We start from the raw sequence: 288,358 nt of genomic DNA on the forward strand, positions 1-288,358 counted from the left end.
CTTAAGCAAAAGAAAAATGGAGTTTAAAATGGACACAATTTAATTTAAATTGAAAATCAGCAGATTTCTAACCATTGAAACACTGAAATAGTAGAATATATTCCAGTAAGAGTATTAGGAGCAAACCAAATAAATATTTTTTTAAGATGGAAGTATTAAAGTTAGGAAAGCTATGTAATCACCTGCATTGGCAAGTCGTTTGACTAGACAACTCAGGAGATTCCTACTTCTTCTATGTTTTACTCAGATTTCTGAGCTTCTCATATCCCTCCTGTGACCTCCTTTCCAATATCAAGGACTGCCACCATTCAGGTACCACCCATAGGGCCCATCATGTCCTGCAGTTACAGCTGCCACATTTCTAAACTATTAAAGAGCTACAAGGTCACCTACTTTTTTACACTTTGAAATATCAGAATATGTTACTGTTTACTTCCACAAGAGAAAGAAAATAATCAAAGTTATAGGTATAAATAAAATAGAAAAATAATTACATGGAAATAAAAACAACTAAGAGGTAGGTACAATCTACTTGAGGTGGCCTTTATTTTGTAACATACTTGTGTAAATAAATACATGAATAGGTCTATTCTTACTATTTTTTATTTTTTTTATACTTCTGTTCCTCCTAACTGCTATTGTAATCCTCAAAAACACTCCTTTAGACATGTCTATGTATTGGTTAAGGAAAAAAAGCAAACACAAATGATTTTTCATGGAAACTGATTTGTCTCTGTAATTTCTGTGGACAGAATTCAAGCAAATGTATTTGATGTCAAAACAAAGTTTGAATTTTGATTCACGGTGCTGTTTAAATGTTAAACCAATAAGTTAAAATAACTGCTCAAAATTACTATTTTTTAAAACACTAGAATTTCACTTATAGAAACTTGTAGCTGAATTTGCAGCAGTGAAGAAACCAAACAAGAATCCAATGCAAAATGCAACAGTTCTTAAAGAAAGGGAATTATTATTTTCCTTTTTTTAGAGATTAGATGTATCATGGAAAAGTAACGTGGTTTGCAAGAGGTCACGCTACAGCCTGGTGGAGATGCAACCTTGGATTTCTGACTGCTGCTAACACAAATAAAAATTTGATAATGCAAACATTTACAGTATGCAGAAAGTTGGCTAATAATGAATCATAAAACCATCACTCAGTCAAGCATTGCTGGAAATCACTGCTAGTGTGTTTGCAAGTTAATATTTAGGACCATTGTCGGAAGCATTAGTTTTTCACTTTGTAGCAAAAAGAGATGGAATACTATTGTTCTTTTCACGTTTAATCTTTAACAGATGACAGGTTTTAGAATGAAGGAAAAATAGATAGAAATTAATAATAATATTTTATATAAAAGCTGTAAGTTGAATGTGATGAGCCTGATTTAACATCTAAGGAATGAAAATTAATTCTGAAAGTCAAACACTTTGAACCTTTCCTTTGATGTTTTATGGCAAAATCTTTGTCAGTTTTGTAAGTTTAGTAAGCATTCACCTACCTTTATGCAGTGGAGGTTGTCAAATTGGCTCTCTGTTTATTTCTCATATGATTGTTTCAAAATACTATACTGAACTAAGATCTAAGCGGAGGAAAACTAGTAACTGCTCTGATAGTGAAGGAATGGAAATAAAACATTTACCCAGTAAATGATTTGTTGTAAATTATTTGCTTAGATACTAAGCTTCTTCTAAGTGGTGTGTAGGCATTCAAAACCACAATATATGAATTCCTGAGGCGTGTGTGTGAAGCTTCTAATTTTTAAACATGAGAGCATCTATGAATATCTGCATCTGTTAATAATTCACAATGTGATTACTGGATTAATGAATTTTGTAGGCAGTCTTGAGCCATCTGATAGCAACAAAGAGATTTGGAAGTCTGAAGCCCTAAAGATAATCTTCCTTATTAAACTACTGTTATAAACACAAATACTTGGATTCTCTCAATTTTAAAAATATTTTGCAAGCCACACATTATGCTGCTTAAAATCTTTGCAAGATTAAGTGATAAATTTTTTTTTCAGATATTCTGTTTTCCATGTGGATATTGTTCTTTTGAGTTTTTATTGAAATCAAAATTTGAAAACAAATGCCTGAGATACATCTTATCTTTTTGCTATACTTCACCATTCTTCATAGATTTCAAAAAGATTCAAGATAGTTGGTGAAATATTATATAGCTATGTAGTTTTTCAGTGAAGCTTCTGTAATGTAAATTTGATGACAGATTTATCCTGAATGCACATAATGGAAGATAGAGGTTCTGTGCAAAAGAATAATGAAGAGTAAAGAAAGTGAATATAATCCAGATACAGTTCATAATGTAATTCTACCAAGGAAAATGTCTTGCCATCATGTGAATTTAAAATCCCAAATCAAGTGATAGTCATTTTTAAGTTCTAGACATTCCCTAAAAATATTGCAATGTCTATGGATGGTTTAGTGAGATATGTATAATTCTGTGATTTCTTCTTTTATCCAGTTATATTTTTAGTTTCTGCTAAATGCTACATGAAATATTCCCTACCATAATCTTTATTAGCTTTATTTGACTTTCAGTTTCTTTACAATCTTGAAGACTATGAAAAAATCATTTAACTTCATTCAAGAAGCAGCTATGTAAAATCATTTTATACTATTTTTATATATTCCTCTTTCCATCACCGTACTTAAGAGAGAAAAAATACACTGTTCATACTCTTTTTATATACATTCCTGTCCTCTGTGCATGTGCATGTGTACATATGTGTGCATATTACTAAAAGATTAGATATTTTGCTTTTTGGTAAGAAAACATCAGTCCTCATATAATACAAGCTATAGCTATTTATAAAACAATTACATTGTAGCATTTTCTAAAGTAAATTTGGGGATAGTTATTATATTTATTATTATTTGTTACTATTACTGTTATTTTCCAGTGAAAAAGATACCTTTCACAGAATGATGAAACGATGTGAAACTGATTCAGGTGGTATTTGCACAGGTCACACTGGGTTATAAGTGAAATTCTACTTTATTAATGAATAAGGACAAATAGATACGCATAGAGAAGTTTGAAATATGAGGCAATTGCTTGAAATGCAAAGCAGACGTCACTTACATTGTATTATTGGAGACATGCAGCTACAGCCTGTGCTAACACCCAATGGGACCACACAATAGAAAGAAAATTTAATACTGAAGAAAGGCAGTTTGAGAGCTGTTAACATTGCATATTTTGATAATAAAGCATTTGCAATATGCTTTGAAGTATAGCTATACTAGACTTTGAGTCCAAAACAGAAGAAGAAACAAAAGAGGCAGTAGTAATGGACGGAGCTGAAGAATTTCAGTCCATAAAATTTTACCAAATAATTTTTAACATTTCATTATCAAAATAAGACAAGAATTTTGTGGTCAGTTTAATTAGAATTTTTTTTATCATAGAAACATAATACATATATATATATATATAATTCTACTGTTATGGACTGTTAATAAAAATGCTTTATAACATAAATTTATATTGTTGAAAATAAATTAACAATGAAATACTTTAATTTTTGAAAAATCTACTTATACACTCAAAAGGATAACTGGCAGAACTTGTTTTTTTAGTTCACCTTAGCTTCATCTGAAACAAAAATTATTTCAGATTTTTAAAATATTGATAGACTGAAAAGCTACCACATAAACTGTCTCCCCTCAACTTCACACATAAGTCTGCACCAGTGCTCAGGTCCAGTAGCAGTGTATTAGTAATTTCACTAGCTGTTGCTAATAGGAAATTGCCTATTCGAGAAAGTGTATTTTCTTTTTCTACTTTACATACACTACGGTGCAGTGGGAATGCTGGCAATTTGGCATGGGTGCTTTCTGAGATGTGTATACATTTGCTATACCAATTGCCACCTGAGAATGGCTGTTATTAGCTTTTACATAAGCCTTTTTGTAACAGGCTGGTTTTTTATATTGATTGTCTTGTGTATCCTTTTTGATGGAAGGCAGGCTAGACTTGTTTTTAAACAAGAAAGCAGTCCCCAGAGAGACAAGAAATTGTAAATGCCAAACCCCTTGAAAATAATGTGTGACCTGTGCAGACATATTGTTAAAAAAAGTACGGATATTTGTCTTGTGAAACATTTCAGCTTTTTTAGACTAAAACAAGGTTAGCATGTATCTGAGATTTTATATAAATTTGGAAAAATATAAATCCATATGCTTTCAAAGAAGAGACACTATTACAGCAAATAAAAAGGTGTTGATCTATACTGTAGTGATTAGACCATTTGTCAAATACTGTTACTGTTTGCAATAACATTTACAGGTCACGCACGCAAGTTTTCAGCTCCCATTGAATCAGGCCTGTAAAATGGAATTTATCCCCTTGAATTCAGAAAATTGATTGAAATTGGTAACTTTGGCAAATTTATTTAAACTTTCTAAATTCCCTGCCTTTGCTCCACCTTTCAAAACACAGTATTATTGCCAAAATGGAAAAAAAAAAAAGTTAATAGAATAGAATAATGGTGTAATGCATCTGCTTTCACTGAAGTATTTTTATAAAACTGATGCCTCCTTTAAAGCATGCATGTCTCAGGAAGCGTCTTACTGTTTTTCCATGTTAGATGAAGACAGCAAAATGGTGCCTCATGGAGAACTTAATTATATCCCAGTTGTCCTTTTTCACAGTTATTACATGTTATTGAAGAAACAAAACTCACATTTCTGTGTTTTAGGATGAAATTATTTGGATCAAAATATGTCTTTTGTCATTGCCGAAACAGTTCATACCTACAGGGAATTGTAATCCCATATATTATATACCATTCACTCCAAGCTTTTCCTTGTGCAATCCCCACTGCCTGTCTCATGTGTGTTACTGCTTGAACATAAATTCCGCTAAACAATTATCTGTTTAGTAGAGCTAGTTGTACTCCATGTATTTTTCAGGGCAACATGAAGTTTGCTCGTACTCTTTCTCTTTTGCTAGCTTTGCTCTTTGAGTCAGGAGAAGGATGAGTAGGTGTGTCAAAAACAGGGACCACTTCCCTAAAACACTAAATTAGCAGCATCACACCCACCTTGAACCTCTATATACACTTTCAGCAGAAGGAATTAGAAAGTCAGGGTGATGAATCTTGGTGCTTAACTTTTTGGCACTGCAGTATCAAGTGTCACAAAATCTGAAATTCATTTGTTGGATTTAGACCATGACCTTTAGAAAATCAAGTGTTCTTACAGTTGCTGCTGCTGAGTGTATGAGTGTAAGCTCAATGATGAAAATGTGGTTGCCTGTAGTTCAGGATAAAACTTGACCTCTAGTTTTAAAGTGACAAGCCTGGTGCTCAGTTCCAAAATGCTCCTGTGAGACTGACAGATTGATTATCTTGTTAGCTTTAACAACAGGCAAATTGACTGCTTCAGAAAAATCAAAACCAGCTTTTTGTCTAATGTAGTAGAGTACAAAAATACCAGATATTTTATAAGCAGAGAATAAAATTAATTCATAAATAGTTATCAAATAAATGTGATTTATATTAAAGCAAACCAAAGTGTTGTATTAATATACAAAATACCTGCTTCACCAGAACTGGAAATTATTCATTATGTGATGAAAGTAATGAAGATATTTCAAACAGTATAGGGCACAACAGAATACAAAATACCGAAGCATTAAAATTTATTTTGAAGCTTGCTCTCTTATTTATTGTTATTCTTAAAAAAAAAAAAAAAAAAAAAAAGGTTAAATATGCTCCTAATATTTGGTACCTGTGTTCCATGTTACCTTAGTTTGATGATTAAATCTGTAACAGGCTTTGACTTTGGAAAATTACCCAGCATGTTTGCTAATTATAAGGAGTATAAACACGAACATTAATCATTTTAGACAACAGACAGTGCAGGAGTGTACAAAACCTGTAAGGCACTAAGGCTGTGAAGAGTAAGAACAATCAGTGCATACTTAGTTTGGGTGGGATTCTTCTTTTCTGACTGGAGACATTGCAATCTGGGCACCTCTGCCTGATGTATACACTTTTCTTTTTTTCTTTTTCTTTTTTACAGTCAGAAGTAATTTTGCCTTCTTTATTTTTGAGGTCAATTCAACCAACATATTTGAGATGTCTGCTTTAAAATGATACTTTTTTTGCTCTAGAGGTGCCTATTTTCCCCCAATAGCTGTAAAAGTAGTCTGGGGTATTAGCTCAGATGTCAAAAGCTATGTACGATCTATGAATTCTTAACAGCACATATGTTAGGTAAAGAAATACATATACTTATCTAAGGAAATTCTTGTTTCCCTTTCCTCCCTCTCTTCTTTTTTTCCCTCAAGGAAGAAGCTTATTACATGAATGTTGCTGAAGTATATTACACACGGGCAAGTAATACCACTTTGGACAGTGCTATGAGATTTCCAGATATCTGAAAGGTCAGTGCCCCCAGAAATCCTACACAGTTAGGTATAGCACGTGTACAGAGCAATCCTTTATCATATTTATAAATGCTGATGCATCTGAGCCATACCATACAGACATCATAATCATTCTGTGTATTCACAGTGAAATCAATGCATCTGGAACATGCTAGAATAATTGTATTTGCACAGATGAATTGTCCATGCACAGTAAGTCCCTCTGAAGTATAAGGCTTCTACAGCTTTTGCAAAGATACAATATGGTCAGTTTAAGTTTCAAGAAATTCTGTGTAATTTGGTCCCTCATGGACAAAAGCCAATGTCTTGTCTGCCTTTTGAAATTATGTTTTACTATGTGCTTTACTCCAGATGTTGACACCCACATGCATACACTTTTCTTCCAATCTTTTCCCAGTATGAGTCAGAATCTGATGACAGAGATAAGAACCAGTCTGCAATGAAAAAAAAATTGTTGCAGCCAGCAAAATTTATGCTTTAATCAGCATCTCCTTCATGTGCTGTGATTCACACATTTTGTTTCTGTAAAGTGCAATACAGTTTCACTGAAAAAGAAAATTACTGTTTTTCACTAGCTGAAAAACAAGTGGGGAAGCATTGATGAAAAGGATCCCTCCCTTTTCCCAGCTATTTCGTGACAGCAGAGAAACAAAACAAAATAGAAGAAAAGAAACACTTACAAACTTCCCAGCTTTCCTTTAGGTAACAAAAGTTCTCTGCAGCCCTAACGCTGCTCCATGGATGATGCCATGTGAATTGCATTGCTATGCTGGTTTATAAATGTACTCAAGGCACTTGGTAGGAAACAGTCTTCTGTCTGACATAACAGTTAAATCAAAAACAGAAAATTCAGATAATCTGTTTTTTCTACATATTAAGTTAGGTTAACAATATCATATCAAATAAGACAAGGTATGATTGTTTATGTAGAGTTGGTTTGGGGTGGTTTTTTTTAGGATCTGCATAAAAGTAGAGTTTGTAATGGGTAGAAATTCACCAAGCTGGAACAAATTATGGAGAATAAGAAAACATTAAGACCATTTCTTAATAGTGATGACTATTCACAAATATAAAACAAGGTTAGAAGTCTTCTGACTTTCTGTATTCTGCTGCTTGCATACAGGTAAAATGTTTTCTATAACAAGTAATACCCTATTAGCACCAATCTACTCTGTCCAACTTGGTTTAGCAGATCTAGGTCCTTTGTAGACAAACGTAAGTTGAGCATACAATGAATGAAGAAGTATAATTTATGTGAGAAACTATACCTTTAACAACCTGAAATCTGCTTTGAAAAAACTCTACTAGGATTTATGCTTTTTCAAATTGACTTGGGAAGATTGGCAGTATGATGGATTAGCATGTAGAAGATAATGAGGCTTTCTGCAATGCTATTTTAAGTGATAAAATCCTTGCTTATTAACCCAGAATTGTAGGTGAGCTCACTCTTGCCTTTAGAGTGCTGCAGCTGAGGGAGGAAGGAGGAGAAGTCAATGAAGCTTAATAGGTATAAATCCACAAAGATTACAAGATAGTAAAATAATGGTAGTATCTAACTGCTACAGTTCATAATAATGACAGTAATAATAACCCATACATTTCTTAAAGGGAAAAAAAATATCTGCCGCGAAGCTTTTCTTTGTAATTGCCAGCTAAGTAGGTTAAGACAGGTGTTGAGCCAAGCCTTGTCTGATCTTTCATGATTTCCATCTAAGAGAATTATATATCGAGGAGAACTGTAGTGTTAAGATTTAAAGATAATTTTGAAGTCAGATTACAAATGAATAAAACCTTGATTTCTCAGACCTAACTGTAGAATAATAGTTTTTCCTGTAACAATAGCTGCTATGAGAGTTCCCAGTTTATATGAAAAATATTACTGAATGGTAGAAAACTGAGTCAATATTTCACTATAATGGGCCAAAGCTGAGTTATTGTCCAACTGGAATATGCTGAGTTCAAGGAAACAGGAAATAAATAGGATGCCTAAATATTGCTAACTTCCTTTATATAAGGAACTCCTTCAAAGGTAGACTTCAGAGTATGTTACATCTAATGGGATAGCCAAAATCACTTTTCCCAAATACTGGATTTCAGGATTTTTTACATATATTTTCATCCTTAGGAATATGGAAGGCACCCAACTGTGACACTGATCTCTCACGAAGCTGGATGAGGCATATTGATGCACCAGAGGAGGGTAATATTCCATGCTATACCCAATAAATGGTATTGGTCAGAGAGGGGGGGATTAATATATTAGAAGTAAAGGGAAAAATTAGTTTAAATTCTCTTCAGACAGTTGGTTTAAACCTTGAGGCAGGATGCCTGATATTAACACTGGTAAAATGAAAATCAACTCAAAGAAATGTTGATAAGCACCTAAAAGTCTACCTGTCTCACTTGTATTTTATCTAAATGGTAGCACTTCAAACAAATCATTTGGAAATGCTATCACTTTTTAGCTCTCCTGAGCAACAGCATTTATGTGAAGGTCACAACCACAATTTTAAACTATCTTAACTGTAGGTATTACCAAAGTACAGAAATATCAAGAAACTTCTCTCTGTTTACTTCTGTGCTATATTAACCCACAGGGTCACAGGAAAAACTTACACCACAGTTTTCTATACAATTTACTTTTAATCAGAACCAGGGGAAGGAAAGATAAACTATGATTTCTCCTTTTTTCTGAACATGGACAGTACATTTTGTGATACCGTAATCTGGAGAGGGTGGAAAAAGACTGTTCAAGACTTGGCTCAGTGATGAAGGATTCTCTTAGTAGGTGGGCTGTGGGAGACATATACAAAGCACTTCCTCAGAGGCATAATATGTCTTGGGATGTGAAGCCTATTGAGATTCAGTACAGCCTCACGACCCATAGAGTAATTCAGGAAAGGCATTGTAATGCTAATTGTCCTTCACAGCAGTTTGTTTTTGGTGGTCTCAAAGGTACCTTTGAGTTAATCAGCCCCTTCACTCTTCTGCTGCATCTGCTAGTTCACTCATGCCTGTTAGAGGTGCAGCACTGTATCTCACATTTATACTTACAAGGTCAACAGAATTGTTATCATTAAGCCAGTTCATTAAACACTTGTAAAACCTATCTTCAGAATAAAATTCAAGTTAATTTCACTAAATACAGAAGACTGGAGGGAGTGGGGCATGAAGAGATAAGAAAGATGGTGTTAAAAGAAATATTGCTTTGTCATGCTGTGGGACAAAGCTGCTTACAAGGGCATCTGGCCATCAGCTGTGGGTGATGGCCTCTAAAAATGCAGACCAAATTAAGAATAAGGGTACAGTTACATAAAGTAATTACTAGTTAAGAAATATGTTGCAAATATTTTGAAATCTGATCAGTTTCTTGAAGTCAGAAAAAGCAGCCTATGAGTTTCTGTATGCTTATCTATGTTTATCTGACATCCCTGAAATGTTTTCTTGTATCATAAAACACATTGAAATACAGTTGTTAAACACCTTCAGACTCTCTTCTTTTTAAAATCATTGTTATCCAAAACGTCCATTCTTAAGAATTCCAAAGCTATTAATTTTTGGAAATTATGTAAAATTAATTTTGGAGGGGAACCTGAAATAAAACCATTCATAATGTAATTTCAGTTTAATATTAAAAAACTGTAGGAAAAAAAGTCAGTTCTTTCAAGAGGATCAAATTGCTAGATTTTGAACAGATTCCTCAATGGATTGAGCTGAGGGAAGTTTTCCCGTTTCTGAGTCAAACCTTTCAGTTGATTTGGCTTACAGTAGGAGATTTAGTTTCACTCACAAAAGTACTTGATCTTACAAACTTTTTAAAGGACTCTTCATTTTACATTCTTTAAGAAGTATATTTATTACTGAGTACTCTTTTAAGAATGATTTTTTGCTACTTGCAGACTCACAACAGCTTACTAGCATTATCTAATTAAAAGCTCATGATTCCCTGAAGAGATGTAAGCATTAGTATTCTAATTTTACAGATGCCGGGGGGTGAACACAAAAACCTTTGCTTTTGCACAGGGCCACTGATTCAGTCAAATAATCTGAAGAATATTCAGAAGTTTCTGGTTTCTGTCTATAAGGTTTTTTTCATTCTAATATAATGCTGATCTAGATGAAAAAAAAAAAAAAAGTATTTTTTTTAATAAAACTGGTGATTTTCTTTTACTTTCCTGATGGTAAGAATTATTTTTGTTTAATAGGATATTCATACAAAGCTTATCACTTGTATGACTAGTGTACACATTTCCTCACAGTTTTAAATTTCACTTTACTGTGAGTCGTCTTTGTCTTCAATAGAAAGGAAAAGGTTGACTTTTACTAACTGAGCACACTGGAACAAAGAAAGATGAAACACTCTGAATTGTACATTACCAGTAGTCTACTCGGTCTGCCACATTACTTACTGTTCTAGGTGAGATTTATACCTCACCTCCCCATGCCTGAAATTCTTCACAGATATCAGGAAAAAGAGAAAATGCAAGAAACAGAGAGTAACTATAGCATATACATCCTTCTAAGGTTTACTACTAGCTCCACTTGAAAATAAGAGAAAATGACATAACATGAGAAAAGCAGTCCTGGCTTTATTCACAAACTTGCTGGAAAACCAAAAATACTAGGGGACTGGAAAGATGTATTTTAACAGGCCTCCCAGTTCCATTTTGCATGTTGGATAATTCTGAGTATCTTGAATAAGGCTTAAAGAAATATCCAGTCATTTGCATAGGTTAATAAATGGATCTAAGCCAAAATCTTTATATATAGCTCCTGTCTGGCAAGACAGACCTACACAATTTTGGTCTGACCAAAGCTTGTTGAGGTATGAGTATCATTTGACTTCGGTCTAGAAGAAACAGAAATTTCAAAGAAAGGGAAATGAAAAAGCTAAAGCAAGTGTGTTTCCAGATCAGGAATTATTTTATACCTGCAGATGGCATTGTTGATCTTTCAAAATTGTGCAGATTGCCTGAGTAACCTGATATGAAAATGCACATACACATACACACACACACACACAGGCAGCTGGGCAAAGGTACTAATACATAGATTAAAATAAAGATCTACAAAAACAGTGATAACGGCTAGAAAAAAAAAAAATCATGCACTGAAAATCTGATTGGCATGTTAGTTAATTAAAATTAACAAGAAGGAAGAGCTTAAGGTCACATTAGGGATTACTTTCTGTGACAACTTTTCCAAAGTATTTCACTGTGGGAGGAGGTTAACACCCAATTTATTCATAGTCAAATAACTGTATTTAATCTATTGATGACATGAGCTAATGAAGGACAGGGTGACATAGCAAACTGATGAACGGATAAATCAGGTAAATGCATGAGGCTCAAATTTAAAGGCATATAGAGCTTTTATGGCACTGTATGCCTGCTGAGTGAGTACAGCTGCAAACATAGTTTCCTCTAGCCCGGTAGTAGTTTGGCTAGGTCTTATCTTGATTACTCAACTCTTACAGGTCTATGCTGAGGGAGATGTTGGATTGCATGAAAAAGTTTAAAAACTGTTATATTCCACTTTTAACAATAATGTGTTTTACTTAATCTTAAAAATTCTGACTGGATTCAACTGTTCACTATTTTTGCAGCTTGGTTCACTATTTTACACTACACAGTGTAACAAACTGCTAACAATTCAGAACTGCAATTGGTCTTTTTTACATTTGTAAGTGACTGCATATAAAGAGAAAAGATGTGCCATAAAACATCTCTCATGCTGAAAGCACCTCTTCCAAATTATACTAAAATCTTCAAAGTTAGTAATTATTTTTTTTTATAATACCCCCAAATTTAAATATTATGTGTTTTTTCTTGTAGCAGCTGTTGAAAGGGAAATCATACATTTCCTTGTCTGGCAGAAGGAATAAGTTCCTGATTTGGAACTACTCTGAGAAGTGCTGTTATCTTATGATTCAGGATTTTTTCTTATTCTATATTTTATCCTGGAGCAACTCCCACTGCTTTCCAGAACAGAGAGACAATTTCATGCCTCAAAAACATTTTTGTGGTTTAGGTTTTGAAAAATCGTATTATACCTACACTGGTATTGAGAGGGAGGTGGATCATACACAATGGAGATCTTTAAACAATACCACTAATCAGACTTAAGACTAAAACCAAGAATAAACAGAATTTTAGTTAGACAGCTCACTACATGAATATAATTTAGCAGTAGTAAATTTGGGAGTGATAATAATTGAATTTTAAGAAATAACTTTGCAGAAGAGTGATTTCCAGAGTAAATTTTGAACGGATATGAGCCACTGAAAGTCTGAAAGCTGCATTATTCTTACAGCTTTTGGCATATAATACAGAACTTGCTAAGTTTTACTTCTTAGGTAAAAAAGGAGAAAATGGCAAGTCTACAGAGAAGAAAAATTACCTGAATTAACTTATCAGTTGAAGATAACTTTTCTGATAATCCAGTCATGCTCATGGATGTGTAGATGCTGAAGATGTAGACTAGTACTGTTGAAACTCCCTGCATTAGGTCCATTCCTGAGTATACAAATGGACTGCATACAGGTGTCCTGCGTTTTCAGAGAACTGTACTTACTTGCAGCTCTGACTGTTTTCAGCTAGTTTCCTCCCTTCTCAGCAGGAATTCTTTCCAAGAAGAGAGGCAGAGCTGCTGTCCTGGAAATGTCACTGGTACAGAGTTGGTGTGTGTGTGTGTTTGTGGGGGTTTTTTGTTGTTGTTTTGTTGGGGGCAGGTGGGGTCTCATAGAACCTTGTTGATAGAAATTACTGTAAAAATATAATGAAGAAACTCACCAGATTGTCCAGGCTCTGCTTGTTGCCGGGTAATGATACCTACTTGCTGGTCTATGCAAGTACTAGCAAAAGGGTGATTACGTACAATTTGTCTTTTAACTTGTCTTTATTCGGTTTTGTACATGGTTATAGCACCAAAATAAGTCAGGCTAATGAAGTGAATCATGTTTCAGGTACATTTTGAGAGGCTTTAGGCATTTAAATCAACACCCTTGTTGGCTCATAGGTGAAAATTTAGAGCACGTGTTTTAATTACAGGATGTAAACTGAAGCATACTGGTCTGGTTATCCCCATATAACAATTTCTAGGAGATGGCATTGGGAGAAAAGATTAGACATCCACATATACCTTGAGATGACAGTCACTCTTAAAAGAATCAGGAAAGGCTTTAGCTGAACAACTTTATAGAATTTGAAGTGCGCATTAAAAATACAGTGCAGTACTTTGTAAATTCACTTCTGAAGTGTAGTGACAAAAGGGAGAGAGTGAAGAAATTAGAGCAGTTTAGATCGTTTTATTTTTGTCACTTCAGTTAAAACAACAGCACATCTGCTGTGACTTTGGACATGAACAAAGCTAAGTGCTGTATTGCTCAGTTGTGCGGGGAAGAAGTAGAGCTCTCATTTGAGAAGCAGATACTGCAATTTAAGAACATATGATGTCATTACCCAGGAAAGCAAGCAAAAAAACTACATAGTACAGAGGCTGCTGCTGGAACATAGCATGTATTGCTAGAATGTTGCTCTAAACTCAAAGTCCATAAATGAGCAGATTTTCTTAATGTTTCTTCAGTGTAGATGTAGATTTGTAATCTCTAATTTTTGTAATCAAATAATATGAACATACAAACCACTTTTTAATTAACCATCTGTTGATGTGCTATAGTCTACTGATTGTGTAGCTCAGTGAGTGTGTCACCCTGTACTGCCATGATGTATTGATGTCCACTGTGAGTCTCATTTAAGACACAAGTCCAAAAAGGAAATTCCTGCTTTTCCACTTAATGCTGTACCTCCTTAGTGTTAAGATGACCTTATTTTGTCCTAAAAGACTGAATGTTAGATTGTCTTGCAAATAAGAAACAGAACAGGACAGGACTGGCACTGAGGAATTAGAAATCCAGTTTCAGAACTATATGTAAGAATAGACTGCTTCAGCAGTCTAAGTGTGAATGTTCTGTTATACACAACTTACATTTATGCGTAAATCTTTCCAAGTGTCTCAGGCTTTCTGCAGTGCCTGTCCACACAGGCTCAAAACCACTGCTGTTTCTCACAAATATGAACTGTTTATGGATGATTTCAAATATTTTCTTGAATGATTTGTGTATTTTGCAGAAAACAGGTACAGAACTTGTTTTTCTGATGCCTTCACATTTGTGACATATGACATTTAATAGCGTGACTGTGGTTCATCCTATCAAATGTGCAGCAAATCACGAGATAACATCAAAACATGTAGCTGAAATTTTAAATGCATTATTTGTTGGTTATGAGCTGGGTACAGGTATTGAATCCTGAATAGACTTGACAGTAATACTTCTTTGTAGCCAGTGCAGTACTTTTATGAATACTTTGGATTATTTAAAAAAATTATATGTGTTCTCTAGAATTCATAAGTCTTGTTGCCCAAAACAGCAGACAACAGCAGTGCCAATATTTGCTAAGATATATTTTTTTTTAATATCCTGAATTATATAGAACTTCTGAAACAGAATGTGAGTTTTAAAGCTAAAATAACCTGCTGGACAGTGCGTATGGGAAACAGTGACAGCCCTATGTCAATAGCTATTTTGCAGTACTGCTTATCCTTGGCAAAATATAGCCAGGAAAATGAAAAAGAAAACACCACAATCAGTTAAGAAAAAAATTGCCTAACTTTATGATCTAATTAATTAATGGAAAATAATTGATTTGATACATCCTCGGATCCCTGTGGAGAATCTCCTGTATATTCTAAACCTCACAACTGGCTCTTTCTTTTTTCTTTTTTTAATGAAACACCAGATATATGCTACTAGCACAAGGAAGATTTCAAAACTAAAAAACTATTGGTCTGAATTGATAGAAAGATTCCTGTATTCAGAAGATTCTGAAGTTAGTTATTTTGAAATTGCAGTCCTCCCCCCAGACACACTGCCCAGAGGAGAGAAAATGATTTTGTAAAGCTTAATCTTTCCTTTTTACTTCCTTTGCCTCCTACTGTTTCTTAAATATTTCCCAGAGCTTTGGACTTTAATCTATCTTTAATAAAATGGTACAAAGTTTTCTTTTTACCTGATGGCAATGATCTCATAAAACCTTTTCCATAGTTATGTCAGGATACCTCAAAGGAATGCTATATGAATTCAAGTATCAGTACATTATAGATTTCATTTGCACATTAAAAAAAATCGCTGTTTGCAAAACTTCTTTTAAGCTCTACTTCCCATAAAGTAATCTGTTATCTAGTCTGAATCACTCCCTCATTCCATACAAATTCCCTAGTGATACCCCAGTTCTCTAGTGAAAGTGCATAATGCTTTTGAGAAGATTTATCCCATCTCTGCTCATGCCTGGAATGAATATTCAATGTTATTTTCCCCTGTAATGAGATTGGCACACGTTAGTTGTGAAAACTTCATATTTATAAACTTGCTAGGACATTCTTTTCTCTATTTTCTCTCTTGTCAAGGTTAGTAGCTTGATCCCCTCGCATGCTATTTTCTGTGTTGACTCTATATACCAATGCTTATTTAATTTGCCATAAATTCACAGAAGTTAAAGAAAGAGACCTATTAGGTTATCTAGTCTGCCTCTCTTTCCATTCAGGACTGATCCTTATTGTTCATTCACAAATGTTTTGATCAGTTTAGGATCAGTTGAAATGTTTCATGCACTGGGGTTTCTGGCATTTATTACCTCTGGGAGGTATTTTCTGCAGTCTGATAGATTTTTCTTTCAGGAAGTTTTATTAAATGTTCTTGGCTTCAAATTGGCATATTCCCTTTTACTGAAATGTGGTCTTATTTTTCTCTCTAGCTTTAGTAGTCCAAGTTTAAATCAAGTCAAAGACTCTGAGTCACCTCATTTCCATTTAAACACTGTTTCCTTTGAACATTTAATAGTCTGAATTACAAAGCCTAGATCCAATGGCTTTCATTTTTTATTTTGTAATAGAATACTCTCCCATACTTTCTTGTATTGTCAGTTGCTCCAGTTATATTCTTTACAAATGGACTGTTCTTTATTTTCACTGATTTTACAACCACTTCATCTCATATGCCCTCTGCAACAGTTTGAGTTACTCACATTCACACCTCCTAACTGGACTCTGAGTGTAAGCACTTTTGCAGTCAGTCTTGAAAGGAAAAAATGGGAGTTCAAAATTCCAGAAGTTGCTAATAGGACTTTCCAAAGGTCTCGTGCTGAGTACTTTTCAAAGGCTTTAGGTAGTTAGTAAAGAAAGCTGAAAACCCGGGGAAATTTTAACAGCAGAATATAAGTGATATTTGTCTTTTGAAAATGAGCCTTTAGTACAATCTCTAAGGATGTTTCAGCTAGACAATGTTAAACTGCAAAACTTCTTCACTGTCCTCTGGTTACTTTAAGGTCCTTAAACTGGTTGTAATTTGAAAGAGGCAATGCAGTTATTCCTCAGGAAAAACAGTGATCTTTATAAATTTAAGGACTGGGACAACAGAAACCCCATACAGTTTGAAAAGGGAAAGTGGGGGAAGTTTTGCACCATGCTTCAGAATAGGCTATGAACCAATCAGCTGATCGCTACTACTGGTGGTAGTACTCACGGGTGGTTTTGGTGCATACCAGGCTGAAAATGAATCAACAGTGCACTCTAATTGCACAAAGCACAGACTGCAGTACTTTAGGAGGGTTGTGTCCAGCGGACCTAGAGAAGTTATTGTCCTCCTTTAGTCAGTGTTACTGAGGCTGCAGTAGGAATAGTGTACTCAGTTGTAGGCCCCCAGTTGAAGAGAAACAGAAACTGGAAAGGATCCCCTGGAATGATACCAAGATGTCCAAGAGCCTAGACTACATGTCTGATGGAGACAGAATGGGAAGAATGGTCTTGTTTAGTCTGAGAGGAAGGAGGCTACAGGGTGATCTAATAGTTGCTTACAGTTATTTGAAGAGTTACAGTAATAACAGAGCAAAACTTGTCTCAATAGTAGCAAGCAAGGGATAGTAACCAAAAGTTCTTGCTTTTGGATGTTAGGGAAAAGGTTATCACCAGGAGGGTATGAACTAGAAACTGTCATTGAGACAGACAAGGGTAATCAGCCCCTGGATTTTTTCAAGACTCATCTAGACAAAGTTGTAGCTGACCTAGTCTATCATTGGCAATAGGTCTCTTTCAAGTAAAAGAGGACCTTCACATGTCATTTGCGATCTAACATTTTTGTGATGCTGAGAAATTTAGAATTTTGTGCTTATGAGAAAACTAGAAATCAGAATGCTGGTAGAAACAAGCTGGTGCTTCCTGAGCTTTTAGTTAGGAAGGATTTTCAGTGTGTTGTCAGCACACTCCTGTCTTGACCGCCTCACCTGAAGTATCACCCTGGAGTCACTATGTTGCTAGAGTGATGGTCTGTCATGGGGAGCAGTGGATGTGAATTTGTTCTTGTTTGGTGCACAGGGTTTGGCTTAGAAAAAATTTAGAAAAACATTGCTGCCAACAGGGACCCCAGATCAACAGACTGTCCTTGTTTACCTGGGATGGAGTTAATTATCTTCTTAAGAGCTAGTGCGGTGCTGTGTTTTGGCTTTGATGTGAGACTTTTCAGTTTCTCAGGCCTTATTAGCCAAAAGGCTGGAGAGGCACAAGGACCTGTGAGGAGACACAGCCAGGTCAGCTGACCTGAACTAGCCAAAGAGATATTCTGTACCATAGGATGTCATGCTCGGTATATAAACTTGAGGGGTGGGGGTTTTGGGGGGTGGCTAGGGTGGGTGGATCATTGCAGGGGCACTGGCTGGGTGTTGGTCAGCAGGTGGTGAGCCATGTGTTTCTTTCTCCCTTTCCTTCTGGATTTTATTCTTTCCCCTCCCTTTTTCATTCTAACTGTTATTGTCATCTTTGTTACTTTTTTTTTTCATTTTTATTCTATTTTAATTATTAAATTGTTCTTATCTCAACCCTCGAGTTTTACATTCCTTTCCAACTTTCCTCCTCATCCCTCTGAGTGAGGAAAGAGCGAGCAAGTGGCTATGTGGTACTTAATTACCAGCCAGGGTTAAACTATGACATCTGTGAACCCAACTTAGCTGTTCCTGATGGTAATTTTAGCTTTCCACATAGCTGTACAGGAAACTGTCATAATTGAAGAGCATAATAAACGTTGTTGGCCAAAAGAAACCAATTCTAGAATCAACTTCACTCACCAATGTGTTTCAAAGAACAGCTCCCTCAGACTTATCCATTTCTACTATAGACATTAATGGTAACATTCCTGTTAACTTCAAGGGTTTAGGATCAAGCTCTTGGAGGAATTCATTAAAAAGCACAATAACAGAGGAAGAATGGTTCAACTTCCTAGTACAACATTTTACTCTTTACATTATTCAGTCTCTGTTTCTTTTTAGCAATAAATGATACTGGATTTCCTAAACATAACATAACTCTAGATGCCAGTGCTATTTTCAAGAAAAGGAATTTGCATATTTTAAATCAAGGAGAAAAGGAAAGAAAATATGTATGCTTTTCTCATTTGAAGTGGGCAAAAACTTGCATAGAGCACTACAATGCCAATAGCGAGATAGTGTCACAGAGCAGCAGAGAAGTTATATGCTTAATTACACAGCATCTGACATATTTAGAACCCAAAGTCTGGAGAAGGTTCTGTGACAAGTCTAGAGTAATTAAATGACAGTATGATCTCCTCAATGTCACATGTAGCTGTGACATATCGAAGTAGCAAACGTCTGTTTCAAGAGCAAAAAAAACCTTTGAGTTTGATAAAGGAGATTTTCTGTAGTGAGTTTGCGGGGTTTTAATATCCTTTGGAGAGTTGAATTGCTTAGTTATATTGCTGATTTCCCTCTTTAGTGGAAATGGTACATCCCCATTTCACATTTAGAAATGTAAGTTAAACAGCTGCATATCATACTAGGTAATTAAATGATGGCTTTACCAGGTAACAAAAATACAGCATATTCTATAGTCTTAAGACATTCTGTAGATGTTGACTGTAGATGTTGATTAATACTCAGAAGAAACTTGTAAGGCAGTAGGGAAATATAGATGTACTCAGACAGAGACATTAAGTGACTTGCCAAAAGCCATACAGAAAGTCATTTTAAGAGCCAGGTTTAGAATTTAGAAATTTCTGGCTTTTTGCCTTGCATTCAGTGCACAGACTGCACCAGATTTGAAATTCAATTGGTGTTCCTACTAAAAATGCAATTTTCAAGTTTTAACGTAACAACTGTTTGAAATTACATTGATTTAAAATATAACACAAAAGATTTTAATCCTTATCACATGTTTAATTTGAGAATAGCTTGGATTACTATCACAAAAGTTTTAATGTCTTTAAGATTTTTTATGTAGAGGATGGTAAGAAACCATACAAAATAAAGGCAAAGTTTCAGATAATTTCTTCCCTTTCACTTGTGTCCTTCAAGCTCTAAAATAATAAACTTCCTTCAAAGAAACTTCTTCCTTTAGGTTACACTGAGACCCATCATGAATTTGAAAAAGATGATCCTTGAGCTCTTTATAGTTGTTAAAAATGTTGTTGAATACATAAAAGACATCATCCTGTTTAGAAACTATTTACATGAATATCTCTTCATGCTTGCTGTGGAAAAGATGTGCATGAGAAATTCCAAAAAAAATACTTGCAGAGTAAAACCTGAGTAAGATTTACACAGAACTGAGGCACATAACTTAAAAATTATTATTAAAAGTATAAAACTTCTGTATAGTTTATAACACATGAAATTGACTTTTGCATTTGATAGAGATATATATACACTTAAAGTGCAGCATCCTTTCTGAATCAACTGCCTTGTGGACAGACGGAACAGCTGTCTCCCTCTGAAAAACCTAACAAGTCTCATGCAAATGCTAATAGAGTTACTTTTTAAAATTATTTTGTACAAATGATGTTGCCTATTTTATTTTCTATAGAAGACTATTAACCAGTAAGCATTGACCTGGTGTTTAATAAAACATTTCAGATTCATGGGACCACTAAAAAAGACATCTGAAGAAATATAAATCTAGCAGTCAGTGGTGGAGCAATTTTATATTGTGATTGGTGTTCTGGGAGAGACTTATGAGACAGCATACATGCAACACCCATTAGTAACATGTACATACACTCCCATTGTGGTTCTGACCTTTTATATGCAACTTAAGAGCCCAAATTGCACTTTTATAAGCTTTTATGCAATATAGAAAGAATGACTGTCAATTGACCACTTATAAACTGGGTATGAAGTATGAGGCTGCTTGAACACTGTAAAAGATTTGCCTTTTGTTCCTAAGAGAATAAATACTTTAACCTTACCTAACATAGTTTGCAACAATCTCCAAGGATTCTGAGCCATAAAACTAGTGATCTAAGCATTCAGTCTACTCTGGGTGGATTTCCTATGGAGCTTCATTGTGATTTTAGTATCAATTTATCCAAATTCGTAGTGGCAAGAAAAACAATCTATACCATAGAAAATAAATTTTGAAGACTGAACCTGAGTGAACATGTACTCTCCTGACTGCAGGATTATGACTGTTTTCATCTCTTCTACTTTTATTTTGTGCAAGGCCCAATCTAGAAGACATGCTTGAAAATGCCTCCTGGAGTGAGTATGGTGGGTTGACCCTGGCTGGACACCAGGTGCCCAGCAAAGCTGCTCTATCATTCCCCTCCTCAGCTGGACAGGGGAGAGAAAACAGGAGAGACTCTTGGGTTGAGCAAAGACAGGGAGAGATCACTCACCAATTGCTGTCCTAGGCAAAACACGTTTAACTTGGGGAAATTAATGTAATTTGCCAATCAAATCAGAATAGGACAATAGGAAACAAACCCAAATATTGAAACACATTCCCCCCACCTCTCCCTTCTTCCTGGGCTCAGTTTTACTTCTGAATTCTCTGCCTCGTCCCCTCAGGTGGCACAGGGGGCTGGGTAATGGGGGTTGCAGTCAGTTCATCACACGTTATCTCTGCCACTCTTTCCATCTCACACTCTTCCCCTGCTCTGTCATGGGGTCCCTCCCACAGGAGACAGTCCCCCATGACCTTATTTAATGTGGGTCCTTCCCATGGGCTACAGTTCTTCATGAACTGCACCAGTGTGGATGCTTTCCATGGGGTGCAGTCCTTGAGGAATGGACTGCTCCAGTGTGCATCCCCCACGGGGTCACAGATTCTGCCAGGAACCTGCTCCAGCCTGGACTCTTTCCACAGGGTCACAGCCTCCTTTGAGGCTCTGGTGTGTGGTCCTCCATGAGCTGCAGGTGGACAACTGCTTCTCCTTTAACCTTCATGTGACAGGGATAGCCTGCCTCACCATGGGCTTCACCGTGGGCTGCAGGGGAACCTGTGCTCCAGGCCTGGAGCCCCTACTCCATCTCCTCCTTCACTGACCTGAGTGTCTGCAGGGCTGTGTCTCTCACATATTCTCACTCCTCTCACTCTTCTGCAACTGCTGCTGCATAGCTTCCCCCCCCCCCCCTTCTTAAATATATTACGTCAGAGGTACTACCACCAATGGCTGATGGGCTTAGCCTTGGCCAGTGTCATGGTTTAACCCCAGCCAGCAGTTAAGCACCAAGCAGCCACTTGCTCACTCCCCCCTCCCCCAGAAGGATGGAGAGGAGAGTTGGAAAAGTGTTGGGGTCTGCAGTGGGTCTGCAGACAAGTTAGTTGACTTCAAAGCCTTAGCCGTGTACCTTTAAGATGGCCACAAATTGTCAGGTATGTAAACCGGATGTGAAGAACTGGAACTTAGAACCGCAGCATACGGGCACCTACAGCAACAGCAAATAGCAAGCAAGAAGGAGGACACAAAAACCTATCAGGGTCTGACACCTGCACTGTCTAAGATATATAAATAGTTTGTATAAACAATAAAGGCCATTTTGTCCGAACCCAGCCACGCAGACATAGTGTTTCTTTTAAGTCCGCCTCGACTTGCGTCACCACAGAAAAGAATGTAAAACTTGGGGGTTGAGATAAGAACAATTTCATAATTGAAATACAGTAAACCCAAAAGAACAATATTAATAACAGTAACACTTAGAATGAAAAAGAAGGGGAAGAGGGGAGGAAAGAAATCCAAACGGAAGGGAGAAAAGGAAACCAGTTATGAAGAATACAACTGCTCACCTCCTGCTGACCGATGCCCAGCCAGTCCACAAGCAGTGATTGGCAAGCCCTGACCAAGACACACTCCCCAACCCCCACTCCCCATTTATATACTAAGCATGACACCCCATGGTATGTAATACCCCTTTGGCTAGTTCAGGTCACCTGTCCTGGCTGTGTCCCCCTCGCAGTTTCCTGGGCCTCTCCAGCCCTTTTGCTGGTAGGGCCTGAGAAACCAAAAAGTCTCCGACCACACTGTTCCCACAGCAAAGCCAAAGCCCAGCACAGCACTAGCCACCAAGAAGAAAATTAATTCTATCCCAGCCAAAACCAGGACAGTGTTCACCTCTTATTCCATACCGTTTATGTCATGGTACATTTTCCAATATGTAGTCACCTCTCCTTTCTTTTAACATGAATAATACACAGATATCATTCCCTTTTTCTATGGACCATCCCTCTAAAGTCAGTTGAGTTCATTTAGTCCATGACATTGAGCTCCATCTGTTATAAGAGTCTTTTTAGGCAGGAAAGATGGTACAAGGTGTTGAATTATGCCACCTTGAAGCCAGTTCTGATTCTATTATGGTTGTGCTGATCTGGTCTCACCAGTCATTCTTCGTTGGTGTGGCAGTTGAAAAGGAGCCAGGTTCAGATCTACAAATCCAAAGTGGTAGAGATGGGCACCACAAAATGCCCAGTACCAATAGGCATATAGAAGTGACAATACACAGTATTACGTAACAATTAACATTATACAGCTCAATTCTTTGGCTATTTTCACCCAAAATCAAAGCCCTTTGAGGCACACATAGAACTTCCCCATCCTCCTGTATTACCCACCATGTTCTCCCAGGTCCATGAGCAAAAGCAGTACCACAAATGGGTTTGCTTTTACCTGAGGCAGGAATGACCCAGAATGTTTTTCCCAAGCATATTTTTAAGGTGTGCTTACTGGAACTTTTGAGGTATCAGAAAAGAATTTTGGAATTTATTCTTAGCTCTGTTCCAATCTGTACCAGGCTGCTTGTCCAGCTTCCAAAGGAGATCTCTTTCAGCACTTCAAAATGAACATATGATTTCTGAATTGTAGCTATGGCTTTATGCGTGACATCATTGCTGCTTGAGAAACAGAAACAGTTTCTGGGGAAATAGACTTGGTCTTTGCTAATTAATTTACTTCCATTGTTAATAAACCACAACGTATCCATTTAGATCACATTCAGGAATTTATTCAGATATTTCTTTCACCAATGTATGCTGGGGGCCAGCCAACGGGAAAGCAGCTTGGCAGAAAAGGACCTGAGGGTCCTGGTGGACACCAGCTTGAACATGAGCTGGCAAAAGGGCCTTGCAGCAACGAATGCTAATGGTATCCTGGCCTGCATTAGAAGCATTGCCAGCAGGTGGAGGCAGGTGATCCTTCCCCTCTACTCAGCACTGGTGAGGCCACACCTGGAGTGCTGTGTCCAGCTCTGGGCTCCTCAGTACAAGAGAGAAATCATCAAACCGGGGAAAGTCCAAGAAAAAGCCACTAAGGTGACTAAGAGACTGAAGCATCTCTCCTATAAGGAAAGGCTGAGGCAGCCAGGACTGTTCAGCCTAGAGAGGAGAGGGCTCAGCAAGGACCTTATTAATGTGTATGAATTCCTGAAGGGAAGGTGAAACGAGGATGGAAATAGGATCTTTTCAGTGGTGTTCAGTGAACAGTCCATCTTAATAAGAAACTCTTTTTCTGCTGTGATGGTGGATGAGCACTGTTATAGGTTGCCCAGCAGGCCTGTGGAGTCTCTCTCATTGGAGATATTCAGAACCTGTCTGGACACTTTAGGTGGCCTTACTTGAGGAGGGAACTTAGACTAGATGACCTCCAGAGGTCCCTTTCAACCTCAACCACTCCGTAAGTCTGAGATCCTGTAACAGTGCAAGATTTTTTGATCTTTAATGAAATGGAATACTGAAATGTGTTTGGGTATTTGTGGGGGTTGAGACCTTTTTTTTGTGGGGGGTGAGCTCTGATACTTCAGGAAGGAACATTACCATATTAATTTTAAGACTGATTTTAATGTGACACTCAAAGACTTTTTTATGTATTTTTTTTTTAGTTATATTCTATGCATGCATAGAGGAAGTAAGGAGTTGGGTCTGTTTTTTTTCCTGGTGGAGGAGATGTGTAGAGTACATGATTTTCACAAACAGGGTGAGAGTTTCTAAGGAAAAAGGTAAATTATGAAGCTCACAGGCAGAGAACATAGGAATGATTCCATTCTGGAATTAATAATGCATAGATTACAGATTTCTGTGAAAGAAGGCAGTAACTGACTGTTCTCTGCCTGTCCTAACGTCCTGGGAGAAGGGGGTATGAAACAGAAATCAGTTCACATCCTTGGCAGAAGAGACCAGACAAAAGAGGGACATCAGAAGATATCACTCATCTTTTCGTAGAACCATATATTAGTAGATTTTCTGCTCATTGCTATAGAACCAAAATTTACTTTAATCAATGGAAAGGTATTATTCAGTTTTTCAAAATTCACCTTTCCAAACTATATCCAGCATTCTGACATTTATATTTTAAAGGTTTGCCTTTCTTTATGTCTTTCATTCTTTGTTAATGGATATAATTTTAAAGAAGCAAGCGTCATTTGTTCACCTATGGTAAAAGACTAAAGTTTATGCTCCAAGATTTAAAATTATAGTCTTTCCTTTTGAGCAATTCATCACTGTAGAATTCCCATCATATATTAGATTACACTGCATTCTTCATGGTTTTTGCATAAAGAATTTGTCCATCAGACACTTTTTTTAATAATACTTTTCTTTTTCTGTCAGTATATTGGCCTCAATGTAAAATCAATGACAGTACTTAAAACTGCAGTTCACACTTCTAATTACCTTGTTCTTGTCAGACCACTTTCCAATTTTGTCAGACCAATTTATTTCCTTATTCCTATTTATGAAGCTACCTGCTTATGAGCTTTTGAGACTGCATTCCCAGCAAAAGTTACATGTTGCCTACATGCCATCTGCAGTTTAGATTCTCAATGTGAAAAGTACCTTCCACTAGCTTTTAAATCAGAATTACCACCAGTGTCAAATTCCTGGCAATCAGGGCAGGGCAATTCAATTATTTCCTGATAGCAGAATGACATATTCTCCTGACTATGTTTTTATTAAATACCTAAAAGCTATAAATCCCAGCAATTTTTCATTCTTCTGGGTAACGATCTATAGTGTGTCAAAAAGCTTTTAGTATTTTGTTATAATAATAACCATATGTATTGTTCAGTACTTCATAGTTAATGATCTATACATAATGTCCTCCAACACAAAGATTGAAACTTGGTGCAGTATAATTGTAGCTGCCTTGTATTACTTGTGCACTTTCATAATTTATTATTAATTTCTATTCTAAACGACTATGTACCTCAAAGACTGCTGTGGTGGTGAACTTCCCAGGACGATAAGATGAGCAGCAAATACTAGTTTGACATCTAAAGGCTAAGAATTCTGCTTTCATGCACGGTGCATTTCTTGTTAGCACTGAACCTAAAGGCTAAACCATTGCCAATTACCTGTTTGGTCCTTTCACCTATGTGTTTTGCAGATGAGTCATTATCCTCTCCACCATCTGCTTTTCCACTATGCAAAATGAAATATATGGGCTAAATCCACATTTTAGTCCAAACCAGACACTTCAGAAAATACACAAAATAATATTATAGTTGAGTATTAATTTTTTGATATCTCTAGGCATTTGGCCTGACACATTTTTTTATTTGGTTGAGTATTTTTTTTGCCACTTGTAAAAGAGAGTCAGGCCATATGGTTTCAAAAGCAAGTGATGCTCTTATCTAAATAGGCAATTTCTTCTGCAGAAGGCTCTCTCATTTCATGACTTATTGTATTTATATCTGTATATTTTATTTAGCAGTGAATTATTCTCTTATGTTTATTCCAGACATTTGATCTTAGTAACTACTCAGGGAAATGTTGTTTTTAAGTTTCTTAGATTAATATTCAATAACAACCTACTTCTTTTTGTTATTTATTTCTAAAACATTCACACCTTGTACTTGACAGTGAAGTAGTCTTAATTTGTTCATTTGCTCTACTACTCCCACGCTATTGTAATTCAGCTCCCATGGATTGTCAGCAGAAAATCTATTTATCAGCTGCATCTTATTCAACATACTATTGCAGGGTTCCTAAACAACAACAAAAATACCACATTTCATTTCATTCTATCAGACCTTCATTGGCTCCCAGATTGCAAGAAAATTCATTTTATGGAGCTTTATATGACTTTCTCTTCCCTCATTTTTACTGCCGTATGTTTTTACTTGTTCACTTTTACTTTACCTTGCAGCACATTCTGAACAAGCAAAATCCAAATTTCAGTTTGACTGTTCATTGCCTACACACTGTTAGCTAAGGTCTCCCTTCTACGTAGTTTGTTGTATAGCTTGGCTGTATGGAAGAAGTATATATATATATAAATGTATTGTGCTGTCTATTTACTCATGTAGTTAGGTCATGCAGGTAAGAAGAAAAGCAGGTGAAGAAAAGCTTGAAATGGAGAGGAAAGCCTTAGGAGGAAGCTGAAAGACAGGAAAGAGAACATGGCAGATACTCTTTATAAGACATCGTATATGAATCCCAAACACATTAATATGGTCTACTATCTATGCTACCATTACCTCTTCAACAAAAAATATCTAAGTAAAGAAAGTTTCAAGCAATATCAAACAGAAGGATTATGTCAAAAAGAACAGAAAGTTAGAATCAGTGTATTTAATCAAGCTTTTGAGTAGATTTAGAAGAGAGGACACTAATAGCTTACTATTTGGCACTGACAGTAAGCATACTTTATCCTAGATGACTGCAGGGTCTGTGTGGCAAAAGGATTGAATTAATTGGCGAGATTCAAAAGCAGCAAATCTCTAGTATCAGGCAGAATTCAAGCCGAGTTGTTTAAAGGACAGCAGAACTGATGTCAGTCACAATGGAGCTAAGTCCAAAATCTGTATAGGCTGAAAATGTGAAATGAGTGTGAAATGAGGAAGCAAATGCAACACTGTAACTTCTGGCCATCAAAGTACAAGCCTGATACATAGAAACTAGCTCTGCATCTGCATACAATGTTTGAAAGGAAGTTTATAAAAGAAAACAAATAAACATTTGGATTGGAGCTCTGTTGATTACTTAGTAATGCATTAAGGGGGAAAAAAAAAAAAAAAAGACATCACATTGTCTTCTACCTGCTTAACATCAGTCAAATGACCTGCGTTCCAATGGAGCCAATATTGCTGTACAGAGTGACACTACAGTTCTCTGGGGGACACCTTCCATTCACAAAACCCAGGAATACCTGAAGCCTAGCCCTTTAATACCTCTTTGATGTTTTGCATATCTCAAGCTTTCTGTCATGTCGGATCAAGATCAATTGTTTTCAATAACATTTTACAAAAAGCAGCACATAAGCTATGATTTCTAGATTGCAAACCATTTGATGGAATTATTCCTCAAGGAAATCAGCTGCTGTTACTGTGCATCACCATTTTATTTCAAATTCATAAATCTGTATTGATTTTCTGTGGCATATAATATTTGGGTAACAGCTCAAACAAAACCCATCTGGCACAATCAGCTGGGGATGCTAAACTTAGTGAATCAGACTAAAAAGTTGCAATATATTGTGTCAGTAACAACATATCAGCTATTCAAGAGGTAATAATTAAAACCACAAAAGGAAAGAGGGATCAAATAGTAATTTAAATAAAAAAGATTAAAACAAGATGAAGTAACAAAAAGAAGTACTCTAAGAGCTCTTTCCACAAAACAAAATGTACAAATCTAGATTTGACAAAGGAGAACTTTTAATAATTAATAAACGTATAGGTTGGTACTTGATTTACACAGTCAAAGAAGGCATTCATTAAATCATATAAAGAAAGGAGCTACTGCTTGGATTTTCTAACCAGTAATCTAAGCAGAAAAGTGAGTATTGCAGATATCTGATATTCACGAAGCTCCGACACTAGAAGGAATGTCGCTACATTTGTTTATACTTTAATGTTTGGTTCAATACTCAAGGCAGTAAAATAAAAATACATCTAGGGCAGGTACAGAACCTTCCATTAGAACTCAGAAAAAATACATTCGGAAAGTATCACACAGTATGAACCTCTCTGGCTTCATCCAAAACACCAGTGAATATATACCCTCACATTCCTAGGCAGTTTTTGGTAAAATGAAGTTCGGTGAAACTCATCTATTTGTAAATAGTAAGTAAAGAAAACCAAAGCACTTTTTTTTTTTTTTTTTTTTAACTCTTCTAAACCAAGTGGCACACACCCAGTTAATAATAAAACAAGGCTGCTATTGCAAGAAGGGTTTGTATGTTAGGGTTTGCAAAGGTGTACTTAGAGGTATCAAACAACTGCAGCCACTCAGATCACTCTTAGGTCTGACCTACTCTGTCAGAAATGTGGTTGTAATACATTTATACATAGCAAGTTTTGTTCAGATGTTTTGTTTTGAGTTTGTTTGTTTGGGGGGTTTTTTCGGGGTTTTTTTTCTAAATAGATAATGCAATTAGCACTGAACATACAGAGGATGGAACCTTTTTGAAAGCAATTATTTGAGTTGTCTTAAACACTTTGCATAGGAGATAAGCTACCTGCATGTCGCATCTGTCTTTTGATTACAATGGGAATTTATATTTCCTGATTTAAGATAAACAGACTTATTTAGGGACAATTATTCATACTTCTGCAAGCCACGTGTTCACTGAAGTTAATTCCAAGGCTAGTTACCATGTTCAAGTAAGAAAAGGATATGCCTACCTTACAACTGTAGCTTTTAATCCTAATACTGTAAGAGCTTGAGGTATTAGTAAAGTAAGACCTTTACTGGTACAGTGTTCCTGTGCTTTTGTCCTATCCTTCACTTTGTACTAATATTTTACATTACACATATGCTAAAAGAAAAATTGTCCAACCTGGTAGCCCAATTAAATTTTTTACTGATCTTTTTAAAAGACATAAAATTGGTATTCAAACATTTTAGTAAAAAAAAAAAAAAAAATCTAAAAAAATCATAGTACTGCTTTGAAACATTTCAATCAGAAATTTCATATTGAAGTACTAATTTCAGCATTATGGTGGGAGGCTGTGCCATCTGTCCTCTGTTAAACGGGGTTATCAACCACTTCTGTGAAAGTCTGAAAATAAAATGGAACCATTAAATCACTTTCATTCTAAATGCATTTTGCGACTCAGGGGCTGTACCATTTACAATCTCTAAAAAGTCAGTTTGGCCAATTATAAGTGAATAACAAATAAACTGAACAGCAAGGTAACAGTGGATAAAACTTCTATTTAAGTCAAAGAGAGCTTTTCTACTGACTGTAACAGAACCAAGATTTCACTCTGTGTAAAGATTCCAGACACCAGAACTTAGTATGAGATTCTTTGATGACCTGATCTTTAGTTATAAAATACCTATATAAAATTCAAACCAGAGCCTCAACCCTAGAGGATGCACATACCTAGGAAGAAACTATTGTCTGTTCAAAGGTCTATTGATTTTCTTCATTGGCATCGTTCATTTTAAACAAAATTTATATGTAAAAGTACAGAAAATATTTTCTTTGATTTAAATTTAAAGCTGCAGTCCTGAGAACACACAAAGAAATACACATAAGTTATTAAAATCAATGTGCTAGTTCTTATTTATTGCATTTTAAAATATATGGTTTTGCCTCAGAATATTACTTCAGAAATGAATGTAAACTCAAGGACTTGTTTCCCCAATGTAACTTAGCGGTATGTTTGAACTGCATAAAGTATTTCTAAAGAAGCCGGTATATCCACATAGAGTAGTAATGAAATGACATTCAAAGGCAAAGATAATTAGGAATTCTGCAGCATTGGTGAAGTAGCTACTTCCATTTCTTGTGCTGGTTTCCTTGAAACTTTTTGGTACTTCTTTACAGTGCTTCCTTGCACAGACACCAAATACACCTTAAAAAAGGGGTATTTTGCTAGATAGAGTTGTATCTAATCTTTGTATATTTTTATATATATATACACACATATACTTATATATGTATATATTCTGAACCTACAGGTAACTGTATTATTTGAGTACAATATTACTTTAAAGACATATTTTGTAATCTTTATTCCCATTCAGTTAGTATTTCCTTTGTGTTAAGACACACCTTCACACAGAGAATTGGTACCAGAGTTATACTGTTAAAAATAAAATGTCAAAGGCTTTGTTTAAATGTGCTTGCATGCTCAGGCTTTCCTCCCTTTGAAGCCCAGACAAGGACAGGTGACGATATGTTTAGCATATCCTCATGGTTGGGTCAAGATGCAACCTAGACATGGATCTGACTACTGGGGCTGAGAAGCTCTTCCGGACTCACCATTGCCAGTTTAGCCAGAGAACTGCTGAACCAAGAGAAAACCTAAATCTCTGTAGCCTAACATTTAGTGTGATCAGCTGGAAAAAGGAACCCTAATTTCTGTTTGTGTGTCCTATTTAGCCATAGCTCTGACTTAGGTACCTGATTTTTTAAGAGAAGAAGTTGTAACTTTGGGGTTTGGTGTATTCAGTTATTTTAGTATTAGTTGCGGGATTTATTTATTTTCTTGTTTATTTATTTGCAATTGTTTTTTCATCGCTCCCAATGCAAGCTGAATAGTGACACTTTCCCCTCCAATTTAAAAGGCCCTGCCATCCTGGGCTTTGCTGATGCTTGGGAAGACATCTGTGAAGCCAGACATACATACACAGAAGGGGGCAAAAGCAGGACCTATATAGGTAAAGTCATTCAGTTGTAAAAGCAGAGTACCTAAATCTTTTCAAATGCATATATGTTCAGTACCCGCCCTTTCCTCAAATGCAGTGCAGTGCCTCTGTCAGACAGCAGTACAGGAATGGTACTATGATCTGACCACTTCCACAGCACTATTGAAAAAGTATAATGGTCACAGACGACAAACATAATTTTGAGGCCTTTAAGATAAAAGCCAGTAACTGGCAACATTAATTGAACTTGGTGTGAAGTGTTGGCGATAGCATGCCAGTAATGCCTTATTTATTTGTATAATTTTTATTATTTCAAATGCAGAAGGGATATATGACATACATTCCAGAAAATACATTAAAAATAATAAAAATAAAAAATTAAAAAATTAATAATCTTTAAACAGGCAGATTGCTTTATGGGCCAAGGACAAGTATTTCATTGGACAAGGAGATTCCAAGATCCATGACCTCGGTGAGCTGCAAAGAACTGTATTTACTTTCGCGAAAGCCAAGAAAAAACTACATATTCTCTTGGCTTCGCTGACTTTCCTTTTCTATATTGTATGTAAAATTGCCTCAATATATCATAGCAAATGACACCTGATGCTGAAATAGGGGATCATAACTTTAGCAAAGGGGAAATAGATATGTGAAAAGAGAGTATAAAAAAATGTACTAAGCATAATATTAAAAGAAGTACATAAAGAATTTAAACCTAGGCTGTTGTATTTTATTACTTTTCCATGCACAAAGACAAGAATGATTTTTTTTTTATTTATATTTTTATCTCACTTAAAATTTCCTTCAAGAGATGGGCAATTGGAAACTATGAAAGCAAGCTATTAAATTTGTTTGAAAAGATGTTTTTAGATCAGATACATTATTCAATTCCACTTTTTCTGGTCAGTGAGTAATAGGACATGCCAATAGGATAAGGCCCAAAATTCTACATATCCGTATGGTTATTTTGGGTTTTGGGTCTAATTTAGATTTTTGTAGAGAACCATTTCTTAATGATTTTCTTGCTTCCTGTTTACTTCACTGTTCTAGAATATGGTTGTTCAGGGTCTAGTGTCAGAGAAAGAGATTTCACTGCCACCAGCTTCTCTCTGCAGACTAAGCTAATTAAATAAAACAGACATTTCAACTCTAAAAAATCTTACTCCATATCCACAGACAGTGTCACTTTCATAGCTTTTTTAGTAAAGCCAAGAGGGATTGATTCTAAAGACTTTTTAATCATTGTGCATGACATTAGAAATATTTTTTCAATCCTACCCTATCAAACTGATTGCTTAAACATGAAAATCTACATATCCTGTATTAACTGGTATGAGTTAGTTTGTTAGCACAAAAGACAGTTGACAGACTATCACATAAAATTCACGTTATTTTTTTCTTTAAAGTAGTATCACAAGAGAGACTGATTTTTCACTGCTGCGATATTAAATAGATAATGAATAATAATCACGGCATGTAACACAGAAAGTGGTGACAAAAATAATGTACACTGATTTTCTTCCTGCTGATTTTACAAAATGCCATTCAAGACATGCTTGGACAATCCCTCATGTGAGTTTTTATTTCTAATGTTGATTAGCTTCACATTATATTTACCTTCCATTTGATGAAGAAAAGAAAAACTATGATACATGCTCATGAAACTACACACTGAAACATCAGTTCCATAAACTGTTATGCATATGCTTAACTTTCACTGTCTAAATATCCTAAAGATTTTAATGATATGTCTATGTTAAATATATTCAAGAATTAATATTTTCAAAACTAGCTACTAATTTTATACATTTTTCTTATGGTATTCGTTAAAAAGTAACATCAACATGGTTCCTGGAACAAAGCAATTAATATATTCCACGTTCATTTTGTTTCTTAATAAGGTTGCCCATCTGAACACTGCAAGTGATCCTTAAAATTGTCTTTTAAAGACTTTAGTCCTTTAAAAGCCAGGTCTTCTACATCTGCAAAACTGAAGTCAGAATTATAATTCTGCACCAGGTAAAGTTATCTTTCAAGGCTGCAAACCAAAGTACTGAGGGTTTTTCTTTTCCTTTTTTTTTTTCTTTCTTTTTTTTTTCTTTTCTTATTTTATTAAGCATTGCTCCATGTGCCTGGAAGCTACAGTAGAAAGAAGGTTTCAATGATATTCACACTGCTGAATTGATGTTATTAACAGTTCTTCTGTTATTGTGTAGGTCACTTGCTATAGAGGACAAAGTTGTAAATCTAGTGAGGATTCTTCAGACACTAAGTCAAAGGTTAAAACAGGCTATAGAAAATAAATGGCTAAACTGTTCCTATGGGAGCTTTCTATGCACAGTATGTTGGTGGGATACAAGTTTCCACAGCAACCACAGATTCAATATCAGAGCATAACCCTCCTACATTATGCCATATTACCTGTGATTCCTTATGCCTAGCTAGTGTGTTTGTACGGCATCCTCGCTTATTATGGTACTGAATATATTTTTCACCTCTAGTTGCTTTACTTTAAAACTGGACTCCTAAGGTACCTCATAAGCTGTAAGAGCTGTTGAAATTATGTGACTGGCATGTACACATCAGATAAATCAACAGGTTCATGACCTTGGCGATTTCAGGAACAGTCGTCTTTACATGAGAATGAATTGATTTTGAATAATTTCTACAAGACGCTGTTTTACAAGTAATGGGGAGAGGAGCTGGGAGAGGTTTCATTTTCTTTCCTTTGTTCTTATTTATTTTTCCATATGTAAGAAATTTATTTTCTGGTACTAGAAAAATGTTTTGTTCTGCTAATATAGCCTCATCTATTTTTGCATTCAGGTATCAGAGGGTAGCCACTATAAGCAACTTTAGAAGAGAGATTTCTGGGAATGCCATTATTTATATAATTAAAAGTTTGAAGATCTTTTAAACAATTTTATATTTCAAGCAGTTTATAGTCCCGAAGACTGCATAAAAAATTGTATAATATAGCAATAATAAGGCTAATGACTTACTATTGTGCTACAGTACAACCTAAAGTCCTATTGTCAAAGATGCTTTGCTATGTGGGCATATGTGTGGAGATGAACTTCCAACCACAGAGCTTTCTAAATAAATAAATACATAAATAGGGGAATAAAAAGGTCTCATTATTCCTGGAACACAGGTAAATGAAGCAAATGAAAAGAAAAGGCTTATGATCTGTCCAGCTCCATTTATCAAAATGCTTAAATACATGCTGAATATTAAAAAAAAAAAATCTTATAAAATGCCTTTCTTAAAAAGGTATGACCTTGAGTGTGAATCTTATTTCAGTTGCAGAGCTTGGTTTGATGCTCCCTGCATAACCTAAGTTCTTGGGTCTTGTTGGTGTATACATTACATGGTTTGACTGTTGTACAAATCCCAGTTGCCTGTTAGAGATTGGCACCAAAAGCCTTTCCATGGTCACAGAGTGATCTGTGGGTCCTGTACCACAGCTCTTCTACACATCTCCATTTGTGGAGAACAAAGAGAAATAAGCCTCATTTAGCTGAAAAGCTTAAAAGATTACTAAAAAAAATAATAAATTTAAAATTACAATCTAAATAGAAACAAGGATTCATAAATCATAATATTTCCTTTTAATATATTTGCTTAGAAATCTAACTAGCAGGAAATAAGGACATTTCTTTGCAAAGTTATATAACAGTTCATATGGGCCAGTAAAATGGATATACTTATTACACAAGTCAGAACCAGATCCTTTGCTTTTGATGTTTCTTTTCTTTCTGAAAATATCTTGTATTCTAGTGGTGTTTCACCATATGATTTTCCATCAAATCCTACAAACTGATAGATCACAGATAGTCACCAGGCATGCTCAAGGTACCAGAAGCACTATTTTACACAACCCCCCAAAAAACCAACAATAATAATAACTAAATAACCACTATTAGCTTGACTTCTGGCAAATCCAGACTGTATTTTACTGGTAGAGTCACTGGTGAATGAATGAGTCTAAAAGACACAGAAAACAACAGTTATCAGTATGCATACACAGTTAATCACTAAGTTAGGATTTTTTTGAATATATATATATACATATATTTAGCAATTATGGATAATAAAGGAATTGAAGTCACTATACTTTCAAACTTACTATGGAAAAAAGTAACTCATAATTATTTTGTTCTGCTACATTCTAATAATTTTGAAGAAGTAAAAGGAGAATTGACTGACAACAATTTCTTGTATACCTTCTCTTCCATGGTTTTGCATGATGTGTCTTAGATCAAGCACTAGAACAGGCTGCCCAGGAAAGTGGTTGAGTCACCATCCCTGGAGGCATTTAAAAGACATGTAGATGTGCTGCTTAAGGACACAGTTTAGTGGTGACTTGGTGTTAGGTTAATGGTTGGATTCAATGATCTTAAGGGTCTTTTCCAACCTAAATGATTCTAAAAAGCAAATCTAAGTCAAAATTTAAGAAACATTATACATTTTTGTCTGCAAGACAGAAGTTTGTGTGTTGATACAAACTTCTCAAAGCTGCAATGTAAATAAAAAGAAATCAAAGCTTTAACCAACAAATTTATCTTAAACATATAATTCAACTGACAACGATTAATCATCTGTACCAAATATTGGGTAAGGAAGTGTTACACATTGCAGCACTTTCTAAAGTGGAGGATACAGAATGTTGATGTAAAAGACACATTCTGTTCTTTACCATCAGGTTTTGGTTGTGATATGTAAAATAATTAAATATTTACTGGGACAGAAAGAAAGAATTACACTGTATCCTGATCATTAGTTCACTCATCTAAAAGAACCAAATTCTGTTTTCTTTTGCAATTAGATACTTTACACAAAATGCAACAGATTCAAGAAGAGAGAATGGCAAAGAATCACCACCACCATGTAGTCTGATGGATATTACAATCTTTGAGTGTGCATGTGGTCTTGGCTTAAAAGCCTGTCACAAGTTGGCTAGGGAAGAAATAGAAAATAGGGTTTCAGTGTACCCAGTGATTTTTCTGACAACATATTAAAAATAATAGGAAATTATGAAGAATAAAACCCCCAAAATTATCAAAGCCAATTTTTTTCTGTGCTTCAAGACCTGATTTAAAAGCCATACATTAATACAACAGGTCAGATAAAACCTTGGAGGTAAGAATAAGAGAGTTTCAGTTTATGACTTTCAGAAGAACTAAGGGGCATTTAAGTTTGGGAACAATTAAATGCTTCCTAAGTTAGGTTGCAGCTGACTTGACCTCTGAAAGCAAATTTGACTCTATTTGACTCTAGCATATAAAATTGTTTTGGGGAAAACCACATAAATGAACCAACAAAAAGAGTTATCTCTCAATTCTGGCTCTTTTATAAATCACATGCTATAATCTGTGTTTTAGAAAGATATATACCTTAGCTAATATTGCAATCATTAGTTTATAAAATCCTGTAGAAGAACTAGGTAAAAAGAAGTCTCATCTGTAGATGAGAGTGAGAAGAGTCCATCACCAATAATGAAGATATACTTTATGCTTTCAAATAACTTTTCAAAATGTATTCAGGCTTTCAAGCACATCTGTGCATATTTTAATAGTTCACAGAGGTGCTTTTTTTGTGTTCCAAAATGGAGTATCATTTTTTTTTTGTTGTTTTGGGTTTGTGGTTTCCTTAGGGGGGGGGGAAAAAAAAAAAAAAAAAAAGGAGGAAGGGAGGAAAGGAGGAAGGAGGGGTTGGGGAGCGTGAAGAGAGAGAGAGATATCCTGAAATAAGATGGAACAAGATTGTATCTGTAACAGATCATAATAATGTATTTATTGTTCATTGTATGACTTTATCACTTTAAAGGCTTCAAATCTTCCAAGCAATGTGCTAAATTGATGTAATAATATTTAACACTATAGCTTTCATTTGAATCTCTGATGAGCTGAATATGATAGACCAAAAGTAGCCAAAAATTTGCAATCCAAACTATAGAAAAAAATATTCTTTTTTCAGGTGAAGATCAGTGCCAATTTTATTGGACGTTACAGAAATGAAAGTTTCAGGATATGTCCACATAAAATTTCTGTCGCAGACTTCATGAGACTTATAAACCACCCTTGTTTCCCCTTGTTCCATGCTCTCCAATTCTGTGTTCTCTCTCTTTCCTCTCATTCTTGCTTCATTTTCCAATAAAAAGTGTCATTTCTTTGTGGCAGAGGTTAATTTTTCCTGCTTGCTTCATATTCAGGTCATTTGACTTATGTGAATTGACATCACTAGTTTTTGCTGTTAAAATATAGCTAGTACAAAAACAAGAAAAAGAGAGAGAAATGTAATAATTAATAAAAAAAAAGAAAGAAAGAAAAGTAAAAGAAAAAAGGAATAAAGCTAGGAAAGGATGAGGAAATCTGTAAGACATTGCAGACTTGAAACAACAATGAAGACACAAATTATGCAGACGCTATTTCAAAGAAAGTTAATGACCTGTAAAACACAGTGTAGCTCACCAAATACTTCTATAGAGGAATATAAGCCAAAAGATAGCATGTAGAAAAAAAAAAAAACCAGAAAAGTTTGGCAAAATAATAAGAATATATTCTGAAAAAGCAGAGCTCTGGCATCAAATCTTATAGAAAAGCAGAAATCATCAAAGGAAGATATATTTACGTAATTCATGTATGAATACTTTGTGTGTTTGTCCACCATACTATGGATACAAAAAGTCCAGTTTGTGAGAATCAAAGAAAGATGCAATAAAGACTTTTGAAGAAAGAGGCATACAGAAAACAAGTATTTAAGCCTAAGTGTACAGAGGCATCACATTCAGCTGAGAAATTAATGGCCTTTTGTTAAAAGAAGAAACAATAAAAAATCTTTCAAACCCCATGCACGTTACTGAAATACTAAACATACTTGTTTCTTGCCTTAAGACAAAATATAAATATTTTTTTAATCAATAATCCAGTTACTTCCAGATGTAAACTTGTTGAATTGGGGAAACTACTATAGATGTACTGTAGCATTCATCACATACATTTTAACAAAAGAAATAATTACTAGGCGTCAATTTTATTAAATTTGGGCAAAACAGTGAGTTTAAGATGAGACTAAAATATAAACAAAGATGTAACTCATATACACAAGCTGGAGAGTTTTTCAAGATATAAATCTTTTAATTGCATTATATATATTTATATGCAGTATCTATAATGTACGTACATATTTATTATTCTATAACATGGGGGTTTTAGTTGAGTAATTATGAGAATATGAATAAAGTTTTCATATTTACAGGCCTCTAAGCCCTCTGTCCTTGAGATATTTTTTATACATACAAAACCTTAACCTGAAAAATTTGGCTAATGATAAAAATTGTCTATGATTAGTCACATTTTCTTTAGTTGTTTGCCTTTACATCTATCTTTTACTAAACATCCTTTTTTAGAACCTGTTCAAAATAGTGCTGTAAACATTCAGGTAAATAGTGAATTTTTTTCTTCATTCTATTTTGTCAGACTTGAGTGAAACTTAAAAAGCTGATGTCCTATTTCTAAAGACACAAAGAACCGCAGATTACCAGGAATGCATAGATCACATCTGAACAAAACAAAATGCTAAGCAATATCCTACATAATGCTCATTACCTGCTACAGTATTTAAACCGAGTTTTCTCTTGTGCTCAAATTTGAGCACCAGGTATGCTTTGTGTTCATATGATGGGGATGATTGGCTGGTGATGCCCACCCATTTTTGTGCAATTCTGTATGCACTACAAAGTCTTAAGCTAGGCATTAAGCAGTGCACAGTGTGTACATTCTGACTGAGATAAGCCAAGTGAAACAAAACTTCTATTTTTCAAAGTCTTTTAGAACTGGTAAAGATTTAATCAGCTTATATTGATTATATGGCACTGTATCCTGCTTCTTAATGACTAAGTCTGGTAGATTTTCACTTTATCAATCAAGGCAAAGAAGTATAACATTAAAAAACTAAAGACGGATTGGTTTTATTTTTCTTTACATGAACTTTGTGTTTTGAAAATATTGTAAAAAATATTAGTTTGCAGTTAGGAGAGCAGAAAAATCAGTTAAATCTACAACCATCCATTACCAATCCAATTAAAACTAGCATCGATATAAATGTACAGAATCCCAAATGTATTGATAAATCTTAACAGTTACTGAACTTTTAACTTGTGCTTACACTTTCATTTATTTCACTGGGAACAGTAGCTACTGAAAAGGCAGTTAAACTTGCCAGGATTTATCTTGTAAGATTTATTTATTTACTTTTAACAAATTAGCAGGAATATAGGCACTGGTGTTGTTGAAACGCTTCTAAGATACAGTCTCCTGTGACAGGACTGGATTTCAAACTTTAATTACCTGTTCTGAAATGCCATACCATCAACAAATACAAGATACAGATACAACAGATACAACAACAAATATCAACTGTGGAAAGTACACCAGTAAGTTTTCTTAGTCAGGGTTATTTTCCCCCACTTCTGGGACGACTGGCCTATTGTTCCATGTCCAGACGAAATTAAAATTCAGTCAGTAATGTACAAGTGTTTTCATATTTGGCTTCTAGGTGTCCCAAATTATTTAGCTATAGATAGTAGTTGCTTTCTCAGATGGACTTGGAATCTCAAGTGAAACCTATGCTTCTGATATCCAGGAGTATTGATATTTATATTTTAGATTTACATTTTCATATGGAAAATTATATTCTGCCCCTTGCCTCCCTCACCCAGTTCCCTCCACATTGATTTATTTTGAAGGTCAGCCTTGGAATAGGAATTTTAAACTCTTCAGATGAGATAGAGAAACTCTTGAGAGGACTGCTTTACACATTTCAGAATAATTTACACCGTTCAGAGTACGGGATGTCCAAAGGTCTTTTCTGTAGCATAACTCTCAACTGGGAAAATCCCAAGGAGCTCTAAAGATAGCTGAGCTCAATCCCACCACATATTCCCATAGTACCTAACAGAATGGAAGTGCAATGTTTTCGAGAAATCTCCATTTTACTTTTGGTGTGGTGTGGTCCGTACCACACTGACACATATCAGATCACTTTCAAAGATCAGTAAACAACTGTCTCTTTCCCTGTTTAGGCTGCTGTTTAGTCTGCTTTCTATATCATGTTCAGCTTACTATCTGTTTCTCTTTCTGTGGTAATATCTGAAAAAAACCCCACAAAATTCACTCTACCATTAATGTTCTGTAATATTTCCATGTATCATTGTTTTTCCAAGTATATTTAATATGCTTGTCAAAAGGATGTCTAGGAACATGTACACCTAACACCTAACTTATATAATGAATATCCGTTCATTTAGGGTTTGTGTCAGTAAATTGCTGTGCACATGACTTGGCCTTATTTAACAGTGTCTCGCCAAGAGAAGGGGCGAAGTTCCAGCTAACTTTGGGGGAAAAGAACTAGGGAGATATATAAGGTTCATTGTGGAGTTTCATTCCTGTAAAAAGCAATGGAGTGGATTTAAGCAGTCCCAGTGAGAGAATATTTTGTGGAGAGTTCACAGGATTATAGGAGAAGGAGTAGATGGTGGGGGGCTGGGGGCAGGGGGGCAAACAATGCTGTACACCCCTGCACAGACTGGATGAAACTGAATAAGAATAGTGAAGGTTGAAACATACATATGCATGAACATGCAGATGATGCTTGGTGAATTCTTTAAATAAATTCAGACTAACAAAAGGAAACCAACTGGTGCTACATCATCCCTGAATATTTCTTTGGAGAATAGCCTTCCTCTACCCATGTACTAAGTTCTGAGTGCTTCCCAGTGGTCTTTACATTTATGGCCTTCTGATTAATTTTATGGTAGAAACCTGCTCAGTATTTTGAAGATAGTTGTTGCTTGAAACGTGTATTCTGTTTCATTTGTTCGTGTCACATTTGTTTAATGGGATTTATTTTGGATTAGGACATTATTTAAGTAGATGATGAATTGAAAAAAAGCCATGTAGCAACAGCTGTTATAGTCAAGGATCAAATATATCTTAATATAACTCCACTGAATATCAAAAAAATTCAAGATGGATATATTGGGCAATTTGTATGAAGTCAGTAAAGGACTCGTGCAGGGCTTGTTTAAAAAACCCAAACATTCTGCTAGTTTGGAAATGAACTTTGCAGGTGACTGCACATTAATTCATTTGTTAGTATTTGTAATTTTGGAAATTTAGTAGTAAAATAAGGATCGAGCCTTCAGCTTTTTTAATATTTTGCTGATATATGAGTTATCTTCCTTAGACTTTGGGTTTGGTTTTAGTTATGGTTTTTTGTTGTGTTTTTTTTTTTTTTTATTTGGTTGTTTGGTTGTTTTTTTTAACAGGGAGCATATAAAGAAGAGAAATAACAACAGAGTTGCTGACACTAGATTAGAAAAGGGGTTGGTGTCTCTATATGGCTGTAATAAAACTGGAGGAATTCTATTCTCTCAAATCCTGATTGGCCAAGGTTTGACAGTGTCAAACATTTGGAAGCCTCATGTTGAGGAGCACTCTCTCTCTTGATGTGTAGAGGCCTGGTGCTCTCTGGACCTGGTGCTCTCTGCAGAAGAACAGTGAAACATTCTTGAATTCAACAAATGAAAGATTCAGGCATTCAACCCAAAACTGAGAAGAGCCCTCTGGATGAAAGGAGAAATAAATCTGCATCTTCAAGGTGGAAGATCTAGCCAGCACTGGGAACAACAGAATGCTCTCAATCTATTGTACCAGAGTGGTAATTAAACAGTGTGTGGATCTGGGAATGAGAATATATAGGGGTCATCACATGTACTTGAGATGGAAACCATTCAATTTCCGTGTTTAATAAATGTCTGGCTATTTTTCATTAGGAAATCACTGTCAGAAAAGTAATTTAACCACTATAGTTCAGAATGTCTCTTCTACAAATCAAGGATAAATAATTGTTCCATGCAAATTAGTAAAACCGTAATTACCATAATTATGTCTCACACAGTTGGCATTAGCTATTGGTGGAAGCTGACTGCAAGCTTTCCAGCTGCAACTATTATGTGGACTGAATGACAGAAGGACCCACTGAACAGTTCAGCAAGATCATGTATGAAGGAGTCCGTTTGTGTGACCAAAAGAAAGACATATTTGTCCTGAGGGACTCAGATCCTTTCAGTAGTACTGCAGCAGAAGAGGAATTATGGAAATGAAAAAAATGAAAAATGAACATGTTTAATGTTCATGGAAAATTAATATTTTCTAAGGGTTAATGGTGTGAGTGAGTGAAAAAGTGAGGGGATTGTAAAATGTTCTGAAGATAGTAAATTAGCAAATAACTTGCTATTTCTGGATACTAGTCAGATGGAGGTAGTTTACTGGACAACATTCAAGTGAAAAAAAATTGTCAAGAGAGACAGCCCTACAAGGGGGATGCAATGTAGAACTCACACAAGTGAGCTAATCAGAGACATGAAGATTGGAGGCAGCCTGGGCTACAGTGATCATGCACTGGTGGAGTTCACAGTCCTGAGGGATATGGGTCAGAGGAAGAGTAAAGTGAGGACCCTGAATTTTTGGAAAGCAAAATTCCAGCTCTTCAAAGAGTTAGTCAATAGGACCCCCTGGGAAACAGATCTTTTAAAGATGTTTTCCATTGAACACTAAAGCTCTCAATCCCCAGGTGTAAGAAAATAGGAAAGGAAGGCAAGAGACTGATGTGGCTGAGTTGATACCTGATGATCAAACTAAAAGGCAAGAAGGAAATGCACAGGAAGTGGAAGCAGGGACAGGTATCCTGAGAAAAGTATAGAGATGCTGCCTGGTTGCATAGGAATAGGGTCAGGAAGGCCAAAGCGTGTCTGGAACTGAAATTAGCAGAGGACACAAAGAAAAGTAAGAAAGCCTTCTATAGGTATGTCAGCCAGAAGAGGAAGGTCAAAGAAAGTGCACCCCGACTGAGTAACACAACTAGCAAACAGGTAACAATAGACAAGGAGAGGATCGAGGTACTCAACAACTTTATCGCCTCTGTTTTTGCTGTCAACCTCTCTTCCCACACCCCATTCAGTGGACAGACTGCATGGGGGAGCAAAGTCCTTCCCACTGTAAGAGAAGATCGTGTTCATGACCACCTGAGGAACATGAACTTATTTAAGTTTATGGAACCTGATGAGATGCATCCGAGAGTCCTCAGAGGACTGGCAGATGTAGTTGTCAAGCCACTCTCCATCATATTTGAAAAGTCATGGCAGTCAGATGAAGTCACCAGTGACTGGAAAAAGGGAAACATGGCACCCATTTTTAAAAAGGGTAGAAAGGAGGACCCTGGGAACTACCAACCTGTCAACCTCACTTCTGTGCCTGCAAAGATTGTGGAACAGATCCTCCCAGAAGCTGTGCTAAGGCCCATGGAGAACAGGGATGTGATTTGAGCCAGCCAACATGGCTTTATGAAGGAGAAGTCTTGCCTGACCAACCTAGTAGCCTTCTATGATGGAATGACTACATCAGTGGCAAAGGGAAGAGCTACAGATGTTGTCTATCTGGACTTCTGTAAGACCTTTGACACAGTCCCCATGACATCCTTCTCTCTAAATCAGTGATATGGATTTGATGGATGGACTATTAGGTGGATAAGGAATTGGCTGGATAGTCACATCCAGAGTAGTGATTAATGGCTTAATGTATGGATGGATAGCAGTGACGAATGCTGTCCCTCAGGAGTCCATGTTGGGACCAGTACTGTTTAATATCTTCACCAACACACAGACAGTGAGATTGAGTGCACCTTCAACAAATCTGGAGATGATACCAAGATGAGTGGTGCAGCTGACATGCCTGAGGGACTGGATGCCTTCCAAAGGGACCTGGGCAAGCTCAAGAAGTAGGCCCATGTGAACTACCTGAGGTTCAACATGGCCAAGTGCAAGGTCCTGCACAGGAGTAGGGGCAACCCCTGGTACCAGTCCATTCAGTGGGATGAAGGGATTGAGAGCTGCCCTGCTGAGAAGGACTTGAGGGTACTGGTGGATGAAAAGCTGATCATGAGCTGGCAATGTGTACTTGCAGCCTAGAAAGGCAACCATATCCTGGGCTGTATCAAAAGAAGCCTGGCCAGCAGGTCAAGGGAAGGTGATTCTGCCCCTCTACTCTGCTCCTGTGAAACCCCACCTGGACTAGTGTCTCTGTTTCTGGAGTCATCAGTACAAGAAAGACATGGATCTGTTGGAAGGGGTCCAGGAAAGGGCCACAAAAACGATCAGAGGGATGGAATACCTCTCCTATGAAGAGCAGCTGAGAGTGTAGAGGTTGTTCAGCCTGGAGAAAGAAGGCTCCAGGGAGACCTTATTGCATCCTTCCAGTACTATAAAGGGGGCTCATAAGAAAGATAGGAACAGACTTTTTAGCAAAGCCTGTTGCAACAGGGCAGGAGATAATGGTTTTAAGCTAAAGGAGGGTAGATTCAGACTGAATATAAGAAACTTTTTACAATGAGGTGGTGAAATTATGAGAATAAGTTGCCCCGCGAGGTAGTAGATGCCCCGTTCCTGAAAACATTCAAGATCAGGTTGGATGGGGATCTGAGCAACCTGATATTGTTGAAGATGTCCCTGCTCATTGCAGGGAGGTTGAACTAGATGACCTTTAGAAGCCCCTTCTAACCCAAACCATTCTATGATTCTATGATTCTGTCATATTTTCAAAAGCATAATAGGAAGAACAGAATTAGAGACTAGGGGAAAAATGTCTTAGCGAGGGCCTTCTGATCACTGGAGTTACTTCTCAATGACTGCAGGGTGATCAATGCCTTTAAAAGTATTGGGAACTGTCTTGCTTTGGCGGTGGGTTTGAGCTGACCCAATAGCACTGGTAGCAAAATTTCTTGAAGGTTATTCATGCTTTTTTCTTTGTCTTTCCTTTCTCTCTTTCTCTGCATTCCTCTCCCTTCCCCTTTTCCTTCCTCCCTCTCCCTCTCTCTCTCCCCCTCTTCCTCTCTTTCCATTCTTCCTTTCATTCTTCCTTTCACCCTCTTTGTCTCTTCTTTCTTCCTTCTTCCTTTCTCTCTTGTCCTCTCTTGCTTTCTCTTCCTCTTTACCTCTTTCTCCCCCTCTCTTCTTCCACTTTTATCTGTACCATTTCCCTTTCAAACAGACCACACCAACTTTTGTTCCTTCTGGTCCAGATACATTGACAGCCACCTTCATAAAGTAAATTCCTCCAGCCTTTTAAAAACTGTAGGTTTTGTTGATTCTGGTGGGTTTGCATTTTTTCCGCCTTCACTTTGGCACACGGGGAGCTCACAGCTATCCAGAATATTTGTCCCCTGCTATAATTATTTGCCTCCGTGGGGGGAAAAAAAAAATTAAAAAATACTTCCTTCTACTATGCAATTTCCTTTAGCTGTGAGATTAAAACATAAATCTTCAGACTGGCTTTTAGACAAGTCAAAAATAATTAATTTACTTTAAACATGATAACAGTATGTTTAAAAGATAGGTTTTAAAAGTTGCTAGAAGTTATTGCTCCCTGCCTGTTTGACCTTGATTCTTTCTAAAATCTATTGAGTGTACAGATAACTAAAGATTTTCCTAAACAGTCCAGGCTGACATGAGTTTTCAGGGACATTCATGGAAGTTTTCCCTGATGAAGCATCAGCAGCTATCAGAGAATTTTTTTTTTATGCACTGGTAATGGAAAAGTAAGCTTTTACCTCCTGTGTCAAAAAAACCCTCACAAATAAAATAAAGAATTTGAAAATCTGCCGTTTACTGTCCTCATTATCTGCCAATATGTAAGTAGTCTTATCAGCAGTAACATAGGATGGCCAGAAAACACAGGATTCTTTGTGGGCAGATTTAGGATTAGATGCCAAGATCAAGGCCTTGCCTAGTTCTAACTGAAATGAAAGAACACCTTTTCAATGAGTCTATTGCATGTTGCCTCCAGAAATTAAACATCACTTTAAAATTTAATCTTATCAAGGAGTCTGTAGGGATGACAGTAACTTGAAGAGGGTGTTGATGATTCTGTCATTTTATATTAAAGCAATGGAATGTAAATCACACTATTAAACTGTTAAATTCTATGTAGCATACTGGTTTCCTGGGAAGTGATTAATGACTTAGAGTCTTAAGCAATCTGTTAAACATGCAGTCTTGGACATAAGCTCACTGTGCTGGGGGAAGACTACCAATAAAAACTGAGGTGACATTCCTTTTTCTCTTACCCTGCTGTATTCAGATGGAAGTAACTAACAAGAAGATAAAGGTGGTATAATTTGAACTAGTTACTTTTTCCACAAAGTTCCTTTATACCAGTTCTGGAATGGCAGGTTACCAAATATTTAAATATACCCAAACAGATGAAGCACATCAATGCTCATGCTCTGGCATTGATATTCTTGAACGTATCAAAACATTTTTCCACATTTTAGTTCTTTCCCACACTTGGATGGCAGAAGTGCATCCATCACAATGAGTCCCTATTCTAAATGGAATTTTCTAGATATTAATTTAATAAAAATTAGTATTTTAGCTATAAATATCATTAAAAGACATGCAGCTATGTAATATATATCACTATATATGCAGTAAATACTTGTCTTCATCAATGTGATGTGCAATCAAGACAACAAATTGTTCTAATGACAAGATGAAATAGCCAACAACACAAGGAATAGAATGGAGATGAAAACAGGCAACTAAAATTTACATTTCAGAAAGGCTAAAAGCTTGTTTGAAAGTATTTTAAAACAGTAAATCCACAAATATTACTTTATTTTTTATATTGTATTTAACCAGTATTTTTAACAAATATCTAAAAGCAAGTTCAAAAATAAAAAGAGCATTTTAATTTCATTATTTTATCAAATTTAACTTGGAACAGTAAAGGCAATTTTACAAAAGAATCTCATCAACCCAAAAGGTAATTATGTAAGAGCTAAATAAGATCATCAGCTATACAGGAAAACTGGAGTAGGAGGCAAAGGTGAAACATTCATTACCCTTCATGCACATGTAGGGCTGACATAGCAAACGGATTATGATTGCTCTCAATTTCAAGACAGAAACAATTTCAAAAGGTGCAGCACAATTGTTAGGAACAGAAGATCAGGCAGCAATCAGCTATAAATGATGGAGTCCAGCAACTAATCTATTTTAAGTAATGAGGGAAGATGACAGAATAGAAGGCAAGGTGCATATTTTAGGATGATTCTTTTGAGAAGTTAGGCACACTGTAGATTTTCAGCCAGTAGCTTTATTATTAGACAGAACCCATAACTTTTTAATAACACAAAAAAGGAATGTAAAAGATGAGAAAAGGCTTTTCTTTGCCAGTCTGTATTTCACCATTGCAGCCAGTACACATTTGTGTATCGCTTTGGGAACCTAGTCTCCAACTGCTGCCAGAGGCAGACCATGGGAATTGGCAGACCATGGTAATTGCACATTGCAGTCTGCTAACTGACAGAGGAGGACCCAGAAAGACATTTGAGATTAAATAAATAAACAATCAATCAAACAAATAAATAAATAAAATCCCTTGTGTGAGGACCTTGGGCATCAGGGTAAGCTGCAGCCATAAATATAGCTTCTACAAAGGCTTGCTAAAAACTATGTACAAAATAAAAAAATATTCAGGGGATGAGCTCTTCCTATTTTAAACCTTTGCAGATGGTTGATTCTCTGGGTATATCACTTTTATGACCACCAGCTGAAGTACTGTCACTCACCTTGAAGCAACCAGTCAAGTTTGCTCTGCTGAAGGCTGTGATGATGCCCTTTTATGGTACTTTTTTGGCTTCTCTCACTTTTTTTTTTCCCTTCACTAACATACACAGGTGGACTTTGAATGAGTTATTAGAGAGAGGATTGCTGAGAAAGACTTTCAGATGATTGGGGAGTAAGAAAAAGAACTACCTTCCTCCCAAGATGTACCTTGTCTAACTTTTTCTATTTTAATGTGATATCAGGTTTAGCATCACACCAAATAACAATTCAAAACTGCTACTAACAGAGTTTACTTGCATTATTTTCTTTCAGACCTCTGTTGCAGTGTTGCTTGAGGTCCTGAGAGTATATCACATGTAATGCTTCCTGTTCTTTCTGAAAAACAAGTGTCACTAATCTATATCTATTTTTTCCCTTTGCAGTGGTTAAACAAACACAGAAAATGAGTTAGAACTCCCTTCCTGCCCAATAAATTACATCCTTTCTGTTGAGATATTTTTTAAAAAATTTTTAAACATCAGAGGTGACTGTAGTTACAACATATCATGCTTTGGGGTTTTTTTTCTTTCTTTTTCTCACTTCTTCCTTTCTGTGTTAGAATGGCAGAACATGTATAATATTAATGTTAAAATCCCCCATCCAATTTATTTTATTTGCTGTTTATTTTCTGCTGGTTTCATGTTTTGCTTTGTCACACTACATTTTTTTCAATAATTTCCAAACTTTTGGAAAGACTTACAGTGGCAGAACCAGAGTGTTAGTTGTCTTTATGTCAGTCAATTACTTTTAGGAAAGTTATTAGACAACACATCTAAATTACAGAATGGTGGAAGGAAGGATGGCAGGCAGGCATGCAGAAAGGACAGAATCTGTGTGCTTTTCCAACATGTAGGCAATTGCAAAAAACAAACAGCTCTCTGCCCCAAGAAAAGGATGAGGAAGGGAGTAAAAGAAGAGAAGGAAAACCCCACAAAAATCAAAGAATTCTACTTTAAAAACAGATATTTGGGGCAATCACAAGCTTTTCAGGAAATGTTTTTAAATAATGGGAGGGGAAAGGAACAAATTCCCATATAAAAAAGAAATGAACAAAGAAACAAAAAGAAAATCTCTGCCTTTCATTTCAAGTAGAAAGCCTATTCCAGCATTATCAGTTTGTGTTACTTTTAACAACCCTTTATATAGCAATTGCTCACAGTCTTACTGCTCTGTAACACAAAGAAAACGAGCTACAAACCTAGGAATGCAGAACTTAAAAAACGGAACAAGATTAGTTGAAATGAAGTCTAAAAGTGGCAATGCTTTTAAAAAATAAAAATAAATTTTAAACCCCCTTCACTTTTAATAAGATCACATTATAGGACAACATATAAAAGTGCTTCTTTAATAAGTTGTGACTATCTTTGTCTGACCAGTATTAGCCATCAGTAATTGTTGAAGATTTCTGAATGTTATTAGTGATGCATTACTACCACTTCTCCCACTACTTTCCTAATACCTGCAAGACATTTACATCCATGAGGTATGAGCTACCATTTCTGGCTGGTCTTAGAAAGAAACTTCTCTCAGACAAGTAAATGTAGCAATCAAGCACCCAGACAGCAACAAAGACTCATCATCAGTCACCTCACATTAGCAAATACCCGTAGTCTTCCAGTTTCTTTTCCAGGCTTATCCTCCGACATATCTAAGCAACCTCACTCCTATTTAATTTCAACATAGCAGCAGACGCAGGTCTGAAAGATGATATGTCAAAGGTAATTGTAGCTTTGCCAACCTGAACAATAAATTTAAGTTCCTTTTTTTCTCTCTCTTCAAAGGAGCATGCCTAACCTTCCTAACCTTCCTGACCTTGCAGACTCCTAAAGTGGCCATCAACTCCACTTTAACAGTGGGATCACTCTGAATAAAGCAAGTCTTTCACATCTTTCAAATGCATTAGGATTTCTCCCAGTAATTATAATACACATTTCATAATGCAGAAGTGTTGACTGATAGTCAGGACACCCAGTGGTATTTAGTGGGATGAACAGAGGCTCAGCAGACAGTCCTGGTGCCTCTCCCCTCATGACTTCTTGCAAATACCAGAATTTTAGCTTTGTTTCTCAAGATTTTGAGGCATGAAATGTCAACATTGTCAACAAATTATTCCCTATGGCACATCCTAGCAGAAAGGACTGTTATAGAGAAAATGAACCAAGAAAGGTAGCTGAAGATGAAAAAAAAATCAACCCCAAACAAAAACAAAATAGCTTTCTGTTTTATACTTAATAAATTAAAATGTAATGCAGAGATGGAATATAAAAGAAAAAAAAATCAGGTTTTAAAGTATATTGGGTGTTCCAAATGCTACTTTATAGATATGAGAGTTCCCTCTTTGTTTCTCATATTGGCAGCAGTTACTGGGAGGTAACTGCTAAATTAGTTATTGGCTGGATCATTTTGCCAACGAGCCAGGCACAGTGGCTTGATTAAGCATCTGGTGCTTGTGGCCAGGCGCTCCCCAGCCTTGTCCAATGCAGAAGTTCTCTAAGCTGCTCCCAGCTGCAGCAGCAATCTTCACTGTGATCACCATTGTTTCACAGCAGCTGTGGGACTTGTGCTGTGGGACTTTTAGTAAACCCTAACATGTTCTAGATGCAAGGATTTCAAATGTCATCCCTGTTTACCTAGGAGTTCATTCACATAACAACTTCTGCTGCAGGCTTATGCCCTGAAGGCTGTGACGCCATGAAACCACCAGTATAAGCAGAACATGAAGTCCTTTCACGAGCCCAGCTGAACATTTGGTAATCTTGGAAGCTTGGTCCCATAAGCTGGTAGCCCCAGGCAATTTTAACTTGCACAACAGAGATCTAAAAACAAAAATAAAACCCCCGCAATATTAAATAAAACCAAACAAATAAAAACCCAAACAAAAAAAACAAAAAAAAAACCCAAATAGTTTTGTAGGACTCAGAGCATAGTTTTGTACAAGAGACTCCATTTGGCCTAGTGGTCCATTGGGGGTCACAAAAAGTTTGTGAGAGGCAATGGGGGATTTCGTGTTTCCTAGAAGAATAATTTCACTGGGCAAAGTGATGCACCAGCAGTGTTCTTTCCTGTAACTGACATATGACAGCCTGTTTTTCTTGTGGAGTTATGGAAGATAAATGGAAATAAATATTTGATGACCTTTTGCAGAACTGATGCTTTTACCTGTGAGGAGTTTGCAATACCTTTGACAGAGATCTGGAGGCTGAGACTGCCTTTTTTTTTTTTTTTTCCAGGGAGAGGTTATTTACCATTAAAATAGCTCTGAACACCTCTGCTGTATGAACCTTTAACCCTTGCTTCACCTTTAGTTTGTTTTGCAGATGGCTGATGATTTCACTGACAGCTCAGAAGTCTGTTTGTCTAATCGTCTTTCAGTGTGTATCCAGAATCAAAGATACTTCTGGACAGAACTGGTCTTTCTGTGGTGTATGGGGGTGTTAGAAAGGTGAAAAATAATGTTATTCATACCATAAAACTAAGATATGTTGTGGAGTTTCTTAGTATCGTTACACATAACACAAACAGGCACCCACACCATTTAGCTTGTAGGGAAAAGGTATATATACAATGTATGTAAAACCAGTTGAAAGTCATTTTACTCTCTATGATTTATTCATATTTCAAATGTGTCCATTTGAAAGCATTTGTCAAACTCTCTAAAAATCAGAGCAGCCATCAAACACATTGAGGTCAAGGAATCTATTCATCTACCTAAGCTGTCCTTTTAACATGGTTTGACACTCTGGACATATCTCAATGCTGGTTTCTTGCTTCCCTCTTTCAATTTTTAATCCTTCCATCATTATGTCTCTCAAATACTGTCTGAGGGATGTGAAAGTTCTTTATTAATGAGCAGACCTTCCCTAAATGTCTAATTATTACACATTGCCTATGCAAAAATCAATAAATAAATGAATAAATCTCCATGTCTGATGCTAGGTGATACCAACTTAACGGCACAGATGCTGTCTAGGGTATTTTTTTTCTATATATAGCAGATATATTTTTAGGAATATGTAGTTTTAGACGTCCAAAATGGACCCTGGAAGAGATTTAATAGTTATGTGGGGTTAATGAGCAGGTGGCAAGTGGTTGCAATCAGTTCCTGATTCTCTCAAATGTCACAAAAATAAATGTGACCATTGTATTTGAAATCAGCTATTCAGGTAGAAGAGAAAAACATCATCTTTTATCATCTTAATAGTCCATTCTCTGAGCAGATGTGACCCTGTGCAATATTGAGGATACTGCCAGTATCACAGGTCAGAATCACTTGGATAGCACTATGGATGACAAGGCATGGACTGGAAGAAAGGTAGGACTGCAGTTTGGGGGGTTTTTGGGGCAGCAGTGAGGGCACAACGGTGGCTCCTGTCTTCACTCGCACTTGAAAGAACCCACGGTCCCCATGGACTCTGTGTGTGTGCAAGTGTGTGCATGTGATTGCAGGTCTGCAAATTATGAGGATTATAGCTCCTTTCACTTTTCTCCCACTTCCTCTCCTTTTCCTTATCCTTTCCCTCTTATATTATGAAGGCATAATGTTTTCTGGAAAACAGTCTTTTGGTGTGGTTAAATCTTACTTTGTAGCTATTTCATGTGAAGTCTAAGTGGTGGCACGGAAAAGGTAGAATTATTCTTTGTTGTTACAGCTGCCCCACAGCTTTGCTTTTTAACCAGTCAAATGAAATGGGAAGAGTCCAGTCCTTGTATGTGACTATTGCAACCTGAGAGTATGTGGGAAATGCATGCTGGAAGGGAAGAGGCAATGCAAGAATTCATTTTGTCATCTGAAGGTCATGTGCTAACACAGAAATGTGCCAAAACTGGCTTTGATCTTCTGCTATTCCATGTTGATATACACATTGTAAAGGTGTTTGGCATATTGTCTAACTCGATTATCCTGGTACACAGTGCATTCTGCTGCCTTCCCCTCTGTTTTCTTTCAATTCTCTTTGCTCACTGTAAGCAAGTGGAATCAGTGATGCAGTAGAAGAATACTAATGCATACACCTATTTCTCTTTCCCTGCAATACTATGGGATCCTTTCTGGGTGCCCTTTCATCTCTTCCCGGTTTCCTCACAGCACAGGAATTCCTTTCCAACAGCCAAGTATGCATGTGTTTCAGCAAGTGAAACTGCTGGCTCTGCTGCCTGGCATAGGAACAGCTGTTGTGTTCACAACATACCACTTCTCATTTTGGCTGTAGAATGGGATGGAGGCATGAATTCTGTGCAATTTCCTGAAAACTGGGAAGTTTTGCCTCTGCTTCTGCAGAGGACTCACCTGACAGAGACACCAACAGCTTATGGTTGCTCGAGAGTCTCGATAACTATGTTAGTTGTTAAAGTATAAGTGCAGCAGCATGCAAGGTTGCAAAAGTACGGAACATAGGGTAAGACCGTGTATAAGCAAAAGTTTAGACGAAACATTTAGATGTGCCTTAGTGGGAATGTGGGAATCTGGGGAATACAAACTCCCCATCACAAGTTCTGGGCACCTGAATGCCATCTAAAATACTCCAAATTCCACTACCACTGTTATAAAGTTGATAATCACTGTCTGATCCACTCCTCATCTAAGACTTTCCATCTGTAAGTGCTAAGGATGGTTATCACCATTTTGGTTTTTTGTTGTTGTTCTCTCTCTTCATTGTGTAGTAATTATAATTATGAGAACACACGCTTTGCAAGAAGTAGTTCAAGTGCACGCTATGGCCCTACTATTTACTGAAAGAAAATGTGGTCACATATCAACAAACTCTATTAATGGAATCAGAAAGCAAGTTTTATTTCTTAGTAATTTTTGTATTTACACTAAATACTCAAATTATTAAACCATCTTTTTACAAGTGAAAATCCATTTTCCTTACACCTTTCTAAATACAGTGATATTAATATAATGAAAGGTAAGAGGGTAGCTTATGTTTGTTGAATACTAATTCAGCAGTATAGCTTCTGGAAAATTTTGTCATTTATTGCTGCTTAAGAATTTATAACCCAGAGAAGCTGGTGATAATGGCCTTTAAGCCTTACAAACTCCCCAAACCACTGGATTAAAGAATCTGCTGTATTCTGCATAGTCCCTGAAGCACACTTTAATGGTTCTGCTGAGAGGTTATCAATCATACAGGAACCATTCCACAAAGTTACAGTGAGGCACTCCAAGATGGTTAAATATTTGCATTTTCTGTGATATAATACAATTAGAAAATTAAATTTAGAACGCCTAAGAATTAGAAAATTTGCAACAAAAATTATGTTATCCATGTCTTGCTTTGTTTTTAATTTCTGTAGCATTGGACTCATAAATTTTGTGGAATTCTCCTTTTTTTTAGATACTTTTATTTTAACATTAATTTATTTTTTCCTATGCTTTTCTAGCCATAGGAGAGAATTGGAAAGCACGTATGGTTTTGTTGTCATTTATGGCTGTGATGTTTTGGGTTTTTTTTCCCCCATGACCACTCATGCTGGTTGTCAGTGTATGCTTTCAGTCTGGAAATTTGTCTGCTTTTGGTTACTTATGAGGAAACATGTATATTTTCTTAGAAAATATAGTTAAGCATTCTCTTTAAGGAACTACCATAGTTGGGAAAGTTAGTATTTTTGACATATCATTACCAATAATAAAACACTGCAAATGTATAAAGTTGTAATTTTAATCCATCAGTTTAATACAACTGCAATAAAAAAGGAGTGCTATTTACTCCTTCAGTCCTTCCAGAAGCCTTTTCTGCAGCTAAATTCAAAGGCTACTCAATTAAAAATGACTGTGAACTGATATCACAATCATGACAGTGAGAGTATAATCAGCTATAATCTGTGAGGGAAAGCAATAAACTGTAAACCTTTAAAGCTACATACTTTAGGAAAAGAAGTTGGAGGTTTATCCTTTGAATTCTAAGTTCTGCAGGACTTTAAAACATAAAACTATCTGCTACCAGTTCTCTGTACTTTGACTCACATCTCAAATAATAAATGCAACAATAATAAAAATTACAGCCAGTGTAATTCTATAAATTGGCATTATGCTATCAGAGAAACTAGAAACCATAAGGCTATTACACCAAACCTTCTGTTGCTTCTGAGTCCATGAAGTAAATTAAAAAGAACCATGTTCTTTTATGTTACATGAATTAGGAAAAAAAGGAAAAATTATAAGTGTTGGCAATAAAGATAGAGTTTTATGTTTCTTGAAGACATTTTACATTATCCAAGTTGCAGTCACAAGACTATATCTTTAAAAGTAGAAGATGACCCTATTTAATAACTTAACTAATGTTTTTCTATGGTCTTGCTTCAGAGCTATTTGGTCCTTTCTGGTCTGGTACCAACACCTTTAAGACATCAGAAAGCTTAGCAAAACATTTTTGCAGAAGGAATGCAAAACCATTCAGTAGCACAAAAAGCCCACATCCACAGTGGATATCTTCTTCCCATAGGTTTTGGGGGTTTGAGTGGGGTTGTGTGTTTGTTTTTCTTTGGTTTTTTTCTCTAATTAAGATTTCTTTAGCTGCTTTCTCTGTTAGACTAAACTTTAGTAAATTTTGGCTTTAGCATGTAAGTCTGAGATAGCTGTAATGTTCAAAATGTGCAGAAATTGATTCAGTACAATTTTTCTGATGATTTGGAATCTGCATCTTCAGTTATACAGCACAATAAAAATACTGATTTTCACTATATCAAGATTCATAGATAATTTTGTAGGAGTTCATTTGTGCATACTTGAAATTATTATTTTTTGTTTAATATTTCGAAAGTGCACCATATTTAATTTATTTTTTCTAAGATATAAAGTGTCTTCATTATCCTAGCCATCGTAGTTTTAACATTTCTGTTTCTCTCTCTCTCTCTTTTGTTTTTTCTTTCGATTGTGATGACTACTGTACAAAAAAGAAAGACAACCCAAACACTGACTTGTTTTCTTCCTAAGGCTTCAACACTATCATGTCAGGAAGTGAAAAAATAACTGAGGCAGCTGTTTGTCAGCTATTTCTATTTTAAGACCAAGAAAAACTTCTATTATACAGTGCTCTAGAACACATTTTGGAATAAAAACAATCTTTACTAATATTATCTTTTCTTTTACTTTATAAATGTATTTTTATGGACATTTTCTTTATATTTTTAAAAATTATTATTTTTTTAACATTTTAAAACACTATTTTTAATTACTTGTGCAATTCCTTGTATTTATAATATAGCCTTGAAAACAATGCATGTTTGCTTATTTCAATTGCAGCAGAGAGTTGTGTGTACTGGGTAAATGTCACAATTGTTTTTAGATAAGATGCTCACTTCCATTCCTGCCTACTTCTATGCCTAACACATAATCTTTGCTTATCAAAACTGCAATAGCTTTGGACCTCTGGGGTACAGGTATAAGTCTTGGCCATTGGTTCTATGTTAGAACCAGACTTGAGTTCAACAGACACTCCCTGTTCCCTGATTTGCATGGAAATAAAACTTAGGCAGGTGTGTTCCAGGTTGTCACGTGCATGCAGTATTCCAACATGTACTTTTTGTAGATGTAAATGGGACCAGGAGCTCAGACTATACTGCACGCACTGCCATCCGCTAAGTACAGTGTAAGAATCCAAAACCTAGTCACAGGGGAATTCTTCCAAAAGCCAGTTTGTAGAAGTAATGCACAGGTGAAAAGGAAGAATCCACCTCCAAATAGAAACCTCACATTAACACTTATAATTAAGTTTCTGCATATAGTTAACATGCTAAAACAAACAAAAAGTCTACAAAGAAAAGAAATTAAAACTATGCATTTTCTACTCATGTTAAGGACAGTAATTTTATTTGTAATAACTTCACTTACCTAACAGATGTAAATTAGGGGTAAACTATATCTGACTGAGAAGCAGGTACATTGGAAGGCCTAGATTTGAGTTTATTCAGTCCATAACTAGACTCATATTTTCACCATAATTAGCAATCTAATTGCCTATATTAAGGGTCTGAATCTGCAAACACTTCTGCATATAAAGAATTCTGTTTCAGTCAATACCCTGAGAAGAACTGCTTCATTATTTACACCTCTTATGACATTTCTATCTGCTTTTATTTTGTTGTGTATAACTGTTTCCACTTCAGTAGACTTCTGCAAGCTTGTAAAGTTTTTCTTAATGTAAGGCATGGAGTATACTAGATGTTCATGCATTTTTTAATCTCCAAAACATTTCTTAAAAAAACCTCACATTTAATTTTACATGTTCAGGAACGGAAAAAAGACATCTTATACCACATTACAGTAATATTCAACATTGCCTACTACCCCATTACCAGCAATTACTGTCAGAGAGAGCATCAACCTACCAGGCTATTTTCTCAGCTGCTTCACCTTTTGCCATGTTGAAAAAGAACCATATCCCCTGCAATCATTCTCTTATCTCAGCTGCTTTTTTTTTTTTTTTTTTTTTTTTTTAACTCAACCACCAGTATTACCTACCACGATATAATAATTCATAGTCTTTAGTGAAAGCACTTGCTAAGGACTTCTTGAAGGTCTAAATATAATATGTTTGCTGTTTTTCTCCTAATCCAAAATTATGTTGCTATATTCACAGACTTGAAGTGGACTGGATAAGCAGTTTGCCTTTTTCTGCCTTTCTGTGCTTATTCTGCTGTTGTACCTGTATCTTTTATTATTGTTTCAACCAGCTTCCCAAATACTGAGTCAGGGCTCATTGTGTTGTAATTCCCTGAATCATCCCAAATACCTTGGTGTTAAAATGGCTACATTGTTTAAACCTACAGTTTATTTCTGTGCTGTCATAGCTGTGTGACTGATTGCACATCTTGGTTAGTAATTAAGCTATTTCATTTTAAGTTCTCCTGAAGAACTCTTGGGTGAGAACCATCTGCTTCTAGGAACGTTTGCTCTTTAACATATCACTTTGGGTTCCATCTGACTTCTCATGATCTGTCAACAGCTCATCTTCATTACCTGAAGAAAGTAGTTCCAAAGCACATATCTTTTCAACTTCCTAATGCTGGAAGTTGATACAAATCAATCATTTAACATCTCTGCAAGATGCTTCTCTGTCATTTCCTCCCTTTCCCTTTGTTAGTCCAACTGGTTCAGAGACTTCCTGACCCCCCCAAAAAAATAATAAAAAAAATTTATACAGTCAAATTAAGTTGAAATTCACTTTTTAATAACAATACTTAGTTTCCCATTGTTTTCCTTTCATTCCTACTTTATATTCCAATCTTTAAAGGTGTTTGTAGTAGCATAGGGATGTGGCAATGCGGAAGACCATGTGTTGTGACGGAAACATAGGAACTAAGTAGAAAACCACCCACGAAGGAGCTGGCTCTGCTACTAGTATAGAAGTGCCTGTGTCTTTCAATGAACTGCCATTTTGCCTTCCTCTCCATGAGAGTCTGAGAGCTGGTGGTCCCTCAGGTGCTGCGCTGAGGTTTGGACACGTCATAAGCTACTACAAGTGGTGACCCAACATGATCCTGGGAGGCAGCGCGCTGGATGATGCTGGACCTCTGGAGGGGCAATGAAGCTGGAAAAAGATGTTGATGTTGGTTCCGTGGTACAGGTATTGAAAAAATGGGTGAAGGAGGAGGGGGAAAAATGCCCGCGGAAAGATATAACAGAAATCATCCTATGGATGAAGGGCAGAGGGTTGATTGTTAACCTGCAAGATATTATGCATTGTGAACTGTGGGAAAAATTTGAACAAGAAATTTGGGAATCTGAGAAAATCGGCATGACGGCTTGGGGTTCAACCTGGGGTAAGATATGTCATGCTATGAACAAAAAATGCAAATGAGGGCTTGCAAAATCAGCAAACTGCGATTGGGGGCTTGCCAAGTCAGCAAAATGCTAGTGGAGACTTGCAGAGTCCACAAGACACGAGTGGGGGCTTGCAAAGTCCGCAAGACGCAAGTGGGAGCTTAAAAAGTCAGCAAAATGCGAATAAGGGTACATCATTCAAACCTCCCCTGTATCACCCTCCAGAATACAGACAAGAGGATGAGGGGGTGGGGGAGGGGGAGAGTCTGTGTCTTACCACAGTGTCTTACCTGGTAAGTGTCCCTTACCAGGCGCCACTCCCCAATGCCCCGAATCCCCTAAACTTCTCCAACTGCATCGACTTATACTTGAAACCGATTCCGAGGATGAGGACGACAAGCAGAAGTGTCGGTGGACCGATTCCAGCCCCCCTGACTTCCCCCATTCCCCTAGCCCGTATGCTTTTCCTCTTCGGCTCTGCCCCTCCCCCCCTCAGCCTGCGCCCTCGGCTCCAGCCCTGCCTGTGCAGGATGGAAATGCCAAAAACCCGGATTCGGGTCCAGCTACAATAACGTTATTAGTCACAGGCAATGAAGAAATTGGAGGTGGTAAAAATCCAGTTTCCAGTGGTACAGTAATGATGAGCGACCCTCGCCGATTTTGGCAGGCTGTAAGAGATGGGGCAGTAAAAGACGGAAACTGGGATTTAGTAGAACTGATAGGCGGACCGCTCCTTATCTTCCTACGCCTTCCACTGATGCACCGCATGCATATCCTATTGTATTGGGAGATGCGGCTGCTGGTAATCCTCACGTTCATATACCATTTGCTTGGAAAGTAGTACAGGACTTGCAAAAAACTGTTTTGCAGTATGGGGTGACTGTGTTCTATCACGCACAAAAGCTGTCTATACTCTACTGTATTACAGTGGTTGAAATGTATTTTGCTGTTAAAAAAATAATAAAAATAAGGGAATTGTAGAATTAGGGAATTGTAGAATTCTACGGAATAACGGAACAGAGACAGTGGGTTGGTTTGACATTGATAATGTGCAGCTTTGGCCTTGCTTTGACGATGTGCAGCTGAGATCCTGAAGCAAATTGTTAAATAACTTTGGGGGAGTATGAGAAGAAACTAGGATGAGACAGAAACAAAGGAGGAATGTGATATGACCCCTAGGAGATAAGGAAACAGCATGAACAGTAGAGAGTAGCCTATAGTGAACAGCGCTAAGGAAAGCATATGAATTTGACTGATCACTCAAACTCTATTCATAAGCAGCTTGCTGAGTTAAGAAAAAATGTACAGGCTATAAAGACTGAGAACGGGTTAATGGACTGGCTACAGAGTTTAGGAATTACTGGATGGTTAAAAGATTTGTTTCTGTACAGGACAACGGTATTAATTGCCACTGTAATCTTTTTAATTATATTGATCTGTGTGTGAAATTGCTTTATGAGAATTATGAACAGAATAATAAAAGGGGTCTGGATCACTCAAAAACAAAAAGGGGAAATTGTGGAATGGCTGGAAGACAACGGACATATTATGAGCAATCCAGACCAAGTAACTTTGTTGTAATAGCAGGCCGAGCAGGCCGAAACTGTAACAAGCTGCAAGTGTTGTTAAGGTCATATGCAAGGCCAAGGGAGACAAAGAAACTGTATTCACAGAGAGACAAGAGAGTTGGACAGAAAGATGAGAAAAAACAGGATGCCTGCACAAGGAGGGAGCAGCGTGTGGGCACCACACCGGGACCAATCATAGGGGAGATGGAAGCACGTGAACGAGTAGTTTTAACCTATCACCTTTTAAATAACAAAGCCTGTGTAGTGTGTGTATTTTTAGCTGGAGTTATAAACTGATGTGAGTCTATTAATAAAGTGGCACTAACTCAAAAAAAAAAAAAAAAAAAAAAAAAAAGGGAATTGAGGGAATGACCCCAGAGGCACGATTAGAGAAAGCATGTTATGTTTTGAACTTTCTGAAAATCTCTGCCGACTATGCAGTGCCTCCCATTGTGCGACATTTTGTGTCAATTGGTGACAAGCAGCAAAAGCATGAAGGTGTCTTAGTACGCATGAAAGACCCTCGTACCGGGCATTGGTCGGGACAGCATGAATTTTTAACCTGGGGGAGAGGTTATGCTTGTGTTTCTACAGATGAATGTCCGCGATGGATACCTGCTCGCTGTGTATGGCCTGAGCTTAGCGTGCCAGATCATGGGAGCACTGCTGCCGCCAGTCAACCCAACAACTAATGTGTGATTTCCTTACTGAACCAGTCCTTGTTTGGTGTGCCCTTCCTTGAAACTGACTTGCAAACATTGTTGCAAAAAAAGTGAATGTATGCGGGGAATGAAGAATCTTACTGAGTGTCTTGATATTTTCGGTAATTGATTACCTCTGTATAATGTTAACCCAAAAGAAGTCAATATTGTTTGCACTTTGAATGTCGATACCTTGTTTGTTAGTCAGTTAAGAATGTGAGTCAAATTTGCCACTATTACATACAAAACAGAGCAACTATTGGCTTTTTGTTGTTGGCTCAAGAACATGGCTGTGAGGATTTTGATGGTATGGGCTGCAAGGATTTTAGGCGCCCCATTGCAGCAACATGTTACCAAAATCTGAGAAAATGTCAGCCTTTTTGGCATCCATTCACTCAATTGGCAATATTGTTTGTTTGCTATTGCTTGGTTGCTGTCATGTTTGGAAGGGCCCTGCAGAACATGACAAACCTGGTACTAGCTGCTCAAAAAACAAAAAGGGAGAATTGTTGGGGTCTGCAGCGGGTCTGCAGACAAGTTAGTTGACTTCAAAGAGCTTAGCAAAAACTACAGGGATATCATTTTCAAAAGCTCGAGAAATTGTGGCAAAGTGTCCACACTGTCAAACATCACGGCTCTGGCAAATGGTTGTCAACCCACAGGGATTGGCTCCATCAGTGGTTTGGCAAACAGATGTTGCAGTCTATGAACCTTTTAAACCTAATTCTAATCTGTTTGTAACCATTGATACCTATAGTGGTGTCTTAGTTGTTACAGCTAAAAGGAGAGCCCATGCGAAAGAAACGATAACACGTTGGCAGACAGCTATGATGTGGCTAGGAAAACCAGATAACATCAAAACTGACAACAGACCAAATTTTGTGGCCCAGTCTGTAAAAGAATGGGCAAATCATTGGAATATCACTATCACACATGGTATCCCCTATAACACAACAGGTCAGGCGATTGTAGAGCGTGCTCACCGTACATTGAAAGAATCTTTAAATCACAATATAGAAAAGAAAACATGTGTCCCTTTAGATCAACAAGATATCGTCTTAATGAAAGCGATGTATCTCTGGAATCAATTTGATAGTCATGGCACAGATTGTACACCCATGAGAAAACACTATAATCTTCCCATGACTGATGTAAAAGCAAAAATGTTAGTATGTTTTCCGGGAACAGATACATGGTAGCCTGGGTGGTCACCTGTAGTTTTTGGTGGGGGATACGCAGCTGTATCTCATCCTGATGAACGAGAGGTTAGGTGGGTCCCTACGAAATGTATCAAACCTGACCTTAACTGCGATAATAAGGCGTGACTTTAGATTCTTTTACTGGGAAAAGGAGGGATCCAAAGTTTTTAGCACTGCTACTGGTTTGGTGTCCCTGGTCAACAGTGATCGCCTGTACAACTGGACACTGATACAACTTCAAGTATTGCGAATACTACAATCTATAGTGACTCTGGGTGCTCCCTCCTTCAATGTCACAGTCTGTCAGTTGAGGGCCCAGATCTACTGGATGGTTGGCAAGCCCGAATTGTGCTAGTAACAGTAGCAGATGGGACACTGGGGGTAGGAATACATATTGGTGCCCAAGTTCAAATCCCGGAAGAAGTTATTGTAATTCCCCTGGTTATTTTTATTGTGCCTACTGGGGCTGCAAAACTATTGCCACAGTGTGGACCCTGAGTCAACCTGATAGATTTCTTACGGTAATGTGGTGTCCCTTTGGCTGTAAGACCCCTTCTAAAACTGATGGTGGGATGGTATGGCACCGTGGGACTTGTAAATACCTCTGGATAAACGTCACTAACCCATCCAATCCATCTTGGTTTATTGGCAAAACTTGGGGAGTAATGCTTTGGACATCAGGTACTGATAGGGGCACCCTTTTTAAAATCATAAAAAAAACCCACGGTACACCCCTCAATCTCAACCCCTAGGCCCCAACGTAGTAATCTCAGGGCTTCTACCCCCACAGACCCACGCCCCTGACACAACTCCTGAAGCGACTAAAGGTACAATTCATGTCTCTCAAAGGACTCATACCGAAAGCCCTGACCCTTATCCCCTTTGGTCCGTGATGCAGACAATGTATTTCACCTTGAATGAATCTAATCCAAACCTCACTAACCCCTGTTGGCTCTGCTATGACATCAAACCCCCATTTTATGAAGGTTGCATGGAATGGCACCTATAATTTCTCTATGGTGGATAACCCCGGTTCATGTAAGTGGGAGAAGTCTCACTTCTCATGTGAGAAGTATCGGCCTCACGGTGTCTGCTATCAGGGGAGAGGAAACCTGTCTGGGCCAGGTGAAAAGGAGCTGGGTCTCGTTGTGTGCTTATAACATCTCTCAACAGTCCTTTAGTGGAAACATCAAAAGGCTTATTCCCGGAGAAGGAGGGTGGTGGATTTGTTCCAGGAAGGGCCTCGTACTGTGTGTATCACTTGAACCTTTTAAAAACATCACTGATTTTTGTATCCAAGTCTTAGCTATGCCAAGGATTCTGTATCATCCCTCGGAGGACATATATGCACACTGGGAAAAACAACCATCACCTGTCCAGGTCAAGAGGGAGCTGATAACGACCATAACAGTTGCAACCCTCATGGCACTTGGAATCACTGGAACGGCGACTGGTGTCACCTCCCTAGTTCAACAACGGAACGGCTGGACCTCCTTACGCGCAGCAGTTGATGAGGATTTAGAAAGACTTGAACGATCTATCTTGGCCCTAGAGAAATCCCTGTCCTTGTTATCAGAGGTGGTCCTACAGAATAGGCAGGGCCTAGACCTTCTTTTCTTACAACAAGGAGGCCTCTGTGCAGCCCTGCAGGAAGAATGCTGTTTTTATGCAGACCACACGGGCATAGTTAGAGATTCACTAGCGAAATTGTGTGAGGGTTTTTTTACAGTGTAAATGAGAACGTGAGGCACAGCAAGCATGGTATGAATCCTGGTTTAACCAATCACCCTGGCTAACCACTTTATTTAGTCTTGCTGGTCCTCTTCTTATTCTGATGTTGCTTTTAACTTTTGGACCTTGCATTTTTAATAGACTAGTAGCATTTATTAAGTCTTGCTTAGACACAGTAGAGGCACAGTATGTTTTGTTGGCTCACATGACTGGCCGTCGTCACCAATGCACTTAATGCTGTATCTTTGTTAGCATGGAAGGGGGGAATTGTAGTAGCATAGGGATGTGGCGATGCTGAAGATCATGTGTTGTGATGGAAACATAGGAACTAAGTAGAAAACCGCCCATGAAGGGGCTGGCTCTGCCACTAGTATAGAAGTGCCTGTGTCTTTCAATGAACTGCCATTTTGCCTTCCTCTCCATGAGAGTCTGAGAGCTGGTGGTCCCTCAGGTGCTGCGCTGAGGTTTGGACACGTCATAAGCTACTACAGGTGTTTCCAATTTTTTGGTTAATACCAATTTCAAGTCAATATGCATGAGCAAACACTCAGAGATTGAACTTCAAACATAAGAGAAATATCTATTCTCTGATGGCTATATTTTACTTGCTACAAAAATCCCACTGAGCAGCTTTGGTAGAGTATCTCTCCAAAGCAATTACAAATCTTTATGTGCTACATATAATATGGTGACAGATCTCTATTAATAAACAGAAAAAAGGAATAATTTTACTTCTTTGTCCTTTGGGCTCCAGGAACAACACCATAAACAACAAATTGAACTAACATACTGTAAAGGTTTCTTTTAACATCCATAACTCCACAGTGGAAAATCAAGTTTGCCACACATCTGTTATTTCTCACTTAAAACAAATACTCTTTTTGTTAATACATATCTAACAAAATTTACACCTTTGGCTAAAGCCCCTGCTCCATTATACATTTTCATTATATGAGGCACTAATAACAGGATGTCAACCTTTCAGCTGAAGGAAAGAATATCTCATATAATTAATTTCATCATTTTGCATCACAAAATCTCAGAACCTTTAGCATGCTGGATTATTTTACGGTGTCCTGAGCATAAATATAACAAGAACATATACTGGAAATTTTTTAGGTTTAAATAGTTTGTGTTTGGCAGAAATAACAGGATGTTGGAAATAATACTCTGAAATGAAACATTTTTCCTAAGTGTCAAGTTCTTTTTACTTAGATTTCTGCCTTCATAGATTCTTTATAATGCTTTGAGAAATTTTAATTGATTTTATGGTTCATGTGTTTGTTTGTTTATTCTGAACTCTGCACTCTTTATTATGTCTTCTAATTTATTCCAGCTACCTCTCTGTATGTCTTACTTTTTCTCTCTCTGTAACCTCTGTCATGTTCAAGTTTTTATTTGTCAGATTCTCTGTATCTATCAAGAACATGAAGACATATTCCTATTTTCATGGAACACTTTTTGAATGTTGTAAGAGACATACATTGTGACTTTTTTCTTTAACTAATGATGCATATTTTTTAAGAAGAACATGGGGAATGTTTTGTTTGTTTTTTTCCCTTCTCACCCCCTGCAAAGGTCAGCTGTTTACTTGTCAGTCCTGCATGATATATTGTTCAGAAGTTTTCTGTTCACTAGGGAGAGTCTTTCAGGTTGGCTGTAACCTCTAAAGAGGACATTTTGGATAAAACTGAACGAAAGTCAGTGCAAGCCATTTTTCCAATAAAAACTGCCAACTTTTATAAACAGTCTTGTCTGTATTACTACTATAAAACACTTGGGATACAGCAACAACATGTTTAGCTAAACCTGTGGCACTGCACAACTATTTGAAAGAGAAAATTAGTGGCATTGGGCTTACAAGTTGTAAAAGCAATTAGTGGATGACTAAATCACAGAGGAAAGCTGTGACGGAGCAGAGTATAAATTATGTCTGTGAAGGCTTGAAGAAGTCATCCTCACCACTTTCTAGTGACTCTGGTAAGTGCTTTCCATATTCTGATATATGAAGATATACAAGGTCTTAACTGTGTTACACAATGAAATATTAGAATACTAGGATTTGTTGTCCAAATTATATTTTGATCACTCAGATTTGCTAAGTTCTGAAAAAACGGATCTAAGTCAGCCCTGATATGAGTGGGAAGAAAGTTGTATCAGTTGATCTTCACAGGTCTGTTCCAAATTCAGTTACTTTGTGGTTTTATGACTCTTTTCCAAACCTTTGCAAGTCCAATATAAAATCTGAAAATATTTATAATATCTAAAAATATTGTTTTCTTAAACTTTCCATTACTGATAACCTCTAATATTTTTCACTAAGGTTTTTTGGGGTTTTTTGGTGTTGTGTGTTTTTTTGGTTGGTTTTGTTTTTTTTTTTTTTTTTGTGATTAGCTCAAAAAGCTAAGCAAAATCAGTACTTTGTGTCTCTTCACATGAAAATGACAGTAACATGGAACTATGTTGGGGATAAATATATTTTTTTGTGTAAAGAGACTATACACAGAATGCCTACATTATTTGGGATTCAAATGGTCAACTGCAGGAACCCTGTGCCATTCAGGATGCCTGAGGGAAGAGAAGAGCACCCAGGTTTTGCTGAGAAATCCACCTAGAGCTGGGGAAAATGACAAAAGTCTTACACAAGATATATATCCCTTTGGAGGCTAAAAAATGTTTCCTAAAACATCTCAAGTGAGAGCATTACACAACTGTATCTTACCCATATTACATGACAAATGTTCATGACCAAGCTTTTAACCTATTGTTTAAGAAATTATGCTGAGAATACACACATATCTGACTAAGAAACCCAGAGAATGACTTACCCAGTTAGGCCACAATCTGTTTCCTACAAAGGGTGTCTACTTCTGCTGGCAACCAACTAATAGGTGTGTGAGAATTCAACAAAATAGTAAACCAAGTAGAACAGATACAAGTCTGCTCTGTCTTGAGCAATCTCATAATTTCACATTTGCTCATTGGCAAGTCTATTACATTTATACTCGTCTAAAGCTAAACATCACTATTTGATGTTCGATCAGCTATATAGCTCTTCTTAATAGCTGGTGAACTTTGCATCAGTTAGTCCCCAGGCCTAGATGACAAACAAAGCTACTTTATATTTTTTTCTGAATGAATGAATAAACATAAGCACAAATGCTAAGATACATTATTTCCAAGTGCCATCATGAGAACATTAGAAAGGAAAGACATGCTTGATAAGTGCTTCAAGCCCATTTGTGAGCAAATGGTGAATACATCGCTTTTCAGTAATTGCCATGGTTTAAGGCTTGTTGTACCTTAAATCAGGTTGATCTCATTATCAAATTAGTTAATTTGGCAGTGTGATAGTCTTCTTTTCGTGTGCACATTTGGTCAATTTGAAGCATAGGCAAAGCCAGCTTGGTTTTTATTCTTCAGTATATCATATAGATAGATAGATATGTATACACACACACCCTCATATATATCATATATATGCTTTGTGGTGTGGCTGACACACTGGAGGGAAGGGCTGTCATCCAGAGAGACCTTGACAGGTTTGAGAGGTGGGGCTGTGCAAATGTCCTGAAGTTCAACAAGGCCAAGTGCAAGGTCCTGCATGTGGGTCACAGCAATCCCAAGCACAAATACAGGCAGGGTGGAGAATGGATTGAGAGCAGCCCTGAGCAGAAAGACCTGAAGGTGTTGGTGGATGAGAAGTTCAACATGGCCTGGCAATGTAAGCCAGCAGCCCAGAAAGCCAACTGTATTCTTGGCTACATCAAAAGAAGCACGGCCAGCAGGTCAAGGGTCAAGGGAGGTGATTCTGACCCTCTACTCTGCTCTTATGAGATCCCACCCGGAGTACTGCATTCATCTCTAAGGTCCCCCAACATAACAAGGACATGGACCTGTTGGAGTGAGTCCAGAGAAGGGCCTTGAAGACAATCAGAGGGCTGAAGCACCTTTCTCATGAAGACAGGCTGAGAGAGTTGGGTTTGTTCAGCCTGAACAAGGGAAAGCTTCGAGCAGATCTTCTACCAGTCTTCCAGTACCTTAAGAGGGCCTACAAGAAAGCAGATGAGGGACATTTTACAAGGGCGTGTAGTAATAGGACAAGGGGTAATATTTTTAAGCTGAAAAAGAATAGGTTTGTATTAGATGTTATGAAGAAATTCTTTACTGTGAGGGTGGTGAGACACTGGAACAGGTTTCCTAGAGAAGTTGTGGATGAACCATCCCTGGAAGTGTTTAAGGACAAGTTGGATGGAGCTTTGAACCACCTGGTTAGTCTAGTGAAATGTGTCCCTGCCCATGGCAGTATGGTTGAAATTAGATGAGCTTTAAGGTCCTTCCAATTCAAACCATTCTATGATTCTAAGGTAGGGGTGTGTGTGTGTGTATATTTATGTGTGTATAGAATATGATAGACCAACTCTAAATAGTAATTAGAAGCCTAACTTCTTTTGAAATAGGCTAATAAACTGATACAATTCTTTCTTTCCCATTTCCACATAATACATTTATACTGTAAAAGCTGTAAAGCTGATGTAATGTATTTTGTAGAGGATTAACACTCTTGAGAGGGGAATAATTAATATATTTTGTATGTTCTCATTGAATAGCCTAGTTATATAACAAAATAGGGTGTACCAGTTCCTATGAACACTACTGTGAGCATCTGTCACAGGGTGGTTCTGGTGTCACTTTTACTTCTTCTAGCTTCCTATGCAAATAGATAATTTTCCTCCCTTATTCCATTCCTCACTGTGCCATAAAATATAACAGTTTTCCAGTAAATACAGTTCCCACACCCTGCAGTGATTGTAAAAGTAGTTCTGGTAGTACCCTTCCGAGCTCACACCACTTCAACAGTTCTGCTGTGGTATATTATGAGCCTCATTTTGCAGCACTTACTCCGTTAAACGTTTCATTGCCTTTGTTGATTTCTAACCATATGACCCAAAATCAAATAAGAGGTGAACATCAGGCTAAATGCATTCCTCTCACCCTTATGCTGTGCTGAAATGGTTGCTCTCTTTTAACGATATTGCTCCAATGAGTTTCAACACACTTGTAGTTCAGTCTTTTCTAAATTTCTAAGCAAAAGGAATTAAGTACAATCTCAAGGCTAGTAAAGTAAACACATTTTCAGTAAAAACAATACACTAATTACCTAAAATCAGATTTTCACTCTATGATATGATATCCTGCAGTCAAAACCAAACAGGACTAACTGCTAAACAAGGTTGAACACTAGGGAAGAGAATGCATTTTTCTTTATGTGAAACTAATGTTCCAATTACACTCATATAATTCCTTTCTTGTTTCTCTATTGCCCTATAGAACTCTGCAAAGAAAATGCCACATGTAGAATTCAAAAAGATGCACAAAATATTTTGTGACTGATTATTAAATCGTTTTTATGTTCCTGATACTAGTCAACATATATGGCATAAGATAAGAATTTAGATGTAAGGACTTCAGAAGTTCTCATTCAAGGCAGTCATTGTTCTAATAACATAAATATTAAAAAATATATATTTTTATTGCTATTATAAAAATAAAGTTGCAGAGTCCACACAAAGAAACAATATATACCACACAGCCTTCCACCTCACCCCTATTTTTCCCCCCTTTTTTAAATTTTTTCTTCCTTCTGTATTTCTTTGCAGAGTATCAGGCTAATATGATATCCATGTGGCTTCTCTCTTCTCTCCTAACCAAAATATACTTTATATCTCTAGCTCTGTCCTTCCAAATCTTTTTTTTTAGTCTTATAATCTTTGAAATCTTCTACTGCACTCAAATGCAACTTTTGTCTGGATAAGGACAACAGAACAAAACCAGTAATGACATGTGTACCCAGAAGCAATCAAGTATACAGCTTACTGAGTAATGCCAACATGTCAAGTCCACTTTATCTCTTTCTAACACAAAAGGCTCCTCAATTAATGCACTTGTTACAGACATTCAAAATTGGATATTGCTATTCTTTGATGTGAATCTGGAGGCAGTCAGTTCTCATCTGCACATTTGAGTGATATTTAGCTAAAACATCCAGTTACTGTGGGCTTTTAAGCCAAGCATTTTTCTTGCAAAATTCTGCTATGAAGCAATGGCTAAATTCAGAAGGGGACATAGGCAGTACTTCTATCTGGAGCTAATTATAAGACATAGAATTGCTCAGATCCTACAAACTCAGCTAGATTTGCAATCTAAAATCATGAGAGCTTCTGTTTCCCTTGTGTGTTTTTTTCCCTAGTCATCCATATTTCTGCTCCTGAACAAAACCACTGATCAGCTTCCAAAATGCAGCAGGGCTTAGAAACTCACTATTCTTATTCTGACTGTCTTTAATGCCTGCCTAATGTAACTTTTCAATGCCCAAGTCACATAAAGGACAAAGATGAGGTAGCACTCAATAGTCTAGTAAGCAGAGGTTGAGATCAAATATAGAAAAAACAAATTAGGATTCACCTGCTCTGCCTGTATGCATCCAGTACTTACTAGGAGCTAGTCACTGAGAGATAAGCTCCTTTTATAACCAGTAGACTTCTTGTCATATTTAGAAAGCAGTGAATCTGATTCAGTCTAGATGATCACCTCTGAGTCAATGCAAATTTCTCCTTCGGAAATAAGGCTTTTTTCGCTACTATTTCTAAAGACAGGTGTAGGGGTCTAGCTTGTGTTTAGAAATCCAAGTGCATAAGAAGGGCCAATGTGTTTCACTTGCAGGGTTTTTTTCTTCTCTGCCTTATTTGGAACATCTGAGAGAGAACATCTATCCCATGGTACCGGTAATCTACTGAGCAGCAGTCTCTTAAGTTACTGTGAGGTAAATGTTTTCTAATGAGGATATGGAACTTTTCTTTAAAGAAAGGTAAATTAACTGGGTAAAGTTGGAGTGGTCTTACTTGGGAAAATATGAATGATCCTACAGTCTGATAGTTTAGATAACAACCAGATGAAGATCTGGACCCACTTACTGTTTTTGCTATTGTGCATATATTCCAGTGAAACAACTTCAACAAAAGCGGTCGTTTAAAAAATATTTGGTTGAGATGTCTGTCCCAAAGATGGCAATAGGAGTATATGCTCCTATTTCTGCTATTCCATATGACTATTGATTGCTCTAACCAACAGGTTATTATGTTTAAGGAAGCCCTCAGCCTTGTTTTTTTCAGGAGTCTAGGAAAGGAATCTGACCCAAGAATACAGACAGATTAATCCCTGCTCCTGCCCACTCTTAGGAACCTACTGCTGTAGGGAGATACAGAATAAGTCCTTCACTTCTCCCTGGCAATTTCTTACCTCCAACTTCCCATTGCCTAACTCAATCATTCCTGTGAAACAGACAGAACAGTTTTCTAGGGTATGTGTTGGTACTGTGCAGACGTATTGAGAAGTACCTCAACAGAGTGCTGCATTAAGTCCTGAAGAGACACAGAATTTGTTTGTTTTTTTCTATCACACCCACTTATGAGTACACAGGAACTGTCAGGAGCTAAATTTCTTCCTGTATAATTAAGCATTGATCCTTGGCAGCTTACTACTTGAATACCATGCAACTTGGGCAGCAGATTTCAGAAAGTGAAAATATGCCCAAGAATTATGCACCGCCAGGTCTAAAAACTTTTGTGGAATTAACCTAAGTAATTTGAAACTGCTTTGATGTTATGTCTATGAGGAGAAATACCTTGCAGTTTAACGAGCTAACAAAGGAGGGTGGAAGGTTAATTTATTTTTTTCCAAAAAAGTCCAAAGTGCAATTAAGAAAAGGGTAGGAGGTTTTTCAACCATATTTTATTTGTGGCTTTCATAAAAAACAACTCTATATATCAAAGGGTCATGCCTCAAAGCACAAGTAAAAATTTCATTAACAGGTCTTACTGTAATGTCTATTAAGATCTGCATCACACAGACAAGAAGGAAATAGAAAAGGTTAAAATAAGGCTAAAGCAAACCAGATTTTGCTCTGGCTGACTGCACAAAAATACTACTTTAAGTTACCTTTTTGAGACTTGGTTTGATAAATGTATTTTAAGCAAATACATCCATAAAGTCTGAACAGTTTATTTTATGGCTACTCAAATAAAACATTCTAATATACCAGCCTGTCCTTGCAAGTTTCAAGGTTGCCTACAATAGATTAGAGCTGTCAAGCCTCATGGTGCTTATTATGTAGTGTTCTTGTTAAGGTTTCCTATGAAACCATTAGCCTTTTCTTTTGACATTTCCTGTTCTGCATGGCTGAATGTGTTTATAAACCACATATTGCTTTGAAGGTAGTGTAAGTAATCTTCAGGTTAAATTAGTTGCTAACAAGTTACACTTATTGAATTGTCTTTGTTTACACCACAAAGGATTATAGTTATACTTGGTGGTTTTAATAGTTTCCTTTCAAGTAGCTTATGGACAAGCATATTAATTATATTCTTCTTAATATGAACATTAAGAAAATGTGTTCTGGATGCTAATAACATAGTTAATGAATTAGTTCTTACACATTAGTGAAGTATGTCATAAAATTAGTTCTAAATATTTGTTTCATTGAGGAAAGAACAAGCCAATCACTTCAAGGCACACCTTGCCTAACCATTCTGTAAGAAGGTATCTATAGGGATAGTAAGACATTTCCACTTGGTATTTTGCAAAGAACAGAACAAAGTAATTAATTAGAAAAAGGAATGTGGAAAAAATAGCTAGGAAAAAACCCTAAACAAAACAATAAGACCATTAATACATACTCCAGTTATAAAATATAAAATTATATCCTCTACTATTTTAAAGCCCATATTTACAGCTGTCTCTTTTTTACTGTTTTCTTGGCTGGATATTTTTATGATTTTTCCTTCTTACAACTAATGAAACCTTTAAAGTCAGTAGAATTGTGTAACTGCTATATTAATTTTTTGAGAAATAAAAGTAAGCCTAAAAATTTTCCACAGATAGAATACTATAACTGTAACACCTAAATGCAATAGCTATGTAAACTTCAGCAACAGAATTTATCATCCTAAAGCAGACGGAATATTCCACTGCAGATCCTCAGCTGCTGTAAGCTGAACTTCACCACTTGATAGCCTGATGGTAATTTACTTGAACTGGGCATCAGACCCCTGTTGGTTAATTTCCCTGAGACAGAAACATGTGATCTGGTTTGCAGTATAATGAAAATACGGAGATACTTCTGTTAAGCATTTAAATGACTTGTTCTCAATGGCAACTGTGTATTAAGTGGGTTGTTAATATAGCAAATGAAAAACAGTGTATTTGTTGCTTTCATAAAGCTTTATGCTATGTGCAATACTTTTGGATAACTTTTATGATCCTTCACATCTCTGCAAGAGGCCAGTTAGCTGGTGTTAAAAGAATACATAAATTTTCTACATTGCTTCCCCTAGAGTGTATGGCAAGAGTTCAATATTTGCAGCTGACTCTATTTAGTAGACAATAATTCAGTGTGGAAAATTACACAATACATACAGGTTGACACAGTTTAACATAATTGACAGTTTGCTGAGGGACATCCCAGTTGAATTACTTTGCATAGGGAATAGCTGTCTATCTCAAGGTTAGACTAAGGACACCGTGAAAACCATGATATGCAAAGGTACAGCAACTTTGCAGAGAGATTACCTCTCTCTTGACCTCATCGCAATAAATACATAGCACGCTATATTCACTCTCTGGGCACTTAAGTAGCATAAAAATACAAACAACAAAATGTAAATGCTCCTTTTATTAGGATATATAGCTATCCTGTGAGATATTAAAGCACTCATAACATATTTGTAATGCTTCTAAAATGCTACAGTATTATTCAGAATTTGACAGCTAGATAGTGTAGCAACAGCAAGAACTGAAAAGCACATAGCACCTTTTGTTCTACCTTTATCTTAATAATATATGTACACTGTTCATCTATGAACCTTACTGCAGCAATAATTTTACGTCTTTTGACAGTGCATAAAAATGGTGAAAAGAAACATAAAAATCTGAGAAACATAGGAAGTGTTATAATTTTGATTATTTTTTTTTGCCTTATTTTATCTATTCCTAAGTAGGGAAAGAGGGTAGAGAGGAACCTTAGTCTAAGCTTTAACAGCAGTCTGCAAAGAAACCAGCTGGTACAGAGAATATGTCAGCAGTTATTTAATTTGACTATGTTTTTAAAGAAATATTTAGGCTAAGATGTGTAATAGCTACATAAGTAGTATATCTGCATGAATTGAAAGCTTTATTTTTTTCTTGGTATTATGATTATGATTCCAAATTTTCATATATTCAGGATGGAATTTCAAATATTTGTTAAAAAAAAAACCAAAAACAAAAAAGAAGGAATTCACTTGGAAGTTTCAGCTATGAGCTGATTAAAGTTCCTTACTAGAAGTCCCTTTATTTCAAGGTGTGGTGGTGGTGGATATATATATATGTAAAATATTTTTTTTCTCATAGTCTGTCTTCTCTGAACAGGACAATATTTCTAGAAGGGTAGAAGATGTTATTGAAAAAAATTTCATTTAGTACTGATTGCTTATTTTGAACTTATTTTGAAATTCAAAGTTATCTGGAATGATTGAACATATCTTGTGTAAATAGTAAATATAGACAAGTTTAAAAAGTACCTTGAGAATGACAAAGGGAGTGAAAAAAAATTCTGGGCAGCTTAGGTTACTGCTCATGAACTTTGGATAGATAAATAGTTCAGTAGTTTAAAAAAAGTATTTGAATGATAATTTAGGATCTTTTTGGGGTTTTTTTCATTACTGTGTTATATGTCACAAAATATCAGGTGTCAAATACATAATTAAAAGTCTTAAACAGGAGAGAAACATGGTGCTTAAATGGAAAATGGAGATTCCCAGAAGAGGTAATACACATAAAAAGAAACGTTACAAAGTTAAGGCTATGCCTTCTATATGAGATCAACTCAAATCACAAAAAATTAAATGTTCGGTTTCCTGATGTGAATTTCACAACTTCCATAGATACCAATAAGACCAGAACCTCACTGCTGCACTATACTGAATAGTTAGTCTGGCATTTGTGCTTAAAGCTTTTATGCCTTTACCAGAATGTGCCAGTATAAACTGGATGACCTGCGGGGCTGAGGAAGTCGATAAAATCACAAGCCACCTACTCAAATGATGGCTTGCATTTTAGACCAACAACGTGCTTGTATTTTCAGTATACCATCGGGTTTAAATCAGTTCTTGGGAATCTTTTTCCAGATGTATTTTCACAAAGTAGCAACAAAGGTTTAATTTCCACTTTAATAAAAACTTATTTAATAACTTAAAACCAACTTACTTATAAAACCTATTCTCTAATGTACAAAAAACCATATGTGTAACCACTGCCCCCAGAAAACCTTTCAAAACTCAAAAATAATTATGAACAATAATATCTATATGTACATGGAAGTGTTGTGTTTCTGGTGCAGAACAGAGAAATAAAAAACACATTTAATATATATATAAATATGTTATGTAGAAGTTTTACTTAAATTAACATAAACTGTTGAATTTGAGAGACATAAATTTTCAGTGCATGTAATGGGATTAGCAAATCATTTACGAAGTGCTCAGTGAATGTGTGTGTCTGTACAGAGAAAATTAAAGAGACTTGATTTCCAAAGTCTTTTGGCCAAAAATACTATGGAGAATTTGGGATTGCACATCCTCCAAATATCCCTTCTAACCTAAACTATTTTTCAAAACTACGACTCTATGAAAAAAAAATACAGCCTTAAGTAAAATAAATATTTAATTTTTGTTTGAAATTGTTTCATGGAGTCTTAATGGTTGTTGTTGGAGAGCCTTAAATACAGTCAGGCCACTGGAAAGACTTGTTCATGTGAGCCATTCCTCAGTTATCAGTGATCACACCAGCAGTTATCCTGGAGTGAGGCCCTTGTGAACTGCTAGAACAAAATCAATAGCTGAGGAATACATTTTCTGCATTGCAAGTTTACTCAAAGATGTCTTAAGAGATCCAGGGACTAATTCGCTCACCCTCTGCTGTGGGAATACAATCAGTTACTCATAATTGCAGCTCTTCTGAAATTTTCCCTCCCATACTGAATTCCTGACTCAGCTGTACTATTTATTCAACAGAAGGATAAGTAGTAAGTTAATCAGCTCTCTCCAGAAATCTCTAAAGCAATTACATAACTGTTTGACATGTTTGATATCTCATACAAACAGAGGTGCTCAGTTCTAGACAATCAAGGCAACATTTGAGTGTTCTGCAGGTTATAGGTGCATTCACTACACATAAACATATTTCCAGTTGAAGGCATGAAGAGAATAATCAGGAATACCTGTAGAAAGAGTTAAAAAAAAATCCAGACCAACCAAATGCAGCTGAATAACGGCAGGGACATCCACTAAAGCAATGTGTTTTGTTAGGTATTGTCTACTACTACTCAATTTCTCCCCCTTTCCATTTTTACATTTTACTAATATCAGTCATAGAGATTATGAAAAGCTAATGCAGCCTCCACCAACAGCTGTGTTGTCATTTCTCATAGAATTACATCTGGATGTCTTAAAAAACCCCACTCTATGGTGGAAATACCCTTTATTTGATAAAATAGCTGAAAAAAACTTCAGAAGAATGAAGTGTGAGGAAAAGAAATGTTGATAAAGAATGGGACCATGGGCAGCAAAAGGGCAAACACGACTTTTGCCTGTAGTAGTTAATTGGAGATTCTGATGCTGAGGTGTGAGCCAAAGCAGAGCATTCCCAGCACCAAGGTTCTTCAGAATAATGTACAAACTTATTCCAGGAGGAGATTTTCAAAGATATTTTTTAAATGTCATTTAAGGCTGCATACCTGACTGCTTTTTGTGCTTTCAAAATCTTTTTCTTAAGTTATTAAATGAGCAGATAAAACTGAATATACTCACAGAGAATCAGAACAGTGAACGTATCATTTTACAAAATCACTTTTCAGAGATTAATTTCTTTTTTAGGAATAATACTAAGCAGGAAACCTCCAAGTCACCTCCTTTAGTCTTTCAGCTTTTCACTGGTGTTTTCCATCCACTCTTCAAATTTTAAGATCAAGAAGTCTTTTCTTCATTACTGCCGAGGTTAAGAATTTCTTTACTTTTGCTGCAATCTTTTCTAAATTATCTATTGCACTTTTTTAGGAAAGCAATACAAAACTTAGGTGTAATATCTATATAAAAGAAATAGTAAGCATCATCAAAATGGATTGAGCGAATCTTTACCATAAGCCATACTGCATTTCTGTAATTCAGCCTCTTTCTAACATGACCAACATGATAACTATTCCTGAGCATTCCCAGACATATCTTCCCTGATCTTCACAGATCTGTTTATGAAATCCTATCAAATAACTTTCACCATATTCTTGAGGATATGTTGACATAACTTCCAAAACTATTTCTTTGCCAATAGTGTCAGGACCAAAGTCACAATACTTGTCCATGTCCTCACAGTAGGATCTGTTATTCTATTACCTTTGAGCAGACTCTTTTATCTTTAAACCTAATTTTTAAAAAGTAGTTTTAATTTTGATTACTTTTACAGTCTTTTCGATGCAAAAATCAACTTCTGGACTGTTAGAACAGCAATATCATATTGGTATACTTATATACTTTTTCCATATATATATATATATGTGTATATATATACAAACACACACACCCCTCCAAGACATCACAGAGGTGTTTTTGATTTATCAGTTACACTTTTCCATGAAGTAAAAATATTAAGAAGCCTGAGAACTTCTATCATAGGCAACATTTCTATATGTTTGCATTACAGAAGCTTTATAGATATTTGAAAGTGTGGGTGAATTAATTATTTCAGTACAAGTTATCTTGAAAACAAAGGGGAGAACAAGGTAGAGTAGGAGTACTAGTGTTACAAATTCAGGCTTTAAAAACCTATACAGAGTGCCTAAGTGGCTGCTTATCTATTAACCTCCTAGCTTCTGTGCTAATGTTAGCATTATGATGCATATTTTCATTATATGTACCTTTCTTCCCCCTAGGAACCCAGTTCTGTAGTTGTTCAGGAGAGACAGTACTCACTGAATGTATATAAGTGATACTTTGAATCCTCCTCTACAGCTTCTGTATAGCTTTCTCAATTGTTTTACTACCAAACATTTAAACACTCCTCTGAATATACTTTCTTAATCTCTGTATTTTCTGTAGTGCTCTTCCTACAGAGCAGTTCTGTTCTTTCTTGAGACTCAGCTCTCTGGAAAAGAGGGAACACACAGACTGGTTAATTTTGGCATCTAAGTGAAAAATAGCAGCAGGGTTTTTTCTCCTTTTTTAATAGTAGTTGTGATTATAAATGGAAACTAGCAATTCCTAGCATGGGAATTGCTTCCAAGACATCTTTAGAGGCTGCTCAGCAAGATTATTTCTGCTTTTCTCAACTGCTTTATCCTGCCCCTTGGTTCACCTCTGAGCTGTACTATGTTAGCAAGTCAGTAGGGGGAATCTGAAAAAAAGTCATTCAAAACCAAAACCAAAACCAACAAAAATACTGGGAGTGGGGAACTGCCTTGTAGGAACTGTAGTGTCTCCTCCTGCAGCAGGATGCTTTCTGCAGGACCAAGAACAAGTCTCTGATGGAGAAGCTTCCAATGATCAGTTTAATCAATTAATTTTTAAGTTCTCATGCTTCCCGTTTGTACCAGACAACTAGTTTTTATCAGCCTAGCTTGAATTTTTTCTTCACAATCTGACACCTTAATTCTAGTTTTCATATTAACCAGTGGTGTACATATATACACACACACACACACACACATATGTGTGTATGCAAATACACACATACACTTAGGTCTGTGTATACATAATGTGCTACGATTGGTTTTATTTAATGGAAAAAAGGCGTTTAAAAATCCTGTATATCTATAGAGACTAATCTTTCTCAGTGTATAAAATCAAAAGCTGAAACCACACTAAAAGTGTCTAGTTCTTTCTTTGAGAATATCTAAATGCTTGAAGTGCCATTATGAGCTATGATGAATTGCTTCCCAGGATTCAAATGGTAAGGAATCGTTTAAATATATGGTGACACTGCCACAGGGATGTGGCAAAAATGCTACTGTTCCTGTAAGTTAGCAGCTCCACACATTTTCTTTCAGTTTCTTATTTTGAACTGTAACTAGTTTCTCTAATCTTATGTGCTTACAGATTTGTATTGACAGGAATTACATGTGCTAGATGCAAAAACTCCTGATGCCTTTGCAGGAAACATCTCTTGCTTATTATCTTGGCAGTCGTTTGTTTACAGTGCACTAGAGATGAAGAAAGAGAACTGAGAGTCAGTCTTTAGCTGTGCTTAGCTGTGTGATTTTTCTTTCTGAGTTTTGCTGCCAGCTCTGAAGGTGGGTTGTTTTTGGGGGTTTTTTGCAGGTAACCTTGTCAATAACAGTGCCCCCGTAACTCTGGAAAGAGCAACACTAGAGCTGTTGAGAATGTGCCTGCACTACCATGCACTTCAGAACTCAAGGGGTCTGGCTTAAAGAAGTAGTCAACTTCATTTTATGACATTTTACAGGTTTTATATTTACAGCTTTGAGAGGAAGCTTTTTATTTTATTTTTCAAGTTTTTTTGCCTGCGGCAGTAAGCGTGGAAAACACAGCTGTATCAAACAGCAAACAAAATACCTGTGGACCAGAAGAGATTTCAAAGTCAGCTATGTAAGTCATATCCCACAATATGCTCTGCTTTTAAATACCAGTCTGCTAACTGACTCTATCATTAACCTTGTTAGCTGTAGTTATATTCCTGTGCCTACATTATTCCTATTTTAATGCATTTTAAGTATCCAGATTCATGATGATAAATTAAAACACTCAGCTAACAACCTTTAGGAACATTGTTACAATTTGACATATATGTCTTAGAATACAGAACACACCTTAAAATATTTATTAGACTTCAGAGAAAAAAAGTATTTATTTAAACTTGTTGTTTTGTTTTGGGGGGTTTTTTTGTATTTATTTTGTTCCATTTTTGGTTTAGTGCCTCCCAAACACAAGATTTTTCTTTTATCATGATGACCAAGGTACAAGACTTGTAATTACTAATGTAGTATTATATATATATATATATGTATGTATGTATGTATATATATAAAAATATCAATTTATAAATGATTATATAAATATATTTATTTATACATAAATATATTTCTTTATATATATATTAAAATAATTATTATGCACAAGGAATTCAAAGAAATCCTAGGAACAACACATTTTTGCCAAAAGATCACTGCATTACAACCTTGATTAATTCGGTAACTGGACTGTATCTGTTACAAAGGTTCTTTTCATCTTTTGAATAAAATCTTGTTGCATTGACCATGTTTAGACTCCTTTCTCAATGTATTCCTGAATGCTGCTTTACAGATTGCACCACTGTGAAGTATCCCGTCTGCTTCCCACTGTGAAACCATGATACCTCCAGGATGCTGGTGTTTTGCACAATGGCACCAAGAATGAGCCACTGTGGTTGACAGCTCAAAAGACCTTGCTGTTTGTCAGCCAACAAGTTACTACTCGACTTGTACTATATGAGCCTGGTCTTCCTCATGTTCATGTTGTAACCCACAAAGCTGCCCTGTATAAGTCCATTGCTAGTATCTCAGAAGTAGTATTTGTGAAGGAGGAGAATGATGAGAAATAAAGCAATAGTCTTAAGAGAGATTAAGGCAAGGAGGCAGACATATTTGAGTTTATAACAATGGCATGACAATGTTGAGCTGTTGGCCACCTAATATATTCAATGTCATGCCATTTTAAACCATGTCACCTCCAGATTCTGACCAGTCAATCACTATTCAGTGTTCCAATAAGATAATGGTTTGTGTTAGGATCACACCCATGTGATGGATCATACTCACTACACATAGCAATTTTTGTCTCATCAAAATTTCTTGAGAGGATTATGTTGTCCCTTGAACATGGGCTGGCCACCAGTGGGACAATTACCCTAGGTTTCCTTTTCATTCCCAGAGACGTCTTCAATGCTCTGCCAATTGTCTTGCACATAACTGTGATGGATGCAATCAACCTCTTGACCAAACCAGAAGTAGTTTGGTACAGGCTCCAATGGAGGTAAAGGCCTGAGCTGTGGCCAGGCCAAGACCTCCTCCAGGAAACTCACAAAGAAGCAGAATGACACTGAGCATCGATGCATATGAGCTTGGAACACTGATCATGTGATTAACACATGAATAGCAGGTGAATTTTCCAAGACCCATTTATGAAGGAACGAAGACAGTTGTGGGTACAAGGAGTCTCATGCATACCTGTCCCATTGTATGCAATTTGACTGTGAGCCAACCACTATATTCCATAAATATGACAGCCAAAGTGAGCTGTCTTTGAGCATTCCCTGCTAGACAGCATGGCTGCATGGCAATGACCTCCTCTTGAGATGGGATGCCTCTTAAGGTTGGTCCTCGAGGCAGAGAGACTTTTTACCAATGGCAGATATTTGGATGCATCCAGTTTGAGCTCTCCCTGAACTGCAGCCGGATTGCATGCCAGGTAACTCTCCCCTTGAGCAGGGATGCCTCTCAAGGTTTGAGGTTCCTTACCCGAGACTAAGAGATCCTTCCTTACCCAAAGCAGAGAGATCCCTTGTTTGCAACAGATCCTTGGTAAGTGACTGTTACCATGCTGAATTAATACTAGTGAAACTAATACTCAATATTAATTATTATAAACTTTGTATAGATAATTCTATTAGGCATAAGTCATTGTCCAAGTCTGAGACTAAGAATGGATCCCAGCTGCACCTAAGTTCCATCAGGAGTTCAGAAAGCAAGGGAGTCCACTCTGAACCTTGTGACTCAATCTAAGGATCCTCTTGACCCTTTTTCATCTCTGGTCTCTGTGTAAATCTTTCTAGCTCCATCCTAACCTGTTTTTCCTTTGTATGTTTCTTCCATGTAATAAGTAAGAGTGAACCTTGCCATCGAACTTTGTTAAGTCACACTTTGAAAAGATCATATTAAAACCCCTTTTGCTAATACTTTGATGGTGACTCTTTAAGCAATCTAAATCACTCATCTGCGACAAATTGGTGTAGTCAGCAGGATACTAAATCAGGATTTGTGACAAAACGTAAGAGAATAGTGGTATCACAGGTGTGTAAATCTGAATTTACATCAATTTTATTTGCGTATAATTCTTATCTTCTTAAAACTCAGAGTCATAACCCATTACCTAGCTCTGTATACATTGCAGTCCACCATAACACTCTGTGTCTCCACAAGTAAGCTATAAAATTGCCTTTCATTCACTAACACCTTTTTTTGTTTGTTTTAATGGAAATATTTGAACTGAAGACCTTTCTGTAGGACTTACTGAGAGTCAGCATGCTCTCATCTGCAAAAATAATCGATATTTGACAAATATGGACTCACAAATCCAAATCACTGCAGGCTACCTGCAGGTGGAGGGTGCACTAATTCCAGGTGCACTTTCATTTCAGTAGCCTGAGGATGAAGTAGGATTTTTTATAGCACAAATAGAGATCCCATATAAGATTGTAGACATGACTGCAAAGATACTGAATTATTTTTAGGCAAGAAAAGCTTAAAAAGTAGATGGTAACCTTACTTTCTTTTAATGAAAAACCTCAGTTACATAGATCCTGAAACAGATGTAGCACTGAATGAAGCAGGAGTACAACATCTAACTTCAACTTTAGGTCTGTTGGTTGTGTAGTTTATTAGGATATTATGGTTATACAAGAACCTGGAAAAAAATTATCTTTAATACTCACTGAAGTGGCCTGAGAACACAGCTATGTAATGGATGGAGTTTATGGAATACTAACTGAAGAGAAGGTGAAAACAAACTGAAAGTCCAGCACCAGTGCACTTTGGAATTTTTATTACAGAGTAATGCACGTGTTGTAGTAAAAAGGACAGCTTCAGCTTTACAATGGCCATTTTATTTGGTACGTGGGGGGTGGTGGGGTGGTGGTTTGTTGGGGTTTTTTTTCACAATTGTTGAATTAATGCTAGATTATTACTCCTGACAGCTAGTATGACTGGAGTGATTTCCAAAGGTAAGTATAGGTTGAAGTCAAAGTGACAAACATATAAGACAGAGTATACATAGTAATATAATAACATGATGTTGATATTGACATCTCTTCAAGATTTATTTACAAAGTAGCTGTGTATGAAGAGAAAAAGATTTCATATTTAATTATAAATTAACTACCTAAGAACTTTTATTTTCTGCCTTAATGTATTTTTCAATTGTAAAATTCTCTTCTGATGTTAAATTTTCCATATTTAAATAAAAGCCAGATGAATAATTGGTTTTATCTTACCTGATGAATGTCACCTTCTTTCCAGATCTTCTTTGACAAGAAATTTCTCCAATGTATTTGTTATTTGAAATGATCCCTCGGTGATATATACAAATCATTTTAACATCTTAAAAAAATGAACTCATCTTTTGTAAGAATCTCATTTTGAAATGTAGGCTGATTTGACTGACCATAAGCCATACTTATTATATTCTAAGGTAAAGCAATATTTTTTTGAGCAATACAATTTCAGATTAAAATTTTCTTAATAATTTGGAATTCCACAATTTATTTTTATGTGAACTCCCTTGTGGGAAAAAGGGATCTCAGAAGTGCATACAAGAATTTATTATTAGTCCAGTTATCTATTTTTCAACAATCTAATCAAAATACATCAAAAATTATTTAGTCTAGGTGCGATGATACTAACATCATAGCCCAGATGATCTAATTTTCATAGAAAAACTTTGTTAAAAATACATCAAAAGTATTCTACAGACATATTCTGATATCTACACCTTTTCTTTGCTATTATGCTCACACGTCCAATGCACTCTGAGTTCTTAGACTGACAGAGCTGCTTTTCCTCAAGAAGAACAGGACCTGGGAGTTTCCAGTGCCTAGTCAGTGTACCAAGTTCACTATTGTGATGAGTATGGTCTTGATGGAGGGAGTTTCATCCTCATCTATCTTTGATCTTATTGGGGGTTATCTTTATCTGTTTTCTGACACTGTCTGCTTACGCACCCTTTCTTCACTCATTGCTAATTAAAGTTTAAGTATCACTATACCTTAGCTAGTCACTTAGTAGGGTAAACTCAGGCACATTTAACACACAGGATCAATATTTATTACATAAAAGCCATATATATTTCTTAGACATGTCCATACATAGTATTTACAGAACTAAGCTGAAACAAGTTAGGCAATAGTCACCCGACCATTTTTCTGTTTCTGTAATGACTGAAACAAGCTAAAATCAGCTCAGGCCAAACCAGGTCCAGACAGTCCTGGGCCCCTACATTTCTAAATCAATACAAAACCTGGAGTCTTTCACTAGTAATGAAACCATCTTTTTTGTTGGGCAACAGTGTGTACACAGCAAAATACTGCTCATAATATAAATTATGCAAATTATCTCAATCTTATTTGTTACCTGTCTCTATATAACTTAAAATACATTAATGCTTTGTTTACCTGCTCTACAGTCCATTGATATTGAAGTCTTGCCCATGTTGAACCCTATATTCTTTTCCAAATGAGTACTTTCCAGAACACAGTCCTTCAGTCCACCTATAAAATCCAGACATCTTGTTTTTCCAAGTCTACTTTTGTAGTTCACCAAACTGAAACTGAAAATAATTGAAAAGTATTATTCTTGTGATGTAAAAGATTTTGATATTAAAAAAAAGGACATAATCTGTAGTAAATATGTCATGTTTAATGAAGGAGTTTAATCCATAAAAAGAAAAAAACTGTCGAAAAAAACCCCAAGCCCTTACTTGTTTCCATTTGACCGGTTTCAAAATAAAATAATTGTTATTACCAGCTCTGATAGAAAGTGCCAGCCAAACACAAATGTATTTACCATTCTGGCAAGTTTGTGTCATTCTCAGATTTTATCAGATCCACTCTCCAAACTTCTGTTAGAAATACTGAGTAACACCAAGTCTAGTGCTGATCATGGTATATCCTTCCCATATGTCAGTTGCTCATTTTCTGAGATTTGTTCTTTAACCAGCTCTTAATTCATGTAACATGTCATGTCACTGTGTCATGACTGACATTGCAACATGAGTAGAAAGACCAGCAGCACAAAAAATATAAAAGGAAAAGGGGGAAAGGAAATAACTTACAATTAAAACAAAACCAGTTCTTGAAATTAACCTCAAAGTTAATCTCTGCTGTAAAAAATGAAATATGAGAACTGTTAGACAAAATAACTTAACGTTTGTCTTTTTATTTCAGATTCTCTTTTCAATCACCACAAACTGATGAGCACTCTAAAGTTTAAGAAAAGGCCACTGAGGCGCCTCAGTAGGTCTGATGGTTTCGGACTCTGGTATTTGAAGACAGCATCTTATCCAATAAGTCACTACTCAGAGCTTTCAAAAGCACGCATGTATTGAATATATATGTATATGTTTACATCTCCTGAAACTCTGTTATTTCATAAGAAAGAAAGGAGCTTTGTACTTTTGCCAGGGGAAAGGTGACTGGCGGTGGAAGGTAGGGAATATTATCTCAGGCGTGTCTGTTATTTGAAACTTATGAGAGGTAAACAGGACACTTTTATGGTTATGAGGAACAGACTTAGCAGAGGGAGCAAATTCAGCTTAAGATATGATTCCTGATAAAGAAGACAGTTAGACTGTAAGATAGCTTCCTAGAAGAAAGTAAGTTTGTGTCTTTTTGACCATTTAAGTCTAAAGCAGATATCATTCTTCCCTAGAGAATAATCCTGCTTTGAGGGGAAAATTAACTATTGACTTCAGGATTAAGCAGATCCTATCAAATTAATTTCAGGATCCTTTGTCAAATTTGTGACCTGCCTCTACTGAAGAAGTTTAGATTTTTGTTTCTGAGTGACTAAAAATGCAAGATAGAGTAGGAAATGCAAAAACCCTGGGTGTCTGGATTCCCAACAGATCTTGAAACTGTTTAGGTCAGAGCTAGCACCTGGTTTTCTACAGAGTGCCTGAGAACTTGACAAAGAATATTATCTGAAGGAGAAAGAATCCTTGAAACAGACCAAGGTCTTAAAAAGATTAGTCAGGATGAGTTTGGTAGGATGCTCTGTTTGTGTTGAGAAAGGAATGTACTCTGAATGATTAGAAAAGGTTCCACTGACTACGTTAAAGGAATGTACTCTAAATAATTAGAAAAGATAAGGTGGGCACCTGAAGGAGGTAAGGAGACCATGAGTCAGGAAATCATTGAACAACGAAAGTTGAAAGTTTTACTCCACCTAGATCCCACCTATTTTGAATAGAATGATTAGGCATCAAAATCAAATGAATATGTATGTAAAGATGCTGTAACCTCTCATGAAAACTGTATAAATCACCTGACTTTTCACTGAAAACTTCGGAGCTAGTTTGATCAGTGCAAATCGGCTAGCTCTGCAGTGTTGCACAATATAAATATCTTTGCTGCTTAAAGATAAAATTTGTCTCTGAGCAGTTACTCTGTGCTGTTTTGGCATCATCCTCCAAGACAGGCCACTGACTTAGACCATAAAGAATATTGACTTCATTGTACACCTGCATTAACAATGCACATCTGGGGTTGGGCTATTTGTCTCCACCTTCTCTTGTGAGTATAATATTCATTGGCCTGTAGTCCTTCGCTGGCATTTCACTCACTGAACACTCAGGTGCAGGAAGGACTTTTTATAACTGTATTCAACTTTCTATTATTTAGGGTTCTAAACCAAGCAGACTCTCATGATAAAAAGCTACACATCTTTAAGAACAGAAAGAAACCCTACAAGCTTTGATGAATCAGTAAATGTACTAAATCCAAAAATAAAGCTAGATAGAGACAGAATTTTTAAAAAGATCTTCTCTTGGAGTTTCATATTTTTATCTGCTGTCTGAGGAGTCTCACATTTTGTTTTGGTTGGTTGGTTTTGGTTTGTAGGTGTGGTTTTGTTGATTGTTTCTATTTTTTTTTCCTGTTGCCACTGCAACCCATTTTGAATTCTACTCTTCAATGTCAAAAGTTATGTAACGATGTAAAAATAAATAAATAAATCACATAACAGGGGTCTGTTATTTTGTGGGACACAATATATGCCATCTTATATACTATTTATATGATTGACTGAGATTGATGATGGTTATCACTAACTGGTAAATGGGCAGTGTCCAGTGACTAAATTTTTACAAAGAAATTTCTCATTCTCTTTCCAGAGTGTCTTAGCTAAGAATTGCACTCATGTTGGTGCAGGGGCTACATCGAAAGGTGATGTTAATTTTGGTATTTTCAGTTGGCAGGAAATGTATGCGACATTAATACGTTGTTAGCAGTAACCGTGACTGGTTGAATGGCTACAAAACTGTAACACACTCTTTAATTCTTCAGCTCAGATGCAGTAGTTTTCATTCCAAACTGTTAAGTAATTTCATGGCTTCCAAGCAAACAAATTTGAAACTTACCTTTAAGAAATATGACCTATATGTCACTACATTTACATATTTCTATATCATAATGAATAATGCTCCACAAATGATTATTTCCCCCTTAATTAACAGCACTATAAAGTTCAGAATTTTCAGTCTGGGGAGATTTTATTAACTTTGTGTTTTAAATAGGCTGCATATTGTGCATACTGACTTCAATGCCATTTTACAGAATTAAATAGTTACATTCATTGCAGTAAAGTTACCACTGACTCATAAATTAATGGATAAAAAATCCTCACTGTAAGACAACAGGAACATAATTAAACTACAGAACTTCTCCCAATTTGGCGTGACATTTTAATAAATTAAATTTGTAATTACTTCAACTTTTTGGATAGGGCTGACACTGGGGAGAAACTTCAGCTTTTTCCATACAAAGACTGTCTTTTAGTAGCAGGTGATTAGACCAGTGAAAGGTTATTTAACTTTGATTACCTGGAAGGTTACAAAAGGCAGTTCCATTGTTCTTACATTTAACAACTACTTGATCAGAGTGAAATCTCATCTTTACTACCCAAGATTGAAATAATATCAATATCTAACAAAACCACTACATATTTCACTGTAAGTGAAAGAAAATATTTCTACTTTTGGCCAAACGTTGCTGACATCCACAGTATTTGTTGGGACAGCACATACTTAATTCATCAATGTTCTGGAAACATTATTTTTTTTTCTTTCTAGTTATAATTCCATAAAATTTATTGCATAATGTTTTGTGTTTAAGGGGCAAGTGATAAGGTTATGATCTTCTGCCCAAATACTGTGAAATAATGAAGAACAGCATTAAGAAAATCATGTGTGTAATAGAAGTACCTGTTTGTTGTGTTTTAACCCTGGCTGGCAGCAAAGGCCCACACAGCTGCTTGCCCACTCCCCTCACAGTGGGGTGGGGGAGAGGATCAGAAGAGTAAAAGTGAGAAAACTCGTGGGATGAGATAAAGACAGTTTAATCGGTGAAGCAAAAGCCGTGCATGCAAGCAAAGCAAAGCAAGGAATTCATTCATTGCTTTACATTGCCAGGCAGGTGTTCAGCCATCTCCAGGAAAGCAGGGCTTCCTCATGTATAATGGTTACTTGAGAAGACAAACACCATCACTCCAAATGACCTCCCCTTCCTTCTTCTTCCCCCAGCTTACATACTCAGCATGACACCGTATGGTATGGAATATCCCTTTGGCTAGTTCAGGTAAGCTGTCCTGGCTGTGTCCCCTCCCAATTTCCAATGCCTCTCCAGCCATCTCACTAGTAGGGCCCTAGAACTGAAAATTCCTTGACTTAGTATAAACACCACCCAGCAACAACCAAAAACACCGGTGTGCTATCAACATTATTCTCACACCGAATCCAAAACACAGCACTGCACCAGCTACTAATAAGAAAATTAACTCTATTCCAGCTGAAACCAGGACACTGTTGCTCAGGTTCTTTTGTGTGATCTTAAACAGTTTCTTTTTGATGGTACCCCAGAAATTCAATACTATACACACCTAATTTCCTTCTGGGGAAAAAGAAGGTGAGAAGGGTAGATTTCACAATAACAGACATGTTTTGAGCATTTTTGTAATACAAAAGGCGTGGGGTTTTTTTCTCCTGGTTCTGCACGTTATTGTGCTTAACCTTTTTATGTTTGTTTGTTTGTCTTGTAAATTGAGATTTTTAGGCAGAACTGAGCATTTCAGTTCCAAAAATCAGTTTTATGAAATATTATTTTAAAGTGGAGGAAATCAGGGGATGTTGAATAAAAATTTTTGGCAATTTGGTTGTAGTAATTATCCACAATGCTCTCAGATGTTCTATTTACTCATAATCTTACACTGTGCATTTGTAAAAAAAAAATAATGCTATGAAACAGAATTATATAGTGAACAGAACTGGACTTTGGAAAAGTCTCAAGCAAATTGTCACATAGCAATGTGCAAAACCACCTCACCTAATATGTCAGAGTTCTGCTCCCTCAGGGAAGCTGAGCCATGGCCAAGGAGGAAATTTCAGGCCATTTTTGGCCAAGGCCTAGCCCAAACTGCTCAACAAGGTAAGTAGAAGAGACCTGGAAATAGTAGACAGGTTCAACCATCTGGATCAATATCATGGTGATGAGGCAGGTCTGAGGATTAGCTCTGTTAAACGTACAAAGGCAGAAGGGACTCTTACTGAAGTCCCTGAGATCCACACGTAATGCTTCTCAAAACTCTAAACAACAGTTGCGATGCTGCAGTCTTAATGCTTTTCCATGCTGCCTTGTTCATAAAACAACTCTCCTTGGACTATAGCCTATGCCTACTTGGACTAAAATGCCAGTGAAGGAGCATCAGCTCCTGCTATAAATTTAATATACTGCATATCCATTAACTTTACAAATGCAATCCTACATACCCAGTGTACAGTTTGCAATGCCGTCACCCCTTACTTAAATGAGTTAGAGTGGCATATCTAAAGTACAGTGATTTGTACTAAACATTGCAGAGGACATCAACTCTTGGCATCACAGCAGAATTAAACTTTCCCCAATTTAGTTTTTCTACCTGACATGGAAGTAAGGTCTGCAGGTCTGTATCCTGCTCTTTACAGTCTAAAGCTCTCAGTTTTTTCCCTGTGGTTTAGTCGACTGTGCTGGCAGTTTCTTGACAGAAAGATATATAAAATCTTAGTCAACATCCAGTATCTTTAGTTGCCTTTGAGGTAGAAAGGCAAAAGGATTCAGAATTGAATGCAATATGAAAATAAATCAAAGGCTTTTATCTATAAACTCCAAATTAATGGTTACATAGGACAACTTTCTTTTACATTGAAATATAAGTACCTGTTGTGTAAGAGGTGGGTGAAGAGAGTGTATATTGCACCTCTTGCAAGTGTTGAGCATGTCCTGACGCCCTGATTCTGAAAGTGGGATTTCTACACTGCATTTGCCATATACCAGGTTGTTGGTCACTCCTTGAGACAGAAATCTTGATTTAATTTGCCATGAAATCATCCATAGCAGGGACTTTTATCTGCTTGTTCTCTCCAAAACCATTCTCCAAGGTCATAATGAAAATCCTGTTTACACTTTGGAGAAAAAGAGGAAAAAGCCTAGGTATTGGTGAAAGGGGAGAGTATACCTAGGCTGAATGGTACTTGAAAATGGCTTACACTCTGCTACAGGAGATGAGTTAATTCCTTAGCTGAAATCAAGTTCAGCTTGATTTCCTGATGACTTTTCTGATGAATGTATTTCTGAACTGAAAAGGGCATAATCGCTGTAGCTTTGTTTGTCTTCTGACTACAGCCTTATACCCAGTCCTAAAAATATCTTCATAGGGTTGGATATAAAGCACTATAGAATATTTTATTTCATCCACTATTATGAAACTTTGCATGAAAACAACATCAGGCTAACCTAAGGATGGAAAGACATTTTCGGTTGGAAATTACTTACTTTTTTCAGGGTAAGTTAAACTCTTTAGATTTTAATATAGGCTTAGTATTTCATTATGTAAACCTTTATAAAGTATGTTGCTTTCCTCTGTGCTTCAGGGAAAGCATATTATCTTTATTTTATATTGGTTATAGTCAAACTTTAATGAAACTGCTCACCATATGGATTTGGATTCTTACTTCTTAAATTTGTAATTGATATTCTGGTTTTGTATCAAGTATCATCAGATATATACCACCATTAACAAGCATCCTTTCTGATGTTAATGGAATAAGACTGTATAAACTGGAATTTGTAGGAGCATTCGTCATATTATAGTATCATTTTCCATAATGTTCAATAACATTGTTGAAAAGTAGATTAGTTAAAACTATACTTTTAATAGAACTTGAAATAAATTACTTTGATATTTATATCATTAACATAAGTATGTATTTTTGAGTCCTAGCTTATTTACCTCTTATGCTCTCTTCACAGGTTGGGGATGTTTTTTCTTTGTTTTTGGTTTGCTTGGCTTTGTTGGTTTTTTTTGTTTGTTTGTTTTGGATTTGGTTTGGTTTGGGTTTTTTGTTTGTTTGTTTCGAGAAAAAAACCTCTTCTACTACTACTTACATTGCAGGGGACAGGGGAGGAACCCCACAGTCTATCTATTGTCATTACAGAAAATAATCAAATTGGTCTATGCATTCATGATGAGATACTTTTGATGCTTAATGGCTAGACTTCTAAAGAAGGAAAAAGTTTAATTTGGGGAGGGTTCATGGATTATGGTTGGGCCTCTTTCCCAAATGTTAAGCTTGGGAGAACCAAAAGAAAAGGTTTTCCATATCAAACCCAAACTATGTTATTGGACTAACCTTTCAAAATGCACATTGCATAATTTATTATAGATAAAAGAATTCCTGTGTACCACTTAGGAATATGACTTGTCTGTGTATGAGTCACTGGAGTGCAGATAGAATAGCAAAGGCTGCAGGATAAAGCTGAAAAATAAAAATCTGATAAATAAATGGTTTTGTAGTTACTTAGTTTCTGTATTTACCTGTTAAAAGATTCCAGATTGTGACAATGTACTTAGACAACCAGTTATTGCTCAAATGCAGTAACAAGTAAACTATGTGAAATTGTACTTTTGAATGAGTAAGTCTCCAGTGTAATCCCTAGCAAACTACATTACTTGTATATGGAAAGTTTAGAACTGTTAGTATGGATGTATTTTTTCCTTTTCTCATGCCTTTTGCCAGTACACAAATGCATGATGAATATAAAAATGGGTACATGCTCTTTCAGAAATTCACATTTATCTTTGTCATTACAATATCATATCTCATAATTTTTTCCTCTGGCTTTTAAAAATTCAGTGGAAATATTATTTAGTGCAATCAAAATTTAAAAGCATAGTGAAAAATCCTTTAAGTAAAAACTTCTGTCAGAAAAAAAGAAAGTCCAAAGCAGAACTTTTTATATGGTATCTGTTTCTGCTTGTATGGTTATTGCAGAAAGGTGTATTTTAATATTGAATGTGCAGTATTTTGATGATTATTTCTTGTTCCATGTGCAAATGCTTTGAGAAGCATTGTATAATATGAATGGTGATTAATATATTTACTTTCAACTTTCCACATTGTATTTCCACGTGGTAACTTTCAACGTTCCATATTCTGGACTCTGAAAGAGGGAGGCAAGTCCTTTGCAATCCAGACTTGTAAGCAGAAATTCCAAGAAAGAACAAGAGCTAACTTAGTCCCTGTAATTATCATTTTGGGGTTTTCAAGCTTTTTAACCTGAGCTTTACTCAGAATATTTGGAGCATTCTTTCAGTCAACTAACTGGTTTTATCCACCATAGCAGCATCCTCAGTGTTGAGCAGTAGAATATGGAAGACATTCAGATCACTGGGCACAGAAACACTGAGTCATGGCTTCTGATACCTAAATCTTTCTTTGGTTCTCAGTTAAACCCTTTCTGTATTTAGGCTGTTAAACACACTCACACCCACACCCCCCATACACACCCCTCAAACAATCAAAATAATTGGTGGAAGGGTATAACAACAGATTTGCAGTAGGTAAGCCAAGGGCTGGTATGGCATTCCCTGAGGGTGGCAGTGCTGGTGGGAACATTTACACTGTTCTTGGAGCTTGGAGGGAGGGCTCAGGAGAGTATCTGAAATACTTATACACCAATGCATGCAGTATGAGGAACAAACAGGATGAACTGGAAGCTTTGGTTGGTTCCCCAAACTGTGATATCATTAGTATTAGACTTGGTGGAATGAGTCCCGCAGCTGGAGTGCTGGGAAGGAGAGCTACAGACTGATCAGAAGGGATAGGCAGGGCAGGTGAGGTGAAGATATTGTACTATACATAAGGGAGAAGTTTGATTGCACAGACAGCCCTTACAGTTACTGATGATGTGGTTGAGAGCCTGAGTGAGGATTAGAGAGATGGAAAACAAAGGAGATGATGTAGTGGGTGTCCATTACCAAATGCTGAGCCATGATGTGAGCACTGATGGGTTATTCTATAGATAATTAGAAATTTCTGGATCTGTAGTCCTTGTCCTTATGGGAAATTTCAACTTTCCGGACACCAGCTGGGTATATCATACTGTTGTGACAAACAGGTCTTGGAAATTCTTGACATCTGTAGGAGACAACCTCCTGTTACAGGTACTCAGTGAGCCATCTAGGAAAGATGCCCTCCTAGACTTGCTATTTGTGAACAGAGAAGGATTCATGGGAGATGTGATGGTGGGTGGCTGTCCTAGCCGCAGTGATCATAAAATGGTTGAGTTTAAAGTTTTCAGTGTAATGAGAAAAAAGGACAGCAGAGTTGTTGCCCTGGACTTCAGAAGAGCAAACCTGAATCTATTCAGGGAAATATTTAGTAAAGTATCCTGGGAATCTGCTTTTGGGAGCTTAGGAGTCTATGAGTGCTGGTCAGTCTTTAAGAAACACTTTTCAGATGCACAGAAGCAGGCAATTCTAATGTGTTGTAAGTCAAGCAAGTGGGGCAGAAGACCAGCTTGGCTGAACAGGGAACACCTCATGGAGTGCAAGAGGAAAAAGAAATTGGTCGATTACAGACTTGTTCATGTGTGAAGGGAAAAGACATGAAAGGCCAAAGCTCAAGCAGAGTTGAAAGTGGCCAGTATTGTGTCTGATAACAAGGGCTTTTTGAAATATGTTAAAAGCAAAATGAAGTTTAAAGAAAACATTGGACTGATACTGGTTGAAGATGGTCCTCTGACTAATAGGAATGAAGAGAAAGTGGAGGCATTCAGTGGTTATTTTTGCCTCAGTCTTTAATAATTCTGATAGACATTGGGCTTCCTGGTGTCCTGAGTCAGAGGACCACAAGTGTGGGAACAGTGAACAGTAACTTACCATTTGTGGACACTGAAATTGTAAAGGAGCAGTCATATCAGCTAAATCTTCATAACTCATTGTGGCCTGATGGTATTCATCCCAGAGTACTGAAGGAGCTAGCAGGTATCATGGCAGGACCCCTCTTAGTATCTGTGAAAGATCTTGGGAGTCTAGGGAAGTTACTGGTGACTGGAAGCTAGCCAGTATTAATCCAGTTTACAAAAAGGGCATGAGGGAAGACCCCAAGAACTACAGACCTGTTAGTCTAACCTCAGTTTCTGGAAAAAGTTTGACAAAAATTATACTGGGCACTACTGAAAGGCATTTAAAGAATAATATAATCATCAGACACAGTCAACATGGGTTCACAAAAGGAATGTCTTATTTAACCAATTTGATAAGGTGTGATAAGGTCACCCACCTAGTGGATGAAAGGAAGGACATGGATGTATTTTACTAAGGCTTTTGATACTGTTCCTCACAGTATCCTTCTGGGTAAGTTGTCCAGCTGTAGAATGAGGAGTGCACTGGGTAAAGTACTGGCTGAAGGGCCGAGCTCAAAGAGTTGTAGTGAATGTGGCTGCCTGTGGCTGGCAACTGGTCATCAGTAGTGTTCCTCAAAGTTCAATTCTAGGGCCAGTTTTGTTCAATATTAATATTTTTATCAATGATCTGGATGCAGGAGTTGAATGCACCATTAGCAACTTTGCTGATGATACCAAACTACTGCTAGTGCTGTTGACGCTCTTGAGGGACAAGGGGCCTTGCAGCGGGATCTGCATCGATTGCAGCATTGGGCTGTGACTAACGAAATGAAATTTATCAAATCCAAATGCCAGTTTCAGCACCTAGGCAGAGTAATGCTGGGGTCGAGTAGAAACTGGGAGAGGAGTGGCTGGAGAGCAGCCCAGCAGAAAGGGATCTGGGGGTACTGGCTGACCGCAGGCTCAGTGTGGGTCAGCACTGTTCCCTGGTAGCTGAGAGAGAAAACTGCATCCTGGGGTGCATCAAACACAGCACAACCAGCCAGCCAAAAGAGGTGATTATCCTGCCGTATTCAGCCTTGGTGAGTCCTCACCTTGAGCACTGTGTGCAGTTCTGGGCTCCACAATTTAAGAAGGATATGAAGGTACTCAAATGCATCCAAAGGAGAGCAACAAAGCTGGTGAAAGGTCTGGAAGGAATGTCCTGTTAGGAGGGTCTAAGGACTTTGAACTTGTGTATTTTGGAGACAAAAAGGTTGAGGGGCAACCTCATTGCTTTCTACAGCTTCCTGAGGAGGCAAAGTGGGGAGGGAGGTGCTGAGCTTTTCTGCCTGGGATCCAGTGACAGGACGTGTGTAGGAAAAGTTTAAAGCTGTGCCATGGGAAGTTTAGGCTGGACATTAGGAAGCATTTTTTTATTGAGAGGGTGGTCAAACACTGCAACAGGCTTGCTAGAGAAGTGATCAATGCCCCAAGCCTGTCAGCGTTTAAGAGGCATTTGGACAATGCTCTTAACAAGTTGCTATAGCTTTTAATGAGCCCTGAATTGGTCAGGCAGTTGGACTGGATAATCATTGCAGGTCCCTTCCAACTGAAATTATTCTATTCTATTCTATTCTATTCTATTCTATTCTATTCTATTCTATTCTATTCTATTCTATTCTATTCTATTCTATTCTATTCTATTCTATTCTATTCTATTCTATTCTAATGCTATTCTATGCTATTCTATGCTATTCTATGCTATTCTAAAAACCAACAACAAATAACCCATCCGAAAACACAAATAAGAAAAAAAAACCTACAAAGATCTTCATCACCTATGAGAAACTTGTTTGAATTTTTTTTTAATTATTCATTTTATTCTTATAATATTGTTCTCTCTGTCTGAAGTTGCTGTCTGCTAAAGAATTTCTCCATTGCTTCCAGGAGAATTTGGCAAGTATAGCCATTCCAGCAACTGCTAACCCAACAATCATCAGTAAAAGCTTTCTATAACTTTATACACTTGCCTCAATGTCCTATTTTCAAATATTTTTGAGGGTTTAATTGTTTCCTGATGAACATAATTTTATAAATGAGAAGAATACTAAAAAAATAATGGAATAAAAATTAAAAACAAATTGAAAATGTTTCACCTCTGATGGTCACCCACACATTTCAAATATATTGATATATTTGGAAATAAAAACCTGGATACAGAATCAAACATCAAAGAAAAAAACCCAAGCAAATAACAAGAAATCTAATCTGTTAAGGTTTTACAGTATGTTCTTATGATCTATTATTCAGATTTGAGAAAAGATATATTATGATATAAAACGGTCACAGTTCCTTTCTACTCATTAATAGGTCACAAATTCATAGATTTTTAAATTAAAATACATAATTGCAAACATATAATGTATTCATTTTGTAATATGGAACATATCTTGATTCTTAGGCACTTTAATCCCTCCTGAAGTAAGGATCGGTATTCTGATTTTAAGCACTTGCAGTCTTGCATGAGGAATAAAATTCTACTTAATAGCTTACTTGGTTTGCAACTTGATTAACTGTTTTAAAAGAAATAACTATAAAGGCATGTGTGATATTTAGGAGTAGCAAGATATATGATGTTGACAAAAAAAAGATTAATTTCCTTTTGGGTTTTGTTAGTTGTGGATAAGGCCTGAGGACAAGTTAATCTGCTGAATGAGAGTAGTGTTCAGAAAATACCAATCTAATTTGATTTTCAATACTGTAAAGAGCATGTATTACCTGCAGTGGTTAAAATGATTATTTCACAATGAAATTCATTGAGAAATAAACTGCCCCATGACATCTCAAATCAACTTCCAAGATTATGATGAAAGTATGTTATGTTGAAATTCAATAATGTGAACTATTTCACTGTTGAATGAAAGTTTATAAAAAGCTCAGGAAAGATCATCTTGTAAAGAGCTATGTCACATAAATAAGCTTTGTTTTGTAAGTGAGGGGATCCTTGGGAAGAGGTGAAGTCAGGGTTTTCTTTTTCTTTGTATTGAAATTCAGCTCAAATATTTCAGTGAACTGACAGTTTTGTTTTGGTTGTTTGTTTGGTTGGTGTTTTTTTTTTTTCTCTGTAATAGGCTATAGGGACATTATAAATGTACTTTGTTATTGTACATGGTTTGCAGGGGACAAGACTCTTTTCAGTAGTGCCCAGTGACAGGACAAGGGGCAATGGGCACAATCTGAAACACAGGCAATTACATCTGAATATGAGAAAAAACTTCTCTTTGATGGTGACAGAGCCCTGGAACAGGCTGCCCAGAGTGGTTGTGAAGTCTTCTCCTCTGGAGACATTCAAGACTTGCCTGGATGAAATTCTGTGCAACCTGCACTAGGTGAACCTGCTTTAGCAAATGGTTGGATTACCTGATCTGCAGAGGTCCCTTCCAACCCTGACCATTCTGTGATTCTGTGGTTCTCCCTGTAATTGCAGCATACAGCACATTTTAACCTATGTTACACTATGAAGTCTTCAGCAGAAATAAATGTCTTATAAATATTTCCACATAGTAATTAATAATAAAATCTACAGTCACTGTTTTATGTAACTCTTCTCTCCTTCCAGAACTGGTGTGCATAACATTTGAGTATGAATCAAATGACATAATTACTGAAAGTATTAAGATGAAAAGGAATTGCCTTTTCACAATAATTTTGTCTTCGGTGCCTTGCATTGTGATAAAAGTTAGGGCTTATAGAACAAACTGCAGAAGTTTTTCCCATCAGGAGTTAAAATGCCAAAAAGTACTTCAAGAATGCCTGTTAAAAGAGCAATTTAAAAATATTTATTGTATTGTATTGTATTATATTTTATTGTATTGTATTGTATTGTATTATATTTTATTTTATTTTATTCTATTTTATTCTATTTTATTTATTTTGTTTGAAACTGATGGGTATGGAGTAGGTGTCCCTGAATTTTCCCAAAACACTGGTTACCAGTTATAAGTAAGCTGGTGAAAAATTTCAGTTAACATGTCATCTCTTGATAACCCGATATGCAGTCTAATTAGCTGTGTCATTCAATCCAGATGTCTAACATGCATGTTACAAAGACTTAATACTGTCAGAAAAGAAACCATGGAATGTTGATATTGCCACAGTACCTTTCTAAACAGAGTGCAAGGTGAAATTTCAGAGCAAGGTCTTGAATTTTGTCTTCAAATGTCCAGTATCAAGTGCCTAGGAGTAACCGCACAAGTGAGATTTACACTTTTGCTTCTAGTTTGTTTTTTGGCTTTGGGATTTTTTGGGGGTTTTTTGGGTTGGTTTTTTTGGTTGTTTTATTTTTTTTAAATTATATGTTGTATCATCAATGTAACATACAGTCATAGAAAGACATAGTCATCTAGGCTGGAAAGTGCTTCCTGAGAGTCTAGTCCAATCCCACTGCTCAAGCAGGAACAATTAGAACAGATTACCCAGGACCATATCACAAGCTCGTTCCAGTGTTTGTTTACCCACACATTAACAAAATATCTTCTTGTGTATCCTGTGTTTTAATTTGTGCCCGTTATCTCTTGTCTTGTCAGCAAGCACCACTGAGAAGAATCCGACTTCTTCATTCGATCCCATCAGGTGCCTACACACATAGACAAGATCCCCCTGAGCCTTCTCTTCTCCACGCTAAACAGTCCTTCCTCTCTGTGTCTCCTCATCTGAAAGAAGCTCCGGTCCTTTAATCATTTTTGTGTCCCTTTGCTGTCTCACTCCAGTAAGTCAATACGTTACTCAGCACTACAGATGCAGTCTCACCAGTGCTGAGCAGAGAGGAAGGATTACCTCCCTCAACCTGCTGCCAATGTTCTTAGTGTAGCCTTTTTCCCACCAGGCTGGGTACAATAAAATGTGTATTTCTGTGTGGAACTGTTTGCTGATTCTTAAGCATCTGTCAGGCTTGTGTGTAATATCTAATGCCAAAATAAATTTTGTGCTCAACTGCAGGGGTATGCAATGGTAGATCATTTGAGAGATCTTGCTGCAGGCTCAAGAGGCTAAGTTCAAATGTTGCTCTTTCTCAGAGCATGCTGAATCCAACAGCCTGTGAGAACTTGCCACTCCATGCCCACAGGTCCAACCAACAGCAAGGCTGGAGATGTATTCTCAGTAGGTGTATGCACATAGAGAAAAATATACAGCACATATGTATAGGCTCAGCCACACAGATCACAGACATTCAGAGCACCCTCAGAAAAACAGAAAGCACCAACAGCCTCATTCTGCTTCTCTCACTGGCTGATCAGGGTAGAGATCCAGTAGTAAGAATACAGAATATATATACATATGTACAAGGTGGATCCCTCCAGTAGCTGGGCCCAGACAATCAGTCCACGCCATAGCTGGCCACTGGATCACAGCCCACCCACCTCCACACTCTCAAGTTGGCCAGGACTGCTCTGGCCTGCTCCCATAGCTATCCTCTATACTCGCCCCCTTAGAGACATACAGGCACTCTCACACCCAGCGCTGGCCCTCAGACACTCAGTCATCCCCTGGCTCCCACACCATTTTACCTATTCACCATCATATCCAGCTTCATCTCTGTTAGTAACCACACTCTCCCTTGCATGCCACCACTCACTGTGGTTGGCACCGTGGACACATGGGCCTCCCAGCCCATAGTCTGACTCAGTTGCTGCACTCCCTACTTATGCACAGATGCACACAGAAGAGAAAGTCCCTCACTCAGGAAAAAGGAGGAAGATATGACAGACTCTGCTGGTCACGCATAGGGCATGGCCAGACAAGTATACTAACCAAGCAACTGTCTACATGCAATCAACTCTTTAGTCCCCTTACCATCCATTTTCCCACACTAATTCCTCCTCAAATCACATAATGCCCCACTCTCTTCCCATTTTTAGTTCCTCCTTAAACTTCCCATAATAAATCCTGTGCAATCCTGAGCTGCTCTTCCCTCATTCAGCAACTCTTTTAATCTGAAAGATGGGTTGGAGAGATGCTTCCAATGACTCATCTTGATGGTTCTCACACCTAGACAATAGGGCTGATGTCTCTACTAGGCTAGCCTTGGAAGGGAGACTAGACAAGATGTTTGTTCCTCTGGAGTCCTTAATATGCCTGCCTTTGTGCACCCCTCTGGGTATTGTGGAGCCAGATCTTTGATAGGGCAACCACGCTTCTGTGATGATGGGCCCGCAAGGAGTCTGGTGAGGGCATTACTTGGAATGGAATGGAATGGAATGGAATATTTCAGTTGGAAGGGACCTAAAACAATCATCCAGTCCAACTGCCTGCCCAGTTCAGGGCTGATTAAAAGATAAAACAACTTGTTAAGGACATTGTCCAAATGCCTCTTAAACATTGACAGGCTCGGGGCATCAACCAACTCTCTTAGCAAGCCTGTTCCAGAGTTTGACCACCTTCTCAATAAAGAAACGCTTCCTAATGTCCAGCCTAAACTTCCCATGACACAACTTTAAACTGTTCCCACACACGTCCTGTTACGATCCCAGGGAGAAGAGCTCAGGACTTTGCCTCCTCAGGAAGCTGTAGAGAGCCATGAGGTAGCCCCTCAACCTCCTTCCCGCCCCCCCCCCCCCCCCCCCCCCTCATTGTCTTTCTGGACTCCTTTGTGGGTATGCTTCCTCACTTAGAGTGCACAGACTTGTAAATTCACAAAGATAAAAGTTCAAATCAACAAAATCAATCTATTAAATCTTGCGGTTGCTTCAATATTCCACTTACAATCAGAGCATAATGACTAGTTGCAGACTTATTCTAAACCATAACACCGTTTTATACTATTACTATTGACTTCATTAAGCTCTAATCACACGAACGACTGCACTTATGAACTCTTTTCTGTATAGCTACTTTATCATAGCTGGATAATTTCCCCCCTAGTTTCTTATCTTTTTGCTCTCAATTATGAATACAAAATCTGTTTATATGATATCTCTTTTACAAAATCTATTAATATTTTACAGCTCTGCCTTTTGGGGGTGGGAGGAAAGTACTGAACCACATTCATGGTGGCACTGATACAAACATTTATATTGTTACATATACACTTCTAACACAGTCACTTAAATACTTCCTTAACATGAACTGTGTAAAATACCAGGACAATGGTTTATGAAACAAGAATGTTTTCAGTTCAGAAATTTTGCAATGATTTTACTATGTACCTGAAAACTTAACAATACATTACACAGTTTCAAGGGTAAGCATATGCTTGAGGTAAGATGATTAAATGTCTGCCTACTCTTGCACAGTACACTTGTCTGAATAAAGCTATTTATTATTATTTAGGTACTGAACATAGGATCAATTTCAGTAGACTTTAACTCCTTAAAAATTGGATATATACACTAAGAGCTGCTTTATGGATTTTTTTTTTTTAACTCCTTCTCTAGTCAACATGAATAGGTCTCTCTAGAGACCTATTTAACCTAGTCACTTTAAAATAGGATAACTATATTAGCTTAGACTGAAATTCTATATTGTAGAGTTTTCAGGGTAATAATAAAGTGGAAAAGTAGATGATATTAACTCATTGCTCTTGAATAGACTGTGTTTTTGTAATCATACAAGACTTGTTACTAATTTACATATTAGGATCCTGTGTAACAATCTGCTTTCTCGTTTTCATAAAAAATGCTCAGTTTTAAAGGGTTATGTGTCCTTTAGATAATAGTTTGATTAATCCCACACTACCAATGGGATCCATTTACATCATATGAATGACAACAAGGTTACAATATAGGACTGCATGCTTTGCCTGTGCTAGCAAGTGATGCTTTGCAGTAGGACAGGTTCTGTAGAATAAAATAGTTGGTGTTGAGGATCTCCTTTTCAAATCACAAGCATTTTAATAACTATAATTTGTTCTAACTTTAGACTGGCATCACTAAATGAGGTGCTTAAAAAAAATCCTTCTTCCAGCCTTTTTCTTTTGAAAAAATAAGTCAATCATTCAGGGTTCTGTTTCCTGGATTTCTGTTATTAGATAGCAAGAAAAAACAAATTAGTTTCAAAAGTAATTTAAAAAGAAGGATTAATCAGTATCATGTAACTCATAAAACAGGAAATCATAATTAGCAATTGATTACCAGTTACCAGCTCAACCATATCTGATGATATCCATTGTCATATGCTTAATGTGTTCCTTGAGTCCTGTATTTTAGAATATGAACAACCAAAACGTGAAAACATACTTTGAAAATACTTGCACTCATTGACTAGAAGAGTTTTCATTATAAATTTACTGAAAAAGAGCCTGACTTATTAGCAGCATTATGTATATTTTTTTACTGATAAGACAAAGAAATTGTTGGTCTTTACCCATTGATTTTAGACACAACTTATTAAAATCAGTAAAGATTTAAAAAAAGTTTTCAGTTATGTTCTTTTTTCCTTTTTACTTATAAAATTACTATATTTGCCTAAAATGTGTTTCCTATCGTTTGCTATTCTGCATCAAATAAGATACAATTGGCATAGTCATTTGGGTTATCTTTTTATCTGGAAAATAGGAATATTAGATTTACTTTCTAGTGTATAGTTGCTAAAAATTACTTTCATGTCTTTTTTCTTGTTTTCACAAATTTATTCAAAATCTAACAAGTCACCCAAGCATTGCTGCAACTTCTTCACATATTACATTACAGAAAAAGTCTGTATCAGTGCACAGTAAAACCTCCACAACCAAAATGTATGGGCAAACAAAAAATTATATCAGTCAAACTTCATTCTTGTTGCAGCAAACTAAGAATTTATATGTTAGTATGTACTGTCAGGTGTTCCTATGAGCTCTTACTTATTATTTCTTTGTTTTGCTGCAACTATAACCAAGGGTCAACATATTAAAAATTATTATTAAAATTGGTGCCTTTGAAAATTGGCAATTTAGATATGGAACCACTGATTTCCAGAGACAAATAAATAAAATAAATGTGGGGTTTTTTTCTATTACAAAAGATGGTGGACAAGGAAATAGTTATTACAGCTCATGGAAAAGTAATCTATTATTCCAAAAAATATTTTGAAAAATATATCATTTTTGGTTTCTGCAGATGTTTGACTAAAAAAATGCTGAAATTAGTTGGGTGTTATGAACACTTTTTGGCATATTTTTCACAAAGTTGTTTCATTAAATTCTTGATGAAAGTTGGATTTACAGTAGCAGATATTATTAGTTTTCTTCCTTCCTTGCTTGCTTTCTTTTTTTCTTTTCTTTCCTTGCTTTCTTTTCTTATTCTTCTCCCTCCCTTCTTCCCTTCCTCTCTTCCTTCCTTCATTTGCTTGTTTCCTTCTTCCCTCCCTCTCTCCCTCTAGCATTCTGTATTTAGAGTGAGTTTTCCCTAAAACCTGTTAATTGAAGAAAAGTGTAGCAACAGAGATTAGTTTGGAGTTCTGCGTGTGTATTAGTAGTATCCAGAATCATACATAAAGCAGTAACTTTACAAATGCTCTTAAGGTGAAATTTGAGCCACTGTATGCTCTTGGATCTTTTAGCATCCACTTACCAAAGTGAACTCTGATGTTGTAAAATGTTCTTGAAATTATGTGGCTGAAGTTGCATCAGGTCCTAATTTTTGCACAGAACTGTTTTTCTTTTCCAACATGTTCTTTCTGATATAATAATTCTTACCTTTTCAAATACAAATAATTTAATTCCGGTTTTACAATTTTAGATCAATTTAAAAACAAAAACAAAAACAACCCCCCAAACCCACTAATTAACCAGATTTCTTTCAGGCTGAAAGTCATAAGCAGGATCCAGAATTGTGAATCAGCAAATGATTCAAACTACGTTCCCTACAAAATTACTGAAGACTTACAGCCATTCAAAGCTGACACAAAAAGCACAGAATATATCTGTCTCTGAATCAAGAACTCCTGACTGACTTTAGTATCAGCTGGACAGCATAATAAAAGTAAGAAGTGAAAAGGACACGATGAAAAGACAAAAGACAGAGGCTCAAATTGCAGCAAGGAAATATCCATTAGACATAAAGAAAAAGGTCTTCAAAGTACTGTCAGCACACACTGGAATGGCCTGCCCAGAAAAGCAGTGGAATCTCCATCTTTCGCAAGATAAAGATGTGACTAGGCAAAATCCTGAATGACCAGGTGAGCCCCCACCACTAACCGTGTTTTGAGTAGGACATTACATGGTATTCAGGGACTTCTTCCAACCTTAATTTTTGAATTCCCGTGCCAGCAAATCTCAGAGTTCATGCTAGGGATGAGGATCTAAGGGTATGCCCAATACTACTATATCAGAGAGAGCTAGAATCCAGACAATGGCCACAAAAATTATCAGAGCAATGGAACACCTCTACTATGCAGAAAAGCCAAGAGAGCTGTGGTTTTCCAGCATGGAGAAGGCTCCAGGGAGATCTGCATGTCAATACTTAAAGGGGGCATGTAAGAAAGATAAAGACTTTTTGTCAGGGCCTGCTTGGACAGGAAAAGGGGCAACAGTTTCAAACTGGAAGTGGGTAGATTTGCATAAGGAAGACATTTTTTGCAATGAGGATGATGAGACACTAGAGCAGGTTGTCCGGACAAGTTGTGTGTGCCTCATCCCTGGAAACATTCAAGGTCAAGATGTATGGGACTGTGAGCAACCTGACCTAGTGAAATATGTCTCAGCTTATGACAGAGGGAGGGGATTAGATGATCTTTACAGGTCCCTTTGAATCCAAACCAGTCTTTGGAATGGTCCATGCTGCTTAGGACTAACTGTTTTAAACAGCAGATTTGCTTTGGAGAGTCTTAACTAGAGCAATCAACTGAGCTGATTGCAGGTGAGTGCTCAGGCTTGAAAAAAAAGAGTGACATCACTGAGTAGACACTGTTAAAGAAAGGAGGCTGCTGATGAATGACCAGTGTAGCTTCTACCTACATTTTACAGACTAGCCTACTGTTCAGAATGCTATAATATGCAAAAGGTAGTACATATGTTATTGGTCTGCTGATGTAGAGAGTAAAACTCAGACTTCCCACCTGCAACACAGTGTTCCACCCAGCAGGCTGTAGGACAGGTAAAAGTGAGGGTGTGTTGCAACTGGAGATAAAAGTTGTCTCCTATCCTATGGAAAACAGAAAGTTGGAAAACCAGTTACAGATGTAGGAGGAGAAGATGCATAAAGGGCTTGACTGAGACTCTGTGGTAAGAACACCGATGCATTTTACACTAAGATTTTATTGGTTATAATGTGTACATGAATTTTACACAGCTGTCACTAGATATCAAAGAACATAGATTAGATTTTGCTCATATCTTATAAAATCCACTTTTTTACTGTGATTAGAGAACTACTTGTCTATCTTCTGGTGACTCAGTGAAAAAGAATTGCCTGCCCCATCTTTTTGCAGTTTTTAAAATGTCTCTTGTACATCATTTTAGGCTTTATGTTCATACACTTGAGAAAACATATGGAAGTACTAATGCATAAGCAAAACTCATTAAGTGTCCTTTCCAGATGTTTTCCAGAACTCAAAGCAGTTTATATCCTTGCCTAAAATAATTAAATATATTGAAATCTTTGTTGCTGTAAAGATCATTTTATTTCACTGATGGATTATGTATGGCTTTAATATTTTTGAAATGTTACTTGAGTTAATTCTTTCCTTTCTTTCCCATCCTCTTTGTCATGATTTAACCCCAGCCAGCAACCAAACACCACACAGCCACTCACTCCCTCCCTCCCAGTGGGATGGGGGAGAGAATCAGAAGAGTGAGAAAACTCATGGACTGAGATAAAAAAGTTTTAACAAAATAATAATAATAATGATAATTAATAAGAATAATAATTAATAATAACAATAATAATAACATATTATGAAGAGGAAAAAAACCCCAAACCCAAACCCAAGAAAAGGAAAAAGAAATAAAATCCAAGAGAGTTGAGTGATGCAAATGAAAGCAGTTGCTCAGCACCAACTGACTCATGCCCAGTCAGTCACTGAGAAGTGGCTTCGCTGCCAGCATTCTCCCTAGTTTTACTGCTGAGCATGACATCATATGGTATAGAATGCTCCTTTGGTCAGTTGCGGTCAGCTGTCCCAACTGTGAGTGCCCTGATGACTCCTTGTGCCCCCCCAGCTTGCTCGCTGGCAGGGTGGGGTGAGGAGCAGAAAAGGCCTTGGCTCTGTGTGAGCCCTGCTCAGCAATAATGAAAACATCCCCATGTTAATCAACACTGTTTTCAGTACAAATCAAAAACATATCCCCACATTAGCTACTATGAAGACAATTAATGCTATCCCAGACAAAAACAGCACGCTCTTCCCTTTCCTATTCTCTTATGACCTCTAAGCCTGTACGGATTATTTTGACTCACATAGGATCAGCTAGGAAATGAGATAAACAATGTGACTGGCTTCTGAAACATTTATTCAAAACCCTACAGTTCAACTTTATGAAACATTGCTCACTTTTCAAATATGCTGATTTGATGGGCACACATCATGATGTGGAAGCCTGCCTATATATGCAAATAGAAGTTACCATTCTGCCCTTGCCAACATTACCTTGGTGCTTGTTCACTGCAGTTACTTGCTTTTATGTAGAAGCAAACAGAAATAAAATAAGCTCAAAGAAATAAGAAAGACTCGCTATATTTTTGCAAAATGCCAATCCTGATTTTACTATGCAGAATTTAATCTGTTTTAACTAGAAGAAAAATATTTGTACAGACATTTTTAATTCGCACAAATCTCCAAAGAGGAGCTCTCTTCCTGAGAATATAGATATCCTTGTGTGAACACCTGTATTTGTTCTGGAAATGTCCACCCTGTTGTCCTAGTTAAACAGACATGTGATGTTTAGGAGGCAGGCAGAAAACAGGAGTTTGTTTTAAATTCGTTTACTTTCTTACATATGAAGAACTGCAAAATAATTTTAACAGAATTGGAAGACCAGAAAGGAGAATAAGCTCGCTCCAAGAACAAAGGACAAAAAAAGTCTGTCAAGATCTAATATTTGGCATTTAAAATGTGTTCAATTACATGGCATGTGGAAAGGCAATGTCTGGATAAATATGCTTTACATTTCAGGTGACACTAAACAAAACAAAGCCATTTTCCAAATGACTATGTCCAAAGTACAGCAAGACATGACTTTAGATTTAAAGGAGCTCATTGTAACCTTCACAATTGTGTCAATACAAATTAATTGGTGTTCCACACCCATCCCCGTCCCCCCCAGCTCTTTTTCCATTGTGTGCTGTTTTTTATCGTCTTGTCTTCTTAATATCACAAAGAAGAAAATGTATTTAATTTGCTTATTTCTCCCTTTCTTAAGATGCTCATATATTAGCATGAAATAATTTTCAGATGTCATTCCACAGACAGCAGAACGTGGAGTCAGCTGCTGTCTGGGATTTATACTACAGGTATGCTCACTGTAGCTTCCAAAGGAAAGAACTGAGGGGACAGCCAGGGAGCTAGGACCAATTATGAACTAAAACATTCTAGTTCCAAAGAGTTCTAAAACTTAGAGCTTTTTACTTTGGACTTTACTTTGAGGGTTATTCACTTTTAATCTGACACTTTTTTGTGCTTTTTAAGGGGCATAGGTCATATAGATATAGAAAACTAGTGCATAACTTAGGTTTGCACAGCTTGAAGGACTGTGTATTGGAATCAATGACATGTCTGGTGTTATGATCTTTCATTGAAAAAAGAATTTGATACATTTTCTTAAAGATCCATAAGTTGTCCACTCAATTTCCTTTTTACCTGAAAGAATTAACATGTGCATCCCCTACTCCTGTTAAGATGTAAGTTATAGGTCAAACTCTCAATCCTTTTCAGGAAAAGCTGTTCCACTTTAGTATTAATTAGGTATTCATTGGGACATAAAAAAGAAGAGTTTTGATCTCTACATCCTTGGTTTTAAAAAGGCGAGATCCATTTTTCATTTTACATTTTAATGAAAAGGTAAATATTATGATTTAAATACTCACTAGAACAGCCCTTGGAAGGTAGGTTTCCCCCATGACAAATAACAGCCCTGACCATTTGGTTAGAATTTCATTATGTCTCTTACTCCATCTTTCTCTGGGACAATGTATATTTAATTATTTAATGCTAAATACTAATAATTTGAAGGAAGGAGCTGAAGAATCCCATTGCTATACGTGATAGCCATGACTAGTGTATTTATCTGGAAGAGCAGACTGACAGAACTGAAACCCCATAGCAAAAAGGAAAGTGAGCCTAAGTCTCTGAATTTCTGAGTAAAACTCTGAGACACCATCGTCTTTTCTTGCTTTGACTTCTTGATTTAGGAATGCTAAGTCCTCCTTCCAGTTTTGGTGCCACAAGAAATCCAAAATTGTGTTTTCTGGAGAGTGTGTGAAGCATCTTTGTGTGTCAATTTGCCTGTTTAATCCTAGGTATTGCTAGAAGCAGGCATTTAGTCCTTATTGATCTTGGAGTCACAGAAGCAAAGTGGCCGACAATCCTCTTACCTTTGTGGTTCCTTTACTAGATTGTTAACAATACCAGAACTAAAAAGTCTAAAGCTCATTTAACTGTAATGTACAATGCAATCACTGTTGCAAGGGTTATAGAATTATTAATTAAGGCCCGCATAACTTAACACAAGGAAGGTCAGATGCTGATGTCCTCAGAATAACCTTACAGTTAGTGAATAGGTGAAGACTGAATCCACATTTTTGAATGCATTGGGTATTAGGTCACTGTATCCTTAGGAAATACTCTTAAGAAATACTTTCCTGCACTTTGGTGGACACTGGTCTGGTACAAATCCAATCAACTCAAGTTATATGCCTGCAAAACTGCACTGACAGTAATGTCACCATGTGTCTTACTTTGTATTGCTAAACTATCAATTTCTTATTTTCCTCATTGGCTCAGCAGATAGGAAAGCAGAGGTCTAGCCTTATAGGCAAATACTACTTCTTTTTCCTGACTCCTCAGGTGCAGCAGAACTCTGAAACTACCTTTACACTTGCAAACTAAATGATCTTGGGATCTTTTCCAGTGATTAAGAACAGCTAATCCATGTCTGTATTATTAAATTCTCCAGTCCTCCCATGCTAATTCAAAAGTGTGCCCACACACTGAGAGAATACTAGCTGGCACAGACCCTAAAACTTAAATGGATCTTTCTGGCAGTGTAGAAGAATTAAGGCCCAGGCCCCAGAGAAGTTCTTTGGAAATAATTTACCTGTAGCCATGTAGTCATATATTCCATAGTCCTGGCAAGGCACTTGTCACACATAAGACCTTCAAGATTTGTGATAACGTAGAATCATTTATTAATATTTTGTAATCTGGCAAAATTTCCTTATAATACCTAGATACTTAGATATCTGTGAGTATCAGTTTATCCACCAATTATATTTGGAGTAGAAACAATCATAGTAATATATTGAAACCAATAAAAAAAATTATCTGAATTTGATGAGACTTAGCGTTAATTAATATATACATGTGTCTAGAGATCACTCTGGATCCATATCACTATAATTATTGTGTAACTTCAATTAAGTCCCAACATATGTTAAAAAGTCAGCTTTGCCTGCTTTGCCTTGATTAATTGTAAAAAGTAAAGATAAAATAGTTCGACAAATCAAAGGTCCTGTAGAATATCTTGTGAAATGTTAGGAAAAAATAATTTTTTTCTAAAAAAAATATTAATAAACATGATGATAAAAAGGCATCCTTACAAGTGTCTGGGAAGGATGCTAAAATCACTATGTTATATATAATATTAGCTTTTATGGACTGCACTTTTTGGATTTTTTATTTAAGTTATAATATTGACTTCATTTCACCTTTTCTTGTATCTCCAGAGGAACATATCCTATTCTGTTAATTATAAAACTGTCCAGGGTTCTACTTATTCAGGTATTTATAGCTTCTATCATGGTGTTTCCCAAACTTGTAATAATTTATTCTTACAGCACCCTTTTGAGTGGGTATTAGTAACTCTTCATTCTGATGAGGTGATGACTTCTGCTTGAGGTAAATATGTTCTGTTGTTACATTAAAAAAAAAAAAAAAAAAGGAAAAAAGAAAAAAGAAAAAAAAAGTAAACCACAAACCAAAAAGCTCCTGACTTTCTTTTCATTCCTGATTAATTAAGTTTTACTTTCTGAAACTTTCTCCATGTCTTCTATCATGAATAACTCTTCCAGTCCTCACAAATTTACACTGTATATGATGGAGTGCTATTGGAAACCACTTCATAAAAATTCCATGAGATTTAAGAAAATACGTTGACAAATCATCATCTCACTCACAGGTACTGGGTTGCTTGGTTGTTTTGGTTCTTTTGTGTTTGGTTTTGGCATTTTTATTTGGGTTTTTGTTTGTTTGTTTGTTTGTTTGTTTGTTGGGTTTTTTTTCTTATTGCTGTAGTTGGTTTTGACAAGTGTAACCAGAATATAATTTAATTACTGTTATAAGTTGTCACTGATCATAGAAACAGAGGTCATGTCAACAAGTATACTTGTTAAGGTCATGATACATTTCAGCTGAAGATACAAAGATTTCTGTGCTTGTTCTTACTCATACATTGGATGCATTGACCAGTTGATAACCACACAAGGAACCCATTATAAAATCAATGAAATTACTATTTCATAATCTCCACTCCTCCCTTGGTTCTAATATCCCTGCAGTACCAACATCTACCCAAACCTAGACACCTTCACCTCTCCACTGCTGCCCAGTCTCTGGATCCCATCAGAAGTTGCCAGGACCCTTCAACCCCCAAAACAGGGGGTTACCATACTCCCATATGCCCAAGTCTTCCTTGCCATGCCCCTTTCAGTCAGCTGTACTTGATGTGCCTCTATATGGCCTGAGAAGGTCCACTGACAGCCCACAGCAATTATATGCCTTCACACCAGATCCCTGTAAGTTGTGAGTATATACTGCACTGGGAAAGAACACCTGGAGGGCAGTAAGAGGCTTTAGTTCATCTGTGATGAACCCCATCTGTGACTCCCTCCACCCTGCCCATGGCCAAGGACCCCATTGTACCCCCCCTAGTGCCATCATTCCCTGCCCCAGTGGTGCTGCAGCAGTGACATTCTTCAGTTCTCCACAGCCCTGCCCAGCCCATCCATGGGCAGTTATCTTTCTTGTCTGGTACTTTTTCTAAAAAATATGTTAGCTTTTTATAGCACAGAGCAAAAGGAGAATACACACAGATAGTCTTTAGTGATGGTAGAAGAACCTTTGCTCTAGTTGAAAACCTGTCAGGTAGGAAAACCCATTGCCCTAATTATTTAAGAGAAGTAACTTATTTCATTATATTTCTGTCAAAACAGTCATTGGATAGATATACTGTGAGAATGACCCATCATTTGCGGTGAGAAAGGCAAATGAATATGTGATTTTTGTTCCCCACCTAAGAAAGTTGAGTAAGATCACCAGCTACTCACCTCCATCAAACAAAAGATGATTCCATCCATGTACAGAACCATTTTTCAATATCTGAGTAATTTAAAACAAAGCAGTTCTTAAGATGGCTACAAAATGTATGTATTTTCACTATTAATAGAGGATACAGGTCTTTAAATGTTTTGTTTTGCACTTAAATTCCTGATTTTTTGTTTAAATTCACTTTAGGTGGCTTAGTCCCATTTTGAGTTTTGAACTTTACTCAGGCTTTAAACTCAGGGCTTAGTACAAACCTTTCTCCCAACAGCTAGTATATGCCAACATATTGTAGCTGGAATACTGAAGAAGACCTATGTACTAAAAACAGGGGTAGGTATACAAAAGACACTAGTCACTTAAAAAATGTAAATCTTGATCACCCTTCATACAAGGTTATTTTAATTTCTGCAAAACACAAGTATTCTAAATGATTTTACAACAACTTTTACTTATTCAGGTAATTTCAGTAGTTTATCTTATGATAGTGAGTTTTAGTGTATTTCTGGTAATACCTTCTTTTTTCTATTGATGAGTTTTCCTCCCTTTCTGAAACGTGCTTTTAAGTTGCATGGCTGTCCCTTATTTGTAAGTTACTGGAATTTTCATATACAGCTTTATTTTTCCTTCTTATTATCACATTGTTATTCTGTTTCACTACTTCTTTCACGTTAGCATTGCACCAGCAGTTTCTGTCACTGCAAGAACACTGTTTGCTTTACATGTTTTCAAATGGTTTTGTGACACTACTGCAGATGGTCTTTATAAAAGTTTTTCAGCTTAATATTCATCCTATTTTCCTGTTCATTGTGGCTTTCTTAATTTACTATGAACTACTGGGTTTTTACAGGCTGTTCAAAGGAACGTAACCGTAATAGTTACATCTTTCTCTTCTTCATAGTTTATCAAATAGCCTCACTGTTGATTTAATAACTTCTTCAGTTTAGTCAATAGTGACTTCATAATATGAATATATCTCTGTTCTCAGTGCTCACTTCCCATTTCCATTTTCTTTGTGTACATCTGTGAAACACACCGTACAAAACAGAAGGTTTAAACCTTCACTGTCAAGGAACTAAGAGCATTAACAGGCCTCATTGGCCCCAACCCAGAGGACCCATGAGAAGCTCCATCTCACCCACCCTGGGGCCATCAGTCCCTTCCCCAGTGAAGCCACAGCAGGGCTCATCTCCATCCCTGCCCTGCCCAGGCATGGCCCTGCTGCCCAGCATCTAGCTGTGGGCCTATGCTCCAGCCTAGCCTCAGCCCATTCCTGTCCACTGAGGTGCTTGGGGCTGCCTTGATGGCTCCTGGCTGTCCTGCTCCTGGCTCTGGCATTGGCAGAGGTCCTGGATGGCTGTTCTCTGTTCTTTAAAGATGTGCCAGTTTGCATGATACCCTGACACTAAGTTGCCTCTTGTTCAAATCCTGAAATCTCAAATTTGGTATCCCTGTCCTAGGCCTGGAAACCCACCTACCCTTCACCATTCAGTATGAAGAAGGATCTCTGTGTTGATCTACAGTGTAAATGCATTTACTTAGACTGGCTTGAGGATTGTCTGTTCCAAATACAGTTACCTGTCTCTTGAATTTTCTTTGAATTCTTGATGTCACCCCATCTACCCAGAGGAAAAAATAATGATTCTACATATCTCCAGAAAAAGTTTTCATTTTATAAGTTATCAAGGGTATTCTTCTTCAGAGAAGAAAAAAATAATGACACCCCCCCAAAAAACACTGCAAAGTTAAAATAATTTATTGTTAGCAAGTAGCCGAAGCTGAGCCTCACTGTGATTATACAAAACACAGTGAGAATTAACACCGTATTGATTAGTTGAAAAAGAGAATGCTGGCAAAACTAAGCACAAAGTTGCCTTCAATCATTTAAAAAAGTTATTCAGATTAATCCTTAAATTTCCATTCCTTCCCTCTGGGGACTTTAACAGAGTTTTCTAGTTACCCATCCCCTGATGTCAACTACATTTTTTCTGCCCTGCTTAGTCAGCAGTCTAAGTTCCTAAAGCACCAGGCATGCAAATATGTCATCTTTTCTCCCCTAACTTTGTTCTTCTGTATACTGAACTAGTCATCCTAGTCTCCCCTTATAATCAATAGAAAGAAAAAATACTTCTGGGGAGCAATTAATGTACCCCATTTCAGGCAGCTACTTTAGAACGAAACGAATCACCCCCTGAATGTATCCATATCTATCCTTTAACAGTAATGGTTAGCTGGCTATAACGATAGCCTGCAGTGCTTAACTCAGATGTACATGTGCATTCTAAATATCTAGAATTAAAAAGTGGATCCCATCTAAATCCCTAGAAAGTTTGCTCAGCCTGAGCCAGATCTATGAAATGAAAAATCAAGAACTAACATGGTTGGTTGTTCAATTTGCAAGTGAAGTTGCCCCACATTTTGTATCCATGCAGCAGTTTGGCTTCTTTTGAGACAGTGACTTATCCTGGAGTTTGATGTGTGTTTCTTCAGCAATAATGCTAGTTTAAGCAGTCCTTCTGCCTCTGTGGAGTAGCTGTTTGTAGCTGCTAGGGCAGTAGAATGAATTATCTGTCAAACAACAAAACCTCTGAGTAAAAATAATAGACTAAGTAGATGCTCAAAGAACTCAGAGACCTAATGGTGCTCAGATACAGCCAGAAATGTGAAGTACTAAGAAATCAGTCTTTGTAATTTGTCTTTAATTTGTGCTTGGATATGAATTTCAGGAATGTAGTCATGCATCTCTACTAACTCAAAACTGGAGTTTAAAACCACTCCTAGTTCTTCAGTAATCCCAGAGTTATTTATTTAACTTTTCCTATTCCTAAGTAAAAGTTTGTTTATTTAACCTTATGGTCTACAAGAAATCAAATTAAATTCACCTTAGAAGTGCTGAGTTCTCTCTAATGATTATAAGGGATTAGTTGAGGTATAGACATCTGCATTGCTTCCAACTATAAGTGAATATTTTTATCATACGTAAGTTCAAGCATACACAAAAAAATGAGGATAAAACATTGTAATTTGGCCAGTTATCTCAAAGGAGACCCTGAGCATAACAGCCTCTAATTCCACAACTTCCCTCATTTTGGAATAGGCTTTTGCCTCACCATAGAAGCACACGAAGTAAACATTGAATGGTATCGCCTCCACATAAAGTACTTTGATGACCCTGCCCACTTCAGGAAAGAATTGAAAGCAAGAGGTGCAATTTTAGGTAAACTCATCAAAATATGGGCATCTTCTGCTTAGTCCTTAAGAAGCAGACCTGTGAGAATACATTCTACAGTAACTGAAGTCAGTGAGTTTATCCCATGCTTAATGACTTAGGTCTGATTCTTCTGTCAAACTTCACCTTGCAGTTTCACAAAAATTACTATTTTTCATTAATGCATGAAATTTTGGAACTTTGTCCCTGGAAAGATTACCTGTAGGCCTTTCCAGATGATATGCAGATGAAGATGTAGAAGATTGTTAAACAAACTTTATCCCCAAATCCATACACTTTATATAACTAAAGTCTATTTATCCAAAGGTCAAAATCAGACTTCTCTGGAAGAAGTTAGGCGAATGAATGTTTCTTCTTCTATCTTTTTTTTCTCAAAAAAAAAAAAAAATAGAAAACCATATGGCATATATGGAAAGTCTATATTGAGAATATCCACAGTAGTGATATTACAATGTATAATATATATACTTACATTTCCTTTAGAAACAATATGTTATCAAATTTCCTGCAGGTAGCTCCCAGATTATCTGAAAGATGTTTATGACTGAAAAGCAGTGTAGATTGAATTTATTTATGGCAACCAAGTGTAATTTTTACCAAGCTTTTCTCTTTAGTATTCTTTTTGTAACTATTTTGCTGTAGGGTGATTCCTTTCTTAGTAGCTCTGTTAATTCTGGTTCTCTTGTTTTCTTTTCTTTTGGAAAAGCTTATTAAGGGTATAGTCTATCTGAAAAAAGATGTGTGTGTCATTGGAAGTGTACATAAGTGCTAGGCTGTATACCTGAAAATACAGTAATTTATTTCCCATTTTTTATTTTTTTTTATTAAGTATTTTATCTGAAGCTTCTATTACTCTGGCACAAACTAATTGAACAGAAAAAAACTTTTACAGAACATATTCAAGTCACATAACATCCATCACAGTTTCATTTCACTGTAAGCAATTATTAAAATTAAGCCATACATCAGAAGCATATGTGCTCAATGTCAAGTGTTTTTTTCAACTATATTAAAAGGATAATGTTCTGGATGTATTTTAATGGATCTAGATGTTTTTCCTTATTAAACCACATTTTAAGATAAATTCATTGTTATCTCAAGACATCTAAGATTGAGTATAAGTTGTACAAAAAAGTATTTTTATTTCATAGATGTTATTCAATATTGCTGTTTAAGTATATAAAAGAGATAATTAATATAAAGGTTTATTTTTCTCCTTTTTCTTTTTATGCATCTTATAATTGTCTTGCAATTGTTTCTCATAAAAACAAAACAAAACTGCACGCAAATTGAATTCACTAACATTGAAAATTAACTTCAATTATGTCAGAATCCCTAAAGACTGTGTTTTTATAGCATGTTAAAACATCAAATTAAGTTCTATACTAGCTCACAGATCTCTTATGAGTGCACAGTCTTTATTGTCTGAAAATTAAAGAAATATGGACGTGCATTAAATTAAATACCTCTGTTATCAAGCAGTACTATGCATGATGTTAAACGCTTTCAGTTAGGAATATACTGTTAAATGTTGCAATGTAGTTGCTTTAGTTGAACAGTAAAAGTCATGCTTCAAAAAGGCCAAGGATTCTAGCATTTAAGATAGATAATTTTAACAGTATTGCAAGTCTGTGTAAGATACTAAAAGTGGAGGTATGATTTTTCCTATCTGATATAATGTACTTTGTTTTTATAATTGCAACAGCTATGCCATTTGAGGCAAACCATTCTTCATTTCTCCAGTTTTTAACGTAATCATGTATGTACAATGTAACCCTAGAAATTCTATAGGTGGTTGAAAATCACAATAGCCTGCAGGGTATCAAGGTCAGAAATGAGATAGTTTTTGGTGGCCTTGATTCAACTTTTGCCAATGGTTTTCTATGGAACAAGGAAATAAAGATCAGAAATATTTTGCTAGTATGAGCAGTTTAGCTGTTGATGCAAATTAATGGGCTTTTAAAACGAAGTCACTTCTTGGTTAAGGTTTAACTCCGGCTGGCACCCAAGCACCATGCAGCCAGTTGCTCACTCCCCCTCACCCAGAAGGATGGGGAGGAGAATCAGAAAAGAATGTAAAACTCATGGGTTGTGTTGGGGTCTGCAACGGGTCTGCAGACAAGTTAGTTGACTTCAAAGCCTTAGCCGTGTACCTTTAAGATGGCCACAAATTGTCAGGTATGTAAACAGGATGTGAAGAACTGGAACTTAGAACCGCAGCATATGGGCACCTACAGCAACAGCAAATAGCAAGCAAGAAGAACACAAAAACCTATCAGGGTCTGACACATGTACTGTCTAAGATATATAAATAATTTATATAAACAATATAGGCCATTTTCTCTGAACCCAGCCACTCTAAACATGGTGTTTTCTCAGTCCACCTCGACCTGTGTCACCACAGGTTGAGATAAGAACAATTTAATAGGTAAAGCAAAAGCCGCACATGCAAGCAAAGCAAAGCAAGGAATTCATCCACTACTTCCTATTAGCAGGCAGGTGTTCAGCCATCCCCAGGAAAACCGGGCTTCATCACGAGCAATGGTTACTCGGGAAGACAAATGCTGTAATGCTGGGTGTCCCCGCCTTCTTTCTTCTTCCCCCATTTTATATACTCAGCATAATGTCATATGGTGTGGAATATCCCTTTGGCGAGTTCAGGTCAGCTGTCCTGGCTGTGTCCCCTCTCAATTTCCCATGCCCCTCCAGCCCTCTCACTGGCAGGGCCCGGGAAACTGAAAAGTCCTTTATTTAGTGTAAACATGACCCAGAAACAACTAAAAACATCAGTGTGCTGTCAACATTGTTCTCATACCAAATCCAAAACACAGCACTGCACCAGATACTAAGACAAAAATTAACTCTGTCCCAGCTGAAACCAGGACATTTGTGAAGGCAAAGTGGTATTCTGTGTAATCTGTCCTTGGTATTAACTTTGGAGGTGGAAAACAGGAGCATAGAAGTAGACAAAAAGTACAGCTGTCAATACTGTCAGAGACTAATATCATCCAACCTCTATAAATAATAATAATAAAAAAAAATAAAGTTTGGGCACCCCTGCAGAAGATATGGCTGCTCATGATTTAAGTTTTCATGTTCATCACAAGTCAAGGATCTGAAGTACCTTTTCTTACACCTTTTCTCAATGTATAGAGGAGTCAAGCCAATGTCATGTTACAATGGAATGAGACAGGTTATGAAGCAGGGGAGCCTTCAGCCTGTTGGGATTTTAGAAAAAAACTATTAATCTTTTATCATATTTTTACTTCTTTTCCTTCTGCCATTGTCTCTAATCTCAAAATAAAGATGGAGTGTAGGTAGAGAATTGGGAAAAGTAAAAACTGTAAAATTTGCCTGCTTGGTTTTCTCCCTTTACTGCATCAGCATGTTCAAGAAGAATCAGGCCAGGCTATTGAGCTAATGCCCTAGTGCCAGTTTGTCTCTCTCATTGTTTAATCCCTAGCAGCTTGCTGTGGCACTGGCCTTTCAGAATACCTGAGTAGGAGAAGAATGACTCTTTGAGAGGTGCTTTTACACTGCACTGCAATTAACCTGAAATCACATTAATACCCACCCTCCCCTGCCCCTCCCCCCAATTCTCACTTTAATACCCGATTTATCTTTTAAACAGAACAGTAGAATGATGATGTTCAGGTCTAGGATGGCACATGAATGGACTTTATTTTCTATCTTTTGCTGAAAAAAATACCCTAAACCACAACTGTGAAGGCTGCTCACAATGAGACCCAGAGACAGACGTTAACAGCTGGATCACCACTCAAGCACTACCCAAGGATTTTTCTGCTTTCTTTCTGACAACACTTCTCTGTTTCCTCCTTCCAGCGTTTTCCACTGCTGTAGGCCTGAAAAATCCCTTCCATATGATGTCAGAAGCTGATAGATTTTGACCAAGATCATCCACCTTTGGCAAATGTCTTTTTGCTTTTTCATGCATATTAGAAGGAAGAAGAGTGTAAGGGTATGTGAGAGTGTCTGCTTCTTTAAAAGTACCTGGTCAAGGACATTTTCAATGGGAAAAAAAAAGAAAAGAAAAAAAGAAAAAAAGGAAAAGAGGAAGCCATAAACAAAGATCATACAGGGGCACAAACATGGCCAACAAGTAATAGGGAAGACAGTGATGAGATCAAGCCCAGAGTCACAGTAATTGATGGGGGCATGTGTGAGTGTGAGAATTTTTATTCCAGTGAGTATATATGATCAGGAATCTTGTCAACTGGGAAACTAAGGGAAAAAGAGGAAGCCAGAAACAAAATATACAGAGACACAGACTTGACAAATTGTACGTGGAGACAATGGCAGGAAATAAACCTCAGCACACACACTAATTGATGGGCTATCAAGAAACTACTTATGTCCCTTCCAGGAAGATCAGCCTGGTCTTCGAAATTGATAAGACTTTAAAACAGGGGGATCCTGGACTATGAAGGGTGCAGGAATTGATAGACCTGTACAGACCCATGGGTGACATGCAGGGAAAAGGGAAGCAGAGAGTAAGAAAGGAGGTTAGACACAATATGGTATAAAAGGGGCCTGTGGCATGTAAAATGAGGCTGATCAATATACATGCCTGGCTGAGCCCTGAACCTAATCACCAAAGCCTATCCTATCTTCTGATATCTTCTCTTAAATCTTCTTAAATCTTCTCTTAACCGTCTCACCCTCAGTGACATGTGCATGTGTACTGCAAGGACTCAGTCCCAGCTACTGGTGTGACCTCTGCGTCTGTCCCTGAAATATGATGTCAGGTGCCATCCTGTGGTGTCAGCTACTGGAGCCAGTGGGGTCTCAGCATCAGCTATTGGAGCACGTGGGGGTCTTTAACCTCCAGCCACTGGAGCGGAGATCATGTGTTAAGATTAATTTCAGCCATTAAACATTACTTGCAAGATGTGAAAGTCTTAACAGGCATCTCAATTCTAACGAGTTGTAACTTTCCAAGCATTCCAGATGTTGTTTAAATTCAGAATAAAACCTTACGTGATATGATCAAGGTGGTGGTGATTCATTGTGAAAAGGATGTGTACAGAAAGATATTAACTGCTGGAATTTAGACCTCCTGCAAACTCTTACATGAAGACTGACACATGCTTAAGGATTGTAAGATTGCATGCAACCTAGCAATCCCAAAGGAGATGTGGATTGACGATTATTCAACAGTCAAGAATGGAAGGAAAAGAACAGTTTTTTACCTTTTTTTTTTTTTTTTCTCTCTGTAATTTGCAGGTTTATTTAATTTTATTTTACAATATAACTTTGTAAAAAAAATATTTTTAGCTTATGGAGTGTACCTATGATGCAACAAAAATACTGCTTACTTTATTTTCTCCTTTAAATGACTCTATCAGGAAAACTCTCTCTAATTAGATTCATCTTGCTTTAAACCCAACAAATTTTTCCTTTATTTAAATGCTATGATACCAAATAAATAAGAATGATCTTTTTTTTTTTTTTTTTTTTTTTCAGAATACTTAGGCTATATTATGCTAGCAAACAAATATACACTATACTTGTACTAGTGCTTTAAAAGGAAAAAGACATAGATTTAGGCACTTAAGCACTGATGCAATTGTCTACACTGTTAAACTCCTGCACACACTTTGACATGTTTTGGTGTGGTCAACAAATTCTTTCCCAGGCAACACACAGGTGAGACTGTTAGTTTGGATATGCTTGCACTTATACTCAGACATTACTGTCTTTGGGCTCATACTGTGATAGGCTTAAGCAAACTTAACCAGTCATTTGAGTATAGTTAACTAAAATGTCCAGTCCTCACTGTATTTTATAGAAAAAAATTTGAAACTGCACTTATTTTTTTTAAAAAAGAACACATATGGAGGCGTATGAAATAGTCTAAAGGAATTGGCTCAATCTAGTAGGTAAAAAAAATCAACATATATCTGATCAGTATTGAGGTGGACATGTAGATAAAGCAAAAGTGATAGAGATAGCAGTGTAACATATATTGCCTTTCAGAAACTAGGCAAGTTTCCCTCTGGACGACTGACACATCAGACCTATTAGTAATGATTAAGTTTATTGAATCACAAAGTATTTTTCTTAATACTGAAAAATAATCAGTTAAAAAGCAAGTACTTAGATTCACAATCTAAATGGCAAAAGCAACCTTTCTGAAAGAAAGTTGAATTGTCGGGTTGAGATCTGTATAAATGCTGAACATTTAATTCCATGAATACACCACATTTGTCTGCTTGTTGCCAGTGAATGCAAATCAAACATTTCTATACCTTTGTTTTAGTTTCAATTGGAGGAAACACATTAACTACAAGATAATGAAAATGTCACCTCAAATTCTTCACATGTGTTCAAGTTCATTTCTCTCTAACACCAGTAAATTGCAGTGAGATGTATTTCATCACATTCATTATCAGTTTATTTCTGGAATCAAAATCAGGTTTATTCAAGTGTAGTGTCTGAAAAGGTTTGATTTGAAATTCTAATTTTTGTCTAATCTTAAGAATCCTATGGAATCTATAGTGAGGCCATAATAGTAATATGGCAGTCATTATAGTATATAATTCAATTGGAAAAATAAGTTATTCCTCAGGCAATGCAATGATCCACAAACTGTTAATGACAACATATTTGCCAAAGGAAATTCCAGAGGTATGGAAAATAGTATTTCTGACTTGGCACAATCAAGGGGATGCATCTTTATCATAATCTTTCTTACAGAGCTGTCATTGTGTATATTGTGAAAGACAAGAAAAGGTTACGTAAAATAACTAATATCTGAGTAATGTCTTAAAATGGTTATTCTTCCACAGCAATGAACTGTTGCAGGTTCTGAAAGAGCAATACTAGATTTAGAGCTTTTTTTAAAAAACAACAACAAACACCAGATATATTACTTTTATTACGCTTTTAGACTGTACATTTTAAAAACTGCTGTTTCTGATTTAAAAATTTATTTCTATTTTTGTCTTTACTATTCACTTACTAACTGACTGCACTGCTGCAAAAGAAAATAATAACATGGTAGCTGAACAAAACATTAAATAATAGCTAAGAAATAAAGGAAAACATAAATTGCATATAAACTGTAATAGAAATCCAGGTCTGTTAATGCTCTACATCTAGTTCAGAACTAGACAGTAGTTGTTTCTGAAGAATTAGGATCTTTGATACAAGGGAACACTTATATCAAAAACAGTGTGGCCAGCAGGACTGGGGAAGTGATCATCCCCCTGCACTCAGCACTGGTGAGGCCGCACCTCAAATACCGTGCTCAGTTTTGGGCCCCTCACTGCAAGCAAGACATTGGAGCCTGTCCAGATAAGGGCAACAAAGCTGGTGAAGGGTCTGGAGCATGTCTGGTGAGGAGCAGCTGAGGGAACTGGGGTTGTTTAGTCTGGAGAAAAGGAGGCTCAGGGGAGACCTTATTACTCTCTACAGCTACCCAAAAAGTTGTAGTGAGTGGGGTGTCAGTCTCCTCCCAAGTGGCAAGCACTAGGATAATATGAAATGCCCTCAAGTTGCATTGGGGGAGACTTAGATTGGATAATAGGGAAAATTTCTTTATGGAAAAGGTTATAAAGCACTGGAACAGTCTGTCCAGGGTGGTGGTGTAGTCACCAGCCCTGAAGGTATTTAAAAGACATGCAGATGTGGTGCTTAGGGACATAGTTTTGTGGTGGACTCGGTAGTCTTAACAATTGGACTTGAAGGTCTGTTGCAATCTAAATGATTCTATGATTCTATTCTATGATTTAGGTGGGGTGGATGCCAGAACAGAACCACACCAATCCGTGACATACAGTCTAAAATTCATTTAATAAGCAGGATGTGTACAGTGAGAGGACAGTGATTGTAACTCCCAGATGCAACACATGGACACTTCACACATACCAGTCAGGGTCACAGTCCCTCCAAATCCAGTCTGGACTAGCAGCATGGATCCAGGCAAGCAGATTGCTCATTGACTGGACAAAGTGTCAGCACCTGGTAATGGACTTACCCATCAGAGTGGTTCTGCCTTGGACTTACCCCTGTGCATGGCATTGACCAGTTGTGGATGTGGTCCCCTTCACTCCCAAGGTGCTGTTGTTTTAACTACTTACTTTCATATGTGAAATTGTCAACAAAAGTTATCAATGGCCTCCCTATTCACATAGCCCCACGTCAACATATTTGATTTTTTTCATGTATAATGGCAATTAGTGACTATCACAAGGTTTCTGTTATCTGCTAGTCTCAGGTTAAAAGTGTGCATTTGGCAACATCTGAATAACAAAAGTAATTTCTTGCTTCTTTGTTTTTCCATAAATTATGAGATAGATGTAGAAAATTTGAGCTAGACATATACAGGCAAGGTCTCAGTTATCTGAACATGTCCATCTAGGCTTTACCCTGTGACAAAGTCCCAGAATTTTTCTCCAAACAATTTTGAAGTAAGTCTTGGTGGGAAAAGTTTCTGCAGACATGTTACAACTTTGTGGTTCTTTTACACACTGAGACATTTATTTTTATTACTTATTATTTATGCAATAGTAATAGTAACTTTAATATTTAATATATATTTATCAGTTAAAAAAAAAAAGTGCAGCTAGTGGCATTTATTTAAGATTTTATTATGGTCCCCTGAGACCTTTGTGTTTTAAAATACTTAAAAAGAAGGAACTTCAGTTTTGTTTGGTAGTTTAGTGAACAATGACTAAAATTAGGTAATAAATTCAGTTTTGTCCTCTGTTTCAAGACATATCTAACCTTCTGTCATAACTAGAATACTGACCCAGTCATGTACCTTTAGATATTTCAGAGTGTGTATTCATGCATGTTTGTGTAGAGGGGAAAATAGGAAAAGGAAACTCAAGTGCAATGGGTTCTAATTAACACCAGAATTATTCACACCATTTACACATCAGGAGTACATTCTGTCCTTACACATTCTGTGATTTGAAATATTATAATGACTAACAACCCCCTATTTTTTCTCCAAATGTTAAACTTTGGGAAATATAAAAAAAAAGGCATGACAGTAGGAACATAAGATAATCTTCTTAGTCCCAGACAGTTAAAATATACAATATTTAAGCTATATGTGCCAATTTTCCATAGAATAAATTTCCTAGATCTGAAATACCTAGCTTTTCAAATCATTAGTACACACCGTCCAGCTTGACTTTCCCATTTTTAATGAATTCTTCTGGAAAAAGCATACAGACAGGAAACATCAAACAACCAGCATGATTTAGTTTTATTCTGATCAAAGCAGAAGCAAAATGTCAACATCATTTTGAAAGCAAGTGTCATAAGCTTAAGCACTCAGAAACATTCCACATCAATAACAAAACAAAACAAACTAAAAAAGAAAACCAAATAAATAAATAAAACCCAACAAAACTTATGCTGAATCTTAAGACTGACTTTTATGAGAATATCCTGACAACAAATAGTAAGAAACACAAATAGTAACTCAATACTGCAAGGTGAGGCTACTGATCATATTTAATCTTGCTTGTTCAGAAACTTTTAGTAGGCTGAGATAAGTTACTTTAAATATTACACTTATTGTACAGAAAATAAGAGGAAAAAAATATTTAATCCCATTTGGTGCAATACCTTGGAGATTTAGCCAGATGTGAACTGTTGTTTCTATTTTTCAGTTGTGTGGCTACCATTTTTAATGTACAATAGCATGAATAAAGTACCATCATGCATGTGTAGTATGTAAACATCTGTGCACACATTCACTTTTCTGAAGAAACCTTGCCAACATTATAAATTGTGATTTAACATTTGATACAGTTAAAGAAAATTGCTCTGTGTGATATTTTATCCTCAGGAATGGCCTTGCTTGCAAGAAGGGTTATATTAGCTTTTTGAAGTAGGTTATCTATCTTACTGACTTGCTGGGAAAAAAAAAATACATTAAAAGAATCCAAAGACAAAATATGTGAGGAAGGTACAAATAACGACTATAATACAGATGTTGAGACACGTCATTTGGATGTGCTGCCCTTTTAAAATTATTATATAAGGTATTTCTAAAAGTTCTTCCTGATAGTTGGGCACCTCAGAATGGAACACAACATAAGGATCCAACCTAATTATCACCAAAGCTGGGGATTTAAATCTTGTTTAGGTTTTTGTTATGCATACACAGAGGAATCACTAATACCTCTCATTTTGTATGTGTCCCCCAGCATAATTATGTTACAAAGGTGCTTTCTTTAAAATAAATTTCAGTAGTAAAATTGAGTGAAAATAAGGTTTGTTATATAATTTTCTTTTTACAGTCACAGGATCAAAGTTTTATGTATAGCAACATTTGTTTCCTGGTTTGAAAGTCAACCCTTACCAATAGCTTTTTTATACATTTTAAAGACTGATTTTAATTACAATCTGAATTTTTTTTTGTTGGGGGGGGAGGGAGCGAGTTAACTCTTCTTTTGCATTAAAACAGAAACTAAGAAATTATGTCTAGATGTTGACTACATTAGCTCTAAGTTTCTTGGACTTCAACCTAAAAAAAGGTTATCAATAAAAATGCAGTGATATGTTTTGCTGTGTCTTTTTATTTCAATGCAGAGTATGAGAGATTTAAAGAAAAAAGAAAAAAAAAGAGATAAGGTAAATCACTGCTATATCCAGAAAAGGTACTGAGGGGTATGTCTGTTCCTTAGAATGGTAAGGATTTGTACACTGAATCATTGAATAAAATACAACGATAAATTTTAAATATTGATCTCTTTAAAAATCTTTGTGAAACAGACGAATTGATTAAAAAGGATCACTGAAATGAAAGGCACAAACAGTAAAACTGAAGCATCACCTTCCATTACAATGTGACTAATAGACACTGAATAAAATAAAAGTGGCTTGTACTTCAACAAACTTCTGGGTTTTTTCCTTTCAATATGTTTTACTTCCTTTCTTTTGTCTCCTTCCAATTATCAATAGACTACAAGGTAGTTTTATGTTAAGTGGGAAAATAAGTTACAAACCCTGTGGTATAAAATGATATCGAGAAAAAGTAGATTAGGATCCTAGTTCTTTTATTTGAGTATGTAATATAGTTTAATAACATTCTATTGGATACATCTTCAAATTCATAGCACAGCTTAGGCTCACTGGTTTCTGGTTATGTGACTTGCAATGGTCCTTAAATTATGAAGAAAAAAAATGAATTAAGGTAGAAAAGGAGGAGTCCACTCAGAAGAAAAAAAGAAGTGTGATAATATATGTAGAAGAAAAAGAGTGAAAACATTAATGAGAGATGAAGTGATTTAATTTTCACATGTACAAATGCCCTCAGAGACCTTCTGTGACTATTTGATTTATGTACTGTATTGATAGCTATTGTATTATTGATGCAGCAATAGCTTTAGAAGACTGATCACATCCTCGCTACTCACTACACACAAAGGTAAGCCAAATAATCTTTTCTGCAAAGTAATAAAGCTAAAACGTGAAATTCTGAGAACAAATTTTAACTGTTTATAACTATTGTTAGTATTTATATATACCTTATAACTAATGAGGCAGAATCTGTCCAGGAAACTCCCAGTAAGCTCAACAGAGTAAGCTGAATTATTATGTCCGTAGTATCTTAATATCGAAGTACCTGGATTTTGAATGTATACGTAATTTGTTCCTAATAAGCAAGCTAAAGCATGATTTCTATTAGCAAACCATTTTACGGTTTTATGTTGTATATATGCTACACTGCACTACCATACGCTACACTACACTACACTATACATAATGAAGTTCCGAAGAATTCTGAAAACACGCAAGATGTTTATTTTCTGGGAAGTAATGGAAAGATGTAGTGAAATTACCCTGAATTCTGAAGACAGCAGAAACGTCAAAGGATTGAAAACAAAATTCCTCATAGACATGCCCCTGATTTTAGCAGTGTATATATTTCAATCAGAACTTAGAGCACCGTGGGTCAGATAGGCAAGACCCTACAGGTTTTCTTCTGTAGCTGAAATTGTAAACAACATTATCTTTTTGAAGGAGTTCAAATATGACAATCATTAACTTTCTGCATCCAGCACTGCATGCTAATTTGACAGGATCAATATATGTTGCAGCAGATTTGCAGTGATTTTACTGCTTATTTTAAGGAAAAGATCTCATAAATATATTAACTTTTCTAGTGTGCACTGAACAAATGTAACTGAATTTAACAGCACATATTTCCAACATCTTAACAATTTAATACAGAAACATAATGAACCTTACTGTCATAGAGAAACATAATGAACTTTATAGTTCATTGCAATAATCAGAGCTAGAGTTGGTGGAAATAAAAATAAAAGGATCAGTTAAAGAGGTTTGATAGAAACAGGGCAATTTCAGTATTATATATAATGACATGAAAACATTCTTCAACATTCAAATTCTCAAGTCCTTGCATGGTATATTGATTCTTACAGCAGAATCCCCCCACAGGCTCCCTGCTAGTACAGATGAATTTACAAGTTTTGCAGAGACTTCAAAAATTCCTTCAAGGACTTCAGTATGCTTTATAATCTTTTATTCACGCATGTAAAGGAAGTAGGCAAAAATATGTCCAAGGTGTACAAATAAGCAGTTTGAATATGTTTTTTATTTTTGAAAATTAATTCCATTAAAATAGATATTTATAGATTATTATTCAATTTCCATACATTTTGCTAAAACTGTATATGTGTATCACATTTATTCTGACATCTTTATCAAAAGTTCAGTAATAAGAATGTCATTTTTTTTAACTGAAAACAAGGACTTTGTATGAAAATTAAAAGCAATGTTGCAGTAAATTAGTACAGAAAATGTGAGAAATAAATCTAATCCAAACTGTGGAAAGGAAAAAAATGCTGAATATTACAAGATCGTTTCTCTATTCCTGACAGCTCTGCTGATCATTTATCTATGTATTTCTATTCTTGAATAGCTTGATGTTCACTCTCATTAGAGCTGAATTAGTCCTCTCCTGCTTTGTTTTGCACTTGTCACTATTTATCCCAAGATCAATAAATTCCATTTACAGATAATCTGAGTATTAAAATACCAAGGATATAAAAAGACATATTTTGAAATTGCAACTCATATTTCCTTTTATCCAACATTATTCACATATATAGAGCTAATAACTGATCCATTATTGACCTTGAGACAAAAATATATGATTTATCCTACACAAATAGTGCAAATTAGACAAAGACATATACTTTTAATCACATTTTTTTCAGTTAAAAATGTTGGAAAAATTACATATAGAGGAAAGAGAGTCTTCCTATTTTCTAGACATCTTACTGCCAAAGTAACATCAACAGATGTTAACATAAGCAATAACTGAGGCACAAATAGAGGCCATGGTTATGAGATTGCACAATGATTAATTACATGAAGTAATATACAGTCTTCCAAAAAGATTCAGAACTACTTTGACGTATCATCTTGAGCTCTTAGACTCATTTGAAGGACAAATTCTAGCTAAAGTGGGAGGTTGCTGATACTTATCTTCCTCACATACAAATACTTTAGTGAAGACAAAAAACCCATGGCACAAACACTAGAAAACTGGAAAATTTATTTGCTTTCTTTGACACTGTACAGTCCTGTATCATACAGTCAAACAGTCATAGAATGGCTGAGGGTGAAATCTGGAAATCTGTATCACAGAATCACAGACTCGTAGAATGGTTTGGATTGGAAGGCACCTTTAAAGGTCATCTACTCCAACCCACTTGCAATGAGCAGGGACGTCTTCAACTAGATTAGGTTGCTCAAATTCCCATCCAGCCTCACCTTGAGTGTTAAAAATGGGGCATCTACAGCCTCTCTGGGCAACCTGTTCCTGTATTTCACAACCCTCATAGTAAAAAATTCTTCTTTATATCTAATCTGAATCTATCTTTTTTCATTACCTCTTGTTCTGTCAGAACAGGCACTTACTAAAAAGTCTGTCCCCATCTTTCTTGAAAGGCCTATTTAAGTATTAAAAGTCCACAATAAGGAGGCATCTCTTCTCCAGATTAAACAACCTCAACTCCCTCAACCTTTCCTAACAGGTTGCAGCCCTCTGATATTTTTTGTGGCCCTCTGGACCCCTTCCAACAGGAACATGTCTTTCTTGTACTGACGACTCCAGAAACAGAGACACTACTCCAGGTGTGGTCTCACAGGAGCAGAGTAGAGGGGCAGAATCACCTCCCCTTGACCTGCTGGCCATGCCTGTTTTGATGCAGCCCAGGATACGGTTAGCTTTCTGGGCTGCAAGTACACATTGCCAGCTCATGTCCAGCTTTTCATCCACCAATACCCCAAGTCCTTCTTGGCAGGGCAGCTCTCAATCCCTTCATCCCACTGACTGGACTGATACCAGGGGTTGTCCCAACTCATATGAAGGACCTTGCACTTGGCCTTGTTGAACCTCATGAGGTTCACATGGGCCTAATTCTTGAGCTTGTGTAGGCCCCTCTGAATGCCATCCAGTTCCTCAGGTGTGTCAGCTGCACTACTCATCTTGGTGTCATCTGCAAATTTGTTGAAGGTGCATTCAACCTCACTGTGTTGATAATGAAGATATTAAACAGTACTGGTCCAAACACAGACCCCTGAGGGATACTGCTTCCCACTGATCTCCATCCAGGCTTTGAGCTGTTGACATCTATTCTCTGAATGCAACCCTCCAACCAATTCCTTATCCACCTGTACTGGGTCTGGTTTAGATGGGCTTAATTTTCCCCATAGCAGCCCCCATAGTGATGTGCCTTGTATTTGTAGATAGAAAGCTGTTGATAACACACCAGTGTTTTAGATACTGCTGAGCAGTGCTCACACCACATCAGGGCTGTCTTTCCAGCATTCCACCCCCACCAGTAGGCTGGGCTTTGGAAAGATCTTTGGAGGGAACATAGCCAGGGCAGCTGACCCAAACTGACCAAAGGGATATTCCGTACTATATGACACCTGCTCAGCAATTAAAGTTAAGAGAAAGGAGGAGGAAAGAGGAAAGGGGGGGGCATTTGTTAATTATGATGTTTGTCTTCCAGAGCAACCGCTACACATACTGAAGCCCTGCTTCCCGGGAAGTGGCTAGACATCACCAGCTGATGGGAAGTAGAGAATAATGTCTTCTGTTTTCCTTCACTTGCACACATGACATTTGCCTTTGCTTTATTAAACTGTCTTTATCTTGACCCATGTCTTATCCCTTATTTTCTCCAGCTTCTGTCCTGCTAAGGAGGGGAATGATAGAATGGTTTGGTGGGCACGTGCCATCCAGCCAAGTCAACAACCACCACACCACCAAACAGTCTTTCCATCAAATCCTTATCTCCCCAGTTTAGAGAAAAGCATGTTGTGGAGGGGATCGTGTCAAAGGCCTTACAGAAGTCCAGGTAGATGACATCTGTAGCTCTTCCTGTGTCCACTGATGTAGTCATTAGTCACCCCGCCACAGAAGGCCACTAGGTTGATCAGGCAAGACTTGCCCTGTGTCCTAGCCCCAAAACAGGAATCTGTCCAGTACATCTGTTGATTTTTGTAGCTATGTCTTGAAAATCTGTACTGTTTGTTGGCTCTTGTTATATTGTTTACTGGGAAGAATTTGGCTTTATCATTTTTATAACTGCCCTTCAAACACTGCAGGCAGCTATTATATCTCCCCTTAGTCTCCTGTTTTTCAGACTGAGCAAACTCAGGTACTCCAATGACTCTTTTTAAGTTCTCTAGGCTCTATATCAGCGTAATACAAATTTATCTGTCTCAGAAAATGGGTATTATTAGAATTACAGTTATACCACACTGAGGTATCCTTTAAATTTGTGACCTGCTTTTGTGTGTGTGTACACTCACAATCTTCCAGACAGTGGAAGCTCTGTGTTTGTTAGAATTGCATATACCAGGTAGCTGACATCATACAATATTTGTGAGGCCAGGATTCATCACACAACTTATACACCTAGATGGAGCCTAGTCACCTCTATATGTAGTTAACAGATCTCCATGAGCATTTTAGGCATTTGGGACATGAATACGAAATCTCTGTTTCTCTTAGTGACTATTCAAAGAGACTAGGATTAATAAACTTCCCATGCAGATTGCACTTTAAGTGCCTAGAATTAAATAGAAAATAGACTTAAGTCCATATTGTAGTGTCTTAATAGAAAGTAACATGCAGCATTTTAATGTGCAGTAATACACAAAAAGATACTGATAAGGAAAGGGATGGATAATTTAGGACATTTATTTCTAACTACAACAAAAAATGTGAAATTTCTTTCACTGCTTGGGGTATTAACCACATTTTAATATCTTCTCAAATCAAATATGGTATAGTAGAAAAGAAGACAAAGAGTATTCATGTTGCTGTGGGCTCAGTTATGTGCAAAACTAGGTTTTAGGTATAATAAAAAGTCATTAGACAATTAAAAAAACACAAGTAGTAATAGCATGGAGATCAAAAGTCACATCTTCTAAAAAAGTGTCTGTATACAGTTTTCCTTTTTTAGTCAATTTTTATACATCTACTCTTGTACTTGCCCGTTCCAAGAGGGATTTCATTTTACATTTTTTTTTCAGCAATAATGTACCTCCTGTATACTAAGTAGCTTGTAGGATGATGGTAAGCTAACCTCCCTAAAGGCAGAAGGGGGGTTTGTTTGTTAATTTAATTGGTTGGTGGGGTTTTCTTTCTGGTTTTGGTTCTGGTTTTAATCGCATGCAGAAAAAGGTGATGATCTTTCATACTGCACATCCTGGAGTCATAGATAATGTTTATTAAAGATAGACAGCAACACTTATGTCTTAAGAAGGAGAGGTGGGGGGTGGGTGGAGGTGGTGGGGAGAAATCAAAAATGGAAGAAAGAAAAAAAAAAGGCATCTTTGTAGGGAACACGTTACTTTAATGGGGTGTAACACAATTATGTACACACTCTAAACATGTGATGGAATGCCTCAAAGTATGTAAGAAGCTTTTCAGCTGGAGTGGAGTCCATTTTGATCCAAGTTTTATCATTTATCTTTAGTACACAGTCTACTAAGTTAATTTTCTTTCTATGGTTTGTGAAGAAAAGTCAGAACCTGCAAAGAAGGTTCATCCTGATTATGTCTGACAACTTACTTAGGCAGGGCAAATCACTATTGACAGCAAGCTTATATTAGATACTATCTTTTGGATGACCAATGTTAAATGAGATTCATCTCTCCTTCAGTCTGTCATGGTTCAGTGAGGAATAGTCAAGAAAAAACACTTATTTGCTGCTTCTAATTAAACAAAAAATTTCTACGTATGAACCAGATTAAAACTTCCACTTGCCTAAGAACAATAAGATTTTTTTAAAAAACCCCAAAACAACAAAAACCTCAAACACTCTGCCATCTGTTGAAACAGCAGCTGAATAGGGTTTCCAGGATCAACATTTAAATGTCTAAATTCCTTTTTCTTTCTGGTTCTCATAAGGAGTTAATTAATCCTTTACTTATTTCCACACACTCCCTTAAAATTTTTTTTCAGATGAAAATATTGTTCATTAGTTTCAAACTAACTTAAATCCCATTATTATCCTTTGAACATCAGTTTTTGCTGAGAGTTCAGAAGAGTTATAAAATAAAAATGACTAAGTGCTTCCAATTTACTTTTCTATTTTAATGCATTTTAAGAATTTCCAGTGTTTACATAACAAGGACAAAGTTGAACACAGAAGGACATAAAGGGGAAAAAATGAAATTTGTCAAACAACAGGCAGAATCTTTTACGCTGAAAAGTTCAAGTATATTTACAAAAATGATTTTTCCTCTGTGTCCATTTTCTCCCTGTCAGGCTTGCAACTTGGCTTCAGACGTGCCATTGTCACTTTTCAGCACAGAACATTTGACATAGGCAGGACAATAAAAAGGAGGAAAGAAAAAGAGAGATCAAGAAAATTCAAGGAAACTAGTTTCTTTTTATATCTTGGACAAGTTTGAAACATGCCTTTTATACTAGGTGATAGGCAGAGGCTCATTTTCTGCAAGTGGCCATGTCCTTTTAACAGCAGATCAATGAACAGAATGCACATCACACTTTTAGTCTACTGTGATATTTTCAGCTAAGTAACAAATAATTTCTTTCATAAGGGGAACATATAGCAATGAAAATCTTCAGATACTTTCAGAGGAACTGCACACACATTTTAACATTCCTGTTTTATTGGGTTTCATATACAATTGGCAACTTTTAATTGGTATAATAGAGGTTCTTAAGCATGGGTAGACTACTTTCTTGTAACTCTTACTTTCATGTAAATACAGGGGAACACAATGAAGACGTGTTGTGGTATTTTAGACTTTGCACTAGAATAACAGGAATTCGGTATTTTCTGTTTGTTTGTTTTTTACTCTGGATACTTCCTGTCTTAATGCAATTTGCTATCCAAAAGTATCTATTAGCAGCTGAGGTACTTATGATACCCAAGGCATCTGTAATTTACAGATATGACATGTGACCTGAATAAGATCTGTGCTTTTCGGGAGCACAGGTTGTAAAGCACGTGAGAAATCCTAAGGCATCTTATGTAGCATTAGAAAACTAAGTTTACACAAACAAATCAAACCCTCATTTTCAGCTTCACACATTTGCATGCTGGGAGGTGGGATTCTCAGTGGCCTTAATTAAAGCAATTACCTTCTTTCAGGAGTGAATAAAAGACTGCAGATCTTTCAAGGACTGTTAAACTCACATGTTTGACTTCCAGTGTACGCAAGAAACAAATATAAAAATAAATCTTAATTCTTTAATTCATGCAGAACACTAAAAACCAAGGTGAAGGACATGACAGTGGGAACTGCCAATTGTTAAGAAAGACTCACAAGTCTTGGGAACGTGATTAACTTTTTAATTAAACTTACCCAAACTTATAATAAATCTTATAATAAAAAAAGATAAGCAAGATAGAAAACTAAATCCAAATTGTTTCTGTCATTTTGTTTATATTTGTTGACCCTGGTATACCACTTGTTAAATGTCTAGGACAGGGGTCCTCAAACTTTTTAAACAGGGGGCTGGCGCACGGATGAAGTGGCAGGCAGCCATCTGCGGCTGCTTGGTTTCCCCCCCTAATCCCCGGCGAGGGGGGGTGTGTGTCTGTAAATACCGGGGGCTGGATTCAGGACCCTGGGGGGCCGTATCCAGCCTGTGGGCTGTAGTTTGAGGACCCCTGGTCTAGGACAACAGATCCACCTTAGCTTGGCTGGTCATCAAGAAGTCTCATTAAAAGATGTTAATATTATAGATCCTCAGAGGTACATTTTTGAACATATCTTACGTTAGATCCTGTTAAAAAAATGTAATTAAATTCCATCTTTTTCTTGAAATACTACTCATTAGATAAAAGAGCATTAAGGATTGAAAATACACAGTCTCATAGACAGGAAAACCTCTTTCTGATATCTACCGGTTTCATATCATTAGAAAGCCTTTTAACCTCTTCCAGTAACGTAAAGTGTATCAAACTGCAGCTTTTTCTTTTCTGAAACAAACCAAACTAACCAACCAACCAAACAAAAAAAACCCCAGCCCTAAAACTTGCTTTAAAAGGAACCAAATATTAAAGGAAAATGTGCACTGATAAAACAACATGGCTTGATTTTTAATGAAGGCAATCCAATAATCATATCTCAGTGATGTGAAACTAGTTTTTGAGGTGTTTTGCATCAGTTTTAGTAAGGATATTTTTCAGAAAACTTACTTAGTTTTGTTAATGCTGAGGAAACGTGGGTCATATTCATTAAGAATGTAAAGAACAGCAGAAAAAGATAAAAATGATATATAATATCATGGGCATTGGTTTGAGAGGTCACAAATTGTGTATCAGTTTTAGAGCAGATACTTCTTCCTGTAGCAATTAAGGTGTCTGTTGGAGATATGTATCAAAATATTTTTTGCCACTGTAATGTCAAAGTAAACACATGCTAGCTGTCTTAGTTGTTATAAATATTCAGAATATGTAAACCATTTTCATTTAAAATTCTAGATGTCACATTTAAATCTTCCTTCTGAAAGAAAATATAGCAAACCATATTTATAGCTCTGCTTCCAGAAACATTTTTAAACAGCACATTTTTCAATATATCTCTGAACTGATGATTCAGTTTATTTCTTATCATGCTTTCCATTATAGACATCCTATTTAAAAGGATTTTAAAGATCAGGATAAAAATCTTTACTGAGTTCAAATGTAACGTATTTTTATCTTGGAAATAAATGTTTTGTTAATAAAAATTGTGTGGGTTTTCAGGACGAACCTTCACAGAATGCATGCAACTAAATATTTTAGAATAAAATATTTGGAAAAAATAAACTTTATTAATTTCATTTGTATGGGGTACAATAGTGCCTCAATATTTTATACTGTAGGTAGAAGAACTGTTTAGAAAGTAAAACCTATATAATTACACATAACAGTAATTATATGACAGACTCAAATATATAAGAAATTCAGTTAAGCAAAACAAGTAAAGTCTTCTAGACACAAAATTAAATTAATAAGCCTGAGAAAAGTAAGAAAGAACACTGAAAGAGAAAACAAAAGAGTGATATTGTTGCTCATTGACTATTGTTTGGGATGGGATTTTTCTCATTTAACTGTTAGCATGCTCAATACAGATATTCACATCTAGGCTCCCTTCCTCATGAATGCAGAAAAATAAACAATCTTACAATGTGATTTACCCTGCCTGTTTTAAATACTCATTTAAGAATAGGATGGATTACACTGTAAATGTGCCTGTTTCCCTCCAGTGACTATATATATATAAAATTTAGACTGACTAGCTCTGATAATGATGTATACTGCAAAATCTGAATTTAGGCAGATGCTTCCAAATTCACCTGAATTTGGACGTGTTCAAAGGATATGAGTTGAAATCCAATTCAAACCAAATGTCTTGTTACACTTAAACATAGATACTGGAACCTTGACCTCGCAAAACATATACTGAGTTTCTTCATATTCTTATTATCATTAGTACATATGTTTGAACGCTGAAGTGCCATCCCTTGAAAGTGCTCTGTAATTCACTTATAACTAAAATTAATAGTGAATTGAATAAACTAAGCATTTGCTCACCATTCTCTGAAAACTTGAGCAAGAATCATTCTTGTGTTTGGCAAGTGGAGTCTACATACAATACCAGTCAAAGAACAACTCCAGATTTCTTTTTATTCAGCACCTTCATAGACGGGACAGTCTTAGAGTAGGTCCTTGTGTTCTAAACAGTGAGTATATAGAGAAGACTGATGTGTACTACTGAATGCTCAAGACCCTAGTCAGAAATATCCATTTTCTTAAGTATTTTCTCCTGACTAACATAAGGTGGCTCCTTTGTAAGTGTACTACAGTGATTTCTAGCTTATCTTAAAAAAATAATGGAAAAGAAAATAACTAAAAACTTTCAAGGGTTCTACCATAATTAAACAGGTATTTGTTGTTATTATTAGGCAAAGGTAGGTGCTTAAAGTAGGCAACCATGTATATCTTTCCTGTTAACTTTAGGGAGGAAATAGTCTATTGTGATTGGGAACAATAATTGTGTACTATAATTTTGAAAGTTTAAACAGGTGATTCTTCTAACAGATTACAATTTAATTATAAATTAAGAGGCACGAGATGGGTATAAGTGAATATGAAAAAACAGTGAAATAACACCTATCAACATGGTCAATTTCATATATACTAATAGTTTAACATTGATTTTTTTTTTATTTAGAGTTAAGTTTAAAGTTTTTATTAATTTGTTAGTGATAGTCAGGTGTTTTGCTTCAATGTGTAGTAAAAGTTAGCTTTTGCATTAAAATGAGGTGTACATCAGAGACAATGTATTTATGATGGTTGATGGATTATGTGAGCAAACCTCTTATAGCAAATATGTTCTATCTGAAATAAGAAGTCATGAATATAGCAACAGGAATACAAAAGACAAGGGAAGATGAAATAAATAATTTAAATACATAAAGAAACAGTTAATCTACTGATGATTCTGTAAAAGCAGCCTATAGGTTCAGCCACTTGTGCTGAAAATCACTTGAGTTCTCAATCCCTGTAAAGGTCCAATCACAGCCAATCAAAAGACTTACTTTGGACAGCTTTACCACTGATTATCTAAAATGTTAAAATAAGGAAAAATATAAAATTATGATTTTTTCTTTATGCATTGTCATATTTATTTATCTTAAAGCAAGTATTTCCATCCTTAAGATTAGAGGGTTTGAGATTAATAAGTCTTTTAGGACCTCTGACCAATAACAGAAGTTTAAATAAAATAAAGGAACCTAAATCCCTTGTGCAGCTTTGCAAACCTTTACCATTTCATTTGAAATGAATTTTCAAGCAAAGTATGAACTTGACATCACTTCTAGGAATGACCTGAAAGAGAAAGGGTAGCTCAACATGCTGATAAGCATGAAGGGATTCAGAAATAAATAAAAAAAAAAAAAAAAAAAAGAAGGGGGGGGGAAGAGAAAGTATGTAAACAGGTGAATGTCACCTCTAACTCATGTCAGTGAGAATGTAGTGAGACATGAATTTAATGAATATTATATTAGATTTGGCTCAAATCAGGAAGATAAACAAGAAAACCTTTGGCCATCAGGAAGGGAAATTGTCAATTAAGAAAAACAACATAGTTATGAAAAGAAATGAAAGTAATCTTTGAAGAAAACAGTAAAATAACAAGTAACTAATTTAAATGTAATTTGAGCAATGCAAGATCAAATTATATAGAATAAATATATACAGATGTGCCTGAAATGTATATTGTAAAAGCATAGACTAAGAAAAATGCCAAGAATTATAAATCCTTAAGTGTTAGGATAGGTTATTTTAGTATTTTTACATTGCTAATAGATTTTCAGTGGCGTGAAAAGAATAGAAAGCTATGAATGATAATTAGCAATAAAGCTGAAACCTTGCCGTTAGCCTACCTTCACAAGAAAAATAAAGTCTTTCAGACAGATGAGTACTAATTTAATTGAATCACGCTACCATCTATTTATTGCTTCCAAAGATCAAGGCTTGTTTTAGAAATCTACACAATATTTGAACTGGAAGGCTATAGGTGACCAATGGCACTTTAATTAGTTCAGGCTCTGGATCAATCAGTCCTTTGCTGGTGCCTGACAGCTCAGATGCATTTGACATTATTGATCTTTGTCCATTCACTCATCTTCTCTCACTCTAAATTGTTTGCATTCCTTAATTCATTGTATTTTCACTGTCATCTTTCTAATCACCTGTGTGTGAATCACTGCAATAGATCTTCATCTGCTTCATTTGTTCTTTATCATGACATTCAGTAGAATTCTCTTATTAATGTGTTATTTTAAAGAGTATTCACATGTGACTTGGAGTTATTTTTCTTGATCAGAGGTAAAATCTATTTGCTAACATTCTCTGTGACAGCTACATTTCTGAAGGGTTGCAAAGAATATTTTTTCTAACATTTGGTGCTGGAGAACAGTACTGAATGATCCCCTAAGTTTAGGAAAGGCTCACTTTCTAGGTGATCACTAGATCCCTAGTTTGAAACACAGCTCAAAATGAAAATTTATTCAGCAAGTCCAGATTATTCTTTGTTATTTTCTGAATGTTAACAGGATGATCAGGAACTAGTGTCAGTGTTTGACCATCTCTAGTCTCTCATTAGAGAACATTCAGTGCACATGAGCACTGTTCAGAGGGAAGTTGTATGTGGAAATGAAAATATATGGGAACAATTAGTTGAATATTACTTGGAAAAAGACCAGCCAATACTTGCCAAAGTCAAAATATCTATTGTCTATGCTCTAAAAGAAGTACAAAACCTAACACATATTTTAAAACCTTGTCTTCATAGAACTATGTTAAACAAAACTACATTGCAATTCTAGAAAAACACAGCTTTACACTGTACATAATGCTCTGACATGATAATGATGTTATCTATTTCTTTTTAAGAAGCAGGAAAATTGTCAGTATTGATGACAGACAAGGAATATAATCTATGACAGCAGTTCCTATCTTCTGATACAGTATTGCCTTAACGTTGCCCTAGTGTTCCGATATCACACTTTTTTTTGTTGCTTATACTTTCCCCATCTTTTCTTTTCTAAATGATTAAATGCCTAACATACAATAATAACAAACCAAAGATGGCAAAAACTTCGATTTGTATCAAAACCAGACATTTCTACTAATAATGAGTCTCATTAGGATACACTCACACTTTCCCCAGATACAAAGCATTAGAATATATGTCACTGAAAAAGCAAAGAAAGTAATTATGACCTTATCAGTTTCTTCCAGTGTGACTCTCATCTCTCAAGCTATTTTTAGAAGAGATGGGAAAGAAGTCATGACATTTAAAATAAAAACTAAAGTAAATTCAAAAGAAATTAATAGACCATAGCATAGTTGGAAGGGTGCAGGAAAGGTGGACAAAACTGCAGTACAGATATCTACTTGCAGTTTTAATGTCAAGGAATTTTCAGGCAAAATCAACAGTGATTACACTTGTTTATCATCCTCACCTCGTCTGTGTGTGTATTCATATACACATATATTTATAATGTTACTGTAACCACTGATGCCTTACTCTGTAACCTTTAAAGCTGTGAGAGAAAACAAAATCAGATTATTTTTTTCTTTTTAAAACATTGTTATGTCAATCCCAATAATGTCATTAGGTTTCTAATATTCAAGTCAAAAACTCGAATCATCATTAGTAATTCTTTGTGTAAGCCACGTGTTTGCTACTTACCTTTATTAAAAACATAAAGAAAGAAAAAAACCCACACATATTGCATGGGAAATATTTTATAATCTTTTTTTTTCAAACAAATTTAGTGGGCTAGAACTAGGGTTCAGTTTCTGTGCTCAACTGTCTACAGCTCATGTATTTACAGAACAAATGGCAACATGTTGTAATAAAGTTTGAATTTTTTTAATGTATGTACTGAATTCTTTTTATGTCAAAGATAACAAAATTAGTTTGCTTAGCTATCCATTAAACTGAAGAGAATCAAATTTAACATATGTTGGATGACAGCAGAATTCTCAGAATAAATTTGATATAACTACAGAGGTTGTACACTGTCCTAGTGGGCCAGGGCAATACATACTATCTTTTCTTTGAAGCAAAAAAAGATTGAATGCATACTTACCACCTTTCATTTTAAATAAAAGAGTTATATCTAAAGCTGAACAAAAACCTCTTAGCCAAAGGGAATTTTTTCTCAACACAGAACAAACCTGGATACATTTTTTTTTACTTTTAATAATATTAGTATGCAGTCAATATGACTTTTTGGAAATGCACATTAGTGCAGCAGGAAGAACAATTTAGTCCTCCATTTTTATAAAGGCATGACTAACTATAATAGTACCTCATCACTGGGAATAAAACCAGTTAGATATTAAATTAATGATCTTTGCAGATCTGCTTCCTACTACCATTTTGAAATTTCCCTTGTAGTCTCCTAGAAGACTGCAGGATGGCAATCAGTTAAAGTAGTAAACAACACACCACATATATTCTGATAGGAACAAGGGTTCTAGTGTTGTAAGGTGATATCAATAATCAAATTGGTTTAAGTGATTTTGCTGCAAATACAAAACCCCATATATATATATATATTTCATTTTCTTCTTTTATTAGCATTCACCTTCTTGTGAGGACTTTTTCGATCTACGATGATGTCTGCTTGTAAGTATGAACAAGTGGAACAATGATTTACTGTAAACTTACTTTCAGCATTGCAGCTAAAGCAATCCTAAAATGTGGAAAATAATTAATCAAATTATATTTCCTTTTCCCAAGGTGCCATATTACCCCTTTCTATCATGCAGAAGAGAACTGTACTCTGACAGACTGATACAGAAATAATTTGATTTTGGCTATGAGGTGGAGTTGGGCTGTACAAAAAGAACACCGTAAATGCTCATTGCAGAACTGCAGCTGAGATTGTATTCTCATCTTCATAATTATGAGTGTTTGTTTTAATTTCCCTTCTTTGGTAATCAGCTCCCAAATTATCATATGAATAAATAAAAGTAAAATAAAATAAAATAAAACAAAACAAAACATTTTTTCCTGCATCATTGCACTAACAAATCCTGTAAAAATTTAGCATTTTGAGATATAGGATGGTCAATGAACAGAGGAAAACTGATCTATTTGAAATCTAACAATCTGTATGGAAGGCTCAGAAGAACAAATGCAAGATGAACATATAGTGTTGTAACCGGCCAAAGTGAACAACTTTAGTAACACTTAGTACTGGTTTTGGACAATAAAGTTACGGTTAAAGAAATTGATCTGTTTGAGTGTTGAGGCTTTTATTTGTTTTTCTCCAGAAATGGATCTAATAGATCTAAAATAGATAAATCCATCTCTAACCAAAGTATTTTAAGAAAATGAATATAGATATGGTTAGTCATTAAAAAAGTCTCAGGACCAAGAGAACAGTAAGTCATGGATTTTGCAGTTTTCATGTTTTTACACACTGTTCATTCCTAGAAAGTCCATTAACCAAACAGCTCCTTAAATGACCATTTGTGAGAGGAGTTTCTTACTAGTAATACATGACTTATTACAATAAGACAATACCATTATTATCACATGACACACATCATATTTTAAAATTTAATGCTCATTAAGTCTTAATGCTCTCATATGGTCAACATTCAAAACCTTCATCAACAGAGCAAATTGTACACTTTGGATATCTTAGCTCTAAACATTTTTAGATGACACTTAATTCTACTATTTCACACAGTGGGATTACGTAAACACCCTAGAAAAAGACAGAGAACTATATTTTAAGATTAATAAAAATGTGACAGCTATTCCTGGGATGATTTAGTCTCCATCAGTAAGAACTTCATACACAGTAAAGTGTGTATTAATACTGCTTATATACAAATAGAGAAATAAATGTTTATAAATTCTGGAGAACAGATGAAAAATATTGCTTAAGATTATCTCAAAAAGCAATTCACAATCTTTTCTTTCAGTGTTGACAATAAGTGTTATTGGTCTTAAAATGCTTCACAAACTTTGCTTCATACTCCTGAGTAGCAGCTCTTGACAACTCAAATATTAATTAACACTCTACATATATTTACATACTGAAAAGAAACAATTTCTTCTCTTCCAAGTACTATGTTTTATCAATTTTATAATGTACAACAGGCGGTATTTTTATAATGTCCTGTTACGTGGATTAGCTAATTTGATAACTTTCCAAATAACAGCTGTGAAATTAATTTCCCACTGACAATAATGACTGATACAGCGGGAAATGCATTATTGTATAGCAGTGCATAGCACACTGCCTCACAGTCATGGGCAGCTGATAGAAAAAAGGAATTTTGCATGTATTCCATGCAGAACCTTATGCTGCTGCTTACATTCCTTGATCTGTAAGAAAAGGTCTAGTAGTACTAGGAATATGAGCAAACCAACTCTAACTGCACTGTAAGTGTAGCAGGGCAAGCCTTTTCATGACAATTAGAAAAAAAATCCTCTGGTTCTTGTTCCTAGTAACAACAGAAAAGAGAAGATATTTTCTTGTGTCCCAGGATTTGGCATATAGAAGAATATCAGAACTAACCATCACCTCCAGATAGCCAGAACTATTTGAAATATGTGTCTTTAGTTACTACGAAATAAACACTATCACCTATGAATTGTAACAAACTTTTGTTCTATTTTAAATGTGCTATAAACGTCTGAAATTTTAAATTAATTTTTGAAAACATGGAATGACTCTCTGTATCGGAGAAACTAGGGCCTTTCCTGCATTTCCATGTTTTTCTTTACTTTGCAAAGCAGTCACAAACTCTCTGATTTTGAATGCTTAGTATGGGCTGGACTGAAAATTTGTCGAGTGAGACCTGAGGCACCTCATGTTGAGGATGAAACTTGCAATTCTCACTGTATGACAGAAAGATGTGTTGTGGTGAACTCCATCTGGTCTCGTAGTCAAGTCTGCCTAGGAACCAGGGGTGCAAAGCCCACCTGAGAACGCATCTTCTCCACAATGTGAACACACAGTCACTTCCTCAGAGCCTAACTGCTCTCAGGAAGCAGCCTAACTGCTGCTTCAAGTAGCATAGCCTCCAAATAATCAAAATGCATTACGTGCAAAGATTTATTTCCCATTAACCACAAGCAATCAATTATTTTATTTACTAAATACATCATTTCACTGCAGAGAAAGAGGAGGAATTGTTATTTCTTCACCTATTCACCAGTAATTTGCTGCATCACTTACTTTGGACTTGATGGCAAAATGATAGTATAATGAAAAAAATAATAATTTTTAAAAAATTATGGAGACTATACTCAAATGGCCACACTGAGGCTGAGGCTTCTTCACTTAGAATAATTTGTCCATAGTAATGCCTCATTAGCTGCAAGGGAGTTTCTTTTACTTGACCTCAGTATACTTGGTGTCAAGGAAATTATCACATAAAGAAAAACAGCCTTATGGTTTCAGTTTTGTATTTTCTCTCACAAGTAGTTGTTTTATAATTCATTTAAATGAAATAAAGGGACATGTGTTAGTTGCTAACAGTGACACTGATCATGCCTAGCATAAACACTTCTTAATTATGCTTATTTCTTTTTTCCATGTATGAATCATGAAGCACAGAAAAAAACTTGACTGTTGTTTAGGTATGTGCTTTAAGCCCAAGCACGTGTTCTACAGTCTCAGAAACTAATTATAAATCAAAATGGATTTTGACAGAGGTAGAAGTACAAAGTCAAAGAATAATGTCAAACTTTATGATCTGCTAGAATTTAACATATATTCAATTATTCTCATCACTTTCTGGCAGGTTCATAAATGAAGCTGTCAACAAAAGGGGCATTGTATGAGATACAAAGAACAGGAAGAATCAGCCCATCTGAAGTTTGTGTACTTCACATTGAAAAAAAACCCCACAACCCAACAAAAAATCAACAACAATGCAAAACCAAACCCAGACCCACAATGAAGTTGTTTCAAATGGTAATGGAGGAAAGCAGTGGTTAACCTAAAAGGTCAGACCCTTGATTAGGAGTAGCACTTCAATGTGTTTGTTAGAAATAATATTTCCACTGGGATTCAGCAAGATGAGCGCTCTCATTTGCTGATAGAAGAGATCTCACATAATGAAGAAAGAGCAGGAGGAGGAAGAGATGTTATTCTGCAGTGCAACATCTCTTCCATTGAAGAGTGTATTTCCATGCAGTATGACTGAAATGCACACAGTTTCCCAGTTTGAAACACATAGCTGAAATTGCAAGAATAGTTATTGTATATATCTTCAAAATTATTTGGTAAATTGGTTTTCATTTTATTCTTTCATTTTAGTCTTCATTTTTGAAAAGAAAGAAAATTACAATTAACAGCTCAAATGTACTTTTGATATAAAACCAATGTAGCCATGATTTGTTAAGTGTTACAACATCACTAATCTGTCATAGGAAGATAGTTACTAATTCATTAATCTTCTCAAGTTTGAAATAAGTCTGCAGGTAGGAAAAAATACTCCATTAAAAAAAAAAAAAAGCTAACTTAATTCTGATTTTCCACTCAAAAAAATTATTCCTTTTCCTAAATCATGTCAGATTTAATATTTTTACTTCCAAGGCTGTATTTCAGAGAGTAGACAGATGATTCAGCCTTCATTTATATAAGAACTATTTCTTCTTTTCTTCTTTTTTTTTTTTTTAAATTATAATTTCTAAGAAATAATCTATTTGGACTCAAACTACCTTATTCCTCTTGGTCTTCACAATTTTATTAATGTTTTATATTAACAGAAATTCAGATATTCTTTCATAAATCCTTTGATTGTGATCATGACATTTCATATATTAGAAGTTTAAGTTTGCCACAAACACTTTCTTTTCTTTTTTTCCTTTTCCTTTCATCATCCCCTAAAAGTATTAATTTTTCTAAAGCATCTGGGAAACTAACATATTTTTCAGATCGCCTACCTGTGTTAATAAAATATTTTACTTTTACCTATAGACAAATGATGTATTCTTTGCTACTGATTTTTAGTAGAAATTATGTAGTCCTGTTGCATTATTCTCATAAAGTGAATAATCCACTTATTTCAGAAATGTTAGTCTAATGCCATTTTTGACCAGCTGCAATTTCTTGCTTTGCATTTCAGAAATATATCCTTGTTTTTATTTTGCTGTTTTTCAAGAGTAGCTTCTGGTCTTCTACAACCATGTTTTCCTATGGAGTTTCTTTAAAACAGATTCTGGCAAGATAGGAAAGTGTGGAAAGGTAACTAATACAACTGCCAATATCTGTCATACCTGTTCACACAAAGGGTGTTCTGTTGTGAGAATCTTAAGACTACCTGATTCAAAGATTCTTAGAATAATTTTGGTTGGAAAGGACCTTTAGAAATGGTACAGTTCATACATGCTTAAAACAGAGCCAAAATCAAAGTTGGAACGAGCTTCAGTTTGATGAAGTTCTCAGGGTCATAGCCATGAGTTTTAAATATCTTGAAGGATAACAATTCCATTACCTTTCAAATCAATCTGTTCCAACAGTTGGCCTCTCTCACTATGAAAAAAGAAATTTCTATCTAATTCAGATTAAGAGTAGGAAACAGATCATGCTTATAAAAGGTAAATTAACACTGAGTCAGTAGACTATGTCATGCATCACAGAAGAGTAAAACCAGTCCTGTCCTTGCCTGTTCAACACATTTGTCCTTTGCCTTAATTCTTCTTAGAGACTCCAATACTTAAATATACAAGTACTGATTGCTCTGCTATGTATAATTTCATAGCCAATTAACAATTAAAAGTTTAAGAATTTAAGAAACTCATTTACACTAATAATTCATGGTACAAATGGCATTTTTAGGGGGTTTAGATCTTTTCTTTTGGATATTAGAAATATCAGCAATGATTAGAGAAAAAGAATACATATTAACTAGTGGCTTAGAAGAATGTGAAAGCTAACCTGCACACATTAAATGAGCTATACAATTTTATGTTTTCTGAAAACATGAATCTACTGTTGGAAAAGAACAGTGTCAAAAGTAAAGTTAGTAAAGGTGTAAGCACCAAAACTTTAGACAAAGAGACAAAACATATTTGTAGCCTTAAGAAACCAGTATCATGACTTTCACAATAATTTGTTCTGACATCTGTGTCAAGGCAATCACTGGGACTACTCAAGTATTTAAATTTTGAATGTTTAATGTTTTTCTACTAGTAAGAGTGGGCTTTATCGGTCCATTTGCTAGTAGGATTGGACCACTGAGGTCAGGTTTTTTGTAACTATGACAATGCTTCATTTTTTTTAAGTGTATAAGGACAATATTCTCAGAAATTTTTCATCAGAATGTCATCATGTCTAATGCACTTGTGTATCTTTCTTGCTTCCAGTGTTGCATGGTGAACTGTTGGGCAAAGCAGAAATGAAACCCAGGAGACATGACCCCATAACTGTGTTTTATCAGCTGTCCAGTCAGTGCAATTTTGCAGAGTACAAGATGAGCTACCAAAGTTTACTAATCATAATTCCACCATTCTCATAATGCTCTGATCAAGATGCAGAAAGCAATGGATTTTCTTCCCAACTTATTCATGGCTCCTATTAAAGCAAAATAAAAATGCATTATTTTTTTAAATTATTTGTTCTCTTCTCTTCATTGAAGTATATTTCTGCCTAAATGTCAAATTTCCAGAATGTTTTGCATTTCAGTGTGCATATATTCACAACATTCCTCATTTATACTTCCACTTCATTTTACCCTGCCTCCTGAATTTTTTGTCAGAAGATACCCATTCCCTATCATGTATTAATTTTAATAGATATATGTGTGTGTCTCTGTGTCTGTGTATACACACACAACCAACCTAAATAATATAAAGTTTGCTTGACTGGTTAATCCCACAGACAAAAGCAAATTCTTTACACACGTATGTTAGTAATGCCAAGAAACTACAAAAGAAATCTACTATAGTATCTCACCTGCCTGCATCTTGAGACTGCATCATTTCTGTGCAGCCGACAAGCTTTTGACACGTGGAATAAAACCCTAATGACTAAGCACGTTCTAAAGGATGAACATTACTTTGGGGCTCCTGTTGAAATTTAATCCATTTGCTCAGCTATTGATTTGATATCAAATATAAAACTAGTGAAGAACATTGAACATTTTTATTTTGTTCACAGATAAATTACTATCTGAAAAATTGCAGATGGAGCTTACTTACATACTAATATTTCTTACTTAAATATGAACATCTCCCAAGTTCTCATAACTTACACTTGATAATTTTAGGTCATTTTTAGTGTTATATGCATTTAAAGCAGACATAATTCAAATGTAACCATAATGTTCCTATTCATATACACATATACATATAAATTGGTTTATTGTGTTTACAGTAACAGGGCAACTGAGATGCTGAAAATGAATGCAAGAGAGATACTTTTTAGAGGTATGTAGTTTTAGGCTGATTTGATTATACAGGCAATAAAACTTTAGCTCGCTGCTGGTGACTGCCTTCCAAAATTGAATAAAGAAAAGTTGAATGCCTAAGGGATTGACTATAAATGATATTGTGATGTAATCACTGTGGTTCATGAGTGTTAAAGGTTCTTGATGTCTAAAAGATCAATCTCTAATGAATTCCACTGATTTGATGATACTCCCTGATGAAGTTTCTGTAGCCGTAATGTAGTGACTGTTGAAATAAATAAAAAAAAAAACCCACACATTAACATTCTGTCCGAAATGTGAAGAGTAAAAAAACCCTAATTTAAGAACTGCACACGGTTTGGCCCTTCCTTAAACAGACTTCATGTGAAGTAATTAGACTTCATGTGAATTGGTGTTCAAAGAACACAGCTGAAAAAGATGTAGACTCATGTTAAGCAACCGTTAAAAAACATTTGTCTAACTGAAAGTATGTTTTTTAAATGTACCAATTGTGATGTTTTAATGGTCATATTTCTGTTGTAAGACATTCTGTATTTTTAAGCACAAAGGAAATCATAGCATTTGAGTAGTAGATTGCCTAACTGGATGCTTTAAATCAGGGATCCTCAAACTACGGCCCCCCAGGGTCCTCAATCCGGCCCTCGGTATTTACAGAATCCCCCTGCCCCCCCTTCCCACCCCCGCCGGGGGTTGTGGGGGGGAAACCAAGCAGCCACAGATGACTTTCTGCCACTTCATCCGAGCGCCGGCCCCCTGTTTAAAAAGTTTGAGGACCCCTGCTTTAAATAACAGAGAAAAGATAAGTCCTCATGGCCAGTGCAAAAGTAATGTAATTACACTGAGGATTTGTCTTTGAACTCATGATAACAGAAAAATATATTAAAAAGAAAAAGACCAGATTTGAAGTCTGATCTACCCTCAAAGTTCAATATCTAATTGGTACCTCAGGGTTGTGTCCAGTTGAATTTCAAATACCTCCAAGGATGGAAATTACAATATTTGGCCTCTCAGAGTGGGGGGAAAAAAGCCTCAAAACTTAATATCTAATTGGAATTTCTCTAATTGCAGCTGGATTCCTCTCATCCACTCAGTTTACTCTTGTGAAAATAGTCTGGCTCTATTTGGTATATAACCTCCCATTTGGTGGATGAAGACTGTAATTAGGCTTGTCTTTAGTCTTTTCTTCAGGCTGAAGAAATCCTGCTCCCATAGTTCCTTCTTGAATGTCATGTTCTCCAGCCCCCTAATCATTCTGGTGGCTCTTACTGAATATCCAATATCTTTTTGTCTTTATTATGTTGGGGAGCCTAAACCAGATATGGTACTCCAGGTGCAGTACTACAATTGACAGAGTGTAAGAAAAAATTCCTGAACTTGATGGCTATGCTGTCACTAATACAGCCTTCTATGTGGTTGGTCTTCATCGCCTCAAAAGCTTAATTTTGAATTGTGTCCAATTTTTTTTCTGCCAGGATCATCAGGCCTTTTTTATGCAAAGTTCCTTCCACGCATGCTGGTCTTTGGCCTATACTGCCATGGGAAGTTTTTCTGGTACAGACACAAAACTTTCAACTTCCTATTTTTTTTTAATTTTAGCTTTGTGGAAACTCAACATTCGCTCAAGAAAGGACTAGCACACTCTTGCAGCCTGTCGATGTTCCTCTAAACAGCAGCCGAGTCTTCCAGAACACTGACTAGTTCCCTGTTTTCATAGAATCATAGCATCATATGGCCTTGTTGAACTTCATGAGGTTCACATGGGCCTACTCCTCAAGCCTGCCAAGGTCCCTCTGGATGTCATCCCTTCCTTCTAGTCTATCAACTGCACCATTCACCATGGTGTCAGCTGTAAACCTGCTGAAGGTGCACTCAATCCCACTATCTATATGGCTGAAAGTATTAAATCATATTCATCCTCATATGGACCCTTGAGGGGCACCACTGATTACAGGTTTCCAATTGGACACTGAGCCACTGAGTGGAATTCTTTGGATGCAGCCTTTCAGCCAATTCCTTATCCATTTATACAGTCCATCCATTAAATCCTTCTTTCTCCAGTTTAGCACGGAAAACACTGTGTGGGACCACGTCAATGGCCTTACAGAAATGCGGATAGTTCTTCCCTTGTCCACTGATGCTGTCACTTCATATACTTTGGTGTCATCTGTGAAATTTCGAAGGATGGATTATGTCCTTTCAGCTAGGTCATTAGAGAAGATGTTAAACAGCATCACCTCTGTATCAGATCCTGAAGATCTTTGAACTATTTGAATTTTCACTTCTGATCAAAATCTTTTGAGCTAAGAAGTATGACCTTGCTAAAGCTGCATTTCACCAACACAGCAATAAGGACACTGTTGGAATGAGTGGAAAAGGCTTTGCTAAAGTCAAGATAAATAACATCCACTCCTCCTCTATCATTCATTGGTGTACTTTTCTCATTATAGAAAGCAAGAGCTTGGTCAGCATGATTGTTGCTTGAGAAATCTATGCTGGCTTTCCCAAACACATCTCATCTTTCACATGCTTTAAAATGGATTCCAGGATCTTCCTGGGGAATTAGGTACACCTCACCAAGTTCTGATGTTCCCCAGATTCTTCTTTCCTTTTCAAAGACATGTGTTGTATTTGTCTTTTTTCAGTGATGAAGAACATCCCTCAGTTGCTGTAACCTTTCAAAGTTGATCAGTAGCCACTTCTTCTTGGTCCTGATTTGTGGGTCAGAGATGCTTGATTCTGGTGACATCCTTGAGATAACTTGTTTGTCTTCACCTGTTTATGTGCCACTATACCAATTTAGTAAGTGGATATCATCGTATGGACAAAAAGACTTATTTCTGTTGATGGAAGTCACATTCTGTAGGTATTTTACATTGCCAATCCACAGGCTTCATATTGACCACCTGGTAGTGAAGGATCTCAGGATCTGTCTGGGCTTTTGTTGGCCTGAGCTGGTTTTGATTTCCCTAATGCTAAAATGGCCACTGTCCGACCTCTTGCACGTTAAACCCTGTAAATACTGTATCAGCTGAAGGTGGCACCACAAAGTGATCCTGCCATACAAGACAGTGTTTCTTAATGTTCACTGAGATGAGGGAAGGCTGTTATGGGATTTCTAAACACTGTTTGGAGACTATTGAGACTGAAGCAGTCTGTAATAAGAAAACCCAAGCAGACCTAGACCTTGGCTGCAATAAGAAAACCTCAGCAGATTCCCCAGGTGGAGGGGATGGAAGAAGCAGCTCATACTCTAGAACGATTACTTCTAGCGAATATCTCAGGATGCTGCTGAGTAGCTGCAATACTCCCTTACCTCCTTCCTTGAGGAAGTCTGAACCTGTCAATCTTAGGACTCAGAGTGGTGGGTAAAATGTAACACTGGAGAAACAAGGTAGATACTAAGAAGGTTGTTTTTTCTTTGGGATTTCAGTTTGTGGTTTTTGGTTTGTTTTGTTTTGGGGGTTTTTATTATTATTATTTCTTTCCCCTGCATAACAATTTTAACACTATCATTAATACAGTTTTTTTGTATTACTCTGGATTGATAGTGTTGATAATACTGCAACTTTACAATTACAATGATAAAACAGCAATTGGATTAAAAGTATATTTTATCTTTTTATAATTAATGTTTTCCCTTTTTTCCAAAAGACAAAAATTTCCAGCCACCTCACTTTCATAGTCTCCACTTGTGCAAGCACAGCTTACCTGCTGTTCTGGGTTTGCACACTTGTTTGTGCAGGGTCTTTGCAAGGAACTGGGCAATCTCCTGTTCATCTTCCCTGATGCTCTGTTGCCTGACCCTCCTCCCACTGGACTCTCTTTTGGTGGCTCAGTACCACCACCTCAGGGTACCTCCCATAGGTCAGGCGACCAGTGTCTTCAGCCTAAGGGAAAGGCACCAAGCATTTCTTGCAGCCTGAGACATGCATGGTTGTGTCCTTCCTTAAGAGTTCCGTCTGGTTCAAGGTCTTCACCATGCTGGAGTCATGCCGTGTGACATACCAACACTTTATGCAGAACTGTGCTGTCTTAAGCACTACCTGTGGGCCACCTCTTCAATTGACAGTCTGAGAATAAGGACTTGTTAGAAAAAGATAATCAGAATGTTTACATTTTTAAAAATCTTTTAAGAGAAAGTAGCATGATCTAATGGATTTGAAATATTACTGTGTTGCTTATGGCACATAAAATGCCTGTAGACATTCACTTTGTCCTTGTCTTTGCTTTTCTTAATGTAAACCCAAAAATTTATTTTCCCTGATGAAGAATATATATTTTTTTAGCTAAACTGAGCTACAGCAAGGGAATGAACGACCTTCAAAGTCTTCTCTCTGTTTCCATTACACAGTTTTCATTACCACTAAAAGCAATAGAGGCCTGTGGAAGATGAAAGCCCAAATGAGTAAGTGTGAAACTGTTAAAGACTAGCAGAGCTGGCAGAGAGGGTGGAAAATGCGAGTTCTTCTACTTCTAGACAAAATCCAGAAACTTTTTCCTCATGTCTAACTAAAACATACACCATTGTCAACAGAAAGTAGAAACAGTTGACAGCAGCACACAAAAGCATTTCCCAAAGCTACTACTAGCGATTTCAATACATTAACCACAGACAATAATGGACAGCATTTTCAATTTGAATAGACATTTTCTGGGCATTGAAAGAATGCTGAACAAAGATGTGAATACTACTGAAGAGCTGTGAGGTACAACAATAAAAAGAAATAGTGAGGGAGATTATTTCTGTCCTTAATTATTCACGGATTGCATGAAGTCCACTTCTTTCAGTTAGAAAAGCTAAATACTATATTTACTCTTACAGTTACAGGAGTGTTAGTAAAAAAGGATTATTTTTTATAAAAGCCATGCTAGTTCTTATATTTTTCACAATTTAAAATGCATTTGTACAAAATAACTTCATACAACGAAGTTCATAATAAATTTAAGTCAAAGTCAATGGAGAGTTTTGTTAAACATGCTTTTGAAGTTTTCATTGAATAATTCATTCTCCTTCATCCCATGCTTGAAGACCACAGGAGGCGGTAAGAACTTTCTAACTGATAGGTTTTTATAGCAAGCTGAGAACTGAATTGTGCCTATTCAAGTTGCTTGTGCTTAGTAATATAAACAGTTTTGTAATTAAGTTCTTCAATTAGTATTTTACGATTGAGCTACAAGACAAATAATTGTTTAATCTGTTATGAAATACTCTGGGGTTTTTTAATTTGAGGATATTCTTAAAGCTTCTTTATCTTAGACTGTTTCTGTCAGAGACGTGGAATTATGTGTCTATTGCAGTGTCATGTCTTCTGTTGTTCCTTTAGTTCTGTTTCTTTATATAGGTATAATTTGTCTTTTTTTTTTTATTATTATTGATTTAAGAAGCTGGATTTCCTTTTGTTGAAGTATATATAATATCCTTTTCCTGTAAAACTAGGTTGTTGGAAAAAGGCAAATATACATTAAAATGGAAATACCAAACATTGTAAACCTACATAAAATTAATATATAATTAAAACCAAACACATACATCAGTGACATTAATTATAAATAGATGGTAATAGAACTAGGTCCAAAAAATGTAAGAGCTGAAGTTTGCCCACTTTACCTAGATAAAATATACTTTATTTTCCAGGAGCAAAAAATGAGCAGATGCAGTAGTCATGATCATGGAGATACATTTTACTCCACTATATGATTTTATGTTCAATGGTGGGAGAAGAAAAATGTATGCAAGTGGAGGAATGAGACAAAGTAGGCTTCTGTGGAAAACATAAATCAAGCTCACATTTAAAAGTAGACGGCATGAGTAGAAAATATGTGTTTCCCTGGTCAAGCTGATGAAGCAGACCTAGTGATGGCCAAGTAATGCATATATTTACAATACTGTAACTCATTGCATCAGAAACAAACAGAAGGAACTGGAAATCAGTGTGCGTTTGCAGAGCTATGTTGGGATAGCTTGCATGGCGGGAATGTTGGGATGGGTGGATTGAGGGTCTTTAGAAAAGACAAGCTACGAAGGTAAAAGAGCATGTGGCAGCGTGTGATGTAAAATGGGGCTAGAATGCAAGAGTTTTCTCTTGGGACAGGACATAAGACAGTCAAGAGTTTTTAAGTAAGGGTCAGAAGACAGACAAACAGAAGTGATGCCAGGATGGGTACCTGCTATGCCTAATCAAGAAGAGGAAGTAAAAGAAAGCTTCTTTATACAACAGTAAGAAACCTCACAATTGCAGGACTCGATACTCATGGGGGACTCCAGCCACCTGGACAGCTGCAGAATGAGTAACATGACTGGGCAATCAATCCAGGAAATTTCTAGGGTGTATTAATGTCAATTTCTTGATGCAGCTGTTTCATAAGCTGACTAGAGGGCATTTTCTGCTGGGCCTGTTGATGCTCAGACTAGCTGAATATGTAGTCTTACAGCAGCCTTTGTCAACAAAGGCTGTGGACAGAAGTGAGCAAGACACGTTAGAGTCACAACCATGGTACTTGGAAAAACAGATTCTGTTTTGTTGAAGGACCTGCTTGAAAGGATATAATGGCAGCCTGTCCTGGAGGTCCCAGAGGCCCAGGAGGTCATCTTCATGGGTGAACTCCTCAGAGCACAAGAACAATGCACAGAAAGTAAGGCAGGCCAACCTGGATGAACAGGGAATTCTTAACTGAGTTCAAATTGTAAAAGGACTTATTGACAAGAATGGCCTGGCTACTGAACAGAGTCAGGAATGCCAAAGCTCTGCTGGGTTGAAAACTGGAAAGGATGTGAAGGTCAACAGGATAGGTTTCTGTAAGTGCCTCAGCTGCAAAAGGAAAGTTAAGAAAAGGTAAGCTTTGTCCAGGAGGACTTGGGACACAGTGACAAAAGGTATGGAAAAGGCCACGGTGGTCAAACACTGGAACAGGCTGCCTAAAGAGCTTGTGAAGCTTCCATCCCTGGAGATATTAAAAACTCAGCTAGACATAACTCTAAGCAAACTGCTTTAAGTGGACCTGGTATGAGAAGATGTTGCACTAGGGAGCCTCCATAGGTCCTCTTCCTATATACATGATTCTATGAAAACATTTTTTAGTATTCTAAGGAATTGATTTAAAAAGAAAATAAAATTAATTCAGTTTGGATTTTTCCCCCCCTCTAACAAAATTATCTTCCTAACAGGTATTCTTTAGTTCATAAACATATAAACCTATAATGAATAGTGGTTACTTCTTTTCATAGATATTCTGAATGTACTACATGTATCATTACCAAAATTGCTTGAGAGTAATGAAGAAGAGGTGATAAACCCTTTAATGAAGTTACACATAAAAGAAATGATACTTTTGTTTTATTTTTCTTTACCAAGTGCTGCTGAGAACGTACGATATCTAGAGAAGCATTGTAAGGGAATTTTAAGCACATCGATGTATAAATTCTGGTTTGTGTTCTTAATCATCACATTTCCTTCCTTCCATGTTTTAATTAAAATATTTATAAACAAAGGAAAAGTCTATTTTACTTTCTTATTTAGATGTTTGGAATGCTACTTTAAATATTCACTATTGGTATTGACATTTACTAATAAAATACAGACTTTCTATTTATATAGGTATGCCGAAACCTATATATGGCATGTTATTATACTGGAAAATTAACAGTTTCTCCTTTGATAACCTAAGTTAATCAAAACTGATTTTAATCGGAAAAAAAACAACCACCAAAACCAACCAGGAGTGAAGGTGTGAAACATTTCCTGCAGAAAAAGGACAACTTTTCTGTAACCATTACTCTTTGTCAGACGAGGAAATGGACAGTAGTAGGATACATGTAGCGTTAAATCAATTATTCTGTAAATAACAGAATTATAGATATTTAATATTAATACACAATTATAATTTTCTGCTTACCTTGTCACTTCTCCCTTCCACAAAGGAAAACAGAGCGTTTCTATTTCTTTTCAAGATTTTGTGTGAAAACGAGGAATAAAGACAGCTGAATTTCAGTGAAAGTAATCTATTTTTGTTCTTTTTTAGATTACATTTCTGGTTTATGTATAGAATTACTTGAATCACATTGCTTATATTAATAGCAATATTGTACAATAAAATAATCATACTGAACTTCCTGATACAGAAATTTCCAGGAGTCTTAAACATTAAATATTTTTTCTAAGAAATATTTATCATACTGGTTTTGGTTCTGATACTTATTTACAATAATAATAATAAATGTAATTTTTGTTAACATGATCATGTCAAAACACTGTTGAACTATTGAAAATATTTTAAAACTATGGAGTAAACACAATAGAAGGCTCAAAACCTGATGATTGTATGGGCATTTGTTCATTGAAACCTACTTACAGGTATTAAAATATGTAAAGATATCAAAACCACTTTGCAATATTAGCACACAGAGAAAAACAAGGTCTTAACCTGAAAGAATCTACAGCTATGACATAATGATGAGAAACCAAAAGTAATTGTGGACTAGCACAAAAGACATCAACTATATCAGTAATAGAAGCATTATTTCATAAGAAATTGCTCAAATTGCTTTGCAAACAGTGAAGGAAGGTTTGACATTTGCTTTACACACATCACTGTAGGTATGAGCTTCCTCTGTATCCTTCTCTATAAGCAAATCTACCAGGATTTGAACTTTCCTGTGAAGGCGGTGAAGTCACAAAACTATATTTAAAACGGAGTATATTTACTTATGATCCAGTTCACTATTTTCTGTAATACCGTTTCAAGTATCTGATACTAAGAAATCCCAGACTGTGCAGATATGCTAACAGAGATGCTCACGGGTGCTCTTTTATATGTTTTCCTGAGTCACAGTCAGACATCTGCTATATATTTTCTGGAGAATAAAATGTGTTTTAGTCTGAATCCTCCCTCACATCCTCCTCCCTCTACAAATATAGCTGATGTCATTTGACTTAAAAAATGTTAAGGAAAAAACATACTGAACTTTTGTGATAAGGAACATAGAACTACTGTATCAGAGTTAGGACATAAGAATAAAGTAGCATAACACCTTTCTGAATTAGGGCTGCATTGAAAAGTAGGTATGCTGGGATCTCATGAAAATTAAAAGCCCCTTGAATTCCAGTAAAAAAATGGTAAAGAAAACAGTATGTATGACTGTTTGGTTAATGTTATGGTCTAACACTGAAAACTTGTGTTTTGATTCTTGGTCACAGATAAAATGTGTCCTTGAGCAAAGGACACTTTGATTCTTAAAGTATTCAGACATAAATTTGCCAGATCCAGAGTCTGTAAAATTACTGCTAATTTTTTCTTGTGCTTTGGATCAAACTTTTAATCATATCATGGCTTTTTATTTTTTTGCTTCATAGCTTGTCCTTACTTTGTCCTTTTCTACTTACATATTGTAAGGGAGCTCCAATCTAAGTAATGTTATATTACAAAAAACAATCATAAGACTACTGTGAAGGTTTATGCAATGCATTTACTTTCCTAGTTGGTCATCCAGTTTCTTATTAGTGGAAAAAGAAATAATATGATAAAAGGCAGAAACCTCTTAGCAGATGGTAAACATTTGTATGTCTAACACATTATGTGGTCAGATTTTAGAAAACAACACTCTGTGCAGGTTTGCTCATCAAGTATCAAAATAAATCTTCCAACTGTATCCACTTATGTTAAGCTGATTACGCAGTGGTAGTATACAGATCTTAGGTAGAAAGGCTTTACGCTCATCTCATCTCACCTGCCAGGAGAATGGCTCATCTACCAGGACACTTTGTTGTAACCACAGGAACACTCAGACAGCAGAATGAGCTTTGGCTTGTGCCTCTCTTCTTACCCACTTGTGTATCCTAAGAAACAGAAAATATGGGGAGAAGCTGTCTTGGAAATACAGGAAACAGTTCCAGCCTCTTAATCATGATTCCAAAGAGATATCTGATCTGATTTTATGCAAGAAACAACAGTATTATTATTTGAGCCATAGTTTAGCAGTCTAGCTGTTCTCTATCCTGGTCTGAGAATTTAACTGTCTCCAGACAACTTGCATGCCTAACTTGGTTTTGGTGAATTGTGTGCCCGCAGCCAGGTGCCTCTTAAGTTTTGCAATTCTGAACATTAGAATGCCCAAGTATTCTTTTTGGATCTCTGCATTTGACCTCACTCCTCAAAAAAAAAAAAAAAAAAAAGCTCTCTTGACTTTAAAGAGCTACCTCCAGAACATTTCAAAAGTTTTTTGGGGGCTGTGGGTTGTTTGTTGGTTTTTGCTTTATATTATTATTATTATTACTATTATTATTATTACTATTATTATTATTACTACTACTATTATTATTATTATTATTTAATTCGTTCATTTATTTATTTATTTGTTTGTTCATTTATTTATTTAATTTATTTTATGGAGAGGAATAAATGTTTTAGTCCATGTTCAGCTCTGAGAGGAAAAGATATCAGGTGGTCCCATCTTCAGATTTCTCTGAAGTCGAGGGAAATGTCCTATGTAGAAATTATCTGTATTTCTGAGGGAAAAAACCGTGAGGTTTTTTTTTAAGAAAAGAAGGAGCAGAGGAGAAATATATTTCAAGTTTTAAAATCTCTTTATAAGTAAGCCCAAATAATGTTCCAGAGAAAAAGAATTCACTTTTATTAACTTTTGCTATGTCTTTGTCCATCTTCCCACTGAATTTGAAATTGTAAGCATATTTTTATGAAAGCAATTTTTATTTTATTTTCATTAGTTTCATTTTTTCTATCTACCTTTAAAAAATTATATTTTCAAAAAGCTTTCTAGTGGTGTAGTATTACATGTCAGTAACTATCCAGGCAACAGCTAGAAATAATTCTTGAGTGACTACTAAATTGCTAAATTTGCAAGTAGTCAAAACCTTTTTTTTTTTTAATTACCTTAATCGCACTTGTCATTTCCTTTCTCTCCACTCCCCACTTTCATTTCTATTTTTATAACAGTGGAAATTCATAGCATTGTTATTTTTTAAATGTGAGGATGTAAGCAACAAGTTTTTGTTGTTTTTTTTTTTTTTTTTCTCCCTATTAAACATATATATGAAAATGGGCAATGAAAATAATTCAGTTTCAGTCAGAACAATGGAATTTATCAAGGCTTATACTCTGAATTTAAAGTTGAAGTAGTTTTTACTAAATCTGTATTTGAAAACACAGATAATTTTAACAAAGTCTAATATTAGTTTTATAAGAATAAGTTCCTCTTAATTCACAATAAAAGAACCCTTACAACTGTCAATTACATTTGTGAAATGTAGAGAAACTAATGACTTCAAGGCCACTTAAACACATACAATATTTTTTAACACTAACTGCCTCATTGCCTTGTCCAAAGAGTAGGGAAAAAAACAACCCCACCAATTTTACATTGAGAAGAAATATTATAATGTATCCCAATCCATTTGGAAGTGCTGATGTGCGTGAAGATCTTTAGTGATCACAAAAATTATCTGCCTAACCAGCAAGGTACAGTCCTATTTGAAGACCTAGTATTTTTATCTGAGTGTAAAGACAGAAGTATACTATGTAATATAATGTATAATAAGAAGTAAGAAAAGCTACCTTATGCTGGGTTTAATCTTGTCACCCACAGCTGGAGAGTGACTGGGTATTTTGTGATCAGGATTGTAAAGAACAACTGTGCTTGGCAAGTATTTTGAGACAGTTTTCATGTATGTTGTTTGGTATCTCTTTTTTGGGTCTGAATCTCCTCCATATCCCCAGCATCACATCAGCTGCCTCATTTTAAAAAGTAGTGAAAACATAACTCAGAAAGTAACTGGAATTTGGGTAATGTATCAAGTACTTACTGAACAAGTCTATAATTTCTTGTGTTCTAATACAAAACACTACTCTGATAATTTTATTTTTATCTGCTCTTAGCAGGTAATATTCACTCAGACAATATTGCAAGCAGTGGCTAAAGAACATTGCTGTTAGCATCTGTACATGCAGTTCCTGGAAGAAACATTGTGACATTAGAGTATAAAGGTTCTTGGAATAAGACAAATATAGGTCAACAGGATTTCTAAATTTAAAGCAGAGTTTGAAAAACAGCAATTAAAAAATATGTTACTTATTATTTTCTTTGTTTTCACGTTTGTGTATGCTTTAATAGATATCAAATGAAAATTCAGATCTATAGTTGAATGATAATCCACATTTTCTGAATTTCAGTGCTCATATAAGACTCAAAGATACTATTGAATCATTTATTGGGAGAGCAGCCAAAAGTGAAAAAGTGTCTCTCTGCATTTTCATTTCCCCAAAGTCAGAAGAGAGGGAGTTCCTGAAACAATGTCTGGTTAAAAATAATTTCCTACTCTAATTAATGTGGTTAGTGTTAGCACTGAGTAGTGAGTTCTTAAAAATCAATAGATCAGCCTCTTTCTGTGCCATTTAAACTTGCTGTACACCATAAGAGAAGAAGAAAGTTTTTGGGTTTGTGTTTGTTTTGGGGTTTTTTTTTCCCCTTTCTCTAACCACAGACTCTTTATGTTTTCAGGACACTTTTCTTTAAGACCTTAAAAAATACAGTAACAGAGAATAAATTTACAGAGTAACTAAAAAGTCTGAATATTAATAAATATGTGCTTTATAGAAGATGAAAAAAAAAAAAACTTGAAAAGGATTATGTAATATGGTGAAAAAGTCAGCACATTTCCCATGTGGTAAAATCATACTGAATTAACCAAAAGATGGACTCTAATTCTGACAATGAAATTCCATGACTAGGAGTAAAATATGCTGTCCCATGCTCTTCCTATTCTCATTTGCCTTAGATCACTTTCAAATATTAGCCTAAAGTAAAACAAGTTTTTCTTTGTAATGATTCTGATGGGATGTCAGCACTTCAAACTGACAATATCTAACACAAGCGTTATGTTTATGTTTTATTTCCATTATTAAAGTGAAATGACATAAGCATGAAAAAGATACAAGTACAAACTTATCTCAAATTGAACTAACAGTTGTTTCATTCCCTGCTTTTATGAAATTATGTTCACCTTCAGGAACAATAGAACAATTTAATGGAGTCATATTTTTTCTTAAGGGACACATCAACTGCAGCAGCTTTGATTTCATGTCAACACTTGGAGATATAATGAAGACTAATGTTAACTAAATGTCAAACAGAAAACATTTAGAAAAATGGAAAGTGATCAAAAAAAGGTCTTACTTGCTCTGTGAGAGACTTCTAAGTTTCACACGTTCTCTTGTGGATCTTTAGTGTTATCAGCATGCTGAGCAGATTGCTCTCATCACATATGCCAAATCCTGCCCTGAAATGCACACATGGATGTCTCAAATACCCTAGAATATCTCAAATAGTAGCAAACAGCTATGGTTAGGCAGCTGAACTGAGTAGTTTTAAGAAATATTTTCAGAGCTCAAGCACTTAGTTTGTATGAGAACACCAGCGTTTGGACGCCCATATTTTGCTGTCTGCACTTTGGTTTTAAATCTGCCCTGTAAGACTATCTCAGATATATTTCTGTTCCTGTTTGCATTCTCTTCTTAATTAATTTCTAGTTAATCTGTAAAAAAATACTGTCATTTTTCACGGATCAGTCTAAGCATTTTACTAGTGTGAGAATTTCTTTCTTAGAATAAACTCTCAATTTCTTCCCCTTCCCTTCCCTTCCCTGCCTCTGAGGCAAGTTTTAAAATCCAATACACAATAAATCCAGCATCTAAATATATGTATATATGTATATTGAATGTAACATATATAGAAGGGAAGGTTATGGAATTATGTAATAATAGAATATAATCATAGAACGGTTTGCATTGGAAGGGACCTTTAAAGATCATCTAGTTCCAATTCCCCTGCCATATACAGATACATCTTCCACTAGGGCAGGTTGCTCAAAGCCACATCCAAACTGTCTTTGACCACTTCTAATGATGGGGCATTCACATTGAGTCTGTATAATAAGTTCTAATGTCTCATCATCCTCATAATAAAAAATTTCTTCCTTGTGTAAACCTACTCTCTTCCAGTTTAAAACCATTGCTCTTGCTCTGTCACCACAGGCTTTGGTAAAAGTGTTTCTCCATATTTCTTATAAGCCAGCTTCAAGTATTGAAAGGCCACAATCAGCTGTCTCCAGAGCCTTTTCTTCTCTAAGCTGAACAATCCCAGTTCTCTCAGCCTTTCCTCATAGGAGAGGTGTTCCAGCCCTCTGATCATCTTTGTGGCCCTCTGGACCCACTCCAACAGGTCCATGTCTTTCCTGCACTGGGGACCCCAGAGCTGGATGCAGTGCTCCAGGTGAGGTCTTACGGGAGCAGAAGGGCAGAATCACTTCCCCTTGACCTGCTGGCCACTCTTGTTTTGATACAGCCCAGGAAATGGTTGTAGGCAACCATACATTGTCAGCTCGTGCCCAGCTTTTCATTCACCAATACCTCCAAGTCCTTCTTGAAAAGGAAGCTCTCAATTCATTCATTCCCCAGACTGTATTGATAGCAGGGCTTGCCCCAGCTCATGTGCAGGATCTTGCACTTCGCTTGTTGAACTTAATGAGGTTCACATGGGCCCACATGAGGTTTACATCAGTCCATTGCCTGTGGCCTGGAACTAGAGAATCTGTGTAAAAGTTCCTCTTTGCAGATCTGGCCGGTCATTACATATATTTAGATGTCTATGTGATGTGATATATCATCAGATAGTTCTGAATGGAATTAGAACCTTTGTACTCTTTTAAAATTAGGTTCTACTTAATTCTAAGAAGTTGAATACTGAATTGTTTCCAGTATTGAGTTAATGTATTTGAAAAAGCTTGTAGTAATTACAAAGCCCTGCGTTTTGACATATCAGCATGCTTTTCTCACCAGTTTTAAACCACTTGGGATTTTGCAGTGTGGTTTTGATATCGATTAATTTTTGTGCAGTGATACTTTTCAGTTCTATTTCATACTTCACATAGAGTTTCTTTACAAATTTTGACCTTCATGTTCTTCTATAAAATGGGAAGTGGTTATTTAACCATATACTTCTGTAAATAAGTTCCACTCTCCCTTCTGTGTGTATATATTCTGATACACACAGAGTAGAAGTATGTTAGTAAAATAATGTAATTGATCATAAAGAACTTTAATGAAGATCCTGCTTTGCTTTTGTTACCTCCAGACTTTGCAACCTTTTAGCAGTATCTGATTTTAACTATTTTACACCAGTTATACCCATTGTATTGGTCTATTATACTTATGTCTATGCATCATTTTGTACCCTTAAAAATACAAAAATCCCTAATTTCCCCATTAGTTTAACTTTATATTGAATTGCTGAATTTCTAGGAATAACTAATATACACTAAAACCCTATTAATTCTATTATTGTTTCCTTGCTAAAGTAGTTTCCTATAGATAATTAGATACTTGTTATATTTGAATCCATTTTTTGAATTACAAAGACTTGAGAGTTATTTTTTTATTGACATTATTGGAAATTCATGGGTCAACAGCAAAATAGCTGAAAATATGCTATGAAAGAAATATGTAATAGTGCTCAAAGATGGAAATTAACATATTATTAAAATTAATCTTTGGAATTAATTATTACAGTGCAGTTCTTTCTTTAATTGAGGTCTTTTTATTTTTATTTCTGAGAAGTCTGAACATAAGCTGTAACTTCTTTTTCTGTAATGTAAACATGTATGATAAAAAGGTACATTCTGAATAAAATAAATTTTAGAATAATAGTTTTACTTAGTATGTATAATAATGACTGAAAAAATATGATTTTGTTTTTTTTTTTTTTTCCTTGAAAAAGGAAAATAAGGAGGTTAAAGAGACAGCAAAGGAAGACACAGCCATAGCTAACATGAAATGTAGGAACAGCCAAATCGTTACTGCAACACTGTTTCTTTAGGTGGTTATCAAAAAATATTTGTCAGATGCAATGTTAAGCAGTAAAACTCTGTTGATTATTACAGTGCATTGTATTAATTTCCACTACTTGTAAATCTTAACAAGTAATTTTTTTAAAACTGTGAATAAAATAGCTTGTGTGAAAAACTCTGTGCATAGTTCATAGGATCTTCTAACCTCTGTCATCAGCAGTCATCTCTTTTCACACTGAAACAAGGTGAAAGATAATGCAATTTGAAAATGAAACACTGCAACGCTAATGGTTCTGATAAATAGTTCTGATGCATCCAGAGCAGGGATTTTGCACTTAAATTGGCACCTTCTTAGATGTTCCTCCAGTTGTCCCAGTCTTTAACCCCCAAAACAATGCAGTTGTGAGTGTTTTTAACTTTAACATTTACTGACTGCCTAGACTACATTTCTATATTTGTTTCAAAGATCTTTACCACTTACATGGTTTACGTATTTCAGGTTTGGTTGTTTGGTTTTTTGTTTGTTTTTTTTTTTTTTTTTCTAACTGGACACTAATGGGATATACAAACCAGAGGTTGCTGTCATGAAACCTTTCCAGATTTTGTCTGCTAATAAATTGAGACACCCTTTCAGTAAGGACATTTCTGGTCTTTGGGCTAATGAGAATGAATAAAATAACAGCTGTGAGCAGGGAAGGTGTTCAAGAAGAGTTACTACTGTTCAGTGAGCATTACTTCAAAGTGACATTGCCTCAGAGCATGAGAGCATGTTCTCACCATCATCACCTCTCCTCGTCAGTGAATTCTGAGCTATCTTTCAGACAAGGTAATCTTCTGAAGTAAGACACCAATGATTTTAGAATGGGTGACTTTCAAACACCACTATTTTAAGCTCTTTCTGTGAGCTCTTAGAAATTACATAAAGAACATATTGACTTTAGGTGTCTTTCTTCTGTATGCCTGCAGATTTTGCCATTATTATACATCCTCTCCTCTCTTTGCTCTATGAGGAACACCTTGATTAGGATCAGGTAACTCTTAGGTGTCTATTTTCTTTACTAAATCTAGCAATTTATTGAACTTAACAGCTATAACATGCACTTTAAATTGCTTACTTTTGTTGTATGTTTGGTCTATACTTCATTCTATATTTCTATTGTTCCCTATCGCTGTGATTTTACTTAGAATGTAATCTGCCAGTACATACAATACTACTATTGTCTCCAGAGACAGTCTGTCCTTTTCTCATTCTTACAGTCTTCCTGGATCTCAGGACAAATCTTCTCCAATGGTCTGACTTCAGAAAGGATTTCTTCTTTTTCTTTTTCTGTTCAGGGGAAATTATTTTTAGATCTACAAGGTCAATTCTACTTTTCTGAACTGTCAGTTAATGTAATACATGAGAAATATGAGAGGAAAGATTGGCTCCATAGATCAAGATGTAAAATCTTTCCATCAGTTAAAACAGCTGAGAAAATATGCCATTAGTACCCACCATATGAAAGGACAGTGATGATAGATATGTGTTGTATTTGTGATGATTTTCTCAAAAATTTATGAGATATATAAAGAAAGGAACTGAAAGATTATCAACTCTGACTGTAAAAATCAGATTAAACAAATAAACAAACACAAAACCCCCACAACCGACCAACACCCAACTATTGTTGACTCAAACAATGAAAACAGAAAAAAAAAACCCTAAACAGCAAAACTATGAAACTGTGGAGGTTAGAAAGTTATTATTAGTGTAACAGAGTTATATATGGCATATCTACTCAGCTTAAAGGAAAAACAAGGGACACGTCCACAATTTGACTTATCAGTACTCCAATGAGTCATCAAACATGCATGAGTTTCAACATGAAATAAACAAAACAATAAACCCCAGTCACAGCAACAAGCAAACACCCATGGCTTTAACAGCTGACCTAATCACAAGAAGCTATTTCTCTTTCAATACGTTTAACATCTACCTGAAGCATTGCAGTAACAGTTCCTGGCTCCTTGTCATCCATTTCAGCTTTTGTGTTACTTCTATGCTGTAGGCAAGTTTAATAAAACAAGAATTTAGGGATTTGAATTAATTATATTTTAAATAGTTGAATATTTGCTTATAGATTAGGTCCATTCAGTATTCCTTACTACTCTATTAATAGTGTTCTAGTCTCAAAAAAAAAAAAAAAAACCCCAACAAAAATTGGGGAGGGGGGGGAAGGGGGAGGGCAGGGAAAGAACAAACCCCCAGCTTTCTTTTTCTCCTATCATAGAGTCTCAAAACAAACCCACATGGATCAGAGTCTTAGTTTTAGCTAAGAAAAAATTGCATAGGCTTTTTGACAATGTCACCTCAATTATATAGTCATCAATGTTTTCACAGCAGGACACAGAAGCTGGTGATGGGTTTACTTTCCCCAGGGTTAAGTTGTCAACTATAGGGTTGACATGGATACACCTAAAGTGATTGGACTAAGATGCCAGTTTCCCATTGGGAAGTGAATAAAAAAATTGCTACTACCGAGTATGACCTCAGTCATCCCCTCCCAGTAGTAAAAATGATTAATCTTATGAAGTACAGAGAATTTTTTTTTTAGGTTCATACTTTCGTTATCATGTGCATTTAAAATATATTCCAAACTGAAAGTTCCACTCCACCATTAAATCTGCAGTGCAGATTGTTGGTACCATGTATTACCCAATGACCCTGACATTATCAGTACTCTCGGGCTGGGGGGGATATACAGGGAGCAGTATAAGTCATATTTCATCTCTTCCAAGTCTCAAAAGAAATGTGAATTTTTTATTGTTGTCTGAATTGAATGCAGAAACTGCAAGATACACCAGTTCTTCTGGGAAGGAAGGGAAAAGAATAATACCCTATTGTAGGCAACAGCCCAATCTATGTAAAGCACTAAAATGCTTTCTTGTATTTCTACCTGTACCATTAGTTTTGAAAACTTCAAGAAAAAATCGCTCAGATCCTTCAGGTCACAAACAATGTAACTTTTTAAAAGATTTCAGTGTAGATAAGTAGTATGCAGACAGGACTAAATTCCGTTACATAAACAGAGACAACTTTATATGCAGTCCTGTCCGTGATACTGTAAAATGTACAAAGTATGTATCCTGTCCTGGCAAATACAATACTAAACCCATAGCTGATCTACAGATCCTTTGGACCAGACACTGGAAGCTAATCAGAATGAATAAATACTGAGACATTTCACAGAACCACAGAATGCTTTGAGTTGCAAAAGATCTTTAAAGATCCACTAATCCAACCCCATTGCCATCAATAGGAACATCTTCCACTCGATTAGGTTGATCAAAGCCCCATCCAATGTAACTTTTTAAACTTCTAAATAGAGATCATTTGTTATCTCTTTATCTTGTATGATGTTGGATTTTTGAAGTTATAATTATTTTCCAAATTTTATTTTTGTTTACTTATGGATTCTTCCAAAATTAGTAAAGCATTCTTGGTTCCTCTTTGTAAAGTATGTGTGGTTATTATCTTTCTGATTTTTAAGAGCTCAAGCAATGTGACATTGAACACATTTGGAAGATGAAGTGAAATGGATAGCTTAGCAAGTTATCTATTTTCTGACAATCTGTCCTTTTTTTTTTTTTTCCCACTGCCCCAAGTCATGCTTAGTTCATCTCTTTGGCTTTTAAATCTCAAGGTTAGAGCAATGTGAAGATAAACAGTGATAGAAAGCTAATATACAGCAATTTATCTTATGCTACTGGTCTGTAATACTTTTGGGTTAATAAAAAATTAAAGTAATCAAAGCTCCTTGAAAACTGTGGAATAAAAACTGTAATGAAATAGACCATGAATGGTTGAATGTGGCCCTGTGGTGTCTCCAATGAGACAGCTGAACAAATAGATAAATAAATAAATAATATTTCTTTTACTAAAAAGGAAGCTGAAGCTTGTTAGAGGAGTTTCCAGACATTTGATTCCTCTTCATTATTTAATACTTATAGTTCTAATTCTTTTGGGAAAAAAAAAATTCTCATTACTACTTTTCTTAGTAGTTATTAAATGAAGAAGAATAGATAAAGCTGCACACTAGAAAGACTCTAAAAGGAGATGCGGAAAGGGGAAAAGAGGGAAAACCCAAAACTTTAGTAAATCATTACATTGTGAGAATACATTGTTAAAAAATCCATTTAAGTTCTTTCGTTGCTTAATTTATAAGTTCCACCAAAAACTTTTTTTTTCTTTTTTTCAGCTTACTTACTTTATAACATTTAAGATGAAAAATCAATTAAGAGTCCATTACCTTTTTTTCTTGTTGTTTCAATGGTAAGCCAAGTATTTGGTAAAACAGTGAAATAATTTTGGACATTACTTGGAAATTAATTAAGACTAATTAAATAATCATCCAGACTGAGTTTGATTCAGTTACATCCAATGTATAAAGTTCTCATGCCATCTGTCATGGGAACTACTGACCAGTCAGTCTCACCTTCATGCCCAGTAAGATCATGGAACAGACATGTCAAAGTATATGGATGACAGAAAGGGCATCAGAGGCAACCAGCATGACTTCACCAAGGGCAAATTGTACTTTACTAATCTATTGACTTTCTATGATGAAGTAACTGCATCAGTGGGCAAAGGAAGTGTTATGGATGTCATCTACCTGTACTTCTGTAAGGCCTTTGACACAGTTCCACACAACATTCTTCCCACTTAATTGGAAAGATGTGGTTTTGAAGGATGGACTGTTAGATGGGTAAGGAATTGGCTGAGTGGCCACATCCAAAGAGTTGTAGTCAATTGTTCAATGCCCAAGTGAAAAACAGTAACAAGTGGTGTCACCTCAAGGGTTCTTACAGGATCCAATACTATATAATATCTTCATCAATGACAGTAGAAGGTGGAATTGAGTGTAGTCTCAGCAGGTCTGCAGATGACATGAAGCTGGGTGGTGCAGTTGACCGCCTAGAGGGAAGGAATGCTGTCCAGAGGGACCTTGGCGGGCTTAAGGAGTGGACCTATGTGAACCTTATGAAGTTGAAGAAGGCCAAGTGCAAGGTCCTGCACCTGGGTCAGGGAAATCCACCGTATCAGCACAGACTGGGGGATGAATGCACTGAGAGCAACCCTGGGGAGGACTTGGGCAATACAGGGGAATAAAGAATTGGACATGAGTCAGCAATGTGTGCCTGCAGCCCAGAAAACCAACTGTATCTTAGTCTGCGTAAAAAGAACTGTGGTCAGCAGGCCTAGGGAGGTGATTCTCTTCCTCTCCTCTGTTCTTATAAGATCTTAACTGACCTCTCTGCATCCAGTTTCTGGGTTCCCAGGTTTAAGCAACCTCTTCTAGTGGAAGATGTTCCTTCTGTGGTAGTGGGATTGTACTTAATGATCTTTTAAGGTCCCTTCCAACCAAAACTGTTCTCTGATTATTTGACTGTATGATTTGGGGGAGGAGGGGCAAGACAGGAGCTGTGAAAAGTGTGAAGAGGAAGGAATGACAGAGAGGAACTGTTATGGACTGACCACAGTCCCCATTCCCCAGCCTCCTGTACTGCTCAGGGGGGGAGAGGTAGAAGAGTCAGGAGTGAAAATGAAAAAGTGTGAGACTAGTGGGGGTTTTTTTGTGTGTTTGTTTCTCACTGTCCAAATTATTTGGAAGTAAATTAAATTATATTTTCCCAAGTCAAGTCTGTTGTGCCTGTGATAGTAACTAGTAAGTATCTTTATGTTGACCCACAAGGTTTTGCATCTTATTTTTTTCCCCCCATTTTGTAAGAAGAGGGAATGAGAGTGCGGTTGGGTATACATTTGGCCCTTAGCCAAGGTAAAGATACTACAATTAGATAGTCTTGGTACTCTTGGTGGGTTAGTTTACTCTTTTATAGTAAGATATAACTTTATACCATTGTGTGTCCAGTCAAGAATTATCCCTTATTTAATCTTAAGCCCACAGAAAAAAACCTTCAGGAAGCGTATATGAATGATAAGTAGATTGCTGACATTCAGCGCCTATGCCTCCTACTTTTCAGATGGGAGAAAGAAATGCTATATTTGTGCACAAAACCCCACAGGCATAACATCTCAAATATGTATTTCTTAAAGAAACATTTTCTAAATCAGACAACAAATGAGGATAAATGAAAAAAGGTTGAAAAATCTTTATTATAAAGGTTGAAGGAAATGAGCATGTAACAAGCAGATAAAAACATATTGACCACATTAAAAGGAAAAATGAAATAAATGAGAAATAAACTTGAATCATACACAAATAAAATCTCCTGATTTTGTCTTAATGCTAGTTCCACTGAAATCTTCATTAAAATACAAACCAACAAGCTTGTTAGTTAGATACAGTCAGGATAATACAGCTTCCTGTGAGCTGATATAACGGCATTCTTGTGTTGCCCTATGGAATCTGAATGTCATGAATTTCTGGTTTGAAACATAATTTAATAAAGGTCACTTACCATGGTAGAAAACAGGGGAGATAAGGAAAAACCCACATAGCACATCTGCTCAGGATAAACTGATCTGACACAGTTATTAATTATCATGAATGCCTTAGGGTTGGAATAAACCTGTCAACTCAGTAGCAAACTGCATTCTCAAAGTTAGAGTCCTAAAATAATTGCAATAAACTCAGAAATGTTCAATCATTTCTGTCAAATATCTTTTCAGAATCTGTAACAATATTAAAAGACTAAAATGTGTTAGTAAAATCCTAATCTTAAAAATGGGGAAAAAAGGTTTTTACCTGAGCTAAACTGTTTGATTGAGATGAAATAACTTTGTATTAGATTTATGAAGGTGATGACCTAAAATATTGGTTAAAATTTTAGCAGGTTTGTTTTGTTGTTTTTTGGTTGTTGGTTTGTTTTTTTTTTAATAATTAATAATTAATATAGGGCTTGGAACTTCAGTAGCTTTTTTTTTTTTTTTTTTCCCTTTGTAATGGGATTTTAATAGGTTACTGAGGATCTAAAGCTACTCTAAAATGGAGACTGTGGTCCCAATATAGGATAGGATGTATTTATAAAGCTAATAGTCATCTGGTCAAAGATTCAGCTAAACTGTATCTATAGTATTTGCTCAGATAGATCATTCCTGTTTTCAAATGACACAGGCGGTTGTGGAACGATGCAGGAATGTAGAACTTACAAATCATACCTGCACAAGTACTCATACAGGTCTATGCAATTAATGTAGTTTGGTCTTGACATTTTAGCCTGGGAATTTTCATAAAATTGGTTTGGATTATATCTGTAACATTATCTTATGTTATAGCATTTACCAAAATATCTATGATACCATATAGGAAATGAATCTGACTGTGCTAATGGTACTTATTTTTTGAGAAATACTTCATCTTGGCACATAATTGGGCAGGGAAATATTTGGGAAGACAGGTAGGTAGGTAGGGGTCATGACATCAAGGTAAAATGTTCAATAGGAATAGGACATACTGCTAAGTGAGCTGTAAGGCTTAGCTTACTGTTAATATCTGTACTGACCGTACACACCAAGAAAATAAGGAAGGGAAGAAATGTGTTTTATAGTTGCTTTTACTTAGAAGTAAAATGCATTTAACATCTGGGCATCTTGGTAATTTATAATGAGAAAGGTGTATTTTAAATACAAACTGTCCCTTCCATATTCTTTGGTTCAGTTCTATTTAATTTAAAAAAAAAAATCTAGATGTCTGGGATTTTTTCCTAGAAGCACACTTAGACTGGCCTCATTGGCTGTGCCTGTATTTGGCTGTGGACATCCTTAGACCCTGACACCAAACTTTACAGTCTAGCTTACATTTAGATACATGTACTCTGTTCACCTCTGAAGCACGCAGGTCACACCAAACTCTTGGGAATGGTCCTCAGCATATACTGTGTCATGTCCCGTCATCGTCGTTGTGTCCCTCCCCCTCCCCCCCATTATCAGAGATAGATAGTGCCAGTTAGTCTGAGCAGAAACCATATGTGGGATCAGGCTAACAGTTAACTGGTACAACAGTTTATGGGCCAGTGCTTGAGCTCATGACTTGACACTGTGTGGGTTGGTTTTTTGGGGGTCAGGTGGTGTTGTTTGTTTTCAAATAGGGTAAATGTGTGATATCTAAAACTTAGTGTACACCATTTGAATCATTCTGCTCAGATCAGGCCACAGTTAAGTAATCTTTTGGTAACCTCTCTACATTTTACCTATTTAGATTTCTTTATTAAAGCTTGGGCTGTGTAGAATTGTAACAGCTGAGAGATGGAAAGCTGCTAGAAGGATGTACTGCTTCACACAACATCGTGTCAAGAAGATACTATTGATAGCAAAGCTGTTGGAGGCTCAAAAATGAACTAAGCAAATTCATGGAAGGAAAAAATATGTTTAAAAGGTTATGCTATCTATTGTACCAAAAGTGCCTAAACTACAAACTGCTGGGAACTATCACTATATATACTTGCCTATTCTAATACTCTATGCTACTCACCAATGCTGAAGAAAAGTCACCTGGCCAAACAAGTGTTTGGTTGACCTCACATTGCCATTCTAGCATTAATAATCATCTTTTGATTTTTAAAACTATGCATACCAAATTTTCACAAATGGTGTAAGTTAACTTACTTCCAATCCTACAATATTCTGCTGGTTGAAAACTTAACACCGTGACTGCCTTGTTTTGTGTGATCATCCTTGAATTTGTGTTCAGAGCTTAGAACAAAGGCACACTTTTGATTAACTTAATTATAAATGATGAAATAAAATGTGACAAACTTTGCAAAGCTAAAATGCAAAAAAAAATTACTGTGGACAATAATTACTTAAGTATTCCAAAACATCAATCAGTTTGACAGGACAAAAGCACTTTCCAGACTGCCAAACAAAAAAATGCATAGGAGGACATGCCATAATATAGGAACTGCTGGTTTGGTTATTTTTTTATAATCCTTTTTTTTTTTTTTTTCCTCTGTAGTGAGAGTTTAATAGGCTACTGAGGATCTAAAGCTACTCTAAAACTGAGATTGTGGTCACCATATATGATAGGATGTATTTGTAAAGCTAACAGTCATCTGATCAACATTTTTTGGGGCAGCTCTTTTTTCATCAAGAATCATCTCACTAGCTCAAATGCATCATTATTTTATTAACGTGATTTTAGTCGTGGTGTTACAAGTAACCCAATTAAAAACTTAATGCATTTATCACCTAGACAGACTGTAGTGTGATCATATTCTTCTTGTCTTTTCTGAACAAATTGGAAGTGATAATTCAAAACATTTTTATTAATACTGACAGTGTAGTGATTTTTTGCCTGCTTCTAGCCATATTAAAACCACCAACAAAAAGCCCACACTACATAAATGTGCATGTCTATGTTGTGTAGGAATGTTGAAAGTTCCTGCCTTTTCATTTTGGTTTGGTTTGTCTGTTAAATTTAAAAGGAATGAAAGGAGTGAAACTGTACGAAAGGACACAGTTGTGGTGATGAATTTGCTTCCTTTCTCTGGGCTGCTCTACAACCTCGGGAATTCCCATTAGGCCTTGGCCTTTGTGATGAGTTGGGCTGTTAAACATCTTTTGACTGTACCAAGAACTCTTGTATGGCTAAAGTGGGGAACGGCACTTACCATACCAGGAACTCTGGTTGCCTGGCCAAGATGGGGAATGACAACAGGAATAATCAGTCATTCCCAGACAGCCTCAGAACATTCCTTACACGAATCATAGCCTGAGTGGAATGGTATCATTGTTACTGGAATTTTGAAAAATTATTAACCTTGAATGTGGCTAGGGTGGAAATTTACTAGTAACTAAAGCCAGTCATCTTGAGACCCTACAAACAGTAGTCCTAAGTGAGGCTCTTTGAACTCCCCTGGATGACAGCATGCTGTGACCAGCATATCCCTCTATGTGGGATGCTGCTCAGAGATCATGAGCTTTCAAGTTTGTGAAGTTCAGAGGACTGTTGCCAAAAGCTGATGATGAGGCCTGAGCAAAAATCCTTCTGTCCTCAAGGCTCAACCCTTACCCACTGAAATTTTGAGACATTTGAAGTAAGTGATTTCATTGAACTCAAGGGGAACTTTTAACAGCTATACCTATCCTTGTGTGTCTGTGTTTATGTGTGTGAATTGATTTAGATACCTTGCAGCAAGTATAGTATGAATTGTATAAACTCCAATATGTAATTAAGTCACTGATGTGATTGTAATAAATCCTATTGACTCTGTACATGTTAAATTAGTCAGTGATTAAGTGCTGCTGAAATCTTGTGATCCAAGTTAGACATAAACTGTTGTCCAAGTCTGAGACTAAGATTAGGTCTAACCACACCTAAGCTCTATCAGGAGCTTGTAAGGCAAGGGGATCTACTCTGAAACTTGTGACTCAATGGGAGGATTTCCTTATGTCGTGGTTTAAGCCTGGCTGGCAACCCAGCACCACGCAGCTGCTTGCTCACTCCCCCTCACCCAGAAGGATAGGGAGGAGAATCAGAAAGAAATGTAAAACTCAAGGTTTGGGATAAGAGCTATTTAATAGGTAAAGCAAAAGCCACACATGCAAGCAAAGCAAAGCAAGGAATTCATTCACTGCTTCCCATGGGCAGGCAGGTGTTTGGCCTTCCCCAGGACAGCAGGGCTCCACCATGCGTAATGGCTACTCGGGAAGATAAACACCCTAATGCCAAATGTCCATGCCCCCCCCCCCCCCCCCCCCCCCCCTTCCTTCTTCTTCCCCCAGTCTATATACTCAGCATGACACTATATGGTATGGATTATCCCTTTGGCTAGCTTGGGTCACCTGTCCTGACTGTGTCCCCTTCCAGTTTCCCATGCCCCCCCTAGCCCTCTGGCTGGCAGGGCCCAAGGAACTGAACAGTCCTTGATTTAGTATAAACATGACCCAGAAACAATTAAAAAAATCAGTGTCCTATCAACATTGTTCTCCCATCATAGCCAAAACACAGCACTGTACTAACTACTAGGAAGAAAATGAACTATCCCAGCTGAAACCAGAACACTTACTCTTTATATTTCTTCCAATAGATATAAACCATTGACAAAGTCTGAGGCTAAGATTGGGCCTAGCTGCACGCAAGCTCTTTCAGGAGATTAGGGAGCAAGGGGGTCTACTCTGAACCTCTTGACTCAGTGGGAGGGTGTGTCTTACCCTTTGTGTCTCTGGGCTCTGTGTAAATCATTCTAGTTTGACTCTAACCCAATTTTTGTCTGCTTCATCCATGTAATAAGTGATAGAGACTTGACATCAAACTTTGTTAAGTTGTACTTCTACAGATTCATATTAAAACTATTTTTTCTAATACCTTTGATTTTGATTTATTAAGCAACCTAAACCACTCTTTTGCAGAAATAATAAAGGCAGAAGAGGAAGAATGCCTATTTTGAAATTCATTTCTGACAATAGAAAAAATAGAATTATGTTGTCTTGCAGAACTACTCTATTACCAGGATAAAAGATGTATCACACTTAATTTTTTCTTTTTTTTTTTTCTTTTTCCTTTTTTTTAATTACAATCTCCAGATGCTCTCTGTGTTTTCACTATTATAACATTTATAAATTAGTGGTCCCTAGGGGCCAGGTAAATGGAACTTCCATTAGGTGAGATTCTTTTGCATTTATGTCATAATTTGTGATACATGGGTTGACTTTACACCTGTTAGTCTCCAGAAAAATCTGAGGCAGCATGTCTCTGAAATAATGGATACAGTTTACTCTCAGTAGAAGTGGAAGGCATATTCCATGGTGACATCACATTATAAGCAGAAGAGGAAAACAACTTAGGCTCACTTCAGTACATTCAGAAAACTCGGCCTAGTCATTCTGTTGACAACACATTTTCCCCAAACTTCTTTTATCAATCATGGTCAAAATTCGGGGCTAAGGATATCTTCGGTTTGATCCAGAGCAGCCATGTACAAGACAGGAGCATGTGGTGATAACTTGAGCATTTGAACAAAATGGGAACAATTTTAAACTCCCTTCTCCTTGTACTCTTAAGCAATATTACCCACAGTCCAGCTGCTAAACTGCAAACCTAACTTGTTCTGTACTATGGCACCACCCACTGAAAAAAGTAGAAATCCGTAGAGGGGCAACAGTGAGATTTAAGTTCTTTTGATTCAACAAAGTTCAGGCATAAAATGAAACACCACTGAAATGGCTCCAGATGCAATGGTGGTGCTTTCAAAGCTTTTTCCATTCATTGCAGGGGCACATTGCCAATTCTTTTCTCATTTTAATAGGCTATCAGAAAGTCATACAAGTGTACAGTGGTGTGTTTTTTAATATTTACTACAAGGAAACAGTTAGGCAGCTGATACACTTTGAACAACAAGTTCCATAGTATTCATCACAATTAATTAAAGGGAAAGAACAGAAGGAAAACATATGTAACCTTTGTCAAGTTCAAATGGAGTAGGTTGATGTTTTAAAGATTTTCTTACTGTTCTGAAAATGAGATCATAGATAGTTCAGATAGAACTAATGCTCTTTTCTTAATAACAAATGGGATTTTTAAGCTGTATTTCAGCTACCTATCAAACCCTAGTTCCCTTCCCCAACTTTTCCTGCATAATGCTTAGCACTTATATAGCACTTTTCATCTTCAAAGTGCTTCACAACACATTAACTAATTAATCCTTTGAGCACCCCTAAGAGATTAGTAGAAAACAATTTGATCTCCGACAGCCCTGTGAGAGCCTTGAGCAAGGCAATGAATCCTGCATCCAGTAGGGATTATAGTCAAGGTCTTCTAAAGTCTGAAGCACCCTGGACTTATATTCTGTTGAAAACGTAAAGAAAATGTAAAACTATTCAAAGAGTAAAAAAAGCGACATTCCAAAAGGATAGATGTAATTGAAGGACAAAGTTCAAATTTAAAATCTGGAAAAAACCTTAGTATTACTCCCTAAGCAGTACCTTTTTTTCATCCTATAAAATCTATATTCTCATATAAGATCTCTAAATTCCTGTAACTATCCTGCTTGGGAAGTAGGAGTTCTAGCTTCTGTCTAAGCCCTGCTGTATACATTTACAATAGTAAACTAAATAAGACAAAGGTACAGCATTCAGCCCTGGCATGTAGTTCTCCCTAACGCTAAAAATGCTGTTCAGTGCTTGGCACTTTTTTGCCAAGGCCAGTTTATACTCTCACAAAAAGATGCAGCTTTGTTGACAGCAGCACAGCTTGAATGCAACCATTTCACTCTGAGATGCAAGAGAGTTTGTTATGTAGGAAAAGCATTTCCAACCCCCAAGACTAGAGAATGAACCCTGATCCAATTCAATCATTAAGACAGATGTAGTCATTGATAGTAAACACATAACAATTGCAAAGATCTTAAATGCCTGATCTGATGCTGAGATTGTTCTGTGTACAATAGGGTTGCTTCATAATAGGCCATCATAGCTGGAGGAACGGCAATGCACTTAATAATAGTCTGAACACTTAGTTTTGTTGTCATGCTTATCCCTGCAAAATCTTTTCTTATTTGAAAGAAACACCAACAAAATGGAAAGGAGATAAGTGATTTCCCAGAATGCTCAATAAACTGGTGGTCACAGAGCACTTGTAAAATACCCGAGTTTTAAATAAATCTAGTTTACAATTCTCGGTTCTGGCATAGTGTTCTGTATTAAAAATGCCATCCTTTCCTTTCTTGGAATAATTTTGGCAATAGTGAGTCAAACAGGTCTTGCAGACAATTTGGCAGAATTCTGTTCTGCACAGTGAATTCTGTTCTGCACAGTGAATTCTGAAAAAATGGAATTTTTCTTGAAGCCTCAGTTTTGGGTTGTAGTTCTCAGAGAATGGAAGGAATTTTTATTTCCCACTGTGCTCAGTATTTCTGTTGGTTATTTCTAGAAAGCTGTCATAAAATCACCTCACCCCTCTGAAATGCCTAGCTCCTTCCATACACCATCCAGGGAGATTTAACTACATACTGTAGGTTTTGAGTTCATTGCTGATATGTACTGTCTGATGAGTGCTTCTTTAGTCACCACACAGCCTCCTGTGTGTGCATGCAGCTCCTACTAATGCTTCATTGTGCTTCAGTTTGTTCAAGGGACTAGAAACTACTAAGCAGGATGTTATATCGGACTGCCAAGACTGCAAATACCATTTGACGTAACAGAAATTCAGAATGAATTGTACTCAAATCTGTGAGTTTATGTTTAGACATGTGCTTTTATCACATTCTTTTCTTCTTTCTTTCTCTCATAGTATTGTATTTTTTATTTGATATAAAATATAATTCAATCCATCATTTTACATGAACATAATTGCCTTAATTCCCACCAAAAGGTGTACTGTCATATCACACCACACTGTATCATAAGAAACATTTTTTAATGAGAGTGGTCAGACACTGGAACAGATTGTCCAAAGAGATTGTAGAATTTTCATCCTTGGGGATACTCAAAACCAAACTGAACAATGTTCTGAGCAAGCTGCGCTAGCTGACCTACTTTCAGCAGGACTGCACTATTTCCAGAGATACTGTCCAACCTCGGCTATTCTGTGATTCTGCTTACAGTTCAGAATTTAAACTGGGCATTTTCTGAAGAAAAGGAGAGAAAAAGGCTGCAGAATATTCTATCACAGAGCTTAGTTGTAGGGTTACGGGTTGGTGGGGTTTTTTTGTTTGTGGGGTTTTTTGGGGTTTTTTGTTTGTTTTTTTAACACACTTGGTTCTGATCAAGTATGTCTGCTTTCAAACAAGATAAACTCTATTGACCGCAAATGTAGTTTTTCATTGAGTGCAATGAAAATGTAGACAAGTAGCACACACATAGTAAACTCAACTGCAGACAGAAAACTTTGATACCTAAATCTGGAGTTGAATTTCATATCAAGTGCTAAATTAACCTTTTCTGGAACTAGAGTGACTAGTGTCACTGCATAAGACTATAAGCATCTCTTCCAGGGCCAACAGGTTTTATTTTAAATTTTGCTGTGCATCCAGTTTAATGAAGGATACTCTGTACCCTGTTAATCTGTAGGAGTAAAAGTGAAAAGTGCAGAACACTGGCCTAAATCAAGAATAAAACTGGTTTAAAGAAGTGTAAGCTATATTTTAAAATTCAGTTTCTGTGAGTTTTCAATGCTATTCTACTCTTTTTACAGAAATAAACCCCAAAAGCTTAAAGGTTCAATGGGTCAAAAAAGATTTTTAATTATTTCTCAAAATGGAAAAAAAAATATTCACCCAGATCTATGGTAGACTGCTTAAAGTAAACAAGGTTACAAGAGAAATCTTCAGATGCCTAGAAACTGAGATGTAATGTATATAAATAAGTTTTCAGATAAAGTTATCTGATAAATTCTATGTTTTTTTCCTCTCCTGCCTAGCCAGGTTTGTTAAAATTTATGATCTTTTATATTGTACAGTGCAGCAATAGGATTACCAGATGGTATTCTCATCTTGATTAAACACCATGTTTTTGTGTGTTTAAAGGAGGCTCTTAAACTATTTTTCCTCATTTTTCTCTTAGGAAAGAAAGCTAGTGAAATGTCCCTCAGGTCAGTTTTGGTGGGTTTTGTTTTAAATATATTTCATTGTATTACACTATTAATTACTGGAAGAATCCCAGGCCATTTTAAACTAAGATAATATTTTAGTTGTTTTTTTTTAATGGAGCATTTGTCCAGCTCAGTATCCAAAATCTTAATATTGAAACAGAAAAAACTGGGAATATAATTAAAACTGAACTGTAGTTCAAATTTTAGTGGAAGCACTTTATCTTTTGTTAAAAATAGATTCAGGACAATATCAAATATGAAAGAGGTCCATACATGAGTTTCAAAATCCAGTATAAATTTTTGTTAGGCAATTTTGTTCACATTTATTCACCTCTTGAACTTCCTTTTATTTTTTTTTCTCCAGAATACATAAGTTTTGTTCAAATATAAAGAGTGGATCTCACTAGAACATGAAAATAAAACAGACAAACCAAAAAACAGTAAGAACAAAATCCTTTTTTTTTATCTGAAGGCAGCGTTTTCTCTCTTTCTTCATGTAAACCCTATGTCTATATAGTTGTCCAGCTCTCCATAATGAAATACTATCTTTATCACAGAATCCTGTCTCTTCCCTTTTTATTTCATTTTGATTCATCTGTTGTTCTGAAACACTGTATTTGGGATCTATATTTATTAGACAGATGTCCATCAGTTTAAACACTGAGTTAGAATCCAAAGTATTCAGTTGCTGAATAATAAGGTTACAAAAGTATAAAAGCTTCTAGATACCTCTGAAATTCCCTTTTGTCCTCTGAATAGAAGTCTAATAGGTTTGGTTCAGACATGAAGGGTGATATTCCTAATATTTATGCCAAATTAATTCACTAAAGGAAGGTGAGTGACAGAGTACTGCCAGTGGTCATGACTTTCTACTCAGGGCTGCCATTTTAACATCTTGTTTTATTTTTTAATCAAAACAAAACTTTTCTCTGTTTGTGATTATGGTCACTCTAGGGAATAAAGAACATAAAGTGATCATTAACTATGGACAAGTCCCTCCTATCAACTAAAGGATAATAATTACTAGGCAATAGTTTACTCCTAGTTTGCATTTTTTTTTGACTGTAGTACTCTCCCTTTTCCATGTTTTTTGTGTGGACATATCTGCATGCACGTACGGGTGTGCATACACAACACATGTATACCTATACCCTTTGTTCTCCCAAACATATATGTTTTTAAGGACAGATGTTTTTACTCTTAGTGTCATATGAAATATATGCAGTAAAATTTGAATGCACAGTACAGATAATCATATTTTGGGAAACTAATCACAAATTAACATTGTTAATTTGTAAATAAAAAATTATTGACCTCCTATCTTTGTATTCCTCCTTAAATGTGTATCGGTTCTTGTTCTGCATTTGCATTTGAAGGGCTAAAATGACTCATGAAAGACCAAATGGCACTTTTCCACACAAGTATGCAATCAAACAAAAGCAGTGATGTAGTGAGGAACTGAAATATGAATTCAAATTCTTCTTTGTGTTAGAAATAGAATGACCATATTTTTTATCATTGGGTACTTCTAGCAAAACAGATGCCTTCTCTGGAACCATGCCTGCCTTATTGCTCTCCCCTGCTGCTATCACTGTAACATCAAAAAAGGAGGAATTTGTAAGAAAGCAAAAGAAGGAAAATATAAATACATGGGACACCTCTGTCTTCTGTAATCAACTAATTTTGAACCCATAACCACCATGAAGTGCATGACTATTACTGCTATCAATTACTTTATGAACTTAAAGGCTGGAGAGCTGCATTTCCAACACATAGGGATATAACATGATAAATACTTTGGGCACTTCTCTCATCCCCTAATGTAGTTATGTAGATTTCAAATTAAAACATGTAAATGTTATTGGTCATACATCATTCTATGTATAAGCCTCAGGTTAATAACTCTTGTTCATCAGGAAAAAAACTTGAGCACTAAATCTACAGCTTCTGCTAGAAGAGGCTGCAATGGGTATCTCATGTCTTCAAAGAAAGCACTACAGAGAGGAAAAAATTACTGTCAGCCACTGGGTATTCTCTGCAGTGCTGGAAGTCTGAAAAAACACCTATTATCTGGTGGTGTTTGCTACTTTTCTTTGATGGTTCTGTAATGTTACAGATAGGCTTGCTCAGTTTTCTGAATACTATTCTTGTTGCTCATTTGTGTAGGCACAAGTTATGACAGGATCTGCTTGAAAAAATCAAAGCTCACTATATGACTTTGTGGACAAAAAGGAGGGAGTCAGGGTCCAAAATAATCACCTCATCAGTCCTTTCAGTCAAGGGGAAAGGCGCAGATAGGAGCAGACACAATCAGCAGTTCAACATTTGTATGTACAGTGGTTGTCACCAGCAAAAAATCAGCTTCCTCAAACATGATGTCTCTTTTGAGGAAAAAGAGCTGCTTGGAAAAGGTGAAGTTCATCTCATCAAAAGAGTAAAGAACTTTTCCAAAAAGGCTTGCTAAACCAGGAAGAGGTATAAACTCTGCTTATCAGGAGACATAAACTGAAGACCTAAAGTAAAAGAGGAAGAACTGTACTTATGGGAGGAGGTTCATGAAGAAGGCAGCGTCAGTGAAGACTTTTACATTTGTCCTTAGAACTGAGGATATTTTTACATTTCTTCTCCAAAAAAAAAGGATGTTCAGAGGCTTTCAGTGTCTCTATGCTAATTTTTACAGCATGGACAGCAAACAAGATTTTGTACATTGTTGCTAGACTGGCATGATCAGAAGCACAGAGTCTTGGTAGGATAGCAAGACTACAGAATGGTCATGGATAGACATAAATTACTTCACAAAGTCAGGCAAAAATGGAAAAAATGTAGTCTTTGAACAAGTTTAGCTTCTGAGCTCCATAGCCCTGAGACTATGAATGGGAGGTATGCTTGTTGAAAGCCTCCTGTCAAGGTGAGAGATGGGAGTAACACTGGTGATGTAATGAGTTTTGTTCACTTCACCTGATCAAGAGGAAACAGTAATTGATATGGTGTTTTATAAACAAATAGTAAAATTCTCGGGATGATCTCCAGGCAAAATTTCTATGACTATATGACTTCTCTTCTACTTATAAATAGGTTCATTATCTAAAGCAGGCTAAGACAACTTATCCTAAAATACAGAACACTAACTGATTACTGCATTGGTGTAACAGTATTGAGTTCAACCTTTGTTACCTATAGCAATTAAATGCATTTATAAATACATTATCATTCTTAGAACTTCTACTAAAACTGTCAGTCCTGCTTCTGAAAAAATATTTTATATATATATATATAAATGTATATCTTTCCCAGGTAAATTATTTAAAAAGAGACAATACACTTGCTGTACATTTATTTGATTTTTTTTTCTCATGCACAAATTCTTCTTGTATTGTATACTTTAATATTTTTTTCTTTTGTATTTGAAAAATCAGTAAGATATCAAATAACTTGTAGTGTATTATGGGTGTTATTTTTTGATGTCCATATGAGCATACACCATGGAAATAATATTCACATGTTTAGAAGAGCACAGCTTGAGCTGTGTCTTTAGAAGGCAAGTATAGTGACACTTAGCTATTCAGTATGCACAATATTATGACATTTTAGATAGAATACTTGACTCATAGTTTTTCAAGTCTTGCAGATTTGACATTCCTTAACTAATACCTTTGCTGAGCCATAATGCCTTTTGTTATCTAGAAAGACTACAAATCTTTAAATGCATTTTCTTTTACTTCATTGTATTATGAGAAACAGTAACGACAATCCTCTGAGATTTTGAAGACCATTGGTTCAGGATGATCCCAAATCAGATGTCTGCAGCTGTGAATGTTAATCCCACAATGCTATTCAGTCTCGAGAATGTTCAGTTGTTCTTAGCAGTCATTAGTGTAGATATCACCTACGTAGTGTGCTAGTTACTGTTAATTATGTGAAAGAGATCAGAAATAAGATTTACTTCTTTCCTCAGGCACTTAAAATCTGTATTATTGCACAATTAAACACTTAAAAAAAAAAAAAAAAACAAACCCAAAAACAAACCACAAAACCCAACAACTTAGTCATACCACTTCCTACCTAGAAAAATGAGAAATGGTCTGAATAAAGAATTTAAATCCTGGGTGTTTAAAATTCTGAAATTGTTTTACCTTTGAAATATTCTAAAGCCAGTGCTTATGAAAGCATCCTATAAAATTTACATTCAGCAGCTGTAAACCAGTCATCTGAGGTTATTATGAATTACACCAGCTAAGATTTTTACTCTGTATTTTCAAATCAGTGTATGAATAAACTTAACACATGCCTGCTAAAAGAGTAAGCTATAATATCCCTGTACTCAAACAGACACTGAACAGAGCTTCCAGACCAAAGCACTGAATGCTAGACTCATACAGCGGGTTTCTGCCTTTTGCTTCCCCATATATACAGCTCATGCAGACTAGCAGAGGGATCTTTTCTGCTCTGTAAATTTTTGTACCAGAGAGCCTGTCAGAGAAAGAAGAAATAGACAAAAACAGCAAAGGAAGAAATAGAGGAGCTGTGGCATTCTACTCTGGTCAGGGTGCCGTGCTCAGAGAAGACAACAGAACTCCCCACTTCATGGTTTTGTTGTATGCATCTCCCACCAAGCGACCCCATTCAATCCTGCTCTATCTCATGGCTGATATCATTAGATGTGCTTGATGTCACTGTGTCAATATGTCACTCAGGAAACAGTAAGACATATTAAAAAAATAACATCTAGGTGTTAAAAACCCCCATGTTTTTGCCTCTGTCTTAAACGTTTACTTCTGATGACCAAAATATGAGTTGCACATCTTCCATCAATCCCTTTTCATATAGGATGCCCAGAGTTTGGTGTACTGAACATTTTTGAAACCCCAGTGTAGTTAAAGAAAAATCTTTTCAAATGTAAGCCTGAGGGTGCTGCTCAAGGATATACAAAAACTAGTACTCCAGAGATTATAAATTCATGTATCAGATGCTTGGACATAACTCACACCAGTCATCTATAATGACCATTTGTTATGCTAAATAACTGTGACAATTAGCAAGTTTCACAAATATGCAAAGTTGTTTCAGTTTGGCAAGAAAGGACATCTAAGAGAGGCAGCCATAAGGAACATATCTTCCTGTAAAGTGCATTGATGTCACAGACTGTACCTCTCCTTTTCTGTTTTATCTCTAAAATAGAAAAATCCATTGCAGAATAAAAGGGCAGAAGGTGACTCTAACAGAAGAAAAGCAATTGGGATAATGACAGTCATTATAGCTCTGGCCTAAGGATCTGTACCTCAGACTGTCTGCTTCTACTGATTTTTGCTTTCGTTTGGTCTTTTGGTGGTTTGGAATTCATTTATTTTTATCACAGCAAGAAGAAAATACAAAGAAAATGTAGCTGCAGAAACCAAACTTGGTAGTGCCAATTCTACTGTCCGTTCGCGTTTATCTTCAGATAGAAGTTCTAAATAACCTTAAAAGGCTTTGTCAGTACTGGGAAAGGGCTAACTAGACACTGGAAACATTTTATTTCCTTGCTTTCTACCAGTCACATCTTCCTCAAAATTCATAGAATTTAAAACAATTATTAAATCATGTAAAAATAATTCCTGATAACCTCTTCATACCTTGTGCAAACCGATCATCCTTCAGGGGAAACCTGACTGTTTTGTATGGTCTTTGGACAAGGAACAGCACGTGTAGCCCAGCTCTACAACCCTTCTTTGAACATGATTTCCATCAGGTTAATGACAACATTCAACCTCCAAGAAACAGGAACAATACCCCTAAAGATCTAGTCTCTTAAACTAGGGAGCTCATCTAGAATCCCATCACATTATTAAAGTTTTGACTGTATTCCTGCTATACAATTCACCTCAGTAATCTTTTTAATTTTTCTTGAAGCTTTCTAAAGCTGCAAACCAGTAACTCTACATCTGCTCTTACAATGTATTTATTACCTATGTCCATTTTTTATTTATTTAAGCTTCACTTTCTTAGTTCTTAAATCTAGAATTCATTTTAGAATCAGACTGATTTTTGGTACTTCACTATATTATCAAGCTTCTGCTCTCCGTAGCTATCAGTGTAATTAAAGTACATGAAACTGCACAAAAATGTTAGTTTACCAATATTATATAAAATATGTTTATAAACTATAAGGAATATTTTTTTTTGAGGAGGAGGAGGGGGGAACCCAACCAAGACCATCAAAACAAACAACTGAAACCCCAAAAAGGATTACTTATTTGAGTCCATTCTGAAACTTATGACAGCATCTGTAATTATTCATAATCCAGCTGTTAGAAAGCTCCCTTGATATCTTTGGTGCTTGGAAGGAATTTGTTTTTCTGGTTGATTATCTCAGGGACTTAAATCCATTCTTTCCATACTGTAAATCAGTGCCTTGGGGTAGGTGCCCTTTGAAGCTGTTCCAGTTTGCTAAAGCAATTAAAATTTAGCAAAGTATAAAATACCAGCAGGTTTTAATAACATGAATTATTGGGAAACCTTGATAAAAGATACTACTAGACTCACCTTCACTGTGAAACCACAGTATACTTTCTTCTTGTGATTGTGGTGTAGTCTGTTTAGCAGTTCAGCCCGTAGAGGTTCCAGGTTAGGGTTTGACTCAGTTGCTTTAACTGTATAGTGGCATTAGTATCAGACACACAAGCCTAACTGACACAACACAGGAGCTACAAAAAGCCTTTATGGAGACACAGCTGATTGTCAGCGAAATCCTTTAATCATTTGAAGCAATACATCTGTTTCAGGTATGCAGCACAGTTTAAGGCAACTGAATTGAACCCCTCCTTCATAAGGCAACACCTACATTAGACACTTTCAAATTTAAGCTTTTACAGTCTGGAGAGGAATCTCATACTTTATGTTCATGCTGTATCGAAAATGTTATCTTTTGTTGTGTGGAATGCAATATATTTAATATACAGAGAGATTCACATTTTGTATAGTATTAATAATAGTTATTTTTAACATTATTCTTATTTTATTAATTATGAAACAAAAGGTATGTAATAGAAGGCAGGTTTTAACAGGAAGATGTAACCCAAATGAAAATTAACCATGGAAGCACGGGAAAAATGAAGTATTCCAGCTCCTTTTGAACAGTCAGCAATCAGAGGTACAAAAATACAAAGTAGCTTATGCAGGATAAGAAATAATTACAGATAGCTGGAAGTAAAACTCAGAAGTTGACTCAGAGGCAACTTCTAATTTACTAAAAAAAATAAAATCTTTCGTGTCTTTCAGCAATGATAAAAAGTGTTGCTATACATCAACTTCAGAAAACAATATAAAATTGAATACTCAGAAACATCCAGAAAACACCTGGTGACCAAGTCAGGATTTCAAGCTTATATTAATTTGTATAAGCATTTCAAGAAGTCATAAAATCATAAGGAGATAATTTAAACAGAAGAAAATGCTAAATAAGGTACATGCTATAAAAGACTTTCTTGAGATTTCAGTATTTTGCACACATGGATGACCTATACATTTCTTAAAAATGGAATTTCAAAGAGTCAAAAAAACCACTTTTTAAAATCTGAAAATAAAGAATTAGAGGTGCAACGGATGGAAAAATCCAACTAGTCAACATAGCCAATTCTTTCCAATTTTCTACTCAAGTTTGTGAGCACCAGCCTTCCTGAAGTAATATCCCATAGTTAAAGGCATTTTAGGGTAAAAATGTATCATTCATTTCTCCTAAACTAGTGCTTTTCACAGATTTTATATTAGACACTTTATATTAAACATATATTAGTACTACAGAATATTCAAATCAGGAAATTCTTCCAAAACAGATGCTGGAGAATCACAGTCCAACTCTAACACGATGGTAGGTATTACATAAACAGTCAAGTGACAGATTAAGAAAATTATAGTTCTTTTTTACTCTTTAATAAAATGTACTCTAGCTCTTCTGAAAGCAAAAAAAAATGTTTCCTGTTACAGTAGGTTTATGTTACACTTGGACAAAGGAGTAATCAACAAAATAACACTGCTATCATAACCATGTAGCTAAATCCAGTTATGTTAAGCAATCAGCAATTTCTTTAATATTGTATCTCTGAGTTTTTGCATATATATACCATATAATATCAACAATAATTTAAAACAATCCAGCAAGGTTCACATTAACAGTAGTGGTCTAACATAGGCTTGTCTGAGAAAAAGGTTTCCTGTATCTGACTCACCTTCAGTTTTAAAACAGTGTTAAAAGTCTTTGTCCACCGAGTATATTGAGCTAACAGAAGCTTTGCATTAAGAATGGAGGCATACAAAATGTTTAGCAATATATAATTTCCTTTGTCATTTTCTTGGAGATATCTTGGGGTTTTTTTGTAATCCAGTAGATTAATTTCCCAATGATTTTTTTAGTTCAATATTATTATAACCACATTATTGCTTGCTGTTTCTTGTACAGTGCCAACAAGGCTTTTTTTCTTCATTGCAGTAAACACATTTGCTGCATGTAATTGATATAACATTGCAGTGTGGTGGGCAATTTCTGTGAACAAAAGTATTCATTCATTACCTTTGGAACACAGTAAAGGAGAACTTTGTCTGGTTTTGCTGAGATTATGTTCCAGATCCCCAAGGTAGTAAACAAAAGGGCTTTTGTTCATCTATTTTACCCTATTTCTAAAATAATTAGGTTGAAAAGCCCATTTTAACCTGAGTTATATAAGAAATCCAGAATGACCTGAACGGCTGTAACTGACTGATGTAGTTTAAATGCTGGGTGGAGTAAAGCTATTTAGCAGTTGCATAGACTCCCCTCATACATTAGGTAGAGGTGTATCAAGGACACTGATATCATCCCTACTTGCACATGTACCTGTCATCAATTGGTGTAACAGCCAGTTAAGATGGGATGACAGTGGGACTTTATTAGAGTAATCCATCAACTTCTCTGTTTTAGTAGAACCTTCTTTCTTCTAGCCTGGAACTGAGGAAATTGAAAGAAAAAAAAAAAAGCCAAACCTATTACATCTTGTTCTCATAAAAAACCAAAAAAGATAACATCCCTTAATTTTGCTGTCCATGCTGTTCAATACTTTCAAGTAGCAAACAGGGCTCAAGCTACATTGAAAATGTTTAGTTTGTTTCTTTGCAACTTCCAGCAATATGTTTTCCCGGATGGCACTGGTGTTGGACCCTGAAAAACTGCAATTTCATCAGAATCTATTATCCTATTAGTACTAGCAATGCTTGATGAGGCTGTGTCAGAATCATTACATTCTCAAGGCTCCAGTGGTTTCATGGAACTAAGAGTGGTAATGGGATTGATGGGAACCTTCTACTCATGATGGAATGTTTCTTTGCATTATTTAAATTTTTATATACTCCTACATAATTATGTATTTCACAGTCAAGATGAATCAATGCATTGAACAGATAATGTCAGACTGTAAGTGGCAAATATGTTTCATAGTAAAATAGAGGCAGGCTCCTAATTTTAAATTACACTGAATATTCCACAAGAACCATCTTCAACATTAGAATCCTGCACAATACTACATTTATATTCCATTAATATGCACATACAGTAGACCAAAAAATATCTCTAAATACTTTCCATCCTGCTGTGGTTTAGCCCTTATTCTTATACTAAATCCAAACCACAGCATTGTATGAGCTACTAAGAAGAAAATTAACCCTATCCCAGCCAAAAACCAGGACACATGCATGAGATACTCTGCATGAGGAATAGAATTTGGAATTTTTAAACTTATAGAAATACATAAGGGTTATACATAATCCAACACAAATAATTTACAGTAGGGAGAATGACAGGTACATCTGTGTTTTTGTCACCCGGTATTAAGAACAGAAGCAAAAAAGTATAGGAAAAGAATGTGACAAAATTTAAATGTAGCATCAAATAGCCGTGAACAATTGGGGAATGTTTTCTGGTTTTGTCCAATGTTGGACAAATTTCAGGAAGATCTTTCTTTCAGGATGTGCAAATAGACAGTGAATCTTTATGATTATATTCATGAAGAAACTGGAATCCTTGATGGAAACTTTACAGATAAAATTGAATCTTTTCCAAATCATCCTTTCTTTCAAACCACATTCTTTGTCTAGAATCCCACGTCACAGTTATAAGTTGTATTGACATAAGCATATGCTTAAAAGCTAATTTTCTGAATTCTGAGCTATTGCCTCCCCTTGCTATCTATTAGTAAGAGTAATAGAATTTGGCTTATGCAGCTTTCCTTACTTCTTGGGATGCTGTCTCCACAGATTTTGCCTAACCTCTTAGTTATTAAAAAAACTATGTTTATCTTGAACTGATATACTGGCTTACAGCTCCAGAAGCTAGTGGAATGAAAGAGTTCTAGCTTCCCTTTACTGCTGATAATTTGCCTCTAAAACTGAAAAAAGTAATGATCTGTGTATTCTTTTTCTCTATTGATCATGTTTTTTCTAAAATGAAATAGAGAGAGAAAAAACCAATAAAAGTTTAGGAGAACAGGAAAGTGACATTGTTCTCTTTATAGGGGTCTATCCTTGCACTCAAAAAAATTCTGGATGAATTTTTTAGTTCAGTGTTTCTGATACTATATTGGGTTTGAGATAAAGAATTTTAATTGTTAGATCTTGATCACATTTTTCCTGCATGACTGGTAGCAGCTACTACAGGCACAACTAAGTTTTACTTTTTCATGTTAAGAATCTTTAGATGTCTATTAGTGGGTCTTCCATGAATGGAAGCCTTGTCTTCATCATTTACGGTATGAGCTGGTCACTTAAATAACATTATATGACAAAGTCGTGATTGACTTTCCCTACCTTCCTTTCGCTGGAGTATTATGTTTTTCAAACTTCATTATACCTTAAGCAGGAAATAATCTACTTTCTTCTCTGTGTTTGATATTAGGCAAGATGTGAGGTAACCTAAAAAGGCAGGACATGTTTATTACAGAAATAATGTGGTGGATCCAGATTATGCAGTAAAATACAGTTCTGTTGCAATGATTGCCCGTAAGAGAAACAAAAAAAAAAAAAAAAAAAAAAAAAAAAAAAGAAAAAGAAAAAAAAAGGTTTAATTAGAATTGTGGCCATTTCCAAGACAGATACAAGGCAGGGGTGGCAATACTAGTTAAATTAGTCTTGCTTGCACGCTCTGGTGACTTGTAGGGAGAAAAAATCTAGGGAATTATTTTGTTGCCTGAACAAAATGTTTAGTAGCATTTCAAATGCCATGGGGTATCTAAGTCATCTGCCCAGGTGTGAGGTGTCTGTATTTACATAAGAAGTTTTTGGATCAACCCTAGCTCCATAATAAATCAGTATTTCGGGTAATATTTCAGCCTCTGATAGGAAACAATTCTCCCATATGATAGAAAACCATACCGGTTAAAAGTCCTTTCTTTGCGGGTCCATTAGTGCACACTTTTTGTAATGGCTAGTAAAGTATGATTTAGGAGATTTTTTTGAACACTTTTTTTCTTTTTAATTAGCAAAAAATCTCTCAATGGATGTTTACATGACAATATCTGAAGAGACAGTAGGTCTGCTTCAAATCCTATGCTTATTTGCAAGAGACAAAAAACCCTTTTATATAAACATAAAACATTATTTTCAATAGCATATATATTTCATCAAATTTTACACAGAAAATACATAAACCTTGAAAACTATTCTTGAAATATATTTTGAAATTATAAAACTCATCTCTAGCTTCATTTCACACTTGAAATGTAATCACAATGACCCATACTTAATAAGATGTTTCTACTGCAGCACTCAGTCAGTTTAACAGGTGGTAATTTGAAGTAACTTTGATAAGGTTAGGTCATAGTTTGAGTGAGTTAATCTGAGTTCAATGATAAATGAACATGCCGCGTTAAGTGGTAGGAGCATGGGAAAATCAGAGCTAATAGACATTATTTTAACAAATTGCCATTTTAAATCACCTTCCTGAGGGTCTTTAAGCAGGGTTTCATCAATTACATGCTTACAGCTCACATTAGTGACACACATTAAAAAATTTCCCACATGAATAATTTAGAAAAAAATTTACTATCAACCCCCTGTGTGAGTTAGCTCTTGTCTATTTAAGCAAACTTTTACTTAAATGATGCATGACATGCAATATTTCAAAAATAGTCCTTATGAGATCATGAAGACAAGATACAGAGAAAAAATTGTCCTTGCAATAGTTCTTTATTCTTTCATGTTCCCTTTAGTTTTTCTGTTGTTTAACATCTTGGAGTCTTTGCTAGTTTTTTTGTTTACTGCTCAGGACTGACTCGCTTTAAAAAACTTACTTTCCAGTAGCACTTCCTTTCTTTGACTTTCTGCTAAATAAATGGAGGCACAATATCTATATTAAATCAACAGCATAAGAATGAAAAGTGGTAAGAAATTTTTTTGTCAAACAATCTTCAGTAGAAAAAATGTCCCTTAAAAAGGCGCACAACACTTTTTTTCCTTTACTAAAAGCAAATTTCAAAAGCTACTTGGAAAGGAATATGGCATAAGTTTTGCACCATGTAAAGATAACTTTCCATTTTCTTTAGAAAAAAATTGTGTTGTTTCACAATTTTTTATTGGGGTGGGTTGTGTAGGGGTGGGTGGGAAGACCCAGAACAGGTAATAAAGAACAAACCTGAAAGATTTTACCAATTTCTTGGTGCAGATCACATTTTAAAAAATTAAGTGTCGTCGTCATACTGATCCAGGAAGGAAACCTTGGCCTGTCATAGCCCACAATTTCTCATTTCCTAAGGCTAGTAATTATATCCTGATGTGAAGCCCTGTTTGCAACAGTAACATATTAATTGCTTGTTTCCGGAGTCTATTTCAGAAAGAAAATTATTTTATAACCCTCCATCTTAGGCTTTTACAGCACTATGGTAAGATGTTGAACATGGAGAGTGTTTGTTTCATGTATTGGGGCGGGGTGGGGGTGGGTGGGGGGAGATTCCAGGCTAAGAAGAATATTCAAATTGTATCTTTTCACACTGAAGAATATAGATATTCAGCTCAGCACTCAGACACAGTGACACCAAACCTTTCAGGCCCTCCATAGCTTCCAGGATGACATCCAAAATAGCAAAGGCACGTGGTTCCAGATTAATTTCTCATCAAGGTACAATAGTTAGGAGCTCAGGGAAAGAAGCATTATTGCCACAAAGGAAGAATCATTGCCAAAATGCCATCATGTGAAGATTGATATTGAAGGTGGGATAAATAATCCTCTGGAAGGCTCTTTCTCCCTTTTCAATACAGATAAAGGGAGACTTTCATGATTCTGATATCTCTGCCTTACTAGATTCCTAAGACTAGGGTTCAGGTTAATTTAATGTAAAATGCTATGTACAAGTACACTTGATTGGGAAATGAGGATTTTAGGCTTGGGTGAACAATGGGTGAGTAGAAACCTAGATCTAGTTTACTGGTTGTGCAATTTAATTTGGAACAGGGAATCCCAAGCTTCTGATATCTACTTTTCTAATAGTTCAAAACTTCTTGTATACTGAAGTGAATTATATATATGAACCCCTGTAAATTATTAAAATTCAACTTATTTTATGTATTCCCCACAGTACAAGCACTGGGCATTTACGTGGAAGTAAACTGGATGGCAAGAAATTTTAACTACATAAATGACAGACTGTTGGCCCTGTGTAAAGGCCAGTGTTTCCTGGGCTTCAGCCTTTGGAATGGAAACTAGTCACCTATACAGCATCCTGTATCGTCTTGATCAACACTCACTCGGATCTGGGGGTTTTGAGATGCATTATAACTTAACTAGAAAAATCCACTAAATAATTTATTCATATTATTTCAGTATTAAACAATAATTGCTTTTGATGAATTTAGCAATACTAAAACAGTTTTAACTACCATGGCATGATGAATGTTTTATGCAGTGATACATATTGGAAAAGTGAAAGATAAAATAAGTTTTGGCAATGATATCTGCTTATGCATTTCTATTACTAATGTAAAATAATGAGATAAAACTTTTTAAAAAATATTAAATAAAGTATTTAATTTAAATTAAGTTAAATTAAAAATATAAACTAAATAAAAATAAAAAAAAATATAATAGAATTCTACAGAAACTGGTTTTCCATTGTCAAATGTACATATGTTGTGTAATGTCTTTATTTGCCAGCAAATGGAAACCACCTACATTTTGATCAGATCTGTGTGGTTTGTATGTCAGGGATAGGAAGGTATTTATTATGCTTTTGAAGTCTTTTTACACAGGTTTCACTTGCAATGGTTGCTGAGCTTCAACTAACAGATAAGGGGGAAAGTGTTAAAGGAACAAAATATTGCTTCAGACAATAAATTCTTCATCAGTATATTTAGAAATGAACATTAATTACAGTGGTCATCTGCATTTTTCTGTAGCGTTCCTTGAAGAATTAATTCCTGGAGTTGCTGCAGGAAAGATACTCTACCCTGTTGAGATTCAGAGAGAGAATCAGAAGTACTCTAAAAAGTGAGTGAATTCGTTTGGCATTTGATGATCAGAATGATTTATTTCTGTCTTTTCTGGACCCTTAACACCATCCTGGATATGGACATATAACAATAACAGGTTAACAACTACCATCCACACAAATATTTAATTAGCCACATTTCTTGCTGCATGAAGATGGTAAATCATTATTAAATATATATATGTTAAGAAAAAGCTGTGAGAGGACCTCAGGTTGGCCAAATTATTGTAGTATAGCTGCTGTCACTTTTCATAAAAGTAAAAATTATAACATCGCAAAATATCCTGAGTTGGAAGGGATCCATGAGGTTCAATGAGTCTAACTCTTGACTTAACACAGGGCAACCTAAAAGTTAAACCATATATCTAAGAACATTGTCCAAACACTTGGACACTGACAAGCTTAGCTTGGGACCATAACCACTTCCCTGCCAAGCTTGTTCCAGTGTTTGACCAGCCTCTCAGTAAAGAACTTTTTCCTAATATCCAATCTGAACTTCTCCTGATGCAGCTTTAAGACAGTTCCTCTTACCCTGTCACTGGACACCAGAGAGAAGAGATCAGCACCTTCTCTCCATTCCCTGTCATGAGGAAGTTGTAGACAGTAATGAGGTAATTCCTCAATCTCCTACATCTCTAAACTTAACAAACCTAGCACTCACTGTCTCCCAAAAATGTGTTTTCTTAAAAGTTCTAAGCTAGAAAAATAATATTTAGAAATAAAGTCAATTAAAAAAGAAATGTAACACAAATAATACAGATTTTCTGTAAGCAGAACTCTTCTGTCTCAATAAGGCGGATCTCTTCTTCTACAGTTACCATCAATTTCCAATTCAGCAGCCTGCAAGACTGCAGCAAAATATGTGCCTTTCTCTTAAGTTGTATATATATTAAAAAAAACCAAAACAAACAACTCAAAACCAAACCTCACAACTCTTTCTGTGCATTAATTTAGTGTTAGCTACATATTTGCTCCTTGTTCCTTATTTCCTTATCTGACTACTCTTTGCGGAGGCACTATTGTCTACTTCTCTGTCTTTTGCTTGTCTCCTCTTATACTGAAATCCAGAATCTTGTTACAGCAGTGCATGCTCAGCTGGTTTCAGAGAAAGCATGATCACTTTCCTTTCAGAGAGTTTCATCTGACCAGCTAAGAAACATCAAGTAACTGCTTTCTGCTTTGCTGGCCATCCATACCTTTTTGCAAAAAATAGTAAATCCAGAACAAACAAGCCAAAATACCATCAATCTCATGGGTTAATCGTGTAAATCCAAATACATACTTTTCAGGCTTAGCTCATAGCATATCTGAGAACTGTATCAGCAATGTTCTCATCTGTATACACAGAATAACAAGTGCCTCACAAAATATGTACTGAAGCAAGCATCCATCAATTTCTTAAAGTTACTGTACCAGAACAAGCATTAGAATAATGATGTTGGTCCTAAAGTTATTGCCATTTACATTTTTGGCCCGGGGAAACCCTTAGTGGACTGACAAATTTTGTATTAACTTCCCCCCGCCCTATCCCCCACCCCCCACCCCCCCCGCCCCTCTTCCCCTGGATGTCAACATAAAGAGCTTCTGTTATCAACAATGTATCTGATGTCTTCACTTGATAATGATATATTATAGCAGGTCAATATTTGCTAGACACTATTCACTGGAATACTATCTTCAGGTACTGAAGCTTATGGCTAATTATCAGTTTAAATAATATTAAGAATATACAGTTTAAATCCCTCATAAAATGACAAAAGCCTGTTGTCATTTTCCTCTTAGGAGTCTTTAAGTGGAACATGGTGTTGGGAGGTGAAATGTAGCAGCTAAAAGATACTTATTTTAATTTAACTTCAATCTTTTTATATTACTGATAGTGCTATTGGCCACTCTATAAGCAGTTGCTTATCTCAAATTATAATGTAGTTTGCTAACTGATGTATTTTAATTGCTTCTTCATTATTACAAGTATAATCATAGAATTAATAGAATCATAGAATAGTTTGGGTTGGAAGGGACCTTAAAGACCATCTATTTCCAACTCCCTGTTACAGGCAAGGACACCTTCCACTAGAGCATCTTGCTCAAAGCCCCATCCAACCCCTTCTTGAACACTTCCCACGATGGGTCATCCAGAACTTCTCTGGATGTCAATCTGTTCCAGTGCCTCACCACCCTCACAGTAAAAAAATTCCTCCTAATATCTAAACTAAATCTACTCTATTGCAGCTTGAAACCGACATCCCTTGTCCTGTCACTACCTCCCCTTGTAAATGCATTTTATGCTAAAAAAATTTAGCTTTCTTCATCCTTATCTGCCACACCTTTAAAAAAAAAAAATCAGTATTTAAAATAGTATTTAATTATGTATATATATGTATGTTCTACAATCCCTAGTCTACAGAATTATTTTCTTATAATCTGTGTTTGGGTACTACTATGAGTAAATCCTTGCTCTGTTATGCCATATATATGGTATCTCACATAGGGATGTAATGCAGCTCTTTTGGTCATATCATGTTTTCTGGGCCTTTCCATTTTGCCTCCAGGCTAGACTGCAAGAAAGTGACAAGACAGGAACACATATTTCCAAACAATACATGCAAAGGAATGATAGAGGAAGAGACTGCAGTATCTTACAGGCTGTTAAGACTAACTGATGAACAGAAAGAGAATGATGCCAAAGATGTTAAATAGATGATTTCTCTTATAAGCCTTCTAGCTCTTTTCAAGCATGCACTGAATTGTATGAGAGAAGTATTTCAAGCCTAACTTCAGGCATCTTCTTGAACAACCCAAGTCAGAAGCCTATGTGCCTTAGGTTTGGTCTATAGTCAATAGTACCTTTAAAAAAAGAGTGTAAATATTGAAATTCAAACAATCTGGTAGCCATATAAAGATTATGCCCAAACTACATCACTCTTTATTTCATTTCTTAACTTGGTCTGGCAGCAATGCTGGATAACAAGGGATGTTCAGATTGAAGAGGTATTTGCTCCATCAAGCCCTAAACATTGAGAGCTCAATTTCTGGTGTGAGGTTGGCATTTTTCCTTCTCTGCCTCCAGTTCCACCACATAGCCTGTGTATGTTAGTATAACTAGCAATTAGTTAACTTCATTCTAGGTGTGATTCATGTAAATGTAGCACAGAACAGAGTTGTGATATATCTTTCCAAGGATACCTTTACATAATGCATTCTCCTGCATTCAGTCAATTCATATCACGATGCATTCATTATGAAGTAATAGAATACAGCCAGCTTTGTGTCTGAGGTATAAAAATTCAGAAAGAAATAAAATACCAAAGTGCTGAAGTGTTTAAATTGCTATCAATTTGCAAACAACCTCACTCATCAAATGCTTAAATTACTATGACGAAGATTTAAGTGAATAATTCTAGATAGTAACCAACAATGATGGTATAGTTAACTGCCTCCACCAGCCAATAGATTTTAATACATTAAGAATGGGTGAATTTTGAAGAAGGGCCTAAGAGCACCTTAATGAAAAATTAACAGTTATGTGCAACATTACGTTAAGTGAGGTTTTGAAGAAAAGATGTCTGTGGCTAGACAGAATTCACTAGATTATATTTGCTCTGGATTTCAATGGGTCCACCAGAAAGGCAAAAGTAATATCACCTGAACTAGAAGAAGGGGCATACTCTGACCATAAAAGGCATTCTGGAAGAGTAATAGGTTGAGAGGATGAGAATTTCCATGTGATATGTGCACAATCTACGGTAAACTCAAAGATCTTATTTCATTGTATTTTATTTTAAGCAATTAGCTTAGTTACTCTTGTAACGTGAATCATGCCTTTGGTTAGGTTATGTGATAAAAATCACACAAAATGGAGCACAGAGGAACAGGGACAGATGGGATCACAACAATACCCTCACCTGGCTACTGCACTACCAGGAACACCACAGGTGTAGCTGAGCCCAGGTACATGATCTACCCATAAAATGCACATCTCCCCTCCTATGAAAGGAGTACAGAGGCAGAGTGGTAAGTGGACTAACCTCAGTATCCCCATTTAGAAAGAAGCCTGTGCCCAACCATCCTAGGGCTGTCCACAAAGAATCTCAGTCTTACGGACTAGGTATGATACTCACCTCATGAGTGGCTGTGAGCAGCTCTCCAGAGCACCTTTTGGACTGAGGAGGTCGCTGTTTAGAGATACGGAACTTCTTACAGGATGCAGGGGAAAAATATCTGGGCATTGTAGAAGATCTATTATGGGATGTTAGGGAAGGAACCAAAGGCAGGGGAAAGATTTGGATCAAGTGGCCTTCTACAATGAGGTAATACATTAGTGGACAAAGGAAGAGAGATAAAGTTGTTATCTACCTGGACTTCGGTAACGTCTTTGACACAGTCCCACACAAAATTCTTGCCACCAGATTAGGTTTTAATGATGGACTTTTAGAGGGATAAAGAATTGGTTAGATGGCCATGTCCGGAGAGTTGCAGTTAATGATTCAATGTCCAAGTGGAAACTGATAATGAGTGGTGCCCCTCAGGTGTCTGTGCAGGGACTGAGACTGTTTAATATCTTCACTAATAGCATAGAAGGTGAGACTGAGTGCACTTGCAGCAGTTATGGGGATGACACCAAGCTGAGCAGTACAGGTGACAGACTAGAGGGAAGTGATGCCATCCAGAGAAACCTTGACAGGCTTGAGGAATGAACCCATGTGAAACTCATGAAGCTCAGCAAGGTTAAATGCAAGGTTCAGCACCTCTATTGGGATAATTGTCAGTAACAGTACAGACTAGGGCAGAGGTCCTTAAACTTTTTAAACAGGGGGCCGGCGTGCGGATGAAGTGGCAGGAAGTCATCTGCGGCTGCTTGGCTTCCCCCCCCACCCCCTCAACCTCTGGCGGGGTGGGGTGGGTGTCTGTAAATACCGGGGGCCAGATTGAGGACCCTGTAAGTCCATATCTGGCCCGCAGGCCGTAGTTTGAGGACCCCTGGACTAGGGGATAAATGGCCTGAGAATAGCCCTGGGGACCTGGGGAAACTAGTGAATGAAAATCTGGGCATGAGCCAGCAAGATGCGCTTGCAGCCCAGAAAGCAAATCATATCCTGGGCTGCATAAAAAGAAGCATGACTAGTAGGTCAAGAGAAGCGATTCTCCCTCTCTTCTTTGCTCTTGTGAGACCCCAGACCTTTTATCAGGTCCTGTAGTGACAAGAGAACTGAAAGAAGGTGGTGAGACACTGGAACAGGTTTCCAAGAGATTTCATGGATGCTCCATTCCTGGAAGTTTTGAAGGTCAAGTTGAACAGGACTTTGAGCAACCTGATTTAGTGGAGGATATTCCTACCTATTGCAGGGGTGTTGGACTAGATGGTCTTTGAATTTCTGTTTCAACCCAAACCATTCTGTGATTCTCTGATCTTGGTGATTTGTGGAGGAATAAGTGTGGGGAAAACAAAAGGGTGAGAGGACAACAAAGCCTGTTTCTTACAGCATTGGCTAGTCAGTACATTTGTCTGGCCATGACCTGTGCCTGATCAACTCTGTCTGAACTCTGATTAAACTCAATTTCTAACTATTTTCCTGTGTGAGGGACTATCTCTTCTATGTGTGTAAGGGGGTCAAAGCGCCACTGGATGGAGTCAGACCAGAGTTCTGTATGTTGGTGGTATCAGAATCTGGAGTGAGCATAGGTCTGCTAGTGAGTGTGTGAGTGCTGCTGCAGGGCAAGCTGAAATAGCTGGCAAGAAGATTGATCTGGGAGCTAGTGGGGTGGTTCTCTTTCTAAGAGTGAGGCCATGGCAGGAACTAGTTATGGGAGGGGAGTCTCAGCCAGGTTCTGGAGAAACTATGGGATCTGGGAGTCTCTAAGGATGAGATAACTGTGTGTAGGGGAGGTTCTGGACCAGCACATGGAGTGGGTTTGCAGCCTCGGGGGCTTCTATGTCTGGGTGCCAGGAAGTGGGGAGACTGGGTTCCAGAGGCAGCTACTGAGCATACTGAGGAACTGAGCTCAGCTGCTGGAGAGATCCACACCTTACTTGTGAACATGCGTAAGTGTATATGTATGTGTATAAGTGTGTGTGTATATATGTATGTTTCCCAGTAATGCATCTTCATGCTGCTCAGCCAGAGAGGACCAGGATGAGGCCACTGGTGCTATTTACACTTGTGCAAGTGCTGAGTGTGTCTGTATGTGCTGATCTGTGTGGCTGGCCATGTTTATGCACATATAAATACAGATGTGTGTCTGTGCCTACTGGGAACATTTGCTTGGCCTCACTGCTGGTTGGACCTGGAAACATGGTGCTACAGCAACCTCAGCTCCATTGTGCTTCTGGATTTTGTAAATCCCTAACGCTTTTCTTTCTAATTATACAAAACAGGACCCTTGAACTACTCTGAAATCAGACACCTCCATTCATCACCTAAAATTGTACTTGATGAATGTTAGCTTATAACTCATATGGCAAGATGATTAATGTAAAATTAAAGTCAGATCTATTGCCTCTGACAACAAGAGAAGACATTTAAAATAACAGGAATTGTATATGCCCTGCCACCGAGAAACGGAATTCTTGGACCTGTTCTATTGTTTTCATATATATTTCATTAATAAAATTAGTTAGTGCCACTTCAGCTCCCAATTTTTTTTTTTTTCTTTCATTGAACTAAGAAAGTGATATTCCTCTATTCCTTGGATGTTGTGAGGTATAATTAATTCTTCTATAGCACTCAAATTGCTATTACAACAAATTATATTACTGGAAACCATGCCTATTAAATTAAAAGTATTAACTTTAATTTTCCTTGCTATTTTATGTCTAAGTCAAACCTGCAATATTCCTGGAGTTTAGCGTTTCATGTATTACACTAAAAGTGCTCAGATCTCATTCTCTGAAGGTCTAGAAATTATCAGACATATGTGTTTTTAGGAGATAGCTGGTGCTGTGGAGAAAGTGGGTATTTACACCTTGGTTGCAGTGTGTCACCTTTCTGCTTCAGTGCGTTGCATAGCTTTAAATCTTTTAGATCACATCATCTTGTGTAATGTCAACTCACATTGGCTTTTCTGCATGACACAATATAACATGATGGGTGGTGACACAGAAAATGTAATGCAGTGTGACACATCAGGAATGCAAAGGGTACTGCAATTGGGTAGTTGGTATCAATTTAGATAGGAGGCTTCAAATCCAAAATAAATCTGGCAGACACTAATGGAGCGAATGTTACAGTAACTATTGCATGTGTGAAACTGTGAATTCTGCAGTTCATGATAGTGCATTGAACAGGTGCAGAATACAGTGAAATATTGGGAAGAATGAGTGTTTGTGGTTGGCATAGGTATACACATGTAAATTATACTGGAAGGTTATATATTGCAAAATTTCCCTTTTCCTGATTTTTAATCTTTTCTGTAATCATTATTTGTTTATTTTAATTCCTTTTCTAAACTGTGGGGGACCAAAACTAAAATAATTAAAAATTATTTGTAATTGTTGTGTTTGATTATACCAGATTTAATTGGCATCAGATAATCAAATGCAAAAGGTAAGGATGGAAAACCAGTACCCACTTATGTGGAGAACACTTTTAAATACCTAACTCCTTATTCCTTAATTGTTTGAACACTCCAGTGAACTTTCTACCAGATAAATCTGCTGCGGGAGTAGGAAGTCCTAAGAATTCTGTCACAAGGCAGTCTGTGCCTTTCAGACTCTGTTCTTATTGTATATAAACCATGCAGTGTAATACTACCATATTAGATTTAGTTATTTTTTAGGATGAAAAGGATAGAAAGTCCAAAGAAAAAAGAGGAGAGTAGACACAAGGGTACAAAATATCTTGTTCTGTAAGTATCAGATGACTGTGAAGTGATATGAGAAGTTTCTAAAGTTTGGGTTCATTTTGTTCTCTTGTCAAATCATCCGTAGAGCTGAGACTATTGTCTTGTTTCCCTAGGCAAGCATTGTTCTTTTTCCCCCCCTTTTTTATTCTTTTGATTATTTTTTTTCCCTGTGGCAACACATTTTCTGCTGCGTGTTAGTTATTCCTATGGTTCAGCTCTTTTACAAGGCAGGACACAATAGTTTTCCCAAAAGATTAGAAGTATTTTAGACTGTAATAGAACTCTCAAGTTTTCTCATAATCTATGGTCCAGAAAAGGAAAGAATTTATAAATGTGTATAGACGCTGATTTTCTTCACTGAAAGAGTGATCAAATAATTTGATTGGACTGTAGAAAAAGACTAGGTGGGAAACACAGTGCTTTCATCTTTGGAGTGTGGGAGAGGAAAGGTTGATGTGTGGGACAGGAATTCTTTAGGGCCATACTTAATATCTCAAATGCAATAAACAAACATAACTTGAGAATTTCTCATGTGCAGAGGAGTAACTCAGGGAATATCACAAAGTCTACTCTTCTGCTTGGAAAATGGAAAAAAAAAAAAAAACCCAGCCTAAATGTGTGCTACAGAATAGAACTGAAAAGTAGGGTGCAGCAGACGGGGGTGATGCACAGTAGTTGATAAGACACAAAGAGAGGCTTAATTCCATTTTTGTACTATGTAGTTTTAGCACTTCTGCAAAAGATCTTTTTAGTGATAACTGCTACCCTCCAATGATTCTTTTTTGAGACTTGCAAGTTTTTTGCAGGGTTGTTTTTGTTTTGTTTTGTTTTGTTTTTTCCCACTAGTAGAACAACTTTAACAGTTTAGGGAGGAGGGGAGAGAAAAAAAAGGCCCTTTAAGTGCTTTTATCAATATTTCAAAGGCAAACACAACTGCTTCACTGTTTCTAAGAAACAAGAAAATCAGCTTTACTGCCAGTTTCACCAGCAGCGATTTACTCCCCTGCTCAGTTTTGGCAGTTGCTATTGTTTCCCTTGAAGTTAGAGTAGCATGTAATTTTTTGCAAAATCACATGCAATGTTCCCTGGTGAATGTTATTTGCCATCATCGTTTTGACAGGATCAATATTACGATGTGTTATAGATGAGACCAGACAAAACACTAAAGATAAACTGTAAGACACAGTCTCACTCAGCAGCAGACCATCTGGAGACGGTGATGGTCAGTCAACTGTTTAGCATCACTCACCCAAAGAAGGGTATTTATAAGCTCATGGTTCCCTGCAGGTCCCCCTTCTGGCATGATTATCATCTTGTTGCCTGAGGCCCTATACTGAATATTTCTGGATCGTAACTGCACTAGCAGCCCACTGCAATCTTTTGAAAAGAAGTGGCTCAGCAATCACATCCTCCCTACTTGTACAACCAAGAGTAAAGAGGGAGGATGGTCATGTGAAACCATGCCCTCATGTGGTAGTATCTTATCCTAAAGATACTGATTAGCTTGGACATGAGTCACATTGATCTATTAAATTATTTCTGAAGTGGCAAGTTACTGCTTATTCCTGATGGTAAGTAGGGTAAGAAGACAACTCAATATTTTTTCAGTTGTTTTCACTTATTGATTGTTACACTACTTGTTCATATATTAAATTCACTTAGGTCTCAGTTCTGTAAGTGTTGATTTATGTATGGCATAAATTTGCTTTTTCAGCTGTACTAAAGTTCTTTGCAACCATTTATGCATGAAATTAAATATGTTTTGTAGACTTTTGCCACGTTTTATCACGTTTTTTGAGGAAAATTATTTATTCCTGTGGATATTATTTAGTCCTGTGGTTTCTGGCTGAGAATTTTAGTGTTGACCTGTCTTTCATGTCCAGTTAGTATGTATATTCATCTCTTTCAAATAGCATTTCTGAGCATAGAAACTGATTTAGCAGAGTAAAACAAAAGAAAAGATGCTCTTGTTGATGTTCCTAGCCAAGTTCCACTCCTTTGAATTTCAAATACCTTTTGTTGCAAGTGGAACTGATTTGAACAGATCAAGCTCTTAGTAAAAAAGAAATAAAATTTGTTTTAGGAAACAAGAGAAAATATTCATCCACAATGATGTTCACATCTCATTGTTCCTATTCTCCAATACCCATAGATGTCTCCAAGATGTGTGGTCAAACAATTCCAGCACATAACCTGGCACTCCAGGAGCCATAGTTTTAGTAAGGTTTCCTATCTGTCCAGACTTTACTTGTCTAAGTTTGCTTTCTATTTCATTCATTCCTTTGAGTCATGAATAAAGAATTATGTTCTTCTCATTGTTTCTTTACACATAATATGATTTCTCTTAGTTGGTTTTTTTTTGTTTGTTTGTTTGTTGGTTTTGGTTTTTTTTTGGGGGGGGGTTGTTGTTTTCTTTTTTTTTGTTAACTTTGAGAATGAAATACCCTTGGACTGTTATACACAGAAATACACATGCTGTGTTTGATTTTGTTTTTTTAAATTGTGCCAAGTAACTGGCCTCAGGAGGAGATCAAGTGAAAGGAGAACTGTTACAGGTAGGGCAGCACCTTTGTAGCACTGGATTTACTTTCTATTTCCCAGGAATAATTACAAAAATTACTTTCTTGTTTCTGACAGAATCCCACGTACATTCCCTTCTGACTAGCATTTAGCAGAAAATGGCCAGTTTCCTCTTTCTCTGAATTAAATTGAGCTACCACCAAGTAACACTTTGTTGTGTGCATAGAATGCAGTTATAACACTTACTTTAATCTTACATTTCTCCTCATGACGTATTCACTCTATATGAGAGAGGAATACAGTGTGTATACTTTACCGCAGTGCCTACAAATGTTATGATATAGAAATGAATTGACTCACTAAACCAATCATAATTTATTACAAATTAGTAGTTCTTCATATTTTGATTTCTTACTCATCTGTGATGGTTGGATGCATTTTACTTACCTTTAGGGGTGGGATTCAAGTCCAGATACTAAAGTATTTAATATGAACACCTGCAAATACATGTGTCTGTGAAAGAGAGGAGTTTTAAAAAAAAACCAGTGCAGCCAGTACTAATGTGGGACTTGATTCCATTGCACCCATTGTATGTACATTCCATATGGTTCCCAACTACTATTCCAGATGTCCTATAGTATCCATCTTGCCACCCAGCAGCCATTCTGCAGAGGCATAGTTTTCTCATAAGTCCCTTGTCATATCTGCCAATTCAATGCAGGTCTTGCTGATATAGGCAATGTCAGTTCAACAAAGGGAAGTGCAAAGTCCAGCACTTGTGAAAGAATAATGCCAGGAACCACTATATCCTGGGAGACAACCAGACAGAAAGCAGCTTGGCAGGAAAGGATCTGGGGGTCCTTGTAAATACCAGATGTACCTGAGTCAGTGATGTGTCTTTGTGGCAAAGAAGTCTAAGGGTATCCTGGGCTGCATGAGGCAGAGCATTGATAACACGTTAATATTTCTTTTCTGCTCAGCACTGATGAGGGCACACCTGGAGTGCTGTGTCCTGCAGGAGCGGTCTGGAAACTAGGACCATGCATGGCAATCAGTTAGCTGAGGGGAATGTGCTCGAGCTTGTCTAGACAACAATTAACATGATGAGGCATGTTTACAGAGCACAGGGGAGTGGGAGATGGATGGCGCCAAGGAAAGGTAGCACCTTGCTGTTAATTGATGGTAGTTAACCACCAATCAGGGATTGCCTAGTATGCAATGCTTAGCTTCAAGAACCAATCTGTTTAAAAAGCGCAGCTTCTGAAAGTGTATATAAACTCGTGCTTCTGTACAATAAATTGACATTTGCTTGCATCAAGCTGCATCTCATCTCTTCATTCGCCACAGTGTCCAGTTCTGGCCTCCTTAGCACAAGACAGACATGGACATAGTGGAAAGAGTCCAGGAAAGAGCCACTAAGATGACTAAGGGACTGGAGCGTCTCTCCTATGAGGAAAGGATGAGAGAGCTGGGACTTCAGCCTGAAGAAGAGAATATTTGAGGGTGATCTTCTCAATGCATATAAATACCTGCAGGGAGGGTGCAAAGAGGATGAAGTCAGGCTCTTTTCAGTGGTGCTCAGTGATAGAACAAGAGGTAATGGGCACAAACTGAAACACAAACTGAACATCAGGAAACATTTTTTACTGTGAGGGTGACAGCACTGGCACAAGTTGCTCAGGAAGCCTGTGGGATCTCCCTCCTTGGAGATGTTCAAAAACTGTCTGGATGTGGTCCTGGGCAACCAGCTCTAGGTGACCCTGGCTGATCAGGGGTTTTGGACCAAATGGCTTCAAGAGGTCCATTTCACCTCAATCGTTCTGTGATTCTGTGATATCCAGTGATGCGAAATAACCCCAAGTACTTATTACTGGAAATCTGAACTAAGTTCTAGTTATTGCTGGTGCATAAGGACGTATTGCACATCCTAAACCAAAAAAACTAATTTTTTGTCAAACATTCCCTTCCATCATACAGTTTATATACCTACATGGGATTTATCCCCTCTAGGTTCTCTTCAAACTCAGTGGAAATAAACAGGCACCTTTTTAATGTAGATTAATTTTTCCTTTGATAGATGTGTAAATTTAGGGCATAATTCACTTTTCCTTAAAATGCCAGTCTCTCCATTGACTAGAAAGGGAGCCTACCAAGAGTTGCTTGGATGTAGGTGTCTGATGATCAAATAGTATTTGTTCAGATAAATGTGCTCCTGATTTACTATAACTGCAAAAGATAATTTAGTGATTTGCGATTGAATACAGTGATTACTGTATACTGGTGAAAGAAAATGGGGAGTATGAAGGGAAAATGCTCATTTTCATATTTATATACATTCAAGATACAAACAAATTGAGGTAGCACTTAAAGTAATAGTAATGACACTCATGGTATTTATATGCCAATGATTGTGTGCAATGGCTTGGCAGGCAGGATTTTTATGTTTCCTCTTATTTTTTGATTGATCCCAAACTGATCAGTCACAAGCCAGATATGAAAACTGTGTAGCCATGGTGGTATGGCTACACATTAGAGTTGAGTTATCTCAACTGTAGTCTTCCTTTCTCTGAGAATGACAATCCAACATACCATCAAAATAAAGCAATTCAGACTTGGGCTCCTGACCCAAGACAGAAGAAAAAAGTAAGGCTGAAATCAGCTGCAAAAGCGGCCTCCTGTTGGTTGAACAAAGTTTCTGACATGCTGATATAGGCTTGCCTGTGGAATCTCAGGACTGTGCTGTGAAATTTTATATGAAGAAAAAATTAAATATTATTCTTTAAAAACAAAAGCAAGTTTTGTATGTGTGATAGGATTCAGAATAACTTGTGTTTATTTACTCATAATTAGGCATTATTTGCATCTCTTGAAATTCAAAAGCATCCTTTTGTTCCTTCCATTGACTGCCATCAATGGATATGTTTTTCTACAAAGGTATATTTATATATATTAATTAAAAATAGTTAAAATTATGTTGCCCATATGTATTGAGTGTCCATGGCAAGGTGTTGGCAATGGGGGGCTGAAGGACTGGCCTCTGTGAGGAGTTGCTGGGACTGTCCCATGCCAGACACAGCTGGTTCCAGCTAGCTCCAAAGAACCAACTGTAGGGCACAGCTGGGACCCTCAGCCAAGATGGTGGTGCCTTGGAGAAAGCATATTTAAGACAGAGCAAAATGCTACACAAACAATGAGGCATGAGGGGGGAAAAAGTGTGAGAAACAACCATGCAGATCCTAAGGTGAAAGAAGAATGAGGTGAAGGAGGCGCTTCAGGTGCTGAAGCAGGGTTTTCCCCAAAATCCATGGAGAACACCATGGTGAAGCAGGTTTTCCCCCTGCAGCCCATGGAGGACCATGGTGGAGCACATAACTTCACTGCAGCTGGTGTAGGACCTCTACACCGGAGCAGGTGGATATACCCTGAAGGAAGCTGCAGCCCGTAGAGGACCCACACTGGAAAAGTTTTATCTTGAATGGCTGTAGCCCATGGGAAGGACATGCTAGAGAGGACAAAGTGTGAGGAGGAAGGAGAGGCAGAGAAGGGCTGTTATGGACTGACCACAAACCCCCATTCCCCACCCCACTCTGATGCTCAGGGGATAGGGGAGGTGGAAGAGTTGGGAATGAAGGAGGGAAGTTAATCCTGGGAAAAGGGGGTGGGGAGGAGAATTGTCAAGGTTTGGTTTGATTTCTCAGTATCCCAATCTATATTAATTGGCAGTAAATTAAATTAATTTTCTTTCAGTCAATTCTGTTTTACTTGTGACACTAATTTTTAAGTGATTAATAAGTAATCTCTCTGTCTCTTTCTTTACCTATAAATGTTTTCATCCTATTTTCTCCCCCTGTCCTTTTAAGGATGGGGAGTGAGAGAGCAGCTGGGTGGGCATTGGGCAGCCAGCCAAGGTCAACCCACTGTACTAAACCATCTGTATGATGAAATAAGTAATTGTTACACCTGACTTTCTAGGAATTTGCAAAATTTTCATAAGATAGTAACATACAACTTTTAAAATGCAAACAGCTTAATGGGTTTATGTTATTTTTATTTTCTAATGTTTTGGACTATGTGTTTTATTAGACTAAAAACACTTGCAATTATTTTCACTGATCATCATTACAGTTTAACACCAGGACATTACTCACTCCGAGAAGTTACTGCAGTAGTATCAGGCTAAATCCTCCTAGTTATACCTTTGTTGGCTACTGATTATCATACTTAAATCAATGGGTCACAACAGAAAAAAAGGATATCAGAAGTTGGTCCTTATCTTTTGATGCCTATAAGGCAAGATTTAGGCTTATAGCAAGACTTATTATTTGAAAATATATTTAAAAGAAATTGTGTTTCATTCATAGTATTCTCACTCAACTGGGAACTTGCTGATGAGTATTCCACATGCAATGACCAAAAGTAATTCACATAGGAATGTTCAAGATCCGCCAAAAGAGTTTTTGTGAGAAACCATGTCTTTAAAGAAGAAACTGAGTCAATTGAGCTACTTAATCAACTACTGAAAAAAAGCCAAGGATGTTTCATATTACAAAAATAAGCAACTCTAAAGCTTTTAAAACACTAATACCAGAACAATCTTCCGTAACAAAGCAGAAATCTTTTATGAAGCAGATCCCTGCAAAGATTTGAAAGAGGGTCAGCAATAAATGCAAAGTGCTGGATTATCCTTGCCTCCTTTATTAGTGGAAAAAAATATGTGTTTAACTGAATGCTGAAAGTAACTTTTCTCATATGAGCATACAGGCTTCATTCAGCCCAGAGATAGCTTCAGTCCTTGTCCTAAGGAAAATAAATGCAGATATTGCAGACTCCAAGGGTCAGTGGACATTTGGGGGATGTTGGAGATTATTACTGTCTGACAGTGCACTACTCATCCAAGGTTTCATAAAAATAATGATCTGTACACCCTGATAGTCTTACATAGCTGACAATAGTTTAATATATCAGGATGGTATGCAGAGGATGTATAGAATCATAGAATGTTATGAGTTGGAAGGGATTTTTAAAAGTCATCTAGTCCCACCTACCTGCAATAAGCAGGTACATCTTCAACAAGTTTAGGTTGCTCAGAGCCACATCTAACCTGACCTTGACTATTTCCAAGGATGGGGCACCTACCACCTCTCTGGGCAACCTGTTCCAAGCACCCTCATTGTAAAAGATTTCTTCCTTATATCTAGTCTGAACCTCCCCTCTTTTACTTTAAAACCAGTACTCCTTGTCCTATGACTATATGCTCTTGTAAAAAGTCCCTCTCCAGCTTTCTTGTAGGCCCCCTTGAGGTACTGGAAGGCTGCTATAAAGGTCTTCCCAGGACCTTCTCTTCAGGATGAACAACCCATTTTCCCAGCCAATCTTCACAGGAAAGGTGCTTCAGCCATCATTTTCATGGACCTTCTCAGAACCCACTCAAAGAGGTCCATGTCTTTGCTACACTGAGGACTCCAGACTTGGAGACAGTACTCCAGGTCATGTCTCACCAGAGCAGAGTAGAGGGCCAGAATCACATCCCTCAAACTGCTGACCATGCTTCTTTTGATGCAGACAGAATATGGTTGGCTTTCTGGGCTGGAAATGCATGTTGCTGGCTCATGTCCAGTTTTTCATCCACCAATACTCCCATTAATGCAAATTAATGTAAATCAAGAAAGTTTTGTTTTAAAGTCTTCAAGAACAGAAAAACATAATTTTCATTTTCTTAATCACATGCCTGAAATTGTACTTTAATGTATCTCTGTCCCATTTCTATATATATTTTTACATACTAAAATTTGACATTCCATATTCTTTTCTGAGTATAGTTGATTTCTGTTCTTAGGTTTATTTCATTTTTCTGGGTTTACCACTTTCATACCATTGTTCTGGCTCAGGCATTTGTTAGTGAACATAGCAGAATAATTATAAAAATAAGAATGTTTCTAGTGCATGGATAACTAAATGTAAATAACAAGGGAAATCTTACATTCCAGATCCTTGGCTAATTGCTTTGATAAATATGTGTTACTCTGCTACTTGTGTCCTTAACATCATTATTAATTGTGAATGACTGAAATTGTAGGATCTAGTTGCAATATTTTAGATTAATAAAAAAGAATAAACTAATAAAGCTATTTTTCCACTTGTGGGGCGTTATATTTTAGAATTTGAAACTGTAACAGTTCTAATAGGTATTAAAAAACCCAAATCATAATAAAACAAAATGTATTTGCCATACTTTCTTTTCCCCATCAATGCTACTATCAAGCTCTTTTTATTTCACAGACAAAATGTTTCTCTACAAAGAAACACAAAAAAACCAATCCAAACCAAACCAACAACAACAACCCCAAACCACAAAGAACCAGAACTATATATGCAGAACACAATAAAAATAGAAATAATCCTCACCGTACACCTGAAAAAAACCTTGTTGCATGCTGGTCCAAGACCAGAGCAGGGTTCTGCCTGTATTCTCAGGAACAGAATTAAGCCTCAAAACAAAGTCAAGAGCCAAATAACTTTATTTGCCTGACAACAGATTTGCAAATGCAAAGGAGAGAGCGAGAGATAAAGAGAGAAAGTAAGGGAAGAAAGTAAGGAAAGAAAGGAAGAAAGAAAGGAAGAAAGAAAGAAAGGAAGAAAGAAAGGAAGAAAGGAAGAAAGGAAGAAAGAAAGAAAGAAAGGAAGGAAGGAAGGAAGAAAGGAAGAAAGAAAGAAAGGAAGGAAGGAAGGAAGAAAGGAAGGAAGGAAGAAAGGAAGAAAGAAAGAAAGGAAGGAAGAAAGGAAGAAAGAAAGGAAGAAAGAAAGGAAGAAAGAAAAGAAAGGAAGAAAGGAAGGAAGAAAGGAAGGAAGAAAGAAAGGAAGAAAGAAAAGAAAGGAAGAAAGGAAGAAAGGAAGAAAGGAAGGAAGAAAGGAAGGAAGAAAGGAAGGAAGAAAGAAAGGAAGAGAAAGAAAGAAAGAAAGAAAGAAAGAGAAGGAAAGAAAGAAGGAAAGAAAGAAAGAAAGAAAGAAAGAAAAAGAAAGAAAGAAAGAAAGAAAGAAAGAAAGAAAGAAAGAAAGAAAGAAAGAAAGAAAGAAAGAAAGAAAGAAGGAAGGAAAGAAAGAGAGAAAGAAAGAAAGGAGTTCAGAGCAATGGCTACCAACCTGGAGCTGCGGTGTCCCGACAGTCCAATTTGTTTCCAAGTCTGGTGGGGGAATGTTCTGTCTGACCTTGATTGGTTCCATTCTTTTATAGGGTTGTCACCGCCTGCTTAAGCACACCTTCCACCTGGCGGTGTTCTGTGTGCCCAATACCGTCAGATGGTCCTCAGAGATCTTCAGGTCCCTGGATCCCCCTGACCCCAGGTCTGGGTGCCTGCACAGGGGTTTGGTTAAGTTTCTCAGTATTAGCTCTCCCTGTTGCTCCATGGTGTCAGTAGGTGGGTTTCCTGCCTTAACAATGGTGAGACAAACCTGTGATGTGGTGATGGTGTTGGCTTCCTGCCAGAGATAAACATTTGCTGTGGTGATGGCGTGAGTTTCCTGCCATAGCAATGTTGAGACATATGCTGTGGCGATGGTGGTTCTCACCGACAGTCTCTTACAAACCCATGCAGGGACAAATACCATCCTGTACTACCATATTGCAAGGGATTTAAAAGTGGAGTGTCTTAGGAAAATTTCTCAGACTACTCAAGCTCAGAAACTATTATCCTATATACCTTGTGTATTGTCATAGTACCCTACACAAATACCTCTAAAGTCAGTGGTTTCTTCCAGTTCTGTCTTCGACTGATTTTCATAAGGTCTCATCCTTCTCATAATTACTAATTACTTTCAGTTGTAGCAGGTTAAATGAAACACTTGCAAGCATAAATGTAGGTTTTATTTATTTCATTGTCATCTATAACAACCATTGATATTTTCTTGAAAATATGCTCAGACTAATGGTACAGGTATTAGATCACTTCTCATCTACTGAGGTTTTCCAGAAAGTAGAACAATATCAGTGCTTATACTTTTGATCAGCTTATTCCAATGTGGTCTAGAGATGAAGTATTATGCATAGATTTCATTGTTTGTTGCGTTAGAAAATCAGTTTCTTAGAGGAACTTACATTTCTGTTATCAGCAGCTTTCAATAATATTGAGAATTTATGCTATCACTGTTCAGTACTAGACACAATAAGGCCTCTCCTTGTGAGAAAGACTTTCTAGTATCAAAGAGGTACTTAGTTCACGCTGTAAGCACTGGCATTTTTTAGAACCACAACTGATTAGACAAAAAATTTCAGTGCCCAGAGACTCAAAAAAAGGTCAGAGAAAGCTATGACTATTTAATGATGACTATAAATTCATTTGTTACAGACAAGCAAGACAGTTGTGTGATGATAGAAATACTGCTATATCATAGAGGATTACTAACTCGTTATGATATTTGGGAAAGAAAGATAAAGGGAGATAATACTAGTGGAGTTTCTTCAGTCTAAAACTGCAACACATATTTGGAAAGGAAGAACAAGATGGTAAAGTAGTCAGTTCATTGAACATAACAGCACACAAACATTCATTGAGGCTCTGCAGTCCCAGTTTATATGCACAAGTATAATAACAGTGTTAGGTCAGGTGATAAATTATGTTAGGTAAGATATGTTTTAATACTTCAGATCAGGAAACAAAACTTTGAAATGAAGATCATGGAAATTTAGAAGTTATTAGAGACAGACAAATTACAGACAGGATCTTTTTAAGTCGAAGTTACAATCCCACCTTCATTCCTTAGTGTCTTTTGTGTTTGGTAATAACATGGAAAAGTCCCATGTCTTTAAAAAAAAACACATTCTTTTCTTAAGATGAAAGAAAATTGTCTCAGACCCAGCATTACAAAATTATGAGTTGTTGCCTTTACAAATTCTTTGCTACTGCAACAGACATTCCTTTCTGTAAGGTGCAAGGAACTTGCACCAGTTATTGCTGTTTGATTGCCCAGACATTGTGATTAAGGCTTTTGGCTTGTTAGTTTCTCCCACCCAGCATTTATCTCTTCAGAGCACTTTATTCTTTTCAGACTCTAATCCACCCATTCTTCATTTATGCTCAAACATCACTCAAATACCCTATTACCTGTGAGACTGCTATGTCCCCCTGCCTCTGAAAGAAAGCTGACTGAAGGTTCAGGCTGCTAGCATACTTTTGGCATTGTGGTCCCTAATGCCCACTCAATATTTCCTAAGAATTCTGTCGCCTAAACCTTTTCACTCCACACTGCCATAAAATAGAGGTGAGAAAAACCAACCAAGCAGTTCTTTTTCAGCAGCTCACACATGCAAGATTAAGCAATAGTTACTTTTTTTTATAATGAATGGCATCATTGCAGGAAAAAAGGAAAAGTAGGTTGGATTATTTTAAACCTGTAGCAAATGCAGTAAAATTACTACATTTTCTTTTAAGTGATCCTTCTATATTAATGCAGCATTTCTTTTCAACATAGTTTCCCTTGAAACCAAAAAAATAAAGAGGTAAAATGAAATCATAGTTACCACATTAAAGCTATCGATGCAGAAATCTTCACATAGATCCACATACAGAGATGACCATCAATGAACAAATCTCCATCTCTTATATGAGAACTGAGATACAATCATCTGAAACAGTGTTCCTCTCACCTTCAGACTTCCAGTGGATGCTCTCCAAGGTCATGAAGCTGTTGTTCAGTATGGCAAGAGTCAGCTGTCATGAAGTACAACTGACAAAAGAAGAAATCTGTTTGCATTTTCTCGCAATGATTCCCAGATCAGATGATTATGAAAACAGTCCAGGGATGGCAAGAGTTTGTATTTTGTTCCTTAACAAAGTGTCATAGGCATGGACACTATTTTATTTTGAATGACAAGTGCATAACTGTAGTGTGACCAAGACCATGAGTGCCACTTTAAAAAGGAAATCTACTTTTTTTTTTTTTTTTTTGGGGGGGGGGCAGGTAGGAGGAGGGACAATTAATCTCTTAGGCCTTCCCTCCACTGTTAAATCTATGAAGGATCCTAGGAAGGATGTTTTCTTTAGTAAAATAAAGCTTATATTTTGCTAAAACAAATCATAAAAAAGAAAAAAAAATAATTCTTGCTTTATACAACTGTATATAATTAACATTTGCTGCCACCTGCATGAAAAAATGAGTATTCTTATGAAATAGAGAAAAGGTCACAGAAGGCCATTTCAATTAATTTGTAATTCTTGGCAAATTAGATTTTCGACTTATATATTTTCAGGTAGATAGAAAACTCAAAACAGGAAGTAGTTTTAAAATATTAATTTGGAAATTATATGTATGCAATAGTATGCAGATGAGTGGTCTGGTTGATTTATCTTCACTTTCTGAGTCTTCTTTTGAGATCCATGCCTTCCCATCTGAAAACTCAACCTTCTATGTATGAGATGATCTGACAGCAGTAATAAATTACCTACATAGGCAAAGACTATCCTGAATACTCTCAATTTAATTCCTGTAAAATTATCACTGCACAGAAGAAAAAATTACTATTTTTTTTATTTCCCTGGAATTTGGTTTGGACACAGCCTCAGGTTTGGCATAGTCACTGGAGGTGTCATATATCTTAATTTATAATAGGTAACAAATTCAGATCTGGTTCTCCTACTCTCAGTGGCATTTCATGTTGAGAATATAATTTAATTCTTCCTTTACAGCCTTAGAAAAGGGAAAGATACCGACCTACTAAAAAGGTCTGAGCTCTGTAGCTTTATTTCATTTTAGTGAGTATAGAAATATTGTTGCTATCCCATATTGGAAATGAAAAAAATATAAAAAATAAAATGCATTAGAACATGCTGAAAATCAGTTTTCCTCTAAGAATATGATTTTATTCCCAGTAGATAAAATATAATTATCAAATAAGGCTGGGATTTTTGTTGCATTTGGGAATTATATTTGCTGTATTTTTATCATCTCTGTAATTTTCAAAATGTTAATGTATGCCTACATTTGCAGATAAAGTTTATTATGTTTAAGTTAATTATGTTTCCAGTTCAGGTATTTTACTTTTTGTTGGATTTTACTGTGATAGTTAATTATTCTGTCAGTAGATGTGACCTTGCTCCCTAGCACAGAGGGGGATATATATTTATTCACAGAAACAGGCTTTTACATCCTAAATTAGATAATAAAAATCTTGTTGCATTCTGACAGTATACACAACTACAATTTATCTTAGAAATATTACATTATCTCAGTAATATCATGCAAATATTAAAGAAAAGAAGCGTTTTTATAAAGCAGAAGAAAGAAGAAAAAACAGGATAATATGAAAGAATTTCAGAGCTTGTATTCTTCAGCAACTGATAAATTGGCTAGAAGACACAAAATAATTGCAAATATTAATTGCAAATATCAATGTAGTAGCTGGCAGTACAGAATAATGCTAATTTTACTATCTTCAACTTTAACTTTTTTTTTTTTAATAGTTTTAACTCAAGCATTCACAAAAGGCTTGTGTTTCGCTAATTTACTTGTTACTTAATTTCTTTCAGTAGCAACGATTAGTGAAGAAATTCTGACTTTGGATTTTTTTGTATCACATTTGAGTGATGAATTGCAAGAATATAAGTTTAGTCTATGCAATGACAGCTACACTTAATGAAATTTTAAAATAAATTAGTAGTATTGAAAATTAAAAAAGATTCTATGAATCATTATTGTTTAAATGCATTACTGAGCTATAATTAGTACACGGATGGAACACAGTCATATATTACTTAAATTTTATGCCATGGCATAATTGTTACACAAATGTAATTTTAATTATGTCATTAAGAACTAAGATACATAATAAGGAATGACAGTATGGAGTTCTAATTTAAAATACATACATAAAAAAATAGGCATTGTCCAGTTTCTACAAGTCACATAGCAACCATTGTCTGGTTTTGATTCACCACTGTGTCCAGTCTTTCCATGAGAAGAGTCATGTGAGCCAATTTCTGTATCTTCTATTTCCAAATCTCTAACCAGTTGTCAGGAAGCAGAATCATTCCACTCACTGCATTAATTAACATGTAAAGGGATGACGAGAGGACTGGGTAAGTATGGAAGCAAAGGATTATATATGGATATGAACACTGGCAGTGATTTGGAAAAAAAAAAAACCAAAACACCAAACCACAAACAAACACCAAATTCCTTTGCAATGTTTTCATTTATATTCAGCCTCTGTTCCCTCCTGCAAAACTATGTTTGTTGGATAGATAATGCAGCAATGGAAAATAGCTCCATGGCAGGTAAGAGAGAGTAAAAGCACTAGAGAGATGGCAGGGACACACAGGCTTTGAAGAGAGACCCACTTGGATCCTACACAATCAGATAACTGGGTTCCCTGTCAGTTCACAAGTTCTGCTCCCCAGCTTTCATGTTTAGCTCATTTCCAAGAATTATTCTGGAATAAACCATCCAGTTTGCTTTCAGACAAAACCCAGGTGACATTCTAAAGGTTGCTTGCCCCAGATATCCCTTCTTTTCAGCAATAAGGAAGAGGCTGTACCAGTTCTCTTGTTCTCTGTGATGAATCTATGTGATTCTCTATACGACCTCAGGAAGACTTGGACCTCAAATCTTTCTCTGTCTAAGAGCATGTGCTATCATCCACATCCCAAGAAACACGTTTTCTGTATCTGCAAAATATATGTCTCTGGGAGTTGACATATAGTCCTTTTCCCATTATGTTAACAACTATGAAGTTCAAAAACACTTAATGGTGTACTATAATAAGCTAAGGTGACTCCATATTTAACTCTTGGTTTGACTTCTGCCAAAACTCATATAGAAGAAGTAGGTTTTTGACCTGCCTGACTGCATTTTGCAGTAATAACTAAATTGAACTTGTTCACACTCTTTAGAAGTGAGGTGGAGGTGCTTGCTGCAACTCATCACTGATAACACCCCTGTAAGAAGACTGACAAGCTAGTCTTATCGCTGTGGGAGGGTAACACCTAACTATCCACCAACAGGACTCTCTGAATTAAACAGAGGTGCTTGTATGTGTAGTAAGCTCGTGTGTGCTGTTTATCAGATCCTTTCTTCCAAATTATTTTTGGTTAAGATCAGTTGCTGCAGTCCTTCACACATAAAAAAGAAGTAACTTGGTGAAAGTAACACAAATGACAGTGTGAAATTCATACATTTTAAACCAGAAAGAATGCACTTGCTTTCTCAAGCATTGCTCAATTTACACATCAAAAAAGTGTTTTTGAAATATAAGAAATATTCCATGAAAAAGAAAAAAGTAGGTTCTGTAAGATCGTGAAAATATGTCAGTTAGTATGATGCTAAGTGACAGTTAAAAACATGTTTCAACAGAACTAGGGAGAGACTGTCAGCTCATTCCCATGAGTGAACCTATTTTGCATTCATTTTTAATGATTACTCAAATAGAATATAGTATTATATAATATAGATTTAGCATCCACTTGTGTATTATATTTTATTGAATAATGTATGTTATCACATTACATAATTTTCATCATGAGCAGTGTAAGATCTATACCTGAGGTCACAGGGTCTATTTTAGACATTTGTTTCACCATGAAAGGACTTGTACCTAGTAATTTTCTGTTTCGCTCAATTGATTATAAGGAAAGGTTGAATTACCTATCCATGAGTAAATACATTTATTTTAGGGTGAGAAAACCTTACTCAGCATGTCTGAACCTGCTAATAAAGTATATTTTAGATATGCAGGAGTCTGCTTCCAACCAGGACTGCATTTTTGCAGACGGGACTGAGACTATGAGTTCTCCAGTTTATAGGGAAAAGAAAAAAAAAACAGAGAGGAAGGCAGAGTGGAAGAAGAATTTAAAAAAAAAAAAAAAATAATCTGTGAACTTCCTTATGTCTCCCCTGCAGTTTTAAAATGGCATACAAAAAATTAAAGACTGTTGATGGTTCCAACTAGGATATCAGCTGGTGCTCAGAAACATCAACAATTTTTTAAAGTCACTATGATAATATAAACAAAAGTTCATTCACAGTTTTACCATAAATACCTATTACAAAAATAATTACTAGATTGTTATGGTTTAACCCCAGCCAGCAACCAAGCACTAGGCAACTGCTCACTCACTACCCACACAGTGGGGTGGGGGAGAGGATCAGAAGAGTAACGGTGAGAAAAGTTGTGGGTTCAGATAAAGATGGTTTAAGAGGTAAAGCAAAAGCCACACACACAAGAAAAGCAAAACAAGGAATTCTTTCACTGCTTCACATCAGCAGGCAGGTGTTCTGCAATCTCCAGCAAAGCAGGGATCCATCACGTTTAAGAGTTACTTGGGAGGACAAATGCCATAATGCCAAATGTTCTCCCCTACCTTCTTCTTCCCCCAGTTTATATACTCAGCATGACATCATCTGGTATGGAATATCCCTTTGGCTAGCTTGGGTCACCTGTTCTGGCTGTGTCTCCTCCCAATTTCCTTCTCACTGGCAGGACCTGAGAAACTGAAAAATCCTTGGCTTAGTATAAACACGATCCAGCAATAACTGAAAACATCAGCGTGTTTATCAATGTTAATCATTGTTCTCACACCAAATCCAAAACACAGCACTGTACCAGCTACTATGAAGAAAATTAACTCTATCCCATCTGAAACAAGGACATAGATGTAATAATATTCCTACATTATTTTGTCATAAAATGACTTACAAATATATTAAGATCCTTTAATGGATGATAATATGAAACACTGTGATAAAGCAACCATGCACATTTTCTTAAAACAGTATATGTGCCTGCTGTACTTGATGTATGACTTCAAGTTATGAAGTGTACTACCGAGTGCTATATAATTTGATAAATATAAAGAATTATGTACGCAAAACTGCATATACAGTATAAGTAATTTCCCTGAGGAGACTGGTGACATGATAATAAACCTCAAGAAGTCAACTCAAATGATTTGTTAATGTCACAAATAGCCCCAAATGGAATTACAGTTGCTTATGTACACTAGAAGTGTATGCAATTTTTATAAAAAACAGTAACAGAAATAATTCTTTCTGATGAACACTACTAGTTAAGAAATAAATATAAGCAATATTTTCTCCTTGCCATTCCCCCCAAATGCTCTCCTTTCTCCTCTTCTCCATTTGACTTCTGTCAGTTTCTCATCTCACTGTTTCTTCTGCTTCTTTTTCCCCTACTCTCTATCCATACTTCTCAATCCCCTCCAGCAAATAATATTTTCAATCAAATCCACTTACCACCATGAATTTCCCTAGGGGAGGACATGAATCAATAGCAGATTAATGTTACTCAGAACATTGAGTGAGCTACTAATAAAAGTATTGAATACTCACAAAAAAGAGATATTTCTTTGCAGAAGGAAACACATTTAAGAACATTTTCTAGGGACTTAGCTGAGATAATACCCACACAAGAAAAAAAGGATTTAGTAATTCTCTATGGTATTGCTTACCTCTCCATCAATTATTTCTTATATAAGGCCTTAAAAATGAGAACGTTTCCCTTCTTTTTTCTGCCTCCCAGAATCCACAATTTAAGGTTTCCTTCCTTAACAGAAAACCAGCCACTACTTTAGAGTTTTAAGGGGATAAGTTCAAATTACACTCTAAACAGGTTATTTTCCCTCACACAGTCCGTAATACCGAGAAACACTACACCTGAAATTAGTATTCAATATTTGATTATTTGCTCTAAGTTTGGGAGAAAATATATTGTGCTGTGTTTGAAATGACATGGTATTTGTTACAGAAATACTTTTATTGCGTACAGTATTTTATTATTTAAATCTCAGCCATCTGTTCAAATCAGAATGCAATGTAGAGCATCACCTGTGACATGTATACATTATAGCAATGTTTTAAAAGAGTAAAACTGAAACATGAAAAAATCCTTATGCACTAAACCTAAACCCTTACTGTATTAATTGTATAATAAGTGTGCATGATGGATAGGTTTTGTCTTAAATCTTATAGAACTTACTGAATCTCAGGTAAAACGTTCTGCTTTTTCAACACAAAAATCAAAATTTATGTTCCAAATGAATACATCCTGAGCACCATATGCAGTTCTGCAGGTTTCAACCAGGATGTAGTAGAGCTAGAGACAGTAGGGGGAAACCCCCCCCCCAAAAACCCAAAAAACCAAACCACCTGAAAAGATCAGGTGGAGATGGAGATTAGATGGAGATTCTGACTCCTGAAATGATACTAAAATGTCTAGTATTCATCAGTTTGGAAAGGAGGTGAGAGGAGGCAAGACTGAAGTTTACAGAATCATGAAGGAAGAGGTTAAGGTGAATATAAAGATGATTCACCAAATCTTGCAGTGCTAGACCTCTGAGGACATTTGGTGAAAGGAGGACAAAATAAATCTGTAACACATGGAAGAAATGTCTTCTTTTATACAGCAGGTAGTAGTGAACTCCCAGAACTTTCTTTGACACAGGAATTTTTGGTGCTAGATAACATCATCAGGTGCAGGAAGGGATTAATCAAACTCATGGACAACAGGTCCCTACACAGACAGACAGGCAGACATCTGCCCTCTAATACCCATACTAGAACAGTTGTGAATGCAAAAGGGAAGAGCAAGAGGAATAACAGAAGAAAGTGGCTAAATTCAAGTGCTCTGCCTAAGCAGTGTCACCTACTCCAACCATCAGAAACAGAAAGGTGGGATGGATGGTTTCTTTGATTCAGGCATGGATGAGATTGACCAGAAAAATAACAGTAGCATGTAAAAAGCAGCCTAGCTGAAGTAGTCCTACACTGGAGGTTGTCTGTTGCAGACAGAGTATTAAGAAAACATATAATGAAATGCTCTAGATGAGCTCTGACTGAGGATTTTTATTATGTTCAATTACAAACCTTAACCTGTCTGAGAATATTACATATTTTCAGCTGTTAGCAAGGTAGTTCATCTTGGACAAAAAAAAAATTATTTAATTTATTTTCAGAGATCTCTGAACTATTCTTTTTTTCAAGACAGTTTAAGATACATCAGTGCAATGAAAAATTAAAGTTGCAATTATTATTGGCCTAAAAAGAAGTGTTAAGGTAAGGAAAATTTGATTATATAATATGAAATGTTAATAAAACATCTGTTTATGCAACACTACACCCTTTAAAACAGTTGTATTATAAACATTCTTAAAGATCCAGCATTTTTATAGGCAAACATTACCAAAATTCTATTTAACAAAAAGGAAAAGAATAAGATTGTGCCCCCCTCCAAAAAAAAGTTGCTCTTGAATGAATAGAAAGAAAGAAAAAAATAAAATGTATAGATGGATAACTGATGTATTAAAAAATAAAGTAATACAGGTAGATGTTAATAAAAAAGAAAAAATCACACTGAAACTGTATTGTCATTTAAGATTAAGATTGACAAGTAAGATCTAGGCTGAATCCTCTTAAGAAAACATTTTTCAAGAAATTAATTTCAATCTATATCATCACATTGAAGAAAACTAGTGAACCAATAAAACAGACAAGAAGTGCAATATTTACTTAGCTATTCTAGGTAATCAAAATCAGAACTGTTCTGCAAACAGATTATAGCTACTTTTCTAATTATAAAATTTATAGATAATTTACATTTTATATAATCCACATGGTGTACTAAAATATATATTAAAAATGCATTAAACTGTAATAAATTGTGCTTATAAATCCCCAAACACACACATAAACTTGTACTGCATTTTGAAACCAAGGTGTTTATTTACAAAACCTAATATTTAATAGGGAACATTTTTTATTCCTTTAATATTAGGAATTAGTGCACTGTATTTTTTTTCAGAAAACTAACTACAATGGACAAGATGCTTCTCTTTAACTGTTTTTCAGTCCATTTCTTCAAAATAATACAGTCCTAAAATTATAAATATTTTTAGTAACTGTGCAACAACAAAAGTCAAAGGATGAATTACTTCCATGATATAAAAGCAAAGTGTTTCCCATCCAACTTCTTATTTATTTTTGGGAAAATTATTGCAAATCTTCTGCATTGTATGTTTATTGATAATATTGTAATCTTTGAAATCTGTTATTTAAGAAAACAAATAACTGAATTGAAATAAAATTTGGAGTACAGAAAAATAAGTCTGAAGCTAACATAGCTGATAAAATATTGTATGCTGCCTTGTGCAGAAAAGCTAATAAATTGCTGTCAACTTAAATAATACTTTTTGACAGTTAATTCACTTTTTTTCAAATCCTGATAAAACACAGCAAGAAAGCATGGATATTTTGATTTTTTTTTCTTTCTGTTTTATACTAATGTAATTTACTTGAACGATCACTCAGAAAATGTTCAACTTTTTTGAATAAAGTTTACAGCAAAACAACCTCCTTAAAATTGCTTTATTAATAAAAAGAATCACATTTATTTATGCATTTATTTATTATATTCTAGATTAAGGTGGTGCAAACTCCAGAAACCATGTACATTTTTTGTGGTAAAATAGTATATGTTTAACTTTGAAACCAAGTTAGTTGTTCCAAGTAGCTTAACAGCCCAGTGTAGTCTCACAAAGATTATGTTTTTTCAGTGTTTACCTATTATTGTCTGCTAGAAATTTTTTTCACATATTGTTGACACTTAGAAATTCTTACTGGAGCTATGACTAGAAGCACAATGCAGTTAAATGCTTTTTTTTTGTTGTTTCTTCTCATTCAGTTGTTTAGAATATGTAAAGCGATTTTCCACCTTCTGTTTTATTCAATCAGCAATATGCGTTGTCCTAAATGTATGCAGGTAAATGGGAAGGACTCATTTAATATCACATAAACATCTGTGTGACTGATCTAACAAACCTGGATAAGTGACAGTATTCATCATTACATGACTTGTAGGTACAAACCACTGAGCCGCCAGTAGACAAAAACCAGAAAAGATTTTTTGAAAGAAAAAACATTTTAAAACTCCTTTTAGAGGAGAAATTTTGAAAAAGCAAGCAGCAATGAAAGCATATTCTACTTTTTTTTTTTCTTGCTAGATTTTATTAGACTGATGGTGGGTTGAAAGCAGAATAATTTAAATTGCTCTGGAAGCAAATGCATAAGTTTTCTTTTCCTTTTTTGTTTTTTGTTTTTGTTTTGGGGGTTTTTTTTGGGGGGTGGGGGTGGTGTGGTGGTTTGTTGGAGTTTTTTTGTTTTGTTAAAAAATGCACCAGAGAGTATCTTCTTCAAAATTCAATTCGTCTTCTTGACTGTTAGTGTTTGCTTTGGGAGCTCTACATTATTGGACAGTATGGTAAGTGTGTGAAGCTATATACCTCCCTATCTCCTCAGTGTATTCGCTTCTGAAGAGGCCATGCATGAACTATTCTACATAAAGGCACATACTCACCTCATCTGGTCTTTTAAGTGAATATCAGTGTACAGGAATTTGAATCAGGAATGAACAGACCTAAACATACTTTTATTTTTTGGTAACCTGGTAGCTGTTTTGAAAGAGCTAGATAAGACCATCTTGAAGAAGAAAAAATGAGATCTTCAGAATATAAAAGTTTATTTTGTGTTGGTTTTTTTTAAGTCGGCACTTGAATAATATCCTGATCAAGGAGGAAGATGGTCACATGTAAAAGCTTAGTTGAATCAAGCTACAGGTTTATCAATTTAACTTATTTAGACAAGATCTAAAATTATCTTTTAAACCCCAGTTCATTATTTTGCCCAGAACTATTCCACCTGGGAAAGTGCTGACATCAGTTCCCTTTTCTCTGCTGCTGGTCTCTGGCCTAAGACTCATATCTACCCATTCTCCCTTTAAACTATCAAATAAAGGGACGGATAGCTTTTGTGCCTTTATCCTCCATTTTTTGATATATAGGCTTAATAATCTCTAGAATCAATGTCCTACCACATTTTATTCTCCAGTGGAACTTTGAATTATGAGATTTTTATTATATCTGAGTCATTTTGTTTATCTTGCAAAGCAATTCACAAGGCTGCTAAAATGATAAATCTAGGCAGCCCAATCCACTGGTGGACAAATTAAATTTTCTATTATTGATATTATTATATATAAATTTATATGCACAAATGTTTAAAAACACACAGAACCATGTAAAATTAAGCAGTAATATCGAATCCCCACTGGCAAGCTACTACCATTCCATTGACCAGATATCCTTGGAATATCAGGAGTGTGGAACTCATATACTCCAATTCTGAGAATGCAGATCTTTGTATTCAAGCTATTTGCAATTTGTTCTCAGTTTCCTTGTCTGGTTGCCTGATAAGGTTTCCTGTTCCTTACAAAAGGCTGGTAACTTTTGTTCATCTCTCTCGAATGACTCAGTGTGAAACAGGGTAGTATGGTGGTGCAGTGGTTTTTGTTGGTTTGTTGGTCGATTTGGGATTTTTTAAGTGAAAATAAGCATGTTTATTTGGATGAAGCGAGAGATGATATGGTAATAAAAACAGCATGAAAGTTAATACTAATATTGTCATCAAAATAGGTAACATCAAAAAAAGAGTAGAATCTTAGTTAATTTCTAACTTTTGTTACTTTATTCTGAAGATTTTGTTATGTAATTTGATTATATTTAGTTGCCTTGACATTCATATGTATTTCATTTAAATGCTTTTTTTTTGGTATTATTTCTATGGTATTATTCTATCAGGAATATGTAGTATGCATTCAATTCACAATTTTTAAAAACTGAAAGTAATTTCTAAAATGCTTTTGTTTCATACATATATGCTTATACATTAGAGCCAACAGAAGAGTAATCTGTGCAATATATTTAATTTGTGTCAACTTAGAAACCCCTGACCTACTCAGCATGAGTAGGGAGGGTGAAAGAAATCACTATGCCTAAAGCACTTTGAGAAGTGAATCAATCTTCTCAAATCCCTAAGTAGACTAGCACAGTCTCTATGTCTAACCTGAAAATTGATCCTATGCAATGATGAAATGAGTGTCTGATCGACAAAAATGAGTTTATGCAGCTTCTCAAATGTCCTCAAGAAACAAAGCCTATCATGCAGATATTTTTCAAGGCTGCCTTTCCCAAATGTTAGTAGGGTAAGGTAAATCCATAAAAGCACCAATACCCTCACTGCAGTTCTAAACAGAGCCATGACTTCTTCAGTTGTAGATGCCTTGATGCCAGATAATATTTCATTACAGAGGAGGACTAGCTATTATGTAGTATGTATTCTAATGTGAAAACTCTGCTCTAAGTCCCTGTCTACTGCTGACTTTTGTAGTACTCATTGCAGAAAGAGTTCATAATGAGTCACAGCAAAGCAAATGTTAGCATCACAAATCTTGTGGATAAATATGAACCAGTTTTACACCCTTTTGCTCACTTTTCAAATTTTGGATATTAAAAATGAATATGCAATTATTAGTTGTGGTTGGCAACAATAGTAATTTGATCATTTGGAGAAAATACTGGAAATTAAAAAATAAATGTACAGTTCAATGTATATTTTTAAGGTTTCTTGGGTCAAGAATAGAATGTCTGAGTTATTTCTGTGACTTTCTTTTCTCAGTGTTTAGGCCTGGACATCATCATCAATAACAACTATTTTAGTCTTTGGGCTGTGAGGCATTGTCAGGCAAATGAGTGTGCCTGTCTGTCTGATGTTCTGTGCAAAGTACACATTTCAGTTTCCCCATGACTAAAGCAAACCCTGATCTACATAGTACAAGAAAATTTAGTACCCTTATTTGGCATTACAAAGTGTTCCAGAAAACTGGTACACTTTCTAGAACCAATTAAGAGGTTAAAACTGCATCTTACTTCAGTGGTGACACTGCTTTGTGCCTATTGAGCTGTAGTAATCCCATGCTATTTGACTAATTAGTATATTGAACTATTTGTTTTATTGAAGCACAGATAATAATAATAAGGAATCCTATGAAGATTTTCCTCTTGTTAACTTAAAACTTTTAAACTTTAAAATCACATTAATATAGATACTGTTTTGTTTGGCTGGTACTACATTATTAAGAGCCACAGAAACTAAACATGTTTTTCAAGTGGTTTAACGAGTCAGGATAGAAATCAAGCACTTCTTGCCCTAGACTGGAGCCACTTCTCTTTTCTTTACAAAGGACTGGAAGATGGCAAGGTGTTCCACTGAAAATAGCTGAACTGCATTTAACAAATTTTGGTAGAAGCTTAAATGGATTTATCTAGATAAATTTACCATGCTTAATAATTATCATTCTTTTATATACAGTACTTGTAGCTGCAAGATCTGAGGATACTGGTAAAACATTGTCTGCAGAAGAGTAATATCTTACATATAGCCTAATAACATGACTAGAAAGAATTAGCTAAGACTTCAGGAAGGCAAGATCTTCTTCAGGACTATGTAAATAAATTACCTTCCTAAGGCCTACAAAAAGATATTAGCCTTGATGTACAAAGTTTCTTCCAAATGCTTAAACAGGCTTCAGTTTAAAATTTTATTATCAGCTTTGCAGACTCCAGTAGCACCCATTCTGCCTCTTGAACAATCTAATGTCCCATACAGACTTTGCTTTCATGTATTTCTAATAACACAAAGTATTTTACACAGTCATGTTACTACTGGTTGGGTTGTTGCGTCATATTCACTAGGACTCTTCGTTGTATATTTCAAGTATCACGCAATTTCATGGTAAGGAATACAAATTAAGAGTTTTTTGGTTTGGTTTGGTTTTAATTTGTTAATAATTGTGATATAGATCCATAACCTCATCTGATCCACCATTTAAAATGAAATGCTGTGGAAATCTGTCCTTCAAATAAGAATTTATAACGGATATATATGGTTCAAAACTTTTGCATTTAAAACATTTTTCCAATTTAAAGTATTATTTAGGTATTTTAAAATTATTTTTAAATATAGGACTACTGAGAGGCTTGGGTTGGTTGGTTGTTTTTTTTTATTTTGTTTATTTTGATTTGTTGTGATGTTATTATTTTTTATTTTTTTTTCTCTCTGTTTTAACTGCTTTGGGATTCTCAGCACAATATTATACAAACATACGTGAGCTCAGTGGCTATTTCTGAAACTCCTACAGACAAATCCAGACTTCAGTGCAACTCTCTGGGCACCAGATGCATAATTTAGCAATCAGATTTTATATTTGCTGCAGCATGACCTTGACATCTATGTCTATAAACTTTGCTATGTTTTCCATGTATTTTAATACCTAGCAGTACTTACATGAATTTAGTACTGAAATCTATGTAACCATCTCCATTTTTTTTACTTTTATGCATATAAATGACAAATATTTCTATTATGGTTAATAATGAAAATCATAGATATTTGTCTAACATATTTTAGATTTTTCCCCCCCAATAAAATTTGTTTCAACATTTGTCAGTTAGGATCTTCCATAGTTGACTTTACCTTACAATGTTATACATTCCTTAAGGTTTTCTTTTCAAGTAGAGGTAATATGTGCAGTTTAAACATTTGTGTGTGGATTGGTTTTGTTTTATTTTCCTTCTTTCACCTGAAGAAATCTCCACAAGATGTACTTGACTTTAAGATGGCAAAGGGTAACTTGTAGTAGATCTTACTAAAATTAAACTTAAACCCAAGATTTATAAGAAGTAAGTGAGGACAGAACAGAAGCCAAAGTCTTCATCTACAAAGCAGAAATCCAACTCACTTGACATGCAGTATCCTACTTGGATGTCAACAGATGGTTTCAAACTGTAGCAAAGGTTGAATTTCTTTGACATTAGAAGCACAGCGGTCTTTAACATCTGCTGTCCCCTGATGTGTGCTTGACAGCTCATTTCAGCAAAGGATACACAACATCTTATAGGCAATTTTTTTTCCAGCTTGTACAGTTGGGAATAACCTGACCCACAAAAGATAATGCCTCTTAAAGTATTTGGATACACCATCATGTTTTCTAGATTTTTTCAGTTGTTTCAACAACTTCTAACATTTACATAATCTGCTATAGAAAAAAAAAATACATAATAGCATGTTCTTTTCCATTGCTCCAAAATAGTTGAATGTTATACATTTTTCTTGTATAAATGACAATCATTTACAAACAAATTGCTTCAGTAGTAACACTGATGGAAGCAAATAATTATGACATAGAATATTGTTAACATACCACTTATTGAATCATGGTTTTAATTCTAACATATTGTTGCAGTTAATTTATCTTTATTCTTTTCATAAAATAAAAATAAGAATACAAGTAAAGGGGATACATAGAAGCTTTTAATCTCTTATCAACACAGGAAATAAAATTTCTTAAAATGTATGTTTTAGCTGTGAACATTTATCGATTTTTTTAGGTGTAAGCAATAACCAATGCAATTACTTAAGAAAACATGAATAAAATGGAGTTACATTGAATTCATGACTTTGCTCCCTACCGCCTTTTCCTTGCCAAAATAAAGGCTCATCCTGCAAAGGGAGTTAGGTCAGTGCGTTGAGATAAATGGCAGAACCCTATTATGTATTCATTAATTTCTAAAAGAAACATACCCCAACTGTGAGGATTCCAATTTCTTTGTCAAATTACAAGAGACCTCCTCCATGTAGGTTGTTACACTGTGGTTGCCTTCAGTTGATCTAAGCCTACTCTGTCACTTCCTGTCATCTCCACTTACTGACACAACTGAAAACTTCCCATGGTGGATGGGAAGCGATGGGTTTTATTTTTTTCCCCAGCCAATCAAGACCAATAGAAACAGGGAAAATGAAGATTAACATGTGTTACATTCCAATACTACCCTTGTCTGCAGTATCATCAAGTACCTTTCATCAGCTTCACTGTTCTGAAGAGAAATTGTTATTCAGTTTGGCTAAATTAACTGATTTTTATGACTACTATCATTCAAACTTTTCAGTGATCCTTCTCTAAAATGGTAGGTGACATTTTACAGAAGAAGCTGAACAAATATAGCTGACATAGGAACCCTGCCAGGTGGACAACTTTCTGGGTTTTTTACATATGAAGTTCTTACAAAAGCATCAAGTCTTTAAGAATAATTCCAGAGTCTCTTTGTTCAGCTCTAGGATGAACACCTAAACCACTAAACTTATTTACTTCAAGACAAATTCATTAAAGAATTTTCATAAGAAATTGGGCAAGGCAGAAGACATGTCCCCTATAGGACTCGTGTCATACCTCTCAGTCCTTTGTCATTTGTCTTAGTCACCCTGGGTCATTTCAGATGGCACTAAACATCAGTGTAAAGGTAACTGACTTAAAGCAAAAGTACAACCAATGGAGGCTAAAAGCTGATTAACTTTATTGACAAGTGATTAAATTCAATGAACACTTATAAAATTAAAGGGATATCTAGTAATACAAGATGCATGAGAAACCTTCCACCCTTAACCATACTGTGATTTTTGAGAGCACAGTGATAACTGCTGTATTTAGATTATGCTGTGCCCTGAAATGCATGACCTTAGAGCTTTCTGATTTTTGATGCTGGCAAACTTCCCCAGGTCTGTTTGATTCATTAGTAGAGACATAGCCCAAAGAGCTTATATGTTCACTCAGTCTGTAGACTTTTGTGGTGCTGAATGCGTACAGAATATTTCCACATCATGTACACAAAGATGAAACCTGGTTAGTATCTATTGCCTGCTGATGATAGACATCCATTCAATACCAAGAGCTGGGGCAGGTCCATGCATTAAGACAAAACTGCCCACTCATGCTGACTAATACGCATGATCATTTTGTTAGTGCATGATTTTTTCAAAAACAGATCTCTACGATAGTCTTTGTCATAAGGCATAATATAAGCATCTACTGTTGTCTGTATGGGAGAAAAAAAAATGTCATTCAAACACTGTCAGCTTTAATCCATGACTTTCTACTGTCTGCTGCTGAACATACTGAATAGATATCCAGTTCCTATGCATACACCTTAGTCAATTTAAAATCCCAGCTCTTATGTCCCATCAGAGAGATTAGTACAAATAAATACAAGACTCCTGCTTTGTCATATCAAGCTTGCTTAGCTTTATTATTATCACATATCATCTTCAGGCATGCAATAAATCAGTTGTGCTGCATTTGAGCTCATTGTATCCACTTCAGAGTTTGTACCCTCAGGCTTTCAATCCCAGTTTGTGTGCTTTTTTGCATGGATGACTAAAGTTCATGAACTGATGCACTGTATATTCCTTGATTTCCAAATCATTCATTTTCTATAAAGTATTTTTATAATGTTCAGGGGATTAAAATATGAATATCACAAAACTGTAAGTAAAATTTTGAGTCCATTTTATTAATTGTTTATTCTTTTCAGTACAATACTCATGCAAATTGTAGAAAAAATATGTTTAGATGGTAAAGAGCCTTAAAAATAAGAAACAGCTTCCTCATTAATTAAATATTTAAGTATTGATGAGTCAGGGTTATTTATTTTGTATTAAGTATTTGAACAATTTCGATAATGAGCTACAAATCAACAAATCATTAACAACAGGATTAAATTAAGGCATGTAATAAAACCCCCTTGATTTAAAGATCTTAGACCACTCAATGACAACCAAAATCAGTGTCATCTGCAAACTTATAGCTCATGTAAAATTCTGTTTCTGCTGAAGGCCAGTAATATACACAAGTGAAATATTCATATTTGGATTTACTGTTGGTGCTTCACCTATCTCCCATGTTAAACCACCTTAAGTGATCGGGAGTATTCAGGAAATAAATGTTTCCTCTGCAAACTTCCCATAAACTTCTGTCTTTACTAAAGAACTTCACACATTTATTCTAACCTTCTGGGAGTCTATGGGTCTGAATTTTCTCCTTAATGTATTGCTTTGCACACCAGTCTCAGAATGCTAGAATGCTCCTGTATTTTACGAGGAATATGGTGAATTTGTAGTGACTGTCACTACATCAAAACAATGTTTTGACTGACTCATCTAATTTATTGAAAAGACAGGAACTTTTAGTATTTCTAAATGTGAATAAAAAAGTGCCATAATCATTGGCAGCAGGGATTTAATACAATGAATCAGATCATATATCTGATAGACACATTCAGACTTGTTTGAAATTGCTAAATGGTTTGGATCACAGACGTGATAGTGGTTTCCTGTGACAAGAGTTTAGACAATTTAAGCTTGTATGTCTTGCCATTATCTCTTGGTACCTAACAACTCCTGAATTTCAGAAGTGGAATGAAGGAATTCTTCTAATTCACATTTCTAATATGACAGGATGTGCTTCTCTCACATATTTGTCTCTATTCAAGTAGTTTTATCAGAAATGATAACTAGATTTAATCCATTAAACTATTTTTTAAAGTATTTGATGATGACAAACAAGTTTACAGTTTGCTCTGTTGTTTTTACTTAACAATAAAAGTAGATTGTTTTGGTTTTGTTTAAACTGTATTACACTGAATTTTCAGGAATCTTTGTAGGTTTTCCTGAGATTTTGTGAATAATAATTAAAAAAAAAATAATATCTTCTTCCTTCCAAGATTATGGATTATGTGGAAGTGATACCACTCTTTTATCAGTATAGAATTACTTGATAACTTAGAGTATGAATTGAAAAAATACCCATAAGACCTTATTTTCTTTTTTTCTTTAAAAGAAAGAGGGATAATTATAGTCCACTAAACCAGGCTGTATTATTTTAGTTGCAGTAAAATCTATCCTCTATCTTTGATAAATAAATGACTGAGAAAAAGTTTTAGCTTAAATATATACACAGAACTAGTAATATCAATAGAGAAATGAATCTACTTGTAAGTTAGATGTTTGGAAAGTGCTTACCTATGTAGCATGTCGAGTAGATGACTAATTCAGGTCTACTGGCTTGTGCAATCTGAAATTAGATAAAGTTTAACTGTATGAAATTAGTTGATATGTTCTTTTCTTACACATCTCAATGTACAAACTGTTCATAATAGTTTGCTCATGAAGTTTGTTATGAGGGAAGAAACAGAATGTTTGAGATAACTAATGCCCAGAGCTGTACAACACACAATTTCAAATCAAAAGCAACAACCTGAACAGCATTGGAAGTGCCAGTATTAAAGAAAAGAAACATCAGAGGCAAAGCAGACACAACCAAGAATTCTGCTCACAGGTCATGGCCAATGACACATTCTGCATATAATAAATAGCTGTTTTCCAGTTTCATTATTTGTATACTTCAGGGAATAAACCAAACAACAGAATAAAACTTTACAACCTAAAATGGTGAAATTGTCTGGCATTCCTATTTGAAAGATACATCATACTGAAATATATTGTGCTCTGAACAGTAGTCACTGAAACTAAGGTAAAAAATTGATCACACTACAGCCATAGTTATAGTGGTATACTCTAGAGTGCTTCCACTTGATTTTGAACTGCTCTTTAGGTGTAGCTTGACTGCAGGAGTGGAAAAGAGTTTTATAAACAAATTGGATTGGTACTGCCAAAATGGAGAACATAGTCTAGTCTGTGGATGAAGCATTTGGTCAGTCACTTGTCTTGATTACCTCCATGTAAGGGAGGGTAGTGCTTAGAACTACATCAGAAAACTAGCACATCAGTATTATAAAATTCCCAAATCTCTTTCTAAGTAGAAAAATTACAAATCACAACAGTCACAGGAATTAGTTAAAAATATCATTTAATCATGAATATTTATAATATTTAAAATAGGGTTTAGAACAATTTTCCTGTCGTCTAACTTAAATAGGTCTAATCTATTCCATTCTTTCCATGATTATTTTATATGTAAAAATAAATCTTCCTAGATCTTTTTTTGTGTGTCTCTGAATCCGTGACAGAACTGAATTGAAAAAAAAAAAAAGGAAGTTAAAACACTATGAATAAAATGAAGGTTTTGTGCCTCAAGTTTATACAAACAGCACAACAAAAATTACATTAGTTGGATATATAATTTGCCTACAGAATGAATTCTACTTAGGCTTTAAGGTACACTTTTCACAAAGTTGCAAAATGAATTAATTTGCAAGAGTTTAAGTTTGCCTGTCAAAAGTAATTCTATTTAAATCTCTGTTATCTTTTTTTTTTACTGGGGAATTTTGAAAGAGTGGTACAAGTTAGACAACTGAAAATGACAGGCATATAACATGATTTAATATTTACTGAATTTTGCTCCTGTATTTAGAAAACTAAAATGAGATTGCATTTGGTAAAGGTTTGTGGATGCAAGAGAAGGTTACTAGAAATTATTCTGTTTTTTCCACTGAAATGTAATTTTCAGACTATTTCCGACTATTTCTATTTTTTCATTTTTTAAAAAGACTTATTTTTGTGCTTATGGCATGATAACCTAGAAGTGAATTAATGAAAATCATAAACATTGGGAATTCGGGAAATAAAAAAAAAATATCATCCTGAAAGCCCTCATATTTAAATCTTACAAGCCCTTTACTAATACAACTATATTACTTATATTATGTAAAACCAAATAAAAGACTTTTGACTCCACCAAGTATGGTCAAAGAGAATACTAAAAGCCTTTACACAAAATGTTTATTTTTCAGAAGGCTCTAGCAATGATGCAAGCACTTCCTCCTTCAGTCCCCTCCTTCCTCTGCTGAAATGATCTTGCAAGGAGATTGAGGCTTTGAGGAAATTACTCTACAGTGGGTTTGACCATGCAGATAAAAACTTTCAAGAGAGTGTAGTTCAGCAATATATCACCTCTGGTTAGAATCATTGCATTTAGTTGTTCTTCGAAATTTCTTTCAAACATCTCTAGCAAAGCACGACCTCAAGCCACCACAGCAGGACTTCATTTCAGCAATGAAAAAAAATGTTACAGGACTTTTTTTACATCAATTAAACATTTCATAAAGTAATAGAGTAAGCTGCTGGATTAAAAAAAAAAAAAATAAATATGTGCACAATGAGGAGGAGGTATTCCCTTTAATTTATTTCACTATTCTGCTGACGTGCCCTTCAGCACAGGTACTCATTTCGTAATTCACTTTTCACATGTATTTCATACAGTTTTCACCTCAGGTTGGAGGATTTTCATTCCAGTATTGACGTGACCTGACCCTTTTGAACTTGTATGATCCTACTATCACAGCATAAGACAAAACAAGTTTTGAAACGATAATAAAGAATTCAGTTTCATTTATACACTATCGATTTTTGTTTAGCTTCTATTTCTTTTTTCTTCCTTGCTTGAATGCAACATAATAATAAAAATGCAGTCATCAACCAAAAACAGATGATAAACTCCTAGAACATTAGAAGATTATGTATTATGAAAACTTTATGCTGTGTAGTTCAGTAGAGAAAGACTAAAGTAAGTGGGACTGTATTATAATTCCTACATATTCTATGTTCCATCCATTTGCTATTGGTATTGTTTAATTGATGAATGTAAGGGTCTAACTCAAGCAGAAGCTGACAGCAAAATCAGAAGGGAAACAATGAGTTGACAGCAGATGTTCCAGCAAATGCCTGAGACAATGCAGAAAACTAAATGCTTTGAAGTCTATCCCTGCCCTCCTGCTGAGCTGTCAAACTGGTTTGATCAAGCTCTAGTCACAGTTGCAAACAGAAAGATTTTTATTGACAGCATAAAGGGACACATTTCCTAAAGACGGACTCAAACCTCAGCTGAAAACAAACTTCACACATGACAACCTAAGGTAAGTTTGGCCTGTGTAAGTGTTAAGGTAAGACAGAGATGCAATAAATGTTTTCTTATACTGGAACCTAGCTTTTAGTTATTCTTCCCATTTAAAATTCAAAAAGTATTTTAATTGGCAAAGGCTGTTTCAGATCACTGTATTAACCAGTTCATTACAGGTCTGAGAAAGCTTGGGGGCCTTATATCTACTTAAACCTATTCGTTAATCTCATAAAGTTCCGTAAAAGGAGTAGGTCAAAGATAACATGCGATTCTGCTGTCCTGCAGGTCTTGACTCAGGTAAAGGTCAAAAATACAGCTAGATTGGACATCATGACAAGTATCCTAGATGTGAATACATGAGACAGGGAATTACATCAGCAAATAGAAGAGTATTGTTCTAGCTAGTGCATAAAATGAGAACAGGCATATTTGCATATCACTTACAGATCCAATGAAAGAAAATTTCAAGCACTAGGAAAGCCCTATTATTAAAATATTACACCACATAAAACCATGGTTAATATGTAATATGCAGCTTTATTCTAGAAAATAAAAATCTTTATTACCTAAGAATTCTTAAAATATACCTGTAGTTCTCAGATGGTTGCTTGCTTAGCAGTTTTCACTGTTTAGCAGTGTAACACTGAGCTTTTGAACACATCATTTGGAGTGTTTTCCTTCGGAGTGTTTTCCTTCCCTCATTCAACCCTGGGAGAGCTACAAGGGCAGAATCTATTTGGTGACAGTGGGATTCATCTAATCAAAAACAGACATTTAAAGTAGAAATGTTTACATCTGAAATAATCATTCCAGATTCCCTTCATAGTTAATAGTGGGAAAAAAGCACTTGTAGGGTATGATTTATACTTGTAGAGTATGATTTATTTTATTCTAACATAGCCATGTAAAGTAAGACAGAATTCCATGTTATTTCCTAAGACAGCTTCCAGTTGCTGTAGAGTTTAGTGACACTTAGGAAGAAATTAACGTGTTGAATTCAGCAGGGCTGCAGAGTGATAAAATCTCTGTGAAAGCTTTAAGATTCTGAGAGGCTCTGTCTACGACAGGAAGTTATAAAGCCACCATGTGCCACCCTGATGCACCCTGACGCTTGTGGTCTCTGTCCCAGGCAAATGGACATGGCTGTTGTTTTCCCATTTTAAGGTCTGTCTGTTAGGGAGGCTGGGGATGTATTGCAGAAGGGTGTGTGTGTGCGTGCACGCATACACACACACTCTCACAGAGCAGAGGACACTAACACAGCAGGCCAGACCTACTGCCACAGAGTGCTACCTTTAACAACACCCACAAAAATACTAACAAAACTCATGCAAAACTTAAGTAGGGATGGCAAATTCCTGATCCTCCTCTCTGCCTGATCAGGATTGAGGTTTGCTACTGAAAGCACACACCTGCACCCTCTAGATTCACAAGTACACCAGTACTTGTGGATCCCTCAAATATCCGCACAGGCTCACAGCCTGTCTAATAGCCCCGTCCAGATCCTGAGCCCTCAAACCCAGTATACAGTTGTCCTCCTAATCACTGGTTCAACATGATGTTCATTGGCAAGCATATGCACATACCCACACATCTGACTTGCAAGCACCCCAATAATTGCACATCTTTCAAGTGACATCATATGGCTTTCAGCCTACTTAATATGTATGCCTGGTTCCTGGGCACCCTTACCTACTCAGACCTTGACTCTTCCTAGAAACAGGCTTTCTTGCTACTTGTCTGTTAGTCCAACTTGAAGTTTGCCACTGAATGATGCATAACAATAGGTTAAAATTGCTAGGGCAAAATATACACTCTGTTTCCTCAGGGTGCTGGCATGGACTTTGCAGCACTCACAGCTGGGATAAATTACACAAATATATTTTAAAAAGGGTTTAATGAGAAGATAGAATAGATCATAGTGATCAGTTGCAGAGCTCAGTCATACAAGCACACTGACTGGTGCCTGCTTACATGCAACCAGCTGCTTATATTCCTCCTCATCCCTATGTTTCCACAGTTGTTCCACCCCGATCTCCCTTGATTCCCTCTTTCCATACCTCTGGCTGTCCCTTAAATAGCCCAGTTTTGCACAGTTCCACAAGCCTCTTCTGGCAGCCCATGATGAGTGTTGCAAAGTCCCACAGGGATCCCTCCAGTGTCCCATAATATTCATACTAGTCTTCTTTCCCCATTCTTATCAGTTACAAAGTTCAGGTCAACTCCCTTCAAGGCTATGCCTGAGTGTTTTCTTAATGGTTCATCAATCAGCCAGTGAACAGTTCTGGTCTTTGTTACAGTCTCTGTTACCACCTGCTCCTCAGATCTGTGCATCTGTGTGTTTAATTTATCACTTTGTTATTAGTTATTTCTTTTATACTGAATAGTCATTTAACCAGATAACTTAATGAACCAGATGCTTTCCCATTCCACATTCCCTTACACTGCCCAGACTGATCTAGTGCCAGTTGATGCTTATTCTAACTCTTTTATCTTTACTGGACATTTATTGGAGCATGCTCTGGCTCCCAATTGAGGCATAAGTCCATGGACTTTTGGGGGCTTTTCTTCTTGTTTTTTTCAGATGAAAACTAGAGCTGGACAAGAAGTAAGCTCTGCCATAGTCTTCTGCATACTCATCTCTTTCAGACTACATAATCTGGTTCTGGTTCATTCTATGAGGACATGTAGTTTAGAATTGAGTGGAAGGTTCACACAATCAGTAGGCAAGAGATGTGTCAGAAAAAGTCGATTGCAGACAGGGAGCCCAAAGAAGGTCACTGTAAGAGAGGTGTCATCAAGAAAGCAAGCTGTAATTGTGAATTAAAGGAATTAAAGTATTTTTACAAGAAAATGGTCTCTTGCTATTACTGTTGCAGTTATTATACACATTTTTGGATTTTGCATTCATTATTTTTTAGTAATCCTAGCTAAATAATCTCTTGAAAATTCTTTATTTTTGCTTGAACTCTTAATTATTTCTCTTGAGCATTGTATTTAGATCATACCACATGATTATGTTTGAGTTCATGACAAAACAATGAGTTTGCTAGAAGGTAACTGGAAGGAGTTTGTATGCTGTAATTTTGAAAGCACAGTTCTTACATCATCTCATTTACAGTAGCCCATCTGGACATTTATGTTTAGTTCTGGCACTTTTTTTTCTGGTTTCTTTTCATTCATCTTACTAGTAACCCTGTGTTTTTCAGGCAAAATCTGATTCATTTCTAAAGGCCTACTTGATGAGAACTTTGTCTTTGAACCAAAGAAATAGAAACATTAGATTGAATGACAGTCATAGAAAAATAAAGGTTGGAAGGAAGCTGTTGATGACACAAGAAGTAGGGGAGAAGTAGGAGGAAACAGCTTTTGAGGGAAAGTTTAGGGAAATTTCTGGAGAGTTTGTCTTGTTATACTGACTGTTGCTGGGAAACTAAATTAGAGTGATGAGATAACACTATTTGCACCCTTACAGTAATCTTAATCCAAACATCTGCTTTGATGACAATAGCAGAAGCAACCAATTTAGGTTTCCAAGAATCTCTCACGTTTTTTGCAGCAAACTTAACAGGACCTGCTGTTGCCTCAAGCAGCTCCTACTTTATGAACATATAACATTAGGTCTTGTCCTTTCTTTCCATCTACATTTCCATAGCATTGGTGTCCACAGCACATTCCTGCAACCAAACACTATATGGTCCAATCAGAATTACAGTACTTGCAGAATGAAGTATCTCCTTGTTGTACAAGTATATAATTTATCTTAGCAATTGTATTTGCAATTTAAAAATTCACAGTAGGTATTTCAGTTCATCTTAAAAATAGTTTGGAAATTTGGGATTTGGAGGGAAAGCCTTGATAGTTGAGTAACTAGTACTGAACTCTTTAATAATTATTTTACTAAGCTTAAGGTTAATATCAGTTAAAACTAATGATAACAAGGAATCTATTGGAAGGTCTTTCAGGACCCACGCTGATATAGGTCAGAAACCAGTCAAACTAAAGGCCCAGACTTCTTCATAACTAATTTATGCCTTTCCCTTCTGGATTAATATTAGCTTTAAGTAAGTCTTTATCCCCAACCTGCTTTGCACCCCACATCCCCCACCCCCCACCCTCCAAATATATGGAGAAAATTAATATTCCCATATTTCCTTATTGTTTGTTTTGTTTTGTTTTGTCAGTACAGTTTTTTTTAATGTATTCTTCATACGATTTTTTAAAATATTCCTTCCCTCCACTATTCTCAAAACCTTTCTCTACACCTGTTACCCTCTTAGTCTCTTGTATCTATATGATGTTTTCTTTTTATATGCAAATGTCAAATTAGTTCTTTACACAATGGCATTAATATTTCTTTATCTGTATGAGGAATATGCTAATATAGGAGCACAATTTCTTTTAAACAAAATAAATATATTATTTATTTAAATAGCTGCTTATTTGTGGCTCAAAAATACTCATTAACATATGTATTGATACGCATAAGCCATTTCTTCTGTTCTTGTCTCAACTGATGAGTCCCCATTTTATGTCTTCTTGTCTTTCTCTACATTTATTTTGATCCCATGAACCTATAATGTGTGATAAGTAGCAGCTCTGCAGGCCGTTATCTTGCCAGCTTCTGCTGCTATACAGTTGTAAATCCAGTAAAATGTGAAGATTAAGGCTGGAAGAAAAGGCTTTATACATCTTTCCTTGGTTTAAAAAGGCCAAACAATCATGAACATCCTGAATTCTTATACCTACTGCAGTCAGGCTTTCCCCAACTACATGACACTTTGCCTGCCAATACCTTGGGGAAAGAAAGGAAAGAAAACAATATTTCAAAAGACCAACTGGCTTTGTTCTGTAACTAATAATGAGTGACACATCACACTGAAGGCTCAAAGGGTTGCTTTGTAGACTAAGTGAGTTTTGCTCACATAACATTGCACATTCAGCCTTTGAATCAAAGAACCTTTAAACAGAAAAATTCATTCCAGCCTTACTGTTTTATATTCAAAATTACTTTTAGTACTAAAAAACCTTGGAGAAAATATCACTGTCCAGTCAACTTAGTTTCATCCCCCTTCACAAAAAATAAGTTGGCAATTTTGCATATAAAATATTGTACGTAGCTTCAGTTGCAAGTCAGGTAAGGCAGAGTTTTTCATTACATGAGTTTAACAACTTCTGTTACAGAACCAGCAAAAATTCAATAAGGACAATCTTCTTATGCTTGGTCAGTATACTAGTGTGTTTATTTTTTTCTTTTTCAGATCTGCAGTATGTTCCTACAGATAGATAAGACATTCAATGCTTGGTTTTTTAGATTTCAATGAAATGAATTTGTATCTGTGTGAGACTGAAATATGATAATTTTAGAACAAAAAAGAGTAAAAAGAAAGATTTTTTGGACCACAATAGCTGGACAGCCATGAAGTTATGAAAGAGTGAGCAAAGTGATATGAAATAAAATTCAAAAGATTGCTATTTAATACATGAAAAATAGATTTAAGTGACTAAGTAGAAAAACTTCCATAATTTAATTGAAAACTAAGATGTTTTAAAGTCTAATTAAATGCATATTTCACACATTTAGAAGTGAAAGCATGGTAAAGTAAAAATGTTAATTGTGAAATCAGACATTCTGCTGCTAAAGGGTACAAAACTAATATAGGTGATATTAGTAAAATATACTCTCTGTTTGCATATGGTAATGATATTCTGGATTTCTTGATGAAGTGTTATACTAAAATAGTATTGTTCATCACATAGCAGGAGGCTTGCATATAAACAGATGAACTGAGATTGCTATATTAGCAGCATCATACTCTGTATATTAATGAGAGATTCCTTCATTATCCTTTTTTAAATCTAAGCAGTAGGTAGTCAGCCAAGAAAAGCTCTAAATCATAAAGGATGTTCACCAATTTTCAGAGTATTTTTTAACAGGCAGGAATAGAACCACTTAGCAAACTGGAAAGTTTTCTACTTTTGTTTCAAAAAGTTATATACTTAACACTGACAGTAAGAGTAAAACTTAGTGCACAATACTTAAGCTTTAAAATGAAGTTGTATTAATGAAAAGCTTAGCAAAGAAATCTAAATATATTCATTTTTACATAAACAGTGTCTTTTAGTTTAGCAAAAATCATTCTAAGGTTTAAAATAAGTATTGCAAAAAATCTTTATTATTTTTCACCTTTAAAAAGAATCGGATAAACAGTAACTTTGAAATAAACAAATCGTCTTGTACTGAATAAATCTAGAAAAAAAAATAATAAAGGACATGTTCATTGGTGGGAGGCCCATAGATGTTAATTTGAGTAAAGATTGAATGGTGTCTGATAAAGCACCATGATAAAACTTCATAAAGCAAACATGATTTCCATGGTTATGGATATTTTCAAATGACAAAAGACTTTTTATGGAGAATTTTCACTACAAAATCAAATACAATTCATACCATTTATAGTCTACACAATAAAAAGTAGTAACTCATTTTGTAAGCAGATGTATCAAATATATGGTCAGAAACTAATTAGGAATACAGTATTTCTTCCAGTAGAAGCTCTTTATTGTAGTGATTCAGCTTCCTTCTTAATCAGTGTGCTAAATTAAGCAGCCTTTAAAATATTTCATACTGCGATGCCACTACCTAGTTTATGTTAATGTAAAAAGTAACAAAAATATTTGCAAAGGAAAGGGTTTCAGAAGTTTAATAACCTATATTTAAAAGGAATAGTAATTTTTATTACTTGCATCAATTTTAGAGTTGTCTATCACTATAGCAAAACTTATTAAAGTCACAAAGAGGAATGTGGCTGCTGTGGTCTGCAATAATTGTCAAGGCTGTGAGGACACCAACAGCCCTGCCTGTCCCTGCTCAACCTCTGCAGGGCTCCCCCCACCCTGCCCATGGCCCAGGAACCCCTGCCAGCCCTCCTGGGGCTGTCAGCCCCTGCCCCCGCGACAGGGAAGCAGGGCCAGTCTCCAGCTCCCCACAGCCCTGCCCTGCCTGGCCATGGGCCTCACCAAGCTTTGCCGCCCCATGGGCCCACATCCCAGCTGGCCTTGGTCTGTCCCCATCATTAGTGAGATGCCTAATGCCCTCTGGCTGCCCTGCTGCTGGCTGGGGTGGTGAGATCGGCCCTGGCTGACGGAACCTGCCCTGCCAGACCCCATGGGATTCCCCCTTAGGTCCCTGGCCTTCACTGTACCCTTAGATAAATACAAGCCTTAGCATCTTCAGTAACAAAAACAACAGGTCTGGGAGTGTGTCAAGGTAGCAATTTGGGTTAGGAAGTAGGACTGGACCTAGAACCCTTCTGGTGCATCAGGTATGTTGTGAAAATTTTTCATAGAATTTGAAATCCAGTTATCAATCACTAAAGCACCTACATGTTTGCAAATCTATGTGTATCCTGCATCCTCATGACTGCATGGAACTGTTTATGTTTAGTTTGAAAGTTGTGAAGGCATCTCCTCAGTTTACACTGAAAGTTTCTTCAGTAAACTGGCTGACTAGTTAAAAATTTGCAGAAAATCATTAAACGCTGACTTTGTTGCCTTCATCTCATGTAAACTGCTTATGCTGCATTATCTGACAATGTCTGCATCTGTGTCCTTAAAAAGTTTTAGAAAGGGAATGAATCATGCTTTTTCCTCTACCAAAAGGCACTATGCATTGCATGGTTACCTCATATGATAACCTTTCATGACTTTTAACTCCTGACCAATTTTAGCACACTGCCAACTGAGTCTTCAATCATCATGGGTTAATTTCACAAGCAGAACACAGATACCATCATCTTCAACTAAGGGTCAACAGTGCTTCAGTATGTCTATTAAAATTTAGTAAGAGGAATTAGATACTATGTTGAAGTGTATATAAGACCTCTGTCTCAGTGTTTCTACCATGGAAATGGCTGTTTCTTGCCTAATGGGATTTAGCATGATTTGGAAAACAAGTCTTTCCTTAGAAATATGCAAATTAATTTATTCCCTACCTCTCAATTTTTTCAAATGAAATCCTTGCTTTCTGGATGGAATGCTCACCAAAAAAAAACCAAACCAAACAAAAGAAAATACCCAACAAACAACAAAACAAAACAAACCAAGCCAAAACAAAAGAAAACCACCAAAAAATATTCAAAAAACAACCACCAAACAAAATAAAGGGAAACTGCAAAATATCTGGCAATTTGGGCCTTAGGATATCGTTTGGGGAGCAGAATATGACAGCTCAAAACCTCCTGAAAATAAGTTTGAATGGTGTGAATGTAGAGGCATAATATAGGCTATAATATTTCTAAAATGTATGTGCTTCTTTGTGTAAAGAAAAAAGTTATGTCTTCAAAATCACTGGGAAGAATTAAAATGTTACACCCTGTGTCTTCCAGTTGCCTCATCTTGGTACATTTTTCTGTTAAAGGGTTTGTGCCTTTCAAAATGGAATTCAGACTAAATATATGATAGATATCTTTGTCAAAAAAAGCAGCTTGATTCCATGTTCTAGTTACTATAGGTCAGCAACTATGGTCCCTGGATGCCTGGGACCATAAGGGCTCTCTTAGCAGTCCCAGGGAACAGATTGGCTATATAAACAGCACCAAACCAACACATGCAGAAAAAGAGAAACCCTGCTGCTTCATTATTTTCCTGCAGCTGTATGGGCTGTCTCATGCCTCACTTATAGTTTATAGGGAGTAATCATATTGAGAACACCTGGGGTGACATGTAATTACAGCATGATTGTGTGGAAAAATGTGGGTCTATTCAAATTTCTCAGGGGCTATAGACAGCTGGTTCCTTTTAATTCTTACAACAGCATGTGTTCTGTAACAGCTGGAGATGCATTTTTCTATTCAGCCTCATTTGATGGATTGATTATGAGGCAGGTGATCAGCAGTTTCTAAACTGTAATCCAAACTCTGCCACTAACTTGCTGTTATCCTTGGGCAAACCACTTACGGTCTGATCCAGCTAAAGTATTTAAATATGTAAAGAGTGACCTAGGTAGAATATAGACATTTGTGTCCAGAAGTGCAGTTTTGAAATCCGTTAATTGTGTCTAGCTTTAGAAAAATCCCAGTACAGAAATTATAAGGGATTTTTTTTATATATAAGTTCTAGAGATAATTATTCATAGTTTATTGGCAGTCTTCGATTTTTTTTCTCATATTGAAGGATGATCACTAGACAAAAAAAACAAAAAAAAAAAAACCAAAAACCAAACCTGGACTTGCTGAAATACCAATCCCATTGAACTCTTGAATTCTAACACTCCAATAGGACAAAAAAAACCCAAAAACCAAACCAACCGACAAAAAAAAAAATATGCTGGAACAATGCAGTGATACTATTAACTTCTATTGAAATATGATTGCAGAAGAAACCTATTTTAAGCCGTTTTTATCCATAATGACATCTCTCTTCTGCCTGAGGGAATGGACATACATATCTTCCTTTCCTTTCCCTTCCCTCCCCTCTCCAAAAAAGCAAAGGCATGCCCTATCCATCAGATTATAGACTTACTGAAAATAATTCAAGGTTTTCAATCCACAGAGCAAGAAAAATTGAATAGGATTAGAACTTAACAGTTTTTCTTTTTAATGATAACCTCAGACTCTCTTCTTTGACACTAAAAATTACATATTCATCTTATTCAATGACTACTTAATATCAAAAGCCTGAATATAGTCATCAAAACCTAATATCTCTTCTTCCCGGTGCATGCTTGAATCACTTTAGCTACTAAATCACATTATCTCAGTTCTAGTAAGTATTGATTTTTTTCCTAATTTTTATACTGAGAATATATTTTACAGAAAAGGAAAATACTGTCTTCCTGTTCTTCCTCCATCATGGAAAATGAGAGCTGGAACCTATGCTGGCTAAAGAAGACAATGAACTGGATGTTTCTCACTACATATTGTAAAGGAAGCCTGGGAGCTGAGCAACATAGCATGTAGCTGCAAGTTTATAACCCTAGCAGTGCAATCCAGAGATCTGTTTCACAGGAATAAAGTTGTGTGTTGCATCGTTTATCTTCTAGAGAGAAAAGTCATTTAGGGAGAGGTCTAAAAATCCCACAAAAACATACAAGTATCATTTATTTTACATTTATGAGCACAGAGAAAACAAAATAGTTCACAAAACTAAGAAAAGATGTGAACAAAGGAAAACAACAACAACAACAACAAAAATCATAGTGGCTGCCACCCAAAGGCCTAAATGCTTCAGGGTATGATGTTGCTATATCTTTTTTACAATGCTACCTTAGAGGTGTTGCCATTTCAGCAGGGCTGAACATGTTGATGCCTATGTTATCCTGAAATCAGTTAGGATTTAAAAAAGTAAGTATCAGTACGTTCATATTCCATTGAGACCATAATCCAGTATATGTGTTCAGCCAACAGGGTACACCTAAATCACAGAAAGGAACCAATCAAGGGTAAGATATAACAGCCAAAGACATTTTCTGCATAAAATTCAGCTGCAGAGGAGCAGGTGATACTGCTCACTAAAATATAAAACTTGCTTCAGCAACTGTCCAGAAGACAGTAGACTTAGGTTGAAAGGTTATTTCAATGGAAAGGATTTCAAACATAGTTGAGGGAAGCAGAGGTGGAAGTGAAAGCTGACTAGTCCTGCTGTGGGAGCAGTACAAGACTGCAAAAGCTTAAAGGAAGATGAATCTTCTGTAAAGACCAGGGAGACAAATACTTACTGTGGAAAAGGGAGGCCTTTGTCCTTCCCTCTGCACTGGCATTTTGCATTCCAAGGGGACTTTCTACAACTACTAAGTAGTATGTGCCACATTGCCACCTTAACCTAGTTTTTATACAGGTCTCCAGCCCCCATCAGACATTTAAACCTCTTAGCTAAACATGGTGAAGTCACAAAGTGAATGTTTTACCTTGAAGCCTAATAAAGCCTAATACTGTCACTACATTCCCAAAAGTATTCAGATTATTCTCTTTCACCTAAGACAATGCTTCCTGCTGAATAAAAGTCATGAGTGTTTTGTGTTTTGGGGTTTTTTTTGTTGTTGTTTGTTTGTTTGTTTTTTTGTTTGCTTGCTTGACGTCCCAGGAGGCAACATCCTTGCTTAGAATTTAACTTTGTGTTAGAAACTAAGAATGAACACCTTTACCCACAAAGTCTGCACTAAGAAAAGCTTTGGGACATTTGATGCTCAATGTTACCCTAGTATCATGTTTTGTTGTTACCTAAAGTTAACCAGCATATGTGTGTGTATATGTATCTATATATAGATATATATAACCCAAGGATTTTTGGTAAAATTATGTTGGCAATGATAATTACTAGAGCAATACAATTAAAGTAAATGTTTTCTTTGTTACTTTGCAAAGCTACATAGTTGCTTTGCATTGGTTTTTAGTGGTTTGAGTTTTGTTTGGTTTTTTTTTTTAATTTTCACAATTAACAAAAATGATACTTGTTCTTTTAATGAGTGTCTTTTCAAGTCTCCACAGAACTCATCAATTACATCAATATCATTTGCTACTGATGTAAGGCAAACCTTTATGACTGACATATTGACTACGTTTGTTTGAAGCTGAATTGTAATGATCATGATGCTTATGAAGTTCTGTACAAACAACGTATCCTTGGATGTGTTGAACACAGTTGTTTTCCAGAAAGAAAAATAACGACTACCATCACACCATGGCCTCAGGAAGCTCCATAGAATTGTATTTTTGGTCTTTACATCTTTCTAGTTCTTTACTGACTACAGAAAGTTTACCTTCATACACACTCCTGAGCACCTAGGTTGATACAATTATGTGTGAACAGGTAGTTCATGTTCATGAAAACTCAGTGATATTTTCTTGAAACAGTCCTCTAAACAAAATGGTTTGGAAACTGTCTTCTAAAAGAAAGAAATAGAATGCAAGGAACTCCCACTATCATTCCTTTGAATGAAGTTATGTCCTGATTCAGCTTTGTGTTTCTAGTTAAAGTATGCATGCCTTCCAAATAATTTAGAGAAAATATTTTTCTCTCAGATGTTCAGAATTTGTACTCACAATATTTTCTGTTTGACATTTGGGTGGCTAGCCCAAGTTTAGTCAATAGGTATTCCCTATCACCTTATCTATTTATCCCTTTAAACTGAAAATCAAGAAAGCCAAAGCATCTTGCAGCGTTAAACATGTGCATGAAGTTATTGCATTTAAATCAATATATATAAAAAAAAAAACCAAACAACAATGTCTTAACAAAATTTGTTGGCCAAGTTTCAAACTGAAAAGGCTTTTCAGGTTTGAGTTCTAAATCCATTAGGATAGTTCTAAAATATTTAGGAAAATTAATGGTGACAATCATGCAAAGAGAATTGTACTTCATTAGTAGTCTAATACCACTAATTGGAACATGAAATTAATTTTGCCAACAGTTCCATAACTTAAATCTTCAGTCCCTGTCAAACTTTTAAAATATTATTTGTTAAGAACAAAATAATTTAAAAAAATGTTTAAATGTGATTTTACAAAGAACAGTTTTCTTTGATTAGGATTTATATGTAGGCATAAAGAAGTTCAGATTAGTAATCTCTTTAGAGAAAATAATGATAATTTCTAATATGGTTTAAACGTTACTTTGAAATTATATGAAATATTTCTTGTATTACAACTGTCCTGAATTCTTCCTGTCAATCACATTTTTCTGCTTTTCAGATAAATAGATAGATACCGCCATTCTTTTATATAAAAATCTACAGAAACATTTAGCAAAACTGACAGGTTGACTAAGCAGATTAAATAGTGACACTTTCTACATAGAAACAGCTATCAAATTTACAGAGCAAACTAAATGAAAAAGTGGAAATAAATTTTTTATCCCTGAATTTTTGAAGGGCTACTAACTCTAAATAACACAGAGTGCAACCAGAAATCAAAACTCTTGATTCTAAAGCGACTATATTTTGAAGTAGTGCATTAATATAATTTATAACTTTCACTCAGCATCATGAGAAGTTTCAAACAATATTTCCATAACTTTTCTTTAATAAATATTTAGCCCATAGTTACTTCCAAATCGAAAAAACATAATGCGGGTGTCACAGGCAAGACAGAATAATTAACGACTCGTAGTAGATTTGGGTAATGGTGTGTATTTAAGAACCAATAAGATTAGAGTTTTGTCCCCACTTATTTGTCTTGCATACTCACTCAATAGCCCACAGCATTGTGTTTGCTAGGTCTCAGCTTCCCTTCCCTGCAGGAAGGTTGCTATTGTGTAGGTATATTCAGTGCTACTGGTCACATTAGCCAAGGTCCCTGAGCACACCCTGATGTTCATCACCATATAGTGCTCTGATTTCTGAGATCTTCCCTCTGAGCCCATTTCTTGGGTTTTTTTGGAATCTTTCTTTTTTGGCCCCAAACCCCAGTTTTTCTAGTCTAAATAGCCAATGTACAGAAGCATAATGTGTGATCACATTCCTAATCGGTGCTCCAGGACATGCTGTTAACAGTTTAATCCAAGTGGTACCAACATTACAGCCAGCCTGTATCCATTTCAGCTGGCAAGTACAAGGTTTCTGCTTGAGAATTCAGAAATTCAGTTTTGGACGTTCAGTCACCCACAGATATGTAATCATCTGCTACCTGTTAGTATTCACAATTTAAGGTACTTCTTTGCCTACAACAGGGTAGAAGGAGAACTTCTGTCATATTCTTTCAATATTGAATCAAAGCACCAAACAGAACAGTCCTGAAGCAAAGTTTTGGGTGTAATTCTTTTTTTGATGACATGAATTTAACTCTTATTAATATTCCCTATAATACATACTGTTCACTTTCTGACATCACTATGCTAGTTAAAAACTTTTCTTAGTGAAGAGCTCTACATCACCTCTGAAAGCAGTAGCTAGGCTTCTGTAGAGTTTTGCTCTGAGTAAACTCAGTGGTTTGGATTTTTTTGTTTGTTTGGTTGGTTGGGTATTTTACATGAAACAGAAAGTCTATTTCACACTCTACCATACTGTCAAGTGTTGCCAAAGAAGCAGTGGGAAGCCCTCTTACTATGAAGGCAAAAAAGGGAAGGTACTCAAAAATTTGAACAAATATCTGTTTTTGCAATGTTTGTTCAAAGCAAACAGATTCACTGAACCTCTTCAGATTGCACAGAGCTGTAAAAATTGATTTGTACATGAATAATTGATATATTTCTTTAGTTACTGAACAAAATATACAGATTATTTATTTACATTATATACTATCATTTTCTAGTCCTGGACATAAATGAGGTTAGTTCTTTGGCGTGACATCCTGGAATAGTATAATTAAACTTTTGGAGGGACCTCTTTAGTGCAACATTCTGCTCAAAGCAGGACCAGTTATGAGAGCAGACCAGGCTGCTCAGGGCTGTATCCATTCAGGTCTTGCAAACTTTGAGGACTGATACTGTAAAACTTCTCTGGGCTCCACTCCTTGACTGTCCTCACAGTTAAAATTTTATTTTTATGTTTAGCTTGCATTTCAGTTTACACCTGTCATCGCTCATCCTCTTGCCAAGCACTACTGTGAGAAGCCTGTCTCTTGTCTTCTTGAAACATCCCCATGAGCAGTGGATGATGCTGCAGGGCCTCCTTCAGGCATGTTTTCTCCAGGCTGGATGACACACACACACACACACACACACACCCCATAGCCTCTGCTCACTGAGCAAATGCTCCAGCTCTGACCTTCTTGGTGGCTTCAGCTGAATTCGCTCATTTGTAGTTGTCCATCTTGTATTGGGCAGCCCAAAATGGGGTACAGCAGCTAGAATGGGTCTGGCGAGTGCTGTGTAGAAAGGTGGGTGATCAATTCCCTTGATCTACTGGCCATGCTTCTGTTCACACAGCCTGGGAGGCTAATGACCTTTTCTGTGGCCAGGGCACACTGCCCCAGGCCCTTTTCCACAGGGCTACTCCTTAGCCAGGCAATCCCCAGACTGTTTTGCTGCAAGAAGGTCTTCCTTCTTGAGGCAGGACTTTGCATTTGTCCCTGTTGAAGTTTAAAAAGTTCCTTTCATTCTAAATAAGATCTAACTTAAAGGTGTCTAATTTTCCTTAAATCCACATATGCATACACCTTCTTTTGTATATCTATCTTGGATTAAGAGGCATGGAAACAGTGTCATAAAACCTTTCTATTCCTTATTATCATTTACTCAGTAGATGATCTGACTGAGTAAATGTGGGCTACCTTGCAGTATAATGCCTCTTACATTTACATAGTTTCATTCAGTGAATCTAAAGCTTTGGAAAGTATGTTCATAATCTACTGATATATTATTTCTAACATTAGGAAGGAAAAAAAGGTGAACTTTCTATCCAATATTTATTTATATCGTCAAACTTTCTTGCTTGGACAGTATCATAATATTTTTTCTTCCTGGAGGTGTTTGCTGATGTTTGTATATAATCAAATGCTCAATGAGCTACTTACTAGTTTTTATTATTTCTATAGACAAGATGCTAAATTCACCAAATGGACAGAAGTAATTTTCATGGGCCTGAAGTTTTATATACAAATAGTCACAAAATCATACCCAAGTGATTTTGTCCTTCAAATTCACTGCAGGATGTATTGTTATTATATGATCTATGATCTGAATTCAGTTTCAAGTGTTCAAAAAAATTCAAAAAAGTATTTAAATAGTGATCTTGAAAACATGCAAGTGGAACATGCTTAGGCTTAAATATGTACTTAACTAAAATTTGAAGTAAAGATATTTTTTCTGTGATTCACTGCAGATAAAACAGTCCTAGTGACTCAGAACAAGAAAAGCAAAGAATAAGCTAGATATCAGTATAGTTCCACAAATCATTTTAATATGAATATTTGAATATAGACTATGGTAAAAAAATCTATTTTTAAAATATTTTAGTGAACATAATTGTATCAGTTTGCTGGAGTTTCCCAATTTTACAATTACTTTTCTTTCATTATTCCCAGAAAGACGTATTTCATAAATACAAGCAAATCTTTTTATATCTATATATGTAATATAGATATTATTAGTGGTGATATGCTTACTACTGAAGCTGAAAAAAAACCAATTCAGAACTATTTAAATAAATCTTTCTCCTCATTTCAGCTGGGATAGAGTTAATTTTCTTCCTAGTAGTTGGTACAGTGCTGGGTTTTAGATTTAGTATGAGAATAATGTCGATAACACACTGTTGTTTCAGTCGTTTCTAAGTGGTGCTTACTCTAAATCAAAACCTTTTCAAATTTCCCATGCTCTGTCAACGAGCAGGTACACAAGAAGGTGGGATGAAGCAGAGCCGGGACAGCTGACCCGAACTAGCCAAAGGGATATTCCATACCATATAATATCATGCTTGGTATATAAACTGGGGGCTGAGGGTAGCCAGGGCCTGCTGTCTGATGTTCAGGGACTGGCTGGGCATCCATCAGTGTGTGGTGAGCAATGTCATTGTGCATCACTTGGTATTTTTTTTGTTTTCTTTTGGGTTTTATTCCTGTGCCCCTTTCTCTCCTTTCCATTACAATTGTTGTTATTATAGTAGTATTATTAATAATTTTATTTCAATTATTACATTTTTCATATCACAAACCATGCATTTTATGTTTTTCTCAAGCCTCCTCCCCATCCTACTGCAGCAGGGGAGCAGGGAATGAGTGAGCATCTGCATTGAATTTAGTTGCCAGCTGGGGTTGAACCACAACAATCTTTAACATTTTCAACTTCTGAATGCTTAAAAAAATAATGCTTAAAAAAATATATTTTTTAAGAATAAAAATATTTGAAAAAAAATCATTTTTTTTCTACAAATTTTCTACATTCTTAGGATTTTAGCTTTTCTTTTTAAAAGCGCTTTTGTATCATTTGAAATGCTGCAATTGAAGCCCTTTGTATGAATTTTGGTGTTTTATAGATGCTTATGTTTCAGTGTTCATGACTACAATGCCATAAAAAAGAAATTTGAGTTGAAGAATAAAAATTCAATTATAATACATCCAGATGAAAATTATTATGAAGGTAAAGATATAGAAGCATGTTCTTTAAAAGTAAACTGACTGAAATAATGACACAGATCTATTATTGGAACGTTTACCAGATTAATAATTGTTTTGCAGCAATAGCTTCATTGCAGGTAAGACTGAGATGGATTTCTAGATGAAGACACTGCTTAACATTTTTTTAATCAAAAAATATTTTTATCAGGGGTTTTGTTTGTTTTTATTTTAGCAGAAAACTTTGAGGCTAGAAGTTGGTCTGATTTAGTCTCTGTCCCATAAACTCCTAATTATGGATTTATATTAAAATACCTTATGAGAAATCTTAGTGGTAGCCTGTAGGGAAATTTTTAAATCTTCTGAATGTGCATTTCTTTATCTAAAAATGTCAATTCTAATGAGAAAATTATTTCTCTGTTGCTTTGGGTCTTTGGCTTGAAACTGGGGAATCTGAGTCTAGGTGATTGAGGATTCTCAGAAACAAACAGCACAAACCAAAGAACACCATCTTATCTTCTCCATCTATTAACAACACATCTTTTTTTGTTATTTTAGGAGCAAAAGAAACCAAATTGTTATTGCCTTCAGACTGGATTGTTGTAATTTACTATTCATACATGTATTGAATAACGCTTTTTTGTACAGCAGTTCTATTCCTGTTTTTTATTTTGTTGTTGTTGTTGTTATTTCTGATCATTGACTTTGAGTTTTCAGGTTTGCATTGGTACAGATTCATGGTCAAACTATACTGGCATTTATGATTAGAACATTTTCTTTCATTAATATATCCATAGGAGGTCAAATCAAATGCAGGTGAAACTTAAGAGAGCTATGGCTCTATTTTCCAGAGATACTCAAAGTAACAAAGTGTCTATAATTTTTAAGCACTCAGTGAAAGAGCCCTAAATTTAAGGATCCTAAATGTAAAAGCCCAAATATGAAACTTAGTTGCTATCTGGCCTATTTGTTTTACATGCAAGATGGATATTCACTACTGTGTTTTCAGTGATATATGCAAAAACCAGATCTATTTCAAAGATCTGTACTGTCACCTGTAGCCCCTTACATATCCAACACGTATACACATAATATAATAATTAAGAAAACAATAGAAAAAAATCAGCTGGAGTATAATCATCCATAATTGCAGACAGAAGACTATAAAAGCTAAAGTCAAATGAAAAAGTCATAATTTATCAATTAAAATTTCCTGAAAAAGTTTTTTTTAGTAATTCAGTAATTTATGAAATCAGAGGTGTAGTAGAATTTCGCTAAGGACTGATTCACTTAGTAGCTCTATCATCATGGACTTACCAAGGTAAAGTGCTTATAGCTCATAGGTTCTATTGCTTAGTAGGTAATTCAAACCTTTAAACACTAAAATGTACTGCTGTTTTCTTTCAGACAAATTTAACCACAGAAGTGCTTTGCTCAAAGTTGTAGAGGAGTTTGACATGGTTTCACATCAAGGCAAAAGTCAGGGTAGAATGAAGAACGCATCTCATACAATATGAAATATTTACAGCCTCAGAGATTTTAACCTCATTTTATCAGTAATGCTTTTCTAATCAGAAAGAAGCACACATTTGTCACAGCAAGACTCCTAATTACATCTAGTGGTTCAAAAACTCAGCTTGAAAAGTAGAAACTAAAATGAGAGAAGACAGAAAAGAAGTAATGCCCTGTACAAAAATGTTGGTAGGAATCTGACTTGGCATTGTAATCTGCAATGTCCAGTATATTTCAGGTGAATGTCCAGATTAACTTCATTCATCTTTCTAAAGGAGACCAACACAGAAATCTCTGATCTCCTGAACAGCAGTTTCAGTTAGACTAATAGTTTCTTTATTATTTTTCTGAAAACTGAAGAAATGTCTCTGGCTTCATTGATGTCTAGCTTTGTAGTTTTCCATTCTATAAGTTCTCTTCTGATATTGAGGGATTTTATTATTTTTTTCTTTAACCTGTGCTTATTTTTAGAGTAACAGTTCTACTGTTAAAGTGTGACTAAGTGTAACTGTTAAAGTGTAAACTGCTTTTTACTTTGCATAAAATGGAAGGTCATTCAGTAAAAAAAATAAAATCCATCTTTTATTTCATCATAAAACCCCAATACAATTCTTCTGAAAATGTTACATGCATTCCTACTGTTCCTGATCAGAAGACTGGAAGACCATTGAGGAGTCAGTGATTCATATAACAGTTGACCTGAGTAGAGCCAATTCCATGCTGTGCCAGACTGCACATACAGCCTGGCCTTCAGGCCTGTGTTGTCTTGCAAAAATCCTTTGACCACAGGAGAAATTTAGCCAATTCAGAGCAACGAAGGTACCTGGAGACAGCTCCCACTTGGCAGCTTCCAGCTACTGGCAATTACACCATTTGCACGACCTTGATTTTATCTAAAAGTTCACATGTAAAGATCCTTTTTGTTTGACAGAATAAATAATGAATACAGTTGTTTTGTTTCAAGAAAATTGTATAATGACTCAAATGACCAAAATGGGCAAACCTTTCCATGAGCATGGCATGGCATGCTGTGCCCTCATCGGAAGCCCATCTGATGCTGCACAGCTCAGCTTTCCCATCGTCTTAAGGGTTATAAGATTATCTATGCTATCCTCTTCTTCTTTATAGTGATAGCTTTAATATATAGCATTTTACATGGTACTTTACAGAGTCTGAATGCCTTTCTTACCAGGATCACAGCAAAACAGCACCTCCTGGTACAGAACAGCAATACAGATAAACTCTTAATAAATTCTCATCAAAGCTAACAGACTGTCAATGGTTCAGACTGAGACAGTTCATAGCAAGGGTAACCATCTATATTTCTAAACCTACCACAAACAGATGCTTTGATCTTGATTCACATACTATAGTAAATATAAAACAATGCAATTTCTTTACTCATTTCTGTTGCTGCCAAGTACCATTTTTATAGGTTTGTGATTATGCACATAACATTAAAATTATTAAGAATGCAAACCTGAAGTTATAAACATTATAATTGTGTAAATGAAGCTTGCAAAACTTACATTTACACTCCCTTAATACTGTTGTAAAAGTAGAAATTAGTAAAGGAATGATCTCCAAAGTAAAGCAATGGAAACATTTACTGAAAATGTCAAAAATTATCTAACAATTATTTGTAACACTTTCCCAATAACATTTAGAACAACTGCATCGTAGGACAGTCTCACTGTTAGGTCTCTGAGGCTGGTTAGCCAATGGCAGTTGGCTCTGAAGATCTCTTTAAAAATCGGAATTTTCTCCAGCTGAAACTTCTTACTATAAATCTGGATGTAAGGTATGTGTGGCCAGTTTCCAATATCTTTATGATTAGTGTGTCTCATTTGCAGCTTCTGTGGCTGCAAACCCACCTAATCTATAGGAACCTGTACCTGTGAGGACCTGCACATAATTTAACCTTTTTCCAGTATAGGTCAAGGTGTCATGGATCAGATACAAGTAGTTTTTGGCTGGTAATACTCAACATAATCTACATGTGAAGCAGATCACAAGTGGTTAAGAAACTATTATAATTTCTTAATAAATATCATAATAAGCCTTAGTAATGTGATTGAATGTATCTACAAGATTGGATGTGTGTACAATATTGAACACGGACCTGAAATTAGACTTTCCAGTGCTAATGTTATTTTCAAACTATATCAGCATTCTGTAATAGGATACTTTCTTAGACTCAAAATCGGGGTACCCACATGCAAAGAGCTTATTAACACCGGCTTCTGGAAGTTCCTAACTGCCAAGACACTGGTTGTGATCATTTGATACATAGAGGATCATACTCTGATGCCCTTTCTGTGGCACTGCTATTTTCAATACAGCATAGCCTAAGCAGCCAGGTACAGATGAACTTTGATCAAAAACCCAAACAAGTATACTCTAGTGGAACATTGTATTTCAAGATTAGTATCTGCAGTCACTCAAGAATTTAAGGAACAGTTTTGGCAGCTGTGTGCATTCTTTCTATTTCAAGTCAGTCTTCTTGCTTTTTCATTCCCAGCGTATTTATTTATTTATCTATCTATTTATTTATTTATTTGCTAAATAAACATGACCTTAAAAAGGCCTTTCTTCCCTTAATGTATTCATGCAATATGTAAAAGATCTCTGGGATCTAGCTTTTCTATCAATGACTTTCTTCTGCAAAGAGATTAGACTTCTTTGCATTTCTTGGAACGTACCATGGCTGCTAGCATACTTTTATCTGCATCACTGATTTTAAACTCAGCTTTCCCAACATAGTCTTACAATTTACCTAGTTTAGAATTAATTACTGTTTTTTCAGGTTTACATTTTCAATATGTACTGTTAATGAGTATTCTAACATTTTAATGTACTTGGTATCATAGCTTTACCCCTAGGAAGCTGGCAAAAGAGAGTGACATAGAGAGCCCACTCATTTATTCATGAGCAATATTTTCTTCTCATTCTTCTCTTGAGTGATTAAGTAAAGACTGCAGAAAAATTTACTAATATGTTGTGCTCTAGCAGAGACAACAGGGAGAAGGAAAGCCACTTGTCACCACTGTTAAGTGTTTTAAAAAAACAAGAGCAAAGCACATCACAGATGCAGACAGCTGCTCCAACAGAACGAAACCAAGCTGTGGTTTCCAAAGTATTTAGACACTCAGAGGATTCTGTCCCTTTGTAAAACATTTTAAAATATACTCATGAGCACTGTTGTAGGTTTGATGCTGCTGTAAACTCTCCTCCTGTTGCTACCACTACTTCTACCATGTGAACATAGGGAAAACATTTCTATCCTTTCTCATCTGTCTATACTACAGGGTATAAATGCAATAGACAAGATGCCATGGTAGTAAAAATGAACAGGAAAAACAACAGGCTGTTTTTTAAAATGTTGAAAAAAATCGTAGCTTTTACTAACCTCAGTAGGAGCTGAATCTTTTGGAAACCAGAGCACATATTTAGGCATTTCCTTTCTAAACCCTCAGGATAGTCTGTCTTTGCACTTGTATCTACAGGACTAACTCTTTTGCAATTCCCATCACTGTGGCTTAGAGAAATGAAGCTGGCTGGTTTTTTCTTTTTCCGTTTCTGTCCTTTTTTTTTTTTTTTTTTTTTCTCACTTTCCCCCTTGCTTGTGATGTGTATGATTGCATTGTAGGAGGTTTGCCTGCCTAAACTTATTTTTAACCTACAGGTGACCTTCTAGAAGTATTTCAGCTACAATACAATTATTTCTTTTCAAATCTGTATTGCACTGATAGAAATGGAAATGGTTTCAACTCAATTCTACTGTAGAATAAGAACCCAGGACAGAAGAACTGTATTACTCAGCAAATCTCAGTTCCATGAAAAGGCTTATTGAACAGCTAGTGAAGCAGAGACTAGGTTAAATAACTCACTGTTAGGTACCAGCTGTCATAAAAGATTAGGCACAGTCATTGAGCACACAGAACTGTTAATTTGATTCAGCATTTGTATTCCTTTCTAGTATAAGATTCAAATGTTTCCACTTCAGCTGTCACTTGAAGGGACATATTTCTGTTTATGGATGACCCTATAATCATTAGAAGGAACAGGGTAATGTAGACTATTACCTTCTACCAACAACAACAACAGAAAAATCTCCAAAAGTCTTCTTGCTGATGGAAGATACTAGTTATTTTGTTTGTTATGATAATATACTTTAAATTATTTTACAAAAAAGCAGTTTCACACAGATCAGTTTCACATACAGGTAAGAATATGCTATAAACCTTCTATTTCAAAGTCTCAGTCTAGGCACATAAAGAATTTTAGTGTAAGTTTTGATGGACAATTTCTCATAAGGTGATAACAGACTCACAAATCCTAAAGTCAAACAGCTTTTATGTTAATATTTGTGTTTGCATTTAATCTTTCTTTTAAAATATGTATAATAACAGTTGAAAGTACCTATTAAAATCAAATGAAAGAATGGGTAAAAAATACTTTCTTGTGCATATTGTTGTTTTAGACATCAGTGGGGATTCTTCATCCTACATTCAGTGGAATTGCTTGATACATTCAGTTATTCAATGATGATTGATTCACCCAGTCATAGGTCCTATATGACAGATGTAAATTTCAGGTGTTTTCTGCTCTGTGAGTCTACACTTAAAAAAATACAAGGAAAAGGTGTGTTTGGATATTCCTTATGCAATAAAGCATCTCATAGAGACAGATGACCTCCAGCAACTCTATCAATGGTTTCCTATATGGAATCATTTATTTATATATTTATGTATTAGTAATAAGTATAAAATAAATAATCATTTGTGACCTGGCTCACCTGAAACCCAAATGTTTTATCCATCAATCTGAGATGTTACATAAAAATAATGTTGACAACATTGCTAGGTTAAAGAAAGGATATATATCCTCCATTCTGTGACACTTGAAGCAAAGAAATTAACAAAAATAATTATTTGCATTTAGTGCAGCTGAAATCTAGCTAAAGATTTCTGTTACTGTATAGGATAATTCAGGTACTGGCTACTGTCATGCCATCATGTGAGTATCTTGAAGCTATCTTATCTTTTTCCTTACTGAAACTTCATAAGCTTTTAGTTAGCTTTATGTAATTTGGTTTATTATTTATCTAGATCTGACACTCTTGACAAGTCTTCTATGTCTCTGCCTTACATTGTAAATAACCACATGAAGCTAGCTTTGTGTACAAGATGTATTTATAGAACTTTTCTTACCTTTTACTTTTTTGGTTCCTTTTTACAAGTCTTCTTTATTCTTCCAATAAACACTGGGAAAAGTCCTTTTCACAAATATTTCTTGCTTTTTTTTTCTATTTCATTTATTGTTTAAAACGATGGCCTGAGGAGGGGTAAATGTTTGATTAGTAACAACCCCTAACTATAATGTAGTTCACACTTATCCCTTCCTAAGCTAAACAGCTGAGAATTGAGGTAACAGTATATTCTTGAAGTAGAAAAATTACAGTATAAAAGGTTAAAGTATAAAAATAGAGCAAAAACTTTTACTGCTTTGAAATTGGAAGTGATAGTTTTCTTTCAGAAGTGTCATGTATTGCTAAAATTGGAATCACCACTAAGGATTTAGTCATGTCATACAAATTACACAGCCTATTCTGACGAAAACACTTCTTCATTGTTTTTGATAAAACAAATGAGTGTACTGTCCTGGATTACATATGTGATATGCCCTTTTTGCAACTGAATCAAATAAGTGGCAACAGTCATCTCCTTTTGTATTAATGTTCTTTCCCCCTCTTTGAAATAGAAGGTGAAAATTTTCTCCCTAATTTCTTATTTTATACATATAGAAACTTACTAAACTTATTTAGAATTTTCAGTGAGGGTAAGCTATATCTCAAATTTGTTGTTGTCATTATCATCTGTTTAACTTTTGATTTATTATCATGTTTATCTTTCCAGAAACCATTTTCTGTGGCTGTACGGAAAAACCTTTTTTTCAAGTTCTACCATGGTAGTTCATTCCATCTACTTAAACAGCAGAGTAACTTGGTTTGTGAAAAACATAATATTTGAAAATAAGGGATCAAAGGGACAATTTTTTTTGGCTACCAATACAATTAGCTTCAAACATGTTAAAAATAGAATTCTAGAATTAACTTTGTGTTTAGAAATTTCCTAAGATCATGAAAAAATAAAATCTCCAAGTCACAAGAAGAAGATGATAAGTCAAACTACCTCTGAGTAATTCTGCTGGGAAGACTGTTCTTTACTTTATATTCTCTTTTGTCTGACTAATCTACCAGCATTGTTAATTATTACTGACCATGGATCAAATGTGATCATTACACTTATAAGAAGATTAAGTACATTAGAACTTTTGTCAGCTTCAGTAAGGCAATTGGTAAAATTCTCTTTTTAATTAATAAAAGGGCACACACCCCCTTATTTTGGAGTTTTTCTTTAGAAAAATTGGTGACTGATATGGAGAGAGATATACATTAATTCAGAAACAATATTCCTATATTCTTCAAACTTTCAAATAATCTCAGACTATGATCCTAGCAGATTCTGTATTTATTCATACAGTCTAGAAATTAATAAAATTATCTTTAGTAGCTCATAAGGGGGGTAAGAGTAAAGGAACATACCAAGTTGTCAAATTGACCATTATATTAGTCCATTCTCAAGTTTCTCTAATAGATAATTTTTTTCAGGAAGAATTCAAATTTCAGATATATGTAGCAATATACAGTCTGAACCAGTAGACATTGAACTGAATGATGATCATTTAACTGACCTCACTATATCCTGGGTCAGGAATTTAAACCACTCTGTCTGTGTCTAACGGTATAACGGATGTTTAATCAGGGTAATATATCCAAAATTACTTTTTTAGACCTTAGTTTCAATTTAACCTCAGCACAAGGTAACCTCAGATTCAACAGGACATGAATCATCCAAAACGCACCCACTGAATGTCCAACTACTTCCGCCCATTTTATTACTTTAATTATTACTTTAACTACCTGGTAATGATTTCATAAATCAAGACAGGAGCTCCAAAGCAAGGGCTGGCTCTGTGTCTCTTCTTTGTCTTTTCTTAAGTGTCTGCTTCAGCTTGAGAGCTCCAAAGAATAAGCTGGCAGACAAAGGCTCATAAGGAACTTCATTTCTCAGTTCTGCCTTCAAACAGAAAGACTAATAGAATTAGTAAGTGGAATATAGATGATTACATACTGCAAATTATACTTTTAATATGAGAACAGCATATACAACTTCAGCTTACAAAATTATTCAGGCATATTACTGCACTATAAGGAAGGATTGCTTCATCATTTTTCATTACTCTGATACATTAGAAATTGCTTAATTAGCTTAATTATGACACACCTGTTAATAACACTTACGTGACTTGAAAACAAATTATGTGATATAGGAGTTGTGCCAGAAAGCATGTGACAAATAAACAAGTAATTCTTTCCAGAAACACATTTGGTGAACTACATTGGTGAATTAAGTGCTGTATTTTCCTTTGAGGCTACAGCTGATAATTGGTTACTGCTAACATTTACTCTTTATAATATTATTTTAATTTATGGCAATCTCAATTAAATGACCCAAGATAAGATAAATGTTGGATTCCAAATGAATTTAGCCTATGCAAATCCCATTTGCAACATTTTAACTGAATTTCAGTTAATTCAAATATAATTACTACCTTGTAGTATATTATTTCAACCAGCACCATGATTTGGAAACTTTGCTTAAAACAATATTTGATCAATGTAATTAATGGAGCAAAGTCAGGATCTGAGATGCTTTCTGTTTATCTGTTAAATCTACAAGGAAGAATAATTAAAAGGAAAAAAATTCTCAAAAGTGTTTATCTCATTCATTCAATGCAGAAGTTACTGTTAGTTACTTGGAAGAGAAAGAGTAAGAGCAGTTGGACCCTCTTGTAACAGCAAAGAGTATATGTCTTGACATATTTGTCATGCTAAACTCATATATGGGTAAGTAGAAGCAGTACAAAGGAAAGGAGCACAAGTGTTTCTTCGATATCTGTACTAAAACAGAACATAAAGAACATTCTGTTTTACAGAAGAACAAAAAGGAAAAAAAAAAAAAAAAAGCTTTTAATTCATAAAAGCCAAACTCTCTGGAAACACTGGAGTGATCATTAAGGCAATGTTGTCTTACGTATAGAGCCAGTCTAATCTTTACAGATTACAGTAATCAACATAATCAAGAAATTATCACATATCACCAGTGTTACTTCTTTCACCTGACTTCTTCAGCTGTTGTTTGCCTGTCCTTCCTTAATATTTTTTAAATTACCTTTATCTTGATACACAATAAATACTATTTTTAAATGATTGAATTGACATACTATATAAAACCACACTTCACTACCCTTCTATTTTCTTATTACATAAGAAACATTGCATAACCAGTAGCATTTCTACAAAATTGTGTCTCCCTTTTACTTTCTTACTTCTGCAGTAGAACCAAATATAATATTGGTATTCCCCCAATGTGGAGTTAATATGTTAACATTTTCATTTGATTTCAATTACATTGCTATTTTAAAAAGTGACTCTGTGAAAGGGAGAAATGGGAAGAAATTAGTGGGAAATACATGTTCATTGTGAAGGGTGTTTCCCCCCTATGTTCTCCCATTTATGTAAACATTTGGATATTCTTCTCAGCCCTGCATACTTAGCCTGTGATTTGAGAATTAAGTTGGCTCCTTTCTATCTCATCTATTATCACCAATAAAACAGGTTTTGCAGGCCAAATTAGTCCCTTGTTTGCACCTGTGCCCCCTAATACCATCACTGGGTTTGCACAGCTGTAATTGCCTCAAATATAGTAAAAAGCTCAGACAATGAATAAGGTGGAATTGGATCAACATGTGAATCTCTTTTAGCTGTGTTAACTGTAAGGTCAACCAGAATAAAAAGCAACAAAACTTACTCTTATGACTGGGGTAGGTAGATGTAATTTTTTGTCAGGGGCAGTTCTGTATTTTGATTGCTTGGAACACAAATGTGGTTTTTTTGTTACACTGTTGGAATGGGTAAAAACCAAAAGGAATGTGATTTAAACTTTCTCAGAAAACGGAAGTTGAATTTACCATCCTCGTAGTGCTTTGTAGTTCAAATATAAATGCAGATGCATATTTGGTTTTCCTCGGTGTGGGTAGTTCAGATATAGTAAAAAGAAAGCTATTAAGCATTAGTCTAAAATTTCAAGATAGTTCCTGACTTTAATGGGTATAGTCAGGAGTAAAGTTTTAGTCCTTAATCAATGGGATTAAAAATAGTGTTAAAATCTTCAATTGACCAGATGTAACTTCTTACTGTTATCCATAACTTAAGGGTTTTTTGGGGGGGTTGGGGTTGTTCTGCTCCCCCCCCCCCTCCCCCTCCCCCCCCTCCCCCCAACTGCTATCCTCACATTGAATCTAGCAATAGAAGGTCTCTGTGAAATATCTTAAAATTTCTGACTATTTACTAAGTGTAATCATGTCCAGGTATTCTCTACAGTGATGATGAACATGGCATGCAGTACATAATATTCTTCCTTGCTGTATGTCAGAAAGCGTAAACACAGAAGGCCAAAAGCCTTTAATCTCTCAGGCAAACCTGTCTGGGTTGCAGATAAGGGCCTCTCAAATAGTTCTGTCCTTCCAGAACACAATTCTTTTCAATCCAGCAAACTAATATCTAAATTAGCTTTTATAATTGCACCAGCTGCTGCAATGGGAAAAGTAGAGCGTGATCCTAGCCTTCTATGTCAAATAGAAACATTCTCATTCATTTTAGCAGAAATAGGTTTAGAAGCTTAAAGAACTGATGATGTTTGAATGCCAGGTACTGAAGGCTGTATTTGAACAGTCTAATGTTTCCATTCTCTCTGGGCATAAAAATTACAGTTTTTATAACAGACATTTATTCCTTTGAACTTCTTTTCCCTTGATAGTAGGTTGCAAAGTGCTATCCACCAAGGCATCTCTCCAATTGCTAAAGAAAGACCTTTTGTGACATTTTTAATTAGTTTTAACCATCTTCACATTTTCAGGCACGGTTATGGACACTCATTGATTTTAATTACCACACTGATTGCTTACTGCTTTGCACTTGTTATTAAAATGACCCTTTAGCATTTCTTTTGAGAGTTCCCTCCACTTAGGGTTTTTTTCACTGTTGGAATTGATTTGAATTTGTTTGATTTTCTGTGTTAAAATGTTTAGCACTGTAAGAAAACTTTACGTGTTTATCAATTTGTATAAATATTAGAGTTTCAAAGACAGACAAGATCAGAGCATCATAAAATGTTTTATCTTGAGTACTGATTATGATTTTTCTGGGAAGAGGAGAGTGTTTGCATGTTTGTCACATAAATGTGAAGCTTGTAAATTCATTACATCCATGAAAAGAAGTAGAAATCTGTTACCAGCAGCAGTGTCCAATATTAATTCTCATTTGCTCAGCTTGTAGCTAATCTCACTAGGGTGTTTATCATGTGGAAACCAAATTTGTGTACAGTAATACCCCTTATAAAGCACTTCTCATTAAAATTATATGCACCTTCTGTTCCAAAGAGAATTAATTTTTCAGCTGACCACGAGAAGTAAATAACGTATTTACTTAGTTTTTCAAATACCTAAATTCCAGTTCTGTAAACCCTCAGTCTCTTCTGTTATTTGTCTACATAAAGATGTGCAGTACTTATGCATTGTAACACATTTTATTACTGGTGTAGTATTTTTGCTTTTTCTTCCCTCTTTTGCGTCTAGGTCATACATACTCCATGCATTCCCTACTTTATTATTGATAAAACATGTTGAAACAAGATCTGTCTTTTCTGTACATGAAAGAAAAATCTGGAGACACACCATAGAAATATTCCTCTATTTGGGAATCAGATGAATCAAAATCTTTGCACTGCTTCAAGATTATGAAACAGTAGCACAGTTAGAGGTGGAAGTTTTCCAAAAGGAACAGAAACATTATAATGTTTTACTCCTGCTCTTTTGTTCATCAGTCAACAATTCTGAAACAAACATAGGAAATTTGACAGTCTCTTTTCCTTTTCATTTCATTTTCCCCTGAAGTACCACCACACTGGTTCTCCCATCTGAAGTGTGCTCGGTATTTCTTAAGAAGACACAATGTCTTCCTACTAAGATATCGTTCTTTCTGTACTCATAGTTCAAATACTACTGTAGATGGGGGAGTACCTGGCTTCCAGTTAAAAACAATATGATATTTACATAATATAACAAGCTTCAGTTGTTCTCTAGCTAATAAGTTACAGACATCTCTCTTTTACTATGTCTTTGGATTAGTGAATATTTAATTTATTTGGGAAATCTTTGAATTTTACACCCAGGTCCCATTTTAGGAACCTATATTCTTATTTGGGTTTGACCTTTCTTCTTCACTGGTAAACAAGTACTTAAATTTTATTGCTGATTTTATGTTTTCATTGAAACTTGTCTCATATCCCATTCAGAGAAATTTATTAAAAGAAATACAGAAGAAATACAGGTATGTATTTGCAAAGTCAAAGAAAATCTGTCTAGAAAATAAAGAGGGAAGAACAGTTTCTAGGGGAAAATAACCAAACAAGTAATAAGGTAATGAACACAGTGTTATGCTCAAGTATCAGAATGTGATTGCTAAAACTACATAGAGCTTCAAAGTTCTAGTGAAGAAAAGATTCTTGCATTTTTACTTTCTCTTAATAGCAGTAAATATTTGCATTAATTTAATATTTTTTTTAAACTGCTGTTCAATAGAAAGTTGGCTGGACTCAGCATTATAAAGAACATTCTTCTTTCTGGCTTTGGTTAGTTTGCGTAGAGTCATTGCTGCAAGGTGGCTGTGAAGTAACTCTTAAGCCAGATTTCCCTGACATACACTTGCTCTTGCTCAGTAAAAACTTTTCACGGGAAGAATTCTGAAGGCTTGGTAATGATAGATATGTGCCCAACTGTTAAACAGGTTCAATTTCCATAATCCCTGGTAAAGGGAGTTTTGGCCATAGCTCAGGCCTGACTTGGAGGCGTATCAAGACAGCTAAGAATTACCTGGGTTTCAATCTTTTTTCATTGTACCATGTTTTCATCACCTAATGCCACAGGTTTCATTAATCTCTTATAAAAATATTACACACATACATAGACAAAATTTCCTCCTTCTGAAGCCTTTTATTTCTATTATCCCTTTATAATAACACATTCACCACTAGCATTTGCTGTGACTCAAAATGATGAGCTAAGAAAGCCAGCATGGTATTTATACCAAGTGAAAAAGTGATTCCTGGAATGTCTTTAATTGCAAAGAAATAATCAAAGCCCTTTAAAGTTCATACCAGAATTTGAACTAACATATAGAAGCAAATCTCTTTTATGCAAATGCAACTTTCATTAAAACATGAAGCTCTGCATAAAGTTGAACTGCTGACTCTGCATTATTGGACATGAAAGAAAAAAAAGAAAAAAACTAAAAAGAAAAAAGGAAAGGAGTCATTGAAGCTAGAGGTTATTTTTATTGTAGGATGAAGCATATACAGTATGTATTCTAAGCTACAGTGATGCAGATCATTCAACAGATGTCTGAATCTCAGTCCACCAAGCCTTTGAGCTACTTTTCTAAGCTAATTCCCTTAGTGAAAAGTAGATTAAAGATTCTAAATCCTCTCACAATGACTCTACACAGTGAAGTGATGACATTAAATATATTTTTTAGAGCTAATTTTCTAAGTGTTTATTTTCATGATATCTGTGTCTGTCTATCATGTGCTAATCTGTTTTTTATGTGAAATGTAAATGAGAATCCAAAGCTTCAACATTTGGTAAAGCCACAATGTTTTATGCTTTCTGATCTCCCTAACTGATTGTGGAATTACCCATTCTTATGTGTGAATATTTCCAGATATATGCCAACTGCACCAGGCATAAATGAAGTTCAAATCATGTGCATTTTAGATTAAAAGAACTCATAAATAAAACATATGCATATTGTGGTATCTCTGCACTCCCCTAAAAGAAGAACTGGAGGACACAGTTGTAACTGATCATAGCTTTGTTTGATAACTTTCTAACTTATTCTATTAGTCAAATCGTCTAATATTGAAAAGTCCAAGGAATTCAAGGCCAGAGCAAATTAAAAAAGTGTTAAATTTTATTTCATATGTATCCCAGTCAATTAGGCTTCATAACAGACATTTCACTGGTCTAAAATATATTGATAGCCAAGAGACAGTTCTCTGTGCCTCAGGTGAGAAGACACCGGTATATCATGATGCCCAACATGATGTTCTGCAGTGGCAGAAAACTGATCAGGTGAGGAACACCAAAATGGTTGTAGGCAGCAAATGGCAACCCACATAACAAAAAAATATTTCTGCAGTCCCAGAACCGTCTCTCAAGGAATTCCCTCCAGTGTAAGTTTTGGTGGACACACAAAGCCTCAGTAAAGGATTACACTCGTCTTCTCCAAATTAGAATAATTACGCAATAATCCTGTTTATCAATCAAACAGGTGAACAGACTGTTTAATGAGTAGATTATGAGCACTGTCTTAAGTGAATATGAATTAGAAATAACCCAACAATGGTTAAATCCAGTAAAAGGTTATTCAAGTGTCAAAAACTTGATACAGATTAGGGATGTTTGAAGCCTATAAAATTTAGACGTAGATATGCAAATAATGCCAAGATCAGACCATTGCCATTTGCTGTTCTGTAGGCTTCACTAGGATTTCTTTTTCTTTCTGTGTCTGGGCTGTGGTAAATAAGCTCAGGATCATATAAATTATGTTCCAGTTAGAGAAATATGAGTTATTCAAGAGTCTTGAACTGTTCCTAATTTTTCCCCTATGTCATTTAAATTTACTTTATCTAAGAATGAGATTATGTTAAGGCAAAGGACTATGTTTTTCAGCCAGTGAAGATCTGTGGTACAGTGTGTAACTGAAATGATTTAAAGGTAATTGACCCTTAAATGTAGTGTATAATCAGCATATAATCTTCCTGCTCCTCAGAAAACAAAATACTTTACCATACCAAAAAATAAGAATAAATAATTTGTTTAGCACATGAAAGTTATTTACAATAATTATCTCTACAGATGCAATAATTACTTCCATATATTTTACTTGCCTTTTAATCATATTGTTTTTTTCCTTATTTGTTTTTAGAATATGGTTAATAGGTACAATACTAATTATCATAAGGCAATCAGGGCAGTAGTCTAGGATACCAAACCACAAATATATTTCTGCTTAACAAACAATTCTAGGATTCAGAACTTTTCCTGTGGTATTTGTTGGTGTAGAATGGACCTTATACAATTCTAATTACTACTACACTGCATCTGCCATGAACAAAAATGAGTCAGTTCACAGATTAGCAGATCTTACTGAAAGCTTCATTCCCTCAGCCCTTCTCAGCATTTTCTGCTGCTCTGTAACATCACATCTCAAATCTATATGAAGACTATACTAAAATCAAAGGGAAAATAATACTTCCTTGCTGTTAGTGTAGCAAAAATTTTTAACTGTAAGCAATTCCCTAAGCAAACAGAAATTGGTCTTTTTCCTTAAGAGAAGTGAACTTCAGATAAAAAGGGTTGAAGCCTGATGCTAAATAAAAAGTAATGTCATAAAGTTTAAAGCACATTGATGAAAAAATGTTTATACTTGAGCAGTGTTGTACAGTAAATGAACCTCAACTTAGATGTTTAAAATATTACAACTAGAAATAACAATCGTAATTATAATGTATATACATAATTTCATCTAAATAAATGTGAGATGCTATGGTTATTGGACTGTTTATATAAATGAAGTAAAATATCATACTTCTAATGTCAAAGTTTATTTGTAAAAGCCAAATAAATCAAAATAACCACACTGTGCAAAATGCAGAACCTTTGGTTCTTAAATGTAAGCCAGGTTCCTTGGTGGTGGTAGCTACTGCACTGGATTCAATAGCTGCATTGACATAAAACTGTAAAGAATGCTGTTAATAGTTAACATTTGGTGGAGAAACTCATTTACATTGGCTCACAATTTCGAGATAGACAAGGATGTTCAAAAGTTAGGGCTCACTAATAGAAATAAAATCAGTTTCATTGTAAAAGTTAAAAGTAAAGCCACCAAACCAATGGAATTTTTGAAAGCTTCTTAAGCTTTAGGTTGTGGAGCATTGTACAAAGACTGGAGCCATTTTTGACACATACCAGGTAGTTGTCCTTTCTTGTTCAAGTATGAAAAATTTTATGTGAAGTAGGAATTTTCTCATCTTCAGTGTATCGCAATTGCAATTTCAACTGAATTATTTACAGTATAATGTAGCACTACATGCTTAGGAACAGTGAGAAAGTTTTATTAAAAACACACAATGGGATAATTCAAAAAGTTCAACAGGCTGCATAGACATTTATTCATGAAACAGTCATTATCATTATGACAAAACTTATAACTGTTAGGTTGAAGAAATTATAATTTCTTTATTATACCAAACAAAATACATTTGTCATTATAGTGCTCGTTAATTGGTTGCTTTGACTATATTTCATTTCTTATAGCCTGAATAAACAGGTAAAATTTAAATAACTATCCAAACTTTTTCTTATATAACTTTGTTGCTGAACATAGTAACTAAAGTAGTATTTTATAGTAACAGGCTTTTTTGTATAGCATGTCAGCTTCTTTAGAAAATGAGCATCATACTCTTGGAGTAGTCCTATCTTTGTTTTTGCCACAGCCAAAGTCCTTAAGTGAAAAAGTGCAAAATCTATGTATCTACAGTTATAGTAAAAAATAAAAATCTAAACCAATATATATATATTTAATTAACTTTGAACTTGGGAAAAGGTTGTTTTATCTCTACTAAAAGCTGTTCATAAAGGTCCAGTTTTTATGTGTCTAATAGGATGTCAAGGATTTAGAAGTGAATGCAATAATATAGTTAATCATAACTGCATATTAGTATGTTCTGATACAGTTTTATGATTTGAAAATATACATTATTAATCTTTAAGAATTAAAAAAAAAAAATAATCCCAGACTAATTTCAGGACTTCCTATAGTAGTTTCTCGAGAGGTCAATCTGTATATTTTCATAGAATCAGAATCATTTAGGTTGAAAAAGACCTTTAAGATCAAGTCCAGCTGTTAACCCAGGACTGCCAAGTCCAGCACTAAACCATGTCCCTAAGCACTGCATCTACACATTTTTTTAACACCTCCAGGGATAGTGATTCCACCACCTCCCTGTGCATCCTGTTTTAATGCTTGACCACCCTTTCAGTGAAGAATTTTTTCCTAATATTCAATCTGAACCTCCTCTGGCATAACTTGAGGCTGTTTCCTATTGTTCTGTCACTTGTTATCTGGGAGACTGACCCCCACATGCCTACAATCTCCTTTCAGGTAGCTGTAGAGAGCAATAAGATCCCCACTGAGCCTCCTTCTCTCCAGGCTAAACAACCTCCTCTTTCTGATTAATTTTGAAGCCCAAACCTTTACAAGCCAGTTATAAGAGAAGTCTCAACCTCCTCTTTCTGATTAATTTTGAAGCTGAAACTTGTAAAAGCCAGTTATAAAAGAAGTCTTGCACAAGTAAAATTTAGACTCACTCCCAAAGATTTCTATGTCATTTGGCTCTGGCTGCTCAGTAGTGTTTTGAACTGCTCTGAGATGTTTGGAATCCAAATAAGGATTTCTATGGATGATATTAAATATGATTATTTAAACAATAAATTATTATACTATGAGAATTATTTTCTACTAGAGTTAAGAGATTCCAGCTATCACTTGAACTACAGCTGTACAAGAAATGTCTATAAATACAAATATTTAATGGCAGTCATTGCTGTTTTAAAAACATATTCAGTTGCTTACAATGCGTTATAGTACTGTTTCTTGTGCATGTATAGATACAGATAGGAAATCAGCGGGAGAAAATCAGGTATATTTATAATTAAATTAAGTGAATGTCTAAGCAGACAAATTATTCCTGGTTTCAAGCTAGGTTGTTGAACAAGTGAGAAGTATTGTTCATAGAAAATATCATTCACACCAGGTAAATACAATCAGATCCTTAAAAAAGGGTTTCTCCGTAGTGAACTCTAAACACAGCAAAGAAATGACCACACCAGATAAATCTCATACTGTTAAAATTCAGAGCAGTATACTTGCATATAAGTCATCATAAAAGCAGTAATCTTGAAAGATACTTAACATAGCAGGCTTCACAAATCCAGAAAAATATATAAAGAACCAGGCTTCTATTTATTTTCTTCATGCTTCCAACATTCGATTTGACTGGACACAGAGAACACAAGACTACTGTTGATGTGATTTGATGGCTACCATGTATAACTAACAGGGCTAGATGTCATTTGCTATTAAATTTTTACTATTTGCTATTAATTGTAATTTGCTATTAAAGGAACCCAGAAATTATTTTGTTCAAGGATTGTTGTTGGTTTTGAAGGCATTTCTTTTTTTAATTTTTGTTCCTGCATTCTTACACATGGAGTTTTCTAAAACAATTGTACTGAATTAGACATTGCTTAATATACAGTTTTATGTTGATTTCTTCAAAATCTATGGTTAAGAAAAATGCAAGAGTTATGAAAACTGGTAGTGAAGTATTTAACATAGATCATGTAAATAAGAGCTGATGATTTCACATATTTCCATACATGAAAACTAAGTATAATACCATGAACAGGCATACTTTAAATAATGGGAAATGAAAAACTTCATGTTTACTCTCATCTTCATCCCCTTTTTCATTAATTTCAAATTATACCTTTAAGTTGCAGATTATCTAGGTACCCAGATCTGCAAAGGAGGACAGGAACCAAATGCCAATGTTAAGGTCTTCTCATGATAGCTTTCTTCATACTGTACGTACATGTGAAGAAGCTATATGAAGTTCTTTACAGGAGGCTCCAAATATCTGCAGCTTAGGAGACATAGAACAATCTGCTTTCTGTAATGCATGATCTAAAGTGATTAATTCAGAGTTAAAACCTAGCAGGATTTAAAATCTGAGCATTTCTAGTCCCAGCTGCTAAGAGAAAACACCAAATTCCCTGCAAACATAGTCGAGATGTTGATAATACTTCCGTCAAGCTCTTTTTCATTACTTTCCCCTACTTTTATTTAACAAGCTAATAATTAAGAATTTGCCTCAAGTAGAGATATATTTTTTTTTTTTTGGGGGGGGGGGGCGGAGGGGTAGAAATTCTCTGTCTTTCTTGTAAGCTAGTTTTCTTTTCATAATGTATTTATTAAGCCAGAGAGACAGCAGGTGAAAATTATTCCTCAAGTTAGTGATCAGGGCTTTTTTTAGAAAGAACAGACATGATGATTCACATTCCTATCCCGATGAATGTATTGATGCCAAAACGGCACTGAGTAACTGCTCAGAGATTAATTTTGTCTTTAAGCAGCAAAGGTATTTATTTCACGCAACGTTGGGGAGCTAGCTGATTCGCACCAGACAAACTAGCTCCAAAGTTTTCAGTGAAAAGTTAGGTGTTTTATACAGTTTTTGTGAGAGGTTACACAACATCTTTACATACATATTCATTTGATTTTGACACCCAATCATTCCATTCATAGTAGGTGGTATCTAGGTGGAATAAACCTTTCCATTTTCTTTGTTCAACAATTTCCTGACTTATGGTCTCCTTATGTCCTTGAGGTGCCCACCTTATCTTTTCTAATTATTCAGAGTACATTCCTTTAACATTGTCAGTGGCACATTCCTTTACTTTAATATCCTCAATGGAACCTTTTCTTATTCAGAGTACTTTTCTTATTATTCAGAATACATTCCTTTAACATTGTCAGTGGAACCTTTTCTAATTATTCAGAGTACATTCCTTTCTCAACACAGAGCATCACCTGGAGCATTGTACCAAACTCATCCTGACTAATATTTTTAAGACCTTGCTCTGACTAGTATGCTGAAACCCTACAGATCATGCAAATCTACCTGCAGGGCAAAAGTGCTGTGACTTCAACTTCCTTTCTGTGGTATGCAGGGATGTATTAATTGCAATAAAACTTTGGAGGAATTCACAACCACATGCTACTAAAGTAGTTTAGCTTGTACTTTCCCTACGCAAGAAGATGTAAACACCATGTCATACCATAGTACCTTGTGGGGGTCTCCTTTTGCCCCAGAGTGATATCACTGTATAATGCAAATTTATTGAAGTGTTTTGCAGAGACCACAATTTGAGAAACTTTGATCTGAAATTGACCCAAACTTTGCATACAGCAAGTAGTAAAGGGTAGCTAAGTGTTCATTTGGTTCCTAAATTGTACCCTGAAGAATGCAATAGATATTTTCAACTTGTCCCATAATACCACATTACTTCTTCAATGACTTGATTAGATTATTGAAATATCAAGATTCATTCTATATGTAAACTCAGAAAACTATCAATATAACTGGTACTAAGTTTAAAATTAACTTGGATGGGGAAAAAGGGAAATAATAAGCAAATTTTGGTACAGACCCCTTTAAGCATGTTACTTTCTTTTCTCAAATTGTCCTGATTGCAAATGTCAACACTCACAGAGCCAAAATGGATATTGGACAAATAAAGAAAAAACACTTGCATAAATAAGTTATCCTTGAAGCATTACTTGGTCTTCCAGTGTTTTCATTTCTTACTGCTTTACTACTGAAATTAGGAAAACACTGTTCTCCCTCAAACACAATGAAAGTTCATTTTCCTACTTTTCATAGTTCCATTTAAAAAATAAAAGTAAAATAAAAATAAAAATAGAAATAAAAGGAGAAATAAAAATAAAAATGTAAAGAAGAATAAAAATAAAATTAAATAAAATTAAAAGGAAAAGAAAAAGAAAAAGAAAAAGGAAAAGGAAAAGAAAAAGAAAAAGAAAAAGAAAAAGAAAAAGAAAAAGAAAAAGAAAAAGAAAAAGAAAAAGAAAAAGAAAAAAGAAAAAGAAAAAAGAAAAAGAAAAAGAAAAAAGAAAAAGAAAAAGAAAAAAGAAAAAAGAAAAAGAAAAAAGAAAAAAAAAGAAAAAGAAAAAGAAAAAGAAAAAGAAAAAAGAAAAAAGAAAAAGAAAAAGAAAAAGAAAAAGAAAAAGGAAAAAGAAAAAGAAAAAGAAAAAGAAAGGTATTCTAATCCACCTTTTCTTTAAATACATCACTTCAGGATAACTTCTGGGTTTTAAGTGGTTTTATCAAACGTATTTTAACTTACTTAATGATAGTTTCTGTCGAGTGATAAAAGTTTAAAGTTAATATGTCAGTAAAATATAGAATTAATTTCCAAATGTGTTATTTGAATTTTAAATTCTTTGAAACAGTTCCTCACCTGAAGTAAACCAGAGTAGTTCCTGGTATGATTTCTTTGCGAATAAGCCTTTAAAAAAAAAAAAAAAAAAAAACAAAAACAAAACACCCCAACAAACAAAACAAACAAAAATCAACCCAAACTAAACCCTCTTTGATACTGATAGAAAAAGCAGTAGGCAAAATCATAAGAAGATTGATTTCTTTCTGGAACAACAGAATGATTCTGTATCTATATGAATATCAAGCTTATAGGCATGATGTGACATGCTTATAGACATGAAAAAGGTTACTCAACAATGATTTGTATTAAGCTGACAGATTTTAACATTTAAATTATTTTCATCAGAGATTCAAAATAATCTGCAAAACAGCAGTTGATAATATTTGTCAAAATAAATTTTTAATCAATGGTTGAAATTAGAAGGATAGGCAGATATTTGCCTTAATAGTCAACAAAGTTGTATTAATGGACTTTTTGAGTCTCTTACATTTATCTTTGGGGAAAAACAATGAGGCATATAAACATTGTTAATTTAATCTATGTACCATCATTGTATTTGTTATGAGCCCTGTGTCTACCCAAGTTAGCAGACAATAATAAAGATAAATAATCATCTGACAGAGCTCTGCAGATACTATTCTAAATAATTCAGACTGACATTTGTCATATTGTCTAATGTTAAACAATAAAATAATTCAAGGACAGTTACATTCTGCATAGGTTCTTTATCATTTCAATAGCTTAAAGACACAAGAATATTTTTTAATTGTTTATGTGATATATCATTTGATTATCTTCTTCACTCTGTACCAAAAAAAACAACAAACCAACACAGTAAATTGATAATAAGCATAGGCATAGCCTCAAAGTAACTGCTACAGGATAAGATTGATTTATATCTACGGTGATGATGCCTGGACTCCTGATAACTAAACAGGGAATATAAATTTCCTGCAATATCTCAAAGCACTATCAAAAGTTTGGTATTGCAAATTTCTGTTGATAGAAAGACTTTGATATATGGCACTATGGTATACACTTGCGTGAATTAACTTTGAAATTATAAGAGTAGATAGAGTTGAATGACTTTCCAGGATGTATTCTTTAGCTCTGTCACGCATTTATATGGAACAGCAGGTACTGAGTTTCTACATGAAAGTAATAATAAGTAATGCAGACAGAAATAGCTTGCCTCTAGCAAGACTAATGGCAAGGTCAGATCGCATCAATTAAATGAGAAAGCCTCCAAGATAAAGTTCATTCCACACATTATGAGCTTTTTTCCTCTTCCAAACCAGTGCTGCTTTTACAAATATAAGGCTGTTTAACTGTAAATTCATGGATCTACAAAATGAAGCAACTGCGAAAAAGGACGCCTGAAATAGTAAACAAGAATATTAGACAATTTATTTTTTTTTTAAAAAAACACCAACCCTGCAACTGATAAAATGCAGAAACTATCTTATTTTAAATATTCAGAAATACAGCACAACTGCTGTCAATATGTTCTTAACTATGCTAAACACACTTAAAATTTCAACATTATTATTCCTTCTACATTTTGTTAAAGATTCTGAATAATGCTTAGAAACAATGTTTAATAATTAAAAACATACATAAAAGCAACAAGCAGATTGACATTTTCTCTTTTGAAGTATGATTACTTTGCAGTCATCTGTGAGAAAACTCACTTCTTGCTAAGTTTTAGTTCTCAAATCTGATTATAGGTATTTTAACATTACACATCCCTCCCAGGCAAGAACTTTGCATTTGAAGTCTGTGCTTGTTCAATTTAAGTTCTAATCTTAATTTCAGCCCTTCTTAGGTCTAAAATTAGAGGTAAATGAACTGCTGTCTCATTAAACCCTAACATGCAATTTGAACAAAAGCCAGTTTTGACTAATACTGCACACAGCCTCCTAAGAAGTGTGATACAAGGTAAACTTTCACCATTTGTTTTTCTCCCTCTAAACCACTGCCTTTGTAGCTGATGCTTGACTATGGATGAAAAAGCAGGAAGGCTGTAGAGCCCCCAGAATATTGCAGAGATATATAAGACCATAATCACAGAAATTAAAATTTGCAGAGACCCCTGTGTGATATCATGGCCTACTACTTGGAATAAACGCTGCTTTGTGGTACTCTTGGAAGAGTTAAACAAAGCACATGGATCAAAATATAAGGCTTTTTTCAGAGGTTGCTCTAAACACAAAAAAGAAAAGCCTAAACCCACTGATTTCTTTGATCCAAAATGTCTTGGATAAATGTATACTTTGTGGGGGTTTTATTTGTCATCTCAAAATAGAAATAAGAAATAAATGAATTGATTTAATAATAATAATAACAATAATACCAGGAACAACAATGGCATGAAGAGTGTCAGCACTCTTTCAGAATAGTGGGTGTTAAGAAATTATTAGCACTATTTTGCGAGGGAATTTTAAAGTCTCAGAAGAAATAAGAGAATTTATATTGAAGCTTAATAATAACCATGACCTTAGAGGCCAGGCAAAATATAAAATCTTCACAACAACATGCCCACAGCCATCCAAAAGAACAAAAATAATCACCCAACTTTTTGCCCCTATGAATAATTCTGAGTAGAATGCAATGGGGAAAATCACGATCTCTTGATGGACAAGTTCTAAACACAGACTGAGATGAATGAATGAAATATATCAGAAGTTGATCAGTCATTACACAGAAAATAAGGTGCAGATGAAACAATTTATTCTGACATGATGAAAGGAAGGGCTGGTACACATGAGCTTTATTTATGCTATTAATGGAAAGAAAACCACAGAGAAAATGTCGGATAGGTTCCTCTCCAGATATCTTGTCTGCAATGATTCACTTATGTACTAAACAGCATAATGTGTACAAAAGTTAAAATCTTCTTCTACTGCACGCGATAAGACACAAAAAAAAAATTGTGGGGTAAAGTTCAGTTTTATTTTTTCACTGACCTCAACAGGGAGAGAATTCCCACCCAAGTATCTTGAATAAATCTCTGTTCTAATTAGATAAGTCTGAACATAAGAGCAGTCTAATTTTCAAGATTGTTAAGAAAAAGAGGTTTTTGATTTAGATGCTTAAATGGTAACATTTCATTACTGAGAAACAAATTCAAATTCATTACAAACCCCAAATTCAATATTTATATGCTTTATCTAAACGGAAGAACTTCAGAAAGTGTATTCCTTTGTTTGCAATATGGTTGATGAGAATGGTGGTGAGACTCAGTTCTGCTTATTTAATGTGTGACAAATTCTGTGCAGACAAATGGTAACTCTCTTGATTAGATCTTGATTAGAAAAGTTACTGTTCAAAATAAATTTTCAAAGTTTGTTTTATGACTTGCATTTTTTCTCTTCACAATTAAATATTTTTTAATTGATTACTTTGTTACCTATGGATATAAAAGAGGACCATGACTATCAGAAAAAAGTTACGTGTATTTGCAGCCTGAATGAGGATACATACACAGATACCAGTTAGATGTAAATGAGTTCTATAAAGAGAGAAGATATCTTTATATTTACCTAAGAATCCATGCAACTTACAAATAATTTTTAAGTTCAAATAACACCATAAATTGGCAAAGTGTTAAATTGTATGTGGGCTTATTTAGAGATTTCTAGCTACCTCTCATTGAGAAGCCTGACTGTAAATCTAGAGAGAAGCCTAGACAAAATGTACAGAAGTCTTATCCCCTTATACTCACGTAGTGGTGTTAAACTCCTACTTTTCTTTGTATTTCTTCTAGTTTTACTTTTTAAGCAACAAAAATGTATGTAAATTGTGCAATAGCACAGTTGAGCAGGAAAGAGGGAGATGCAAATTTAGCTTCTTTTTCTGCAGGGTTTGGAGTAAGGATTTGAATGTAGGTTTTCTCATGCTGAGGAAGAATATGTGCATATATATATTTTACATGTATACATATGCAGGTGTGTACTATACATATGTACACAGTCCTGGTAAGCGGATTGTAGAGCCAGTATGTCTTGAACCAATGAACATCTGTTATAGCTTCAAGAGGAGAAGCTGAATGAAAACTGTCAAAACAGGTCACAAGTAGTCATATTAGCTGTGATCAGATTCAAATCAATCAGGTCAAAACAGCGATTTGAATTTAGACTTTTCACCTTCCTTGAGAGTAGGTATTTCAAGAATCCCTCTTTGTCTTCCCTCTCAGTCTTTATTCTTTTTCTTTGTTTAAAATCTTGAAGGAGGAAATAATTGCATAGTTGACCTACATCATTGAAATCTCAAGAAGTTTTGAGGGACAGTAAAATAATTTCCCATGCAGTTCTACTTTTCTCCTATGATATAAATAATGGAACTGAAGGACTTGTCTGCTTTTCAAAATAAAATGTAAGTGATATTAATAGGTTTTCATCCAAACAGCAAAGCTTCTCAAACACAATGGAAATGCTGTCTCTGTAAAAAGAGCCATAGTTATTCCACCACTCAATCATAAATATTTAATTATTTGTTTTATCTAGAGAAGATTTAGAGAGGAAAAAGGATTTCCTTATGTCTGCAATATGATTACAGTCCAGGTCAAGTTATAAAAGAAAATATAAAGAAAATAAAAACATCTTTGTACTACTAATTTTAAATGTTGCTTTGTCACATAATTGTGATGATACATTTATAATTCAAACAAAAATACCTAAAAGTCTGACAGGCAAAATTGAATATTCGGAACCGAAGAGATAACAGTGGTGAATTACCAGTAGTAACAAGTAAAGACTATCAAGGTCTTTCTTAAAACTTTTATTATTTTTATTGTATACATTGAATCACTGGGTCTTCTGTAACATGTTAACTATATTCATTCTTTTTAGGAAATATTCAGTGAATTAAAAGCAAAATAAATTCTAGGTTTCCAATCAATTTCCTTATTGTCCTTGATGCATAGCAGTCAGGCATTAATTCTGTGATAGCCAATGAATAACTCAGAAAGGAGTATGAGCTGGAGTATCTAATTTAAGTTCTTTTAAAGGGACTCGGAAAACAGAAAGCTCTTAGGAAAAGCAAAACACCTAAAGCAAAATCCTCGGAAGTGCGCTTGAATGATTGATCAAGTTGCTTCAGAATAATTCCTAAAATTAAGTGAAATTATAGAGGTTTTATTTGTACTGCTGGAGTGAAGAAGTGTTCCATTTCTTCCTATTTTCTTAAGTTACACTTTCTAGGTAGGATATTTTGATGGTACCATTTATTTGTCACATTTTTTAAAAAACAACAACAACAACAAAAAAACCCCACACAACCAACAAACCAACAACTTTTCTGGTAAGTATTAAGCAAAATATTTACAGAAACTTGTTCAAGGACACTGTTTAAGACTTTCTATTTTTGTACATTTTTGTTCAACATCTGTTCAATATTTCCAGTTAAAAAATTCCTGTGGAATTACATAAGCATCATTTTTTTTGAGGCTATTTGATTTTCAATTTCTTTTTCTTATGTTTCTACTAATCTCATTATTACATCTCTACATTTTATAGAAGCTTTGTAAACATTTTGAATCCAGATAAGGTTACCTTACAATATACCTAAGTATATCAACTGAGTTCTGTGCTTGAAGATAGCTAATTTTTGGTTTTCCCTTTTAGGACGTCGAAATTATCATATAAATAAAAAGGCTTTTTTACATACTAAGGGCCAGGTTTTACCACTTCACCCATATGTATAACTGTGGATGTGTGTAATTTTTGTAGATGTATTTGTTAGGGTCCATTATTTGTAAGGATTAAATGTAAGGATCCAAAGTGTTTGTAAGGATCTTCCTTCATCATCTCTTATTGGGAAAATTCAGAATGAAGATGTCGCTCTTGTCTTAAGGATTGACAAACTTACCATTTAGGATAAATCGTCACTGTGAATTACTCCATTGAAATACTGGGACAATCAATGGAGTAAGACACATTGACATCTGAATTATAGAGACAAAAAATAGCCTGTGGTACATGAGAAAAGGGTTTGTGTGTATATATACATGTGCTACTTTTATAATAATTATACCTGTATTCAGTTTATATGGCAAGGTTTTGGTAGCAGCATGGCTGCAGGGGTGGCTTTTGTGAGAAGACACAAAAAGCTGACCCCAGATTGGACAGAGCCAGTTCCAGGCAGCTCCAAGATGGACCTGCTGCTGGCCAAAGCTGAACCCATCAGCAACGCTGGGGGCGCCTCTGTGATAACATATTAAAGAAAGTGTAAAAAGCTGCTGCACAACAGGAAAGAGGAGTCAGAATATGTGAGAAATAACTGTGGTCAGAGAAGAGGGAGGGGAAGGAGGTGCTCCAGGCACTGGAGCAAAGGCTCCCCTACAGCCGATGGAGAAGACTGTACTGAAGCTTGTTGTTCCCCTGCATCCTATGGAGGTCCATGGTAGAGCAGATCTCCAACCTGCAGCCTGTGGAGGACCACATGCTGGAGCAGGTGGATGTATCCTGAAGGAAGCTGCAGCCCATGGACATCCCATGCTGGAGCAGGCTCCTCGCAGGAGCTGTGGCCTGTGGATAGAGAAGCCCACACTGAAGCAGGTTCCTGGCAGGGTCTGTGACACTGTGGAGGACTCACACTGGTGCATTCTGTTCCTGAAGAACTGCACTCTATGGAAAGGAGCCATGCTAGAGCAGTTCTTGAGGGACTTGGAGGAGTTGGTGAAGGACTGTATCCCATGGGAGGGACTCCATGCTGAAGCATGAGTAGATCATAATGAAGAAGCAGCAGCAGATACAAAACATTATGAACTGACCACAACCCCCATTCTCCACCCTCCTGCAGGGGGGAGGAGGCAGAATAGTCAGGAATGAAGCTGAGCCTGGGAAGAAGGAGAGTTGGTGAGCTGGTTTTGTTTCTCACTGTCTTGTTCTATTTTTAATTGGCAGTAAATGAAATTAATCTTTCCCAGGTCAAGTCTGTTTTGCCTGTGACACCAGTTGGTAAAGGAACTCCCTGTCTACCTCAACACAAAAGCTTCATCGTATTTGCTCCCCCTGGCCTGCGGAGGAAGGAGAGTGAGAGAGCAACTTGGTGAGCACCTGGCAGCTAGCCAAGGTTAATGCACCATAGCATGTTCCAGTGGAAAGCTGAAAATGCCAACAGTTCTCTTTAGCCTGATACAAGAGAAAAGTCCTTCCAGTTCCCACATCTAGAAGCTTGATAATATTGTGAGGAATGAACACTGAAAGCTTTGTATCTGTGTACAGTTTCTATTATTCTCACTTGATTCCAAAACATTTTATTTATTTTTACAAAAAAAAACATGTCAATTTTAATTCAAACATCTATCAATTAGACATTCAACAGTAGCCTTTTTTTTTTTCATTCCAGTCTTTAGAATTTCTGTCACAACTTCATGATTTTTCCAAGAACGTTGTTTTCCATTCTGAAGTTTTTCCTCAGACTCATTTTGTACTGTTGAGTAGTCCTACCCAGCCTTAGTGATTTATTTTCTTTGAGCTGCCCCAGACAACTTATCACTTGTGCCTTGCTGACCCTGAAGTAATCCAAGATAGTAAATACATGGCCAATAATAGATGCCATCGGTTAATGTCTTTTGTGTTGTGCATTAAGCATTCTCCTTATGCTTCATTCTTTTGAATGGATCCCTCAACATTTTAATTGAGCCTAAAACTTTATCTTACTGGTCTCCAAACTTCTAGTTTTCATTTATAAAATTACATGTGTATTTAATGTATTATTTGCTATTTATTTAGTATATATGCGTCAGTTCATTTACTAGACAATATATAGAATGTTTTAGCATGGTATGAAGATTTTATTGACATGTGTTTATAGCTACAGTACTGACAGGTGGTGAAATTACAATAATTTTTTTTTTTTTTATGTTAGCAAAAAAGATGTCAAAAAACTTGTATCAATTCTTAATATTTTTTTCCCTTACTTATCAGATAATTTACAAGGGGAAAAGAGTAAGTCCCTCTTTAAAAAAAAAAAACCACCAATATAGAAGCCAAATGCAGTGTTTTAGAGAAGTTTGTAACAAAAAAAAAAAATCACATTTTTATGTATCTTTATAACACCTTAATGCATAACTATTATAGTCTGAATGTGACCTGGAATAGGCTTTTCATACTAAAAGTACTGTGATTGTAAACTGCTTTCTCTAACATCACTGGGACCTCAACAGGCTGGAGAAATGGGCTGGCAGGAACATCATGTAGTTCAGCAAAAGGAAATGCAATGTCCTGCATCACACGTATGAGGAAAGATGGAGAGACCTGGGAATGTTTAGCCAGGAGAGAAGAAGGCTCAGCAGGATCTCATCGATACCTGAAAGTGCAAAGAAGACAGAGAGAGGATCTTGTCAGTGGTGCCCAGTGACAGGGCGGGAACTAACGGGCACAAACCAAAACACAGGAGGCTCCAACTGAACATAAGGAAACAGTTTTATCATTGTGAGAATGACCAAAGAAGTTGTGGAGTCTCCATCCTTGGAGATACTCTAAAGCTGTCTGGAGATGGTCTGAGGCAACCAGCTCTTGGTGACTGTGCTTGAGCCAGGGGGTTGGACCAGATGACCTCCAGAGGTCTCTTCTAATCTCAGCAATTATGTGATTCTATGCTTATAATTTGGGCTGTGAAACAAGTGCCATCATTCCCTATGGAACACATAGAAATATTTTGCTTAGCATGAAGATGCCAGATACTAAGCCCACTATTACAGAAGTTTATATCACACTCCCTGAGTTTGTTTTCTTTTGTGTGTAGTAAAAATGTCAAGTGAAGGATTGCGTATCTTACAAGATATTTAAAACAAAAATTATCAAGGTGAAGATTTTAAAAGCTATTAGATGTTGGAAGAAGTCTGTAAGAAATAAATGAGTAAGTAAAACATGGATGTTGAAGATGTGAAATGCAGTGTAAAATACGTATTTTGATAACTTTCTATTTGCTTTGAATTAGAAAGTATATATATAAAATCTATATACATGTATAAGTTATGGGTTTTACTTAAAGTATCAGTGCAAACACCCGACTTAGATTCTTAAATCTACATGCTGAAAGCCTGAAATTAGACTTTTAAATACACTATTTGTGCACATATATTTTAAGTAGGCTTCAAACACATACACTTCAAATGTCCAGAAACAGTGAAATCTGTTGTAGTGAAGGAGCAGATAGGATATCAATGATATTTGCAGACAAACTTCCCCGCCCTCCCCCTTTTTCTTACACTCTGAATACTGAATTTAGTCTCTGAATATGACAAACATATCCATTTCAGGAAAACTTAATTGCTTCAATTGTCATAATTTTTGAGCACATAATTGAGTCTTAAGCCTCCATTGATTATAACCATATTTAGATACCTCAAGCTCAATTCAGTTACTAACACAGAAGTCTCCAGTAGCATTTGGAGCAATTTAAAGTTTCTGAAACATTGCCTTGGGATTGATAAATATGACTTATTACTGGTACCTAGTGCTATTTCAAATTGCAGAAGTTCCCACCTGGGCTTCAGTTCCCACAAAAAAAAAGCAAAAAGCCATGGCTCTCTAATAGATTCAGTGTCACGTCTAAACCTTTGATATGTCAGATGACACTATGGAGCCACGCACAGACATTTGCATGTAACCACAGATAAGTTACTGTTGGTTTGGTCAGTATTACCTCCATTTATTGAATATATGTTTAAACAGTGGATGTATAATGTATCATCATTCTGGAGTTTATGAAGAATTACATATGTCCTGTTGCATTTTCACAGGACAAAATTAATTCTGGAATGTATGCTTGAAAGCTTTACTGCATTACCATAATAAGAGAAAGCTGGAAGAATTTTTTTGCTTGTGGGAACTCTAATTAAAATGAATGAAAGCAGACATCTGCAATTACCATTGCAGAATAAGGGGATCAGTTTCAGATCTAACAACTTGGTGCTTACTTTTCCCCAGCTGAGTCTTCCTATTTATAATAATTGGATGCTGGTTCCTTGAAGAGCAAAGGTATAAATTACCAGATGTCTTGCAAGCTGACAGAATGGAAGTCATTTTAATGTGAATGTAAAAGATTCTCTTCATACAACCTGAAAAAAGGACCACAAGTAAACTATGAACTTGTTAATATCCAGAAAAAAATATATACATGAAGAAACACAATAACTCTGTTTGTAAAGTTAATTCCTTTCAATGCTATAAAGTAGTGATTTTCCTCCCAAGAAATTTCAGAACTACTATCTGAAATAAACTGATATTCCTAGAATTCTCAACAGTTATCATGTAGATTGGTCTCATAACAACTCTCAAAACCCATTGCCTCTCAGCTGAGACTTTGCTCTTTTGAAGAGACCAGATGTCATTCAGCAAGAAAAATATTCTTTCAGATGCACAGCAGTGCCTGAGAGTGCCCACATAATTTGAATGATGAGGCTGAAATTTAAAGAAGGGGTCTTACGTGTTGAAAAAAGCTATGGAAAATCTTTACCAACTGTTCTAGACTGATCCCTCCTTTTTCCCCAAGGCTTTTGTTGACAGAAAAGGAGTCTGTAGATAAATACAAGAATATTCTTCAAAAATCATTTAGTTAGCAGTTCATTTTTCCCACATTCTATAATACCAAAAAACTCCATATTGATTCTAAATCCACTGCTTCAATTGCTGAGAAGTTAAATTCAAAGACAAAATAGACTTGAATAGAAAGCCTTTGCCTTATAATCAAAGCCCTTCCTACAACAGTTTGTAGATACCAAGTAACATCTACAATAATTCCAGTGATAAAACTGGTTGATCTATTGAATTGACAAGAAACATTTTCTTCATTAGTCTTGTCCCATTTTTCTGAACACTTATGCAAACTTATTTGTTATTAAAATTATTTGGTGACTTTTTAAATTTATGTGGGGTTTTGGGGTTTTGGTTGTTTTTTTTTTTTCATAAACGCTCTGGACCTCCTGTGTTTAAATGCCTTTGAATCCTATTCAGTGTATTTACAAAACTGGTCTGCAAAAATGCATGACATAATTTCTGTTAGCTGTTATGAAAGCTAAGCAGTTGGCCTCTAGGCATTAGAAATAACTTAAGACAGTAAGAAGTACTTGATGAGAAGACTTGATAGAAGATAAGCAGTCCTAAAAAAATTTCTGTATTCATTTTTGCATGCTGGTCTGAGACTGGAGCGTGGTTCTGTTTATATTCTCGGGAACAGAATTAAGACTCAAAACAGAGTCAAGAGCCAAGGAACTTTATTTGCCCAACAATAAATCTGTGAATACAAAGGGAGAGAGAGCGCAAGAGATAAAGAGAGAAAGGAAGGAAAGAAAGAAGTAGAGAAAGAAAGAAAGAGTTCAGAGCGATAGCTACCACCCCAGAGCTGCAGCGTCCTGACAGTCCGATTCATTTCCAAGTCCGGTGGGGGAACGTTCCGTCCCATGTTATTTGGTTCCATTTTTTATAGAGTTGTTACAAGCTGTTCTGCTTAACCACACCTTCCACCTGACAATGGTGTACGTGCCCAACATTCCTCAGGGGCCTCCAGGCACCTTGACCTCCCTGACCCCAAGTCTGGGCACATGCACAGGGGTTTAGTTAAGTTTTGCAGGATCAGCCTCCCCCGTTGCTCCATGGCATGAGTCGGTTTCTTCCATTAACAATGTATAGATAAATCTCTGCAGTGGCAGTGGTGTTATCTTCCTGCCTTAAATCTCTTCTGTGGCAGTGGTGCTGTCCTCCTGCCTTAACAATGTACAGATAATTCACTGTGGTGATGGCATGAGTTTCCTGCCATAGCAATGTTGAGACAACACATCTGCTGTGGCAATAATGAGCCTCACTGGAGCAGTCTCTTGCATTCACCTAGATATTTTTTTTTTTTTTTTACTATTTTATAATACTACCTAAAATAATTTTTCAGATATCAGTATGATCCCTTTTTCCTCATGTTATTTTAATAAAACAAGGGAGTGCATTTTTCCGCATTTTGCAAATAAAGAATTTAAGTCACCAAATCTTAGTGCCAAGAAGAAGCTTGGACATTAATAAGGGTATTGAGTGTGTAAATTTTATCTAAACCACAATTAAAAGTCTGAAATCAAATGCTTAGTTGTTACTGAATCTTGGAAACATCAAAATAGGTGAATGGAATAGAATAGAATAGTATGGTATGGCATAGAATGGCATAGAATGGCATGGAATGGAATAGAATAGAATAGAATAGAATAGAATAGAATAGAATAGAATAGAATAGAATAGAATAGAATAGAATAGAATAGAATAGAATAGAATAATTTCAGTTGGAAGGGACCTACAATGATTATCCAGTTCAACTGCCTGACGTATTCCGGGTTGACCAAAAGTTACTTATTTGCATGTTATTAGGGCAGTGTCCAAATACCTCTTAAACACTGACACAGGCTTGGGACATTGACCACCTTTCTAGGAAGCCTGTTCGAGTGTTTGACCACCCTCTTGGTAAAGAAATCCTTCCTAACGTCCAGTCTAAACCTCCCCTGGCACAGCTTTGAACCATTCCCACTCATTACTGAGAGCTCAGCACCTCCCTCCCTACTTTGCCTCCTCAGGAAGCTGTAGAGAGCAATGAGGTTGTCCCTCAGCTTCCTTTTCTCCAAACTACACAAGCTCAAAGTCCTTAACTGCTCCTGATAGGACATGTCTTCCAGAAGGTGGATCACCTTTATGAAATGAAGTACATTTATAGTCTTTTATTTCATGCAGCTACACCACATCTAAAGCTGCTACGCTGCTGGGTGTCAAACTTAAGTAAACACTTGTAAGGGTTCACAAGATACGCTTTTCTTTCATTGTCTTGGATCAGTGGACTGGGTTTTTTTAGATATTTCTGGAGAAAGTGTAGCCATGTTGCCTTTCAATACAGTATTGTCTTCGCTAGTAGCAGGCCACAGGTTTTATATTGAGTTTGCAAGTTTGATTGAGGCTTGTCAGGCCTGCTCTGTTTGGGCTATTTTTGACCTGCCTGCAGGTGAGTTCTACTTGGCTTACCTGTAACTGTGGGTTTTCTAATTAGCCAGATAGCTATGGTTAACTTGTTTTACTTCTGTTATGTAGCAACATATTTTGCAACTCTACTCAATGAAGGACTTCAGTGTTAATGACTCACTATAACACTCAACTATTACCACCAGAATGAAACTACCAATCTCAGGACCCCTGAAGCAGATAAAGGGAGAGTATAACATCAGGAAAAGGGGTGGAAAACAAATGTTCTTCCTGATCACAGTGTCTTCTCTTCCAGGGTAACGATTGGCAAGAGTGGCTGGGCATTGATCTGATTGTGGAAGGTGGTGACTGACTGCCTGTCTTTGCATCACTTGCTTCTTTTCCTCTTTCATAGATTCATAGAATGGTTTGGGTTGGAGAGAACCTTTGAAGATCACCTACTCCAGCCCCCCTCCTATGGGCAGGGACATCTTCTACTAAATCAGGTTGCTGAAAGTCTTGTCCAACTGGACCTTGTCCAACACGACACTTCAAATGATGGGGCATCCACAACTTCTCTGGGAAACATATTCCAGTGCTTCACCCTCAAAGTGAATAATTTTTCCTTACAACCAGTCTAAACTTACCATCTTTCAGTTTAAAACCATTGCCGCTTGTCCTCTCACTACACGCCTGGTAAAAGTCTTTCTCCATCTGCCTTATAAGACCCCTTTAAGTATTGAAAGGCTGCAGTAACTTCTCCCTAGAACCTTCTCGTCTGCAGGCTGAGCAACCACAGCTCTCTCAGCCTTTCATCATAGGAGAGGTATTCCATCCCTCTGATCATTTTTGTGGCCCTCCTCTGGACACTCTGGCCATGCTCTAAGAGGTCCATATCTTTGTCATACCAGGGACCCCAGAGCTGAATGCAGTGCTCTAGGTGAGGTCTCACAAGAGCAGAGTAAAGGCAGAATTACCTCACTCAACTTATGGCCTTTTTTTTTTTTTTTTTTTTTTTTCCCATGCAGACAAGGATATGATGGGCTTTCTGGGCTGCAAGCATACCTTGCTGACTTGTGAGCAATTTTTTATCCATATTCCCACGTCCTTTTCCACAGGGCTGCTTGCAATCCATTTGTCCATCAGTCCATACTGAGACTAGGAATTTCCTTGACCCAGGTGTAGGATTGTACACTTGCCCTTGTTGAACTTCATGAGTTTCACTTGGGCCCACTCGTGAAGCCTGTCAAGGGCCCTCTGGATGGCATCCTTTCCCCCCAGTGTATCACCTGCTTCACTCACTGTTGTATCATCTGCAGACTTGCTGAGGGTGCGCTCAATCCCACTTTCTATTGTCATTGATGAAGATATTAAATAGTATTGGTCCCTGCATGGACTCCTGAGGGACACCACTCATTACTGGTTTCCACGTGGATACTGAGCCATTGACTGCAACTCTTTGAGAGTGAATATCATCCAGTTCCTTGTCCATCTAACAGTCTACCTATCAAACTCGAATATTTCTAGTTTAGCAGCTGGAATGTTATGTGGGACTGTGTCAAAGACCTTACAGAAGTCCAAGTAGATGACATCCATAGGTCTTTGCTTGTCCACTGGTGCAGTCACTCCATGATAGAAGGTCACAAGATTAGTGAAGCATGATTTTCCCTTGGTGAAGCCAGCTGTTATGGTTCCAAATGTTCTAACACTACATTCTTAGCTTTATATATAAGGTATGTTTTCCCTTTGTCCACAAAAAAAAAAAAAAAAAAAAAAAAAAAAGTGTAAAAAATGTGCAGTACATGCACATATTAAGGCCTGTGCCTTAATTTGGTGTCATATTATAAATAAGATTGTGTAAACATAAGATCAAATAAGTGTTAAAGAAAGATATTGGAATATAATTTTTCATAAAGAGGCCAGTCAGAGGGGATAGTGATCGAATAATAGTGCTACAGAAGAACCTTTTAGTATAGGACATTTTCAGTATGACATCAAGGCAGTGCAAATGTAATGTTCAACCATAGCAGAAATAATCTGTACAGGCAAGAGCTGAGGTAAGTAGTATAGGGAGCTAGAAGAGCAACTTAAGAAAAAGAAGTGGTAGTATGAGGCTGGAAGACAGAAATCTACTTCTTGGTAAGGGAGAGACAGAAAGAAGCTAAAAATAGAACACTCACTGTGTATGTGTTTGGTAATGGCATTTTGATGCAGCTGTATTCTCAGCAATGGATGAATTAGACTACAGGGAAAAAAAAAAAAAAAAAAAAAAAAGAAAAAGCCATTCATCCTCAGCAGTTATATGACTTTTAGCTGCTGAATTTAGGAAGAATCTCTGCCAATTTTGACTT

The sequence above is a fragment of the Falco cherrug genome, chromosome 2 (genome assembly GCF_023634085.1).
Source record: "Falco cherrug isolate bFalChe1 chromosome 2, bFalChe1.pri, whole genome shotgun sequence".
NCBI classification, from domain to species: domain Eukaryota; kingdom Metazoa; phylum Chordata; class Aves; order Falconiformes; family Falconidae; genus Falco; species Falco cherrug.